General features: G+C 41.8%; 13 protein-coding genes across 32 annotated transcripts in view; 6 read left to right on the top strand and 7 right to left on the bottom strand.

The window, feature by feature from the left end:
* The window catches only part of FOXO1 (forkhead box O1), a 91369-nt gene extending 61417 nt beyond the window's left edge, over window positions 1–29952 (bottom strand). For both annotated transcript variants that reach the window (XR_006416087.1, XM_044444244.1), the window contains exon 1: window positions 29233–29952. Coding sequence is in view for 1 of the 2 variants with exons in the window: in XM_044444244.1 (XP_044300179.1) it covers window positions 29233–29802 (570 nt within the window). In the remaining variant the exon portion in view is untranslated. The remainder of the gene's footprint in view (window positions 1–29232) is intronic.
* Window positions 29953–44929: 14977 nt separating this feature from the next.
* On the bottom strand, window positions 44930–61229 carry MRPS31 (mitochondrial ribosomal protein S31). Its single transcript, XM_044444305.1, has 7 exons — window positions 61075–61229; window positions 59134–59418; window positions 56187–56345; window positions 50941–51078; window positions 49815–49885; window positions 48972–49115; window positions 44930–47429 (listed from the first exon to the last, which is right to left on the bottom strand). The coding sequence occupies exons 1-7, from the start codon at window positions 61161–61163 to the stop codon at window positions 47170–47172; spliced, it is 1146 nt and encodes a 381-aa protein (XP_044300240.1). The 5' UTR covers window positions 61164–61229; the 3' UTR covers window positions 44930–47169.
* A 2463-nt stretch (window positions 61230–63692) lies between these two features.
* Window positions 63693–79386, top strand: SLC25A15 (solute carrier family 25 member 15). 4 transcript variants are annotated; one of them, XM_044444335.1, is made up of 8 exons: window positions 63697–63848; window positions 64494–64637; window positions 68447–68543; window positions 72752–73010; window positions 74991–75128; window positions 77052–77221; window positions 77630–77788; window positions 79140–79386. In XM_044444335.1, exons 3-8 carry the CDS (start codon window positions 68489–68491, stop codon window positions 79259–79261), a joined length of 903 nt encoding a protein of 300 aa, XP_044300270.1. In that variant the 5' UTR covers window positions 63697–63848; window positions 64494–64637; window positions 68447–68488; the 3' UTR covers window positions 79262–79386. The 4 variants fall into 4 exon arrangements, with proteins under 4 accessions (XP_044300272.1, XP_044300271.1, XP_044300270.1 ...); XM_044444334.1 differs by having other exon boundaries at window positions 63698–63848; window positions 68410–68543; XM_044444337.1 differs by lacking the exon at window positions 77630–77788 and having other exon boundaries at window positions 63693–63848; window positions 68410–68543.
* A 1515-nt stretch (window positions 79387–80901) lies between these two features.
* LOC123030402 (phosphatidylinositol 3,4,5-trisphosphate 3-phosphatase TPTE2-like) lies at window positions 80902–108015 on the bottom strand. The gene is made up of 18 exons (XM_044444296.1): window positions 107966–108015; window positions 106565–106642; window positions 104459–104506; window positions 103016–103177; window positions 101741–101860; window positions 100867–100966; window positions 99391–99454; window positions 95103–95167; window positions 93448–93508; window positions 92545–92626; window positions 90936–91024; window positions 89208–89269; window positions 88138–88218; window positions 84464–84569; window positions 84214–84311; window positions 82938–83033; window positions 82049–82119; window positions 80902–81058 (listed from the first exon to the last, which is right to left on the bottom strand). Exons 1-18 carry the CDS (start codon window positions 108013–108015, stop codon window positions 80956–80958), a joined length of 1536 nt encoding a protein of 511 aa, XP_044300231.1. The 3' UTR covers window positions 80902–80955.
* A 5222-nt stretch (window positions 108016–113237) lies between these two features.
* Window positions 113238–128466, top strand: LOC123030385 (fibrinogen-like protein 1). Of its 5 annotated transcripts, none has more exons than XM_044444254.1 (9): window positions 113238–113349; window positions 117918–118866; window positions 119227–119307; window positions 119877–120087; window positions 122162–122321; window positions 124639–124736; window positions 125232–125320; window positions 126673–126863; window positions 128177–128466. In XM_044444254.1, the coding sequence occupies exons 3-9, from the start codon at window positions 119236–119238 to the stop codon at window positions 128355–128357; spliced, it is 1002 nt and encodes a 333-aa protein (XP_044300189.1). In that variant the 5' UTR covers window positions 113238–113349; window positions 117918–118866; window positions 119227–119235; the 3' UTR covers window positions 128358–128466. The 5 variants fall into 5 exon arrangements, with proteins under 5 accessions (XP_044300189.1, XP_044300188.1, XP_044300191.1 ...); XM_044444253.1 differs by having other exon boundaries at window positions 117918–118015; window positions 118617–119307; XM_044444256.1 differs by having other exon boundaries at window positions 117918–118015; window positions 118651–119307.
* Window positions 128467–128515: 49 nt separating this feature from the next.
* Window positions 128516–146476, bottom strand: THSD1 (thrombospondin type 1 domain containing 1). Its single transcript, XM_044444252.1, has 5 exons — window positions 146149–146476; window positions 143488–143624; window positions 139289–140239; window positions 134254–134418; window positions 128516–132129 (listed from the first exon to the last, which is right to left on the bottom strand). Exons 2-5 carry the CDS (start codon window positions 143543–143545, stop codon window positions 130769–130771), a joined length of 2535 nt encoding a protein of 844 aa, XP_044300187.1. The 5' UTR covers window positions 143546–143624; window positions 146149–146476; the 3' UTR covers window positions 128516–130768.
* A 5898-nt stretch (window positions 146477–152374) lies between these two features.
* On the bottom strand, window positions 152375–170688 carry VPS36 (vacuolar protein sorting 36 homolog). The gene is made up of 9 exons (XM_044444275.1): window positions 170569–170688; window positions 168306–168338; window positions 167311–167388; window positions 166262–166396; window positions 165352–165417; window positions 163708–163772; window positions 155855–155939; window positions 153896–153972; window positions 152375–153421 (listed from the first exon to the last, which is right to left on the bottom strand). The coding sequence occupies exons 1-9, from the start codon at window positions 170671–170673 to the stop codon at window positions 153325–153327; spliced, it is 741 nt and encodes a 246-aa protein (XP_044300210.1). The 5' UTR covers window positions 170674–170688; the 3' UTR covers window positions 152375–153324.
* A 5841-nt stretch (window positions 170689–176529) lies between these two features.
* Window positions 176530–190891, bottom strand: CKAP2 (cytoskeleton associated protein 2). 3 transcript variants are annotated; one of them, XM_044444344.1, is made up of 9 exons: window positions 190840–190891; window positions 190509–190634; window positions 183643–183691; window positions 182265–183073; window positions 180931–181144; window positions 179202–179369; window positions 178553–178622; window positions 177705–178059; window positions 176530–177498 (listed from the first exon to the last, which is right to left on the bottom strand). In XM_044444344.1, the coding sequence occupies exons 3-9, from the start codon at window positions 183643–183645 to the stop codon at window positions 177243–177245; spliced, it is 1875 nt and encodes a 624-aa protein (XP_044300279.1). In that variant the 5' UTR covers window positions 183646–183691; window positions 190509–190634; window positions 190840–190891; the 3' UTR covers window positions 176530–177242. The 3 variants fall into 3 exon arrangements, with proteins under 3 accessions (XP_044300279.1, XP_044300281.1, XP_044300280.1); XM_044444346.1 differs by lacking the exons at window positions 190509–190634; window positions 190840–190891 and adding an exon at window positions 189035–189112; XM_044444345.1 differs by lacking the exons at window positions 190509–190634; window positions 190840–190891 and adding an exon at window positions 187467–187510.
* A 48-nt stretch (window positions 190892–190939) lies between these two features.
* Window positions 190940–201163, top strand: LOC123030347 (vacuolar protein-sorting-associated protein 36-like). Its single transcript, XM_044444201.1, has 5 exons — window positions 190940–191167; window positions 192882–192950; window positions 197114–197184; window positions 200079–200193; window positions 200990–201163. The coding sequence occupies exons 1-5, from the start codon at window positions 190940–190942 to the stop codon at window positions 201161–201163; spliced, it is 657 nt and encodes a 218-aa protein (XP_044300136.1).
* Window positions 201164–206123: 4960 nt separating this feature from the next.
* On the top strand, window positions 206124–223189 carry NEK3 (NIMA related kinase 3). Of its 7 annotated transcripts, none has more exons than XM_044444312.1 (14): window positions 206124–206219; window positions 208678–208855; window positions 209979–210072; window positions 210237–210334; window positions 210959–211021; window positions 211594–211661; window positions 211788–211874; window positions 213851–213905; window positions 216444–216647; window positions 217553–217658; window positions 218385–218513; window positions 221254–221346; window positions 222084–222204; window positions 222852–223189. In XM_044444312.1, exons 2-14 carry the CDS (start codon window positions 208739–208741, stop codon window positions 222928–222930), a joined length of 1314 nt encoding a protein of 437 aa, XP_044300247.1. In that variant the 5' UTR covers window positions 206124–206219; window positions 208678–208738; the 3' UTR covers window positions 222931–223189. The 7 variants fall into 7 exon arrangements, with proteins under 7 accessions (XP_044300247.1, XP_044300246.1, XP_044300249.1 ...); XM_044444311.1 differs by having other exon boundaries at window positions 206125–206339; XM_044444314.1 differs by having other exon boundaries at window positions 206125–206339; window positions 216549–216647.
* A 2582-nt stretch (window positions 223190–225771) lies between these two features.
* On the top strand, window positions 225772–266432 carry NEK5 (NIMA related kinase 5). Of its 3 annotated transcripts, none has more exons than XM_044444169.1 (21): window positions 225772–225855; window positions 227301–227436; window positions 236495–236591; window positions 237402–237499; window positions 238552–238635; window positions 238717–238787; window positions 241830–241916; window positions 244135–244189; window positions 244899–245099; window positions 245466–245532; window positions 246872–247008; window positions 247919–248115; window positions 248680–248746; window positions 249189–249308; window positions 251348–251455; window positions 252952–253032; window positions 260010–260133; window positions 261111–261233; window positions 264507–264641; window positions 265307–265412; window positions 266210–266432. In XM_044444169.1, the coding sequence occupies exons 2-21, from the start codon at window positions 227320–227322 to the stop codon at window positions 266430–266432; spliced, it is 2298 nt and encodes a 765-aa protein (XP_044300104.1). In that variant the 5' UTR covers window positions 225772–225855; window positions 227301–227319. The 3 variants fall into 3 exon arrangements, with proteins under 3 accessions (XP_044300104.1, XP_044300105.1, XP_044300103.1); XM_044444170.1 differs by lacking the exon at window positions 225772–225855 and adding an exon at window positions 226730–226781; XM_044444168.1 differs by lacking the exon at window positions 225772–225855 and having other exon boundaries at window positions 227168–227436.
* On the bottom strand, window positions 260221–276703 carry ALG11 (ALG11 alpha-1,2-mannosyltransferase). 2 transcript variants are annotated; one of them, XM_044444173.1, is made up of 4 exons: window positions 276649–276703; window positions 274678–274911; window positions 272211–273136; window positions 260221–261384 (listed from the first exon to the last, which is right to left on the bottom strand). In XM_044444173.1, exons 1-4 carry the CDS (start codon window positions 276678–276680, stop codon window positions 261329–261331), a joined length of 1248 nt encoding a protein of 415 aa, XP_044300108.1. In that variant the 5' UTR covers window positions 276681–276703; the 3' UTR covers window positions 260221–261328. The 2 variants fall into 2 exon arrangements, with proteins under 2 accessions (XP_044300108.1, XP_044300106.1); XM_044444171.1 differs by lacking the exon at window positions 260221–261384 and adding an exon at window positions 265407–267393.
* Window positions 269004–284736, top strand: part of ATP7B (ATPase copper transporting beta) — a 55173-nt gene continuing 39440 nt past the window's right edge. Inside the window, exons 1-2 of the mRNA XM_044444166.1 lie at window positions 269004–269211; window positions 284565–284636. The gene's annotated coding sequence lies outside the window, so the exon portion shown is untranslated. The remainder of the gene's footprint in view (window positions 269212–284564; window positions 284637–284736) is intronic.

The following is a 284736-nucleotide window of genomic DNA, read 5'->3' on the forward strand; positions in this document are numbered from 1 at the left end:
GAATAAACTTCATACATGAAGTTTATTCTTCAAAGGCTACTTAGTCCGCTGTGTGTTTGATTTACCGTACAATATCTCATTTTTTGTCAGAAGTTTTTTTCTATTATTTACTAGTAGGGCAGCATGGACATTACTGGCTTTTTTAGATTTGTTATTGAATTGTCTGCAGCAGCTCTTGTATAACTGGTGTAGATTGTGGATTCCGTCAATAATTCCACTACTGACTAAGAAAGTGATGTCAGTGATTGTGAGCAACAGAGCTTCATAAATTCTGACTCTAGTGATGATGAGTTCTACGGGTTCAATGAAAACTAGAAGAGTACTTGAACTTTAAAGTCTCTCTTTTGTTAATGACAGTGATGATGGTTCTTAATGCCACTGTTGACTGCTGTTCACTTTACAAGGTTGAAATATGGTATTACTGTATTCTGTTATAGTTTATTAAATAGTTTAGTAAACCATTTGATTCAGAGTATTTTTTTCTTGTTTTCCTCCTCTAAAAACTAGGTGCATCTTATGGTCAGGTGCGTCTTATAGAGCGAAAAATACAGTAGATGTTGGCATATTCTGAGTAGGATTAGGACTGATTCAATCTCTGAAGCTTGGAATAGTTCTGTTGGTATCCCATCCTAAAATGACTGTTTGTTTCACAAAATTCCATGAGTCACTCTCCTAGGCCAAATGTCCTACATTTGATTCTCCTTTCTTTCGCATTCTAATCACCCAGGATTAGCAAAATGCTTCTTTTGGTGCATTATCAATTTGCTCTTGAACACTTGCATAAAATTTTAGATTTCTTATTCTTCAGCATCTATCGTTGGAGCATATGGTTAGGATGATAGGTTTCCCACAAATTCTGATTGATATTTATTTTGCTGGATTCTGCATTATAGACTCTTACTGCCAATGCTATATCTTGCCCCTGTATTAAATCCATTCCATTTCTTCTAAGTTTCTCATTTCCAGAGCAAAAGACTTTGTTTGTCTGACTGAAAATGTCCCATTCCAGTTTACTTTAGTTCACTCACACCAAGTGGTAGCTGTTTCATTTATTTCCTGCTTGATGCTTCCCAGTTTGTCTTTATTCAGTTGTATGAGTTGTGCAGCATCAGACTTTCCTTTCACATCTGTGCATGCCAGCTACTATACTTCACTTCAGCTTTGATCCAGTTGTGTCATCAGCAACACAAGTATTATTTGTACTTGTCTTTTGATCTTCCCCAGTACCTTCTTGAGTGCCTTCCAACCTAGGGGGTCTCTTCTTTTGGCACCATCTCTTGTATCATTTTGGATTGTTTCATCATAGGCCTTTCAAGGTGAGAAGATTAGTAAGTGGTTTTACTATCGCCTTTTTTTCTGCATAGTTCCAATCAGAGTTAGCTTGAGTGTCACTGCCATTGTCTGAAAAAAGTCCTCCATCAATGTCACCTTCAACTATTACTGCTGCCTAGTAGTTGCCCTTCAGAAGTTTCTCCGCCCCCCTCACCATAAACATGTCCATTCTCTTCTGCTAATGTGACCTTTACACCTGAGGAGGGTGGATGCATCTCAGTCTGGTGCTCCCATTTTGACCATTCCGTCTTGGGTGACCCTGCTAAGAAACCAGCCCAGTGAGACAGTCTGGCCTCCTGGTGGCATTGCTCTCGGCTTCTCTGATGCCTTCAAACCACCTCACCCTGTTAAAGTACATATGCAAGAAGGAGTGTTAAGTAGCAGTATCTAAAATCCACAGTTGGCCTTGGACCTGGAAAGCTTAACAATTCTTTCCTCTAACTGAATCCAAGAAGAATCCAAGTTCAGTCACTGACTGATGAGTTTTACGTTGGTCATAGAGTAAAGCAGTGTGTATGTGTTTTTAAATACCATTAAACTGGAAACAATAGCTTTGAAGATGTTGATTATTAAGCTAATGAATGGGCTGAGTAGAGGTGTGGGTTTGTCCTGTTATTGTTAGTGGAGTAAAGACAGCAAGCTATCTTTCACATCCTGGCTGACAGTGGCAACAGCTCCAACTTTCTGTCTTCCTGGACTGGGTACCAGTTCCCAAGGTTGACAAAGAACTGCTAGAGCTTCAAAGACATCAGTAATGGAATAGATACAGATCATAGCTGATGTGAACTTTTGTATATCCCCTGAATGACCCAAACTACAGCTACTTCTCATCCTTAAGACCTAGCCCATACCTTTTCTGCATCCAGCAAAAAAACTACCACATCCTCAAAGATGACACAGAGCCAAGACAGGGAAAAACCCAACTTCCTCTACTTCTCTAGCATCATATTAACTCTGCGCAGGGCAAGTAATTTAGGTGGGGGGGGGGAATAATGCTCACTCACAATTACGGTTGTATGAGAAATGTACCCCATGGTTTTTTAAAAAAAATTGGATTCATCTATTTGCACCTCCTGGAACAGCATGCAGACCTGAATACAATTTACATAAGAAATCCATACATTTCTGAGCTCTCACTGCATTCCAGAAAATAATAAAAATGTGTACAACAACATGCACGTATATGAAAAATCAGCAAAGAAAAACACATACATTTTCAAAAGGCACAAAAACATGCTTTAGCCAGTGGGACGCACATCTAAAATATGTTTAAAATGTGCATCATAATATGTACATGAATACACACATGCACAATTATAAAAAGACATATGAATTTTCATATCAATCTTTTGAACTTAAAAAGTAGCAAGCTTGTGCTGAATTGGGTCAGAGCAAACTTGAACTCAAAAACTTGCCAATCTTAGCACGGCTGAGACTAACATATCCATCTATCCCTATCCACAACTGCCTGGTCACCCTTGTACTTCCGACTGCATGTGTACCAAGGAGACAATGGTGCCAGACACCACAAAGGCAATCTGTCTTCATTTCAGAAATACCGAGGGAGGCAGCCATTTTGTTGCTGCCATTTTAGAAGTGGGAGTCAGAAATATTTGCCAATGTACTTGAAACCACCCAGAAATTGACCAGGAAGTCCCAGTCTATCTTCTGTCCACCCTGGGATACAAGTTTTATTTCCATGGATACCCAAAGAAGATAACCACTTCAAGAATAGGCTGTTGCTTCCAGTATCACATTATTCTAAGAACAGATGCTGGTTTTAGCCCACCCAAGGGATATACAGGTCTAATTCATAAAGCCTCATCTCCCAGCCCAGTCTGAGCTCTTGGGGCACAGGTTGTGCTAAGGACACTGATGCAAATGAGATCATAGGACGCAAGAGAAAGGCAGTGCATCTACCAAGAAAGTTCTTCACTTTTCAAGAGGCTGGTCAACTTATTCTGAGAACCATGGCACACTATTTGAATACCTGCTTTATTTGAACCTGACCATGTTAGCGGAAACAAGCAAATAACACTACCAAGTGACCCACCTACTCAGCCACCAGCACCACCACATATTAGCATATTTACTGCAATATTAAGGCAACCCTGAAATGTATGGCAAATGCAATCTGTACAAAAGAGATTCAAAATTAGGAAGGCACGTGTCCTCAAACCCATTCACCGTTTAAGCAGGCCATTAATGAGCCTCCATCTGCTTCCTGACCAACGTTCATTTCACTTGGTCAACCATGTATAGTACTCTTGCATATATAATAAGCACAAATAATAAACTGACATGACTGGGAACTGTAATATCTTCCCCATAGAACAAACCCCTATTTTACTGTATTCTACCCTTATTCTGCCTGTAAAGTTATCTTCATTAATTGTTTGAATTTACTTTACATATCAACTATTATATTTATATTCAAGTATCTTTTTCCTATCAATCCTTTATGCACAAAGATAGGAATTCTCAATAGAAGTCACTAAAATACCTGTATTTCCTATATTTTCATCAGGGCATTAATTGCATTATGAAAGTGAAAGAACTGGTACCACTTCATATCATGGACATCAAACCTTTCTTTAATATTGTGAAATACATGAGCCATAACTTCTTCCAAAAAGAGTTTAATCATGTTGAATACCTTTCCTCTCATTTAGATACCTTACCTTAAAAATCCCTTCATTAATCTCTTAATTATTCCATATTTATTCCATGTATTTATTACATTTATATCCTAGCGTTTTTCCTTTCAAGAAATTCAAGAAAGCTTGCACAATTCTCTTCCTCTCAAATCTTATCCTCAACACAACCACCATGCCATGTTAAAATCAAAGCTGTAAAAGGCTACCTGAGGTCTACATTTGCTATCTGAGGTCTACATTTCTTCCAGACCTCCACTGCAGTTTTAACATATGGCTTTCACAGCAATCTATTCATATCTATTTCTCTCTGCTTATACAAAACTGGAATATATTCAGGCTTGTTCCTATATTCCAGTGCCTGTTTTATTAATCTAGTCCCAAAGATTTGCCAATCTACAGGTGTCATAATATTTTTATAATACAGTTAAATTCATTCCTCCCTTCCTCCAAGGAAACTCAGAGTAGTTAATGCAATTTAAGGTGATTATCCAACGTGCTGTCTGGCAATGGTATTATTGAATGATTTTCAGTTGCTGGAGATCTGAGGACATGGACCTGTTCTTGAGGTAGTAAGGCCTACCACTTGAATATGCAACATTTGCCCTTCCTGGCCCCCGTTTTATTTATTTTTAAATTTATATGCCACTGACTAACTCAACAGGCACTCTTAAGTGGCAAACAACAAGATACAAGACCAATTTAATTACAATTTAATTGAACATTACAATATTGGGTTGCAGGGTGGGGGTAACCAGTTGTTGGTAGCAAAACAAGCTCTTACAAAGTTTTTAGAATCAGGTTTCAAAAGGCCTACAGACAAGGGCAGTTTTCACCTGGTGTTGAAATATAAGCAATGACAGCACCTGAAGGACCTCTCTAAGAAGTCCATTCAAAAGGTGGGGGGAAGGCCTTTCTTTTAATCCCATCTTCCCTAACTTCCTTTAGGGATGGCTCTTCCAGAAGGATGTCATGTCCAGATCTCAATGGGCTGGTAGGTATGTATGAGAAAAGACAATCCTTCAAATAATCAGGTCCAAAACTGTTTAGGGCTTTATACGTTAAAGCAAACACTTTAAATTGGGCCTGGGCTTCAACTGGCAATCAGTATAATTTATGTAGAATAGGTGTTATATGGGCTCAGGAATTGATGCACAGTCCTGCTTTGGACCAGGTGAAGTCTCCAAACCATGTTCAAAGGCAGTCCCACATACAGCGCATTACAGTAATCCAGTCAGGATGTTACCAGTGCATGAGTAACAGTGGTCAGACTGTCTATACAGAGAAGGCCGTACTGCAGCTGAAAAAAGGCACTCTTGGCCACCAAGTTCATCTGGGACTCCAATGATAATTTTGAGTCCAGGAGCACCCCCAAGCTGTAGACCCTGTCCTTTAGGGGAAGTGCAACCCCATCCAAGACATGACAATAGCCACCTAACCTGTCAGACAGACAGTCAACCAATAGCACTTCCATCTTGTCTGGACTGAGTTTCAGTTTATTGGCCCTCAATCCTGTCCATTATCAAACTCCAACACAGGTTCAACACAGAGGCTGCCTCACCTGAATTTGATGTAAATGACAGGTTGAGCTGAGTGTTGTTAACACATTACTCACACCTCAGCCCAAACCTCCAGATGACCTCCCCCAGCAGTTTCATATTGATGTTGAAAGGCATGGGAGATAGTATAGAGCCCTGTGGAAGCCCATGGCACAATCATGACGAGGCACAGAAACTATCTCCCAGCACCACCTTCTGGACTTGTCACCCAGGAAAGATCGGAACCAATACAAGGAAGCATCTCCAATTCCTAACTCAGCCAACCTGTCCAGAAGGACACCATGTTTAATGGAATGAAAAGCCAATAAGAGGTCTAGAAGAACCAACAGGGTCACACTCCCCCGTCCCTCTTCTGGCAAAGGTCACTGTACAGGGCAAACAAGACAGTCTCCATCCCAAATCTCAGCATGCAACCCAATTGAAATGGGTCCAGACAATCTGCTTCCAAGAGTATTTAGCATCTACTAAAGTAGATATCATCTAGTAGGGAGATTTGTCTATCTGGGTCCAGGAAATATTGCACAGTTGTTTTTTCAAGCAAGTGCTTCCACCTATCTTGAAGGAGAAAGATGTGCAACTGCTTCTTTAAAACAACAACAATGTACCTTGGCTATGGATGATTTCAGTCATTCAGTAGTTGTTAATGCTCTCCTCCTTTTATTTGGATCTATTTTAATCAAGGGTCAGCTAAGAATTTGGTGGTTATCTAGTCCCATTTGGTGGTTAACTAGTTCCTCAAGCACAGAGCATCCCTCACCTTTAGAATGTGCATATAACAAAGTAAGATTTATTCAGGGTTCACATGACATGACCAGCCCCTATGGCTTATAAATGGGGGGGGGGGCGTCATGCTGTGCAAACATATCATGGTTTATTTGGGGTGACCTCAGGCCATGGGCTTATAAACCATCTTGATGGGCTATGGTTTGGTCTATAGTTTTGCGATCCAAACCCTGGTGACACAAGAAGCTACAGAGTCACTTGGCAAGAACCATAAAAAGGCTTGCTCCTCTTGTCAAGCAGCTTTGGGTGAGCACCAATGAAAGCCACTCCAAAGTGCCCAAGCAACATCTGGAGCAGCTGTCAGAGGCTCCCTGCACAGCTGTCCCATATGGCTACTGATGCCAAGACAGAAGGCTTGCTTGTGAATTAAGATGGAGGCTGTCATCGATCCATTCCTTGCCCTTGTTGGTACTTCCATGGAGATCCTTGTGGGTGGGCTGAAGGGAGAGGAAGTTCCTTAGGACAGCCACTGTGCCCAATCATTTGTCAGGCACACCCAGAAAGGCAAGCTAAAGAGCTGCACTGGATGGCTTATAACCCACCCCAGCCTTCCATGTCATGTGAATCTCCTTGTTTGCTCTTTTCCTCTCATCACACGCTCATCACTGAGACCCCTGCTTGAAAAATTTGCATTAACTATAGCTGATGCTCCTTAGAAGTGGCAAGCAAAACTCTCCCCTCCCACAACAATAGCTCCCTAAGCTGTACCTTACAAAAGCTTGCCTTAGCTATTTGTATCAGACTGCAGAGCAAATAAAAATATAGGTGGAAAAATGTTTTTCTAACTTTACCACATGCTATAACAGTGATATTAAGAAAGCTGGATTGTAATAATGACCCACAAAAATAGTTTTATTACACTTGCTCTGTTTTACTCTACCCTTTGTGGTCCTGAGTCTTAAAACTCATAAGAAGTCCTTCTTTGCCTCTTATTTCTATAGCCAGTTAAGACTCCTGCTGGGCTTTCTGGCTCAGACACTCTCTTCATTCTGTTCACTGACACTGAAATCAGCCAAACCTCACAATTACTCCATGACCTGCTGGAGTCATTAATGGTTTTGCTCCTAGCTTGATGCATGGCCTTTGCTTGTCGCCATCCCATGGCATAACAACTTCCATTCATGCAATACAGAAGCAGTCAAATGCCCACTCCATTTGCCACTGCAGGAAAAGCATTACTGTCAATTGCCATTTGACAAGCCAACCCTGTTTGCATTGCTTTTTACTCATTATGTCCACAATACCCCTACATGCACATCTATAAAACAACAGTAGACATGTGTACTTTAAAAATGTTTCCTTGCAGCTAGTTTCACAGTTGCTAAGTAGACTTTGTCTTGCAGCCTTGTGCAGAATGTAAGCTTAAAAAAAACCATCTAGACACATTTTCCCAATTGCGTTAGTTTAATCCAACTATCAATATAGTTGCTACTCAAGGGCATTCACAGTACCTCTTTAAATAATTTATGGTCAAGAACTACTTGTGGAACTTGTCCAAATAGAAGATGACTCAAAATGTCAATATAAATTCATTAGATACTCACTTTATTGTAAGTGTATTGCTTCCTAAACAGAAATCACACTGCATCACTTAACATGCATGCAGGAAGTCAGTTTCTGGATTAAGCATGCTGAACCTTCCATCAATGATATACTGGATGCTACATTTTAAATAGTGTGTTAAAACCATGTGATAATAATGTGCATATTTAAATGTGTTAAAACCATGCGGTTTGAAAATCATTATGCCAAATCTTTCACATTAAGATGTTTGATAATAACCACAGAATTGTGACAGATCTAGAAAAAATCAAGATAAACTATAAACAAAAAGGTCAGACAATTCATTCCTCCATCACAGATCTATCGATACAACTGAAGTAAGAGTACTACTTCATTTTAAATGCCTAAATAGGAAACTAATTTCTTCAAGTTTGACTTGCAAAGATATGCTTAGTTAAAAGGTCCAATATTTTAGGAAACATTGCCACTACTCACAAATAGAACATGAGGACCCGCAAATGTTAAAAAACAGAGCATTCCTTTTTGGAGCTTCAGCCTGTGAAATAATTCCTCCTCATGATTTTCCAATCCATTCCTCCTCCCACCTGGTCTTCTGTTTGCTCCATCCATCATTGAGTCAGCATTCTGTGGCCATCTAGCCTCTCAGTCTTCTGTTCCGGGATCCCTCAGCCCTGAGTTTTTAAAAGCGTGCTCCTTCTCCTAAACATGCTGACATCCCCCTGTTGCAAGTGGGTGGTGCCATTTTAGTTACATTAACGTAGCCATGGGAAAAACTGAATTGAAAACCGAGGGAACAAGTAGGGCCTTACAACAAAATGATGGGTATTTGTGTCTAGGTGAAAGTGAGCCTTTAGGGCTGCCCCGCCCCCCCCCAGAATTAGTGCGTAGGGATGGCAAAGAACAAACAGGTAGGCAACTTTATCTCTTTGCACGTCTTTCTTCACCCACCTACCACACAGCTTCCAGGGTTTTTTTTTCCTTTCAAATGTCAGTCAGCAATCCATGTGGAACTGTACACACTTACTCTTTAATGAGCCATTTTTGCATTTCCACCCATTAAACCCACCTCACAAATATTTGGTATTGCTGCAGGGTCACCCTAAGTCCCTTGATACCATCCTCCTGCATTCAGATGTTACTGTTTTAGCAACATACGCGATGGCACCGAAAGAACAAAGAAGAGGAGGAGGAGAAGGAACTACTACAAATTCGGATAGAAAATATGGCAGAAGAGAAGGTACACAGGAGAGTGGAGAACAATTTCCAGGGATGGAAGCCTACTGCTCACCTGACCCAGAGGCAGTTGGAAATTGACTACTGCAAGCAGCCCATGGACTGAGTGTTGCCTAATCCTAACATAAGACTATATACAGTATATCACAGAAGTGAGTACATCCCTCACATTTTGTAAATATTTTATCTTTTCATGTGACAACCCTGAAGAAATGATGCTTTGCTACAATGTAAAGTAGTGAATATACAGCTTGTATAACAGTGTAAATTTGCTGTCCCCTCAAAATAACTCAACACACAGCCATTAAATGTCTAAACCACTGGCAACAAAAGTGAGTACACGCCTAAGCGAAACTGTCCAAATTGGGCATTATTAGCCATTCACCCCCCCCCCGGTGTCATGTGACTTGTTAGTGTTACAAGGTCTCAGATGTGAATGGGGAGCAGGTGTGTTAAATTTGGTGTTATGGCTCTCTCACTCATACTGGTCACTGGAAGTTCAACATGGCACCTCATGGCAAAGAACTCTGAGGTTCTGAAAAAAAGAATTGTTGCTCTACATTAGGATGGCCTAGGCTATAAGAAGATTGCCAAGACCCTGAAACTGAGCTGCAGCACAGTGGCCAAGACCATACAGCGGTTTAACAGGAGAGGTACCACTCAGAACAGGCCTCGCCATGGTCGACCAAAGAAGCTGAGTGCACGTGCTCAGCGTCATATCCAGAGGCTGGCTTTGGGAAATAGCCGTATGAGTGCTACCAGCATTGTCAGTGCTCAGACCATATGCTGCACACTGCATCAAATTAGTCTGCAGGGCTGTCGTCCCAAAAGGAAGCCTCTTCTAAAGATGATGCACAAGAAAGCCCGCAAACAGTTTGCTGAAGACAAGCAGACTAAGGACATGGATTAGGATGGAACCATGTCCTGTGGTCTGATAAGACCAAGATAAACTTACATGGTTCAGATGGTGTCAAGTGTGTGTGATGACAACCAGGTGAGGCGTACAGAGACAAGTGTGTCTTGCCTACAGTCAAGCATGGTGGTGGGAGTGTCATGGTATGGGGCTGCATGAGTGCTGCCGGCACTGGGGAGCTACAGTTCATTGAGGGAACCATGAATGCCAACATGTACTGTGACATACAGAAGCAGAGCAAGATCCCCTCCCTTCGGAGTTTGGGCCGCAGGGCAGTATTCCAACATGATAACAACCCCAAACACACCTCCAAGATTACCACTGCCTTGCTAAAGAAGCTGAGGGTAAAGGTGATGGACTGGCCAAGCATGTCTCCAGACCTAAACCCTACCAAGTATCTGTGGGGCATCCTGAAATGGAAGGTGGAGGAGCACAAGGTCTCTAACATCCACCAGCTCCGTGATGTTGTCATGGAGGAGTGGAAGAGGAATCCAGTGGCAACCTGTGAAGCTCTGGTGAACTCCATGCCCAAGAGGGTTAAGACAGTGCTGGAAAATAATGGTGGCCACACAAAATATTGACAGTTTGGGCCCAATTTGGACAGTTTCACTTAGGGGTGTACTCACTTTTGTTGCCTGCGGTTTAGACATTAATGGCTGTATGTTGAGTTATTTTGAGGGGACAGCAAATTTACACTGTTATACAAGCTGTATACTCACTACTTTACATTGTAGCAAAGTGTCATTTCTTCAGGGTTGTCACATGAAAAGATATAATAAAATATTTACAAAATGTGAGGGGTGTACTCACTTCTGTGATATACTGTATATATATAAAAGACTTTGCTTTTGAAGCTATCAAGTGACTGGGCTAGTCTGATAGTGTGTGCATATTCATATAAGTTCTGGAGGTGGGGTTGGGGGAGGAATCAAGTTACAATAAAGAACTTCTCCATAATACTCTCCTACCATTCTTCTGTGTGATTTTTTTTTTTTTTTTTTTTGTAACTTGCCCACACCAAATGGAGTAGTCCAATGTCTACTTGCCACTTGGAGCAAGAGACCAGATTCTTGCTGGAGGAATGTTGGATTCAGCTAATTGCCTAAGAGTACCAGAGGCTGCACTGCTGAAATGAAGCTTATGTCCATTTGATAAGACCCTAGGATGGGCCACTGGGATTAAGCAGATTAAATGGAAATACTGCTGGTATATTATAACTCTGTCCCACTCTGCCTAGCTGGCCTAGAAAGCAGAACTAGAGCACCTTTTGCTACTTACAGAAATGAATGGTATGGGAGAGTTCACTAAGTTTCCCACTTGCAGAGGCACAAAAATACTATTCAAACAGGATTTGTATTTTCTATCCCTGTTCTGACCCTGGGCATCTGCGATGGGACAAAAGGAAATGTGAACAGATTTCTCATTATATACATGTAAGCAGACAATAAAGGGAATTTAGGTTCTTTGGACTTCCTTTTATCCCATCCTAGATGCTCAGGGCAAATATAGTATTTCATTTTACTTTCACAGCAAATGTACAAGGTAGTTGAGGTTAGGTGGCTTACATAAATTAACCAATGGGGTTCAGTGTCAGTGTGAATCTTGACACTTATCAATTTTAACATATTTCAAAAAAGAAAAATAACTGTGCATTTATTTAAAAACCACTTATGTTTATAGAATATAATTTGATCAGAGAATCTTCTTCCTTAGAACCTGTCTTTAGCCTGCTGCTTAAGTGTCCACAGTAGAAGTTAGCAACTTCTGCTAAACAGATAAAAATTAACACTTAAAGAAAAAGAAAACAAGCTGAGTTTTCTTTGCCTAGAACTTTTCGTTAAATTTGGAAAGCAGTTTGTAATTTCTCAATAAAAATTTGGCTTACACATTAAAGTCAGTCATGCAATTCTTTTAGAATTTTCCAATGGATACTGCAAGGACCATTGCAAATATCCATAGGTATTTCAATTTAAGGTCTTCTTAAATTAATAAAGCATCTGGCTCCATTTCCTTAGGCACAGGCTGAAAATACTGAAATCCAACTAGCTCAGAAACAAAGCCTACAATAATTAATGGCTCTATCAACCGTAATAAAAAATGTGCAGAATAAATTAATGATGATAAAGTATGTGGTATTATAAATCAACATATAGGTTATAAATTATACTGCAGTTCAAGGATACATATATTTTAAATCTTTTCATGGTTAAACCAGAAGATATATTGCCAAGATGTTTATCCTCCTCTTCAAAAACTCCATCATACACCACTGATCACTTTATTGGTAGCAAGAAATCACAACAGGAACATTTTCTGCAAAACGTATGTTTTCATGAAGTCCTTTACTGAACTGCAAGAGACTTCATTAAAACCTATGCTCTGCAAGGTTGTTCTGGACAGTTTTGAACATATAGTCTGCTATTTGTAGCAAACTAAAATAAGCAGGTAACCTCTGGCCTGGCACCCGAGTTGCTGTTCTAGTGTCCCTTATTATTTTGATTTAAGAGGCCTAAGGTCAGAAGGTTCACAGTAAGTAAGAGCTGAAATAATAAATGGCTTATTTTCCATCCTGGTAGAGGAAATACATCACAATCCATTGTGGTAAATTCACAGATGCTGTTTTTACAGGAAAGTGTAAAAATAACTGATTCAGTTTGCCTTGCTACCCATATTCAAACAAAGCTCCTTGCTACAATTAACATGGGGATAGAAAAGGTTTGTTTTCCACATGCCCAATGAACTTAAAAGGAAACAGTATCTTAAGAGGGGAAATAATAGAAACACTAATTATTTTAGAAATGGAAAAAAAATTGGCAAAACATAACTTGTCAGGGGTTGGCAGACCAGTTACTATAAGCTTCTGGCCCTTTAAATTGAGAAGCTATTCAGACGTAATAGCAGTCCTAAGGCACTGCTCTTCCACAACTCTGAAAGAAGCTCATTTAAGGCCTCAATTCTACATCCATTTGCCCAGGAATGAGCCCTACTGAACTCAAGCACAGAACGAGAAAACAGTGGTTTCATGCAGCACTTAATATTGTCCAGCGGTGCTCTTTTTCAGGATACTATTCATCTATAATATATAAAAGCAAGTGGCACTCACCAAATATATCTTGCAGTGTTAATTAAAAGTTTCCTCCTGGCAATATGTGCCAGTTTTATTTCATTCTGTTAGCACTGGTGAGATAAATATTGACTGTCAATCAATACTCCTTTAACTGGTCAACTTCTGTTTCCTGCCCAGCAGGATTTAATTAATTGTGTCTCTGCATTGTTTTCTCTTTTTTTAGAGCAGAAGAATGCTATTTTGATACACAAGAAAGAATAATAGCATGAATCTGATTCTGTCATTCCACCAGTAGAATGGAACCTGCTGGCAGAGCCCATTTTGCCTTCCTGGAACAGCCTCCCAAAAGATACACTAAACCATTTGTTGCTTCTCTTTAGACAATACTCAAACTGGTTTTGTTTCAGTGGACTTTTTCAGGATGCTCTTTTTACAGGATGTATTTGTTTCCCTTTTTATTTTAGTATTTGGAATCCACTTTGATTATGCTTTTAGAAAAGCAAGAAAGAAATTCTAGAACACTTAGAATAAGCTATCGTGGATAGTGGCCTCTGACAGATCCTTTTTAATACATACAGTTTGGTCACAAAATGAAATTTTCATTCAAAGATGGAGAAAGAAAAATCCTTAAAGACCTCTACTCCAATATCAAAAGCAACTTTATCTCCGTGGAGTCTTGATGCTGACTTGCCAAATTCATATACATCCTTGTGTGAAACTTTACGAAGTCCTGACTTCTACAATAGAGGAGCATAAAGAATTTAATATAATTTCAATATTTTCAAAAGGAATGGGCCTTGTTTATCATTAGAAGGAGAAATATCAGAATAATATTTAAAACAAACTCTAGCTGCACCATGTCATGCTTGCATTTCAGGATATTTATTTATTAGATGTATATCCCTCCATTTTATTTTATTTTTTATGAAGAACTCAGAATGGCTGACATCATTTTCCTCCTGCTGCTCTCAATCTTATCCCTACAGCAACTCTGTAAGGCAGGTTGGGCTGAGAGTTTATGACTGGCCCAAAGTCACCCAGTTGGCTCCATGGCTGAGCCCAGATCACCTAAATCCCAGGTCCCACGCTCTTAGCCATTCCACCATACTGGATACACCACACTGAATATGTCACATTAAGCTTTTATTCCACTGTTTAACATCAAAGTTGTGAATATTCTTTGAACTAATAAATTCATGGTTTTACTTCAATTGCAAATTTCTCTATTGCAGGGGTAGGCCACCACACAATTGTGTTTTGAACTACAATTCCCACAATCAATGACCACTGGCAAAGCTAGCCAGGGCTGATGAGAGTTGTAGTCCAAAACATTAGAAGGAAACCTGGTTGCCTACCTATGCCTCCAAGTTTATGGTTAGAATAGTGGATAGAGTGTTGGACAGAACCTGAGAAATCTGCATTTTAATACTCAGGCAGCCATGAGGCTCACTGGGTGATTCTGCGCCAGTCTCAGACTTTCAGCCTAACCTACCTTGCAGAGCTGTGTTGTGAGGATAAAATGGAAAGGAGCAGCACCTTGTCAGCCACCTTGGGTTCTTTATAAAAGGAAGAAAGGCAGGATATAACTGTAATGTAATATAATAATAATCTGACTGTTTGCAACTTTAATGGATCAATTTTATATATACAAAACTCACAAACTTCTACAGAGGTGGAAAAGTAGTGGGACAATAGCCAGGATTAGGAATAATTTATTGTCCAGTCACAAAAGTGGTTAATATCTGCATAATGTCGATGCAAATACAAGTTTTCAAGACAAGCATTTCATCTAATAGTTATATTACTTTACCCTCATTTTCCATTCCTGTTTATTTATGTATTGCCTTTTTCTTCCATTCTTTATCCCAGGGACTCCCAGAGCTGCTTACAAGTTTCAATAGTTAGTCAGTCCCTGCCCAATTGGAATAGACAAGAGACACAAGAAAAGGGATTGAGCAGGAGGGAGAAAAATACATGATGGTGCTACTTGATTCACTACAGACGAACCAACTGTACTGAAGTTTGCACTAAAGCTAATGTCCTTCTGGGCTGACATATTATTTGCTGGACTAGTCCTCTTTTTTCCTTGTTTTCTACAATTTCTCCTCTTCCCTTACACCATACTAATGCCACAGTTGCAACTTGCACCCTCTAACCGTAAATGTTTTGGCCACTAAACTTTAAACAATTGGTTGTAAAATAATAGTTTCGGGACCATGAAGAGCCCAAATTTACCTTCCAATTGCAGCTGAAATAATGCAAAGCAAATAAACCAAAAAATGTAAAAACAACTCAGACAATGAAGGAGCATGTATAATGTAAGATTTCCATCCAGGTTAATTGTAGAAATAACTCATTTATGAGTTACAGGATACTCAGCACATAACCCAGAAGTGGTCAGCCAATTCATTTATTTATTATTCATCTTATATGTTGCCCCTTTAGTCATAAGGCTCTCTGGGCAGCTTATCACATAATCAATGCAGCAATACAATAAATTCTGCAATTACAATAAAAACAATAAATAAAATTAATGATCAATGAAAATAAATAAGCAATAAGAATAAAATAAGGAAAATAAATTAAGTTGAAATATAATTAAATGAGAGGGGATGCAACATATTAAACAAAATAAGTTAACCACTAAAGTAAAAAAAATAAACAGACATAATTAATTCCATAATTAATTGGAGTAAAAGGTGGCAGATCTCAGGATGTGGTGTCGACCGAGCTGTGGTTTTGTATAACACACTCTCAGTATCTCAGTAAACAGCAGTAAGTTTTGCTAATAGAGTGAGATACTTATGACTCAAGCAAGCTGCAGCATTTTCAGGTACAAACCACGCAAATTTGCTGGCATGAAGTATGAGAATCTGAATCATGCCTTTCAATTCACTTAAGCACCACAGTGCATGCAAGAACATAAAGGGTTATATAATACCAATCTCAGTAGTTGCTTAACTAGAAGTGCATTCTACCCTCTAGAATGAAGGTGCTCCTGTTCAATATTGGAGTCAGTGGAATTGTGAAAGGATGAGATCTTTCACACTACTGAGAACATAAAACTAGGCAATTCTGCATGGCTACAACCTTGCCAAGATTATGACTTCCCACGAGTCTACTGTTTTAGACTGTTCTCTTTTCATCTAAGGCAGCGGTCCCCCAACGTTTCTGGGCTGCCACCCCTTTCCTCTTGGGCAACAACCCTAGAGCCCCTACACCTCTTTCTTTTTATTATGTCTATGGCTCGACTGCAAATTTAAAACAACCAGTCACTACCCCCCTGGATCTTTCCATCGCTCCCAGGGGGGCTGTACCATCCACTTTGAGAATCATTGATCTAAGAGTTACATAAGCACCATTTGCTGCAGATAAAAGAAATTTTAAGAGAGTCCTTAATAGAGATGAAATATCAAGATACTGTCGCTCTCAATTTCTTTGATACCCTTACTTTTTTGCTCTTTGTAGCCTTAGACTGGAGCTGCTGAGCCAGGAAAAAGGGGGAGGGGCAGGGAGAGACAGAAATATTAAGAACTGGGCTGTTCCCAAATTTTCCTAAACTCCCTGGAAGGAAAAACAAGAACACTTGTGTGTGATATTAATATTTTTCTTGATGGCATCATCCCCTGCCATCAAGCTTGATAAAACAGCCTAGGTTTTGAAAAACTACAATCTAACAGAGTAATGGCAGTCATTTTTAACAGTTGCTAAAGTTTCAGTTATAGTATAAAAAGAAATTCCACCACAACCAGGAATGTCAAGATCTCATATTGCCATCGCATGCTGCCTCCCCCAAAGAGCTTTAGAGCTCTCCCACATTTTGCAGAGGTACCCCTAACTCTCTGAAAAAGAATACCTTGAGAAAGTACATCTCATCTATGGAATGCGCTCTGTGCAGATATTCTTTAGCGCAAGAGTCCTTCAGAAATTTATTCTTTGTATAATATCAGTATTACCATCACTTAATCCTGCATTTACAACCAAAACTAAATATATATTTATATTCTAAGTGTAGAAGTACCTTCCTTTGGCTACACACATCAGCAAAACCCAAATCGTGCCAGTCTACCCTTTGCTAGAACAAGAGTAATTGAAGGGCAGATCACTCTTCTGTTAGTAACAGATGGGCAGACAGGCACATTCATCCCATTAGTCTGTACACACATTTTTCCTACTGATTTCATCAACAGGAAAAGTGTGAGTAACCTTTTGCCAATGAATTATTATTTGGAATGAACATACACAGAACAATGGGGTTGTTCGCACAACACAACTGAGCCACTGTGGGTTATTTGTCATGTAGTGTATGCCAGGCGCTGGCAGCCACAATTCTGAATATGCAATCCCCATTCAGGGTGCTGGGAGGTTGTGCCATGTTGTGCAATCCTGGCCACCATGGGTTATTTAACATTTAAACAACCCTCATGTTACCCTGTTACTAATTGAGGGTTATGCAGGATTGTTTAACCTTCCAAAAACCCATGGTAGTTGGATTCACACAACATAGCACAACCCCCATTCACCCCAATTAGGGGTTTGCTCATTCAAAATGGAAGTCACGTGTACCAAGCACATGCAACAGCTCATCATGGGTTATTTAACTCATGAAAACTCACTGTGTTGTGTGAATCAGATGAATGTGTATTTCCACCAAACTGCAGCACAGGGAGAGGTGGGAATCCACTGAAAATCCCACCTGCTAAGACCAGCTCTATTCAGCTTTTGCTCTCCTTAAACTGTTTCCATTTTAGCTGGTTGTTAGAGATTTACAATTTAAAAACTAATGCCAGATGTTGTTTGTTTTCCTCTTCATCCTTGCCTATTTTGTCTTCCTCATCTTTTAGAGGAAATGGTAAACTTGAGAGCAGAGACAAACTTGTTCAGTAGTGATCTGATATAAGTTGCTCTGGGAGCCTTTTCAGCTAAAGCAGGGTAAAAATGTTTTAAACAGCTAAAATCTGTCTCCTATGCTAAAATTTTTACTTTTGTGCAAAAAAGAGTAATTACTATGGAAAGGATGTTTTCCATGAAGGTAGCATCCATTCCAATTTGGGTTTCCAGCCTGCTCATGGGACAGAAAAAGTCTCTGTTGCCTTGCAGCAGATGACATACAAGTATGCATTAGTAAAGTGCAACCCTGGACCTTTCAGCAATTTCCCATAGCATCGACCCTGGTCCCTTTCTGGGTCATCTTGCTGGAGGAGGCACCAGGGTGTGCTGGCTTTGGGCCATTCTCACAAAATACGGCCCAAAGCATCATGGCCCATTCACATTTTACAGGAAAGCCATACAATGTCATTATCCATTTGTGATTCTATGTTCTTCCAGTGCTGCTTCCATCTTTCCTTCTGACTTGTTTTAAAAAGGAAAGAAGACTGATACAAACTACAGGTATAAAAGGGATATGGTTTTTATTAGAGTAATACTGAGACAGTGAATCTATCATAGTTCAAGCACAAATTCAGTATAATTTTGGCAGTGGTGCCATTATTGTTGCATTTTAACAAAGCCTTTTTGTGGTATGGCTATACATTATATCAAAATAGCACTTAAATGAAACAATTGTAAAATGCAATATACACATTTTAAACAACAGTGAAGACGCAATCCCTTCCTGACACTGCCATTTTTGCAAGGTACTTAATGACGGTAGTTGAAGTCTTCTGCTCATAGCTTTTTAAAAATCAGCATTACAAGGATATAGCACATATATATAAGCATTATTTTAAAAATGCTTTCCATTCACCATCATTAACCACCTTGGGTAAAGTATTGTAATATTCTTTCACTTAAGTGGGAAAAATATAGCAGGAAGAATGTGTTAGCACTATTTAAAAGATTAATTAAACATAAACAAATTGTGGATAAAAGCTGTGCCCACAGTAAAAGTATAATGAATGCTGATCTGTGAAAGTTTCAGCTGCTGGTAAGACATAGCTCATATCAACACTCTTAAAAAGCCAGATGAGATGCTAAGATGTGCTAAGATGTGCTAAGATGAGTATAACACAGTGGGAAATACACAAAGAATATGCACAGTTAGCTTCCAATAGTGTGGAAAATTAACTGCAATCCCACATTTAGCTTAACTGAGGAAAAGCAATGAATTATTAGCTCTAGCAGCCATCTGTCTGGATGTGCCAGGGGATTTTTTCCACCTCAAGCCAAAGACTTATGTGGGGGGGAGGGGGTGCAAACTCCTCTGCTGACCCCAACAGGGTGCTGCAAAGTCCTATTCTAGCCCCATGCTTTACATCCATGTAAAAAGCTGGGGGGAAATAATCTGGAAATGTGTATTACAATGCCATCACTATGTAGATGATGCACAAACTTTCATTTGGCTCCACTAATCCCAATGTGAAAGCCAGTGTGATGCAGTGGTTGAGAATGCAGGAACCCAGAAGATCCAGGTTCTAGTCCCCACTCAGCCATGGAGCTCATTGGGTAGCTTTGAATTAAGGCTCTCAACCCAACCTACCTCACAAGATTGTTGTTGTTGTGAGGATACGATTATGAGGAGGAGGAGTATTATGTAAGCAACCCTGAGTTCCTTGGAAGGAAAAAAGGTAGCATATAAATATAATCGCAGGGAGGCTGTAGAACTCAGGAGTAGGAGTCTGAATGCAAATTTGGTAAACAAATGAAGGTAAACAAACTGAAACTTAATCCCAACAAGACAGAGTTGGGAAAAAGATGGCCTAGGAGTGCCTTCTATAAACCTCTTAGGCTTATTCATCAGCTACACAAGTGTCTGCTTATGGCGAATTTCCCAGTTACTCATTTAACTTCAGAGAATTTCTATAATGCTTTTCACATTAAAAAAAAATTCCCAAAGCAGTTGGGAAGATTTAGCTGATGCAGAGTGCAATGTCTGAAAGCCGACAGGAGTTAAACATTTAGACCATATTAAACCAATTCTACACCTGTTGCACTATTCATTTCCAGGACAAATTCAAGGTGCTGGCTTTGACTGCCAAAGGCCTTAATATTTTGGGTCCAAAATGTTTAACAAACCATATATGAACCTTCATGAGCACTCAAGGAATACCCAAAGACCCAGCTTATGTGCTCACATGAGACAGGCTGCTTTTGGGGGTAACCTCCATCAGGAGGAATGAATGGCTTCCTCACAATCTTCTTTTAGGCAAGCCCTAAATATATTGTTATTCAGACTGCCTTCAACTGAGAGGGCAGGTTAGGCTTGTTTATACTTAGGAATCCTGTTTTCAGATGTGATGGTAGAATGGCTGGCTGAAATTAAACATAAGTTGTTGCTATTTAAACTCAATATTGCCCTTGTTTTACATACTGGTTTGCATTTTGATTCTTTAAATACTACCTAGAGAAAGTGTTATATTTTGAAAGCTGACTTATAAATCTTTTAAATTAAGTAAAGGGGCTGATACATTATTTAAAACTGTAACTACCCTTTCCCCCATTCTCTTTACAGCTGTGAGGTTTTGCCACTACTCAAACCAGGAGTCTCTTAGTTTACAAACTGTTGCTCCACATAAGTCCAGCTGAACTTACAGAGTAGAGGGAAAGGGGAGAAGGTATCCTCTCACTCTCCATCTTGCAGGTGGCCTATTGATTCTCCCTGACTGGGCCTAGCTGTAAAATATTTCCACATCAGCCCTGGGTCTTCAGTGAGGAACAGCCACATTCTAAGTGGCTTTCCAGCCTTCCTCTTGGCCATTTACTAACAGGTTTCTCCACCCACTTTCCTCCTGGTTTTCCAGCTTCCTTGTCTACTTGCTACTATTGCTCTGACCTCTTTCTGGTGCACTACTCACCTTCTACTGTGGCTTGGAACTGAGCATTCTGTGTTATATAAACATAACTCAACTTTCATTTCTTTCTCAGGCCTCCTGGGAGGACTTGCACCAAAGCTCCAAGCCCATCCCTACTCTCACCACTGTATCTGCTTTGCTGCCTAGGGCCCAGTGCTTATAACAGTCAGAATCACAATCTGAAAACAGGCCTTTGTCAAGGAAAATGAACGGTTTCCATTAGGTACCCCACAGAGCAAAGTGCACTGAGGAAGTATTCTGAAAGAAAATGAGCGATTCTATACTAGAACACTTTAGCAGTCCATGCCATTCCTTCTGTGGAATTGCTTTTCTACAATAAGGCACAGGAAGACTTAAAACAAAGGTTTATTTATTAATCTTTTATACTTTTAAGCTACCCAATAACCCAACTTCCCTGGGTGGTATACAATATTGTATTAGCAACCAATGTCCTTTGTCATGGCCAAGACCCTTGTATAATGTCTACTCACAATTAAGTTCCACTCAGCAGAGATCTTTTCTGATGGCACTTACAAGATTCTTGTTTGCAGGTTCAGTCTGTTTTATTGCTCTCTGCAGATGCATTGGATTAAGAATAGTTTCTGATCTGACTCTCAAAATGTCTCTCTAAAATTCCAGTGTCAGTTTACTTTTCCGGAGCAGAGATGTAAAAAGGTCCAGAAAATACTTGGGAAGTGTCTTCCATTTTACCCTGCCCTTTCCATCTCTACACAGAGAAAAAGATTTAAATAGTGATTTCCTCTCCCTTTCTTTTCTTTTTCTTAATATGGCAAAATGGCACTTTAAAAAGCACTATTTCACAATTAAAAATAGAGGAAATTCCTAATTAAAGCTCCTTCCTACCCCAACCATCAATGCTGGAAAAGAAACTGACATCTGGACTGCATAGACTATGCAAGGGTCAGTTCCGAGGCTATTCTTTAGTAATCCCCCAGGTAGATAAACAAGAAGCAAAATACAAACCAGACAGTGAAGTTACAAAGAAATGTTCCATTTAAAGATACAGGATCCCTAAAAATCATTCCTAGAACTTTGCCTGTCCACAAATCAGTTTTAAAATGTACACAAGAAAACACTGGAATACAACTGGCTAACAATGACATCAAGTGGGCCCTTTGCAGTGTGAGCGAATAAAAGGTGGTAATTCCAAAGAAAAGGGCTCACACAGATGCACCAAACTGTCAATTTAACCAAGTGTCTAATTATTACACATAGTTGCATTTCGGCGTACGTTTTTTCTGCAAAACTGGTCATTCTCCACTTCCTTGAGCAGGGAGAAGTCCAGGAGCAATGCTTTTATTAGTTCTCATGCGATACAACAGACCTATGGTGTCTTACAATATCTATTTATTTGCAAAGCTTATTGGAAGCAACTGCCTTCCTAAAAAAAGGCAGCAAAGCCACTGATTCTGCTTCAGAATTCCAAAAAGCAATAACATCTCAAAAACAACTCCATCTAAGGATTCCTAACACTTAATCTCACAATTCTAGTTGTTCTTTCCATCCCAGATCCAAACTTTGATGTATGCCATGTTCCAAAGACTGAACTTACTAAAAAATATTTATTCCCCTGCTTAACCCTTGATTACCAAGGGATATTACCACCAAATTAATGAAAACCATTACATTATATGTGCAATATGGGGCTTCTTCTCAATATCTTCATTGGGGGTATTAATAAGGTTCTAACTTGTTTGCATTAGTTATGGTTTGTATTTGGCCATCTGTTCCATCTGGTGTATCCATTTCCAAAGTACACCCCATGTTTACTCATTCTGAGTTCTACTGAGGCAGCAAAGTAGTCTATAGGGGCTTGTCAGCATGACATGATCCATTCCGTCCTTTAATATTTGTAAATTTGGAAGAGTGGTGGATTGTACTTACAGGTAGCAACTCCACATGCTTACAATTGAGTATCATCTTTATCAGCTATGCCACTTCCAGTTACACAGGCAATCAGGGCTCATCTAACAAATTAAGCACTGCACTTTTTCTAAAGTATAGAGATCTTGACGCAGTGGTGAAGATCTAGGAAGAAAACAAACAAGGGAAGCAAACTCTCTAGAGCTGCATTACTGATACCTGATTTGCAGGGTTTCCTTAGCATGACAGAAAATTTAAGTGAGGAAATTTGTCCTGCTTTAGCAACTGTGAATTTGCCACTCTCCTAAAAAAAAGCAACCATGTGACACACACTGCATTTTTGTCTCCCCTCACCCCTCACTTGCAGCAATACACAGACGTCCAGCTTGGTCCTTCCCTGTAGGGTGAAGCTCAATTCAGTGTTAAGACCACTGTGTGCTCAGCAAGTTCCAGGGCTGTCACTCTGTGTTAAAGAGACAGCAGACTTCCACTTGGCTGTCTCTTTTTATCTATTTTAAAATTATTTTAAATTATTATTTTTAACTTTTAAAACATTATTTTTTCTACTGTTTTTTCTTATTTTTCTATTTTGCTGTGAACTACTCAGAGAGATTTGGTTACAGACAGTACAGAAATGAAGATGATGATGCCAATAGTAGCAGCAAATTGGTGGGAGAAGGAAGAATTTTACACAGATGAAAAGGGATGGGTAAATGTGCTCTGAAAAAACAGAGCCCACATTGGAAAGATGTCATATAGAACATGATCATGAACTGGAATGAATTAGCAAAGGGCCTGAAGGCTAATTCAGTTCATCAACTACCGCTACTTCTTTTTAACACATGTGGAGAAACTTTGCTTCAAGGTGGTCAGGAAATATATATATATATATATATATATATATATATATATATATATATAGTGAGATTCTAGTATCTTTGTGAGGTAGGTTAGGTAGTAACTTGCAACAGGCCATTCAGTTAACAGCTATAGCACATGTGAACATATAACAGTAAATAGTTAGGACTGTAGTAATGTTAGGACCACAGAGGAGAAAGCACCATACCAGACTTTTCCAGCCATTTGGAATGATAAACAGTTTAGACTCAGAGAGCAGGAGAGAAAGAAGCAAACAAACAAACAGAAAAAAGAGAACAAGAACACACACGCTGTGATAATCTTGGAAAGAAAACAGCAGAGAAGAGTTTAGTGCCAGACCACCTGAATGTTTGAACTAAGAGGTCCTATTTAAGGCTTCCTGCTTGTGTTGTTCACTTCAATTCAGCCCATTGTGAGCCAGGCTCAAAGCTGCTATTAGCATTTGAACAATTCAAGCTGTGCAACAACAGACAGATGTCAAAGTCACATTCATGCTGTTATCCTTCTTATTATCCTAAGATATGATTCCCAGATATAGAACAGTTTCTTACACAAGATTCTCTGACCATATCATGTGATCTGCTTATAGAAAACTATGCTTGAGACTATATATCTGTAGGCTTTGAATCATTATACCAAACCCCAGCATTTCTTCTGCACAGCATCTTATCCAGGACTAAGTAATTCACAGTCGACATCTTAAGACAGGTGTTACTTCAGAATGACTAAAGTCCTAGTCTTAAATGCCAAAAATCTCACAGCAAAACCATTTGTTCTCCAAGTACAACATGCCACCCTAGGGTGATTTTGGTGGCCTAATCATCAGGCAATATTTAGAGTCCTCTTTGACCCACCTCTGTGTCCACTGGCTATAGAGTCAGATTAAGCAGTCTCTATGGAATACAGCAACATCTGCCTTCTGATTTGATTTGGCATCACCATTGCTCTGTGACAGAGAGATAAAAGCACAGAGTAGCTGTGTTCAATTAAGTTCTGGCTTTGGATAAGAGAGGAAACAGGGTTGGCAGTTTAACTAGATTTATCTTTGCTACAACCCAGTGTATGTTTTGTATGGGATCTCTTGGATTGTAATGTCCATTCTCAATGTGCTGATTAATCAGTGACTTCAGGCAACTGAGGGTCCAATCCTCTCATCCTAAGCAAGCTCAGACCAAAAAAAAAAAAAAGATCCTATGAGTCCTGGGAATGCTGGGTTATAGGACTTTCCCCCCTCTCTAAACATGCATAGGATTATCTCCTTAAACTCAGAACACTTAGCAAAATTAGTTTTTTTTCTGGCAGATTTGTGTATCATAGAATTATCTGTCTGCATCTTTAGAGCACCTATTTTGTGCAGCACTGCAGTGGTTACATTATACTGCTATAGTTCAAATAGGTGACATTCTTAAACACGTAGTTATCACAGAGTTGTTATAAATTACTATCAACCTCAGCCTACATCAGAAATGTAATTCCAATCCACACCTACAAAATACTACCACTGGACCACAATAAAGGGTTGCTGTAACAAATCTTCACCAGCCTGTCCATCCCATGTTCCAAACCTGCAAAATGGGTATGAACTACGGTGAACATACAGTAACCAGGAAATCTGGTTTACAGTCAAAGGAAATGTCAGCAAAGTTCCTTCTGTGTGTGCCCTTGGCACGTACAGAGAATCCACAAGAGGAGGGAATTCATTTCACAATGGGCTTTAAGGAGCAGTAAAAGATTCTTAGTGCTTCAGGGGCAACTTTTAGACATGGCTTATTCTGTGCAACTATTCTGCCTCAAACACAGAGGGTCCAGCTAAAGCACTGACCCAAGCCCAAATCCAGCACTGAAGAAGGTTTCCTCATATTAACCCACTATAGTAAGCCAGGTTTTCCAACACAGGTTAAGCTATGAGAGCGCACCCTGGATAGACTAGAGAAATCAAGATCAGAGATCTCAAGAAATCAGATGTACACTCTACTCTTAAGGCAAAATGCCATTTTCTTTAATTTCTTCTCAGAATTGACAATAAGGCAATGTCTCTATGATTAGATTTAGTAGATTTAGATTCAACAAAAGTACTGCATTAAAAGCTAGTACAGAAATGGAAAGACAGTTGTATCCATATTCAATTAGTGTTGCTCTGCTAACAAAATGCTCTTTGATCCAGCTGAGGCATCCATCAGTGGAAGAAGCAGGAGACTCAATTCCCCATTCCCCTTTCCCCCTGCAGCCCTGTGCCGCCTCCGATGCAGTCAAAGCCTCCACTGGACCAAAGAGCCTCCCATCAGTAGGGTAGCACCAATCAGACACAACCCACATGCAGATTCCATTCACAGTTTGCTGATTGCTTGTACACACACCACTCACTGTATTTTTCATAAATATTACACAATTCAATTAGTGCAGACTGTTGATGAAAAAGCTGACAATGCAAGCAATCCTCAGACAAACTGCAAAGAGATAGCCCTGTTTGTAGTTTTTGCAGAAAACACATCTGAAATACTTCCAAGTAGTATAAGCTTGATTGGACTAGAGTCCTACTCATCAGATGCATCCGACAAAAATGCACTTTGGCCTGCAAAAGCTAAGTCACGAAACAGTTGTTAGTCCTTAAGAGGCCTCAAGTCATATAACCAAGAAGGTTTACTCCTTTTTCCCCAAATATAAAGCTGTACAGAATAAACATGGAAAAACCACTTAACAAAAGTTTCAAAACAAATGCAAATTTATAAAGTTAACTTCTTGAAGAATTTCACACAATGATTAAAGTTCCTACTGCTTATGGTTATTCAAACATGTACGCACCCCAACACAACTTTTGCAAACTAATGTTAGTCCAGCTACTAACACATTCAGGTGGCCTACTTCACAAACTGCTGAGGGCCAATATGCTTGGAGCAAGATGTGGTAATAATAAGCAAACCACAAACTATTCTGTATGAGCCTTGTACATTTCACAGGCTCCTGGATTTAGGTTAAAGAAACAGACCTTCAAAAACCTGGGAGCTGCAGAAATATTTGAAAAAAGAAGTCACAATCCACAGTTGCAACTTGTTATCTATCATTATTTCAAAGCCAGTATACTATCATGTTTTGTCTGAGACAGGTTTCACATAAAAACTGCACAATAAAAAAATATGCTGTGAGTACAAGTCCAGCTTTAGTTTGGCATTAGTCAAGTGCATGGCAGCAGCTCAGACCTTGCACAGCTTTGTATGTGATATAATCTACATTAGGACAGATTTTACAATAGTAAAAAGCTGTTCCCCCACCCCAGGACTCATTAGCACTACTTAAAAATATTACCAGTTCTGGTTTTAATACTCTGGCAATACATACAAAATTGCTGCAGACTGAGGTTCCATTGTAGTCTCATATTCAAATTGTGCCTATATAAGTAAATGACATGTGCAGATTAAATTTAGGGCTCTGTGCATACAAAATTAAACTGGCATCAGTGTTGATATATGCAGTCAAAGGACACTTAACACTTGCCTGTCTGTATAATTATCTCTGAACACCTAATATGAACCTTTTCAAACTACCCATGAACTGGGTTGAAGTGGCCTTCTCCTTGTTCAAAATAAAAATCATTGGCATGGTTTATTGTACTTACTAAGTCCAGTTGCTGCAACTGCAGTCCAACTAGCCAACTCAAGAGACTTGCACTGTTAGGTTAACCTAAAATTTAATCTCTGAATCTGAAAATCCCCCTTCTTCATTTCCTTAGCTAACACACTGTTGATCACAGGAGAATTTTAGGTATGGACTACCTAGTAAAAAGCACACTGCTCAGCAGCTAACTTTTCCTAAAGGGAATAAAGGATGGAAGAATCAATACCCCATTTCCTCCAGGAAAATGGCCTGCTGCCAAATCCCATTATCACATTGTGCTCGCCTACATTCCTCTTCTTCTGGGGTTGGTCACATGGCACAACCAAAGATGCCAAATTTGATAAAGGGATTCCCACTTGTTGTTAGTCGCGAAGTCCTGTCCAACCCATCGGGACCCCATGGACAACATTCCTCCAGGTCTTCCTGTCCTCCACCATCCCCCGGAGTCCACTTAAGCTCACAGAGTCCACTTAAGCTCACACCACTGCTTAGCCACCTCATTCTCTGCTGTCCCCTTCTTCTTTTGCCATCTACTGTTCCCAGCATTAGGCTCTTCTCCAGGGAGTCCTTCCTTCTCATTGGGTGGCCGAAGTATTTGAGTTTCATCTTCAGTATCTGGCCTTCTAAAGAACAGTCAGGGTTGTTCTCCTCTAGGACTGACTGGTTTGATCGCCTTGCAGTCCAAGGGATTCCCTTAACCAACTTGTACAGTTGGAGGCTTTTTGCCTGCTTTTAACTTTATCAAGCTGCATTACTGTAAATCTGTTGCCAATCTGCAGTAATTTTGCTTAGTATATTAATATACTTAGTTTCCCCCATTGTGTTCTGTCCAAAATTATTTTTCCTGGGAAATCTTGCATGCAATATACCTAGTATATTGAACCCCACACCCCCTATACGGCCCATGACTAGTTCAAGTTACATTAGAATGTGATCAAACCCCAAGCTCAACCATCAATTTTTTGTTCCTTTTGACATTTGAACTATTATAAGGAAGCCCCAAAGGTTAAAGAATCCGGACACAGCCTTTTCCTTTAAAACAGGGGTCATCTGGATGAAGATAGGCTATTAGTAAACAGGTGTGAGGCAACTCCCTCAGGGACAGTTTATATTTCGGAGAAACAGAGTTATATTTGTTCCTACTAGAACGCACTGACTCTCAGAGCTAGCTTGCACAGAAGAGGGCGATCGCTGTTTTATAACAGGTTTCAGAGAAGGAACACACAGGCGCTTGTCTTGGCACTAAACTATGCGGAAGCAATATGGCAAGGCACCCACCTCACATATGTTCCTACATCTAGACCTGTAACATACTCAATTCAGCACCGACTATGCCTCAGGCTGAACAAAGCAAACAACTGCTGCTCTCGACGTGCCCGAGATGTTCCCCACTGCTAGACTATGCAAGACCAATCCCCCGTCACTTTTAGGGGCCTCTCAAATCTGCCAGAGGAAATGACACAGCTGTACTTGCAAGCCAGCTGTCTGCAGAATTACACATCCAGCACTATTGACTTTGACAAAGGCAGGAAGGCAGCTAACTATCTGGGGAACTGCCCCCCGCTCAGGGCTATAAGTGCCTAACGGTCTCCCGGTTCGCTACGCCTCGGCTGCGATCGCGGTGAGCCGAAACTCGTCATGCAGACCAAAACACAGGAAAAGAACCCCACGTAACGCCCACCCCTAGGCATGCCCCGACGTGAGTGCACCAGTGCCGCAAAGCGAAGGAAGAGGCAATGTGGGCGGAAAAGCCGGCACTTAGTCCACTCCAAATGCAGATTTGCCAACCCGGGGAAGGTGACCGAGGGAGGGGGCCATGCCGCGATCGCCCTGTTCTTTCCACCCGCATCCTATTTGCTGCCCCCTTCCCCTCCCCAGCCCGTCCACGGAGATCGCCCCGAGCAAGACAGAGCTTGCATCCCGTCACTTTTTCTTGCACGCCAAAGCAAACTTTGCAAGCGCCGCGCTGGGAGCGCAACTACCCCGAGCCCCACTTGCTAACCTTCCACCCGGCAGAGCTGTTGCTGTCTCCCTTGTCCTTGAAGTAGGGCACGTTCTTGACCATCCACTCGTAGATCTGGGAGAGGGTCAGTCGCTTCTCGGGGGCACTCTCGATAGCCTTCGTGATGAGGTCCGCGTACGACAAGTTGCCCCAGGCATTGCGGCGGGACGAGCTGCTCTTGCGCGGGCCTGCCACCGAGGCCAAGGCGGGCCCCGCCGCCGGCTGCTGCTGCGGGTGCTGAAGGCAAGGGAAGTCTCCGCAGAGGCAGCCGCTCGCCGCTCCGAGCTCTCCCGCTCCGGCAGCAGCCGAGCCGCCCGCGCTCGCTTCGAAGCCCTCGCCGCCGCCAGCCTCCAGCAAGCTCAGCAAGTCACCGCCGGACGGGGAGACGCAGAGGGCCGCCACCCTCCCGCATCGGGACGGAGAAGCGGCCCTGGCCGGAGTCGGAGTGGGCGTCTGTCCCGGACTGGATGGGGCAAGCTCCGGCCGGGGCAGCGGCCAAGTGCAGGAGCGGGGGCGGGCGAGCGGCTGGAAGTCAGGGTCGGTCTCCACGGGCTGAGGCGCCTCGGCCATGGCGGGGGAGGCGCGGAGGAGGCCCGAGAAGAAGCAGCGAGACGGCGTGAGAAGCGTGGGAGGGTTCGCTCGCCTGGCAGCGGCCTCCTGCAGAGCTCCAGAAGCGCCAACCCGAGACGCCGCCGCCCGCCCGTCCTGCACCCGCTCGCTCGCTGGCTGAGTGACTGGCAGGCGGCGCTGACACAGCAGGCGGCGCTGCCCGGCTGAGCCTCTGCCCCCAGAGCCGCCCCTTTTGCTTGGGGCCCTTGGCCGAACAGCGGCCCAATGGCAGTCGCGACGCGCCCACGGGACGCTCCTCCGAGGCGGAGCCTGGCTGCGGGGAGGCGGCCGGCGCTAGCGCCTCCCGCGAAGGGGAGCCGCGCCGGCACCCAACCTGCTTCGAAGTAGAAAGCCGGAGAGGCTGGAGCGGCGGCCGCGCCTGAAGACTGGCGACGCCCCCTCTCCCCGTGCCGCCTATTTCTTCATTCAGAGGCTCTCCTTTCCTGCGAAATCCTTTCTTGTTTATCTTTCCCTTGTAGCAGGGAAAAGAAAAGGAGCAGCGCCGGGGCTGTATGTGTGTATGCCCGCGCGGGAGCGCACGTGTGTGCGTGAAAGAGAAACCGGGGCTAGGGTGTGGTTGTGGTGAGCAAGACTTTGGCAGGCCGGATGTGCGGGTGTAGGGTGTAGTAGCGGAAAGTGCGAATGCGAGTATCAGGCACGATTTAATCCCTATAAGAGATACTACGCAGCACCCTGCTTGTTTCCTGGACATCAGTTAATCTTTATTATTCGAGTCTTTATTGAGTCTATTCAATCTTTAAAGCACTATGTTCGTTAGAGCTATGTATTAGTTTTCTTTTGGCATGGAGGTAACGGTATTCTTATATCACGATATTATCTTAACCTTTCTCCAAGCAGCTCAGGATGGGATACGTGGTTTGCCCATACGCACCCCCTCCCCCGCACCCTATGGCTCATTCTTCTTCTCTCGCACACTCGCGCAAACCGTTTTTATGTGTTTGAAAATATTTGTGTACTTTGGTTCATGAAAATAGCCCTGCCAATAAGCAAATTAGAAACAACAAGAAATTACAAACAATAAGCAAGACAGTTGCCAGGAGTAGGGCAGGCAGTTCCTAAGGCCAGATGAAAGAAAAAGGATTCTGCTTGCCTCCAGCAGAGAGGAAGAGTCGTTCATTGGGTCCGAGAAGAGGGGCGGCAACCCTTAGCAAATCAAGGCTCCCCGTGGAATGGCACCTAGAATAGGTCCTCATCAGAAGACTGTTAAGTGCCAGGAAGCTTCAGGTGGAAAAGACACTACCTGACATAATCAGCATTCAAAGCATGCAATACATTAGAGATAAGAAACTAATTTGGGCCTAGAAATTAGCTACTATCCAGTGAATGGAAGCATATAGTTGGAAGGGGATAATCCCCTTCTCAGTGCAGAATCTGCAGTGCAGCTACAACATTCCTGAGAGTGGCTGTCTAGCCTCTATTTAAGTAAAGCTTTCAGCAAAGGTGAGCCCATCACCTCCAGTCCGGAGGAAAATTATTCCATGGTCAAACAGCTCTTACTGTTAAGAAGTTTGTCCAGACGCAGAATCAAAGACAATGTACCTGCAATTTCTACTTGCTTTAGTCCTGCTCTCTGGAGCAACGAAGTACACATCTGCTTCATCTACTATGCATCAGTCCTTTAAAAACAACTTTTAAAAACTATTTAAAAACAGCCATCTTGTATCCCCTCAGCCTTCTCTTCTCCAGGCTGAACATACTTAATGCTGTGCTAAAAATGCCCTACACATTCTTTTGACTATTGTCATTCAACATGATACATGAAAAAGCCATTCAAAAGACAGGAAAAACTCTGGAGAAATTCTCATGGGCTGAGCTTGAACTTTCTTTATGAGGTGGCTGAGCAGTGTGCACAAGTCCCCTGTTTTTCATTGTACAGGTCTCTCTCCAGCAGCCTCTAACCTTGGAGTCCCACAGTTCAGTTAAAGCCCAGGGGAAGGCACAAGAAGTAATGCCTTCCATAGGGCTTTATAGACAGGTGAGTCCAGGAAGCTGGGGGGGGGAGCTGTACAACAATGGAAAGGACAATAGAAGAAGCACACATAGGACCTAGCACCATTGGCCACTTTGCATTGACTAGCTAAGTTAACAGCAACATCTGTAAAATGCCTTGAGAATGAGACAGAATAATGGAAGCTTCTTTAATGGAGAAGATAACTTCCAGGAAAAGGGAGAGCACATTTAAGGCGGCACTAGATCCACCTGATCTCTGAAGTGGGACATAAGGCTTCCCCATCACACCTGCTGCAGGACTTCCAGAGAAGCAGCAATAAGCATCTGCATTAGGGACAAAAATTTCCCACAATCATCCTTCCCCAACTTGTGGAAGACCCTAGGAAAGGGACTGAACCCTGAAGCTTGACAACTAGAGTTGAACCAATCTTTCTCCAAAGGTATTTTGCTGAGGAAAGTTCTGAGATCTTTCTTTTTTATTACTGCTTAGAAATAAAAGGTCACCTAACAGAATTGTAGCCATATTTTCTTCTCCTTTGGAGTAGTAATGACTGACATCTACAATGCCCTGGAATGATAATTGGCACAGGACTTTGCAGAATGGGAGTGGCTGCCAACAAAATTGCTGCTGTTGCCACTTGCCAAAGCACTACAGAAAGCCAAAACTGCTTAGGAAAAAGTTGTGTGAACAGTTTTATAATTTTTCTTTCCCTTGGAAAAATTCAATGAAGTTGTACTTCCAATTTCTCTGCCCACAAAGAGAGTGAGGAATTTCAAGAAGCCAGTTGTGCACATCTCTAAAACTTACCCAGCTTTTATAACTGTGCCTCATAGCACTTGGCCATGAGACACGTCACTATCCTTCAACAGATGCAGCCTGATCAGTGCAGAATAGAGTGGAACCATTCGTTCTCATGATCTAGACACCACATCCTGTTAATGCAATCTAAATGTGCATCCAACTTTTTTTAGTAGGCTTGTGTTCCATTTTGGTGGACTAAGACATTTAACTCCTGAATATGGTGCTCCTTTATGTACTGGAAAATAATATCAGTAGGAGAAAATATAAAAGCTGGATGCAAACGGAGATGCAAAACTAGATGAACAATACAATATAGTTAAACACAACCAGCTAGTCCTAATTTTCCCAGATTCCCTATTGAATAGCTTACCTTCTTGGTCCATCTGATCTCTACTTCTAACAGCCTATCAGGTTTCTGTTCATTACTGCCACGTAAGAGTTATTTCCAATGTTATTTCTGCATTGAGTAAACCCACTGAAATGAATGGAACATAAATTAGACTAACATTGGATACAACTTTTTATTTCCTGAATTAAACCATTTTCTTGTTTTGACCTCTTGATGAACTTTACAGCCTTCTTCCTGGGCTAACCTTCCTGCCTTCTGTAAGTTGCACTTTTGACTTTTAAACTATTCATCTTATTTCCAGGGCTAGTTCTCTTGTGAAGTAGAGTGAATCCTCTGCCTCAGCTAGCACATCTGGAAGGGCAGAAGATCCTATATGCACTACCACTGGGAATTCATTCTCCTCTTCTTCCCTAGTCCTGACAATTCCTGACAATGGCAGCTGCAATGGCATGTCCTCCAGTCTCAGGTATTGGCAGGCCTTGTGCTGGTCCTGCTTATAGACAAAAGTGACTAGCACACACAGAAGATGGTTTCCTACAGCCAACCAAATCAGTTTCAGAAAAGCACTATCCATGTTGGTGGGTCAGTTTGTAGTGTACTTCCACAGCAAAGACACTTGTTTCTCTCCTTAATATCCCTACCCAAATGCCTTTGCCAGGGTTTCTGCTCTCAGACTTACGGATATCCATGCAAGCATACCTCTTATATATAAAATGTTCCTCTTCCCTTTCTGTTGGGTCGATTCCCTTCTGGAAAAAGCATACATTTCAATTGTAAAATGCCAAGTGTCAACCACATCTCATCAAGTCTCAGTGATACTTATCAGATGGTATTTACTTTCTCCTATTCAGAGTTCACATTTATCTTGTTTGTTTTCTGTGCTCTAGACATTAGTTAGTATAGACTGACTACGCAGATGCTATTGGGCCTTGTACTTTGTTTCACTGCTGAATTTACCTGCAGATGCTTCAAAACAAATGGTATGTGTGAATTTTGATCCACACTATTAACAGGCGGGTAGCTAAGTGATCTACACGCTGGTTTTGAACCATCTTTAAAGGCACCTCAACTCTGAGTATTGGAGTGCATTGCAATAGACTAATCTGGAAGCTCTCAGAGCATTGTAGATCAATCCCAATCATCCTGAGCTTTACGGAGCATGTGGAGATTTTAATGGAGTGTTACCTTATCAATATATGTACATTTTTAGAACTGGTACTTATATTGAACTAGTAGATATATTGATATTGTTATGTAATAAATAATAACTGTGGGAGTCCCACCACTAATTCCAGCTATAGAAATGTAAAGTTATCACAAGCGGCAGGAAGTAAGTTCCACTGAACTCCATAGGGGGTTAAAAGTGCATAAGGTTTGCTGGCAGAAACCTAAACCATTGTCCAACTTCCCACATAGGAAAACAGACACAGATGTTTATCCAGAAGAACAGTAATTCTCTAGTTCCACACTTGCAATAATTAGTAGTATGTTATGTATTAAAGAATGAAAAAACCCACTATTTTAAATGGCACTGAATAGAGTGTAACATAAATAAGCCCTCATATTTATGGGTGGGTGTTAAGCACCCCCAGTAATCCTTTCAGTAATATGGTGGTACCCCTTTTGGTCTTTGAACATCTTTGTGCTATGCACATGGAATTGGAACCAACCTATCCATTTTTAGGTTTTCATGGCCAGTGCCAGCTCCAGGTTTTGAGGGCTGTTAGGAAAGATACCCTCCATGGGCCCAGTCATTCTGTAAACCCACCTTCTCAGCACCATTATCATCAACTACAATTGGTCCCCATCCTCTTTCCCATGAACACTACCCCTTCTTTGCTTGGCCAGCCATGAGCAACCAGGCAGTGGTGTTTTCCTCCTTCATGCCAGAACAAGGGGCAGGTGATCCATGCCACCTCTTTCAACTGAACGCAAGGGGAAGCAGCTAGGCCAAATGGCTGGTGGCCTCCAGTCTTGCTGGGGATCTTGGGAGAGATTTCTACTCTTGTGGAAGGTGGGGGATGTAGACGATGAGATGAGCTCTAATCTTGTTGAAATTCTAGTAGCATGAGCATCTCCTCTTCAAGTCTCTATATTTTGGCTTCTTTTACACTGAAGTATCTGTTATAGAAATAATTATGTATGCCATAATGTATTGGCGTTGTGTCTGTAGGCCAAAGCTGCTAACAGTTTTGCTCCAGACTTTGTCCATTAGGTGCTTCTTTTAGGGCTTCCAGATGTCAATTTTTGTTAAAGATGGGAGTCACAAACCCAGAAGCAAAGCAGGAAGCTCCTCATAGAAAGATCCAGTTCAGCACGGATTTGAGAAGTTAGAGCTCTTTTTGTGAGATGGTTGCTGATGGTAGTTAAGGCTAACAGTGTAGTGGGGCTCTTTATATGATATGTCCAACTTGCAGTTGACCAGTGTGGCAGCATATGAAAGATTCTGGGTGCTTCCAGCCTGTGGACTCCTAGAACTATCAATTAGGAAACATGCTGCAGTTCCATCTTTTTCTCCTTAATGGATTTTCCTCATTAAGAAGAGAAAATAAATAGTAGGAAAACATGGGAGGGTTATGAATGGAAGACATCATCATGATGTATACTGGGGTTGGGCATAAGATTCCTAGATTTTTTGGACAACTTCCAGAAGCCCCTGCCAGCAGGGGCAGTAGTCAGGAATGCTGGGAACTGAAGTTAAAAATGTATCTACTTTACGTGCATCCCTGCTCTAGATCCCTAGTAAAATGTCATGCGGGGCTTAATCTAGAGGCATCTCCAAAAAGACATTTGGAGAAAACCCATGGTTCTAATTACTGTGCATTTTCAGTAGTTATTACAAGGTAGTCAAGATGCAGGCAAAAATCACAACTGGTGATCCTGTCATATACTGCTTTCCACATTTCGTCAAAAGTATTTTGGACTGAAGCTCAGAGACCTGAAATGGCATTCTCTATGCAGCCTTGTTCATTGGGTAACAATCAGCTTTTGGGCCACTTGACAAGCAATCCTATTCATGTTTAGACAGGAAGAAACACGCATCATTCTGTCTAAACATGCATGTGATTACACCTTTGAAAACAACGGAAATATCTCCCATGTCAGAAATTTCACAATTCAGGGTCAGACAGGGCTACTGAGGGTGTGGCAGGTGTCTCGGCATATCTTTGGGCCTCTTACACCATGGCTGGGAAAAGTACAATGCCCACTGAGATTAGATCTTCCTCCTCCTTTCCTCCACAATCCCTTTGTTGTAAGAAATTTTGGAGGAGGTGAATGTCTACTCACCCATGCACCATGTGCCTCCTTTCTAAGATGCAGCTGCTCCCACTCAAGCAACAGACAGGAAACCTGACTCACGGACTGCTGCTGTGGCCTGAAGCTACTGTAAGCTCAGCGCACAGATTTTGTCAAGATGATCTGCAAGGGCATGGATTGTCAGAATGAAGCCAAGATGGAATGAAGGCAAACCCTGTGGAGAAGCAGGGAAGTGGGGCAGAAGGTCAAAGAACACTGCAATAGGGAGAGGAGAGGACTACCTTGGGTTCCTTGTGGAGGAAAAAAGCAGGATATAAATGTAGCATTACTACTGATGAGATTACAAATACAGCTCTGGGCAGCTGGTTGGTAATTAAATGCCATGAAAGCTGGATTCAAAATCAAGTATCCAAGCACAGACATGTAGACAAGAGTCAGGACGAGTTATCAGGTCAGGAAGAAGCTCAAAGTATCAGTAGTGCCATCTAGGAGATTACAAAATAGTCAGTGGGAACAGCAGTCTTCCTCTTGCTCTTGTTCTTGAACCTGACCCCAGCAAGTTCTGCAAGAGAAGCTCTTGAGGGTTCTGTTACAGGCATGTTGTGAAAGGGCTCTCTCCTGTGTTGCCCCCAAAGTTTGGAATGCATTCCTTCCAGAAGAGTGGTGGGGCCCCCTTCTCCTGGCTTTTAGATAGAGTTACAGATGGGAGCTGCTGTTGAAATGCTTTGCTGTTTTTTTATGCACTTGCTTTTATTTTTAAGGTTTTAATGTTTCAAGTTAAACATTTGAAAACAATGTCACTGGTGTACAGTGGTGGCTTTTTAGCAAATAACACAGTATATAAATACAAAACAACAACTATAATAACAACCCTGCTATAGGGATTTCCTCTGCATGTATTGTTTTCATACTGAGCACCACCTTGTCTATACAAATAAACATATTAGCAAACAACAGTGCTAATAAAGTCTTCTACAATAAGTAAGTCTGATTGAACTCAGTGGGACTTACTCTCAGATTAAATAAGTGAGATTTACTTCTAAATCATTAAGTATTTGTGGATTAGTGAGAGTAACCTCTTAGGATGGGCACTTCCATATTGAAAGGCATCACAAGTACAAAAAGCATGATAGGACCATTTCTGTACATATTTACAAATGAAGCACAGTGTATAAATACATATATTGCTGAAGCCACTCAAAATCTGTAGTGCTGTTTCTAAGTGCTATATTTATCTTTGTCATTCAGCTTGGCTTAGAAATAAACACTTTTAACACAAGCTGCGCAACTGTTTCTCTAACTGGTTTGTATCCGATTAGGTAGATCATCCCCCTGCCCCCATACAATTCCATGAATGTAACCAAATAATGACACAATAAAAGCCTTGTCTGGAAGCCCTAAGAGAAAGGAACATTCTGCTGAGTTGTATGGAAAACGGCATTCTGCCCCATGTGGTTTTTCTCATGATTGCAGCACTGAAATGGGGAAGCACATAGATAATCAAATACCGTGGTGCCTTCTAGTTCAAATGGCTCTAACTTCGAATGATTAGAGCATTAGAGTCTAGATAAAATGCTTTGCGGTTCAAACGTTGCTTCTAAGTTCGAACTTTGAGCGAAGTTAAAAAAAATGCAATTGCAGAGAAAACGTCTTCGGTTGTACACCCCAAGTAAAAAAAAATAAGTCTCAATGACCTGACTCGATTAATCTTGACCCGAATCAATTTGTCTCACTTTGACTCAATTCATCTCATCTTGACTTGGACCAATTTGTCTTGAATCAATTCAGAACAGTGAGGCAGCCACAACAGCACTTGGATAAATGTGTTCGAAGCAAGGAGGAGTACCTTGAGGGGGATTAGTGGCAATGTGTCTTTCACTGTAATAATTTTTAAATTATTTAAATATTCACTGTATTTTTTTGATTGCACCTCATATATAACCTCAAACAACCTCTTGAATTAAGTTCAAAGTATGAGGCACCACTGAACTCTTCTCTATGTACCTTACTGGATTCTGGCCTCCTTCAGTTCCTAAAAACCCTAATACAGCAGGGACCATAGTGACTGGGATGTTGGCAAATCCAGGCCTTGGACTGGCACCTCTCACTGAGCATGTTGCCCTTCAGTGGAAGAAAGAGAAAAAACCAGTCTGCCCTTTGGAGAATGCAAACAGATCCAAGTTGCTTGGAGGACAAAATTATGTCAGCCCTAGTATGAAGAAAAAAACAGCAGGATGGCTAAAGATGAGAACCTTTCATAGTCAGAACCAGAGTAACAAAGGGAACTTGTTCACAAATTGTTTCTCCATTCTTCTGGTATCTGAGATCAATCCCAGATATTCCCCAATCAAAAACCCAGGGGAGGAGAAAGAGCCATTAATTCAGGCTGCTCCTATTCAAAGCTGCCTTCTCCAGTTTGGTTTACTTCAGATGGTTTGGACTACAACTCAGTGGATTGGGAATGATGGGAGTTGTAGTCCAGCACACGTTGTGGAAGACTGACTTAATGCCCTAGTGTCACCACTCCTGAAGAGCACAAAGCCTGTAACTCTGTAAAAATGGTGTCAAAATAGCAAAAGTCACTTTCCCAGGTGTATTTCCTCCTCAGGATGGAAGTGTAAACACAGTAACATGCAGTGAGGGCCATGCTAAAGAATTAGTCTCCAGGATGAAGACATCTGAGACAGATGGTCCACAGGGCAGCAGCAATGGCAGTGTTAGCTCCTGGTTGGCCTTTACTAGCACCTTAGATGGATTTTATACTTGCGCCCACAACTTCCATGTCAGAATTACCCAGTTGCCAAATCCAAAAGAAGTATCAGTGACATGAGTTATCTGATCAGATGCATAACAGTCCTCTCCCTCCAGTGTCAACTATTCATGATCATTCTTAGCATACAGCATCAAACCAGCTGAATAATATATTTCAATCCCAAATACATAATGTATTCATCCATTTGAATTAAGCATCAAAGAGCATCACAACCTCATTGTAAAGGTTCACAGCGCATATTTATTTGTCCTAGTGTTCCCCCCTCCATCCCCAAAGTCAGTTATGCCACAAACCAGTGCCATCTGGACACTATCAAAACACCTTTCTGAAAATGTGGCTAAAATGGCGCTTGAGCACATTGTTTTCCATTTACTGAAACACAGTAACTGAACCTTTGTATAAATAAAAAGAAATAAACTGGGTTTAGAAAATTGGGTTCATGTATGTGTTGTCACAGGTCAGTATGCATCAGGTTTCAGAAGGGCTTGCATCATGTGGATCCACCCATATGCAAAAGCCAATGTCCCTGAGAATAAACACAGCATCAATAGTGTGTGTATTTTCCAGGGTGTCACATTTCTGTTTTGATGTACAGAGAGCCATTATAGTATTACCCATCATACTACATTTCAAATTACATTCATTATTAGTTTCCCCGCCTGAACATGCTGGAAGAGACTTAACTGTTGGTGCCTTTGAGAAATAAATGATGTTAACATTTGAATAAAAAACTAAAGTAGCACATGTGACAGCTAAGCTTGAACTCCATTTATTGATCAGCTTCATGAGTGGGATTTCCTGGGATAATTCAATATAATGCTTTACAACTCTCTGTTTCTTTCATTGATGCATTTTATGGCCAGGGGAAAACACATTATGTAAGGTTTGGTAGTTATGTATTTATATATTGAAATTTACATACAATCATCTCAAAATTTCACAGCTGCTGAACGTAGTTTAAGAGCAGTGAAAATGGAAACTATGAAAACCTGAATATTATCATGCCCAGGCCAAATCAGAGCCACCAAATGACACTCTGCGTAGAGTGCTTACTTTGCTTGCTGGGTGTGATCAGTTTTGGCAATACCTTAAGGGAATGGAGTCCCCTGCCAATGGAACAGCTGCCAGAAATGTCCTTACCAGTCTCTTAAATAAGACACATGGGCCATTATTTGGAAGGCCGCACTCTTGGTTGATCTTCAGCATCACATTTACTTTGGTCATCTATTCACATAGCCTGTTCCAGCCTTCCCCAATCTGGTGGCCACCAGATGTGTTGAACCATCACTCCCATTTCCTGCCAGCATGAACAAAGTCTTGAGGTTGTAATCTAACACATCTGGAGGGTCCCCATGAGGGAAGGCTGACTTACCAGACAAGGATAATGTATTTAGCTTGCTCATTCTTAGTTAGCACTGTCCCTCATGGACTGCTTAACATCACTGAAATCTTATAGAAGATGGAACAGTAAGATGAAGAGGCATTTGCATGTAAAAGACTAGCTGACAAGTTTATGTCTCCAGTTGCATGATTAATGGAAGTCCAAGGGAGTTTGGAAAAGAAAAAGGAAAGCAGTATCTGTTGATGTATAGAATAATGATTTCTTTTCTGTAAACTCTCACAGACCATGGGAAGATAGGAAGAGAGTCAGTTTGTGGGGTTGTAATATAGGCTATATTTGTTTAAAATTCCTTTGGCAGTTTTGTCCACATTAGTTATATTCTGTTTATACTAGTTTTTTCTATTCTACATTTTTCTATGTATTTGTATATGTTAAAAATAAAAAATAGAAACGTTTATGTCTCCAGTGAACATTCACACTGGAATTTAAGCTAGCTTTTCTTCCTATGAGATCTATCCTATCCACTGAAGAACACTTAAAGAGGTTTGTCATTGCATGCTCTCTTACTAATGGTGGCTGAAATCTAAAGGTATTCTAACAGTGGAAGGCATTGCTGCTCCTGAGATGTGAATCTTCATTTGCATTAATTTCTCTCTCCTGCTGGAGACCTCATATCACATCCACAGCAGTTCATCTACCTCAGGGGTAAGGAATGTTTGACTCTCCAGATGATGCTGGACTTCATCTCCATCAGTTCTAACAAGCACAGCCAAAAGTGAGTGATGATGGGAGCTGTAGTCAACCAGCATCTGAAGGACACTTGCTCCCCATCCCTGTTGTAAGGAAAGCACACCCTGTGCTATGGTTTCTGTCTATTAACCTGCACTTTCAGTTTATCAAGTCAGCAACTCTTGAAATTAGTCAGTTTTGCTTTCCCTCTCTTTTTATTGGTTAGTTTCTGCATGCATTTGCGTAGATGAAGGGAAGTTAAATAGGTAATTGCTTATGTAGCAATTTTATAATATCAGCCCTTAAATTGGTGGTTCAAAATTTCAGTGAAAGATAGCTGCATTTACCACTCAAAGATGATAACTTGGTTAGGAAAAAACCTCAGATGACTGTGAAATCTTCTTTTGTAATACTCGGGAGGAGTAAATCTTGCTGAATAAATAGAATGCATGCTAAAGCATTGCAGAAGAACATATTTTAACCAGAAATGAATTACTTTTGAATATTGAAATCAAACCTTTAGAGTTAGGGTTTGGATAACTGAAAATAACTAAGCGTTACCATGTTACACTAAAGGAAATGCTGAAAATGAACTTGAAGATTGTTTGAAATCAGTAGCAATTTCTAGTATTTTACACATTAACTTAAAATCATCCTCTGTTTGGAACAGTGTATTTCAAAGAAAGTTTCTCAAAGCTTCTGTTGTTAATCGCTCTTATTTCACTCGCATTCATACAGCATCTACAACTATATGGACTGCACCACATGCATAATTTCAAACACTTCTATCACATCTCGCCTGACTTGCCTTTTTATAGATCTGGAATTGGCTATAGCTCCCCAACAATTGTTGCTGCATATTTAGGGTGTTTCCAGAACCTCTGTGCCCATGGTGTTAACGATTTGGATGACCACTTACCTGTGGTTTCCATTTATGGAGGGGGTAGGGTTTGCTTTCATTCCATTGTTTGACTCCAGAGCAGACATTTTTGTTAGGTCCTTAAATGGCCAAACTATGATTACCTCTGCCTACTATCTGGCATAGGTGCTAATCTCTGTATGTCTGCTTTTTAGCAGCATTATCAAGCACAAAGCAGGAGAGCTGCCACCTGCAGTAATACACAAACCAGCCCTGGATGTAATGTGACAAGAGCTGACAAAAATCCCTTTCTCCAGTCTCGTCCCTCTGTCAGAAGCACAGCCACCAGAATGATAAAACGATTGCAAGCCACTGAAAAAGATGCCATGGAAGAAATTTCTGGAAGCAATTGAGTGCACTATGGATAAATATCTCATTTGACTCTCTTGCCAAAGAACAGCTGAGCTGTGCTACTGGTTACCTACTGTTTCTTATGGTCTGGATCAAATTGCCTGCTCAGGGTATGTGGAGAGAAAAGCTGACAGATGGTAGAAAAGGTGATTGACCAGAGGATCAGTTGCTCCTTCTGACTCTTATGATTCTGAAAAAAAGAATCACAATTTGGAGGGGTGCTGTGGGGTGGAACATTGAATTTTGTATAATATCACATCTCCAGATTACTGGGAAATTCTGTGTAAAGATCCATAAAGAGGAATGCATTTTAAATGTAGAAAAACAGGGCACAATGAAACATTTTCCCTTTACTTTTGCCAAATTCCACATAAGAGAAAAATAGTGATTGCTGTAAGATCTGAGTATGCAGCAAAATGTAGGCTCTTGCCTTAAAATAATAGTCCTATTACAGTTTGTGATGTACACATTATCACCTCCCGAGCCTACCATAAATAATATGACACAGATACAGTCTTACCTTGATCCTCAGCAACTTCACCTGGTATGTCGATATCTCAGGGTCTGATAAATGAGCCTACTACTTTGGATAGCTTTAAAAATAAGAAGAAACCCCGTTCCTTCATTTCAGCCTAGCAGTTTGTGCTACATAAATGGTTGCTGTGAGCCCATCTGAAGTACTGTGCATAGCATTTGTTATACAAGTGATTTCTTCCTTTGACTTCTTCTGTCTGATCATTTTGAATCTAAAGTAAAACCCAAATTCATTATCATATCATTCATAAAGGATTTCTAAAGCAAGAGTGAGCAGCTTCTGTCCCTCCTATTTTGGTATGTAACATCCATCAGCCCCACCAATAAAGCTGATAGGGGATGATGGGAGTTGTAACCCTCCACGTTTTGGCCTACAAGTTGCCCACCCTGTTCCAAAGCATGTGCCTCAGGCTCTCTTAACAAACTGTGAAGTCATTGTTCTATGTTCCTTTTTCAAATTCTCATCAACAGTACCCAGGGCAACAGGTTTGCTTCTTTTATTCATTAGATGTGAAGTACAAATTCCCCTCTACTCAGCACTGGTTGGGCCTCAACTGGAATACTGCATTCAGTTCTGGGCACTACAGTTTAAGAAAGATGCAGACAAGTTGGTAAGGGTTCAGGGGAAAGCAACAAGGATGTTCCAGGAACTGGAAACAAAGCCCTGTGAGGAGAGATTGAAGGAACTGGGCATGTTTAGCATGGGAAAGAGAAGACTGAGAGGAGTTATGATAGCACTCTACAAGTACTTGAAAAGTTCTCATACAAAGGAAGTCTAGGATCTCTTCTTGATCATCCCAGGATGCAAGACACAGAATAATGGAAGTTACAGGAAGCCAGATTCTGGCTAGCTATCAGGGAAAATGTCCTGCTAGATCAGTATGACAGTGGAACCAATGACCTAGGAAGGTTGCGTGCTCTCCCACACTTGGAGGCATTCAAGGTGCAACTGGACATCCATTTGAGAGGGATGGTTTAACATGCAGTCTTGCAATGAGCAGGGTGTTAGACCTGATGCCCTCTTGGCCCCTTCCAATTCTCTTCCAATTATATGAATTTATGTATATCCCACCTTTTAACTGCAACTGTCCCAAGATGACTTGCATAATCTTCTCCATTTATTCTCAAAAGAATCTTGTGAAGTAGGTGAGTCTCAAAATCAATGACAGAGTCAGCGAATGAGTTTCATGGCTGAGTGGGGATAAAAACCCAGATCCCCAGAGTCTTGGTTCAACACTCTACCTATTATGTCACACTGGCCAGTTGTTCTAGCCTATACTGTTAATTTATGTTTCATAGCATAACAATACTCCAAGGATTTTTTTCTGAATGGTGTTTGAAAGAGAAAAGAGGACCGATTTGGAAACAGTGCTTCTGCAAAAGAGGAGGGTGTGGGTGGTCAGACACTTTCTAGCTACCAATGAGCAGAAAGGGTGAAAGAGGGAAAGAATGGGAAAGAACCTTGAGAGTAAAACCACAGAGGGAACTACACTAAACTAGGCAAAGGACTGCTGTGGCTAGGTCTGAAGAGTAAGACCTACATCTCAGCAGTCCTAAACTAGAGAGCTAATCTAGGCTGGCTATGTAGTCACTGTTAATAAAGTTGTTATAATAGCACTTCCCAAGACTTTGCATTCTTTTTGGATTACGTATATACACTTTAAATACACATTATCTTGCTTAGAAAAAAAGGCTGAATTCAGAACTTCTGAGCTAAAAGCAGCTAGAATACATAACATTAGCAATCTCTTGCAAAAAATACATTATTTTGCATCTCTTCCTGACTGAGTCATTATCTGGTAGTAATTTCTCTTGCAGGCTGCTCAGTTATTCATTGCAGTCTGGGGAAAGAAAGCCTACAGGGAGCCTGGTGAAAGGAACAGATCAGTGCTGACCTCTTGTGGGAGAAAATACTGTGATACCAACTGATTGCTGTTTTTTCCATTTGCTTAGAAAGAACCAAACACCACATACCTTCACTTCTTTGTACCATGATATTGAAACTCAGCCTCTGAATTCTAAATTAGATCCTCAGGAATGGAAACACACAGAAACATTAGTCAAATAAACACATTTGCATAGATTTATATATTTAGAACGGCAGCTTTTATAGCCATATACATGGCAGCTATCTATAGAACAGCAGCTTTTATAAGTTTAAAATAGGCAAACCAAGAACTGCATTCAGAACTATCTATGGTTAAGAAAACAAGCCAGGATTGTAAACAATGATATGAAGTTGGCTTGTTTCTCTGAACCAGAGTTAACATTAATCCAGTTTGTCTGAGTTCAGGCGTTAATAAATAATCATAAAATGAAAAAAGGAAAAAAAGTTTCTCATCTCTTTCTCACAGCTGCCCCAGAAAGCAAGTGGTTAAAGAGCAGAAGGAAAGCCCTGAGGTTCACAAGCAGAACAGTTCAGCTAAATTACAGTTTAGAATTATATGCAAACCAGGTCCATCAAGAAAACTGGCTGTCTCTGTTAAGTCTGCATTAGGTGTGAGGGAAGCATGCACGCCTGAAAACCGCCCTGGCTCCTGCATGAGCATTAAAATGTTTTAGCATTAAACACAAATGTGATTCTAGATTTTACCACAGGTTTTGAACAATAAAACAGTTAAACATTTTCAACATTTCAATAGCACACGATCAACAATTTTTTCATGTGATAGTTTCAACTATAATTTGATCCCTTCAAGATGTGAAATTGCTTTGATGAACCATTCTGTTTCATTTCATCAACTAATAACCAAGAATGGAGAACAGTGTCAGAAAACCTAAGATTCTGTTCTAATCCCATTATAACATAACCCTCCTCTGCTCTTTTTTAAACAGAATTGACCTGCTATTGGAGTCCAATGGTGGGCATAAAGGTATGGTTTTATTCCAAAATTACCCCAGTTTAACTGTGGTGTGGGGAAACAGGGTAGATTTGACCAGAATCACATTCCAAATCTGTAGTCCAACAAAAGACCTGCAGGGCACATTGGACTCACAATTTTAAACAGAGGAGAAAGCAAAACAGCAATCAAAATGTCTAAAACTCAGAGTAGACAACAGAAAAGGTCCAACATTAAGAACAACCTTATAAGGATTTCCCCTCATAATAAACCATTACAGATAAGTCAGTGTTGTCATTTTGTACTATGAGAGTGTTACCTTCTCTGCCAAGAAAGCCAACTGGGAGCAAACTTAACTCGCAGGATAAAATAACCTTCCATAAGGTATACAAAGGAATAAATGCAAAAAAATATGTTACTCTGGTGCTCTTGAACTGAATCACATACAAATGGGATCTATGATGCAGACATTATACTATGTTTTCTCTACCCCAGTGGAGAAGTTTCTGGGGATAAGCTAGAGCTTGATTTAGTAGTTTCACTATTCTATTCACTTCAATAGAAGCAAATCAGAATTCTGATAGCTTAGCGGGTTTAATTAATTTATTTTTTAAGGTGAAACACAAGAGTAGAGGATAGAAAAAACACCACAGAAGTAACACCAGAATTATTGAGGATTAGCTGGAATATGAGGTGGTTCAGAGTGGCTAAAAACCACATTTTTACAAATATTTCAAGCTGAATTTCATAACAAATCATTAGCACTGGAGGGTTCATATTGATATGAAGTTACTGAGAAAATCCTGTTGTCATATGACTCAGGAAAACAAAATTTGGATGTCAACCCAATTTTGGCAAGGAAGTTTAAGAATTTACACAGGCCAAATCTGAATACAAAGAAGGTAAGAGTTGGTGTTAGCTGTGTCTCTGGATCCAAAGAGGAGAATTGCTTATAGGCTGAAAATTCACATACTACTTGCATATTTTGTTGGGAGCCATTGTTTTGTTTCTCTAGCTTCAAACACTCAGGTTTTCCATGGCACATTTCCATTCAAATGGCAGGACACTCAAACACAACTCACATCATGATGCAGCAAAATTTATTCTGGAAAGTCAGTCTTATTCAGGCCATGAATAAGAATGCCAGTGAGCGTTTATATGACCATAGCCCCTCTCTTGTAGAACCATTTCAACCCCAAATGTAGTTAGGTAAAGAAAAGGAAGACCATGTTAAACTCTGTCTAGATTAACCAGAGGAGGGTGGGAACAATTTTTACTTGGGCAATTCACAAGCAAAATTATAAAACCTTTATCACTATTGGTATGTACACAGATTGCCACCTTCATTGAAAATGATGACAGCAACAGTTTAAAAAATGTTTTTTAAAGTCATCTCTTTTCCATATTGGTTCATATAACTGTCCAATTTATGCAAAGCCATTGCTTTTTAAAAGGAATCTTCACTCTGATAGATTCTTTTGCGTAATCAGGATTTCCTTCTCATGTGCTTCAATTTCTTTAAGCAATTCTTCCTTTTCCTTAAAGTAATCCCGGAACCATTCAATGTGTTCCACCTTTTCTTTAACACTTAAGTATGGATTTTTTGAAAGTCCACAAGTCACAAGCTCCATGAAATGGTGAATTGGTCCTTCCTTAGGAAAGTCTGCCAAGTATTTATCCAGAAATACATGCTCATAAAATTCAGCGTCTTCTTCAAGTCCTAACAAAATCAACAACAACAACTGTCAAACCAGTGTAAAGTTTACAGTTAACTGTTTTCCAGAAAATGAAAATGAACACAAAAGAGGACTGATAGCATATCAAAATATGCCAGCCCTCCTCACTAACAATTGTCCCTATGACTTTTCTGCCTAGAAAAGATTCTGAATGTTTGCAGCAACAACAAATAATTATTTTATTCAGTGACCCACTTTATTCTCATCACAGAATGAATTTGCTTCACCAGAACTTTATAAAACAATTTATCATCATTGTTATTTCATTTCTATACCACTCCATAGCCAAAGCTCTCTCTTAAAGAATTTAGCAATGCATTAAGCAAATAATTTTATGCAACAGAATTATAGCAATGCATTAAGAAATGGCTTAACATCATATGTAACCATATTCAAATTTGTACAGTTAAACAACCTTGATATTAAAGACTTTAAAAAATGCAAAACTTTCAAGAAATGAAAATGTCTGGCTAGGAGGATCAGGGGATGAAAGGCTCTAGGTGTTCCAGCCCATTGTAGATCCTGAAGAACAAATTTAACATCTTGGATCCTTTTGCCCAGTTACTATCTCTGTTGATACAACTGAAAAAGGTGAATCTGGTAAAGCCAAGGGAAAGCTGAATGCTCAGGATTCAGTTGCAGCTGAGACACTGCCAGGCTACTGGTTATTTTGATATTGCTAAGCTGTACCATCTCCTGATCATGCACCTGCCTACCCCTGGCATGCCTACTGCTCGATGGCTCATCAGTTTATTCATGACATGTTTACTGTGTTTGTTTGGAAATGCTTTATTTTGGGCTGGCAATAGGCAAAACAGACATCCTATCTGCATTCACAGAGGAACAAAAGGAAGTGATATTGTTGCAGTCAATAAGCAACTAAGGCATGAGTGTGCCCGCCATCTCGCACTCCTACCATCACCATGTATCACAGACTTAAATTTTGAATACCTAGACAAATGTCCAGGAAGAATCTGGCAGCAAAAGCTTCTGATTTCCCTTCCAGCCAATGCTCTGCCTGTTGCCCTTGGACTTTCCCTCAAGTCAAATGGGACTGGGAGACTACACTGTTTCCTATGGATACCAGTCTTCAAATAAAGGGCTTGGAAGTATCAATCAGAGGATCTGAGATTTGCTTTATTAGCAACTATAGGGTGAAATCCAACCTCTTCTCCTCCTCCCCAGCAGCCCAGAGAACCAATTCCAGTTAAACTGGTGTGGATGAACTTTTAATTATAATTATTTAAAAATCAAAATACTATCCTCAGTTGTGGATTATTATGATGTATTTACTATGATGTATTTATTGGGTGACTTATTGTAAGCCGTCCAGAGATGTACAGTAATTAGAAATATCCCTATTAGAAATATAAATATTATTAGAAATATAAATAATTGAAAGCAGTCCAAAATAAGCCTTAAAATAATGTTAAAATTGCAAGAGTGATTCATCACATCCTTGACTGTATTATAAATTATAAGCTGTAGGAAGCAAAACTGGGCAAAGACCTCTTTAGGATACATACCGGCTTCATTGGTAATTGGGAACTCCCAAAGCTTCCCCTCTTTTGTCCACTGTATCATCTCCTCAAAAGCATTCTCCAGTGCTTGCTGGCTGACTGCTGCAATTTCCTTAGCAAGTTCCACATCCCAAAGTGTTGGTGTCGTCACTATGTGCAATTGTAAACAAAAATAATAAATGGCAACAAGGCACTGGCAAAAAACACCACAATTGCCAATGGTAACAAAAATAGAAGAGTTGCAGTCTCAAAATGCCAAAATAGCTGCTTCCTTCTACTGCTAAAATACACACCCATGAGTATGAGTATTATAAAACCAACTTATTCTCAGTACAGAATATTTTTACAAGGCAAGTGCTATTTCACTGCATCACCTTTTCTTTTAATTTTCCACATAGATTTGGATGTCATTTACTAACTTTAAGACTATGCTAATAGAAATCTCAGGACTTTCATGATTTGGCATGAACGAGAATGACTGCTGATCCCAGTTTGCTTGATATTATTATTTTTAAGACTGGACACACACTTTGTATAAAAATGACTTAAAAGTCATATCCGTGGTATTGCCACAAAATCTTAGGCCACATGCAAAGATCCAGACATAAATGTTCATCCACTGTTGTGGCAAAATTATTTTACTGTGTGACAGTTGTAGCAGGATTTAAAGATCCATATAGAAATTTTCCTTTCTAGCTACACACAGACACATCAAACAAACAACTTCTATAGGACAAACATGAAGAATCTTGAGGCATCTGGAAGATTAACAGATTTATTGTGACATCGGTGAATTTTTATATTACGTTATATTATTGGCTTGTTCCTAGCTACAGTTTCTTTACTAACCTGTTTCAGGTGTCATCTCCATTTTAGAATGAGTGAAAATACCAAGTCTTTTTGCTGAAAATAGTGAGACTCTAGGTATTAAAAAAACAGAGAAAATATACTTTTGAAAAATGAATCTGCAATTCATGTGGAAAGACACCAAACTATGCAGGGCACTGAATCCTCCCTTAACAACTGGATATTTATCCAGCCCTCTGGTTCCTGAGATTTCAGAAAACACTGAAATCCAGATCATCTTTCAGCCATAAAAGTTAGAAATATGTATGTCTGGTGAGGAGGCAGGTAGAAAACTAAAACAAAAAACTCAAAATATTATAAGTTACTTGCTGAGAGGATATTTTGGCATCATATTCAGATGTTCATATAGGTATCTGCAATAGTGCTTTATAATACTATCCCATTTCAGGACTCTATTGGCAATATACAACGAATGGTGATACACAGTTTATACTGATATAAATACAGTTTTATGCCTGTACTTGCATTACCTTCTGTTCTTAGCTACTATGCTACTTCATCCCTAGGTTGGCAAGCGTCATGTCCACAAGCATGCATTTCCACCCTTCCTGTTCCATCTTTTTCTTATATAGCCAGCCTAAGAAAGAATCACATTGAGCACAAAAATTTGCATATTGGATTTTAAAAACCAGCTGGTCTTTGGAAAGTCATTAACTCTGGTTTTTATTTGAACAACTGGAATTATCAATTTTTCAGTGTTTTAAAAACTGCTACAATTGTTTCGTAAGTTATCATAAATGGAAAAAAAATGTGGGGGCTGACCCAGCAGGCCCGATGTTTTTGATGATTGATGTTGTTTTTAGTTTTTCTTTGTTTTTAGGACTATAAATTTTGAATAAAACTTATTATGAAAAAAAAGCTGCTACAATTGTTTCAAAAGTTGTTTATGCAGAGTGTGACTAGGCCCTACTTCTCAGCAGAGGACTGAAGTAGCAAAAGTGCTTAGAATAAATTCCCTGGAAATCACACACTCTCCAACATAGCACAATCCCCATTAAGCAACTTAGGCTTCATGTGTGAAATGGAATTTAAATATCATTGCATAACCCTTTTATTACAAAAATGGATCATATGAGGAGGAGGAAGAGGAAGGCAGCAAGAGAAATACCTTTTTGTTCTATTACTTTTAGAGGAAAAATCTCTTTCAATTGAATAACCTCGTCCATCTTCATCAAACTGAATGTCAGATGCCCTACTGGTATCTCGTGAAGGCCTTCTCCCAATCTTCATGTTTACCACAATGTTACTGAAATTAAGAACATCAACATCTATTAAACAGGATGCTCGGTACAGACAACAACACAACAGCAACTAAATTTATTTTAAAAGTTGTATTTACATGAATTAACTAGTACCTCAGCTTCTTTATTTCCCTCTTCCTCCCATGCCGCTTTTCCTCTTATGCAGTGCCCATGCTTTTTTAATTGTAAGCGTAAGGGCAGGGCCTGTCTTCTTATTTATCTGTAAACTGCTCTTGAAGTCTTTTCAGCATAATTCAGTATTAAACATATAAATGAATTCAACCTCTGTTAACAGTTCAAGGTCACTCACAACAAAATTGAAGCACTGTATGATATTTTAAATCATCAAATGGAAAGTTACAACATTTAAAAACCCACTGCAGTGATGTAATTTTGTCCTTCATCCCATGAAAGGTGAAGAGAAGACAAGAGAAGACAAGAGAAAGCCTTCCACATCTTTCTGGAAGTCAGTAGGGACCAACACATATAAATGTTTCTCTGGCCAGTGTTCCAAAGCACTGGGGCTGCAACTCTTCTGTTCCTACAATTCCATTTGCAAACAGTAGATCTGAACAATGGAAGAGAAAGTCTTCAAGATATCATGATACCAGGCCATGGAAGACTCTATAGGTCTTGGTTTACTAGCACCGTGGGTCAAGCCTGCCTGATGGCACAGCTAGCCTCAAACACTCAGTCAAAACGTTCTCAAGGGTCATAAAAATAAAAGGGCAGGAGTGACAAGCAGGTGATGCTGCAGGCATGGACTCCTGCTGAACTATGGCTTGTAAAACCTGCAAGTTACTCCACCTTGAAATGGAGCAATCGAGGCAGAAACAAGGTACTGCATCACACAAATGTTTCCAGTCTGCAGTGCTCTGCTGCCTGCAACAGCAATGAAAGAGTAAGCTACCCCGGCACTGTTACCATCACATCTTACCTTAAGTTTTATGATGCTTTTCCTAAAGCTCTCTACCTTCTCATTTCCTTTGAATAAAATGGGCCCCCTGCTTGCTAAGGTACAAGGGTCCAATCAAGGGGAGTGTGTGTCGGGGGGGGGGGGGAGTGAAAGAGTATAGTCTTCACTCCCTTAACCTTGCAGGAAAATATTGGTAGGTGGTTCAGACAACTACTGTTCTACCCCTACCCATTCTGAAGCAAGATGAGAGGAACATGTGCATTTTCCTATGTGGCCAGAAAATATTCTGAAAGGAGCAATAAAGAGTAGCATGCAAGCAGTGACTAAAGAGTGATGGGTGTGATGCTTAATTGCATTGGCTAGAAAAAGCAAGCATACATGGACTGGGAAATGGTCACCCCAGAAGTAAAATGGAAGGGTGAGGGGCCACAAGGTAGAGAATAAAATGGGATTAAAATCAATGCCCCTGATTCACTGCTTAAGCCACAAATGCCATCCCTTCAACAGACTTTCTGGGGATAAAGGGAGGTCGTTTCTCCATCTCCGTAGTCAGGAGAAGGCAAACAACAAACCATGAAACTTGTCAATTGAAGACTTAAAGGCCTTCAAATGGGTAGACAAGGAGCAATTTTACCACTTAATATAAGATGAGCCAGTGTCAATTAGGATACTAGCAGAAATCTTGAAAGTATGCTGAGGCAAAAGCATCACATTTAGGTTAACCTGGCAAAGACATTACAGTTTACTTTCTCTATGATGTGCCTAGCCATACACCTTCCCTTGGCATCCACACCAACAGGAAGAGCAAACAAATTCAAAGGAGCTCTTCTCACCACCAAGCAAAATGTTTTTCCTGCGATATGCTTAACACCTTGTAGACAGTCTACTCCTCTGAGCCAGAACTCAACAAAGCCTGAGTTATATATACCTGATATATTCCACACATGCACACTGTTGGAAGATTTACTAGATTGTTAAAATATGCTAAATTAGCATCTAAACAGTATCTCTTTCTTGGAATGGCAGTAGTTCCCTATACATTCCAAGGTTGGGGCACTGAGGATATATCTTTATTTTAGATTTTGTTCAATTGGTGACAAAGTTCAACCTTTAATATGTTTTAAAGCAGTGCCATAATTTCCACTGAGAGAAACCACAATCCATCCCAAAATTATGTACAGTTGTTCTTTCCATTTAGCAAATATTTAGTTTTTCCTATATCTGCAAAACAAACTGATAGATGAAGATTCTGTAGAGCAGTGACATCCTCAGGTCACATTATAGTACTACAAAGAGAGAATAGTTCATATAGTCCATGTAGTCAGAAAACCATGCAGTCAAGAAATGCAAGAACATATTAGCTATTGGATTTATATCTCATACCTTTCCACCAAAAAGTGATGCTCAGGATGACTAGCCACATGCCTTTACCTGTTAACCAAACTAACAGGAAGAGCAACCTTGTTTGAAAGACCTTTGCTCTTTTCTAAGAAAAGGTTCTTATCGCCCTGCAAAATGCCCAAGTTGTAGCAGTGATCCACTTATTTCTATAATTCGATTATTTATTTAACTAGTTTTCTTAAAGAAGTCTGTGCAACAGAGCTAATCTACTTGGACAGAACATTTGACACTTAACAGTTAAGTCTCTGATAGCTCTATGAGAAGCATATACTTTGACTGGAAGGTATGGATATTAGTACAACTGTATGGTTTAGGAAGGAACAGTTCAAAGGGATAATCACAAAGGCTTCTGCTAACAGGCAAAAATATACTTTGGAAAAGAGTAACCTGTGAAGTTTGAAAGAAGTTTTGGGGCCTTTCCATAATTTTTATTAGTGACAACTGGGAGAGTATACTGATGAAATTTACAGATGGCCAGTTACTACTAAAACTTCCAGAGGGATAATACAATGGTCAGTGTCTCAAGTGCCAGAAACAACTTTTCTGTATTTACTGCTGATTTAATGTAGTAACTAAAAGACTAGGCAGGATTAAATAAATGATGACAAACTGAAGTAGCAGAAATGGAATGACATTCCATAGTGCAAGTGTAGTCATATATTTAGATATGGCTACTGTTTTCATAATTGCAGTCAGGATGAAAATGAACTTAGGATATTGGATGATCACTAAAGATTCACAAGCATCAAATGACTCGGCAGTGTATGGTGGCTGGATATGTAAGACCACTTCACATGTTAACAAATAAGTTCTAAAGAACCCTGGTTGATTGTGAATGAGGCAGGAACAGCTAAATATACCACAGACTTTCCATTTTTTGTCTGTTTACTATAATGTCTGAACCAGAAACTATGGCTTGTCTCTTTCTGGAGAAGCCAAAGTCATAAACAAAGAAAAAACCAAAGTGTTTTACTCTGACTTGTCTGGGAAGGGATGAAACAGAATTCCCTTTTCACATGTCTTAGCAAGCAAACCAGTTTGTTTAGTTCTTCCCACTTGCAGCAGGAGTGATTGGCAACAATTCCATTCTATTACTATGTGCAAACCACACCAGAGTGAGTATTTTCAAGTTGTGACAGGAAAATATTAATCTCCTTCCACAAAATGTTTGTAATATATCTGTGAAAATATATCCAGTTCTATTAACCTATACTAGATAAGCAAGGATTTGAAATGTGATGAGTGGAAAATATGATTCAAATGATTACAAGGATGCAGAAGCAAATTAAAAATATTCTGTTCATTCTGAAAAAATAGGTTACAAAAGGCTACATCACTCCATAGACATATCACAGTGGTTAACACAGTTAATAGAATTGAGCTGTTTATGTTCAAGAAGAATTTTCCATAATGAAAAAATGATGCATGCATTGGCTATTAATATCATTTAAGGAAATCTAATAAAAATTGATTCTAAGAAGTGAAAAATGCTAGAACCATCTTCCACTGGAAAAGCAAATTACTAAATCAGTTGGCACAGAATTTCTCAGATGCTATTTCATCAGAAAGGGATTCTCTCACTTAACGTATTTGATAATTGTTCGACTAAACTGGTTTACTTATCCTGCATGTGTCACTTTAACTTATCAGGGATCAGTAGCCCAGCCACACCCTGTGTCAGCTTGCCAATATTGCACAGGGGCAGCATGGATGAGGGAGCGCTTTTCCTTCAACAAAACCCAGCAATTTAAAAAGATCACTGCATTTCCATCTGCAATCTCTAGGTTGAGCCATTCACATTTGGGTCTCAATGTATTTTATGGCTTCCTGCTTCTCCCACATTGCTTTTTGGTTAACATAAGCTGCTCTGCAAGAGGCTGGCTCAGAGGTGGTCCTCCTAGGCTGTTTTGACAGATTTTTTGGGGCAGGAACTGTTCAGCAGTTCTAGTATGAATTCATCTTACAACTTCACAAATTATTCATGTATTAAGCTTGTTAGTTACTCCAAAGCTCCTACTATGCGACATTTTACCACAAAGATGCTCATTATTACTGTTGTTACATATCCATCTTTCTACTCTTGTTCTGAACTTACAGAAGTGGCTGAAAGTAGAATGAAAAGCACCAGTGGTGCTATACTCTTTGTCAACCTCACAGAAGCAGGTCAGTAAGAATCACCAGATTCTGATGTAAACGAAGCTATAGGATCCTTCAGACTCTGGGCAGGGAAGGGCTTTTCCTAGAAAATGTCCAGCTCTCCCATTTACCTACCGCTGGGGCATTTTCCTTGCTGCCTGTATTAAATGTTGAAGGACAGAACCAGATTCTTGCAAACATTGCATGACTCCAGGAAATGCTGTTTTACTGATTATTGCTTACTGAGATTTATGGAATTTTTCCCTTGATATTATACCCTGCTTTGGAATTACTGGATCATGAAAAGCAGGTAATACATGTGATAATTTCTAACTATGCTCTTTGGATAGTTCTAGCTTAAGACAGGAACTGCCCAGGATCTCAAAATGCTTGGGAACTGCACCACAATTGATATTCAGGTTTTGCCTCTTTGGAATGTTTTGCAAAGACCTAAAGATGTAAATGGGGAAGCACCATATCTGTAGAATTTAAATCATATACTAAAATGACAACATTCCATGCACTTTGAATGCTTCAGCTACAAAACTAGGGCACACAGTTTAAAATAAACATAGCAAAACAAAGATTAGCAATTGTTTCCATACTGTGATGTGATAAAGGTCACAATGCAATGCTGGGAAAAGCGTTAAGTGTACAAACCTTATGTCAGTGGTTTCTCCACTTCTACGAGCCTCAGTGATTTCCTTGTGCTGTCTCAGCATCTGAACCAGTTCTGAAACTGTCCTTTTCCTGTCAAAAGGGAGTGAAGATGCAACAGCAGAGGCTGCTGCCACCAGCTTCGGACTGATAACTGCATCACTAGAAGAAATGGATGCAAAAAACATGCCCATTTCTCATTGCTTCTTAATTCCCACGCTATATGAAAAGTCACAAAAGCTGCAGTGATCACTATGAAAAAGACAGCATCACTAGAGTATGACTACAGAATCATTATCAAATGGATTTTTAGAGGGCCTAACTTTCCAATAAGGATTACAATAAACCCATTTAACACAATGCTCCCTAATGTATTTCTTCCAGATACTTTAAACTACAGCTCCCATCAACCCCAGGTAGCATGTCCAAAAGCAAAGAATTGTGATCTAAAATATATGGAGGGCATCCTAATAGGAAAGGCTGCAATACAATAATAAAATTTCAAATTTAGAATAGCAAGTAAAATCGAAGAACAATATTAAAACAACAACAGCAGATAAAATGGTTATTGAATATAATTACCATATGATCACTCTGATACAGACTAAGATTTTTTAAAGGGGGTTTCTTAAATAAACCAGGAGGGGGACTATACAGGTCTCCTTCTCCTCTGCAAAGTCTTGGTATTCATGTAATTGACTGGGAGGGCACTGCAGAGAAATGAGAGGGGCCTGCCCCAACACTCACCAACCTCACTGCCTTTGCCAGTGAACAAGAGAACAAAACCTCAAGTGCTGTTTCTAAAGCTTATGGGTGTGGGTGTAAGTGCAGGTAGGCTGAACCCAAACCATTTAGGCCTTAAACATAAAATCTGGCTCAAGGCAGCCAGGTTTTCTAAAATCAAGTTTATGAGTAATGAAGATGGCCATGGAGCCAAAAATGAGAAAATGCATCATACACAGAAAGCCAAATAAGGGCATATATTTGCAGTACATTTGCATAAGCTAATATATAAATAACTTTAGTTTAAATAGAAAATGGATAAATATCACTGAATTAAGAAGTTTGTGACTGGTTGATCTGTGAGCCTGCTCTATATGCTGCTGTAAGGAATGAAATCCAAGCAATGACGATACGGGAGGCAAAGTACCAAGCAGCAACAGTTTAATACATTCTGGCCATACCAGGCACTCAGCCCGAAGGTAGTGCACTGGAGGAGCAGTTTACACAGCCTTTTATTCCCTACTTCACATGCAAAGTCCCTGCCTCCTTTCTCCCACTGGCTGGGGCACTGGAAATTCACACTCTTCCCATCTGCCTTCATCATACTACTCCTTGGTATGTTACCCCCACCTGCTCATATGTCCCATGTTCATGTTAATAACCCTCTGAGTCATAGTAGGAGGCACCATTAATATGCATTAGCTAATTACGGAGCCGTATTTTGGGTTCTAAGTTCAAAAGTTTAATGCCATGTCTACCAATTACATCTTGTAGTCTATTAGTTTGTGCTAATCACAATAACTTTATTAATCATTAAGTGATCTGTATAGCTTTACCCGTTCTAGTCCGTTAATCACAATACCTTTATTAATCACTAAGTGATCCATAGCTTTACCTGTTCTAGTCTGTTAGTCACAGTAATCTTCTACTTCTCACAGCTGCCCAGCAATAACTCTGGATGGGCAAATGTGCCCCCCCCACACCCCCATTTTCCTGGCATTTGGCCATTTCCCTATTCCCACCCAAATTCTAAATGGCTGAGATGCCTTGCCTAAGCCTTAGTTACCAGCAATAGCTAAGCTAAAATATGCTACTGAAACTAAAATATGCTCATATCTCTGTATTTTTTGCTTTAGCCTCACCCAACACTGGAATCCAGCCCACAAGCGTGTTTCCAAAATAGAATATGGTTCTTGGATTGAAAGAGGTTTAAACACATTTATCCTAGAATCACAATGTATGTGCACAACAGAGTGTAAGATGGTAAATCTCCTAGTCGCCCTTCACTTTTTCAAAGCTCTGGGAACATATACAAACTTTCTTCCTGAACTGCACTTATTATTCAATCTATTAACATTCTATTAAAATTAATCAATTAAAACCAACAAAGCTTCATTACTTTTCATTAGTTATTCATATTTTTTAAATGACAGACCAGCCCAATTTGTACCCAGCCTTTGAATTGCGGTGCTGGAGAAGACTCCTGTGAATCCCTTGGACTACAAGGCGATAAAACCAGTCAGTCCTGGAGGAGATCAATCCTGAACTGCTCTTTAGAAGGCCAGATACTGAAGATGAAACTCAAATACTTTGGCCACCCAATGAGAAGGAAGGACTCACTGGAGAAGAGCCTAATGCTGGGAACAATTGAGGGCAAAAGAAGACGGGGATGGCAGAGAATGAGGTGGCTAGATGGAGTCACTGAAGCAGTCAGTGTGAGCTTAAGTGGACTCCGGGAGATGGTGGAGGACAGGAAGGCCTGGAGGAATGTTGTCCATGGGGTCGCGATGGATAGGACACAACTTCGCGACTAACAACAACACTACTACATCTAACTTTCCATCCTGCTTCAATGTTTTACTTAAGAGTTGTTCACACTTCCACAGGGATCTACACATCTGAAATAGTTTTGGTCTCCAGACCTCCTCCATGTGGCATGCACACAGACTTAAAGGATAGCTCAATCTCCAACCATGGTGTTTTTGTGGAAGGTTTATGCAGGTGGGTCCTTTCTGCACTGCCAAGATGTGTGAAGATCCCACAATCTGGCTCTTTAATGCAGCAGCATAAGATATCATCATCATCATGGTTGTCCTATAATCAAGCATTCCTTTTGTTCTTGGAGTGGATGACATCCTTCACAACACCTCTGAGTGAATCAATATAAATTCTAATGTCCATGATACCTGCGGACAAAGTACCTGAAAACATGCATTCAGAACCTTACCTCATTGCTTTGGTGTCTGTAACTACCTGAAATGGGTTACTTGCACTCTCCACATTTCCTGGACTTTCCCTTGTTTCTTCCTTTGTCTTCTCAGCTTTCAACCTCTGGAGCTTTTCTTTCATACTTACATCTACTTTCATCTTCCTAACAATATCCAACAAGTTCTTTACAGTTGGTTTTGTTTTCTTCTCTTGGTTGGGTATAGTCTTTGTATCAGTGCAGCTGACTGACTCATCTTCCTTGGTACAGAAGACAGGGCTAGTGCCCACAAACCTGTGAGTCTTACTAGAAAAAGATATAAAAGTTATAGACGTATGGCATATGCTAGTCCCTCTGAAATTTTACTGTATAAACCAACTTCCTGTGAAGATGTTCCTAGCATCATGTGCAGCAGGGCTGTGACGTTTCTGTGTCCTAACAAGACCTTTAATAATATTTATTGCAAGTAATTTCTGGGCTTTTATTCCAAAAAAAAAACCATGGTCTCAAAATGTATTGAATACACCTTATTTTAGAAAGCTGCAGCTAAAACTTGGCTAGGCAGTATATGTATCTTTGCTTCCTTCTTCCCAAAAGCTACTGCAGTACACTTTTTTCAGCAACTGGCCCCTTCTAACTCTATGATTCTGAACCAAGAAGGCCATCAGTGCTCAGTGCAGGACTCCAAGTTAAACCATCCCTCTCAGATGACTGTCCAGTTACATCTTGAATGTGAGTCCACCTCTCTAGGTCATGGGTCCTCAAACTACGGCCCGGGGGCCAGATCCGGCCCGCCATGGCCATTTATCCAGCCCGCCTCAGAGGTTTTCAATGTGCCACCCGCCTCACTGCCTGCCTTGCCCCCCCGAGCAGGGAGGTGGAGGCTTGTTCACAAGATCGTTTTGGACTCACTCAGAGAAAATGCTCTCCAAGCAAGCAAACCGCTGCATCGCACCCCCGCCACTGCATTGCAGCGCGAGCCCACCCCTGCCTTGCTTCACCGTGCGTGCCTGCCTCAGCCTGTGCACCCCACCCCCCTCCCACGCCAGCCTGCGCACCCCGCCGGCACCACCCTTCCGGCCCGTGCCCAGCACCTTTCAACTGGTTCCCTGGTGAAAAAGTTTGAGGACCCCTGCTCTAGGTCATTGGTTCCATTGTTGTACTGCTCTAAAAGTCAGGTGCCTAGAACCAGATGCAGTACTCCAGATGAGGCCTAACCAGAGCTTAGTAGAGAACTATTACTTCAGTTGATTTGTAAGTGATACTTCTATTACTGCAAGCCAAAATAGCATTTGCATATCACATTCTCAGCACAAATTCTGCTTATGATCTACACTTCCGAGTTCTTTCTCATTTGTAGATTTGTTGAGCCAATGATCCTCCATCTTGTAAGAATGCATTTGGTTTCTTTTTCCTGGACGCAGGACTTGGCATTTCTCCCTATTGAATTTCATGCAGTTGATTTCACTCTAGCACACTAACCTATCAAGATTGCTATGAATTTTGTTTCTGTCTTCCAGGGTACTAATGATCCCAACCAATTTGTGTCATCTGCACGCTTTGTCAAAAATTTTGCTGACCTTAAAATATATTATATCCACAGCATTCCCACAGCCCCCCAGGAGGATTATCCAATCAAAAAATGAACATGAGAAGTGGGCCGCTGTTCTTTACTCTTAGCTGGGAGGGTTACAGAAGGACACACGCACACCTATGCGCCTTGCAAAGAGGGAAAGGAAAGGAAAGGAAAGGAAAGGAAAGGAAAGGAAAGGAAAGGAAAGGAAAGGAAAGGATCCTCGCCCGCAAAGAGGATGCTATGGAGGAGAGACGAACACAACGCGCTCCCCTTCTCGAGTGACTGACAAAGCCGGGCTGCCCCTGAAGGGGGTAGCAAGCTGGCAGAAGCGCGACACTCTTCGCGGAACGAGGCAGGCTTCCCATCGCCCCTTCCTACTGCTGTACCTGTCCGGGGCCGAGAGTCCCCTCCCATGGGCGCCGAGGCGGAGAGCAGCGCAAAAGCCACCGGGGACGCTGAGGCTCCTCCGCCACATTGTCCTCGGAGCAACGCAGAATCAAGCAAAGCCTGGCCGGTCAGTGCACTTCAGTGCCCCCCCCAGAAAGCACTTCCGCCGGAAGGTCCGCCGCGCATCAACCGCGGTCGGAAAGTAGAAGCCCGGCTCCTTGGTTCCGCAGATAAGGAGCATCTTCGCTTCAGGGGAGGATGTTCCGCGGGAAGTGGCATCGCGATCGGCTGCAGCCGGTCGGGCTCCTCTCAAACCCGCCCCTGTTTGGCGCCGCTTCCAGAACGGCGGTAAAGGGAAGGCAGCGGCTGGGAAATCTATCCGTTGCAAAGCTGCGCTAGCCGAGGCGTTGCAGATGCTGGACGCCCTGGCCCTCGTACATGTGCTTTGGACTCGTCGTAGGCGTGAAGCCATCAAGCATGATTATTTTTTCATACTTACATTTTGCATTTCCTGCAAGGAATGCAAGGCAGCGCATATGATCCTGTCCTCTCCTGTACTCACAATAACCTTACCAGATAGGGTAAATATTACAATGTCTTGCTCTATTTTTCTTTTAAGCATTTGGTTCTGGGTTAATTGCACGTTTGGGGACATTTTCTAAATGAACACTTCATGGATCCATCCAATGCGCTAACCTAATAGCAAAGAAGTTGACAGGCCAAGCTAAGGATGCATGTATAGATAAATGAATTGATCCAGTTAAAATGAGCTATTGGGCCTGTAGGACCAATAGCAGTGGTATGTTTTTAAAAGCTTGCTTCACCTTTTCTCGCTCTTTTTCCCTCCTGTTTTATTTCTTTGCATACTGACTTGCCCTTTCTGTCTGTCCTTCTGTCCCTATATTTAATTTCTTGCTTGCACTTAGAAAGAGTTCTGTTTATGGAGAGTGAGAGGGAGGTTTTTATTGTGCAGATATACCTTGTAAATCTGTACAAATTTAAAGAAATAAAAACTGTAAACAAACAAAAAAGTTATGGAACAGTGGCATAGTTGAACGTTCTAAATCACTGTAGGAAACCCAGAGTATTTCCTCAACAGACGGCCTTCTCATTTTTGCTTGAAGACTTCTCCAATATGCTTATAGCCAAACTTGCACTTGCACCTGAAAAAAGAGGCTCATACTACTGCACTTCCAGGGAGATGGTCATTTGCACAACCTGATAATTACTCTGTCTGCTTGCTTAAACAATCTACAGTTAGCAAACCATTCACTATTTGTGAGCACATGAGAGCAAGTAAGCATGCCCACCTCTGCTTTCCAAAACAGCCCAGGAACATCCCATTTCATGAACTGTTATTCTTGTAATGAAAATGCAATCAAATGATAAAGAACAGTAAACTTGGGAGACACTGTTTATTTTTAAGTTGGCAGAATACAAAAGGCTCAGTCCTACTGGGAGAAAGACATGGCATTCAATGAAGCACATACTGTGCAGACAAGTGCTTATTTGTGCACTCTGGGATTCTGGGACCATTAATTGCATGCCATAATATTATATCCTCTAGAAATTAAATATTCATATTTGATCAATGAGAGAATAGAATAATTCAGCTTCCTGAGTTCTCTTTCTATATTGTCATGTGACAGAGAAACCAAATACTATTTTAGCAGAGATTCAGAACTCTCTCTCTCTCTTTATGAAAATGCTATAATTATTCAGTGGGAAAGTACTGAAAAAAAAAAGAATTCAGCAAAGGCACCTTGTTTAAACAAGGGGTTCCATAACTGCCTTCCAGTTTAAATGAAGCTGGTGAGATAGTCTGCAGCATTGCATGCCACATTACTCATAGTACCTACAAAAGAATGCTAGTTTTAATGAATTTATGGAGCAGGTGCTGAAGAACCAGGTAATTGGGAATGCAAAATGCAGTTGCAGGCAGCGGTGCACTAAGGCTGGACACCCAAAATGTAATCGGTGATTGCCAGTCAGGGCAATGGAAGCAGACATTTTATTCCTGCACTCATCGTGTTGCTGTAACATAAATGGATTTCAAATGCATGAGAATTGCAGGTGCTTAGTGTTGCCGTTTTTAATCAGGTTGTATCAGGAATGCTGCAGTTGCAAATGTGACGGTTGAAGGGCTGAAGAGGGATGCTAGATGTGCACATGACTATCTAAAGCTACACAATACACTAAGACCATTAAGTCCAGAGTCTAAAATTATCTGGCTTCACCACTGGCGGCAAAAGTTACCCAGAAGTGGCAATTGATCCTTCCTTTATAAGCATTCACGGGAGGAGGCAAGATTCCCACCCATCCCCGATCCCGACAGCCTGAATCCCTTAGAAGGGCTTATAAAAAAAGGAGCGCTGAATAGTAAAAACTAAAACTTGGGGCCGGGGAAAGGCTGGACGTTTCTTTCAGGGAAGGCACTGTCCCTCCTCCTGTTAACGGGGCCAAGCGAAAAGGGGTCGCCCGCCCACCTATTTGCCTGTCTTGCCTCCTCAGGGCGCTGCTGCTCTTGCCGCCGCCGAACTAGTTGCGCGTCCTCCCGCTGCGCTCATTCTCCATTCGCGGGGCGGGCTTTGGGGACCTCCAGTTCCGCTTCCCTGGCGGAGCTTCAGCTCCTCCTCCTCCTCCTCCTCCTCCTCACTCAAGGAGGACGCGCCGGGTGCGCGCCTCCTCGGCTGTCTCCGCTGGTATATAGCAGTGGCTGGGGCGGGGGCGACGGAGCTGTCCGGGACGGGCAATGCAGTGGAGGCGCCCGGAGGTAAGCGGCCGAGGGAGCTGGCCCGCCGCCCACGTGGCGAGCAATCGCTTCGGCCCCCTCGGAGAGCAGCTGCTGCTTCTCTTTGCCCTGCTCGGCTTCCCTGACCGAAGCGGGGCTGCTGGGCTTGCTTCCCCCTCAAGCTCCCCCCTCGCTAATCGTGCTGCGTGTCCTCTTCCCCATTCACCCCCGGAGTCATAGGAACGTGGGAGGTTGTCTGATCAGTGATTTGGGTGTTACGTGTCAGTAGGCTGATTTAGCGCCAGGATGTTTGTGTTATCAGCAAAAACTGCTAAGTGAATAGCAACTCTTAATATTGTAATTGACACTGTCAGTATTTTCTGCATTTGGGGAAGCCGTATTCAGTCTTTGGTTTATAAAAGACATCGATTCGAATGAATGGAGTTTAAATTTGCTTTGACTAACTCAAGTCCGATGGCTAATTTGAGTCTCATTCATTTCAAGTAGTCTAATATAGAACTAGCATTGCATGCTAGCCCTAATTTTCTTCTGAGCCCTGTTTAAATATTCACCCCCTCCATGTATATCATGTATATACTTGAAACACCCCATAATAATGTATACATCAGAAGAAGTGGGCTGCAGTCTTTGAAAGCTTATGCCAGAATATTTTTGTTTGTCTTTAAGGTTCCTCAAGGTAAAGCTGTATGTACTTAAGAGTTAAAGGATTCTGAGCCCAAGAATTTGTTTTGAGTAGTTGAACTGAACAGAACTCACAACCCTCCCCCACAAAAAATCATCTTCTGCTTTATTTCAACTGCATAATTTAAGGTGAGTGTGTAATTTTGTCAATGTCACTTTTGTTAAGGGATTCAGACATATGTGAAGATGCATTGTAGATCACCCAAAGTGCTGCCATTCAATCAAGATCTACCTTCTGCCTATATGTAGGCCATGCCCAGAATGGGCAGAAAGTTGATTGAGAATATCTGATAGAATTCTAGGTGATCTCTGTACGAATTAGAAACATGGACAACAAAATCAGCTTACCTCCCATAAGCTAGGCAAGAAAGTCTGGGACAAAAACAGGAGATTTACATGTAAAGGATTTGTGTGCAAGCTCCAGTTCTAATTCTGGAAACTAATTCCTGGACTGAACACGTGCTTGGAAACACCTTATTCTACCAGTCTATGTCTTAAGTTTCTTGAGCCACCATTTTGCCTCTGGCTCCAATTGGTGGGCAGGGGGCTATTGAGCAAAACAAAGTAGGTCCTGTAAGCCTAGACTCTTCCCATCCCTGGGCAAACAGAGTGGCAGCAACTCTCCAGGTCAGGTCTCTCCCAACTGTACCTGAGAGGTGTTAGGGATGGACCCGGAAACCTCTGGTCTGTGAAGCAACTGTTCTGCCACTGAGCTACATTCTCCCCCAGTCTCCTATGTGCAGTGGACCCCATGTTCCCTATCCCTTAGGGTGGTTGCATGGCCGGTGCCTTGTTCCATAAAATTTGCTATCCCAGGAGACCCTTTTCAGAAGATGGGGACAAAGTTAGCTCTTTTCCAGTCGTCTGACACCTCTCCTGTTTTACAGGATTTATTGACAATAATAGACAATGGTTCTGAGAGTTCCTCTGCTAGCTCTTTTATGACTCTGGGATGGATTTCATCAGGTCCTAGAGATTTGAACATATGCTAGAGATTTGAACACATGCTAGTCTCCTGCTTTAGTGTTCCTGACGCCATCCCTGCAATTCCTTACTATTTTTTTATATTCTTCCCTTGTGGCCTAGCCCTGCTTCTACCTCCTGTACATGTAATTTTTTCTTTCAGGTTGTCACTTAACTTTTTGTGGGGCCATTGGGGCTTCCTTTGCTGTCTTCTATACTTTTTTCTTTTTGGAATTGTTCATAGTTGTGCTTGGAGAATCTTTTTTTTTTTTTCAAGATTTTTCCATCCCTCTTGGACTCCTTTTCCCTTAAGAGTGAGTTGCCGTGGCACCTCACTTACCATTGTTCTGAGTTTGTTAAAGTTGAATTTCTTGAAGTCCAGGGTCTGTGTTTAGCTGCAGTTAACCTTTGTCTCCTTTATAATTGAGAATCCAAGTATCACATGGTCACTTTCCCCCAGGGTTCCCACGCCTGCTATTTTGTCCACTAGGTCATCCTTGTTAATTAGTATTAAATCGAAGATAATTGTTCCTCTCATTCCTTCTACTGCCTTCTGCTAGAGAAAGTTATTGGCAGTGTATGTCAGGAATCTCTTGGAGGGGCCATGTTTGGCAGAAATGGTCTCCAAGCATATATCAGGGAAATTGAAGTCCCCCATGATGACTACATCATTATTCTTGGAAACGCTGGCAAGTTGCTTTTTGAAGGTTGCACCCTTGTCCTCTTTTTGAGTAGGTGGTCGGTAATAGACACCAATAACTATGTTTGTCTTATTTTTTGCTTCCTTTAAATTGAGCCAGATGTTTTAAGTGGGGCTACTAAGTTATTTTCCTTGTATTTCTGTGCAGATATGTGTATCTCTCACGTATAGTGCGAGTCCACCTCCCTTTTTTGTCCTTTCTGTTTTCTTGAAGAGTTTGTATCCATCAGTTGCAAAGGTCCAGTCATGTGAGCTGTTCCACCAAATTTCAATTATTTCTATAAGATTGCAATTGCCCTTATGTACTATGAGCAGAAGTTTGTGTTATTTCCCATACTGTAGGCATTAGTGCATAGACATCAAAGTTCATTCTTGTGCCCTGGTTTTCCTCCTATGTTTTCTGGGAGACTTGGTTTTAGGCCCTGCTTGAGGTTTTTTCTCCCTTGAGATACACAAGTCTTTGTCATGTGATGGTATGTTGTGCTGCATGTGTGTCTCTCCCCCCCCCCCCCCGGTATTTTTCAGTTTAAAGCCCTCTTGATGAACTTTTTCATGTAGTGGCCAAACATATGCATTCCATTCTTTGTGAGATACAGCCCATAATTTGCCAATAGTTGGTTTTCCAGGAACCTTAACTTGTAGTCCCAGAATCCAAGTCTTTTTTTATGGTACCACCATTTTAGTCATTCATTCACTTGAAGGATTTTTCTTTCCTTAACAGTTCCTCTTCCACATACTGGTAGGATCAGAGAGAAGACTATCTGGGCCCCAGTGTTATTGGTTTTCCTCCCTAAAGCTTCAAAGTCTGATGTTATTCATCAAAGCTTCTCCTGGCAATTTCGTTAGTTCCCACATGGATGAGAAGGAAGGTATTTGTCAGTGGGGCATATTAGATGCTTGAACTTACTGGCTATATCATTAATCTTGGCTCCAGGGAGACAGCATACTTGGTGATCCTCTGAGTCATCACAACATACATATTTTTTTCCATCTTGCGCAACAGGGAATCCCCCACTACTATCACTCTTCTCTTGTTGTGAACTTTGGTATCTTTTTCCTTACTTGATTGACCTTTTTCGGAGTTACTCATTGTGTCGTGTAGTTCTTTCACAGTGGGATTCTCACTTGTCCCTTCCTCAAGTGACTTAAAGTAGTTTGAGAGTCCCACTGCTTCCACTGGTGCAGTGTGTCTTCTAGTTCTTCTGCATCTGGCACTCTTGTCTAGGGAGTTTCCTCATTTTCCCTTTCTGCAAGGTTCTCTTCTTCTGGCTGAGCTTGTTGATGCACTTCTTGCTTCTGGACTACACTTAAAACTGTTGCAGCTGCCCCACTCTGTCAAAAAACTTTTCATCTTCTTTTATTACCTTGAGGGTGGAAACTCACTGCTCCAGTGCTCTCTCACCTTTTCTTCTAACAGGGCTACCAGCTTGCACTTGCTACACATGTAGGCCATGTTGCCCTCAGGTAAGAAAACAGTTGTTACAGGTCACCACCTCTGTGGAGTCTTCATGGTCCATTATTTGTGCTACCTTTGTGATTCTGTCTTGAGGGGCAGTTGTGACAACTGGTGCTTTCTCATGTCTTCGTGGAAGGTTAGCAACACATTCTTACTAGTAAATGGGAGTATGTTATAAGAAGGAAAACAAGTGTATTGTGGGGGGAGGGAACTAAGGGTGCAGAAAGAAAAGAAGGGGAAATAATAGGGGCCTCCCCATTGACCTTTCCTGCCAAACTCCACCACCAATCTCCTGTTTGCTCACTCTGGTCTCTCACTTCCTGGGAGCTTGGCTGCTTGTAGCCCAGAGGCCCTAGACTAGCTGGGGCAGCTTGCTCTGCTCTGCTAGGAGTCGGGAACCAGTATGTTTAAGTAGGAATGCTCTGTCCTTTAACTTAGAACTTGATGAGCAGATGGTTTCTTTCTCCTGATGTTTTGCAGATAAGGTTAATCTTACCTGCTGCTGGAATATTTAGCTGGGATGGGGGGATCAATCCCCATGCATGATTTATTGGAACCATTTCCCCTAAAAATTAACAGACTTGTAGGTTAAGTTTTAAAGCAGGATGGTGGATATTTTATTTTATTAACTGTGGATATTTTATCTGACACAAATCTAAAATGTCAACCACGTGTCTTGCTTTTGAGGATGGTACTTTTCTTTGATTATGTAAAATAGAAGTGGAAAGACTATACACTGTATGTGCTACAGACTGTAAGCATGTTCTTCACTCCCAAATCAGTGTAGAAGAACCCTTCGCATCTCTCCACGTGTTACGGAACGTATCCTGATTTAGAGCCACCGCAAAGCAAGTGAGAAAGATGAGAACAAACCCTGCCATCCAAGCTGCCATTGACCTCACAGCGGGAGCTGTAGGTAAGTGTTAGCCAATCCTGCTTCTTTCAGAAATGTTTTGAAACTGATACAAAGAGTTTTTGAGCTTTAAAAGACACCTTTTCCCAGATGCTCAAGGCAGGACCCACTGACAGCAAGGATGCTCCTAAAAGGTACACTGATCAAAAGGTGACACTAATGGGAGATAGCCCTTGCTGTGGCTGATGAGCTTCCCATGTTTTGTTTCCCTTTAGCAAAACCCTGGCTGTGGCTAGAAGGTCAATGTGTAAGCACTCTTGTGTAATAATTTTCTAACTCTTGCTTTGAATTCATTTAGGGTTAGATTTCATGCTCACATGAGCATTTCAAAATACGTTACAAGTAAAAGTTGAGCAATTAAAGGAAACGAGGGCTGAGATAATTTTTGTTTTCTTTTGTTTTATACTCTTTAGCTAATAGAGGGTTGGTATGCCAAGCAATTGTTCACCTGTTTGTCGTCTGTGGTCAGATATTTCAAGAGTGCCACTGTGGGGTATAGCAGCTTACCATTTAAAATGTTGTGGTGCCAGTTTTTAGCCAGGCCAGGAGCAAGCCCTGCTGGGCTAGGGCTAGGGCTCAGGTCTTCCTCTGCTAGCTGTAGCTCCTGCTGAATAGCAGGCCCTTATTTTGCATGCAGAGGGTCTCAGGCAGTTCCAGCAACACTGGGCTAAAGGAACCAAGGGTCTGACAGGGTCAGGCAGCTTCCTGTGTTCCTAACTGTAGGGTCTTCCAAACAACAGCACAAGTGGTCTTCTGTGCAAAGTCAAAATAGGACCAACAAGACCCAGACTCAGACCTGCACTCAGCCATGAAACTCATTCAGGGATGTGGGGTCAGCCACATGTGGCCGACCTGACTGTTCACAGGTTTGCTGTGAAATTAACCTTGGGAGTGAGAAATGATGGACATACCCTCAGTTCCTTGAGGGAAGGACAGAAAAATGTATACAAATTCATTACTATTACCCTCCAGGGAGGACTTGCTGGCCACCCATGTCCCTATTTGGATGAATGAAGCCTTGCCACAGTTTTCCAAGTTCTGGTAACCTCTCGGCTGGATGACTGTAATGTGCTGCATATGAGGCTGCCTTTGAAAATGATCTGGACACTCCAACTAATCCAGAGCAGAGCAGTGCAGCACCCTTGGGAACACATTCTGCCTGTCCTCTTTCGACTGCACTGGCTGCTCATTGAAGTCCGGGCCCAATGCAAAGTGCTGTTGCTAATCTACAAAACTCTAAATGGCTTGGGGCCAGGCTTTCTGGAGGAACACCTGTCTCCTTACATCCCCACAAGGTCGTTAAGCTCTTCAACAGAGGTCCTTCTCAAATAGCTGCCCTCCAATGAAGTGAGGGGAGTGATGGTTAGTGGGAGGGCCTTTTCTTTGCTTGCATCCTACTTGTGGAATATATTTTCCCGGGAGGTTCACCTGGCGCCATCACTGGTCTCTTTTTGGCGTCAGGCGAAGACCATTTTATTTTCCAGTGTTATTGTAGTTAAACTAGTTTTTAACATTCCTTTTATTTCTGATTTGCTTCATGCCTTGCTTTTATCTTCTTTTTGACATTAACTGCCAGATATTACATGGTTTTTAATTGCTTCTTATTACATTGTTATTATTTGTTTTATTGATGCATTGTGTATTTTATTGCAAACCACCCAGAGATTCCTCTGGGCTATGGGGTTGTTTATAAATGTAATAAATACATAACCTTCCAGTTTGGGGGTGAGGGGTTATAATTGACATACGTTTCAGACCTGTTGAGGATGATATATAAGCTTTGTCAGTGTTAGGAGCATAAAAATAGTTAGCTGTAGTTTAATATACTGGACTGTCAAATGCCTAGTCTTAACCTGCTGACATGAAGGTTCTGAACGGATAGGTCAGCACAGACAACTTGACTTCAGCAGTTGTGTTGGCCACTTTCCTCTGCAGAAGGGGAATTTAAACCTTCCCTGCTATTAGTAGTTAATATGGAAGAATCTTGCAACATTTTACAGTGCAGCCCTCACCCTCTGATGTTGCCTGGTAAAGGGGATTAGGATAGAATGGAGATGTGGGGTACTTGGCCTGTATGGAGGCACTCACCCCATATGTTAAGAGCACCCATGGTAGCTGGTGTAAGGCCTAAAAATGAGGTGTTCCCCAAGTTGGACCAGAGCGGGATCCATCAGCTATGCCTGCCCTGCTTTCCATGGGGAAGCAGGGGGTGAATCAGAATGATCCACCAGCTGAACAGCCTGGCTTGTCCCCCACATACCTCTTCCATCCTGGCTGGCAAACTCCAATAAGGCTTGGAATGCTAATAGCTTTACTGTCATGCAAATTCTCCTGAACTAACTAAGAGTCTACATTAGGCAGCTGTTCCCTTCAGTTAGCAGCTGCAAACTCTCTTGCTTTTACACACATGGGGGTGGGGGGTGGGGAGATGTAGATACAGGAGCCCAAAAGGCAGGGATTGTGCAAGCTCAGCAGGTCTTTGACACTTCTATGTAAAGTTCAAATTTATACAAGATAAGAACAGCGGTCTCATGCTGCCCTTCCTGTGAGGGATTTCCCTGTTTACAGAGCTGAGCTATGGACATCTAAATATCAGATCTCTCTGACATCAGTGAGAACAGTTAATGCCCTCCTGACTTCTTTGAGGGATGATCACGTGCCATCTTCCTAGCTACTTTGAGCCTCCATTGCCTCTTCTGGAATCCAGCAGGGTGGTGGCAAATTGTAAGCTAAAACATCTTGTGGACTACAGGTTGCCCACTCCTCTTCAGAAGCACGTTGAAGAGTCATAGAAACCATGTTAGTATTAGACTTGTCCCTGTCCTGGCCAGCAGCCACAGCACCAAGTAGTCCAGGCTTTGCTTACTCAAGGAGCAGCTACTCTCTCCCAGAGGGGCAACAATGCTAGTCAGTAGCAGCAAAAACAGCCAGGCCCATGGTACCTCAAAGACATTTACTCTGGCAGAAGCTTTCGTGGATGCTGCGCACTGCATCAGGTGCATGACGCATTGCCAAGAGCAACCCTGGAGAGCCCTCAGCATAGCTGATGAAATGGACAATAGTCCACAAAACTCATGTCTTAGTCTTTATGGTGCCACAAGACTCCTTGTTTTACTTCTCCTGGCAAGGCTGCTTTCCACAGATGCTAGCTGCTCTCTGGTTTTCAAAATGATTGGCAAGAGTGGGAGCAATGGTGGGGTTGGTTTTGGGGGGTTTTTTTAAGTGGGTGTTCCTAACAAATCCCTAGTCCTCATTGCATAAGTAGTTTCACCCACGGAAGCCTCTGAGAAACATTTGTTTTGGGGTGGAGCGGGAAGATGAAGCTCTTTGCACACGGGTGGGTGACCTGCTTAGGGTGGCAGAATTAATGGGCTAAGAACAAAGCCAACATTCTCTTCTCCAAATCAGGCCACTGTTCGTCACTCCTGGTCTTCCCTCTGCTTAATGATCTGAGGGATACAGTGTCTCCCTGCCATAGGCCCACCAGAAAGCTTGGCCTACATCCCTGAGCAGCCTTAGCCGACAGTGTCAGTGGTGAGGGATCATGGGAGCTGTAGGCCAGAACAGTTAGAGGATCATAGGTTGCCTCCCCCAATATAGGTCTCTAGGCACTGTTCACCCTGTTTATCCACCGTTCACTGTATTTATAGCCTGGCTGTTGCCACCAAATGGGAGTCTTGTGGCACTGGATTCAAGATCAGATCAAGGGAGTTGGGTAGCTGTGCAAATTACTGTATCTGTTCCTTGCATTTATATCCCATCCTTCTGCCAAAGAACTCAAGGCAGCACAGTGGAGTTATCCCCCCACTCTTTTTCTCCTTCTCTCTCTCCCTCCTCATGACAATTCTGTGATAGAAATTAGGTTAGAAGAAAGGAACAGGACTTCCTGGCTGAACCAGTAAATTTCTGGCCTCTGTGACTCAAGACCAGTACTAACTGCTGTACAATTTTGTTTCACAATTATGTGAAACAAATTAGTCCTAAGTCTTTAGTCCTTCTGTTGCTACAGAAAGAAAATAAATAGGGTGGGTTCCATTCAGAACACACATATTCATTCTGGCTGTCACTAATTGCAAGTGAGCCTTGTGGCTTTTTCTCACCCACGATTCTGTCTCTCAGGAGCTCGGTTCGTGCTGCCCCATGACCCTCATGCAATCAAAGAGAGACCCCAAAGTCTCAAGCGCTCATTGCCTTCCTTTTCTGGCCTGCAGGGGGCACCGCCTGTGTGATGACTGGCCAGCCGTTTGATACAGCCAAGGTGAAAATGCAGACCTTTCCTACCATGTACCGGGGGCTCATTGACTGTTTTGTGAAAACTTACAAGCAAGTGGGTTTTCGGGGCTTCTACAAGGGAACCACCCCAGCACTCGTTGCCAACATTGCTGAGAACGCGGTGCTCTTCATGTGTTATGGCTTTTGCCAAAAAATTGTAAGGAAGATCGTTGGACTGGACACGAAAGCCAAGCTGAGGTGCGTAATGACCCTTTCATTCCCTCAAACCACTCTGCAGGTGGAAGAGGGCTGATAAGATGTGAGCTGGTGGCAACCAACTTGGAAAGAGGTCTTGAGGTTGTGCAGAGAGCTTGAGGAAGATGCGGAGCTTGTGTGTGGCTGCACTGAAAAAGCACAATTAGGAAAGGGCCAATGTTGTACTGCCCTCATGCGAACCAGCAGTGTGCCTGTGGGCAGGACAGTGTGCCTCTAAGAAGGGATAGTGCAGAGCTGGGGAAATTGCAGGAAATAACAGCTAAAATGATCCAGGACTGGGGCACCTCCCCTGTAAGGGCAGGTTAGAGCCACTGAGACTGTTTAGCTGGAAGAATGGTGTATAAGTGGAGGCATGAGAGATGTGTACAAAATTACGCATGGCCTGGAGAAGGTGGCCAGGGAGACATTTTTCTCTCATTCACTCATAATACCTGGTCATCCAGGGATCCTGAATGGGGGCACATTCAAGCCAGATCAAAGGAAGTGTTTTTTCACAGCGTGCAGCATTAAACTGTGGGGTTACCTTCCACGGGGTGCAGTGATGGCCATCAATTTGGGTGGACTGAAAGGGAGATTGGACAAATGCATAGGCCATCGGACTATCAGCAATATGCTGCCTCCAGTATCAGAGGCAGTCTACCTGTGGCCACCATTTGCTGAGAACGAGGCAAGTGGGAGGGTGCTTTTGCGCCCCATCTTTCTTGTGGGTTTCCCTTGGTTGGCCCACTGCATGAGCAGGATCCTGGCCTAGATGGAGCCTTCTACTGACCCAGTAGGGCTCTTCTTCTTCTTTGCTTTGCTCAAAATATTAACAGACAAAACCAGGAGCACAGTCTCTCCATTCACTGTGCTGTGTGCACTCATGTTCTGATGGAATTTTGCTCCATCCCAGCAATTTTATTAGTTCTGGTAATTAATTATCTCTGTTTATCTTCTACTGTATTTACTGCACGTAAGGACAGTATACAACAACTGAACGAAAATGAATCACTTACATAGGCTGGAAGATGCAGGTGCCTGTCAACCACTTCCCAACGTTATTCCAGGTAGTTTCCTTACTGAGGCTTTGGATCAGGTCATCAGAATGCCAGAGGCAGTGCAGCCTCCCACTGCACATTTCCAAATGGGAAGTTTGAAAGAATAGTTTGCAAAGATGACTTTTTAATGTAGAGGGAACAGGTGAGGAAAACGTGATCTCAAGAATTTTGTCCTTCCTTCCTATATATGGAGGAAATGAAATTACTAGAGCTCCAACATGTGTAACTCAGAGCACTTAATGTATCTCTTTTGATTGCTTGGCTTGGAAACCAGATTTTCCCCACTCCTTTGCAAGCAGATACACAAAGGGGCTCCACATGGAAGCCCAGTTGTCCTTTCCCTCTGAGCCTGGCCAGAGTCTTTAATTCAAGCAGCAGCTAAGGTGGGAGAACTTTCCTAGCCTCTTTTTCCATCCTGTATCCAGTCCTGTCCCCAGATGAGATCAGCCTTCTGAGCCTTGACCCTTATCCCATCATTCCCAGCTATCATGGGAAGCTGCTACGTATGTGCTATGGTTGCAGTGGTGCAGGGGATGAGCCAAACACACGGAGCTGCTGAAGTACTTTGCGAGACCTTGTGCTGCTCCTGGATTTGGCCAGTTACACCTGTAAGTCATTCATTTTAGCCCAACACCATGATGAAAGGATTCCAGACTGGCAGGAGTCTGCTTAGTTAAGCAGGAGGGATCTGGGCCTACTCGATCCAGTAGATCTCCTCCCCATGTAATTATGCACTGGAGCTCTAAAGTCTTGATCTTTTGCACTAACCTGATCTGACCCCCACCCCATTGCTCTCAGCTGCTCCTCTGCTATTTCTGCACAGGGCAACCTGCAGGGAAAACCAGAGATCTTTGTGGCCCCGGCAGTGCTGCAAATTAAGGCTCTGGCTGTTCGTTGTACTAGATGCCCTTTGTCTTTCTTGCAGTGACCTTCAAAATGCTGCCGCTGGCTCCTTCGCTTCAGCCTTTGCCACTCTGGTCCTCTGCCCCACAGAGCTTGTGAAGTGCCGCCTGCAGACCATGCATGAAATGCAGCTATCTGGGAAGATAGTGCAAGGGCACAAGTAAGTGGCGTGTGCCTCCACAGAAACGCTGTCATTTAAAAGCTCCCTTTCCAGGCACTCGGTCTTGTTTGCATAATGCAAAATAAAAGCCCCTCACTGCCTCTTATCATTCTTGTTATGATTATATTAATACATCTCTTTGAGTCTTTAAAGCATTTCATACACATTTCCCATACAATGACCCTTTAGGGAACTAAGCACAATAAATAAATAAATGAACATTATCATCCCCATATTGCAGATGGGAAAACTGAGGCTTGCCTAGTGAGTTCTTGGCAGAGGTGAAATTGAATCAAGGACTTCTTAGGCATACATTAGTGCAATCGTATGCATGTTTCCTCACAAGTAAGCTCTACTGAGTTCAGTGGGACTTGCTTGCATTTAAATGTGTATGGATTTGAAACCTTAAGCCACTAAGGCTTTTGGACCAGGACTGATGTCTCCTGGCTTCTTGGAGAGCCCGTGTGGCACAGTGGTTAGGGGGCTGTGTATAGGTTGGGGTTTTGACTCTTTGAACCCCTCCAGAGCATTTGATTGCCCCTCTCCCTCATACACTTCCCCCTGCTTCCCTATTGTCCCACTTTCTTTCATGCCTTCTGTTTGTCTTCTCCCACCCAGAAGCACCTTCCACTGAGAAGACCCCTCTCCACTGGGGTTGCAGGAGATCATTGCAGCAGCAGAGGCTGGCATGTTGGGCAGGGCACACAGAGCCCTCGCTGGCCCTAGGCTGAGGCAGGGATGGCACTGCAGCAGCTGCCCTCGGGAAGGGCATGAAGGGCAGACTGGATTGCTGAACACTCTGCCTCTTTGGGAGTGAGGCGTGCTTGTGGGGGACTAGAGAACAAAAGAGGACAGGCCCTTGACTCCAGGGTCCAGCGGCATCTGCTTGGCTTTCTTCTATACTGTCAATACTTAAGAAGGCGTGTGTGGGAATGGAGCCCAGGGGCACCATCACTAGGAATGTATGAGACTTTTTTTCCATTTGTTTTTGATTGGGATTTTATCAAGGCTTCACTTGCTGGACTGAACATGCACTCAGATGCAATCTGCAATTGATGTCCATACATTTCTGAGTGCGCAGTGCAATTTACAGGGAAAACTGCTTTCAACAGCATGCGTACATATGAAAAATGCACACTTTTGAGAATGAGCACAAGCGTGCTTTAATGAATGGGAGAACATATGTATATTTCAGAAATGCACAGAACTGATGTATATGGTTAGATAAATAAGCATGGAAATATGCATGGATTGTCATGCCAAGGCCAAGCAAGATTGCCAACTGATATGGACTTAAGCCAGAATGAACGTTCAGTTGGAATTCAGAGAATTTTGACAAGCTTGAGTTTTGCTGATCGGCACTTCCCTGACTGGCACTCAGAGGTGCCTGTAGAGGACAGGGACAGCTGGACAGTCCAGAATCAGTACCATGCCCACAACATGGTTGGGCAGGTCTAACACATACCATAGCACAGAACAGCCTCCCATGCTAGCTGGGGATGATGGGAGTTGCATTCCAATACATATGAAGAGCCCCAGCATGGGGGAAGGCTGGTGCAGATTCGATGTAAGCAGAAGCAGGCTATCCCTATAAGAAAGTCCATTCAGGAATTTCCACTGATCCATTCTAATGACGGTAAAAACTTCATTTGCTTCCTTCAGAAGAAAGCTGATATGTTTTGTTTAACTGATGCCTGAATCTCTGCATAAAGCTGGAATTGATTCTAGAGGGACATAGGCCTTGATTTTAATTTTTTGTGTACATTGTGTTCTCTGATGATATTCCAGGACCAGGTGAGACATTCCCGAGTTCGGTTCTTCTGCTTTTAGAGAAATGGCACTGCTATTCCCGTGCTTGTCAACAGCAGGTCATTTAAGCCATCTAAGCACAGCCTATGCCTGACAGTCTCTTTCCTTTCCTAGTACAGTTTGGTCAGTGGTCAAAGGTGTTCTGCAGAAGGATGGTCCCTTTGGATTCTACCGTGGTCTATCTAGCACTTTGCTACGGGAAATTCCAGGCTATTTTTTGTTCTTTGGAGGCTATGAATTGAGTCGGACGTTCTTCTCATATGGGAGACCGAAAGAAGAATTAGGTATGTTTTGGCTTGTTAACAACATGCAGAAGCCATCCTTGACTTTTAAATACGTACAACCAGTTCTGATATAGCAACTCACCCAGTTCCTTGTTTCCCCAAAACATGGAAGAGGGAAACCGCAGTGCTTTAGTGATCACTTTGGCATAGAAAAATGCACCCCAAGAGTCCTTGTAGGATAGTTTACATTTCACCAAAACTTGGCACCTTAGAACTGTACATGCACTATTTTACTTAGTTCAGGGTTTGCCCTGCTAGTAGGCAGAAAAGCAACAGATTTAGGGTGGGAGATGAGGGCAGGGGGACTGTTTCATTGTGTTTCTACCATACTGGAGGTGAGGAAGTTTCACTTGGATGTTCTTCTTCAGGTACCCTAATACCTTAGACAACTGCTGCTTGATTTTATAGGTCCTGTTGCATTGATGCTCAGTGGCGGTTTTGGTGGCATCTGCTTATGGATCGCCGTATATCCAGTGGACTGCATCAAGTCTAGAATTCAAGTTCTTTCCATGGCTGGGCAACAGGCTGGCTTCATGGGAACGTTTGTAAGCGTGTTGCAGCAGGAAGGTCAGAACACAGAACAGCTGGGGTCATGGGCAGGGGGACGTTGCAGAATCTGACGTGCTTAGAACGGGCATCCGTGGCATAGCTCCCATGTCTGCATCGAAAAAATACTGGCCACGTACAGGTTGATTCTTAACAGCACCTGCGGCTGGTCTCAACCTCTGCGAAGGTACTCGCCATCCACTTACCATAAACATGCTAAGCGATCAACCAGTCACCACCAGGAACAGATGGGAGTGGAGCCAGCCCCAGCCATTGACCTGCCACATTGGATGCATCAATTATGCTCAGGCTTTGAGCGGCACAGATGGCCTTGTAATTGTGCCTGCATGGCTGGTTAAAAGCAGCAGTGGTTTGGGCAGGTTTTTTATTAGCCTCTTGCATTAGGAGCAGAGGAGCTGTCTTGTACTGAATTGGCGCGTTGGGCTATGTAGCCCAGTATTGTCAGCATGGACTGCCAGGGGCTCGCCAGTGCCCTCAGGAAGGAGAAACCAAGCATGGGAGAGATGTTCAGCCCCTGAGCTGTGGTCCCACCTATGTCATTGTGCCAGCTTTGCTCCCAGTACAGGGAGAAAAAGTAGAAAAAGTAGCTGGGTAAGAAAGGATGGTTGAAGCCGTAAGTGCATTAAGAGGGGTAACATCTCTGTTGCAGGAAGTGGAAGGAATGAATAGCCTGAATAGCCTGATATGGGCAAGGTGGGAAACGACCATCCAGACACAGCTCACTTAGGGCAGGGGTGACTGGGGACAGAAGATTGGAGCCTTGCTTTTGCTGCATCAAAACCTCTGACAGTGCCTGGGCTGTAAGATGTGTCCACTAGCTAGACATTTCCTTAGCCTGTTAATATTAGCCACACAAACTGCTCATCCCTGCTCTAAAATGGTCAGGCTGGGATAAGAGGAGCCTATTCTAGCCACACAAGTCTATGAAGCAGGTAAGTGCAAGAGCAGCCAGTAAGCTTCGTGGCAGAGATGGAGATATGCACTCCAACCGCACTGGCTCCTGGTAGATCTTCAAGAATGATTTGTCTGATTCCCCTGAACACATTGCCTTTTGCAAGCATGCTGCCATCACAGAACAAACACCTTGTCATTATCCATGTGATGCTACACTTGGACAGGTAATGACAAATTCTTGTTACCTAAGCATGGGACCTTTTCTTCCCATCACAAGTTCAGGGCTGAGCATTCCAGAAGTATTTCAGAATCTTTAGTCAGTTCTGGACTTTTTAAAAATGAAGAAACATTCATTCTGCAGCTTTAAAGGCATATATAGTGTCATTTGTCCTTTAGGGAATCACTGGGAGAAGAGTTCTAAAAAATGGCTTGGTTAACATATGACTCATGTTTACAGGTGTGTTTGCCTTGTATTCTGGACTGAAACCTACTATGATCCGTGCTTTCCCAGCTAACGGTGCATTGTTTCTTGCCTACGAGTACAGCCGGAAATTGATGATGAACCAGTTTGATACATAGGAATGTTATTGTAGACTGTCTGGGTGCAAAAATGACAGAGTTGTAAAAACCCTCATGAAACAAATTTAAAAGGCTGCAGTTTTGAAGTATCAGTGAATTTCAATAAACATGCTGTGTTTTCTAAACTTTGTGCAACCTGTGCAATTATATACCTAGACAACTGCAAACAACAGGATCCCTTAAATCTTACGAAAGAATTGACAGAGCTCTGCTTTTTTAGAAAGCATGACAATATGCCAGTTTTAATTATATGTTACAATAACTGAAGGCATCAGTGTAAGAACAGCAAAGTTAGATCCATCATTAATATGTTGGGAGAGCAGACAGTAGGCATTCTATATTCAGGCCAACATTTCAGATCTAAAAGCACACAAGCTAGACATTGAACTGCCCATAGGGGAACATTTCAATCCTCCAGAACATTATGCAGTAGATCACAGAGTCCAACAAAAAGCACATTCAATGTGAGTCTTCAACATGACGCCGCCAACTTGAAATATGTTAACAAATTTTGCATTGTAATTTCCTAGGGTCTCAACTGTCCCTAGGAATTTTAGTTTACTACTAAGAACAGGAAATGGTGCTTATAAGGAAGCTACTGGGAGGTAACAAAACCACTGCCACGATCTAAAGTGATAGGAGCAGACATCCTTAGATGGGTCACCTGAAACCACATTCCAGTCATCTTTTTACAATGGGCTACCATCAAATGCTGGGCTCTAATATATTGAAGTTATATCCCACCCAATTAAAAAAAGGCCTGTACAACATTGTAAATCCCAGAAGACAAGAGGGGCGGGTAAATGCCTGCAGTCTGTTCTCAATATGGGATGGACAGAAAAGTCTGGGCTGCTGCCAGGGACAACTGGGTCACCCTGGCAAAGATTGAATTGCTGTTGTCCAGGCCACTAAAACTCCGTGGATCACACATTTCCCAGTCAGTCCAAAATATAAAATTATAATGTGAGTACCTAAGCCCCTCCCAGTGGAATAGGGTTCATAGTCAAGTTACCCAGGACAGGTCTAGGCAGCTTTTAATGTCAGCTCAGTGCATGCAGGGATGGAGTCTACCCTGAGCCTCTCAACCTTGGGCATATCCATGTCCACACCAGATGAATCCAGGTACTGGTAACATGCATAGGATTATGTCCTTGGCCAGAAAAATGCCCTGGCTGGAGAATGTTGAGCATTGCAGAATTTCCTTCTGCCCAAACAAGCATGCAATTGTACTCTAACGCTCATCTTCTAGTTCCCAGTCCTGAGCTGCTCCTGGGAACAAATGGACAAACAGCAACTCAGATACTTCCTCCAGACAGCTCTGGATGATACAAGCAAGATCACTTGTGCCATTCGCAAGATCATTGTGGCTGGTTGGTCCACTTAGTGTACATGCAGACCAGTCACTTGAGATGGGTTGAAATGGAGCAGCAGGGGGTGGGGGGAGAGCGCAAAGCAAAAATATATTGCTCCTCACACATGAGCCATAGTCCATACTCCTCACACATAAACCAGCTGGCAAAATTGTTTTAATCATGGTATCAGGAACACACGGGATAATTAAGCAACCTCTGAATGCATCATTCAGTTCCAAGATGCTCCCATCTGTAGCCTATATCTCGGGGAAGGAAGATGAAGGCAAAAGCACTGCAGTGGCAAAGAATCCTGCATAATAATCTCTCACTGCTGGCTCTTGATTATGGCTCAGTGAAATTCAGCTCCACAGCAAAGTTTTCTCTGAACATCTTCCACATCTTTGACTTGTTCAGGTTATCAACTTCATTTCTGGGAATATAAAGTCTGGGGGCAAATGAGGAAAAGGGTCAAATAACGTAGGCCAAGCACATTCTTGTGCAGAGAAGAACAAATTGTATATCTTTCACAAAATAGGAAGATTATTCATAGCACTTTCTAGTAGAGGAGCAATGGCACCTCTACTTTTGTCTATAAACTATACTCCCTTCAGCCTTTCCATATAGTTCATTTTTAGCTCCCCTTGCTTGTGAAACCTTCCCTCAAGCTTGTGTACCTGGTGCTAGGCTTGCTCCCTGCCCCCCAGAGTATTAGATGTGGTATTCCACATGTGGACATTCTCTCCCAAGGTATTCGGAGGTCCACCAGCTGGAGTGGTCCCAGGATACCGACTCCCTCCCTCCCTCCACAACTCAGTAACATTAAGTTATATACAGGTACAACATGATGCTCAGTTTGTTGAATGGTAGACCTGTCTGCTGTTCTTCCACTTATAATGCCACATTTCTTGGAGAGCTCTTGTTCAGGTTCCAGTCAACTGTGAGTGGGTTCTGCCTGGGACAAATGGCTGTATATGTCCTAGCCAAAAAACATCCATTTCCCTGACAAAACTCCTTTTCTCCAGAAAAGGGGGTAGGATGTGTGTTTGCACTTTCCAAGTCTCAGAAAAATGTGCAAGTTGTGCATCCTGAGGATTATAGGAGCCATAAAAGAACAACTTGCATGCAGTGAAGGGGTATAAACCTTACCATACCCACTTTGCAAAGTTCACTCACACCTTGGCTTTCCCTTGACAGCTTGCCTTTATTTGGACCTCTGTCAGGAGGAAGCAAAGGAAAGAAAAAGCTTTCAAGTCAATGTCCAGTGTTGTTAGGTGCTGCACAGTGATAGTAGTTATCCCTGACCCAAACTGAGAGTCCTGATTTCCACACTCACACAATTGCAGTGCTGTGAAGTGCAAGTCCATCACAGCCTGGCTCACATTTTAGTCTGGCTCTCCAGCGCTGGGTTGCACTTTCATGCCACATTCTAGCTTACCTGTGGTCCTCTATAAAGGCAGTGTGGAACCAAAAGAAGAAAGCACAGTCATCGTAGCCTTTCGGAATGTCCTGTATTTTAAAATGGCAATAGGTATATGTGATGTGACTTAAACCACTCTATGGTACTTTCTTGCATTCAGAGTGCTTCATCTGCCCTATGATCTTTACAACAACCCTGTGAGTGGAGACAGTATCCCCATGTTGGGTGGAGTGCGGGAGAGGGCCTTGCCTGGTAATTTTCTGTAACAGGCAAGATTCAAATGAAGAAAACGTCAGTTCATAGCTTAATGTCAGAACCTTGCCCTACACAGCTCTCCAATTTAGGACGTAAGGTTCATGAGCGGAGCCAGCTGGAGCCGGAGGTCAGACTAGATGGCCCAGGAGACCCCTTCTGACTTGCCCTGTTTCTATGTTCTTTATTCTGTTCTTATAAAAGCTTTTATCAGAGAGATGATTGCTTGCTACCCCAACTGGTACTTTACTAGATTCATATACTATTCATGTTATTTCTACATTTTAAAAAAGTATCCATTTTAAAGCATTAAAAGAAGGTGATGACACAGCTCCCCCACAGGGCACCATAATAAAGAATGAAATAACTTCACTATTCATTACCTTCTCCTTTTTAGCTCAAAAATGACAACATATTCAGTTCTAGTATGATTTCACCACTTCGCTGATTCCCATAGACAGTTTCCCACCTTGTGATTTTTTAGTGTGTAAATCCCAGGTACTCAAAAGGTCTATCCACTTTTATAAGGTCCCCACAACTGACTGATCAAGTCAGCTCTCTACTTGAGATGGAATCAAGATTATTAACACTGAATTCAAGAAAAAGGCTACAAGTTGTGCAAGTAATAGAAGGAATCCACAATGTCTTTACTTACAGAAGAAGATTCAAATTTGACTTTCACATCATTGCTAATGACAGGGCAGCCTTCCAAACCAATGATGACCCAGTCATTTTCACCATCGAAGAACAACTGAAAGGAAGCAGATGGGTATCTTACTCTCACCTGGGACATATCTCTGAGATAAAATGCACAGCAACAATTTACTAGGTCAGCCAGAGTGACCTGCCTGGCTGTCCTCCTCTCCTGCACCAAATCACTGGCAGGGAAGGGACCGACTTGCTGCACCTCTCCTCCCACCTGGTGAATAACCGGACTCCAGACTAGCCTGTGTGGGTCCCCCTGACAGCTGGTGCACAAAGAACCCTGCTGGCTCCCTCTCCAAGAGTGGAAAGGCACCTTGGAGAGAGGAAACGGGACATGCTGGGGGATCAGGGAGGGGAAGAGATGGGGGCCTTCTATCTATGACCTATCAGTGCCCCAGCCTCCTCCTCTCCTACTCCCAGGCACTTGATCTAGAAGCCAAACCTGGATAGCAAGATACAGGGCATGACCCACCTCTTGACTTGTTCCTGCCACCAGATGCACATAAGCCTCCAAGTTCAAAGGTTTACATGCATCTGTTGTAGGAACAAAAGAATTGCATTCTTATATAAATACAGGAAGAGAGTTAGATACTGTAGAATTATGGTAAATAGTGGTGTTGTTTGCCACTACTAGCATCCAAGAGCCCACAATGCCTCTACAATCAGTTCCACGCGATTATAACAGCAGTGATGCATGAGAAGTCTTGCCATTTCCATTTGACAAACTTTGTACCTTGAATGTGCAAGTCAAATCTCCAGAAGAACCACCTTTGCAGCATGAATAGCAAACGCACCTAATGGCAACTTTCTCCAACCTGGGTTCCTCTAGGCTGGCCTACAGCTTGGATCAGCCCCAGCCAGCATGGCAAGTGGGCAGGAAGATTGGAGTAGCAGTCCCAAGCATATGGAGGGCAATGTACTGGGGAATCAGTGATCATGAGGGCCCTTTGATATACCACCTGTCGTTGAAGCTCAGGGCAGGAAACATTTCTACCAGAGACCTTCAGTGTTAACAATCCCTACCACCTGCGGCAGTGGTTCTGAGCAGGAGGGAGGGGTCAGAGCAGAAACCAAATACCTTGTTCTGCTCTCTGACAAGGGGGCAACTGCTTTGCTGCTTCCTGTATGGGCTGCAAAGAGCCTATATGACATGACCCAATGAGCATGAAAGAGAACCCAGATCTTCATAACAAGTGCTTCAAATTAATCCAAATAACTTCCTCTACCTTGCAGTTTTCCTGCGTTGCACAGATGCAATAAAATACTATTTGGTTTTCCATTATTATTTTCACTCTCAAATCACTCCCGTTGCCTTTTCCAACTCCTAAGGAAGAGAGACAGCAAGACAATTGCTAGTATCAGGCTCTGGAATTTAGGTCTGTGATCTGCTCATTGCAAGTTCTTCAAAAGTAATTCTAAGTTGCAGCAAGCCAGGAAATGCCATTCCAAATCCTAGAATGTTTTACTGGCATTTACCATGAATAGCGGAGAGCTTTATGCGCTTGATTCGAAGCAGCCTCACTGGTGGGAGCTTCAGGCCATACTTGAATTTCAGAGTTTCATAATACTCGACGTATCGACTCTGCAAATAAAATTTAGAAGTGTCTTAAGAAAAAATGTTCTATAGGCAAATATATACTTTCTCGGTGAGTTTGCGCAACAGACAGCAGTGGGTCACCAGACTGCTGGAATGAGCAGGAGAAAGAGGGCAACTTGTCTGCAATTTGCCCATTCCCACTTTTACTCAGCAACCTAATCTTCTCCTTCACTGCCTGCTAAGTTCATTACCCGAATCCTACTACTAGGATGTTTAGGGACTAAACAACCCAAATGTTAAATCATCAGCCACGATTTAAGCAGTGGGTCATTCAGCCCCTAAATAATCTCTAAATAACCTGGCTGACTGGGGGCTTGGATGATACACTCGACAAGCTTTGGAGGTGCCTAGTGGGGGCTCTGTGCCCCCTCTCTCCTGATCATACCTGCCAGCCTGATTTTTTTTTTTTTTCCCCTGATGACCAAACAACAAGGGTCACTTACTTGGGATTCTATTAGAGACACAAAAGAGGATCGAAAATATAAAAAGATCAGAATTTGTAAAGATAAGCCTGGAGACAGATGTTTTGATGCCAAAAATGTAGGTCAAGATGACCATGTACAAAAGTAACTGAATGTTTTCTGCTATGTTGTTTTTCTAATCACTGCAATCGCTAATCACTGCAAAAAGCTAAACGTATAAATCTGTGTATGACTGCGACAGTGGGCTTCAACTGGAGACGGTCTCACTCTCTGTTGTAAGTGTGTACCTCCAAAAAGGAGTCTTTTTTATATATAAAATTACTTCTTGTTGCATTTTTCTCTCACAAGTCAGGCAACAAACAAGAGTTACTTTTTTGTCCGCAACAAATTTGGAGACTCTGCTGGAACACGTCTCTCGGGCCACATATTTGGCTCTGAAGCAGCACAGCACACATCCTTCATTTTAGGAAGCCTTGCCCAGCATCCAGGACCCTGTGCTGGCGATGAGGTGTTGTCCATGAGACCTGCTCTTGCTCCCCAAAAAAAAGAAAAAAACCTGAACCCAGCAACATCACTCACCCTTTAAGTAGGTTGGTAAGATGCCTCAGTGTTTGTCTGCCTCTTCTGTGTATTTACTACACTGTGATTTTTTAAAATCAGCCAAGTAATCTCCAGGGGCTCCATGTGGCAGTAAAAGTCAATAGGATGTCAGCCCAAAACTGCAAAACTGATTTGTGAAAAGCAGGAAAAAAGTGCCACAGACATCCTGAGAGCAGTTCCCAGATTCAAGATGCACCTCACATTGTGAGATAGCACAGTGGGGTCTGGGATCAACTGGCGGGCAAGTGTACCCAAAGGGACTGTCAGGCAGGTTGCTTAGGCACTAGGAGGAGACTGCCCACAACCACACCTTATCCTCGTGGCTGTGCTTTGGGCAGGAAAGGGAATAGGGGTAAGAAGACACACTTGAATCCTGTGTGTGGCAGGTTGAAGTCCTGCCTACATGGCCCTGGCCAGATGGTGACGCTTGGGCTCAAGTCCCAAAGACATCTCTGGATTAGAGTTCCAGAGCCAAGCTGATTCCCTGGGAAAGGTGAAACAAACAGCTTTCCTCTATCCTAAGAAGAATTTCAATAGAAACATGGCATGGACTAAGTGCTTTTTTTCCCTTCCTGACTTTGAAAGCTATCATTTTTTTTATGGTGTGTAATTAAAATAGAAATGCTGCAGCAGTCCCTCTTGGGCCAATCCAGGGCTAAAGAAGAAAAGAGAGAAGGAAAAATGTTTTTGTTGTTATTCACATTGTTCTTGTGACTTGTTGTATGTTTTGGTCTGTTGTTTAAAACCATGGTGTGAACTGGTGTTTAAAAGGTGTTTCCAATCTGCGTGGGGTGGGTTCACATTAAAGAAAGAAACTGTGGATTCCTCAGGCAAAACTTACTACACAGCTGCACCACCTGTCTCCCCAGGCCCATCGGCTTAAAAGTGCTATTCCAATTTTGTATTTGTGTCTGTAAGGAAACTGATTCCCTTGTGACCGTTTCTCTTATTTAGCTAAACAAATCTGAGAGCTCAGGGAAGTCCCAGGGAAAGTTTGTGGAGCAGTTGAGAGAAACAGGCAAGTTTAAATAGGCTGATGGAAGTGACTGTGTCTGGCAATGAAAATAAAGGCCAGATGGCTGGTCCAAGGTCAGGTGTTTTTGAGCTGATGCAGGGACTAGACAAAGATACAAGATGGTTATGTAGACAATCTGAGCAGTGACAGGTGTTCAAAAGAGAAGTCCATCACTCACTACGTAGTCTCAGGGGTAGTGAAGGCGGGTGGGGGCAAGCTCTGAACACAGGATTTGCACCTTTCCTTCCAACACAGGGGACTGCTGCTGAAAATCCATTCTGTAAGGCAGGTAATGGGCTACATCTTCCATTTTTTTCCTTTGCACATTAGATTCTCCATTGGACAGGAAGCTCCACTCATGCACATGGTAGGCATGTCATGAGCAGAGCCGGGGGTCACACTAGATGGCCTGGGAGGCCCCTTCTGCCTCACTCTGTTTCTATGTTTCTAAGCTGTTTGTCTCTCTGGAATGCAGAAGAAGACTGAAATGCAATAGGAAATTTGATGCCTGGACATCACTAGTCTAGGGCTGGGACTTTGCTTGAGTGTAGATGCAGAGCTGGAACTTGTTCTTGCTGGCAGCATGTGTTAAAGACTCAGCAAAGGATTTCAAGCCTTTTGAGGTGTGTTGCTTCCCAAGACTGTTTGGCCTGGTGATTCTGTGAAGCGTGTAAGGTTCTTCGCATTTGTCTGGAATGCAAAGGGTGGGGGTGGGGCAGATGGAGCATGCGCTTGAAAATCTAGATTGTCGGAGTGCCTCTTGGTTGCTGGGGTGCTTGGTGTGCTGAAAGAGCCTGAGGTTCTTGGATAATGAGCTTGAGGGTTAGCATTTGAGAGTTTGGATCTTGGTCAGTGAAAAACAGCAATGTGGTACACATAAGGGAAAAACAGAGTAAAAGAATGCAGCAGATGTTGAAGAAATGGCTGGGAAAAAAGAGTTTGAGTGAAACTACAGGCTCCTCTGGAGCCAACCAAACTAGGAAAACTGTAGTTTGATCATACTGCTACAAAGAGTTGGTCTAGAAGGAAAAGTAGTATATGTGAAAGTTGCAGAAACGGCATACATGCTGCTGCTGAGCATGTGCAAAATGCAAGTCTTTAGGAGTTGGATTGGCTCTGCCCATGGCTTGCTTAATCCATCAGCTGTCATGTTGTGTGAACCAGATCAATATTTTCTAGCTGAATAGAGTCAAAGCCCAAAGATGACACTAAGTTCCCATCCCAATCCTGAGAACAGGCAGATTAACTGCTGCCTTTTGGTTGCAAGAGAATGCAGGCCTTAAATCGCGACACTTCAAGCCCTGCTTTACCAAAATGTGGGGAAACCCTGGACTTTGGATGTGCTGTTGCTTCAGCCCACAATACAATCCATTCACTAGACTGAAGACACTCTAGGATACCATCCAGATGAAAGAATGGTCCAGGAAAATAGCCAAAAAGATTACATTGCTCAATGGTGGCATTCTACCTATTGTGCTGATCTTTTATAAAATGGAACGTAAGAATAGCTTTTTACCTGGGATGGCGTTTCAACACCCTGAAACTTGGAGCTTGTGCTTTTATCCGTTCTCCTTTCACCAAAGTACTCCAAGCTTTCCTAGAAACAGAAGCATCATGGCACTGTAGCTACTAGAGTTGACTTGTAGTGTCTGTTTTTAAACTCAGGGGATATATCATGTTCTCCTAGATGCTCCTCGGTTCGCTTAAAGGGGAGCTGATCACCACCAACCCTTAATCGAGAGCCCCCTGCGCTGCATCACACAACACTTCCAAGGGTCCATGAACAGCAGCTTTTCAAAAGAGGTTTCAAGAGGGCTGCAGAGTGACTGGGAGAGCTCTGTTCAGTAAACGTGGAAGGAAATATAAGATCCAAGCCAGAGAAATCCAGTCTCCTAGTCAAAATAATGAAACTCTACTCGTTTCTAACATATTTAGACACTTCTCTCCAAAATTATGGATTTAATGCAGTTAAATGTAGGTTTCTGTGAACTGGCAGGAGGAATAGATGTGGAATTTGCTGATACATTCCTCCCCCTGTGGTGAACCCACACACTCCATATTGTTCAGGGGCTCCCAAACATTTTGGAGAAGATTTGAGGGAATGCAATAGGAAAAAGAATCTGGGAAAAATGCCTTCCCTTTATATTCATGGAGGGAAGGGTTGAAATCAAAAGCCTTCTGTGAACAGTAGGGGCTAACACCACATATAATGCTCTGAGATGAACAGTAAAATTCTTTCCTATGCAGCACCAAAGCAAAGTACTGCAGCAAACATTGCAGTGGTCAGAAGAAAGCAGCAGAAAGACCATTCGCCAAGGCAAGATAAACTACTCTAGTGTTCACATGTTGCTTGCTCCATAGTTTGGTCAAACATCCTTGACTGTCTTCTTGCACTCCAGTGGTGGAAATTGGTGGTGGCAGCTGGCACAATTATGAACCCCGCAACACCCTCCCAGCCCCAGGCTACAATTAGGCTGAACCAAGCAGCATACAAGAGTTGCTGTTATCATCTACATGGATAGCCATCATGTGGCAGCACTTTCCAGAAAGTGCCAGAAGCACGCTCACCACCACCATTTTTTGTACCTTTGCACTCTCAAACTGGTTGCTGTCAATAAGCCAAATGCAAACCATAGTTCCAGTCCGACCTACATAGAAAAGGGAAGAGCAAAGACTTCAGAAAAAAAAACCCATCCTGGTTGAACCCCAGCTGTTGCAACCAAAATAGAACCAGGGGAACACTTGCATTAGGTGACATGGCTCTGCCTCTCAACAGTTCTGAAAATCTCTGATCCTGCCTGCAGTTCACCTAGCGCACAGCGTGGTATGGCTGAAGAGCAAGCAAGGGGCAGAGGGCACATTGGCTTGGTCTCTCTGGAAGGAGGCCGGGCCAACAGACCCTCAATCCCTTCCCCCAGGGCATGGGAAAGCAGTTCAGGTTGGGCACTGCTATCACCCGGCCCAGATGCCTGCTCCTGCTCCTCCTCCTCAAAAAAGGGCAGCATGCAGGGCAGGCAATGGGCAGGAATGCCTCCCACCCTGTCTCTGCCTTTCCCTGCTGGGATGAAAGGGGAAGGAGGAAGGCAGGGGAAGGTGGGAAAGTAAGCAGAGCATCTTGTTCTGACCTGCCATTGCTGCAACAGAGGCAGCAGCAGGAGGGATCCAGCCCAGATTGCTGCAGAGCCACCTGCCCCTCCCAGGAGGCAGGCAAGCAGAACCACCTCGTCTGCACTGCTCAGCCACCATGTGCTACAGCTGAGCAGCTGGTCTGTCAGGCACAGGGAATTTTACCCACAGTGCACAGGTCAAATTCCCAGGAGTTAGTGTGTCGTGCAAGCCCTCCAAATACTTTCCCTCAAGTTCTGAGCTTCTGTACTCCCCACAGGAAAACAACAGCACACACAGGCATGGTCATGGCCACACCAAACAACTCAGAAGAGTCGCCACAAATGTTGAATCTGGGCAAGCATTCTGTGGCTTGACAATTCATTTCCCCTATTTTAAAAATAAGTTATTACCTGCCTCACTTTCCAAGTACTGATCCCAGAACATAAGAACTAAAGTCCCTTGATTAAAGTCTTCTATCCCATCTTCCTTAAAAACTAAATCAAAGTGGCTTACAAAGCAGTGAAACAAGCAAAACCCTGTCTCCTGTGGCTTGCATAGGGAGAAGCAGCTTTTGATTAACATGTGTTAAACAGCTCACAATTAAGAACTCTTTTGTGAATGGCCACTGTCAGTAACATCAGCATTCTCTGCATCTCAGTTCCTTCTTACTTCAGTTTTGAATACCCCCACTTTCTCCTGCATTCACACAAACACACTTCATTTCATACATCTGATTTAAAGAACTCTAGCCCACAAAAGCTAATGTCATAATAAATTAGCTGTTCTTTAAGATGCCATAATAATTATTTTTGTTGGAACAAACTAACCCAATTACCCCTCTGGAAACTTCATCCAAAATTGCAGAATGACAACCTGAATACAAAACTTGCATTCAGATGCCTACTTTTGAATTACTGGTGCAGACAACAAGATGTAGGAAAAGCTACAGAGTGATAATTGAAAAATATGACTTGGCAGCCATTTATTTTCTGGCAGTGTTGCATTTTTGTGCCTCAGAAAACTCCTAAAGAGAAATAATAGAGATAATTTAATACTGGAAAGTCAAAGAAAACCACATGCTGATGCATAAAACACTCTGTTTTGGAATAAGATGAACAAATGCGAATTAGAAGCAGGCTGTCACGAAATGCAAGCCTACTGAAAGTTCAAATGACATACGACTCTACCTGAAAGGCCTTTGCTTACCCTTCCCTCCTTTGCAGTGTATTGCAATGATATTGTTGCTGTCTTGTTGCATCCATTCTCGCACATTGGCAGTAAATCTGAGCATCTCCCTTAAAGGAAAACACAAATAACTCATTTATGATATTGTCCAATCTATTACACTAGAAAAACCCAAAATGCAATCTCATTCACTTGAGCAGGAATATTAGATTTCACCTAGCTAACATTTCCTATTATGGTGTCATTTATATGAGACACACCTGATGCAGATGTTCAGAAATTGTTTGCGTTTTTTTGTGGGGAGCGGGTCGCATGCTTCCATCTCACTTGACCCGATGTTAGAAGCAGGTTTATCTGACAAGTTTTACAGCTGTGCAGGATATCTGATGCTGGGGAGGGCAGGAACCAAACTCACGTACAAACTCTGGGCAAACTGAGGTTTAGGAGTGACTGGCCCCTACTTTCCTACATATTTTATGAAGACTTGATAAGATGCAAATAACACATTATTTGCTCTGAAATCATTTGTCATAGGCTAGACACACTTGCAAATTGGTGCTGGCTTGATAGGAAAGATCTAGGAATGTGGATAAGCCTATTTTACACATAGTACCATCTTGCCATGATCCTTTGTGAAGAAACTGATATACACTAAGGTAAAAATTTCACTAATGTGTTATTTTAGTCAACGAGGGTCTGAATGGGTTAACAGTAAAAGAAGATTGTATGCATTGTATTCAGGGCTTGTGCTTAAGAATTAAAATGTAAATAAGGCATGCTGGGAGCTAGGCTCTGCCTGTTTATACAGAAAAGTAGAATTGAAATAGGTATCATCTGATGGGGGAAATAATGGACATTCGAAAGACATCCATTGGTTGGATCTCCTTTCTACCAAGAAGGGGTGATAGAAAGCTGAGCACCTTGAGGCTGACTGGCTGGAGAGTTCTGACTAAAACTTTCTAAAACTAAAACCTAAGGAGCAACAGGAAGTCTGAGGACAGGGGAGTCCGTTAGGAGTCGTCTGACCAGAGAGTTGCTTGAGCAGAAGCTCTGGTGAGAGGTTGAGGAGCCCAAAGACATTGGCCAAAAAGAACAGCTGCAAGACTGAGAAGCCTATGAGGCAGAAGTGGAAGAAAGCCTGCAAGTGAGGAGAACAAGATTCCTAGAGCAGCTTTGGGAAGAAAGAGCTGAAGCCTGAATGTCGGCTGTGGAGGTCAGGGATGGGGGATGGAAACTGAGTAGCTGCTGGACCAGACCAAAGACTTTGGGAGAAGTCTATGGAACAGCCTTGGAGGTTTCAGGAGGAAGTCAAACCTGACCTTTCAAGCCCCGTGAGTTACAGGTGAAGGATGACAGGGGAATTGGATTAAGGGGTAGGAACCAGGCACCTAACACCTCTGGTGGCAAAAGCAACTGCAAAAAGCTCTGTTTAAAACTAGCAGATGCATTTTTAAATAATATACTTGATAAGAAATAAGATCTGTTTAATTTCCTTGTACTTCTGAACTGTTCTGTCTCATGCCTAATGGCAGATACCTTAATGGAAGATATATTTTAAATAAAGAGATGATCCTCAACATTGGAATGGGGTGAGGCACCCACTCCAAGGAAAGGTTCTCTGCATACTTACGCTAAAGTAGGAACATTATGGTCATCAATAAATATCCGCTCCACCCTATAATGGAAAAACTTCGGGTCATAGCCCTGCTCACCTGCAAGGAAGAAGGGTATATAAAAATTAACTTTTTAAAGCTACTCAAAGTTCCCTTAAGACCAAAAAACCAATATTTTGCTCAAGCTGGTCGACTGACATATTAGGAGCTGGGGAAAAGAAGACATTACTTGGCTGATGCCCAATTTCCTCTGTCTCCTCTGGTGGACTGAGAAAGGGCAGTCCTGTTTTGCAACAAGATTATGTTTCTTTGAATGTTAAGTATCCATATTATCAATTTTGTGGTTCAACTGCATCAAATTAGGAATTGTGCATCTTCCATTTCACCTTTGGTATCACTACAACTGGAAACAGACCTCACACCAAACCCAGGTATTGCAGGGCAGCTGCTGAAGCCCTGTTGGCCCACCACTGCTCCCACCTGCCCTGGCTCCTCTACACCAGGCAGCTCAGATTGGAAGCCTTCAGATTCATTTCCCACGTGACATCAGGTGGCCTGAGGCATTGTGGGAAACTAACCTGTTGGAAGCTAACCAAGGTCAGAGAGAGACTACCAGATAATATTTTGCCAGGGGCCTCCTTAAGAAAAAGGAGGGAAAATGAACTGTGCAGTGCTAGAAGCGGATGTAGAAAATCCATCGCAACATTTTTGCTTGAATTTGTGTCGAAACTGAGACTCCCATATGCATTTTGTTATCACAGTGAAGCCTGGCATGAAGTAGCCCATTTAGCAAATGAAACAGAGTACAGTTCAATTTTACATCAAGTTGAGGATTAATCAGCACTCTATTAAATATATTAAAGAAAGTAAAAAAGTACAGAAAATAAATTTAAAACAGTAAAAGCCGAAAAGATATTTACTGCAAAGGTTGTAGACTTTGTAATGGCCTTCATGTTTTGTATCCAAGAACTCTGCAACTTCCTAAAAAGACCAAAATATTCAGGAGCTCACAGTGTTAAAAGAATCAATATATTTTTATTATTCCTGTTTTTAATGTGATTTATCTTACATTGTTCACCACTCCAAAATCTCCATACTGGAATATGGGGCAGTATATAAATCGAATGAATGAATGAATGAATGAATGACACTGTATATTATCTGATTCAATCAACTGCAAGTTTAAGTAAATTGGTTTGCTACCAAATCCTGAATACAGACGTTTGAACAAAGGAAAACATCTTTTAACTTGTAGTTTATCAAGTTAACATTTTTGTTTGTTTGTTTCAGATGTTTCGCTTTCTCCAAGGCTTCCTCAGGAATGATTTTTAATTCTTTCTTATTAATCTTGAGTATAGAACTATACATAGGCTTTAATACAGCCATGTACATATGGATTTGAAGTTGGCATCTAACATGCCACCTGTTCAAATACCAAAAGTGTTGTAAGATCCTTTGTCCACTGCATTAAATGAAGTACTTCTAAGGATGTAATATCAGTCATTAGCAACCTACAAGGTACAAATAATCCATTTACACTGATGATTTGTTAGTTTTAAATTATGTACCTGCTTCATGAAAAGTATGTGTTCATCTGTAAATATTAAAGTCTGTCCCAGTCCAAAATTTATCCACCCAAAAAGAACCAACTACAGAACATTATCAAAACCTATGCTTAACAGAAGTATTAGTTGCATAGCAACACCAGCAGTTAGCTCAGTTCGGGGCACAATCCAATGAGGAATCCCAGAGCCCTCCAAACTTAGAGAATAATGGGCATCCAGTCAAGGACAGAAGGCTCCCAGAAGTAAGTGCTACCTCCATGCTTCTCCCACCCTGCAAAAGACTTAGAGGACTGATTTTGCCTGTTCGCGTGTTGGCACCTGTCAAGATTCATCATATCCCATGGAAGTCTTGCTCCTCCCTTCTCCTCCCTCCATGCCCCCACCCCCCGGAGATGAGCCTTGCAACCAACATGGCAAGAGCTGCACTGATTGCTAAGGGGGAGGGTGCTCTGAATCCAGGATCCCTGCTCTGACCTCAAAGCACGTTTCCAGGGTTGGAGCTGGGATTCCAAGTTCCCTTATGGCCAACCATACAGTATTGACCAGTCAAGGGATTGTGAACACAGACAATTCCTTATTAAACAGGCATTGGCTTGATTAGACCTTTTGTGGTAGTACACAATAGTTACGGAAGTTCTCAAATGAGTCCACAAGCATACCAATCCATTACGCTGGCTGCTTCGGGCCCTAAATTTTCATTGTTTGTTAGTCAAAGGCAAACAAAAAGTCAAATGTTAACTAGATGCATCATTTATACAAAGAAGACTCATAGCTGAGCACTTGAGAAAAGTCACAGATTCAAACAAAGCTTAGGCAATATCCCCACCTATCCTTTACTCTGCAACTTATCTCAAGCAAATAAATTCCCTTTTCCTGTGGCAGTAACACAACAATCTACCAGCATTTTACCAGAACCTGCAGTAATGGCAGGAAATGGGAGAGTGAAGAGACACACAGACAGAAAGAAGTTCAAAATAATGCATTCTGCAGTCTTTCTGAGTTTAAATTACCTGTATAGGATTCCTGTAGAAAGCCTGCTTCCCCGAAGAGGGAAATGACATTGCTATAACACGAGCTGAGAGAAACACAGAAAGTTGTAATAGGCATTCACAAATTTGAAAAAACAAAGATTTGCTAGTTTGTAACCCAAAGCATCCTGCTTAAAACAAGGATATTTGTACATATAAGGAGAGACCAGACAGTTACACTTCAACAGTACAAGATTATGAAATCTTGTACAAGATTAAGATTATGAAAAGGCAGCAGCAAGCAATAATGTTTTCCATGCCCACTTAAAGGCCTATAAGTGATGGAACCCATGAAAACAGCTGCAACATCACATCTCAAAGGTGTTGCAACTGCTAAGGATAGTTTCACTCAAGATTTGACTCCTATGCAGTGCAAGTAGCCACAGCAATAAAGAATTGAATTTCTGGATTCTGGATGCACAAGCCTCATGGCTGAATGAGATTTGCTTTACTTGCAAATTACTGCAACTTAATCTGTCCCTTTGGTGCTTTCCAGATGGAATGAACTGCAACTCCCATCATCTTCAACCAGCATGGCCAAACTCCTATCATGATAGGAGTTGCAGTCTAGCACATCTGGACAGAACCAGGTAGACACTGTTATTACTAATCAACTAATATAGGGAAGACTAATCTAACGCATTGCAATTCTTTCTTGTGTATCCTATACCAGGAAGTTCTCAGGGCTGCTCACACAATGAAACATGTTAAAAACAAATACTATTACAGAAAACTAAACACTGTGCAAGAATAGAAATATCTTAACACTGAGCCTCCACAGGCAACACATTGCATAGCTGGGGCATTACAGATCCGAAGACAACTTGCCAGGGTGGTTATATGCTGAAGAAGACATCACTTTGGACACCACTCAGGACTTTGATCTTTCAACTGGGCCTGGAAACAGAATTGGAGCCTGCACAGCTGACATACTTCTGGCTTCATTCACACAACTGTATAGTAGCCTCACAGCCTTATTTTGGGCTAACAGAAGTTTGCAAACTGTTTTCAAATGCAGGCCTATGTATAAGGCTTTGCAATAATCCATAGGGAGATTACCGCAACACAGATAGCAGTTGTAGAACATGGAGAATCCTCACCAGACTACCTCTACCCAGATGAAGTTACAGCTCATATGTCAGCAGATGCTGGTAAAAAGAGCATCAGGCTACTGAGTCCACTGGGGACAATGATGGATCCAGAATCACCCCAAGGTGTATGCCTGAGCCTTCAAGGGAGTGTGTGACCCACATCAGAACAGGCTGAACACCACTCAGCTAGGTAGATAAATCACTCCCTCACAACACTTCCATCCTCTTTGGACTTCAGTGTATTGACCCTCATCCCATGCATTACTTTTCTCAAGCTCTGATTTTGAGCATCCACTGCTGGCTTACAAGATGAAATGGAGTGATACAGCTGAGTCTCATGCATCCACTGATGACATTCCAGTGCACATGCTCAGAAAAACTGTCATTTCATGTAGATTTTGAAGAGCACAAGGAATAAAGCAGATCCCTGCAAAACCCAGTGATGTAATTTCCACAGAACACAGCCATAATCCCCCAGCACCACCTTCTGGAAATAGCTATTCAAGCAGGAATAGAACCATTTTCAAAATGTGCCCCCAAACTGATCCAGAGCAATGCAATGGTTGGCATCAAAAGGCACTGAGAGGGGCAAGAGAACCAACAAGGTTGCAGTTTCTTAGCCTCTTTCAGCCAAGGTCATCCCACAAGGCAGCCAATAAGGCAAATTCTGCCCTAGAACAGTCTAAGATTGGATTAAAACAGATCTAGAGAATTGGCTTTGCTCCAGGGTGCCTGGAGTAGTTGGACAGCTACAAACTCAAGCACCTTGCCCAAGAAGGTGATGTTACTAACCAGCCTATAGTTGTCCTCCACTTCTTGTTCCAGGTTAGATTTCTTCAGGAGCTGATCGGCTGATAGCCTCTTTCAATGAGGCTGGCATCACTCCCGCTCTCAAGGAGCAATTTATTACTCCATACAAGCAGTTGATTGAACTGGCCAAGCACCTTCCATGTATCTTCAGCATGAAGTTCCTCGGCAACTGGAACGCATCTAGTCCAACTGGACCAGACATTGCTCTGGATACTCCATTAATGGACCTGCTAATGGACCCCCTTTCAAGATCAGATGTTAAAATATCTGTCACCATGCAGAACAGTTCTCCTGGAGAACACTGCAAGAGAGAGAGGAAAAGAACTCCTCTTTTGCTACCCTTACCACCACAAACTAAGCTCAATAATGAGCCCTGAGCTCTTTAGAGGAAAGGATGAGCTACAGGTGTGAATATACAGGGTGTCCCAAAAAAATTGACATCATTCGTAGTCTAATAACATAGCCAATTGTCAAATTTTTTGGGACACCCTGTATATTGCTCTGAGATGCAACTTGTGGCAAGTGTAAGATTGTTTATGGATCCAGGAAGACAGATTCCAGTATGGTAGGAGCAACAGAAATCATAGACATTACAGCAAGCCCTTTTCTGTTCTCACTCCAGCTTTACACCCCAAGTAGCTCTTGCACAAAGCTGTGGTTTGGCATTTGAAGACATGCTCCCAAACAGTGGCTGCCCCTTTGGAAATTCCGCTGAGCAGTTTGCTCATGCAACTCTGGAAAAAGGTTTTGTTTTTAAGGCTGGATTAATGAATGATTGAATTCAGCACGGGAGTAGATGTCACGAGGTGGAAACCAAGCAGGCAGTTTTACATTTGCATTACTGAGAAACAGGAGTTCAGTTTTAACAGCTGCGGAAGAGGCAGGTAGCTGCCAGGCACATTTCTTCAGAAAAGGCATGGCTTTGCCTATATATCTATTAACACAAACAAGTGTGCAGTAGTAATGAACAGAATTGTTTACAGCATAGCACATCAGTAATGAAGAATGAGTTTAAGGAGAAAGTGGATTGAAGATGCTGAGCAAAAGATGTTGTGATATCCACAGGCTGTGCACAACTTTCAAGAGAGTTAAAGTGTCTTGGTCCAGAAGACACCAACAGCTGAATGCCTTGTTCCCCCACATGACAGATCAGTGCAGCACATCTGCCTCTTTTCAAAAGGACTGCCATACCAGAATTTTTAAAAATAAGCAGGGTTTGCACAGCTGGGGACCCAAAATGTTGGATGAGGAGCTCGCTGCTTTAAAAAAAGGAGCAGACAAATGTGTCAGTGAACTGTTGTAGCACAGCTTCAGGGCCATCCAGAAAATAAAACCAATAATGGGAAAGAAAATGGCAGAAGGAAGTGCCAGTCCATGCATTCCTAGTGCTGTCAGGTCTCTGTGGTCCTTATCAGTCAGAGTCTGAAACAGGTAACAGCAATGAGCTGAGGGAAGGATCTCATTTCCCTAGTGAAAGAATATGGGAAAGTGTAATGTTCCTACAATAGGGGAACATGTGATTTCTTAAAGCAGACAACTAACCACTGGGCAGACAATGGCAGACAAACTGCTGTGAAAAGGTCCTGTATGGTATATAATATGTATGCTGACAAACTACCTCAGAGTCAGCCACTGGTCTGTCTAGCCCAGTATCTTCTGCTGTACCTGGGCAACAGCACTCCAGGACCCTTGCAACAAAACCTGTATTCTTCTACTTCCTTGAGCTTTGCCCAAGGTCTATTGATCTATTCCCTACCTCCCTCTGCAAGGAGAAGGTGGACTTGAACTGCACCCATGGGCACAAACTAAATCATTTTGTACAAATGGATAGTTTGTTCCTCCCTCCTCATTCTGTGGAACCAGCTTTGTCAGGGACATCACCAATCCAACATACCAACATGTCACATTTAAAAAAACAACCTTTACTGTGGGCATTAGCACCTCAAGTTCATTCTGTCATTTACATTGGCCCTCAAGAGCTCATTTCCTCCTGCTCAGATGCAACTCATGTTAGTTTGGTGGATTTTGGACACATGAAAGTTTTGTTACGTGCCTCCTGCAGCTTTGGCCATCCTGCTGACGTGGTTAGATTTTAACTGCTCAGGACAATTGGCAAGACCTGTCTTGGCACTCATTCACTCCCTGTAAAGAAGCAACAGCTAAGTAGATGCATTGCCACATCTCCCAGTTAGTGACAGTCCTTAATTGCTAAGGTTGAGGGGAAACAGAGCAAAAGGTCCTGTGACAATCCTCTGTACCAGCACATACACTTTTCTCCCTTAACTTTGGAATGCCTGGAATTTTGCAGGTTCACACAAGAGAAATGTACAATACCAGCTTCCAGACATGCCCCAGTAAGTGATACAAACCAGTGATGTAAGTGAGGTCCAAATCAAAGCCATCTTTCATGTAACGCCTTTTATTTTCCGAGACCTGCCAGCAGAAACACACACAAGAAAATTAGAAGGAGAGAGATGTGGACCAAACTAGTCTGGGTGAACCTAGAAATAAATTGCATTGTCTTCAATACCAGTAGGTGACAAGAGCATTTCCTCAAAATCATCTCCAAGGTTGCCCTTATGCAAGACTTCCTTATGAATTGCAGTACAAGTCCTAAGCTCAAAACACATGGCTTATCAAGAAAAAACCAATTTTGTGCACACAGACTAATTTTTGGTCATATTGCAGAGTGGTAACACAGAATGGAAGACAGAAGAAAAGGCAGCCAGTGACAACACCCACCCCCAGACCACCTCATTTTGAGTCTTCTGTAAAAGACAGAGATTCACCTTCCGACATCTACGAGATGAAATATATTTAAAAGAGAGGTCTGAATGAATAATCTGATAGACCATTTGAAATGCAAGAGATGATAGAAAGGTATGAAAATAGTTGACACAGGTCATATTAATACCATTAAAATATTGTTAAGTGGAGGGACCGCGATGAATGAAGATGTGTTATCCTGACTAAACCTAAACTGAAACCTAAATTAGCTGAGCAAGACACCCAAAATCAGTGGGTGTCCTCAGATAAAGTGTTTCTTACACTACCAATCAACTACTTCACTGTCTTTTTACTTTCCAAAAGAAAAAATAAAGAGGAAGGAGAAGAAGCAATGTAAAAACATAGGAGGTTACAAGTGGGTCATTTTCTGACCTCCATAATATTCTTCAGATGAAGCACGGCAACCATACAATAACAGCCTAATCTATAAACACTCTACAGATTTGAGAACTTCAACTCATAAATCAAGCTTAACAGATTCCTCAGAAATTCTAGAATGAAAGTGTTAATAGCAGGGTACAATCCAACAAAGCACTAATTATATTGTGCAAACAGGATCTATCATTTTATACAAAGAAGATTTAGCACTTCATAGAGAAAATCCTGGGATGAGTAGAAGCACTGATTTTGGGTTGACCTGAAAAGGCCAAACTGGGTGGGAGCCACACACACAACAGCAAGGGTGGGCTGAAAAAAACCACTGTAAGCATCCTGATGGACTTTGTCCAAAGCTTCCTGATGTTGGGATAGTAGGTAAAGACCAGAAGGAAAGTCTGAATATAAAGGACCCCAAAAAGAACTTGCTATACCTGTGATCAGTTTTGGTTCTGCATAATGTTTGAGCACTCACATTCCTCCTTCTGGTGAGAATCTTTTACAGAATCAGCTAACAATATAAGACATTAACAGGATTCATTAAAAAGCATTATTAGAAAAAACCCCAATAGCCAGAATCAAACCCTTGACTCAACAAATACAAAGCCATTGGGATGAGCCATCCAGATCACCTCCAAAAGCAAGCCACGCCATCCAGGCAACAAGGGCCCTCCCTTGCTTACCATTCTCCGCGTCACTTTTTCAAGTCGTTTCTTCTCCGAAGCCAGTCGAAATACTCTTATTAGAATTATAACCCTTAGGATTCGAAAGACCGCAACTGTTCTGGTAAACAAAAAGAGATCCTATCAAGTTACTCAGCCATTTGTAAAATGAAGTATTTTCAGGGACAGAGTTTGGGAGCAACACTACTACGGGAAAAGAAAGGGAAGTGGAATGTATGATTTATTATAATATTTTGAAAGCTATTTTGGAGTGGTGCTTTTAATGGAACAATAGCATCAAGAGGGTTTTGTTTTTGTTTTTTAAAATAAGAGTTGGAGGCATAGTTCTAGAAAGCCTGCAGACCAAATGTGACCACAAGGTACCTGTTGGAGGACATTGCCTCCTCATATTAGGTACTAGAGTGGAGGCACCTTTCCTTTTTCTGGCCTGCTACAACTTGGTCACAATCTGTCAGGGTCCACTTCCCAGCACTAGCCATGGCCAAAACCCAAAGCAGCTGGAGCCACTGACACAAATAACTGGAGATGCACTGATCCAAGGCGAGAATAGCATTATGAAAATCCTGTATTAGCATCCTTCCCCACCTCATGCAGAGAAAAATTCTTAAGAGCTTTGCAGGTGGGAGACAGAGTAAATCAATAACTTGGAAAGGGACCAGTGAGGCATGTGGCCTCAGAAGAATACGGAGGTGCACATTTGGCCCATGAGCTGAAGGCTCTCTACCCCTACACTTCCAACATCACTAAGAGGCACTTTTGAATCCAGATGATCCACATGCTCTTTTCCATTTTGCATGCCTCTCCATTTAAAATAGACAACTGGCAACTACTGATAGGTGTGGAAAGGGAAATGGGAAGAAAGCATTCTTGTTACCTTGGAATTTGGCTTATCCCACTCAAGTCAGAGAAGGTATATACTATGTTGATCAACAGTGTGCCCACAACAATGATACAATCTAGAACATTGAGGTTGGACCTGAAGTAATTTCTGAAGCTGAAATACAGAAGAGACAAGGGTAGCGAAAGCTCACCAGCAACAATAAAATTAGCAAGAGTTTTTTGCTGTGGGGAGTCCTTGGAGGCCATCTAGGATAACAAATGTCAGCCCATGGAGTGATGTACTCCAAAAAGGTTTAAATCACTGTTGCAAGGATCCATCAGACAGAATCATACTGCACAGGTATAAATTAGGATTAGCCCTGGAAGGCATTTTTACAGAAAAAAGGACTGCTACAGCAAGACCTGGGTCAGAGCCATTCCAAAGTCAGGCTTATATAAGCAGAGGAAAGCCAGATAAAAATTTAGAGCAAATGAGCACAGATTGAAGGGGCGCATACAGAACAAGAGCTCCTTCCAGACAGCTTGCTGTTGTCCAATATATCTGGAGGGTGCCAAATTAAGGAAAGGTGATATAAGACAACAAGCTGAATGTCTATAATAATCTGTCCTCTGTTTCCAAGTCTGAATGTCCCATGCTCACATGAATGTAGCCAGAAACCAACTCCACATAGGGATAACCCCAAGGTTACAAAAATTGTTATGGAAAAAAAAATCTAAGTAGGAATTTCCCACACCAATGTAAAAGATAGGTCAGTGACACTGCACATTGGCAAGTGGGCAAAATCTGACCACCAGTGAGAATGGAACAGAATGGATGGTAGAGGAGGACAGAGGAAAACACAGACTTAAAAAATGTAGATAGACTCATCTTGTTGTCTGGTTAGACCATCTCCTGTCTCACACTGAGAAACTAGGGCTGCCCACAAACAGATTTGTAGAAATCCAACATTTTCATTTGTGATTGGGCATGTGTCCACCCCACCTCCCAAAAAGATGGAAAACCACTTTAAGCCAATGAGGATCACAGACGCCCCGCAGTCACAGAATGCTGGCTGACATGGGGGAAATAGAAACTCGGGACACAGAGAATGGAATGACGCAGCTGGAAACATGGATGGAAATACTCTATACTACCACATTTTGTTGCAAGTCTTTCTGGTCCTTCCTTTTCTGAAAGTAAGAACTGCTGCAAGACTTCATTTTTGGTGGTGGACTTTTAGACCTCCCTGCTACCCCGGGGCCAAATCTGAGTGCCCCTCTCTCATTCCATGAGGAGTTAGCCCAATTTCAGAAATATTTCTGCTCTTACCCTTCAACGAACACTCGCAGGATGACGTCAAAGAGGAAGAAGAGTGCAATAGTGAGAGAGATGTTTCCAATCATGTGCTCAAGAGAGTGGTATCTGAGACCAACCAACAGAGATATAACCACAAGTGCAAGGTCCACAAAAATAAGCACTACACCAAAAAGTCTACAAAATGGGAGGGAGGGAGAGAAGAGAAAGATGGTCATATTTCAAATCTAGAAGTATGCAAAAGAAAAATCTACACTCGTTTTAATTTGTTGTATACCAAGCATATTGGGTAGACCTTTCCATACTTCAGCCCCCAGATCTTGCTGGACTACAATTCCATTCATCTCCAAAGAGAGGTTGATGTTATAGGAGTTGTAATCCAACATCTGTAGACCCATGGTCAGGCAACACTCTATTAGAGCTTCTGGGAGGATAAGTCTAATATAGGAAAGACACTGCACACAACACAAAGTCACAGGTGTTACATTTCTAGCAATTCAGCTTGCACTGGTAAAAGGGTCTACATGTTAAATAGGCAGAAAGGAAAGGCAAATAAAGTTCAATTATCTACAGAGCTAGACAAATTACTAATATATCAGGTCACCCAAAATATTTGTAACAGCTCAAATTCCATTTAGAAAATGTATGGCCAAGAAACATGTGTTAGCCAAAAGGCTGAAAAGCAGCATCTGCTAATGTTAACTAGCTGTAGTTGTATGAACCATACTGCACGTTTGATACAGCTCTTGGGACACCAAATCCTAGTTTTGTATGCCAAGTTTTCCCTCCTTTGCACATTCAAGGCAACAGATCATTTCTTTGCAAAAGCTTTCCATATACCAAAAGATACCCATCAAATGCAATCCACATAGAACGTGTCCCTGTGCAAACAGAGAGGTTTGCTGAACCCAGTCTAAACAACTGCTTCCAGAAACCTTCCTTCTGAGTATGACTGGGGCCCATCCCTTTGGAAGGGCCCCTTTGGAAACAAGCCTGTCTCCTTTCCTTATGCCTATCCTCTCTGGCATTACCTCCTTTCCCAGTGCTGCACACCATGGGGTTAAGGTTCGCCTGACTCTGAGAGCCCCTCTCCCATGCCCCCACCCGACACCTGAACATTTTGGCAATTCTCACAGCCTGTCTGAACATCTGGGGAGAATGGCCTTGAGATAACCGGCAATCCTGTCATCTCAAATCTGCGGCCCCACATTCCCAAGCTTCCTCCGCCTCCTCCCCATCATCCTCTGTCCCGGAATCCAGATTGGCATAACCTGTGAGTGCATGTCAAGAACGGCCACCTGCATTCCCAACAGTGGTTGGACAGGAAAATAAGTGAATCCACTTATACAAAATAAGAGCGATGCTGGTGCTCCTGATGCTGTGAGAAGACTGCAAGGGATTAGATCTATGGCTGCTACTCATCTGCTTGACTGGTGCTCACGTTCCGGTAATACTCACCTGAATCCAAAAGACATCACAAAGGGAGAAATCCTTTTCTTAATGTTGCTGAGTTGGGGTGAGGGTGGAGAAAAGTGAAAAGGGAATAATAATTAGGACTTGGACTGCTACAATGTCAAAGAAGTAGCTTTTTGTAGTAGCTACCTACCAAAACAGAAGCATGTTAGACCACCCGATCAAGTCCTTAAGTGCGGCATTTATTACCATACAACCAGCAATTTCTGCAGTCCAGTGTAAACATCCTGACATCACTGACACCCACCCACCTACTGCAGCCAGTGCTAAGCATTTTAAATTGTCCCACTGTTTCTGCAGGATGCCAGATTTCATAACTGACACATGCCCAGTTTGCACTAGGGAAGTTTTTCTATAGAATTCTGTATTCCCCTTTCCTCTTACCATTCTTTAAGGAGAGAGAGAGTCATTTCTGATTGTCTTGATCCCCATGGGGTGCAATTATGTGCAAGCTGGACCAGTAGTTCCCTTGATAGGACTTTATCGATGAGTGAAACTTGCAATTGAGTGAAACCTGCTTAGCTGCCTTCTGTGATGTGAAGCCAGCTAGGCTGCTGTTTTCAGGTTCCATCCATCAGTAAGATCCTACTGAGCGAACTGCTGGTCTGATTCTCTCATAACAGCCACTCATGGTTTTTTCAAGCCATGGATTGTCAGGGCCACACAGGAGCAAGCGCCTGCCACTTGAACTTTATATCCAGTTTTTCATGGAACCTACAAACACTTCATATACAGGTTGTGCATATGTTGCATTGAACCTGGGACAAACACCCCAGACTGACTAGCCTATCTTTAGGTGTTGGATTCAAATTTTGAGTTGTTTGTCCCTCTGTTTGTGCCAGAGCCCTGAGTTCAGAAGTCACATTGACCACTCATTGTGTCAACGACCCATTAATTACTGCAATGTGTGAGCCAAGTAGCAGTACATTTTAATTGAGTGCACACACCCTCAGTCCAGAGGTACAGACTGACTGTGCCTGTTAGACAGGAGAAGCTGCTTTCCCACCTCAAAGATATATTTATATGCACCTTTTATAACTGTCAACAGCTGAAACAGAATTAGCAGTATTAAGCAAGCAATTATTTCTCAAGAACTGGAGCCTCCCATAATTCAAAAGGATTTAAGTGTATTGCATTTTTTTAAAACTACTCCCTGCAGTTTTGCCACACACAATCTCACCTAGCCAGTCCCAGCTGCTACCATTTTGAGAAGTAGGGGTTAACTTTTCACTAGCCAGGATAAGCACCAATTAGCTTGACAAGACTACTATGAATATGATGGACCTTCCCCCTCCTTGCCTCTGATTCAGAATCCATCCATTACCCCTTTGCATCCCAGCCACCCATATGCCAAGCCCTTTCTCCCCTTCAGAGTATTCATTGCATTCATCACCATGGAAGGCTCCCCATAGAATCACTGCTCTCCACATCTACCCATGTGTTCCCCCAAGTCACTGAGCAACACACTCCTATGCGGGGTCAGCAACAGCACAGCACATACTTCTCTTTCCTTCAATACATTTAGTGTGGCTGGAACAGTCACTCAGGATGTGGCAACACAGGTCAAGGAATATGCACACTATACAGCAGGTTTTAATGCTAGATAGCTCAAACCTATCATAAGTTTGCTTAGTGTTAATGCCTGGGGAATACTAGCTCCAAACCCCACAAGCCTTCATGCTATTTCCATCAGAAAGCAGAAACTTCCAGAAAATGCTGCAATGTGACATGCTCCTGTTCAGAGTTCCAGCCAGTCATACACTTCCACAATGCTACATTCCAGTCCTCCTGCCCTGATCAGGCATACAGGCCCACTGAGCATGCTCAGTTCTCCTTGAATTGTTTTGCAGATTCCGTGCTTTTCCCTAAAAGATTTTGTTGCTGTTCTTGTACTTATGCAAATATTGTTATAAGATATTGTGAAGTTTTGTGGAATACTCAATTTGGAGCTGGCAAAATGAATATCAGAGAAGATTCTCCTAAATCATGTTCTCTGCATTTTGGAAAGCTCAGTTCAAAGAGGGAGAGAAGAGGACCAGGGCACTCTGCATCCATTTGATTTGTCCGGCAAATTCTAGAATTTCAACTTACTGACACCACAAGTTTGGATCATCATCGTCATTGGCACCATCATCAATCATAACAGTTGGCTCCGTGCTCTGTTCAGTTCTGCCAAGAATTAAAGCTGTTACATCACCATTCTCTCTTTACGGAGAAGCACTAAATCAACGAGATGAGAATGGCAGGCAACAAGCTCACCTTCTCCCTAGGACTTAAACCAGGCGTGGGGAACCTCTTTCAGCCTGAGGGTTGAAGATTTGAAGGCCATATCCCTGAAGGCAGAAGGGGTGGTGCTCAAAATAAAAACCATCAGCCTGTGGTGGCCTGGTGCCCTTACTTGCCATATCTAAGCCTTAAGGCATCATTTCAACCAGAAATGTCAGGAAACCATTAAAACAATTGGTGGTTGGAGAAAGGAGGTGGGGTCAGGGGGAAGCATGTGGCCACCTGGAAAACCCCTACATGGGCCCTGCAGGGCATGAGCTGACTTTCTCCCCACATATATCACAGTCCTACCTGAAACATCCATTTTATTGATCTTATGCAAAGTCTATTCAATGGCATCACAGAAAAGTACTCAATGGCTGTATCACAGGTGTCAAAACTTCTTTCCTCTCATAACTGTTTTGACTTTTATAGATAAACTCTACTTGATTTTTTTGTGTTCATGGCTTTTGTTTTGTACACTGTCTTAAGAAGATTCCACTAGCAAGAGTTTTGAAGCAAATTAAAAATAAATCCATAGGAGACTGAGAATTTTCATGCAAAGTGGCAAGAAACTTTACCTGGCTGCCAAAAGCTATCCCAAAATGAAACTGGCATAGTTCTACTCTTCACCATCACTATTTCTATCCAAAATCTCCAGGTGGAGGAAGTTACAATATTAAAGACATAATCCTGTGTGTGCTTAGACAGAACAAAAGTGCTGCCTGGGGAATTCTGGAAGCTGTATTTATTAATTTTAAAAAATTGTATGCCACCCAATTGTGCCACAGCACCTGTAGACCCTTTTTCTAACTAAACATAACAGGATTGGACCTTAAATGACTCTTGTGAAAGCTGCAAACCTGTGCAGACTTACTTCCAAATATGAATACACAGGGTTGCACTCAGAAAACACCTGTAGGGTTTGTTAAAATGTAAAACTGGTGGTGAGAGCACAATTGAAGATTGACCTGAAAGAGGTTTAAAATGCTTCATGAACCACACAGAGTTCTGCCCAATTCTAATCTAAGACCTGTTCATTTCAACACATCAGTGCTAAGTAGTAATACTGGATTCATCTCAAAGGAAGTGTGTAGAAATGCTTTACTATAATTTGGAGTAAGGCACATTCACACACAGTTTAGGAAGAAATCTTACAGTTTTAAACCAGGACTGATGTGAACCTTCAACTATAGTCCCACTTATATCCCATTCATTTTAACTCACCCCAGAGAATCTTCCAACTCCAAACTTTTTTCATATTTTACAGTTGTCATGTTGCTCTTATTGCTTATGGAATGAAACAAAGCAGATGGTTTCTCTACAGGGAGAAAAAAGGTACAAACATTATAGAGGACACCCAGAAAGTTCTTTCATAGGCACAAGATCTTTTATCAAGGCAGACCACACACAGTGTATAAACTGATCTGTCTACAGTGAAGCCATAAGCATGCCTGGTATGCCTCATTCAGCAAAGTAATATCTGGAATCATTATAGCGCATTATGACCAGATCAAGGTGTCCCATGTGTATTTGCTCAGTAATCTTGTACTTAAAGCAGGTCAGTATCATTACCACCCACACATTTCAGGTGATTTGGCTGAGACAGAATAAGCAGCAGCTGAGTTAAGACAACCTGGTATACTGCCCCAACCCAGCACTCTTGACATGTGTTGGACTGCAACTCCCTTCATGCCAGTTTGAGGATGCCTGACCTGGTAAGTCTGTTGCCTTCCCATATCACAGCTTAGGCCTAGATCTTACTGAAATCTCCAACGCCCAGGCTGGACTACTTCAGGTTGCAGGTAAAAGACTCAGGTGACTGAACATGCCTTCATACAAATACATCCCCCGCACAGAGAAAGCTAGCATGCCAGGAAGAAAGGTTCTAGCTTATGCACAAGTTCTCTGCAGGGCAGCACCAGCCATGCATTAGGTAGAGTACTGCAGCTGCCTGGGCAGCAGATGCTGGTGTGGGAACAGTGAGGTTCTGGTGGGCATTGCTGCTGGTGCTATGCAGCCCCCTAAGCCAACTTGCTCTGTTCAGGTGTGAACACTGGCACAGCAATGGCTTCTGCATGCAGAATAGGAGGTTGCACGATTTTATTATTCAGTGAAAGTGGCAAAACATCGTGGCTTAACCCTGCTGTGTGGAGGAAACTATTTCTAAAGCAGGGCCATCTGACACTGAGAACTGGAAAAGAGGGCAGTTGGGAAAGAAACTCTTACTGCTGAATCTTAATCATGTTTACTTGGGAATAAATCCCACCCAGTCTAATGGAGCTTATTGCCAAGTGAAAGCAGTTCTAGTGCTCTTGACCAGATCAATCAAAAGAGCTGCTCCATCTATTCTGTTGTTCCCACCATAATGGATTTTCTGCAACAAGAAATAAAGACAGAAGCAGCAGTGGGAAAATATGGGGAAGGAGTTTACAAGTAGACAAATAATTCGACTGCCAAGTTTATATTCTGTGAACCAGGCAGGAAAACTGCAAATAAAAACCTCACCTGGAACTACTCCAGTTTCTGCAGAGCTCTGAAGCTTTAACTTTGTCCCCTCCCCCCCCCCTCCTCCCGGGGCCAGCGCACGAAGTCATTTGCCCTGGCAGAGAACAAACTTGGCTCCGACCAAGCCCTTCAGAGGGGCAACTTGGCACGCGTGACCCACGGAGGAAGGGGGAGGGCAAGAGCAAAGAGCCACCCCCACACAAGCTAAGAATGATGAAAGGAAATAGGGGACTGGAGAAGGGAGATTCCGGCTGATCCGAAGACCTGAATGTTACCGAACGCGCTAGGAGTCCAAGAGGTGCAGCAATCCCGTTCGGAAGGAAAGGGTGAGCGTTTCTGCCAGTAGCCAGCGGCTCTCCCCAAAGCTCCCCTTGACGTCCTCAGACCTCTCGCGAGGCTGCCCACCTCTGTGCCCGGCGCCAACAAGGCAGCGGGGGAAAGGAAGGAAGGAAGAAAAGGGCTGGCCCCTGGGCTCTGCACCCTTCCCTGGCGGCGCCGCGCCTTCCCAGCCTCACCTCTTGCAGCCCGCGGCGTTCTCCGGTGCAGCCGCACGAAAGCCTCGCTGCCCGGCAACTGCGGGCGAAAGGCGCTCCCCGAGCGGCTGGGGAAAGCTGGCTGCCGGCCGCCGCCACTTCATGCTGGCTTCGGGGAAGCGCCACCTGCGCCGGATTCGCACCTGATGATTCCCATCACCGGCACGTGAGGCGATCGGTCGCGGCGGGCGGCCCAGCCAGCTATGCTCTTTCTGCCAAGAGCAGCCACGGTGGAACCGCCGTTGCCAGGCCACGGAGCGCCGGCCCCAGGTGACCATTATTCGAGCAAGCCGCGGGGGCACTGTCGCCAACTCTGCGCACTTCCAAGAGGGCTCCTGGCCACGCGATGGTGACTCAAAGTGGCGTCCGCGCTGCAAAACGGAGCTGCTTGCAAACGCGGCGTCTTCTGCGGTCGAGTCGGACAGCCACAGGTGGCATTAGGGGGCAGAGCCCCGCGTCTCTGGGAGGCCATCTGCCCCGCTCTTCTGCTACCCGCGGACACTTGCTGAAGGCTACGCAGCCCCTCATCCCTGCTGCAACCGATTTCCTCTGGATGAGTTGGCTTTTGGACCACACGCGTCTAACATCCTATGCCCCCCCTTGAATCTTTTGCCTGAGGCTTTTCCCACTGTTCATACATCACACACAGGGCATTCTCTTAGGAGAGAGCGACTTTTAAAATCACACACACACTTGAAAGTATTTGCAAATTAGTATATGCAAATATGTACCTTTTTTGGCTTATGGGCCTGAGCCCCAATTTTTTCAGTATCTAGCACTGCCCCTACAGGTAGTTTATTCTAAAACATAGTTTTGCAGTTGCAGGCAAGGGGTTGAGCCCATGGCTGCAATATGTGCTTGGTGTGCTGCATTGGGCTTGACAGATCCTAAAGGATGGTTTAGCGATACAGCTTAGCATGCAGAAATTAAAAGGTGAAGCTTTTCACTGGAAACAACATGGGTGGCAGTGATGCCAAAACTTCAGCTGTAGAAATATTTTGAAAAAAGAACCTCTCCCTGGTACCCAGAGGCAGGTCGGTAGCTGGGTTGAGGCCTAGGGACACCACCCAAAGCTGCCTTCTCCATAGACTGCCCGCACACACTTCTGAACAAGTAGCACAAGTCAGTAAAATGTAATGAAAAATAGTGTCATGGCCAACTTACAATCATTTTGTGTCCTGTTACTCTGCTACTGTGGAGGGGTGGGTTAATTTGCTTAAGGCAGAAGCATGTAAGTGCTTACAGCCCAAAAGCCCAATTCCATTTTAGAGAAACTGCCCAGCCACCCTGCAGTGGTGAGAGGAGCCAATGGTTAAAGGGGGTGAGGCTAAATACTGCAACATTTTCACATCAAGTGCTCGGTGTCAGTAACTAAGCTTTAAGAGATTTCAACCTTTTATAATAGGAGGAAAGGGCACAAAAGCCAGGAAACTACTCTTTTATTAGTAGAGAAAAGTGACATAACTATCTGAGGAATCCCAGAGGATTGAATTTGGTCCCTGGACATCAGTTCTGTACCCTTGGCTTAGGGTAGCAATGAGATCTGATCATGTCTACCCATTGGGCTGCTCTGAAAACTTATGAGTGTGCCTGGTGGGAAGGAATAGAAAATTCATACGGGAAGTTATAATTATGAATTGGAACCTGAGCAGCTTGATCATGAGCAACACAGTTTGGAAAATGATCATACCTGACCCACTAATTTTAGCATTCCTCACTATGCATCGGACTGAGGCTTTGTCAGTGCACTTTTTATTTATTGAGACTAATAGCATTACACAAATGCAACCTGGAGAGGAGGCCTGTATGTTAATGCCATGTATACATGCAGAACAGCCCCAACATGTACAATTAGTTGACTTTGGTGGGACTTACTTCAATGTAAAATTGTATAGTTTATACATGGGGAGTAAGTCGGTCCCATTGCACTCTGTAGGGCTTTTTTGTGATGAAATGTTAATATGGTCAGCTAGAAATGTCCAGTGTTGTCCTCCCTGCACAGTCACATAGCGCATCCTTCCTTGGCTGAAGTAGTTTGGTGTAAGCAAGTGCAGAGTGATGCATTTTATGTATATGGTAATAGATTATAAGCTGTTGGTGAATGACCAGGAAAGAATGCTGAGACTGTGGTGGGAAATTCAATGCAAATTATTATTTATTTAATTTCAGCTGCTGAGGAAAAACAGAAATTCCATGTTGGGGATATCATAGAGTTGGAAACAGTGAAGAAAAGCACAACCAAAATGATTGAGAGGCTGGAGTAATTCCCTTAATGTGGAAATATTACAACCTTTGAGGCTTTTTTTACTGAGAAAAGGGGTGAGCAAGGAAGAGATGGGTGTATTTGATTATTTGTGGTCTGGAAAATGGAGACAGGGAGAAGTTTTGCCCCTTATGGTTTTAGAACCCAGGGTCATCCATGAAAATTAAATGGTGGGCAATTCTGGTCATATAAAAGGAAATATTTCTTCACACAGTACATCACTAATTATGAAATATGCAGCCACAGGATGTCCTGACAGTCACCAACGAACTCTGATGACTTTAAAGAGGGACTAGACATTTGTGGAGGAGAAGGCTATCAGTGGATGTTGGTTCTGATTGCTGTAGGACCCCTATCCCCCCCATGTTCTTCACATTTATCTTGCCATTGCAAGCTATGTCAAGACTGGCAGTATTAGCATTCCCCCTCTTTTTATCATATTTTCTCTAAGCACTAATACAACATCTGTTTAGTCAGAAAAAGATTGAAAAAGGTCTGCCACATGTCCCTTAGCCTCCCCTCTGAGACAGATGCCCAATATCAAAGGGTCAGCCAGCCCTGATCTTTCCATGGTGACATGTATGGCACTCTGTGTTCAGAGTTTCAGCTCTGAGCTAGCAGAAGCTCCAAAAATCCTATGGGCCCCAGATACTGTTGGGAGGCCATAGGGTTGCACCCTAAGCCCCTTCTGTAATGGGTGAAGGCAAATTTGGGTGTACCCTTTGCATGTTTACACAGAAAAAGCCCTCCACCTGTCAGCATTCTCTAGCTAGCACATGGCTTTCTGGGCCTACTGTGGCTGGCTAGGGAATGCTGGGAGTTGTAGGCCTTTTTATTTTCTAGACCTGCATAGGATTGTGCCTTTTGGAAGGGTTTTGTAAATACTTGTAATAATTCTCTGCTGATAGCGCAGTGTTTATACATGTATATTCAGAATCCAGGGAGTTCAAAAGGATTTCAGCCTAAATCTGTCATTTCCCTTAAGATGTTGTCTCTTGTTCCATCTCCCTTCCTTCCTTTTCCAGGAAAAGAACAAAAATATGTTGCTCTGACCCTTTTCAATATTTTTGACATAATCTGTTGATGATTCCAAGTCTGCAGAAAGAGTTTGTTCTCCTTTACAGTCAGCAGAGGGTGCTCAAAGTGTTCCTTCATTGACATTTAAGACTTCTGTTGTTCTAAGTATGTGTTTATCTGTGATTAAATTTGGGAGGATTGTCATCTCCACTGGAAGACAGGAAGCAAAGTCTTGATCATGTGTATTCTGACTCTGAAGTGCTCAGGTGTATCAGGCTACAATAAATGAGGTAAGTTTATATTTTTCACTCGCATCCCTCTATAGTATTTTGTAAATGTTTTCCTTTTGCCCATCACTTTTAACTGTATAAAATTCCTGTAGATTTTGCTAGAGGATTATAATCAACAATTAGTATTGCTTGCCAAGTAATTAGAAGGAAAACCCTCCTTCTACATTAATTAGAAGGAAAACCTTCCCCAACCCTATACATTAATTTAGCTTTTTTGATCCATTTTAGTTGGTTAGGGTCCCCAACAGGCATATCTACCCGTGCGGAAGGCATAAACTGTAGCAGGGAAGCAGGCAGCTTTTCTCTCCCCTTGTCTGCTGCTTTCTCCCTAGCTGGGATCCCTGCCCTGTACCTTTAAGAGTTGCATCGAAGGTATGAAGTGCTGGGGGCAGGTTTCTCCTTCCTGGTGCTGTGGATGAAGAACTCTTACATAGAAGCCCTTTCACAGTCTCTGCTTTGCCCATCTAAGCTTGAAGTCATGTGGCAACTCCATCCCCCAAGCATCATGACATAAAGCCCCGCTTTCAGCTCTGCAGGAGTTTTCCCTTTCTCCCCGGCCTGGAATGAATTTTCTTGGGCCCCGGCTGAGGTGGTGTGTGTGCATGGAACAAGTGATATACGGTGGGGTTCAGATGCATAGCCTATGGTCAGGGACTCTGGGAGCATTATCCAGAACCTGTCTTCCCAAACAAGAGAGCAAGGCACCTCATTCCTGCATATCCTAGCAGCACATGCCAGAAATGGAGTGCTTATGTAGGTTTTTAAAAAAAGGGAGCGGTGCCACTCAAAACATTTTTTCCCAACTAGCATGGTAGAGAAAGTGGCATCAGTCTGCCTCACTGGACCTATGATCAACTGCTGAATGTCCTCTAAAGGAGAGCAAAAGATGGGGATAGCCTCTTGCTTGTATGCAGTGCTCTTTTTGTAACTCACATTGCTGCCAGCAGTAAGCACTCAGCGGGCAACCACACACACCAATCCCAAGCCAAGCAGCCCACAGGCACTATGTTAATGATGTTTGCTGCTGACCTACTATGCCACAGGCAATTCAAAATCACTTCATAAAATCCATTGGAAAAAAAGGTGCCGGAACACCCTTCCGGTGCCTTCTATGACAAAAAAAGCCCTGGTTGTATGGATAACAGCAGAGGGGCAGAATGGCTGAAGCCCACCCCGCAAACCAATGAATATTCTTACTATTACTAGAAAGTAACTGAGTGGAATGCCAAGCCTGCATCATTTCAACAGGTGCTCCTTTCCAGACTGAAGTTGCCTTTGTTTTTGAAATAAGAACTCAGCCAGCTCACTTCTTCTGAGTGTGCTTAAAATCTGCATATCACTTTACTGATTGTAGACTATAGCTAATGATGCATACTGATGGTTGGGAGTGTTTGTATGATACAACCCCCTCATGTGTTAAACAAATGCAGAAACTAGTTCATATAAATGCCCTTTGAGACAGAAAATCCATGTGGGATGAATAACAACATGGAATATAGTCATGCCCACTGGCCCTGATTTACGTTACTCATATTAACAAACACAACGGTGTTATGATTAAGGAGTCTGACTGATGTTGGAGGTGGCTGGGTGGCCCAGGCCTGTCCTCCCCTCCGCATGTTCATTGGCCTACCACCCAAATGGAACATGAGAGGGTGGACTGGGAAGTCCTGGGCTCCTGCCACAGATGTGTTCAGCTGGGCTCTCAGCAACATCCTTTCCATGTCCAGGCAGAAGCAATTCCCAGCACTGGGTTCAGCAGGGCCTGACCCCCAGTGAGTTTGCATGGGATTGTAGCCATTGGTCACAAACCATCTCCCAGCTTCAATCAAACATTGGCAACATGGGGGATGACAGTATTGGTCCTGACAATGACTGACAAGGTAATTTCATGGATTATCGGGATAACGTCCATGTACTTTATTCATTAATTATATTTTTATCCCACCCTTTTTCCATTCAAGAAACTCAAGGCACTTTACACAATCTCCTACTCTCAGTCTTATGCTCAAAATAGCTCTGTAAGGTGGGTTGGGCTGAAAGTCTCTGAGTGGCCCAAAGTCACCCAGTTGGTTCCATGGCCAAGTGGGGACTAGAACCCAGACAGCCTGAGTCCTAGACCCACATTCTTAACCACTACACCACACTGGCTCTCCAATTTTTATTGATTTTCCAAAGAACTGTAGAGATGTGTACTAATTTTTATTGCTTGAAATTTGCAATCAGCATGCAGGGGGCAGGGCTGGCCTCAGGGAGGGAGGGAGGGAGGGATGGAGGGGTGGGAAGGGACAGGGGCTGGGGCAAGCAACTTGCACCACATCCAAACAGCATCCCTGCCTCCTTTCCTTCCTCTTGGTGGTGCTTACCCTGGCTGGCCAAGAGCAGCCATCTGAGTGAAGCGCAGTACACAGGTTGTGGTGGCAGGGAAGCCTGTCCTTGCTGCACTTTGTGTGGTGCTCTGGATGCATGTAAGCCTCTAGCTTCAGAGACTTACATGTACTGAATGCACAGGGCATTGGATTCCTCCCCCAGTATATTCTAGCCTTCCTCAACTTGGTGCTTTCCAGATGTGCTGGACTGCAAGTGCCATCATTCATAAAAACCTTATAAATTGCTTGTCAGGCCTCAACAAGGGGCATATGGTTTTGTTCTTTGTAAGCTGTCCAGAGATTTTAGTATTGGGCAGCATATAAAAACTTTAAATAAATAAATGCTCTCCAGGAAGTCATATTCTGAGACCCAAAGAACTCGGTAGACCAGTCAAAACAACGAGAAGCAAATGTGCATCATTCAAAACCTATAAGGCCTTCTAATAAATATGGACCAAAGGTATTCAAAAGGAGGCAATGGTCATGATCTAAGACAGCACTAAAGGGACAGGCATCGTATCCCTGTAGCAGAGGATAATTGCTTAAAATGTAAAACAAGCGTGGAGCTTAAGGTTGTATAGGGCCTGCTGAATAGGGATTGGCTCAAGGGGCAGCTGACAATATAAAGAGATAGGCTGGAATGGCAATATTTATAGAAGAGTACCCAGCACATAAAGTACCTGTGTCAATTGTCTGTTCCTTGAGACACTTGGGACTTTGATCTGGTGCTGAACACTGGGCTGGCTCAGGCAGGGTGAGGCAGGTGCCTCTGGTGGCAGATATGAGAAGATGGCAGCCAAGTGTTGGTAGAGGCCTGTGTGCCTTATGCTTCCTCTGTACCTGCTGCCTTCAGGTCCTGTGGGGGATGTTGGCTCATCCTCCTTGTTATCTGCCCCTCCAGCTGGCTTTTGTACATGGAAGGGGAGGAGGCCTCTTCTCCTTTGCCTCAGGCTGCAAAATGTCTCCCCTGGCAGAACTTCTCTGGTAATTAAGAGATTTCCCCTGAAATTCATCATAAGCCTGCCTTTGTGTAACTACTTGCTTGGGGGTTTTAAAAAATTGTTTGCAAACCGCTGTCTGCTTTTCTACCTTGTCCTTAAAAGCCAAAACCAAAAACCCTCATGCTGCATGTAGCCTTTTAGTATATTATTAATTTTTCGGTCCAAGTTTCAAGCAGAATCCAAAGAGAGCTTCCCTTCATTTTACACTCAGATCATGCTGAAAGCAGTGAAATAGCTCTTTTCTGAAGGCTTTCTCGCTCATTAGCAAATCAGGATGACAAGGATCTTTTTATTTTAACATTAATCGTGAAAAATGTTATATGTGTTTATGTAATCCATATTGCTTCTAAAAGAATGAGTCGTTATTGAGTTTCTATTGTAAGAGAGCTGGAGAAGAATTCACAATACACTGCTGCTTGCCTGTTCCTGGAAAAGGGCGTATTTTTGGCAGATGCTCTTTCAAGGGGTTCCAGAGTCTCAAAGCGATTATCTTTAGAGAGAACAAAATGTTCTAAGCTTGTTTTGATAGCTTACGTATCAACAGAGTAAGTATGAGGCTACTTTATCTTCTGTTTTCTTGCTGTACGCCTAAGATGTGCTAAGGATACACCCACAAGGGTCTGTTTGCAAGTGTGTTATACATCATTAGTCAAGGAAATGTAACTGGCTTCATTTCTCCATGGGCTGTACTCTTAGTAACAAATGATTTACTTCTGCATGATGCGAGAAAGGGCCCAGAGTCTCTCTATTTATTACTGTTCTGGAAAATGCCAGTGAAAATGGACACACAGTGTGGCTGGGGAACTTCTTTGGAGAGAGGACCGGTTTTACAGTGCAGAAACCTAACCCTCAGCAGTCCTAACCCTCCGAGTATGCTCTGTTGAAATGATTGGGACTTGCTTCTGAGTAGACATTAATGGATAGTGCTGCAGGTTGACACATGCAGGGACTTATTACTTGTGAGAGGAGATAGCAGGCCAGAGGGTGCAAAGCACCCTTCATGGACTCAGTTCATTCTGTCTTGCTTCTCCTCCAGCTAGCCTCACTATGGATCCAGAATATTTGTGCAGTGGAATAGATGGTGGAAAGATTCAAATACCCTGGTCAGCAATTGTCCCCTGTCCTGAAATAGCACAACCATAGCAATATGGGTTTGAGATTATTCATTTATTTCAAATATTTCTTGCTCACCTTTCAGGGCAGGAGCCTTCCCAGGGCAGCTTGCAGCAAAGAACCCTGCATGTGTCTTGGACATCAAATCTGACTCCATGTCTCAATTTCTATGCAAGTCTACAGGTATACTACATTTCCTTGCTTTCAGAGTATATGAGGAGGGGAAGAATTCCTTTCTGGCCAGCCCTGCCATTAGACAGAGTGCTTCCAGATGTCATGAAAGGGCATTCAATTAGTAGTCACTGATTGGGCATTTTTACTGCCAAGGAGTAGGAGGAGTGATTGCGGGGCTCCACATTAACTTTGCTTGCATTGGTTACAATGCAATCTGGTAGGCTGGGAATAGGGGTAGAGGAAGCCCTTTGCTGCTCTGCCCCTAGCACTTTCTTGGGCTAGCACTTTCTCTAACATGGTGTGCTTGCCTTCCTCGAGGCTGTTTGCCTGGTGTCAAGAAGGAAAATGTCTTTAAGCACAAGCAAACAGCTTCTGTCTCAGCTTGGAAACTAGGAAACTCATTGGCTAGTGAAAGAAACATCCATGATCCCATTGCTGCTTGCATGGCAACAACATGGAAGCCGTGGGCCATTCGTTGGATGTAGATAGAAACTGTATTCACAGATGTATACCTAGTGATAAGCCCCTCTGTGTGAGACCAGCTAAGCAACCCCAGGAGAGTCATTTTGCTGCCACAGAAGATAAAAGAGTTGTTGTTTCTTTCCCATAGTTTCCTTGGCTCTGCCACATGCCCTTCATTTCAGCTTTCTGAAAATCAGAGATCAATATTGCCTGCCTATTGTTCTATTTCCATCATTATGAACTGGTTTGAGGACCATGATGGTTGAAAAGTAATATACAAATATTCCAAGTAAATAAATAAATAGGACAAGGAACACAAGGGGCTCTGGTGACAAAGTGTGCCAGCCCAGTGACTAAGAGTTGGCACACAAGAAGTTGAGTACCTGTGCAAGGTGAAGGTAAGTGCTATTTACTTATTTGTTCAATTATCTATTAAATCACTGCAGGTAAACTCCAAAATTATTAGCTGGAGCCAAGACAAGGGAATAGCAAAGGGAGCTAGATCCTAGATCTTCCAACTGTCACCTGGAACGTGATCCCAGCAAAGAGATCCAGCAGGAACTTGCAGCTTTGTCCTAACACAGATTCCCAAGTGGTTGAAGAGAACCTCAACCACATAGTTAAACTAATCTGTAATGCTGCAACCTGCTTGGAAAGTTTTGAAAGGTGGCTTAGAAATTGATTAAATATAACTACTATTTCTTCTTCTTCCTCTTCCTATGAAATGTAATACATGTTATTTATTCTTCCCCTCCCAGCTCTAGAAAATGAATGTCACAGTGTATTGGCTGCTGGTACTTCTGGTGCTGCCCTTTTGTTCCTCTTTGCCTCGGCTATCCGTACGTAGGAGTTGTTGTATGGGATGCACTTCCACGAGGGCATCTCTGTATTGCTTCTTAACTTGGATGGAGACTAGAACTCCAAAGGGCTGTGATGTCTGGACTCTCAATTCAAGGAATGTGGATTTCAGCTCTGGTGGATGCAGTTGTTTATCGAGCCTGTTTATCAAGCCATTGAAGCCTGTACTAATTTAAGAAACATTAGAAATAACATAAAAATGTAATCAACAAGTCCCCTTGCTAAATTGAGAGCACCACCTTTGTTGTGGTGTATGGAATTTTGCGATGCACTCTCATTTCAGGCTGGCCAGATCAGGTTATGTGTTGCTTCTAACTGGGCAAAGCCCCGTGTGAAATGGGAACACACGTGTGTGCACAGACCCACACACAGAAATCCACCAGGGCTCAGTACCCAAAAAATTCGATTGGTGGTCTGTTGTTTGGTTATCATGGGAGATTGAATATGGCCTTAGGCAGCTTGTTTCATTCATGGCATTTGTTTCTAGAGAACTACAAAAACCTGAAGGCAGGTCCCGGACTTCCAATGAACATTGTCCTTGTCATTTTAGGAAAGGGGCGAATGCTTGTTAGAAAACCATAAACTACGACAGAAGCTGAAAGCCCTCCAAGATGTATCCCAGTTATATGAATTCCAGCTGAAAGACCTATTGGGGAACAACTATCACAGGCAAACCAGCAAGATCTTCTCTTCCAGACAGACAGAACAGAAGGACCTTTTTTTGCCCACGACTAGTGGGAGTCTCTTAGTCTATAATCAAGGTAGATTATTTCTGTTGTAGAACCTGCTGGAAAGAGGGTTCCTGAGCGCTTTGCCATAATTTCACTCAGATATGTCCTTTTCTATTTCACTCATGAAAGAGGGGGTCAGTCCCTTTTCTGCATTTGTTCTGTGAAAAGTTTGTTGCCAGTACCACAGCTTCCAAGACAGAGATTCACTTTGCCATGCAGGTTACTTCCAGGCAGATGATCCCTAGCGCAAAGAGTTTGTGTAGTTATTGAGTCTTTTCTTACTTATTTTCCTGTGGTCATAGAAAAGGTGGAAGAAGAAGAAAAGGTAGAAGAACATGGGATGAATGAGCATGTGGAAGATGAAGTCATCTGAACCCCTCTTAAAATTCTGTGAATGAGGCAGGGAGATTTCACAGTAAAAGACTTGTCTGGAAGCAGCTACTTAAGGCTTTTTGATTTGATGGTGGAGGTGCTTCTTTCCCCAACCCAGAGGAGTCCCACAGTGTGGGGAGAGGAAATTTAACTCTTCCCTCCTGTCATGATCCTGAAAAATATGGTGCTTTTCTCTGCTTGGCAAATATTGATGATGATGATAACGATGACCTCTCCTGTTGAGTTTGGGGGCAGGGATGCCAAATCCAGGTAGGCTTAATTGCTGCTTAGGGGATTAAGTTGCTGAAGAGCCATACCAACAATTAAATGTTCATACTTTTCCCACATACTAGGAAATCCATTTGTCTGCAGTCTTGACTTGTGTCTCTGTTATTAGCACCCACAAAAATACTTTAAACTGATGTTTGGAAATGCAAATCCATCATTTAGCAATCTACAATGTTTCTACAGAAATTGTGCTGATGGACAAATAGGTATCATGCACAATGCAAAATGAAAAAGAGCAGCTTTGGAATGCATCATGTCTGAAAAATATCCCAAAAGGTTGTGTGCTGGGAAAGAGCTCATTCTTGTCTGTGTGCAATTTTTAATCCAGGATATGTCCAAATCTGTTATAGGAGAGGCATTGATTAGACCAGATCTTTCCCCATTGTATCTTACCCCTTATGAAAAATGGAAAAAGCAGAATACAAAATACTCTTCAGCTTTCCCTGCTTCTGCACAAAAGGTCTTAGCCTCTCTGCAGAATTCCCCTGGAGGTCACAGATGTGTGAACATGCTCAGCGATGTCACACATTCCATGAGAAAAATGAAAGCAGAAGGAGGGCGCCTTGTTCTTACAGCCCTGCACCTTCATTGGTGTATCTCCAGGATGGCTTCCATTTCTTGGTTGTGTGTACGGCAAAAAAGTGGAATGAAGCACAGGGAGAGGGGTAGACAGACAAAAAGGGAGGTTTGTGTAAATATTGGTAACAACATGAATTTATGGGCCAGGTCCATAAACTGGTATAATTGGTGAAATTACATAGCGCTAGTGCGCAGTACAGGAAGGGGCACAGCCTCTTTCAACTTCCCTTGTCAAAATTTATGAACCATGTATATATACTATTCATTCCTGTAGTGTGGAGCAGCTTTGATGTAGTTCCACCCACTAGCTACACCAATGGATGGGCCTGGGCCTTATTTATGTACATGAATTTAGATATATAAGAACTTATATTCTTATTATATTATTTGTTCTCATCCTTCCCTACCTAACTCACAGGGTGGTTGTTCTTGTAAGCATAAAATGGGGAGGAGGATTATATAAATTGCCTTATGTTTATTGCAGGAGAAAATGTGGGATAGAAACATAATGAATGACTGTGCACATCAAAGCCTGTCTGTCTCCCTGTCCCTGTGCTTTGTTGCAGTTCTGTGTATCTGTGATGGCCCGTGCATCAGGGTGGGCAGGTGACCTGTGGTGCCCCTGCTCGGTCTGCTGCCTGGGGCCTGGGTGCCAATGGGCAACTGTGGAGCTGACTCCCACTCCTGACGGCACCTTCTCTTTAAACCAAACTGCAGCTGGACTGTCCTCCAAGTAGAGGATGCTTTGCACAAGGGGCAGTCCTTGATGGGCCTCTGATTTCCCCCCGCCCCCACTTGTGATCAGCGGAGCAGCCCTTGCACTGCACACCCTCCGACATCTGGCTTTGCACATTGCTCCCCTTAGATTGTGCAATGGTGTTCCGCAGTGGGAAAAGGGAAAGTGCCTACTACCGAATCAGGCCCCGAGCGGACAGAGAGCCTTTCCTCGTGTACTGCGACATGTCAGATGGAGGTGGGTGGACCATGATCCAACGGCGGAGCAACGGCAAAGAGAATTTCTACAGGTATGAAGCTGGGAGTGCTCCACTGCTCATTGAATATTGTCAAGGGGGGCTCCTTATGCATCCTCTAGAAAGAGGAGACAAGGGCACAGATTTGCACCAAATGCACACCTGCTGCTTGATATGCAGAGCTGCAGCCTGGGAAAGAAGAGCATTCGGAGCATTCAAGCAGGGACTTGGCACATCTCCGCATAGCTAGGAAGACTGTGCCTGGTGGGTCCCTCAGTCTGCTGTCCACCTGCTCTCTGGCAATGTTAGCACCTCACATGCTCCCCCTTCCAAAGGTTCCTCCATTTAGATTGACTCATGCTTCAGAGAGAGGATGCTTTGAACAGAGGAGTGTCCTCTGTAAAGTAGGACATTTGTCCAACCTCGTCTCCTTATTGCTGGCAATGAAGGGAAGAGGAGAGGGCAGCCTGGCATGCAGAAACAACCATATGGGTTGAGTAGGAGTTGTGTTGACTCATGGGTTATTATTGAATAATAATTTAATTATGTGTGAATCCAGCATAGAGTGGTGATGAGAGTACCAGACTGGGGGCCTGAGATCCAGGTTCTAGTCCCCACTCAGCCATGAAGCTCACTGGGTGATTTTGGGCCAATCATTGCCCCTCAGCCTAATCTACCTCACAGGGGTGTTGTTGTGAAGATAAAATGGAGCTATGCAAGATGCCTTGGGTTTTTCCTCACAAGCAGAAAAAAGGGACATAAATGCAATGTAATAATAATTATAATACTGCAATTAATGATAATAGTAAAAACAATTATGGGTTGTTAACCACAAATACCTGGAAGAGAGCCCATGGTTTGCTGCTGTGTTGTGAATTCTGGGTTGTTCATGGTTAACAACCCATACTTAAACCATAATGCAGTACTGGAAGGGCAGAGGTGGGCAGATGACCTGGCAGTTTCAAGGTTACCTAGTGAAGATTCTCAGGCAGAACATGAAAAACAGCTCACTTTGGAAAAAGAGGGAGGCGTTTCAGAGCTGGAGGGGAATGCAATGAAGAGAGAGTTCCAGTCAGGAAATGACAGGTGAAACAAGCAGACCAATTATGAAGGGTCCTGTGTTCCCACAACATGACAGACCATGATTTTCCAACAACCCATGATTCAATGACAACCCATATTCTGGGTTGTTGTTACATGTGAACCAGACCAATGAAACTTACAAATGAGCCACGTTTTGTTTTTTCACACAAATACCTGCAAACCTTTGAATTAAACAAAATTAACCTTGTCTTTCTTACTTTTAAATCCTTGTCACACTTCAAAAAGGCACTAAGTAACAATGACAGCATCTACTGATCCTAAATTTTCAAAATTAGAAAGTGGCACTGCACACAATAGAGTTGCTTAAAATTGGTGCATTATGGTTAAAGGACTAGCAACTAACACTGACACAAAAGAAGAAAATGACTCCTATTCCCTCCCCCACTGGAAAATAGAGATTTCTCTGAAATTGAACTCTTAATTTGTGCCTTACACTCCTTTTTTTCCCAGCTGCTACCTCACTCCAAGTATAATGTAGATGCACAGAAGCTCAAGCACATGCCTCATGTCCTAGCCTAGCCTTTTGGCATTCCCCAGTCAGCCATGCTCCCTTCTGCATGCCCCAACCACCGACTCTCTGCTATTTTCCCCATTTTTGTCCAGGTTCGTTCCCTGCTCCCCATTCCAAAAGACTGGAATGCCTCCCCCAAGGCTCTGTCATTGGCAGTAAAAACTTTAAGCTAAAATACAGTGGTATTGTCGTTCTACTTCTTTTAGTTTCAGCCCAACCCACCAGTGCAGGGGCAGCCCCTCAGAGCTTCTCCAAAATGGAATTCAGCCTTTGGGTTGAAAGAAGCTCAACTTGCCTGACAGGTGGAATGGAGAAAATAATTCAGCCTATTTATTTATTTATTTATTTATTTATTTATAACATTTATATCCCATCCCTTGTTCAATCAGGATCTCTAGACAGCTTACATAAAAATGAACAACAGTAACAAGGACATCAGCAGGCACATGGAAACCTCCTTGCAATTAGCCAGTGGAAGAACTAGCATGGCCGGGTTGGTGGCCTGCGGAGAGTTGGGAGGGCATCCCAGGAAACGTGCTGAAGGCCCATGATGCAGCTGTCTCATTAGGACTAAGCAGCCTGGGCCTGGCCGGTGCCTGGATGAGAAAATGCCTGGGACCCGGTGTGGACCACTTGGAGTTATGTGATGGATGAAAGATGGAATATAAATGTAATAAACAGCAAGATATTATCATGGAAATAATAATCTGCACTCTGCAGCTAAGAGTGCTGACACTGACGGATGTCTCCTTGCAGAAAATGGGATGATTACAAAGAAGGGTTTGGACGATTCCAGTGCAAGAATGATGAATATTGGCTGGGAAATGATAAGATCTATGATCTGCTGTTCAGAGGTGAGAAGCAAATCTGAACTAACAAAACTCCAACAAGTTATCTCCTTGTGATTGTCTATTAACAGATGATTGGGCACTAGAAGGGTATAATAGCACTAAAGTACATGACTTGGATCCAGATTCAGTCAAAGGCACATGGAAATAAATGGGACTTCAGTTAGCCATGACTAGCTCAAGTCTCATGTATTCCAGTGGGTCTTCTCTAAGTGTTCAGCCCCATGGGATGAAAGGGATTCATTGAAAGTCTCCCGAAGGAGACTTTGTTGTTGCTTTCTTTTTGTGCAGCTTTATGAGGCTCTATACAATTTGAACAGTGGCACAGAGAGGGTGATGGCACTCCTGCCTCCATCCTTCAGCTCTTCCCTCCCAGCATGTAATTTGGCTACGATCATGTTACATGCATGGCCTGAATGGGCTGATAAATCCTTGTATTTCATTCGCAGTACTACTTATCAGACTGAAGGGATTGTAGCACAGTATCATTTTATATTCTAGGAGAAAACTCACTGAAAATTGACCTGATGGATTGGCACGGAGAGAGTCGATATGCAATTTATGAGGATTTTCAGATGAGCAATGAAATGGTGGGTAAGCTGTTGTGTGAGAATAAAGAAGATGGTCTATTTGCCTGTCAGAATAGGGGTGGGGTGGGGGGGATCTGAAAATGCTGCATCAGCAATCCAGGGAGTTAGCACAGTAGATGAAAGAGACATATTTAAGACTTTAGGAATATATGAATGAAAGATTCTAAGCTACTGTCATTTCAGTTTGGTTCTAGCCAGTAAAACAGTGAACCTCTGGAATAATTGCACCCAAGGGTGCTTCTGTATAAGGGTTTTATCATTCAGTCACCCTGCCTTGTGATTAAGGGTGAGCATCTTCCATTTGTTTCCTCCTCTTTCCAATTTTTTTCGTATCACAGAAAAATCTGTAAAGGAGGGAAAGATGCAATAGCTGCACAGTGTCTTCTGACTGGTAGAAGTCCTCTCTCTGGAAGCACTTTAGGTTAAGTGAGGTAACTTGAGAGTTTTAAAGACTAAGCTGTAATTACTGGAAGCGGGAAGGGAAATACTACATGCCAAACCAAGAAGTTTCATCATTTATAATCTCAAAAGAGTTTGTGCGTGTTTTCCTGCCTTCTGTGGGGTTTTGGGGCTGGATCTTCCTTAAACTGAAACAACAGAGTCAGCCTAAACCAAATGTATGATACCAGGCCGAAAATGCTTGTGCAGCTGGGCCAAATATGCTGATCCTGACATCCCAGTGTGCTATAGCATTAACCAAGACATGACTGAGGGGTTTGTCTCTGCTGATGGGAAGGCACTATGAAGAGCCTTCCTTGGGTGAATGGGTTGATGCAGAGATAACTTTAATTCCCTGAGGAATCCTTAACTATACACTGGCTGTCCCGAATGAGCTGTACCTACCGATTTCTGGCTGTTGCTGCCATTAAAGACCATTTCACTGTTGTGCGTGTTGTGAGTGGCAATCTAGATTGAACTATATGGCTAGTCATTGTAGAAAAATACAACTGTATGATATGGATATTTTGATACGGTTGTTTTAGTCTGTATTATGAAATTGCTGCAGTTCTTAAATGGATCAGAATGCTTGGCAGGCTTTGCTGTGGCCTGGTTCTGCATAGTGTGTGTGATGGACAAACGCCAGCAACTAGCAGGTATGTCTGACACACGGAGCTTGTACAGAATGGCCAGGCAAGGACAACAGAACCTCCTGCTTCCAGAAGGACAGCTCCACGCACTACCAGTCAAAAGGCACTGCTTTGCCAGGATTCTGGTTTTCCCCCTCAGAGTGTTACCTGGCATGACTACAGGGTAACCAGGGACAGGGATGGGCCTGGAGTGCCCTCTCTGTGCTGTCCAGGTTCAAAATACCTGAATAAGGTTTATCATAAGTTTTTGTGGCTTTCCTTCAGAACAATTACAGGATAGGCTTTGGCACCTTTTCTGGAACTGCTGGGGATGCTTTGTCCGGAGGGAGCAGCTTTGACAGCCAGTGGTCTGCATCACTCCATGGGATGCCATTCTCCACTCCTGACAGGGACAACGACCGGTTCCTGGCAGGCAATTGTGCTGAAGAGCACAAATGTGGCTGGTGGTTCAACAGGTGAGTGGCCTGGTGGCAGCCCCGCAAACGCCACAGGAAGAGCACCTGAATCAAGACAGTTCCTCCCCCTTGGTTTCTCTGAACATGAGAATTCCTTCCACTTAAAACTTTCCATTCTGTTCTTTCTTGGCAACTGAAGCACAACTATTTCTGCTTAAAATGAAGGCAATCTGTATGAGGGGTAAGAAACTTGTGGCCATCTGGATTTGTTGGCCTATGACTCATCAGTCCAAGCCAACATAGCCAGTAAAAGATGATGGGAGTTGTAGGCCAAACATCTGGAGGGCCACAAAAGTTGCCAGCTGCTACTGTATAAGAACTAGTAGACTGTGGGGTTACCCTTTATTTAGAAGAGCCCTATGTGGGAATAATATTTGGTCAAGGAAATGCACTATCAGTGTCATGGGTCTGTCAATGGGAAATACATGTAGTGCTATTTCTGCAATCTCCACATAAGAGTGCAGGACTAGGACTGAGGCGATGCAGGTTCAAATCTGCAGTCAGCACTGAAGATCTCTAAGTGACTTTGAGCCGATCTTTATCTTTCATCCTATGTGGTAGGATTGTTGAGAGGTTAAAATGGATGGAGTGGGGGGGGGGGGGATGAGAGAGACTGAGGGAGAGAGAACCTTATATATTGCTTTGAACTACTTAGAGAAAGATTGATATGAACATGAAAGCACACACACAACCATATTTTGGTATAGTCAGAGGAGTAATACCCACGAGCACAGGAAAAATTACATTACACTTTACTGATACGGCCCATTCAAGATGGATTGGTTGCCATTTAAAGGGAAGAAAAATATTACTTGTGGAGAGAATTACTCATGTGGGGTGTATGTAAATATACAGTAATTGGTTGTTAAGCAGGTTGTGTGTTCCATTTAGAACAGCCTTCTCCAGTCTGGTGCCCTCCAGATTTGTTAAAGACAACAAATCCCACAATTGTTATCCAAGACATCTGGAGGGCACCAGGTTGGGGAAGGCAGATTTAGAGCTGCTCTTTCAGTTGCAGCCTGAGCACAGCTCTTCTGCTTGAAATAAAGGCACCTACATGAGGTCCATGTATTTGTGGGCCAGCACACATTTCTGGAACGGGAATTGCACTTGGTCAGGAACATACAATATGACTCAGCAGAGCATCTTCTTATGGTTTTATCATGGACGGTCACAGCCTATCATTCATTTTGCTTTAGCTTAGAAAAACTGAAGCTCTTGATAGTTCCCTGATACTTAACATCAGGACTTTCACCCACTTTTTGGCAGCACTGATTAACAGCATGTATTTTTTGCTCTCCTCCTTCTACAAGATGCCATGCAGCAAATCTCAATGGATTATACCACAAGACTGGGAACTACACAGGCCCTTCTGACAATGGAGTGGTTTGGTCAACATGGCGAGGGTTGTGGTATTCCCTAAAATACACAGCCATGAAAGTCAGGCACCAATCGTTTGTGGATGGAGAGAGTGGAGATGGCGAAACCAAATAAAAGAGCCAGTGTGGTGTGACAGCCAGTGTGGTGTAGTGGTTAAGAGTGTGGGACTTGGACTCAGGAGATCTGGGTTCTAGTCCTCACTCAGCCATGGAGCCAACTGGGTGACTTTGGGCCAGTCACAGACTCTCAGCTCAACCTACCTCACAGGGTTGTTGTAGGAATAAGATTGAGAGTGGTAGAATGATGTAAGCCGCTTTGAGTTCTTTAGAAGAAAAAGTGGGGTATAAATCTAATAAGACACTTTGTTCTTGAAAAGACTATATCATGCAAAATATACCCAATATGTTCTTACCGTAAGTTTAGTTGTAAGTTACAGCACTAGCACTTCATCATTCAGAAGCTGCTTCTGAATTTGTACAAAGGAAAAACCATGCTCTTAGAAGCATTCCCAATCTTTCCTTCTGTTCTGGATTTCCCAAAGTCGTGTGACACCTATACTCACCAGGCCAGCTGGTAATGAAAAGTGATTCCTCCAAGGCACAGCGAATGTGGAGGGAAGGAGTGGGGCACCTTGCAGAGTGCATGGGGGAATAAAACCACGGCTGAGCTTGCCCTTGGAAGGAACGCTTCAGCTCAGGCAGAGCCAATGCCAGTTTGTGGTTGTTAAAAACAACCAACATGTGAGAATTCTGTACATAGAAGAAACTTGGGGGAATTTTTCCACATGAGTTCTCCTTAAATGTGTTTCCAGTACTCAAAATTGTCCCCATCATCTGCAGCAGAAAGCCACAATTAGGCAAAATGAGATGGAAAAATAAAACTGCTGGAAGTGGTGGGGGAGGAGGGTCTATGGATCCAGCCTTTGGAAAATTAATAAATCAATATTTGCTTAGCTGATGCCACCAGTACCTTTCCAGGGAAGGGTGGAAGTTGTAACATCACCATAATGGCAAAGCATGTTTTACCTTCAAGTTGGTTGTTATCAACAGACAAGAACCTGTGCTGACTGTTGGGTGTACGTGCTGGTTCACTTGCATTGTAGCGGAATCCTTTTCTCAAGTTTCCTTTTGGCTCTAAGGGCTTTCTCAAGCAGAGGAAAATAAAAAACAGTTGGGAAGCTCCAACTGCTGTCGAATAAATCAGAATTTGTATGCATTTTCACAAATGTGTTTTATTTTGAGTAAATGAAAACAAGACTTTTGAAATGGAAGCCGAAACTTTTAAGATAACATTTTAAGGAAAAATCATATATCCACTATGAGCTGAATAATGCCTTGTGATGACAAGTACTCTCAACCCTCTGCTAAAACAAAGAACAGTGATATAATACCCATGATATGAAAATGATCAAGTATATTTTCATAATCCATGTTGAATGAACTAAAGGAAGTAGCAGCAATAGTGGAAAGTGTTATGATTAAGTAATTGTTTCATATCTATTAAAATAACTACAAAAAGAGAAAAGTTCCTTTATTTTTCATCCAGTCTTCAATTTGTATATTATAGAAATACTTGTTTCAGGTGCACACATTTTCAAGACTCAGAAAGGAAACACTTTTAGAGCAGTATGCCCATCTATCATGGGAGAAAGATCAAATTTTAAACCAATTATGATTATTTTTGAACTGCTACTTCAGTGATGGCTTCTGTAGAAATGGGAAGGATTTGTTTCACTGTTTGTGGAAACACCTTTTTGAGGGTGGTTCTCTTCTCTTCTCTCTGAAGCAAAAGATTGCTTCTTACCTGGACACGGAATGTATGATGTGGACTTCTGCTAGACTTAGAAGGCTATTGGGCAATTTGAATTGCTGTGAGGTGAACAGTGGTTTAAGCAAAAGCGCCTTGCTTGGGAAGGAAAGCAGGGTACTCAAGGGGTATTCCCTCCAACTGCTGTTGCAATACCACACGAAACGTCTAATAAAAACCCAAATACAGAGATTTGAAGCCACTCCAGTGGGCTTTGGAATGTCACAGTTCCGGAATGTCCCCCAGCCAGTGCAATGGGTTGCACTTTTCAGTCGCTTAAAAGAAAGGTTGGAAATACAATCACCACTTCAGAGGCTGACAAATACTATAACGGTGAAACTAGTTTTAAGTTTTAAATGGTTTAAGACTGCACTTAAAATGCTCTCCTGTGAACTGCTTGGTCAGTGCAATGCAGCTTGTAGAATCCAGCCCTAAAAGTTTTATTTTGGGGGGAAAAGATCAGGGAGAGATACGAAGCATGAGAGCCAAACTATGATGGAGTCAAAGAGTTTTTCCAATACATGAACTGAGTGATTTCTGAGTCAGGAAATCATCTGCTTCCACACATGTGAAATACAACAAGTCAGGCCTTCTTCCTAGGGGAGGGGAAATTTGACTTCTGTTATTCCATGTTTATAAAATCCAAGGTTGTCTTTGTGGTGGTCAAATCTCACACTGGCTCACGGGGTCTGTGTCACTATGAGATTATAACTGGGCACTCAAATCACCAGATTTTCAATACTTAAGGTACTTACTTTACCCTCTTCCTTTGAGCCAAAATATAAGGGCAGGTCACTCATTTGCTGTTCCAATTCAGTCAGTCTGAAAGTAGTATTGTCATAGAAGCGGTATTCGGGAACAGATGGGAAGCTCTGGCATTTGCTCCTCCGGTACTGGGTAGGACTCAGGGCATCTCCTCTCTCCAAACTGCCATTGAGAGCTGGTTCTTTCCTCCAAGCATCCACATGGCTCAGAAAGGGGCCACTTCTGTTTCTCTTTTGCCCCAACCTATCAGCACTTAGGGAGACAGGCTGGCGGCCGCTGACCAGGTCTGGTCTTTTCCCCAGAGGTTCCCGATTGCAAAGGGGCTGTGCCCCATAGGCCAGGGATTCAGCACTTAAAGGGTTGCTGGGGCACAGCTCAAGCTCCACAGCATTCTGATTCGTGGTTTTAGATTTAAGATGAGGCTGTTCCTCTCGGACACAGTTCCACGTTCTAGTTCTGCACTGGTAGAGCGGAGTCTGGTTTGGTGTCAGGGTGGACATGCTTCTCTTTCGGAAAGGCTTGGCTTTTCTGGCTTCATGGAAACTAGCTGTTCTTCTGAACTGTGAACTTCTGGAATAGCTTCTCTCTGATGGCTCTGCTTTGTGATTTAGATACCTGGGCTGACCTCTTCCAGTTAGAGACTGACTCGGGCTCAAGATGGGATTGGTCTGCGATAGTGTGAAATCTACCCTAGAGCAGGGCCTGCTGCTGGATAACTTGGGGTGAATGCATGTCTGCTCTGAGAAAGGGGACTTGATTCTAAACTTGTTTGTTGCCACCGCTGCCTCCTGGCTTTCTGTGCTCACCGTGTCTGTCAAAGGATTCTGAGAAACATGATAAACCTTTGTTGTTTCCGTAAGGCCCTTCTTCTTCATTTCTTTGAGCTGCTGCTGTGCAAGGCGGTAGCTGAAAATGGGGGGGATTATTTTTTGAGCACTGGACTGAAAGCTCTCATTAGCAGAAGCTCCTCCTTCCCCTTCTTCTTGAGTGAAATGGAGGTTTCTCCTGAAATTCAAGGGTATCTCAGGAGGGTCTCTGGAAGGATCATCTTCTTCAGAAAAGCTCTCTTGTGGCTGTCTTTTTCGACATATATTCTCTTCATCGGAGTTCTTCCGGAAGCTGGGCGAGTGGCCAGAGTTGCAGCGCACAGGAGTGCTACATTTATGGGCCCTGCAAAGCTTTCTCCATAAGGTGATAAGGATAGTTGCAAAGATTATGGATAAACACAAGGAAATGCCTGTGACAGTTACCAGATTGTTGGTGGCTTTCTGGCCCTCTTCAGGATGCAGTGGTGTGATGGGTGCAGACTTAGTGGCTGAAACAAAGAGTAAATGTATTGGATAGCTGGCAACTTAACACTTTATTTCTCAAGAAATATACCACTTCTGTTTTAGTGTACAACTCCAACAGTCATAGCCAACATAGCCAATGATTCATGTGAGTTGTAGGCCCAAATATCTGGACAGCAACAAGTTGCCCTCCTTAACCCGGGGCATTGCAGTGTTCATTGTCAAGAGCCAGGTGGAACATCAAATCAAAAAGTCTACAGCTTGCTCAGTGAACTACATGCAGGGTAGGGCAGGTCCAGATTTCCCAACAGTATGAAATGCGGTTGTATTTGTACAGCTAGCCGGGTGTTGCTAGCACCCTGTGACCTGTAATCTCATTGGCTAGCATATTGCCTGTTATCCTGGTTATGGTTTCTTGGGCTCACACATGCCTAGCTTTGACGCTGACCTTCTTGCTAGTCTAGAGTCAGCTTTCCTGCTCGGTTCATACTCTACATGCCCCAGCCTACAGGCATGGGATGGTTCCAGCAGGATGATTTACTGGCGTTGGTCCCCTTGCCAAAACGAGTGATGATCTCACCTCTGCAGCTAACACCTCCTCTCAGCTCCATTCTCTAGCTTTTGAGCTCCTAGTTTCCATTCAGCTGGTGGTTAGTCCTCAGCTCCTGCTTAGCAGTGTCATGTCTGGGTAATAAGCAGCGCAGTGCTGCTTGCAGAAGCAACCTTAAGTTCCTTACTGCAAGGGCTGCATGCATAGGTCATTTTAAAAGCTTTCCTTAAAATATGTATTGTACTGCTGCAATATCTCTGAAGCCTATGAAGCTTGCATGGAACAAGGAATCTCCACATGAGCAGGTTGTTGGCAATTTGCTTACGCAGGCACAAACAAGGCATCCATTGCAACAGTGAACTAGCCTGGTCTCTTTAGCATCCACAATTTTGTGAAACATTTTGAGTTATGCAAATTAGGGATGCTTAAAAGAAATCAGCTGAAACCAACTCCTAACTTTACTGTCCAGGACATGACTGGCCTGTTTGTTGAGAACTACGGCAGGACACCTGATGCTCCCTTGCAGGAATCAAAGAGCAGAGGACCCTGCAAGAATGCCACTGGCAAGCATGGGCACCTACAAGGATCAAAGCGGACATTTTTTGATAAAGCTTACACATGCTACTATATATGTATAAATGCATACTTAGAAGGAATGGCTGTAAAATGAACAGATATCCAATACTTCCACCCATAGTGGAAAAGACCATGCCCAGGTGCCTTGCTCAGTCTGCTGACTAACAATTGAACTTCAAGTCATGGCTTTTCCTTCTGAGAGTTACCTTTAAACTGGATTTGGACAGCCAGTCAAAACGGATGACAGTCCTATGCAGAAAAGGATACATGGGCACCCTACTTGAGTATGAAGACCATGCAGCTCTGGGTGCAAATAATTCTTTTCTCTTGGCATGCATGCACCCCACCTTTTGTCCTCTGCCTTATGAAAAGTAACCTCTTTCTGACCTGACCAAGCCAGACCCCAAGGATTCCTCATGCACAAATGCAGTGGGACTCTTAGTGGTCTGGTGGAGCCAGTGTGCACAGGGATGTATGAATGAGAAGGGGCACAACACATTAGAAGCTTTTTGGACTGATATATCAAACCAATGTCCTTTGCTCTCTTATTCAAACTATTTTTATTAGTTTTGTCATGTTGCAGTCTACTTGAACTTTAAAAAATATTAACACAAAGCAGCATGAGAGGGCACATAAACAATAATAGCTGAACTATATCAGAACATACAGTGAACTCAAACCACAGCTACTGAGGACCAGGGTGGGGGGAATTTTGTCCACAGTTGTCTATACCCCGGAATGCAAAGCCATTTAATTGCTCAGCCCTGGTACCTTAATATATGCATCTCAATGGCAAACAGATGGATATAAGCCATTTTGAAATGACACCTCTCTGTGCTGAGATGTGCAGGTGAAGAAATCATGATCAGAACTAGGAGACCTGGGGTATCCTTCCTTCTGCCCCATGTTTCACATAGACATCTGTCCCCATACGACACACACTGGAGCAGAGAGAACTCACAGTGACATGTAAAGATGAGTGGAACAAAATAATCAGTGCCTTCCCAATACCCAGCTTACGTACTAGAGCATTCTTCCAAAGAGCATGGAGAAATGTCCTGCTGCTGCCCCACACAACCCTGCTTTACTGGGAGCAGCAAGGAATTGAGGCACTCTCGGTAACGCTCACGGAAGCCATCCCCACAAGTCACACTGCAAGGACTCCAGGCCTGCCAAAGGCTCCAGGACTCTGTGGATACATAATAAACGCATTACTGGAGGGAACCATTCTGTTAAGCACACATGTGCACACAAACTCACAGAAACTAACCTTGAAAATGGGCACCATAGATCAGTCATGTAGAAAAACCAATGGAAAACTACCACATTCTATTCATATTAGCTAGTGGATCCAGTTTTCAAACCTCTTAAGGGGAATAAGTTATCCACATGCAAGTTGGACTAAACATGGCTGCTGAATACAGTAGCAAGTGGGGTGAGGAAGATGCTTGGAGGTTCACTGGGATGCAGATGCCCATGGTAGGAGGGGGATGTTAACAGCCTGCCAATACTCCCAATCTGAAAATCTTTCTGGAAAGATATCCTGGAATTTTATTTGGCAGGGAACAAACACTCTGCAGTACAAACATCACGAGGTTTTCAACATGAACATCTTTTGAGCACTCATCATCCCCTACTCATAGTAGTTTATGAGTTCTTTGGATGACAATTTCTGTTTGTAAACAGTATTTTCTGCAAGGTTTTTTTTTTTTTTTTTTTTGAGCAAGGAAAAATGGGGTATTATTTTTGATGGTGAAGTAAAGCATGATTTCCTCTTGTATATTTATGCTATTCTGCTTTACCACAGTGCCACTTAAGAAATTGTGCAGGATGGAAAATGCTCCTATAGATGCAGGGGATTACCCTCATGTAAAACTACCAATGTGGTCCAGCTCCATTGGGAAGTTACTTGCAGCAGCTCTAACCTCTTAAAGTGGCCTTCCCTAACATGGTGCCCTCCAGATGTCTTGGACTACCACGCCTGCGCTGACTGGGAATTATGGGAACTGTGGCCCAAAACATCTGGAGGGCATTAGGCTGGGGAAGCCTTCTCTAAATGGTTTTCCGCATATGCCACATTACAATAGCTCAGCTCTGAAGATACAAAGACATAAGCACATGGCTTGGAATGCCTGGACGGGAGAGAGAAAAGAGCCTCCACTGTGTGGGGAAATTAAGCTACAATGGAAAGAGTTCTGGCTTCCCCTTGATTTTGCCTGGAGGTCAGTTCACAAGCTGGCTGATTGTTTCCTGGCTAGACAGCATGAAATGGCAACATGAAAGGACTGTACCACTGACAGATCATGGGGGAAAGGCCATAGTCAGTGGAAGGCAGCATCTGCTTTGCAGTGCAAGGTCCCAACCTTGAACTTCGACATCCCGAGCTAAGGACCAGGAGGCAGGAGATGGGAAAGATCTCCACCACAGACGCTGGAGAGCTACTGCCAGAAGAGTAGGCAGGACTGGGTAGGACAGAGCTTTCACGAGTCAGCTCCCTATATTCCATCTATGCACAGAAGTTAGACTAAACAGCCTAAGCAAGGTGTGGGTTAGGTTATGGGGAAATCCAGCTCATTGGCTGGCCCAGCCACAAGTGCTCATCTTCTCACCACAAGCTTATTTTGCTGTTATCTATGACTGATGCTCAAGATAAAAGGATATTATCTCATTAGTTAGGACCCCGAGGGTGTGAAATGGGCTTCCACGAGAGGTCGTTGAGGCCCCATTGGTGTGGGTGTTCAAAGATAGACTGGACGTGCACATGTTGGGCATGTCATGAGCGGAGCTGGCTGGTGCCGGAGGTGAGACTAGATAGCCCGGGAGGCCCCTTCTGACTCACTGTTTCTATGTTTCTATATTTAAAAGCAATTAAACTTTTCAATACCACAAATACAACTGTATGGTTGCCAAGATTTTCACTAGTATGTTATGCAGTAGTGGATCTTGTTTTGCAGTAGACATTCAAAATGCTGTTTGAAAGTGCTGCTTACTTCTTAGCAGATTTAGGATAGTAATAAGCACGTTGGAACTGGTTTCCCCTCTTGCAATTTGGCGCTCAGGCTGAAAAAGGTTTCCCTTGCCCTACTCTAGGCAGAACTGAATGGCCTGACATAGCTCAATCACAATGTGTCTCAATTGCAACAAGTAACCACTAAGTTAAGAGATATCAAGCAATAAGAACTCCAGGGCTACACTGTGCTTGTGTGAATCAGGCCTCTGTAAGCAGAGACAAGATCCAATTCATGCTAGATCCATTGGCCAACATTACTGTAGCCTTGTCTCTGGTTTTGCTTTAATTGCTGCATGTGCCACCATTCTGGACCATGTCAAGATGTTGTGCAAGTAAGAAAGCAGAGGAGCAGAAGGCCACGTGAGGTGTGGCCAGAGAGCTGATGTTAGTGGCACAACTCTGCTTGGCTCTGCCCAGCAGTCTCACGTGGAGCAGAAGGGAGGGATTCCTTTGGAGAAAGGATGAGGCACCAGTGGCAACTCCCATCAGCCTGTCACATGGCCAAAGGTGAAGGATGATGGGAGCTGCAGACCCCAGCAAGACTGGGTCCCTCACCCCTGCTCTAAAGACCCATAACAAAATCCCCTAAAAATGGTGATTGGGAACTAGCGCCAACAGCCACCATGTTCTGGGCCTGTGAGGAACACTTCAACACACAGCTGGTTAGTCCTTCATTGCATCACATCACACTTAGTGCTGGACTTTTAAGGTCCCAGGTTGGCCCCACATAACCTAGGCTTGGCAGGCTAAGACAGCCTGTCAAATTAAGCCTCTAAACCCAGAGCATGCTCTCAGGAACTGGGTCCATCAGGAGGCAATCTGCTGATTGTGTACATCTTGTGCGTCTTTTGCTACCCCCTTTCTTTTCTTTTTTTCTTTTCTGTTACCTCCTCTTCCTCTCTGTCAGAGCAGGGAACAGATCACTTCATCTAGAGTTTTGAGCTTGCAGACCATTGCTGAAATTGGGCAGAGGGCTGCAGGTTGCCCACCCAGCAGTCTAATTCCAGCTGTAACTACAAAGCCCCCTTCCTGCGCTTTCTGCAGTCCTGTTGCCTCCCAGCACTCTCATCTTGCAACACTGCATGGGAAGGTAGAGAGGGAGACTGATCAGACCAGGGAGAAACAGGTAGAAGGCAAGGTGGTCAGTGCTTGCACAGGCCCTGTTGCTGTGCCTTGAACAGCAGCCTCACACACAGAAGCAGCTGGTGAGTATTTCCCAGCCACAGAGGTTGAAAGTGGGAAATTTCACTTAGGAGCTCAGGGAGAGCCAGACTGTTCTGCCTAGCCAAGAATGGCTGACACAGATTGACAGCAGCTCTCCAGGGTTTGGGCAGGATTCTTGGAGCTCTTGGGGACTGAGCCTGGGACCTTCCCCATCCAAGGGGTATGCCCCACCACTGAGCTATTGCCCGTTTAACTTCTGCATGCCGGGTGCTAGGCAAAGGACCAGAAGCAAAAGGAAAAAAATTAGGAACCTGCAGTGTTTTAAAGTTATTGCTTCAGGGAGTAAGAGATGACAGGTCCTGACTGGGAGAAAATGCCTGATTCATTAAGAGACCTTTTTAGACACAAATCTCTTAATGAATCAGGTATTTTCTCCCAGTCAGGACCTGTCATCCCTTACTCCCTGAAGCTTTAATTCATCTTTCTGTGCACTCTTCCCAGGAGATGCTGGAGATTAGGTAACAGATACTCCATAATCAGCACGGGGAATGACTATGCCAATCAGCTGGTGCCCTGCCCTCCTGGAAAGGATGTTTTAACCACTCTTTCCAGCTGTCCACACCCTTCCAGCTGGCACTCATTCAGCCACAGCTTAGAGCAGCCTTCCCCAAATGATGCACCCCAGAAGGGTCTGACTAGAAATCTCATCATCGCCGGCCACCAGAGTCACTAGGGTTGTAATCTAACCTACTGGAAGGAGCATAGCTGAATATGTCTGGATTGGAGAGATCTTGGCCAGACTGTATATTCTATCAAGTACTTGCTTTCAACTGGTGGGCAATTCCAGCTGAAGTAGAAGGTCCCTGGAAACACGGTCCCTGGTCTGTCCAATTATATGCGATTGATCACCTTTGCAGGCACCCTCTTAGGTACTGCTGCTGATTATCTGTGCAGCATGTTATGAGATTTAAAGTGCCTTTTAGTTCATTTCTTCCCAGGAACTGTGCAAGGAAGACTTAAACTGTGAAACGGGCATGCTTCGCAGCAACAGAAGCACCTATTTACACTTCCTACCACAAATTCTGAAAGGAAGAAGTGCATCTTGGAATATGTGCATGTGTCAAGGAGCCTGTGGTAGATTTCAGTTCCTGTGCACATTTCTGAGTCTTTGGGAACTCCTTTTCACATCAGATGTGTTTGCTGTAGTGTGTGCTGAATTCAGGCTCCTGCATTCAAAAGGAACTAAGACATGGCTTGTCCAAGGCCATCTGGAAAACTGTTTAGCCTAGCAGGGATTCAAGCCCACCTTCAAACCCAACAACTCAGCCTTATTTAATTTAGCATCTTGTTTGTTTTGGCTAGGTTTGAATCTATGCAGAATCTGGAATCATTTCACAGGAGTGAAACAAGGTAAGAAAGCTGGGAAATACAGGTTGAAGATGGAACAGAGCAATGAAGGGACTTGGCTTAGAAGCGATAAGAAAGATTATGCAGGGTTCACAACATGGTGAAGACTTCTAACACAACAAACAAAATGCAGCCAAGATTACTTGAATCAAACCAGTCTGCACAATCTCACAGTGCAGAGTTGCATGCATGGGAGAGGTTTTCTGTAAGAGACTGCAGAATCTTTTCTTCTCTTCCTGCCAGGAACAGCCCATGCTGTTCACTCAGCTAAGGGCCAGTGCAAGCACTCTGTCATGCCTTATGGGATCCCATCCTGTGTCTGTAGCTCTGCACTGGGGCAGAATTGTGCCCACACTAAGGGAGGCGGGCTATGCTGTACAGCTTGAATCCTATTCTAGATTCCACCATGCATCTGGTCAAGCAGGCACTGCAATCTTTCAGCATGTCATATGAAGCATTTGTGAAAGGTAATACAAACCAATATTCCTTTGAATTAGTACACATTCTTTTGCTCTCGGGGGAGAATCAACTTGGTTTGAATGGCTAAATTCAAAACAGTATTTATTCGTGCCTTTGTCGAACAACGTGCAGTTGAATTCTATCCGATCATCGTCTGGCTTCATGGCACTTTTATGTAGCCTTACATGACCAAAAGGCCCCAGATGTTCTTTGAACACAGCAATGTGCCCACCAGAAGATGTACAAGGAGGTGGAATGACGGAAACTACAATGGACGATTCACATACTGCTTCTTCTGCCACAACTAACTTGTAGCCAAATTTATGCACAAGATCTACAGGTCCCGTTGATGCAATAATTGATTTAGTCTCTGCTGACTTCAATATTACAGCAATATATGCTTCTTGACCAACCAGTGGACAGTCAAACTTCATCCAGTGGGCACTAAAGAGACTAAGGTTTTTGCTGGTTCTCAGTCCCACAGACTCATTTGAGATCAATGTCCCTAGTTCATATAAGCTGCTGGTCAGTATTATATCAAGAGAAGCCACAGTCTTATTCATTGGACATAAATATTCATCAGTAAACAACTCAACCTGAAGGGCTGTCCTGAGTCCCTCCGAGGTCCTCCTCAAATCCAAGTGAAATACAGGCCACTTCACAGTCAAGGAGATATTCTCTCCATTCCACTGGGGATTGGTGCCATGGATGATTTCAGGAGCCATTCTGAACCAGTAGTTCCCAGCACTCTTAAAATGAATACATTCAAAGACAACAATACCCTCGTACTGGTTTTGCTGAAGGTGTTTTTTTGCAATAGTTTGGTTTGTGCTGGCATCTATTAGCAGGATGAAGGTATTTTGCAGTGTCACGTTGCCATCATAATTCTGGACGCCAACAGACACTGTGCTGTTGCTTAGAGCTACATGAGTTGGTTGTTCCAGGAGAATATATTTCATTGTTCCAAGAACTAAAAAAACAACAAGTTGAACAGTAAGCAGAGATAATCAAGGGGGTGGAGAAAGAGAAGAGTATTCCAGGAAATCTGACTTAACATCCATCTGTGCTAGTGAGTGGTTCCCAAACCCTTCTTCACCTCAGCCTGTTGGAGGTCAGTTTCCCCAACATTATGCAGCAGTTAAAAGAGGAATTAGAAGACAGAAGCTTTCCTGCATCCACAACGCCCTCGACCCCAAGAACTATCTCATTCCCTGGTAATTCTTGAAGAAAACAAGTGAATCTCTTAGCTGCAAATAAGTTGTTCATGATATATAATAAAACAGGGAAAAATGAAATAATAGTTAATTCAATTGACAGAAAAACAGAAGCTGCAGTTGCTGAGAGCTCCTTTGCAGAAGAAGTAGATTACCTCTGCATGCCAAGCTGATGCTCTTCCTTGGGGAAGAGTCCAGTATCTCAGCAGTAAAACTAGCATGTTATGCATGTAAACTGTAACCTCATGTAAACAATGGGTTGGCTACAAGGTTCCCATGAGTGGAACTGTGCACACAGGGCAAGTCCACTGGAGGAAAGTCAGGGAAGGGATGCTCATCAGTTCCTCCTGCCCCTTTGAAAGTGCTCCAGAAGGTTGGGGGACCCTCCAGAAAAATGTGGGAGCTAGTGTGGAATGCTGCATGAGGAACTGGAGACAACTGTCTCCCCTTGCTTCCTCTGGTGGGAGCACCTGCTGAATCCCAATCCCCAATGGAAGGGTTGTTCTGAATGACACCTAGTGGAAATCCCAACAAGCCCCTATGGAATGGATTTTTAAGAGTTCCACACAGACACACCAACTGTTAAAATTATATCACATGTCTAGACAACATATCAAAATATATTTATACAGACACTTTGGTATAATATCAATGATGTGGAATTTCTGGAGGAGAAGAGAGATTATGATCTGATTTCATTTTAAAAACTGTGAACCTGTACTGATCAGCTGATCGGGCTGATCTGTAAGAGAGCTGATACTTTTCCCATCTTACATTTCAGTGTAAAGTTAAGGCAATACGCATTTGCTTGAGGGATAGGCAAAATAGTACACTAAGATATTTTGGTTGGCGCTTGCATAATCTCTGACCAATAGCCATGCTGGTTGGGGCTAACGGGAGCTGCAGTCTGAAACTGCCGGATGGCACCAGTTTTTTGTTTGTTTGGTGTAATAAAACATTATGGACTGTTCTGCCTTTCTCTTAAATGTTATGAATTTACCCCACAATATAATCCATCCCTGGAGCAAATATAGAGGGGGGTGTTTTCTAAAGTGCATTTGAAAGGACTTTGCAGCCACTATTTTGAACTCTACTTTTTTGAACACACAAATGCCCCTTAGTATTGAAAGATCACCAAAGGCAAGACTTTCCAAAAAGCATGAAGAGGCTTGGAACATCTCCTGTAATAGCTATGCTGATGATGTATATGAATGGTGTGTGCATTTGCTCACTTCCCTCTCAAATCTTTGACCAGCACAGGCAAGAGGAGACTATCTGAAAGCTTTGTGAACAACTGGGGGGCCCTGAATTATAAGCTATCACAAACCTTGTCATCACTAATACTTTATTGATATTGCACCTTAGCTAAGAAAGCACAAGAAAGGGAGTGCTTTTGAAAGACAACTCTAGAAAATACCATCCAAGTTGAAAACGCCATGGATACACTTAAAAGGCTTGTTTCATGGGAGAACTTACGGATCTTTCATTTAGTACTTGTGTCATAGAAAGAAGGAACAAAAGAGGGAAAATGAAACCGAGAATAGTTAGACATAAGGGTCCATCTCCCTCCACTCTGAGGCTGGACCCTCCATAGCTATTCCCTGTGATACCCCACAGCCACTTATCCTGTCCTCTCTCTTACTCAATAGATAAACTCTGAGCTTTTGCAACTGGGTGTATTTGGGCCAAGTTTGTTCCAAGCACATGTTCTTTTGCTAGCAGGGGAGCAGGAAGAATTGATATATTGGCACCTGCTCTCCCATGTTCCAGTTGTATATTTGTAAGAAATGGGTCAGATCAGCCACAAAATGTTGCAGCGTACACTGTTTCTGTCTGGGGTTCCTACCAGCCTTACCCTTTCCAGGATAGTCCTCCAACTGTCATGAACATTGACAATGCTCAGTCCTGTGTAGACTGTTTGGTGTCTCCCAACTATCACATTATTTCTTCTAAATAATTGTTTGTACTTCAGGGTTCTCCACAAGCCTGCTGACACCATGGTGGTGTTATTTCAGTTACATAAAAATCCAAAGGTGGAGTGTTGGTACACAGGAGTGGGTATCATGGAGATGTCCTAGATCTCTCCTCACAAGGTGCCAAAATCTTGTGGCTACAAAAATCCTGTCGCTGAAACCTTCAACTGCTTGGAAAAGTGAAGAATAATGCACATGAAACAACATTTAAGGCCCATCTGGGACATTTTTAGAATGTTGAAGGTGGTTTGATTGAAGGAATGCTATTTATTCACTTTTGTCTCAGATAAACAGCTTTTCAATTTCAAACACCTCATGGAAATTTTAGCTATAGGCTCATAAACCTATGAGACCAAATAAATGAATAAAGGTACATATGGAACATCTTCCAAGCCACTTTTAAGAATACTTGGTCTGTCTCCAGCCTTAGAACCCATGATATGGCACAATGGTTTGAGTATAGGGCTGCGACTGAGTTCTAGTCTCAACTCAGCTATGAAGTACCCTGGGTGATTTTGGGCCAGTCACTGACTCTCAGTCTAACCTACCTCACAGGGTTGTTGTGAGGATAAAACATAGAGGTGGAGGAATCTGTAAGATACCTAGGGTTTCTTGCAGGGAGTAGGTGGGATATAAATATAATCAATCACTATAAACTCAACCTAGTTATTGTCAATATATTATTTTTTGTCAAATAACTGTATTTTTCAGTACTGCTTGAGCCTTCTATGGTCTATTCTATTTTGGATACAACATAAGAAATGTACAAATGCAGTAAAGAGGGAGAGGCTGAAGAAATTAAGGTCTGGGAATGCCTAGCTGGAGGTGAAAATCTTATTTGCCTAAAAGAAAATGCAACAACTACTACTAAGCTGAGAAAGGCAAAGTATTACATTTGTTGATTTATGACTGTGCTTATCTGTATTTAAGATCAATATCATGCATCAAACACATAGACTGAGTAATCCATACTTATACATTCCAAATTTACCTTTGTAAAATACCTCCAACTATTTATGCTACATACATACCATAATCACAGAGCACAATGAGAAGTAGATTTGAAAAATCTGTCAACATCTGTTTCATTCTGATCTGGTGAGCTCCCAGTTCCTTTTATACCTCATGTCCCATTCCAGGTATAATGCATCCTGACTTTCATAAACACCTGAAAATGAAAAACCACCAAAAACATTTAGCATGTCCTTTTAAATTTCACTCAAAAGGAAATGTATTCTAACAAATAATCTTTCTCCCCTTTACTAAGCTTTGACCAACTTCAATTCTATAATGCCTCTGACGTTATCACACTGTGAAAGCACGTGACTTCTCAAGTTTCTTTTGCACAAAAGCAGTTGTGCACTTACGCAGGGTCTTACAGTTTTAGTGCATAGTGTTCTTAACTGCTTGCTTGTACTATAAAACAGACCCTCTATCTGAGAATACTCCTTTCTTATCAGATCACAGCTGGTCTCATAAGAAACTATTGATCACGCTACAGGTTCAGTGATAAAGGATTCACTCAAACTTACAATGAAGTGACTTCAGTTTTATCACCTGGGATCCTGTAACTTTAAACTGGTTTTGTGAAGGAGTACACACCCACACCATTCACATATCAAAATCCTAACTCTAACCATGAAAAGAGTCCACTACAAAACATCTATTAAACTTATAACCAGGTACTTACAATGGCATAAGGACAATAGGGAAAGTCAAACTGAATTCAAGTTTTGAGCAGGTTCAAGTTTGCTTGTCCATGTGGGCATGGCTATGGGTCCATTTTGGGAGTATCAAATGCTACCCATTCTATTGCACTAATGGAGCAACCTCCCCCTCACCCCTGTAGACCCTTGCATGTCTGTCACATCTGCTCCAGAAAGCTGGAGGAAGCTGTTGCAGATTTGGTGAAGCAGGTGGAGAGGGAGGAGGGCAAAGAGAAATTGCCTTCATGAGCTGAAGTTCTCTTGCATGCTGTTGAATGCAGCCCACTGACTGGACACAGTCAGACCTATTCCAAGGAAAAATGCTTGGGTTTACCATATCACTCTCTACTGCCTCATAATAGATGGACAATAGATGTTGCTTGTAACAGGAATTTCTTATCATTGCACCACCAATGTTGCATCATCATGTGATGCAGATGTAATATTTTGGTGCTTCCTGTTCTGCAACAGGAACCTTTAAGGTCAAACTGGAGAAGTTCAATATGAATCCATTTCCTCCTGTTTATTTTTCCCTCTTTATGACAACATGCATACAGAAACCAAGTTCCTTGAGAGAACATTTTCTAATTGTTGCAGATAAGTGCTAGAGAAGTACAAGCTACTGCTGTATTTTTAGGACATTGTGAAAACACATTGAGAAAACACTGACTCATCTAAGGGAAACACTTATTTTAGTTTTTAAAAGACACATTAATTTGGACAAACGAACGCATCTACAGCTGAAATTCCTTCCTCTTGGATGGATAAACTAGATTTTTGCTGGCTCTACTATTAGTTCAAATTCCCACAAACTGAGTATGCATCCAGATGAGGCTTTTATTCTGCAATGGCACTGCCTCATTCACAGGTTTCAAGGCATGGGAAAGCAGACACAGACTTTTCCAAACACAGACTTCTGGGTTTTTCCACCATTGCTTTTTTAACAGAACAAAATCCATTAAGGAAGAAAAGATGGAATAGGTGCACAGTATTATTTTATTGCTGGCATTTAGTAGAAGTAGTGCTACTAAGGAAAGGTTAGGTCCATCCATTGTTTCCAAAGGGAAGTACAAGCGATGCAGAAGAATGGAAAACAAGCAACCAAAGTGCCTGCCTCTCGAGCTGCGACATGTCAGATATTGCTGCTGCTGCTGCAGAGAGTATTTGTTCATGTAATATGATGTTAAATCAAAACCCAAAGTATCTCTAGGTGACAATTATAGAAGCACCACGTTTTACAATATGATCCACTGGAATGATCAGCACATAAATGCAGTGAAATAAAAAGGCACTATCATTCTATGAATTCTATGTGCAAGAATATTAACTGTAATATACATACATAATACTATAATTGTATATCATAGATTCTATGACTTAACTGTGTTAAATGGTTTGGTTATATGTTGCCCAGAGAACCTGCACTATTGAGGGACTAACAGATACAATTAATTTATATAGAAAGGAAGAAAAAAAGAGTTGAGTGGGAAAAAGACTACATCTTAAGCGGGAAATTCCAAGTTAGAAAAATTCGAAAATAGGCAATAAAATTACTTATTGCAATTTTTAACCACACATTAACAGTCTCATCAAATGGGTCAGACTAACAATACACTGTAAGTACAACTAAAGTAAAACATAAAATCCAACAAATATCTTACTTTTATAGTAGACCAACTGAAATGACTTAACGTGCCCTATTCATTTCAATAGGTCTTCAAGTAGCGATTACATAAGATTTTACTCACAGATCTTATAAAATATAGTCGCAAAAACAGATGGATTAACAAAGCAATCCTGCACATGTTTACTCAAGCTGTAAGTTGCAGTACGTTTAACAGAGCTTATGTGCTAGTTACTCTGTTTTAGAACCGCAGTCTCGAAGTTACTTGGAGTTTTTTAAGGAGCAACCTATGAGCTGATGGAGTTTCTCTTGTTCTTCATTCCTGTAATTATGTAATCGATTAGAACTCAGTGTATACTTACCGCGCTCAAAAGTATGTTTTCTTCTAAACTGTGTCCAGGAGCATTAAATGCTATGGGAAGGGAAGAGAAGGACCGAGGGAGATCGCGGGAGACAAGGCGTTTGTCTTTTTTTTTTTGACACCTGGCCTCTTGCACTGCACAGCGCAAACTCTCCGCAGGAAAGCGGCTGCGACGGAGACCCTTCCTCTGGCAGGGGGCACTCGACCCTCCGGGGCGTGCAAAAACCGCGAGTGGCGTCAGGTGAAGGCGTGTGGCGTCAGCCCTCGCCAAGGGTCCCTCGCCAGCTCTCCCTCGCTTGAGAGGCGCATGTCTGAGCGGGAGGGCGCGGAGACGCCCCCGGCCGCCGAGAGAGACGCGTGCGAGGCGCCGGCGAGGCACCGGCGAGCCCAGAGGTCCGCCCGGCGTCGCTCTCGCGGAGGTGCGTCTCCCGGCCCGGGCGTGGCACGCAGCGAGGAACGGGAAGAGCACAAGCCGCTGGCCCGCCCTGTTCCTCGAGCGCGCCGGCGCAGCCGCCACATTCTGCCTTGGGAGGCGAAGCGGGGCGACCGTCCTGCTCATCCACCGCCCGCAAGAAACGGGCGGCCTCCAGCGTGCGAGAGCTGCTCCGCCAAGGACGGTAGGGTGGCCGCTTGCGGGTCGGCCGAGGAAGGGTAGGGACTTGCGTCACGTTGCACGTGCCGTTCCGTATAACCTTTATACACGCCTTCAGAACGGGTATAATTTAGGCAGAGATACAGCGGCGTGCAACAGTTTCGTATTGTTCTTATATTTACATCCCGTCCATTTTTCTCTTGTGAGGAAGTCAAGGCAGTTTACCTAGTTCTCCTCCAAAGTCACTTAGGAAGTTAGATGGACTAGACCCCAGATCGCCCGAGTCCCAGGCCAACGCTCTAATCACCAGCCCATATAGGCTGTCTTTAATTCAGTCTAAACTGGAACTGGACTGGACAGTTATTCCTTTTCCTTTCTGTTAAATCCCATATGCATTCATCTTCCCCACCGGCATGCAGAGCAAACACACATTGGTAATTGTGCAAATGCTCACACCCCTCCCAAATGCACAGAAGACTAAGCAAGCAGCAGCCAAAATTTCCCCATCCCAGCTGCTTTTTAATTGATATGCCAGAATTAGGAAATGGTGAAAACATCAGCTTCCATTTACACCCAGGGGCAGGCCTAAACAATTCCCAAGCTGCTTTTGGAGCCAATCCAGTTTGAAGAGTTCCTGACTTACACTGAAATGGCTGGACTTAGTTGAAATTCAGTCCAAGAAGACAGATGAAGCCCTGATGCTTCATGAAGCATGAGTCACAATCACTAATATATTCTCTCGTTAGTTTTCGCCAAAGACTGCAAACCCCTTTATGGTTTCTTTATGATGGCACTGTCAGTGGGACACATGGCAGATTGTGTGAAAATCTGTTCCCCTCACATTCCCTGCATGCCACTTGAGTGATATGAAACTGACTATTATGCTTTGCTTGTACAGCCAAGGAAAGCTCATTTTCCTAATGCAGAACTGGTCAGGTACACATGACACAGAGACCCTCACATGAATACTCATTTTGCTAAGTTCTCCTTCAACAAAGTTTTAGTATCTTCACAAGGCCACAGTTGTCAGCATTTCTTGAAAGAAACAGTGAAAAGGCCCTCAATTTCAAAAAGTGAGTATTATTTCCATACTTGTGAAGGACCAAGTGGAATGTGTTTCTACACAAAAGAACAGCTTAAGCTTTAAAAAGCGGGGGGCGGGGGGGGGCAGGAGGCAGTTGTTTTTCATTTGCAGTTCAGTCCTTGGGCTTCTGAAGAGATAGCCAAGAAAAGCCTGGAACTGCTTCCTCGTGGACAGCTCCTTGTCCAGCCAATCAGAAGACAGTTCATCTTTTCTTTCTTAGCAAGACTTTTAAAATTATTTTTATAATAAGCTAAAATATAAATAAGAAAAAGAAAAAGGATGCCAAGGGACCTTGTACAAATATTAAATATACTATCAAGTTCAAAAAAATTTACAAAAAGCCAATAATTGTTATCTCTTCTAAATTGTTATCTCAGTTTAATTAGTACTTAATTAAAATGCACAGAGCAATTGTTCTAATTTATTATTAATATTAACTTATTTTCCATTCCTTTAAAATTGTAAGTAACAACAAAACATTTGTATCAAAATTATAACTAATGATATTTTTACAAACTTTATTTTCATTAAGTTAATTGTGTATAATAAGGTTATTGTGTATAATAAGCTCTTATAAATTCTTCAGCTGGTCTTCTGTTTATGTAACTTGTTACTTTTGCATTAGTGCATACTCAGCTAGCTTATTTTTCCACTCTTCTCTAGTTGGGTCGTCTTCTGCTTTCCATTTTGATGCATCTATAACTCTAGCTGCTGTTATCATACATTTAAATAGCTGTACCATATTCCTTGGCAGAGTTTCTGGTACAATACTCAGGAGCATATTCTTAGCGTTCATAGGAAAGTTAATTTTCAAAATTTTTCTGTATTTCCGTCTGTGTGTACTTCTTTCTAAAAAATTTTAACCACCACATATGGTAAAAAGTCCCATCCACTTCTTTGCATTTCCAACTCTTTCCATTATAATTCTTGCATTTTCTCAGTATCTTTTGATGTAAGATAACAACAAAAAACATATTGTACTAACTTTCTCTTAATGCTTGACTAGCTGTAAGCTTTATATCTTTCATCCACAGAGTTTCCCATTGATAGAAAGGTATTTCTTCCTCCAAAATCCTGCATCTAACTTATCATACACATTTTAACTTGTTGCATATCAGCTAAAAGACTAGACTAATCAGTAGTCTTTTAGCTGTGTCATCAACTTTTCAAATTCCAATCTCTCTCTCCATATATTATAAAATCATTGCTTTTCCCTAAATGCTTATCACAATATCCTTCTTTTGGAGACATCAGAGGAGAAATTGGAGGGCTAATTCTACTTCTTATAGAATACCAAGTTCTAATTAAACCAGAACTAATTGCATGGCTAATGTTTTGTGTTAATTTTTTTTCATTGATTAACCCTCAAATAATTATGCATTTCTTCTTCCAAATCTGCTGATTCCAATTTCACTAATCTTTCATTAGGATTTATAATGCAATCTGTAATCCAGGCTAGCATCATAATATAACTTGGTATTAGGTACCAAGACTACCAAGACTCCTCTCTCTTTTCCATCTTGTAGGACTTTAAATCTAATCCTTGGTTTTTACCATTCAAAATAAAAATATTCAATTGCCTTTGCCATTCTTGAAGGGATTTTTCCCCTATATGAAAATTGGTATTGTCTGAAATTAAAAAATAATAATAATTTGGGTAAAACATTCATTTTTATAATGGAAATTCTTCTCAACCATGACACTTTTAATTTAGACCATCTTTGTAGATCTTTTTGAATCTTCATACACTACTTCAAAACATTTGTAATTCTTTTGAAGTAGTGTATCATTATGTCCAGTCACATTTTTCCTTGACAAATTTTCTATTGCAAAAAAGATGGAAAGAAGGGCAGCGCTACAGATGGAGGATGTCATTGCTTGAAACACATGCAAAAGTTTATGAATGAGGCAGAACAATTGTACAGTGAAAGCCTTGTTTCAAAGCATACTTGGTTAATGCAATTCAAAATCATTTGCGATAGGAAGGTAACAGAATGACCAGCCTAGGATGTCAACACTGAATGTAAACTAGTTTCTTCCTGAACAAAAATGCAACAGTCAGCATGACTGAACAATGAAATATCTATTAGGTGTTTTGCTAGAATGGAACTTCATATATCCTGGGAGCCAGCTGTATCTCCCTCACAGTCTAGTCTTTATGGTAACAAGGCAGTACAAACCTATACGTGTCTATTCAGGAGAAAATCCTATGTAGTTCAATAAGGCTTACAATAGGTTTCCCCAGCTGCTGGTATACATAGGCATACTGCCATATCATTATTAAGTATATCTATATCCTGCCTTTTTTTCCTTTTAAGGAACTCATGGTAGCTCACATACCTCTCCTCCTCCTCCCAACAGCCATATCCTCACAACAGCAGCCTTGTAAGGTAGGTTGGGCTTAGCATCTGTGCCTGGCCCAAAGTCACCCAGTGAGCTCCATTGCTGAGTGGGGACTAGAACCCAGATCTCCCAAGTCCCAGTCTTGCTCTCTTAACCATTGCAACACATTGCCTTCTTCCATAGTGTATAGCCATCAAAGCAAGCAGCCATTAATAACCATATTCTATGTGGATTTGTCTAATCCCACTTGGAAGATGTCAGCATTTGCAGCCATCATTGCAACTTGTGGTAATGGATTCCACTGTGTTTTATGTGGAGAAGTAGTTTTTTCACCTGTCCTGAATCAGCTTCATGGGGTGAGAAAAATGTCCCTTTGCACTTTCTTAACACCATGGATAATGTTGTGTACGTCTATGTTTCTGTTACCTTTTGACTAAATGATCCCAGACATTGTAACATTTTCATCTCCTTAATCATTTTGATTGGCTTTTCTGCACTTTCTCCAATTTCACTTTTTGAGGTGCAGTGACCAAAACTGTAGAGAGTTTTCTAAGTCAGGCTGCACCACAGCTTTGTATAAGAGCATTATGATATTGGCAGTTGTATTTTCATTGATTCCCAACATAAATTTTGCCTTTTTCAGCAGCCACACCCTTGGCCAGTTTGTACAATGTAGTAGCCTGCTGAGGATTAATTAACCATCAAGGAGGTGTGGTGCACACTGGCCACAGTTACTCACATCTGGGGTTGTGTCATGCAAATGTGACCAGTAGGACCTCTTCAAGGACTAAACAACCTTCGCTTAAGCCTACAGCAGACCAGGGATTATACAAGGGTTGTTCAGCCCTCAGGTAAGGTCACTGTGACTTTTTCATCAAGCTGTCCACCACAAGCCCAGCCTCTCTTGGTCAGTCACTGCCAAGTGACTGCTGGACACCACCAGCATATCAGTGCAGCCAGGGTTCCTCAGCTGCCCATTCCTGCTCAAACAGATTCACTGAGATTCACAGGAATATTTTGAAGTGGCTTGTCAACTGTATCCACAGAAACATACTAGGAAAACTTTCCTAGTGGAAATAAGTTTCAAAACCAGTTTTTCAGAATAGAAAATTAAAAGTATCCAAAATACACAGCAGAATTGCAATTGCTCTAGATGACCGTTAATACAAGGCTAATGGCAGCAAGAGGTGTGACAGGAAGAGTTGCAATTAACCATAACCAATTACTATTTCAGCCTTCAGGGCACAACAAATCCCTTTTAGGCAATCCCTGAGTTACGAATGTCTGAGTTACGAGCAACCCATTCTTATGAAATGTCATAAAGAATCTTAATTTTTAAAAATTACTGCAGAAAAGCATCATCACCAGAAAGATGAAATAAAAAGGAAGGAGAGGGAGGGTCCAAAGCATCACCATAGAGAGAAAGTAAAAAGGGGAGAGAGGGAGGCCTCCGAAGCATACCTTCCTGCCCTACCCATCCAGAGAGAGAAGTCTCAGGAATATTTGTTGGCTTTCCACTTTGATGGGGGTCCTGCATCCCTAACCCCTACAAATGTGGGGGGCTGACTATACGTGATCCAACTTACATACAAATTCGAATAATTTCCATTTTCTCAGGAATGGAGCTTGTTCATAACCTGGGGACTGCCTGTATTGAATTCAGTTGGAAATAACAGTTGTATGTTCAGAAGAAAATTCATGTAATAAACAGAAGTTTGTGCTTGTATTTCACCCTTTCCTCTCTACGACTTTTAAATTCTAAATTTTATTAGCATTCAAACGCAAAAGTATTTTTACTGCCACCCCACACAATGACCTTTTTAACGTTGTGATTCTGTGCTCAGGAAGTGTTCCAGAACCACTGGATATTTCAGCTGCAACCCAGCAGAAGCAATCAAAGTATAGACTTGAGCAGAAATGTGGTGTGGTGTGTGAGGAAGTACTGGGTTTCCAATTTTAAGAGCATGATACAAGTTCTATACAAATCAATGGAACAGCGTAGAGCTGCAGTTAAACATTTACTAATTGATCTATCCACATTGACTGAAAAATTGAGTCCTATTGTATTCAGTAAGCCATTCATATGCAGATGGCTATGCATAGGATTTCAGGCTTATTCTTTCACCTAATTAAATACATTTGTATTACTTATATGAGAAATTTGCCTAAGGTGGCCATCAAGATTGCACACAATTAAAACAATAGATATGAAGAAAACATACTTCCTTTATTTTTAAGATGATGCACACATGTGTTGTAGCCAGTACAATTTAAAGAGACATAGTTGTGTTATGTAAGAACACAATACATGGGACCCTCAAGTTCTTCCTGTTAAAATGAGCTTGTGCTTCATGTTTAACAGTGGAAATCAAGACAGTGCTCAGATGAGCAACTATTTCAATAGAAAGATGCAAACCAGTTCACTGTACTATTTAAAAGGGCAGATGGCAGAAAGCCCTCTTTCACAGAGAAGACAAAAATAGCAACATCACAGAGCTGAGAATCAAAGAATGGAAGGAAGGAAATCTGAGTTCACATTGCTTCTTGTCTTAACATTCAGCACAAAGCAACACACACATCTCTACATTTTTTCAATAATCCTTCCTCTGAAGACAGGTTATACATTGAGCACAGAGTGAGGTTTTCTTCCTAAAATGGAGACACTTCCTGGGGAAATTCAGTAGTAACTTGAAAAAACAAGCACAGCCTATCTTATTGAGAAATCATTTGACAGATCATAGATTTGGAGCAGCAAGTATAAAATTCATGGTTAAAAAAAAGAAATAGGGAAAATAGAATTAGCAAATGTGTGCTTAATGCTGCGTTTCCCTGCAGGCAGACCACAGGAACATTCCTCCTTTCCTTTCTTCAATCACTCCACTTCCTTCCTTCATATTTTAAGCAGAATGTCAAATCATTTGTTGCTTAATTTACACGTAAGACCTCAACACAATTACAATGTCATGATTTTGACAAGCATTTGTGGTCCTTTCCTACTTTCTGCACAGGGCCACACCGCCACCATTGGGAATGTTTGTGTATCATCAGAGGCTAGGTAAACTGTGGTATTGACTAGACAAAAGGTGGATTATTCGACATCGTTTTGCCCAGAATACACATGGCAAATGTATCTGAATGAAGGAAATAGAACAACTGTGTCATTTGCTTTGTGTAATAAATAAATTTGGATAGAATCGCAAGCCTTCTACAGAATCATCTCTGCAAAGTTGCCCCATCTTTTCAGCTAGAAGGAGCCTAGAAAAAGAAAAAAAGACACACTTGTATTATCTCAATACATATCTGAAGGAACATCTTCCATATATACCTGCCCATACCCCAAGATCATCTGCTGAGGTCCTTCTCCAGCAGCACTCTTTGAAAGAAGCTAGAAGAGTGGCTACCAGGGGAAGGACCTTTTCAGTAGTAGCGCCCTGATTGTGGGACCTTCTCCCCAGTGGTGGTGCCGACCCTTTATTCATTTCAATGCCAAGCTAAAACCGTTTTTTATTTACCCAGTATTTTAATAGTTTAAATAATTCTATTATGTATTTTATATACTGTATATTTTATTCTAAGAGCTGCTGTGGATTTTATTGTTGTTTTCTTGTCTTTCTATAAACCATCCTGAGATCCTATATGAAGGATGGTATATAAATATTTTAAGTAATAAATTAATAAATGTATACTAGCTGGGCTATTCAAAACAAATGCATTATTTATTTTAGTTACCTTTCTTTGGCTAGAAGTACAGACATCCCTACAACCTTTGCAAACTCCTCTGCTGTAAGAGATCCCTTTTCAGAGACCTAATAATCAGAAAAAGAAACAAAACACAGTAAATATTCTATGCAGCACTTTACTGTCCCGTTGGCTTTATTCTTTATGAAATACAGAGTTTCATTCCCTTTTTCAGCTAAAATCATTCACATTTTTAATATTATAAATGATAAGCAGCAATAAAGTAATTTATGGTCAATATATTGAGGTATTACAGTATACTTATTGACCCAGTTCACATATCAGATATTGATAGGGTTGCTAGATATGTGAGTGGGACTGCGCTTACTGGTTTCCACAAACACACCCACTTCTGCTGTGATGAATAACCCAGAGATGTCCCTGGGTTGTTTATGAGGCAGCCAAACCTCAAATTCTGGGTTATTAGGGGATGAAAAATCCAGTTTCAATTCATGTTTAAAGTGCTAACACCAAATAGGATATTGATAGGATATTGTCCTGTGTTTTTTTCATGCAATACAGGGAATTTATCTAATAACTGATGTAAGGGATGGCGTGTTTGACTGGATTAGGGAAACCTTGATTTAAATTTCTCCTCAGTTATGAGGTTTTTGGATACACTGAAAAACTTGCTGTCACAGTCTTAAGCTATAACCAGGACAGTGGTGAGGGGGAAAAGCTGAAGTTACCCTTTGTATAAGGGATAGCATGAGCTCCTGGGATAAAAGCATAACATATGAAACACAACTAATCAGTCTTCATTACATGTGAAAAAGCTGTCAGTTTGTTCCAATACAAATCCAAGTTCAGTGCCCCACTCCAGTAACAGGAAGCCCTTTGAAGCTAGGCCTCTGGCCCTAATCTGTGGGTCAAGTACCAGGCCTTTCCTGCTTTGCAAGAATTTAATGAGAATTTAAGAAACAAAGCCATTCAAAAAAGCACCAAGCCTTCAAAACCAAAAAGCACACAACTTAAGAACCCCCATTTAAAGGCACAATTCAGTATGGCTATTCATAACTCTCTGAACTTGGAGGGCTTCAGGCCTTCCATGCAGGATGGAAGCAGCATGGAAGCAAAGGTTGCCTTTGCACCCCTCCAGCCTTGCAAAGCAGTTTGATGGTTGATTTTGGCCATCTAAGTGCAGCACCATCTAAGGGTGGGGAGGGAGGGAGCAGAGAAGCCACCAGGATGCATCTTAGCCATGCTTGCTGGAAAGCCCTCCAAAGTCATTCCCTCAAGGTTGTCCTTGTGACCCTGAAGGAACAGCCAGCACATTGCTTTCTGAGTGAGGAAGGGAAGGTCTTTCCAGCTATGAGGTCATTGCTGAAAACTGGGAAGCTCCCATGGCTGTCTAAACCCTCTCTAGTGGCTATAGGGTTGCCCTGCCCAAGCTTCGGAAATGACAGGGGTGCACATTTTACCACTGAAAGGCTTTGGATTTCAAGAGCTCAGAGAAATATTATTTTTCCAAAATGAGCTGCCCACATGGGAGCAAGAGGCGAAAGTGGTACAGAAATTATCCATCCTTGCAGTGCTACAAACCTATTCCAATAAAAGTAGGAAATGTTAATATAGATAGAGGAGTTCCATTTCACCGGTAGTTTATTTATTTATTTAGAAAATTTCTATGCAGCCCCATTCGCCGAAGCCTTGGGGCAGCTCACAAACATATCAATTAAAACATTATACAATAAAAATATAAAATAAGTTAACAATATAAAATAAGTCGCCCTGGCCGAAGAATAAAATAAATAGTATTAACAGTTAAAATGACGTTTGAATAAAAAGGATTCATTGAGCGCAAAAGTACTCAAGGTCTATTCTTCTAGTAGGTTTAAACTTGTGTATTTCAGAGGGTATATGATTAGCAAAACAAACAGGACATTTGTGCTCTGACTAGGAAGTTATACTTGAAGTTTGACTGCTGAGGAAAATAACAAGCATACGTACTGTCTCCAATGCAGAAGCCACCATTTCCTCTTCATTGTGGGACTGGAGCTCAATCACCATTACACCACTGTCAAAGACACGTAATCTAAAGGGGGGAATACAAATCTCAGATCTTGAAATAGAAATTCCAAGCATTGCCTGGTTAGCTCAGGAAGGAACTTAGCACCACCCTACTGCTTTGGCAACGTGTTTTGGGTGCCCTTGTAGTGGCCATAGCACAAAGCTACTGAATTCTCAACTGGCAGGAGTCCTCTTCAGGATCTGTATGAGCTGTACTTCTTGCCACCCTATACTCCCCTTGCTGTCTTCTATACTCCTGTGTCAGCCCACTTCCCCTCGTTCAATAAGGCACAGCTCCAGTCCTACCTTTTTCCTTTGCTCTTCATATCTGCATCACCCATAATTTCCTCAGGTTCCTGTTTTTCAGCCTACTTTGTCCTACTTCCTTTAGCCATCTTAAGCAACCTTCCTAAAACTCCTCCACCTCTTCTAATCTGTGGGGGGCTTTGTCAGAACTGCCCCCAGGTCTGCTTCTTCAGTTCTTTTCCTTAGACCTCTGTCTGCACTTATCCTGACCTCAGGCTTTTTTGTTAGTCTTGCTTTGTTCCTTTTTTGTCACACTTATTTTGCTTCTAAGATGATCATTGTGATGAAAAACTTTAAAGAAGTAAGCTCAGTAACATGCAATTGTCTGAAAAACAATACTTTAAAACCAAACAAGTCAAGATAGACATGCCATATTTTAGGTTCCTAGTTAATGTCTACTCAGAGAGAACATCAACAAGTATTTCCTGAAACATCTTAACTATCTTAGAAGTCAAAAGATGCAGGCAAAGGAAGAGTGGAACGCAGGACCTGTTTCTATATGTAACCAAGTTCCTGTTTGTGAGGTGACGCTTGGGGAAATCTGATCTGAAGGAACCCCTTCTGAGATTTGTCTTTAGTCTGGAAAGATTCTGTTTAGGAATGATAAACAACCATAGTGAACTTTAAAGTAATCGTAACTTACTATTTTCACTTACTATTTCCCTTTTGTAAACAATCTATTTTAATGAAGATGGTTTCTAGTGGCAGTGTCAATCATATGCCTACACCACAGGAATCAGATACTTGGTTTCCTTTAAGTTGTTGCTGTGTGCTATCAAGTTGTCTCCAAGTTAGGGTCTTCATTGGGTTTTTCCTGTATTTGCTAGCATATTCTTGTTAGGATTTGGACCAATTTAGTTTTTGCAACTTGGAATAGCTCTATTGGCACTCTATCTACTCCCAGAGCTTTATTCTTTCCTAGCACTTCCAGAGCAGTTTGCACTTTCTGATATTGCAGGTCCTTTATTACAGAAATGCTCTTTGAAGGAGCCTCCTTTTATCTCTTTCTTATAGTTCTTCCATATATTCATTCCACATTTTCTTTATTTTATCCTGGTCAAATAGTATATTCCCTTCTTGATGAAGTCTCTGGTTTTTCTTTCTTTTTTGTTCTTTTCTATTTCTTTGTATTGGCCATTGTAATAGTTTTTTTTTGTCTCTGTGTGATAGCAGTTGAAAAGTTGCATTCAGGATTCTGACCTTATTTCTGTCACCTTTTGCTTTTTGCCTTTCCTTAACAATTGTCTAATTTTCTTCCATCATTCATCTAAACCTTTTCTTTCTTTTTGCTTCAGGAATGGTCTTTTGGCATTCTTCCCTAATAATGTATTTGGTTTCAGTCCACAGTTTTTTTGTTTTGGTTTTTGTGCACATTTTTTATTAAGATTTTAAACTAAAAACTAAAAAAATAATCAGTCATCAAATACATTGGACGTACTGGGTCAGTCCCCTCTAACATATCTTTTAAACATTCTATCATATTCAAATCGATTCATAAAAATTTAAAGACATCTTTAAATCTAAGCCAAGTCCCGTTTCTCCAGCCACTTGGTCTGGAGGTCCCAAGTCTGATAGAAGTCAGTATCTTCTTTCTCCTTCAATAATAGAGTCAATCTGTCCATTTCTGCACAGTCCAGAATCTTGTTTAAAATCAGTTCCTCAGTGGGTAGTTCCTCACTCTTGCAGTATTGAACAAGCATAATCCTGACGGGTTACACCCAAGAGTACTTAGAGAGTTGGCAGGGGTTCTCTCACGCCCGCTGGCCTCCATTTTTAGACCTTGTGGAGAACGGGTGAAGTTCCAGAGGACTGGAGGGTGGCATCAGTGGTCCCAATTTTCAAAAAGGGTAGTAGAAAGGACATGGGGAATTATAGACCAGTTAGCCTTACGTCCATTGTAGGAAAAACAATGGAAAAGCTCATAATAGAAAGAGATCTAGTGATGCTAGATAGGGAAGGGAGGCTGGCAGCCACACAACACGGCTTCCGCAAAAACAGGTCCTGCCAGACAAACCTTGTGGAATTCTATGACAAGGTTTTGCGATGGCTAGATGGAGGGGATGCAGTGGATGTGGTATACCTGGATTTCAGCAAGGCCTTTGACAAAGTGCCCCATGATATCCTGGTGGAGAAACTGAGGAGTTTTGGGATACACCAAAGCACCGTCCGGTGGATTAGGGCATGGTTGACTGACCGAAAGCAGAAGGTAACCATTAACGGTATTAATCATCGGGATGGTGGCCAGTGACAAGCGGGGTCCCCCAGGGCTCTGTCCTGGGGCCGATCCTGTTTAATCTCTTTATTAACGACATGGAAGAAGGGGTGAACAGTCTGCTGATCAAATTCGCAGACGACACTAAAACTGGAGCAGTGGCCACAACTGAGGAGCAGGTACTCCATATCCAAAAGGATCTGGACAGACTATGGAAGTGGGCAGGAGACAACAGGATGGTGTTCAATGGGGATAAGTGCAAGGTCTTGCACTTGGGGCATAGGAATAGCTGTCCTAAGTACAGGTTAGGTAATAAGTGGCTGGAGAGCAGCACTTGTGAAAGGGACCTCGGGGTACTGGTTGACTGCAGGCTAAACATGAGTCAGCAGTGTGATGCGGTGGTCAAGAGGGCGAACGCCACCCTTGGTTGCATAGCCAGAAGTGTCTTCTAGATCAAGAGAGGTATTACTACCACTCTACATGACTCTAGTGCGCCCGCAACTGGAGTACTGTGTTCAGTTTTGGGCCCCTCATTACAGAAGGGATATAGTCAGGTTAGAGTCAGTGCAGCGTAGGGCCACAAGGTTGGTGGCCGGTTTGCAGGGGATGGGGTATGAGGCGAGACTGAGGGAACTGGGTCTCTTCAGCCTGGAGAAGAGGAGACTCAGAGGGGATATGTTGGCGACATACAGGTATGTGAGGGGATGTCACATGGAGATGGGTAGAGACCTGTTCTCCCCTGCAGAGGAAGGCAGAACGCGCTCCAACGGAGCAAAGCTCAGGGAGCCAGGGTTCCATTTGGATGCCAGGAAGCACTTCCTGACAGTCAGGACCCTAAGGGTGTGGAATGGGCTTCCCCGGGAGGTGGTTGAGGCCCCATCGGTGTGGGTGTTCAAGGATAGGCTGGACGTCCACATGGTGGGTATGTCGTGAGCGGAGCCAGCTGGTGCCAGAAGTCAGACTAGATGGTCCGGGAGGCCCCTTCTGACTCGCTTTGTTTTCTATGTTTCTATGTTTTTGTAGCATTTCCTCAAGCCATTTATGTATTTTAATCCAATACTTTTTCACATATTCACAAGTCCACCACATATGGTAAAAAGTACCCACATCATGTTTATATTTCCAACATCTGTTTGACATATTTGGCAACATTTTAGCTAACTGATTTGGTGACAAATACCATCTATAAAACATTTTATATAAATTTTTTTTATACGGTTGCTAAAGTTACCTTATATTTCTCTCCCATAACTTTTGCCACTTTTCTAATTCAATATTATATCCAAAATTTTGTGCCCATGTTATCATAGTTTCCTTAACCTATTCCCCTTCCATTTTCCTGTCAAGTAGGAACTCATAAATTCTTTTAATCATTTTCTCATCTGTTTTTAACATCACTTGATCAAAGGCTGTTAGGTCTTTATAAAACCCCCATATTTTAGAATCTTTAGCATATCTTGATTGCATCTGCACCTTATACCACCATGAGATATTGAGTCCCTGTTCTTGTATTTCTTGATCTAGGTTCAGGCCTCCATCCTTATCCAAAATATCATCATATCTTATGATCCCTTCAAAATTCAATACATTTGGATACACAAAAGCTTCCATAGGTGAAGACCATCTTGGTAACTTATTATACAATTTTGACTTTAACTTTTCCCACACTGACATTAATGATCTTCTAATAAAGTGACTAAAAAAGTCCCATGAGACTTAACCTTCTCATACCACATATAAGCATGCCAACCCATTTACAAATCATATCCTTCAAGATACAAAATTATCTTATTTTGCAAGGTTATCCATTCTTTTAGCCAAGTTAAAATAGACGCTTGATAGTACAACATCCAATCCGGTAAACCAAAAGCCCCATTCTTTTTGGTTTCTTGAAGCATTTTCAGTTTAATCCTTGCTTTCTTTTTTCTCCAAATAAATCTCGAAATTTGAAAATTTAAATCCTCAAAAACATTTTTATCAATTTTTACAGGAGTCATTTGGAACAAAAACAAAAGTTTTGGTAGTATATTCATTTTAAACAGTGCAATTTTTCCCATCGAAGACAGTTGTAAATTTGCCCATCTTTCCAGATCACCTTTAATATCTTTCAATAATTTATCGTAATTGTCTTCTTTCAAAGTTGTGCATTTAGCTGTAAGATAGATTCCCAAGTATTTAACCTTTTTGACAATCTGCAAGTCCACTTGTTCTTGGAGTCTTTTTTTCTGATCTTGCATAAGATTTTTAACTAGAAGTTTCATTTTTTCCTTATTTATTTTCATCCCCATAACCTCACCATATTCTTCAATCCGTTGTAAAAGTTTAGGGATTGTTACAAAAGGTTCCTCTATTATAAAGACCAAATCATCTGCGAATGCTTGCAATTTATACTTTCCATCCCTAATTTTAGTACCTTTAATGTCCTCGTCATCCCTAATATTTCTATTCAAGACCTCTAAAGTCAGGATGAACAGCAGGGGTGACAGTGGGCATCCCTGCCTTGTACCGTTTTGTATCTCTATAGCCCTTGTATGTTCTCCATTAATTAAAATCCTGGCCGATTGTCTTTGATAGATTCTTGATATCGCATTCATAAATTTTCCCCCAAACTCCATTTGGTCCATCTGTTGCATCATGAATTGCCAATTAACATTATCAAAGGCTTTCTGGGCATCTAAAAACAGCAGAGCCATTGATTTTTCCGTGTGTGTCTCACAGTTTTCTAGGATATCCAAGATAGTCCTCAGATGGTTCTTCATTTGTCTTTTAGGCAGACAACCATTTTGGTCTGGATGAATAAAGTCTATTAAAAACTTCTTCAACCTTTCTGCCAATATAGAGGCAAAAATTTTATAGTCCACATTTAATAATGCTTCATTACATATGTCTTTGAGAAAGGTAGCAAAAATTCCCTCAAAAGATTTGTAAAATTCAGCTGGTAGCCCATCTGGACCAGGGATTTTATTGTTCTTTTGTTGCATGATTGCCTCTGTTATTTCCATAGTTGTTACTTCTTGATTCAATATTTTTTTATACTTTTCTGGTAATTTTGGTCAGTCCACAGTTTTTTTGGTTCACAGTCAATTCCATTCAGTAATGCAAATCTGTTCTTTATGCAGATTTTAATCCCTCAGGAATGTTATTTAAGGTGTACTTTGGTACTATGCTTCTGTAGTAATCCTTTTCAAACTGTACTCTGATTTTTTATCTCAAGAGTCTATCGTCACTACTGCAATTGGCTCCTGGTCTCGTTCTGACCGCAAAAATGTAGCTTCTCCATCTCCCAGTCCAATTAGTCTAATTGATTTCTATACTGGCTACCTGGTGATGTCCATGTCTAGTTGCCTGAAGTATTTACAATAATTGTTGGCTTCACAGAATTGTTTAAGTGATTCTCCTGCTTTGTTTCTGACCCCAAAGCCAAATTCTCCCACAACATTTCATTGTTTTGTTTCCTGCTTTTTCCTGTTCCAGTCACCTATGGTTATCAGCGTATCTTGTTTTGTTATCAATTTCCCCTAGGCTGCTTGTATGAAGTTTTCTACTTCTTCTACATCTGTTGTTGAACTGTAGACCTGATTGATGGTTATGTTGATAGGTTTTCCAAAAACTCTAACTGATATTATTCATTTGGGCTTTGTATGATAGCCCCTGTGCTATGTCTTCCCTCAGTAGTAGAGCCATTCTGTTTCTTCTGAATTTGTCATTTGTGTTGGACAGTGAAAACATCCTATTTCAGTCCACTTTACTTTGCTCACACCAAGTATGGCAATATTTATTGTTCTATTTTGTGCTTTATGCTTTCCAGTTTGCCTGGAACATGATTCTCATGCTCTAATTTTATTTGTTCTGCAGCATCAACCTTCCTTTCACTTCTGTGCATTTTAGCTTCTAGACTTCGCTTTCAGATGCTAGACTTGGCTTTCATCTAGTTGTGTCATTAGTGACAACACTATTAGTACTTATCCTTCACTCTTCCTTAGCAGCCAGCTAATTGCCTTCTGACCTGGGATTCTCATTTTCTGGCTTTATCCTGTTTCATTTTGGATTGCTTCACTGTAGGGTTTTCAAGGAAAGAAATACTCGAATGTGCTTTATTTTAATAACTATTGCCTTCTGTTGAGTACTAATTACACTTAGCTTGAATATCCCTGCTGTCATCTGTGAAAAATCTTCTGCCAGTGCTACCTTTGACTGCCACTGCTGCTTTTTAGCTGTTCTCTGGAGGTTTCTCTGTCCCCATCACTATTAGAGATATCCATTCCCTTCCACTGATGTGACTTTTACTTGGGAAGGCAGTGGATGCATCTTAGTCTGGTGTCACAGCTTTGACCATTCTGCCTTGGCTGAATGTAATGAGAGAGTCTGGCCTCCTGGCAGCAATACTCTTGGCTTCTCTGATACTCCCGAACGCCTGACCACATTAAGGTGTGCCTCCAAGAGGGAGTTCCTTTAAGCAGAGAGGGTATATTGTAGTGGCAGCAGTTAAACGATGTTACAGCTGAGGGAGCACTTCTTACTGTTAAGCTCTAATCAAGAATTTTGAGAAGAATCCAATGGAGCACATCTATCCACACTCATGCTCTTCTGGCCCACCAATTCCATTGAGCAAGCAGCCCCTACTGCTTCTGCCATTACGATTTAGCACTTCCAGGGCAAACTAGAATGGGTAGAAATGCTTGCCCTGGAAGGAGGCAGGTTGGCAGCATGCTAACAGTGAGGGTTGATTGGAGTTGCATGCCAAAACATCTGGGGGTCCATACATTAGTTACCCTGACCTAAAGGAACAGGAACAGAGCTGATAAGGAGCTGGCAGCTTCAGTCTACTTTTCTACAGCCTGCAATACCAAAGAATGCAGTGCAACCAACTCTGCTTGCCATCTCCTTGACATCTGTCAAACTAAGCAGGGCCAGCTGAGGGGATTGGCGATGGTCATAGTGTGCAAGAAGAAACTTTTGGAATGTAATTGCCAGTTGGGATAAGGTATACCCACACCTCATGTACATCTGCAGCATTTAAAAAAATCAGTTTGCAGGGAAGAAATAAGACAATGCAAATGCAAGGTCTTAAGTAGACATTTAATGGCCAAAACTAGAATTGCACACACAGGCCTGACTGCTCTTTGCTACTTGCTGGTTTTGGACCCTTTTCTTTCTTCAGCACATGCTTCCCTGAGAATCTCACAAAATGCATCAGGATTTTAAAAAAATGGGGGGGGTGACATTCCATCACTCTTTTTGGAAGAGGTTAATGTACATTTTGAAGACTTCTCACCTGAGAGGTAGTTTTAGCGCTTCCAGCATCTTACAAGCATTTACTAGATCTTCAGGTGAGAGCAACTAATGGGAAAAAAACACAAACAGAGGATACATTGAAGATATGTCAGGGCTAGTTCCTATAAGTCATTTGGATATGAATACCTGAATACAAAATACAACAGCAGCAACTCAACAAAGAGGGTGCTTCCAGCATGCATTGCAATCCCCATTCCTCCAACATATATTAACATATGTACCTTGAGGAAGAACGGGCATATGCATGGCATACAAGCAATTCATGTGTGTGGCTCCTGTATTTTGCACTTGGAATTTTACACCCCCATACAGCTCTCAATCAGATGGTAGCTACACATTATCAAGTTAGCACAGCAGCCCACATTGGGCAGAAAGCTTTATAACATGCCAAGTACCAGTGAGCTCATAGCTTCCACTAACATCATTCTGTTGAGGGCATCTAGTATCAAACAACAGCACACGGACACTTTGCTATGAAAATAAACACTGTGCTTCACAGATGACCCCAAATGCTACATGCTATTTTAGTTATTTGTTTCAAGCCAAGCTTTGTACATGCAATGGTTGTATAAGCCTCAATTCTGAGAGCACAAGAGTTGGAACCGACTGTTGTCTCTGGAGCAAGATCCTGGCAATGCAGTCTGAACATCTGTGCAACTAAGAATGTCTCTCTTTTGGCACTTGAGAGCTGATTTACTGCAGAGTGACTCATTCTGTTACTCTGGCCCAGTTTTGTCAGAGTGCATTGCCTCTGCTAGACATAAAGTATAACTGTTAAATCCTCTATTTATTTACTTATTCAAAGTATCTTTATCCCACTTTTCAGCCAAAATAGTCCCCAGGCTGGCTTACAATCAAATCTGTTAAGCAAGATAGTGATCTAAGATGTGGACTCATTCCATGCACTGTTAACATACAGACACCCCATACCTTCAGAACAAAGGCGTCTCTTCTGCTTCAGGCATATAGATTACACTGTGTGAGCTAATCATCTGCAGACTCTTCTTTTACCAGTCCTCATTTAATAAAAATTGTCCTCTATTTTCCACAAAGTCCTGAGATCTTATAATGCAATCCTGTGGCTTTATTTATTTATTAAATTTGTATCCTCCCTTTTGTGGCTTACATCATTGTCCTCCTCCCAATCATATTCACACAACAACCACCCTGTCAGGTAGGCTGTGAGAGTCTGTCACTGACTCATAGTCACCCAGCTGGCTCAGTGGCCAAGCGGGGATCAGAACCCAGACTGCCTGAGACCTAGATCCATATTCTTAATCACTACACCACACTTGACTCTCTTTAGAAGCAAACCTGATCAAGTCCAAAGGGACTTACTCCCAAGGAAGTGTGTGTAGAACTACTGTCTTACTGTAGTCTCCAATATTTTCTTTCATCCCCATTTCATTGATTCGTAGCACACTGTTAGATAGATACTTCAGAAGCCTCATCCTGCGTTAGCACTATCTTCATAATGTTGACTTGGATGTAAAAAGAGAACACTGAATGTAACAATTCTGTTTTTCTGCCAAAAAGCCCCCAAAAAACCACTACTAATGGGTTTGGCTATATAGGAAAACATGATTTATCAAGCCACTTTTGTCAGTTTTGCTCCTCTCCTCACCTCCAAGCCTCGAGCACGATTTACCAAACAATATACCTCCGTGAGGGACATGATTCCTCCCCGCTCCTGTTGATATAAGATCAGTTAGTAAAACAGAAATGAGAACATGCAGCATACTATAACCAAATGAATTTAACTGGCTACTTGACAAAAACATATCTAAAATGTCTACGTTGCTAAATGAAGCTGCACCTGTGCAAGGCAGCACACAGCAGTCTACGAGATGCAGGCATCCACACATCACACATGTACCACACAAACACACACACCTCTCCACCCTTGCTTATCTCATTTCTCCCCACATCTCTTTCTTCTAGTCTTGCACTGCCCTTCAGAGTAACTTAAAATCTTGTGAGAGATTTGGCTACGGGCAGTATAGAAATGTAATATACTACCACCATTACTACTAATAATGCTTTCAGAAGGGGTTTTACTATGCAACTGCACTGCCCCAATTCACAGGATTTTATGAAGGTCCATAAAATTGTACTCAATTTGTAATCCTCCTGTATTTTCCCACCACTTTGTCCATCTTATTTCTTCTGAGAAAACAAAAATCCGTTCAGTCAGACACAATGCCTTTTGGCTGTTACTGCTAGGAGCCCTCTGTCTGGAACCATCCTTGCATTTGCGCTTGCTCTCCCTATTTATCGGTAGGGCTGTGGAGGGGGCAGAATGAGCCTGCAATACAACAACTGAATGATTTGCTCATGCACTGTCAGCTTGGTCAAATTCCTCCTTGTTGTCATTGTGATAGTGCACAAAGAGAAAAGGCGAGACATAGAGAAGGACTAGAGGGGACTTGGCATTGTAGTGGATCAGACCTAGCCTGCAGACTTGATGTTCCTCAGCACTGCTGTATAAAATTGCACTGTAAATGTTTCTTAAAGGAGATTCAGGAGTTCTTTACCTCTAACGGTGCCTGCAAAATTCCACCCAACTGCTTTGCCAGTTGCATATGGTAATGCGTGCCAGATCCATGGGTTTCCCTCGTAACTGGATTAGCTATACCCATGCTCAAGAGATAGGATTTGAACCTGATGGTCTGAAAAGCATGAAAGAGAAAAGAACACAGTGAACATCCTTGTACCAGATGAATCAATAATCTATGCAAAATTGATTGTAAATTGTATTAGAAGAGCCGAATGTCCTAAAACGGAGGGCAGATTCAATCCTAGATCCTTAACTTGCTTCTGGGATATTTCACTATCTTGTTTCCTTATCTGCTTTCTGGCTTCAGATAAGCAAAATGGATTCTATTCGAAAAACACAGGGGAGGCAGATGGGTGATATATTGCCATCAGAAAGGGGGAGCTCACAAGTTTGCTAAAATTCTGGTCTGTGCTGCATCTCCCACTTCAAGTTCTCTTTTAAAATGCCTCCCCCCCAAAAAAAGAATGCCATGCATGTGTAATATCCCAGGCCCAGCACAAAGGTGACTAACTTCAGAAAGCAGAGATTCGTGGAGGAGGAACTGATGGGACTTGGCATCAAGATGGACAGAAAGCCACCAGGATTCTCTGGCTAGGGAAGAGTGGAGCAGGCTCCCTCACCCACCAAGAAAAGGAAGTGATCTACTATTCAAGAAGCTGCTCAGCCTTCTTGCCCCCACAGCAGTTCCGAGAGATTTGTCATGAGGATATCCTATCCTGGGAAAACTGCCCATTTCCGCCTACGAAATTACACAAGTGCCAGTGTTGTGTGGGTGTGCTGTGTATGAGAGGAAGAGTGTGTGTGTTCATGTGCATATTCAAGCCGTGAGGATCCACATGTGGATGTGGCAAAGTTGCTGAGATACAAGCTGCAGAGGCCACCAATTGTCCTACTGTATTTCCTCAAGCATTTTAGCAGCGCTGTGTGTGTATCAATTAATCTTAATTAACTTAATTATCAATCAATTAAGCACAGAGTGCTTTCTCGTGCAGTGTTTCAGTCGAACGCCTTGAAATATTAACTGACCTCATCTTCCGTGATGTCACCTTGTTTTTCTTTGATCTTGTTGGCAATTGATTTGGACAGTTCCACCATTTCCTTAGCCTGTTAAAGGAAAACACACAGCTGGTCAAAGAAGCCACATGTCACTTTGCCCTTCTCATTCAAGATCAGCCATCGAGGGTCTTCAGAGTGGAATGGCTTGCAGCTCTAGAGAACTGCTTGGCTGTATGAAAGCTGGGGCACAGACAGCCTGCATTCAGCCAGTCGGGATGTTCCCCTTCCCTTGGAAATGTAACAGACCATCAATAAAGCAAGATTCTGTCTTAAGTTCCTCTAGAGCAGGGGTCCTCAAACCTTTTCAACAGGGAGCCAGTTGAAAGGTTGCAGGTGCAGCAAGGCGGTGGCGGGCCCGGGCTCGGCAAGGCAACGGCTTGCTTCCTTGGAGAAGGCCATGTGGCCTGGCTGCCCCAGGCTTGCATAATTAAAAATAGATTTGAAAAGTTATATTTTTGTTACCTTCAATCCTTTCTTCGTCTTTGTCAGTCTTTCTCTTCTGCCTGCCTCAATTCTGTTTCCTGCTCTGTATTCCTGCTCTGTATATGTGTGCAATTGGGTGGGGGGAGCCAGCGCACACAGCTGAGCTGCTGCAATTTGGCACATGTGCTGGCTCTCTCTCTGCTCAGTTTTAAAGAACACCTGCACTGACTCAGAACTTTTGGACTTGCTCAGAGATCATTTTCTCCAAGAGAGTCCAAAACCTCTGAGGCAGGCCAGATAAAATGGGCATGGCAGGCTGGATTCAGCCCGCGGGCTGTAGTTTGAGGACCCGTGCTCTAGAGTTAAGTACATATGCTTAGGGCCCCAATTCACCCATGTCAAAGTGGCTCCCAAGCTATAGTTCCTCTGTGCTAACTGTAAAGCATAGCATGGCCAGCAAAGATTTCTGCTACAACTCTTAGTTCTCTAGACAGGAGTGACAAATTAAATTCAGATAGGATATCCACGAAGGGAAAAATTACCTTTTCCATTAGTTTGCTGAGGTCTTCAAAAGCCTGGAATAATAAAAACACACTTGTTAGAAATAAAATGCAATAACACAATTTCAGCTATTCTTTCAACCACTTAGCTTTCCTCTAAAACTTTTTAAAAATGCTGAGAACAATCATGCTTTCTAGCATCCTTTGACAATGGAATTAGTGTTTTGCTATCTCAGCTTTGCAATCTGAACACACTCTGCTTCTGTGGGGGAATGTGCCCCATGTTGAGAGAAGTTCTCACCCTTTCAGTAGGAAGGGAGGTCATGACCATAGATTGGCAAAACACCAAGTTGTTCAACTGCACCATCATGAAAACACTGATTTCAAGGCTTAGATATATTTAAATATTCATAAACCACAAACTCATCTGACATCTCATATCAGGAATATCTGGGAGCATTTAACAGGGCATTATGAAAGAGAGCATTTTCTCCATTATTTATTTGCTAAATTCACTATCTTCACATAAACGGAGATAATCAAACCTTTAGCATCTTCTAAAGGGTCTCAATACCCTGCAAAAAATGACCTAACCAAAAAAGAACAACAGGCCTAGATAAACAGAGAGCAAGTTGTAAATAATTCTTCCGCTAATTGATTCAGGGCTGCAGACAAAAGAGAATGTGCACACATGTTATCAGGAACTTCCTCAGACAAACAAAGAGCTAAAGGAATTGTGTTTTATCAGCAACAGCCAGCAGGTGCAGGAAGCCCATTCTGGATTTCAGGGCACCAGTTCTGAAACTAACTGATTTATAACAAGCAACAATTCACAATGCTATCCCCTTCCAGCAATCTGATTGCTTGTATCCCCTGGGAAACAGAGTGGGAGAGCAGCAGGGTGGAGCTTCACAAGCAGCATGTCTCCTTCTGAAAAGAGCAGCTCCTGTGACTCATCTCCCACCAATACTGACAACCCATGGCTTGTAGTTGGGTCTCTTTCATTCATGATGGGTTGTCAGGCTGTCTGGTCCTGGGCAACACAACTCATCATGGGTCAAGCCCAACTACAAGAGAGCTGAATGACAAGAGAGGAAACACCTGCTTGCTGCCCTTGCCAAGAGATTGTTGAAAGATGCCTCCAAATTGTTCAGGCAGTTTGATGCTTACCAAGAGATGCTTTTTCTGGCAGTGGCAGCTCAGACTGTTGCAGCCGACTCATCAGACAACAGCAGCAGTCTCCATTTCCTCTCACCCCATCCCTGCCATGGCCACTGCTAGAATGGAGGACACCCCAGTGGAGATGGGAGATTGCTTGGGCTGGCTTGTACAATCCCAGCTCCCCCATTCCATGCCATCGCTGCAGTGACTCACAACACCCCCAAGTGCCTGTAAGGCACATCATGGGCCCTTGGACAGGAAATCCACATGAGGTGCTTTGTGCCACAGGGTGGGGTGCTGTTTTAGGTGCGTCCACCCCTTTTGATGGGAGTCCCCTTGGCTGAAGTGTGGCGGCAGACAGTGGAGAGGCACTGAGCACAATGACATATCTCAAATTCTCTTTCATTACAAGTCACTGCATAGGGTTTGGAAGAAGAAGACACACCCCACTGTTATACTTTGTAGTTCCATCTTGTAAAAATATAGCAGTCACTGAATCTAATGATATTCCTGTCAATGCACTGCATTAAAAACTATTAAGAAATTGCATTATTATTTTTACAGTATTATGCAAAATATGTTGCAGTCATCCATTCAACAGGGCAAGTGTGGCTTTCCCATAGTTTAATATGATGTGCACAACCAGGATAGAGTTGCAGTGAGTCTTGAATTCACACGCTCATCCCTCTCTTGTTCCTCTTCACTGACGCCCTAATGAAGACTCTGGGTCCACACAGCACCCCCTCTCACCACTGTGGCACTGGCTTGGCATCACAACGGATCAAACACCTGGTCCAGCCGCCTGCCCAACACAGGATCAACTGGAGGCATCATCTCCTGCAACAGTTTTTTCTACCAGCCTCTCAAAATTATTTGTAGTTTAAGTAGAGCTTTAAAACAGCTCTGGCATTCAGCATGTAGAAAATCTTTTTCAGAGTGCACATACATACACATGCCCCTCCGGAAATGAGCTGTGTTTCTTAAAAGGGACTTTTGAATGTAATTTTTTAACATTTTTAAAACATGAGTACAAAATATGCAACTGTTTTCAGTTAGAAGAACTGTATCAATAACTAAAGGAATAATTCATGACTGTAAATAGCTAGGACAACTTTCCAAAAATGGACATGTCAAGATTACTTACTTCAGAAATGTTTTTATCCATCTCTTTTCTTCTTTCTTCTAATTTCCTCTCGATACCTACAATTCCTGCAGCTCTTATTCTTCCTGTCTGAAAAAGAAAATACATCACATAAAAGTGTTTGTGAAGGAAATGCTTTAGAGTTCTTTCACCATTACTCTGAAAGGAAGTCAAATCTGTACTTTGTAACATCAATATTTGGAACATTGACTGAATTTGAAAACAATGCTAAGCTATGATTTAGCATTACGTGTACAATCCTTGGGCTCATCAGCTTCCCCCTCATTTTGTTCAGCTGTAAGAAGACTGGAAGCTTTCACTTTCAATTAGCTGTAGTTTAGAATGACATCCAAACCCTAAATTGTGGATGCCCTTAAGAATGGTTTATTAATGTAAGTAAAATTCATAAACTCTGGTTTGAAGTTGGCTCATTTCAGTAAACCATACTTAAGGTGTTTTGGCCAACAACTCCCCTAAGCCCTTGCTACTGGCTAGGGATGATGGGTGAGTTGTATGCCAAAATATTGGAAGGGCTACAATGTACCTCCCCTTGCTTTAGGGGTATCTCTTCTGTACTTTACTAGTATAGAACCCTCCTACTGCTTTACATAGTTGAAGAATCACATTCACACATGGCTCTGATAATATGATCTCTGTTTTTCAGTCAGCAATGTGTTCACTGCAGTAAGGTCTAATAATGCAAGAAGCTGAATGAGACGCTCATGACCTTTAAAAATAATAAGCGAACTATGGGATGGATAACCACAGGACAACTAGCCTGAAACTGCAAACTCTGATGAGACTAAAAATAATCTTAGCAATCTGCAATCTGCCTAGCATAAAAAATAACAGAGACCATCCACAATGCCCCATTAACACTACCCCGTTATTATGGATGTCAACTCATAAAAATGGAGGTTGGTCATGTTTGGAAAATAAAAATTGTTGTTGTTAGTTGCGAAGTTCTGTCCGACCCATCGCGACCCCATGGACAACATTCCTCCAGACCTTCCTGTCCTCCACATCTCCCGGAGTCCACCCAAGCTCACACCAATTGCTTCAGTGACTCCATCTGGCCACCTCATTCTCTGCTGTCCCCTTCTTCTTTTGCCATCCATTGTTCCCAGCATTAGGCTCTTCTCCAGGGACTCCTTCCTTCTCATTAGGTGGCCAAAGTATTTGAGTTTCATCTTCAGTATCTGGCCTTCTAAAGAGCAGTCAGGGTTGATCTCCTCTAGGACTGACTGATTTGATCGCCTTGTGGTCCAAAGGACTCGCAGAAGTCTCCTCCAGCACTACAATTCAAAGGCCTCAATCCTTTTGCGCTCAGCCTTCCTTATGGTCCAGCTTTCACAGCCATACATTGCAACTGGGAAAACCATAGCCTTGACTATACGCACTTTCGTTGGCAGGGCGATGTCTCTGCTTTTTAGTATGCTGTCTAGATTTGCCATAGCTTTCCTCCCCAGGAACAAGCGTCTTTTAATTTCTTGGCTGCAGTCCCCGTCTGCGGTGATCTTGGAGCCCAGGAAAATAAAATCTGTCACTACCTCCATTTCTTCCCCATCTATTTGCCAGGAAGTGAGAGGACCGGATGCCATGATCTTAGTTTACTTAATGTTGAGTTTCAAGCCAACTTTTGCGCTCTCCTCCTTCACCAGCATCAAGAGGCTCTTTAGCTCCTCTTCACTTTCTGCCATGAGAGTGGTATCATCTGCATATCTGAGGTTGTTGATATTTCTCCCAGCAATCTTAATTCCAACTGGTGATTCATCTAGCCCCGCCTTTCTCATGATGTGCTCTGCATATAAGTTAAATAGGCAGGGCGACAGTATACAGCCTTGCCGAACTCCTTTCTCAATTTTGAACCAATCAGTGGTTCCGTGTCCAGTTCTCACTGTTGTTTCTTGACCCGCATATAGGTTTCTCAAGAGACAATAAGATGATCTGGTACTCCCATCTCATTAAGAACTTGCCACAGTTTGTTGTGATACACACAATCAAAGGCTTTAGCATAGTCAATGAAGCAGAAGTAGATGTTTTTCTGGAACTCCCTAGCTTTCTCCATGATCCAGCATATGTTGGCAATTTGATCACTAGTTCCTCTCCCTTTGTGAAATCCTGCCTGTACTTCTGGTAGTTCTTGGTCCACATACTGCTGGAGCCTAGCTTGTAGGATTTTGAGCATAACTTTGCTAGCATGTGAAATGAGTGCAACGGTGTGGTAGTTTGAACATTCTTTGGCATTGCCCTTCTTTGGGATCGGAATGTAAACTCACCTTTTCCAATCCTGTGGCCACTGTTGAGTTTTCCAAATTTGCTGGCATATTGAGTGTAGCACTTTTACTGCATCGTCTTTTAAGATTTTGAATAGCTCAGCCGGAATACTGTCACCTCCACTAGCTTTGTTGCTGCTCAGACTTCCTAAGGCCCATTTGACTTCACATTCCAGGATGTCTGGCTCGAGGTTATCTGGGACGTTAAGCTCTTTCTTGTATAGTTCCTCTGTGTAATCTTGCCATCTCTTCTTAATCTCTTCTGCCTCTGTTAGGTCCCTGCCATTTTAGTCCTTTATCATGCCCATCCTTGCATGAAACGTTCCCTTCATATCTCCAATTTTCTTGAAGAGATCTCTGGTCCTCCCCATTCTATTGTTTTCTTCTGTTTCTTTGCACTGTTTATTTAAGAAGGCATTCTTAACTCTTCTCGCTATTCTCTGGAATTCTGCATTCCATTGGGTGTATCTTTCTCTTTCTCCCTTGCCTTCCACTTCCCTTCTTTCCTCAGCTATTTGTAAAGCTTCCTCAGACAGCCATTTTGCTTTCTTGCATTTCTTTTTCTTTGGGATGGTTTTAGTTGCTACCTCTTGTACAATGTTGCAAACCTCCGTGCATAGTTCTTCAGACACTCTGTCTATCAGATCTAATTCCTTAAATCTATTTGTCACCTCTACTGTATATTCATCAGGGATATGATTTAGGTCATACCTGAGTGGCCTAGTGCTTTTCCCTACTTTCTTCAATTTAAGCCTAAATTTTGCAATGAGAAGCTCATGATCTGAGCCACAGTCAGCTCCTGGTCTAGTTTTTACTGACTGTATAGAGCTTCTCCATCTTTGGCTGCAGAGCACATAGTCAATCTGATTTCTGTGTTGACCGTCTGGTGATGTCCATGTGTAGAGTTGTCTCTTGGGTTGTTGGAAAAGAGTGTTTGCTATGACTATCGTCTTCTCTTGACAAAATTCTACCAGCCTGTGCCCTGTTTCAGTTTGTACTCCAAGGCCAAACTTGCCTGTTATTCTGGTTATCTTTTGGCTTCCTACTTTAGCATTCCAATCCCCCATGATGATAAGGACATCATTTTTTGGTGTTAATTCTAGGTGTTGTAGGACATCATAGAACTGGTCATCTTCAGCACCAGTGGTTGGGGCATAGACTTGGATTACTGTGATGTAGAATGGTTTGCCTTGGATTCGAACTGAGATCATTCTGTCATTTTGGAGATTGTATCCCAGTACTGCTTTTCCTGATATACCTGGTCATCTGAATTAAATTCACCCATTCCTGTCCATTTTAGTTCACTGATTCCTAAGATGTCGATGTTCCTTCTTGTCATCTCGTTTGACCACATCCAGCTTGCCTTGATTCATGGATCTTACATTCCAGGTTCCTATGGAGTAGAGATCTTTACAGCATCGGACTCTCCTTTCACCACCAGATACATCTGCAACTGAGTGTCCTTTCGGCTTTCTGGCACTACCAGTACTAGCCCTCTGCTCTTCCCCAGTAGCATATTGGACACCTTCCGACCTGAGGGGCTCATCTTCCAGCGTCATATCTTTTTGCCTTTTGGTACTGTCCATGGGGTTTTCATGGCAGACATACTGGAGTGGGTTGCCATTTCCTTCTCCAGTGGATCATGTTTTGTCAGAGCTCTCTGCTATGACCTGTCCGTCTTGGGTGGCCCTGCACGGCATAGCTCATAGCTTCATTGAGCTACACAAGCTCCTTTGCCACAACAAGGCAGTGATCCATCAAGGAGAAACTTGCAATGGGTAATTGTCAACTATATAGAAACCTCTACATCATATTTCAAACCATTTTCCATAATAACTCTCCAACCATGTTTCATGACTGTTTCAGCAAATTGTTTGATACTGCATATGCTTATATGATTGGGAAAATTTTAATGAGATCTTCAATTACTGCCTGGACAGGAATATACCAGTCCCTAACAGGAAGTAATGGTGAGATTCACACTTCAGACCTACATGTCAGAATCTGGCCTGATTGACATGGAGGATATTGCTTCTGGATAAGAGGCTATTACATTTTTGTCTTCTGTCCACCATAGTCATTTCCAGTTGAATAACTTTTTGATTTCCACATTCTTGTTATGTCAAATCAGAGACTGTAAGATTGAAAGGTTGATAATACCAAACCTAATTTATATTTTGCATGACATTCCTGTTTATGACTGACAAGTATTTCCAGAAGCTTAATGTTTTGTTTTCTAAAATTTTATGGGGTTGCACTCCACCACAAATATCCTCAAAAAGAATCCACCTTTCACTGAAAGGGCATGTATTTGGCCTCCTTGATCTTTCCTTATACCATTGGTCCTATTTTGCTGATCTGCGCTAGATCTTCCACCCTCTGGAAACTTTGTGATGAAAAGCTCTTTATTATTTAAGGATACACATATTATCGTGAATTACCTACATAAAACCGACATAAATGGGTTCTCTGTACCTTTTTGACAGCTAAGACTATTACAAGATTAGAAGGCTAAATGGCCACCTGCCAAAACACAATAGATGAAGGATTTAATGAAACTTTTGATTTCTGAAAACATGGCCTTTAGGGCTTAAATTAGAAATGAATTTATCCAAACTGTCCAAAGAGCTGACTGGCTATAGACATGGTCTAGAAATGTTTAAAATAAAGTATTTGGCTGCCTTTATTAAAACATATGCATAATTTTTCATAACAGTAGTATGTGATTTACTAACACATATGAAGATGTAGATATGTGGATGCAATTAGTGTTGTTATTTTCAGTCTTAGCCAAACAATTTTAAAGTTCTGGTTTACTTGATTCTCTTTTTTCCCCTTTAATCACTTTGGTTGTTTTTTGGGGCAGGGGGGGAGAGAGCATTTCTCCCTAATATGAAAAGACCAAAGTCTAGCATGTCTGAGTATCAGCCAAATAGTCCTTCTACAGTAATACCTAGGTTCACAAACAGAAAGTATGGGAAAAATTTGCTTCCATTTGCAAACTCCACATCGGGTGATGAACACGATGTGGCCATCTTCCCTGCTCTGACACGTGGTCACAGCTTCCTCTAGTCGAGATTGCAGTTGCAGACTCTCCCTCCAAACAATAACCTCTTCCCCAACCACCTTCCTGTCCTCCACTCCAGAAGTTACCTCAAGCAAGGTTAGTGTTCTCTCTCCATACTGTACTTTGTTTCATATTTTTGTGGTTAAAAAAAATATGGTTCAGATCGGAGTAACTTATTTACATTGAAGCTTATGGGAAATTTGACTTGGTTCGTGACCAATTCAGTTTGCGACCAGAATCATGAAACGAATGAAGTTCATGAACTGAGGTACCACTGTATTTTTTTAGCAGAAGTCTTCCAGTTTCAATGTAAAAGGAATTACAGTGGTGCCTCATACTTAAAACTTAATTCATTTCAGGAGGCTGTTTGAACTCTGAATCCCCCATTTTAGTATGTAGGGGTTTTATATATATAACCAAAAAAATAAAGTGAGAAAAGTCACTGAAAACATTCAAGAAGGCACACACTGAAAAGGCACAAATGCAAGAGATGCCTTCCCAGCAAGAGATGCCTTGGACACACAACAGATGACATTTCTGCCGTGACCACATTTTTTTTGACTGTGCATACAGTTCAAACTTAGAAGCATTGTTTGAACTTTGGAACAATCTTATCTCGATTTTAGCATTTGAACTCTGAAGTATGAGGCACCACTGTACATTGCATTCAGTTTTGCACACTAAACTGTATGCTTACAGGTAAGAGAAGACCATAAGGTAGGAGGTCTCTGCAATAAGAATGTGCATGTTTACCTTGAAAACTCATGGAGTTTCTATCCAACTAAGAATGAACATTTATTGTAACCAAAGTTGTCTTTAAGAACTTGTCTTTTAAAAATTACTAGCAGCAAACATTACAAATATTAATTTCTACTTTTTATCCATTCAATATCTCCTATATACACAAACATGTTTCTAAAAATAGGGATGGCAGAAATTTTAGACACAAGTTTTATAACACTGAAAGTTAAAGACAATTAAGAGAACTCAAGAAAAGATATACACTGAACAGTATAGTTAGTACCTATTGCTAAGATTTGAAATCACAACTTCAAACGTGTAAGTCTGGTGCAGATGCACAATCCTGTGCTCTCTCTGTTGCCACCACAATCCTTAAAAGGTTATATCTGCTAACTAGATAAGCTTCTTTTCCTAATTAAAGGGGAATTAGGTTAGTGTTACCCATTGTTAAAGCAAGTGCAGATGTAATTAAGGGCACTGGAGGGTAGGCAGGAGGAGGAGGAGTTCCATAAGAGTATGTGCTATACCCATGATTTCTTAAACATGGTTAGAGATGGGAGCATGATGTCTGCATTGGGCTATATTCTGTATTGTTATTCTTTGCATTGTTCTTTTTGGTGGACAGAGTTTTTACGCAGTGCACTGTTCTCCCTGTAGATGTAGCCCATGCCTTCTTCCCCCAATTCTCCAAGCTGCTCAAGTGATGAAACACAAGGGCTCTGTTCTTTCAGTATATCTGGCAACTTGGACACCTTCTCATGTATGCGGCGGGAACGTCTCACAGGAGTCAGAAATTTCAGATCCTTAAGAGCAGAATCACTAGCTTCACTCTGCAGTTTTTTCTTTGTGCTTGGGGATTCAAAGAGAGAGCAACCATTTAAACAAATCATTTACATTTGCAGTGCAGCTTGTTAGAATGCAAATAAAGATTAGATTGGCACTGAATATTCTTCAACATTACAAAGGAAATACTTTATTAGGTAATCCGATCAATGCATGAGGCACCTCCTGATGACAGACCACTACCAACACCATCACATAAATCTGAAGCTTACCTTTCCAAGTAAGGAGTTGTTGACAAATTATACTTAATTAAATAGGAGCCCGCGTTATCATTTTCAGGAGTGTTAATCTCCAGGATGTGATCTTTCTTGGCATTGCCACAACCCTGCTCTTCTTTTTTAATGGTATGTTTCTGTTTATGGTCTTTATTTCCGTGTTTTTTTTGATCAGGAATGCTTTCTTGTTCTGATTTCAAACATGCTTCTGTTGCTTTTTGAGAAGCTTCATCATTGCTAGATCCCATGTTTTCACTGGGTAGGACTTCCTTGCAAGCATTTTCTTTCCTTACTTCATCAGAATTAACTTCTTTCTCATGGTTTAGAGTGATTTCCTTCTTCACACATTCTTCTGAAAAAAAAATATATTGTCATGATTCCAGGCAACTCAGAACTTTTTCCTGCGAGAAGTTAAATCCAAGAGTTAAGCTATGTTGTGTAGACCAGTACCATCACAATCAATTAACAGGTAGATTTTGTAAGGCACATTTACTGTGGTCCCCATTTTCTATTATATTCATGCTGATTTGCTGTGGTAGAAATATAGCATAAATGAATATAGTTCCAAACTACAGAGGTTTGTCTTCAAAATCGACACCTTGATCAAAACTTCTAACAAGCAGTCATATTTATCAAGGACAAAAACAGTTTTAACAGCATGACAGCCTTGTTATTTAACCCCAAAATGCTAGCAGCCTACAAAAGTTTTTACTGTTACTTAAAAGAAGAGCCCCTATTCTTTTTCTTGCCTACTCACCTCCCATGCATGCATCTGTATGGAATTGCAAGTGGTTAACAAGGCAACAGTAGGATGATAGGATGGGAAAAATCCGGAGAATGCTTACCATTGGATGTGGATAGATTTTTGAGAGCTCTCATAGCATCTGCTAATGCCCGACGTAATTCATCCTTAGGCTGAAATGAACACGATTTGGTTAGTACCCCATCAGGTCAATTGTAATTAACCAATGTGTTGTGGTGATTAGCATGTTAGACTAGGAAAACCCAGGGTACATCTGTGAAGCTTACTGAGTGCCCTTGGGCCAGTCACTATATCACAGGGTTGCTGCAATGAAAATGGTGGGGGAAAGAGAACCATGGCACCTTGTATTCCTTTGGCAAAAGATATAACATTATGACCTGGTTCACACAATTATTTCTGAGTGTGCACAAGCACACTGCTTCTCATCTGCTTCCCTAAACAACCTAAAGTGTTAGGGTTGGACATCACAACAGCCACCAAGGAATAGGGATGTTCCTGGGTTGTTTAAGAAATTAGAAATGATGAGCATTGTACCACAAATAAATAGGGTTAAACCATGATTGGCTGTTCTGGGTCCTGAAAAATGCTATGAGATAATCTATAAATAGATTATTGGATTGTAAAAGTTATACTTCTTATTTGCAGAATGTCTAAAGGTGATTTTAGAATTAGATATAATTGCTGATAAAAGTTAACACCTTAGAAGCTATGTAGCATTTGGGAGTTCTTACCTGAGCTCCTGCCAGTATTGCATTTTCAAAAATACCAAGAACCTTTTCAGTGGAGTGAAATTGTTCAAGACGCATCTGGCATATCCAGTACTTAGCAAACTTTTTTGCATCTGGTGCCATCACTATCAGCCTTTCCAAAGTAGACTGTATCGTATCACCTGGACAACCCTGAAGAGAGGTATAAAATGGCAAGGAGAAAGTATACTGGCAAACATATAAAAGTTATTATTTAAAATAATAATCAGAGGGATGGCCATGTTTCTGCTGCAAAAAGCATAAAAGTTTTTATTATATGAGCTTTCATAAACTCCTGCTAAACAAGAGTCAAATCAAGGGAAAGACCTAGCAGGCAAAACACTGCCTCTAAAACATATTGGTTATGACTGCATCTTGCCTCCAGTGGTTAAAAGCAAGGTTCTTCTATATCAAAGCTACCTGTGCTCCCCATAAAAGGTACAGGTTTCCACTTGATGTTAAGTCTAGTCATGCCTGACTCTAGGGGGCAGTGCTCATCTCCGTTTCCTAGCCGAGGGAGCCAGCATTTGTCCGCAGACAGTCTCCGTGGTCATGTGGCCGGCATGACTAAACACCGAAGTGCACGGAACGCTGTTACCTGCCCACCAAAGTGGTACCTTTTTATCTACATGCATTTGCATGCTTTCGAACTGCAAGGTTGGCAGGAGCTGGGACAGAGCTACGGGAACTCACCCTGTTGTGCAGATTCGAACCGGTGACCTTTCGATCTACCAGCCCAGCAGCACAGTGGTTTAAACCACTGCGCCACCTGCAGTCCCACCCCATACCTGCAGTCCCATAAAAGAAGTGCCTATAATAAGTAAAGATACAACTCTTCTATCTATTCTCTTCAGGATGACTTTGTCCAACCCTCCTGCTTTTAGCTGAAAGCCTACTATAAGCAATAGGACTTTATCATTAGGTGGCCTAATGATAAATATTTAAAATTTTATCCATTATGTGCCAAGATGCTTCAAAACTGAAATGGCCTTGCCTTGCTTCAGTTGGTCCTGCAGAACTGAATAAAAATAATGGAACTTGAATGTCTCCAGACAAAACAGAGTAAGTTCAGGGGAAGACAACAAAGATAATCAGGGGCTTGGAAACAAAGCCCTATGAAGAGAGATTGGAAGAGCTGGGCATGTTTACCCTTGAGAAGACAAAATTGAGAGGAGATAGGATAGCACTTTTCAAATACTTGAAAGACTGTCACCCAGAAGAGGGCCAGGATCTCAATCATTCCAGAGTGCAGGCCACAAAATAATAGGCTTAAATTACAGGAAGCCAGATTCTGGCTAGATATGAAAATAGTCCTGTTTGAACAGTGCAACAATGAAACCAATTACCTACTGAGGTTATGATCTCTCCACACTGGGGGCATTCAAGAGGCAGTTGGAGAGCCATCTGTTAGGGATGCTTTACCTTGTGGTCCTGCATTGAGTAGAGAGTTGGACCCAATGGCCTTATAGGCCCCTCCCAACTCTACTATTCTATGATTTTATATAGAGAGCCAGTATGGTGTAGCAGTCAAGAGCGCATGACTGTAACTCAGAAGTGTGGGTTCTAGCCCCCACTCAACCATGGAGCCAACTGGGTCAATTTGGGCCACTCTGAGTTATTTTAAAAAGCTTTATTAATTCTAATAAGTAAATGAGTGAGTTAGTAAATAAATAAAGTGTATTGAATAAAGACTGTGGCTTAAGAGATGCCTCACCTTTTCAATTAGGGACAGACATTCCTCAAGTGTTTTGTTGACTTTGTCGCTAACTAATCCTTGCTCATCTTCTTCTGCTATAGCAGCCCAGAAGGATTCAATTGGTTCTTTTACAGTTTGCTGAGGTGTCTCAGTTTCAGGCTGAGTATCAACATACATGGGAGCAGGCGGTTTCTTTATTCCCTTAGATCTCTGCCATTCAGATAGTTGAATTCTGCACATAAACAGGTTGGTATATTAATAAAATTATCAATGTGTTGCTCCTTAACTTAGAAAAAATATAAATCAGGTAACACAGAGCAGATACAGAGCTAAGCCAACTGCCTAAATACCTAAACCTCATTAGGAAAATGGGAACTTCCCATGGGTTAATGTGCCCTCCCTCCCCAGTCACTATTGTTGATATTACCTCTCCTCCAACATTGACATTGTCCATAATACAGAAACTCACTACAAAACAGCAGTTTCATGTGATGGTTTGCGCTAACTGTGGTTAGCAGAAACACAAGTGGGGGTACAACCAGTAGTATAACCAGGACTTCTGAACAGAAACTAAGGGGAAATAGTCCAACAGGATAACTCAGAAAGAAGCACACAACTTTTTAGGGTGCGCAATTATCTCCTAACCATGGTTAGGTGATTAGGTAACAATATGCCTGCATCAAGCCAGAGCAAAGGAAGAGAATTATGTATTATTATAGACAGAGGAATCCTCAAGGAACTGCACAGCAATGTTAGAATGGACAATTAGAAATTTCCACCAACAGTGGTAGACTGCTGAGTATTATGTTGCAATTGCCTCATCCATACACCGATTCAACTCTAGATGAGTTGGAGGAGGTTATTTAGTCCAAATCCCAGAAAGTACAGTGCAAGGTAAGGAACATAAGATGCACATATACTTTCTATCCTTCCTAGCTATAGCAAATCTGATCAACACAGGACAAATGAACATGTTTTTCAAGAGATTTTCCTTAGCATTCATCCATAGTACCATAGGCCTACAAAACTGTTCTCCCCCCACCCTGCTATCAAGCAGTTTTATTTACAAGGTTTCATCCTTCTTGCTGGCTGGCTCTGAAGTTTTTGCCTTGAAATTAAAGGCCTTGTTGCCTTGAAATTAAAAGACCCTACATGGTATGTATCAGTACCCTGGATCTAGAATGGTAAACAAAAGGGCCACTGCAAACATCACATGCAACCTGCTGCGCAGTGATTCTGCCTGCTTGCAAATAGCTTATTTGTATATTTGAGCCTAAGAACATGTGTGTGTGGCAAGCTAGTACAACAAAAACACATCAACTTACACAAGATGAGATTATTATTTCCATTACCTTCTCACTTCTGCAGGGTTTGCCAGAATACTTTTTCTGTTGTCAACAGATTTTGAAGCTGACATGGTACCTTGAGTTGCAGAAACTGGTCCTACTAAACTTCCTGTTATGGTCTTGGGTGCGAGAGGTTTCTTTGTTCTATACACAGAATTACTAGCATTGGGTAGGTCATTCTTTAGCGGTGGCTTCCAATTCCTCTCAGGGTTTTTCTGGGATGTCCCTTTATTTACTGATATCTTATTGATCGATTGTTTCTCATGGTTCACAATGGGCTTGGGGTGGCTAACAGAGACCTTTACAGGAGGCTTTGTTTGGAGCACTGTAGTATCTACACTCTTAGAAGTACTAACTGTGCCAGGGACTCTGGCATTCTTTATATCTGTACTACTCCTTGCAGCTGCAGTCCTCACAAGCAGCTTAGGAGAACCAGCCAAAGAGTATCTGGTACCATCATTTCCTGGTATTTTTCTGAAGGAGTTTACCTTAGATGAGACTACCCTACCACGATATGCACCAAGAACACGCCTCTCTGAAAGGCATTTGCCAGAGTTAGGGGGAGCTGTTTTCACCTGCTTCTCTTTTGTGTTTTTTTTGAGTAAGACATTCTGACTGATCAACACGCTTTTGTTTTTCGCTTCAGCAGGTTCAGGAACAACTGCTGCAGTACTGGCTAGAGGGCTACAGTTTACAATTATAGTGCTTTGCTTCACTATGTTAGGAGACTGTAAAACCTTTGGGGAAGCTAAGTTTTTTCCCAGAGGACTGTCCATATGATTCCATGCAGATCCATTAGCATTTTCTTTATCTTCCTGAAAAATTAAATTAACATTAGATGACTGACTTTTCGCTTTCCAACATAAAGGCAGTGCATAACCTCTGTACCAAAATACACAATACTGTAAACACTACTTAGATGTAGTGCACTTCTTTTACAATTGTCACAAAGGTAAACAACATTATCTTCATTTTTCTTTCATTATAAGACCTTTTAAAAAGAGTAGCTTTAACACAGAAGCAAGAGAGCCAAGTGTTTGGGCAAGGTCAGTCACAGGAACAGATCTACCCTGTGCCTCTTCCACATTTTCTTTTATATTCACTGCTTGTGGAAGAAGAAATCAAGAACCGGGAAAGACTGGGGACAGGAGAGGATAATACACCAGAGCTACTCTTTCATTCATTTACTTGGCAAAATTTTCAAAGTCATATTGTTTGGACTGTGACCTGGAAGTCTTTGTTCCCATTTCCCTCCATATAGGTGAATTTTAAGTCACAGATTTTTAGAAACAAAGATTCTTTACTCCTAACTGCAAAATAATTATAATCTATCTTGAGCTCAAATTTTAAGTTAATACCAAATAATATACAGTGTACAACTTACCATTTTTGCCTTGCCAATAAAATTACGTTTTGCAGCAACACTTGACTAGCTGTTAAGGAAATAAGAACAAAGAATTCAGATGGGGCTTGATCTGATTTCGTCTTACATTTATAAGTTGTTGTTTGGCAAAAGCAATCCCAAAGCATTTTTCAATAAAAACAGTATCATCAAAATTCAGAAGAGAAGGACAAAAAATAGCCACCAGCAGCTGCTCAATAAATCAGCACATAGACATGAAGTTATTAAATAGAGATCTGACTAAATGGGGCTAACTTCACCAATTGGTGAAAAAGAGGGAAGAGGAAAGTGAGTTCCGAACTGTGGACACCAGAAGTAGAAAAGCTGTGTCCTGAACGCCAAACCACCGTACCTCAGATGGAAGAGGACATACTCCAGAGTCTTCCTGGCTGATCTGAAAGTGTGGAGCAGGTAGTCCCTTAGCCTAGTTTCAAACCATTTAGGGCTACAGATATAGTAAACAGTACAGTGGTACCTTGGCTCATGAACTTAATCTGTTCCAAGACTCTGGTAGTGACTCGAATTGGTCGTGACCCAAGTCAAATTTCCCCATAAGGTTCAATGTAAATAAGGTTAATCCGTTCTGTAACCATTCTTTTTATTACAAAAATTTGAAACAAAGTGACAAAGAACAACAAAGTAACAAAGTACAGTAGAGAACACTGTACACTAAAACACTAGGTGGTGGTGGGAGGTTATTGTTTGGAGGGAGAGTCCAAACGATAATTGTGCAATAGCGATCATGCTCGGGGGTGGGGGATGGCCACGATTGTGCTCATGTAGGGAAGACAGGCGCGATTTTGGTCGTGCTTGTGGGGAGATGGCCACAATCACGGTAGCCCTCATTCAGGGAAGATGGGTGCAATTGCAGGCGTGCTCATGCAGGGAAGTGAGGCATGACCGCAACTGTCACCCAATGCAGTTTGCGACTTGAGGCAACATTTTGCCAAAATTTCTGTTCGCGACCCGATTTGGTCAAGAACTGAGGCGATTGAGAGCTGAGGTACCACTGTATCTCAGTGTTGTCCTCGCTTAAAAGCTAAGAGCCAGCTCATTCCAGAGGTTAGCAGCTTTATAAGATGAGCATCCTAAATCTCCTCCATGTTCCTTTCTTTTTAAGCTACTTGACTTATATGTACAGGCAACAATGCCTGGATTCCCCAGTTAATACTGAACTGTTGATAATGTCCACATTTTTTTAACATAAGAAACAGAACTTAACTTTGCTTACTGAATTATTAAGAAACAGCAAGCAATCCTCCACTTCTTTTAAACAGAGATTAACTGTTGTTTAACAAGTAAGACATTGGGGAAAATGACAGCCAAACTAGGGAACAATATTCTGGGGGGGGGGAATGTATGTTTGCTACCAAGATGTGCAACATGAGTAAAGAAAGCAAAGTTAGTGAATATGCAGAGCACAAAGCAGACAATGACAGAATAACTGTTCTGAGAAACTGAGATCAGGCACCCCACAACTGGGCAATGTATAGCACATAAAAATATTCAAATAACCTTCCCATGGCAGACTGGGAGAGGATTGGATTGGACAATACTCCCACATTACAAGCATATTCTGCCAATAGCATAGGAAGCATGCACACTTGCCCTCTTTATCCTGCAAACTATATCTAGATGGATAGACTAGCTGCATATGAACCACAAGCATAAAAGTCTGTGTGCATAGGCCCCAGATCAGGCCTATTATGAGATTTTCCCTTGTGAAATCAGGTGCACAGTTTTGGCCTCTGTGTGCATGTTGTATGGAGAACATACAGGAACAGCCAACCAGGTGAGCTCTTGTGGGCCTCTACATGATGGGTTGAGCAAAATCCAGGTGGGTGTAGAGGTATCATCCTATCTGGGAAGAAGCTAAAATTTATTCATAGGGCAATACTACTTTTGAATCTAGTAACACATACTCATAACTGTTCCAATGAATTTCTCCAAGAGCATTTTTTCTTATCATAGTATAAGTAACAGGGAATGCTGCAATTTGTTTGCATTTCCCTTCTATCTATCTTGCAGAGGTACAGGAACCCTTATAAACCTGGACTTGAAAACCCCACGTTGCTTGGACTTCCAGTGCTTCCTTGCCTGTTAAGAGTGGAGCAACCACCCATTTTCCTGGCTTTAGTCATGTGCCTCAAATAACAACCTTGCACAAATTAATCAGTGAAACCTTATCAAGACAAAGATAGACAGACTTCGGGGCAGAGTCTACTCCCCAAGAACAGGCAATCCTTCTTGCCTGTTCACAATTTTCATCTTGTGATAATTTCTCCAAGCTCAGGTGGTCTCTGGAGAAAATGGGGAGCATGGAAAAGGACTTCCCACACACATTTCATAAGATGGGAACACAAGTTTAGCACACCTGTAAACTAAGCCAGCCTTCCTAGTGTTTTGAATTTCAAACCCCATCATGCCCAACCAAATTAACCAATGGTCCAGAATGCTAGGAATTATAGTCTAAACATCTAAAACAAAATAAAAGCCATTTTAGTCCTCTTTCCCATTACCAGTGACTTGAAAGAAATCTTCCCTAGTCCAATTGCTGAGAAGCCTTTATGGGTACAGAAGCCTATACGGCTTGCATTTTTGCAGATATCCAGGCTAAAGAGTGGGCATTGGGGATCCAGGTTAGTAGAGGGATCTCCCATCTCCTCTTGGACATTATACACGTGAAGCATTTCTGAAAAGAGGCCTCCTGTTCCTTTAGAAATCCATTTTTGTTTACATTTGGTTTATTTATTATACCTATATCCCACCTTTCTCCTTTCAAGGAACTCAAGGCAACTGACATAATTCTCCTCATCTCATTCTTTACAACAGCCATTCAGTTAGCTGCATGCCTGAATGGGAACAGAACCCAAATCACCCAAGTCTGTCCCACACACTTAACCACACTGGCTCTTCAGCTGGACAAAAGCAAGAGCTGTCCACAAAAACAGCAGTGCAACCTAAAATGTTAACATAGCTGTGATTGGGCAGGAACATGCCCAGACACTACCCCCAAGGTAGCAGCAAAGAGAACTTTAGATTGCATAATATTATGGATTCCTGTTAATTTTACCTACCTCTCAACCAAATTGGGATTACTGCACTGACCATTTATTCACATGTTTCCACTAGGTTTGGTGCATCATAGTTCAATAAGAGTATTGGCAAGCTAATAAGTATTCAGAAGTGAATCAGAAGGAGCACAATTCCCTTTTTGGTCACTGCCCCTTCACATGATAAAAACCAGAGATCTTAAAGTTGTTGTGTGTTCACTTTTAAGCCAGAGCTTTTCCTAGAAGCAAAAATGACAAAGCTGAAGGTTTCATATTTTGGACACATCATGAGAATGCAAAACTCACTGAAGAAGCCAAACATGCTAGGAAAAGTCGAATACAGAAGAAAAGGAAGATCAAATGTGAGAGGACTGACTCCATAAAAGAAGCCAGAGTCTTGACTTTACAGGAGTTTATCAGGCTGTTGTGGATAGGGCATTTTCACAAAATAGTGGAATTGGAAGGGGACAGAATCATAGAACAGTAGAGTTGGAAGGAACCAGAAGGCCATCGAGTCCAACCCGCTGCTTGGTGTAAGACACCAGGTTAAACCAGACCTCTTTAGAGGTCTTTCATCGTAGGGTCTCCATAAGTTGGAGACGACTTGACGGCGCATAACGAAAAAAATACAAAACAAACTTTCTTTTATTGTAAGAAAGCACGGGCGAATCCTCGCCAACTCTGCAAACTAAGCGTGCATAAAACATAACCTCCCAATCCCGCCTCACTCTGCCCCTCCGGCTCCACACTCACCTGCCTAAACTGCACCCGAAATTGCCGAGCCGGGGGTCGCCGTTTCGCCTGAAGCCGCCGCAACTGCCACCAACACCCAGAGCAGCTCACCCCGTTTGAATTGAATCACGCGCGAGGGGAGCACGCAACCTAAGCGCCCCCGCTGATTGGTCCGTGCACAGACTTGAAATCAACCAATTAGAAGGAGCCGGGCTACTCAGCCGAGGTGGGGAAAATTAGGAAAATTGCGCACGTTGCTGCTTGCGAGCATAGCTCGGTCGTCGCGGAGTTAGGGCAGGATGTGGGTTGTGCTCTCTTTGCGTAGAAATGTTCTAGAGCCTTTCTAGGAGTGATCGCATTGAACTCAACTGAATAGATTTGCATAGGAGTGCACTGCATTTTTAATCGTATTTCCCGGTAAAGGATTTCTGCTCTATGAGAGGAAGAAAATAAACGCTATTTTCTTTTAGGGTTGTCACAGATTGTCACTTCTTACAGGAGCCCATGTTATTATCTCACCTTTTTACTTTCAAGGAACGCAAAGCAACTTCATAATTATTCTCCTCCTGCTCTCAATATTATCCCCACAACCTCAACCCTGTGAGTTGGGATAGGATCGGGCTGAGATTCTGTGACCGGCCCAAAGTCCCCAGCTGGCTCCATAGCTGAATGGGGACTAGAAGCCAGATCTCCTCAGTCCCAGCCCTGCATTCTTAATACCATGCTGGCTTTCTGATAAGCTTTTACTGAACTCTTTCCTTGGAAACTTCAAAAAGTCTGGATCTGCAAATTGGGGAGATTCTTAGACTTGCAGTCAAACCATCTTACTGGGTTGTTGTGAGGATATGATTGAGAGGAGAATTATGTAACGTGCCATGAGTTCCTTGAAAAGAGGTGGGATATAAATCTAATACAAAAATAAGTAATACATCAGCCTGTCTGCTGGGAAGTGCTAAGGCTGCAATTCTAAGGCCAATCCCATTGAGATCAATGGGACCTTTTTCTGGCTAATGTATAAGGTTGTACTATATATCCTATTGAGTTAAAATGAAAATGAAGTTGAAATTCTAGACCTGAGAGTAAGTTCCATAGAAAGCAGTTATGTAGGTCTGCTTGATTTTTTAGGCTTGCTTCTAAATAAACAGGCCCCAGTAAATTGGCTTTGAAGATCAGCTGGGATCTGGTTAGTTTGGCACTTGGCAGTTTTAAAATGTATAGTAGATGGGTATTATGCTCCAGGGGGATTTCAGCTTTTGCTATATTTTAATTCAGTGAGTTTTACAGTGCAATCCTACACATTATCCAGAAGTAAGTCCCATTTTAATTGTTTCCTTGCAACTGCAGATAGGCTTCTTTTACTGAAGCGTTTCCCTGAAAAGTCTGGACTGGCAGCCTCCCTATGCAAATATCCATCCCCTGGGCAAACATCCTCAGAATTAAACAGTCCAAATATTAAACACTTATGGACATGAACGATGGTGATTGTGTCTATTTGGTAGTGGCCAGATGAGGGTGCAAGATGACATTCCACAGTAACAAGCGAAGATGCTAGGACCCAGTTGCCTGCCTGTATTAGCAAGATCACCTACCTTTGGAGAAGGAAGAGAAGCAGGCAGCTATACTCCAGTTGCTCCCCGTGTTGTGCTTTCTCAGACATATTGGAGACTGTTTGGGGGATGCCTTGCAAATGTGAAACAGGGTTCCTTTACTTTTGATGATTGTATAAATAAGGGTTCTTCCCTAGTTAAACTTGTCACATAGGAATGGGAGGAAGAAAGGAGAACCTGTTGAACTACCTCCCTTAGATGGTTTGGACTGTAACATCCATAATCCCTAACTGATATAAGACTGTGGAGTATTGTTGTCCAATGCATCTGGAGAGTCTGTTTTGTACGGCTGGGCAATGTATCGCCTTCCAGATTATTAGCCCAGCATCTCTCACTTTTGATTATGCTGACTAGGGCAGTTGTAGGCTGAAACATCTGGAGGGCCATATTGCCCACCCCTGCTGTAAGGTAAACATACTTACTTGGAAATAAACCCCATGGACGCTTGACTAGGATTAGGTTCTAATAACTTTGGAACTTTATGCATGTTTAGACATTTAAAAATTCTACAACTCCCAGTATCCCCCAGCCATATTTATATTTTAAAATGTTCAGATAGGATAAGGGTACACTCCTATACACAATTACTCAGAAATAATTCCAGGGACGTTGAATCTTACTTCAGTACAGAGGAGCTTTCAGTGACATGTGCTGAGCCATTTAAACAGCACACTTGTTATATAGTCTACACAATATTTAAAGAATATTGTACTGCAAGTCATGGGGGTTCAATTATGAGGCTTAGGATGCAATGCTGTGCATGTTTAGAGAGGAAAAGGGGTATAATATACTTCCAGCATGCCCCAACATAACTGGCTGGAGTGGGCAGGAAATAGGCCTTCTTCTATCTAAATACATTTAGGATTGTATCTTTTATTAAAAAATCTGATGCAAGAACACATCTCAAAGATCCTAGATAACCACTGGGTTACTTAAGAATTTTCTGATACAGCAAATTCCAACCCAGTTATTGCTCAATTCTTTCCAGGATGGGAAGGGGATTTTTCTCCCAAGATAAATAATACAGCACACAGTTCCTATTTATTCTACTCCCCTCTCCACCAGAATGTGTGTTGTAAATTTCTGGTTAAGTTGCAGGGTACACACATGTACCCTTCCTTGTGGCACTGTGTAGTGGCTTAAGCATGTCACCCCATCCTGTGCATGTTTACTCAGAAGTAAGTCTCATGGATGAAGGTTAAATTATGGATCAGAGAATTCCCAGTTCATAGTACAGTAGAGTTGGAAGGAGTCAAGAGGGTCATCTGGTCCAACCTCCTGCTGTTGCAGGATGCCAGTTTACACCATCCCACTCAGATGGTTCAGGTTCTTTCTGAATGTCCCTAGTGTGGGAGAGCCCATGACCTCTGACAGTGAGGAAACTTTTCCTGACTTCCCAGTTAAACCTCCACAGGGGACAGAATCATATTCATATTTAGGCAGAAATTATACTCACAGTTCCCAGTGTAGTTGTGGGAGAATACTAGTTGTAGGCAGCTTTTCTCTAAATATGCACAGGATTGCTCCTTAAGTGGTTTCAGAGGAACCACTTCCTCTCAGCCCCATTCCCCTACTTCTGCAACTGGAAGAGAATAACAATGACCTTCCTTATAGGATTGTTACAAGGATCACACGGCAACCAAACAATATAAATGAAACATTTGTGAGTGATCAAAACATTCGAGAAAAAATCTGCAGCCATTGAAATATATTCGACTTTCCTTCCCAGTAGTTTTCCCTTTGTGCCTGTTACACTGTAAGCCTGAGGATAGCCTATATTTATTTACCTATTTGCAGTACGCGCTCTGGGAGCCTTTCTGCACTACAACAGGGGTAAACGCGTTTCAAACAAACGCACGAAGCTTGCTTTTTATTCATCCGACCGGAATGACAGAGCCTGACGTCAACCCCACTACTAGCCGAGGATTTTTTTTAATCCTCTCCAACGCGGGGAGGCGTCGGAGGCGGGTCCTGCCAGCCCGGCTGCCGGGTGGAAGGGACGCGCGCGTAGCGGGCGCCATGGATCGTTTCGCCTGGACCAGCGGCCTCCTGGAGATCCACGAGAGCCTCGTCACGCAGCAGCGCGGCGTCCGCCTCTACGATGGCGAGGAGAAGGTCAGCGCGGCCGGCGGGCGGTCCGGCGCGTTGGAGGGAAGCGCCCTGCCCTGGCGGGCGGGAGGCTGCTCCCGGGCCCGGCGCTTTCCGGGCCCGGCGCGGGGTGGGGCCTCGATGGCTGCGCGCGGCCCGCGGGCGCGCGGCTCCTGCGCTTTCCTTCGTCGGAGGTCCGCGGAGCTTTCCGCTTAATGAGAGCGCGCTTCCAGCTCGGCCCAAGCAGATCGTCCACAGCTAAGGGATGCGAGGAAGCTTGAGCCCTTGCGTGTCGTTGCTGTGTTTTTCTTCCGGTTTGCATGTTTACACGATGTTTTGCCTACTTTGTTCCGGTTATCCAGGGTGGGCGATTGTATCCTTGATGGATTTCTGCCTTGGACATTGCTAAAATCTGCCATACGCACTAGGTTTCTTACTACATCCTTTTAAAATCGACAGGTGGAGGCGAGTCGCTCTTTACACAGGCAACTCAGGGTTGCAATCCTGTGCATGTCCAGGAAGAAAAAAAAAAAAAAGTCCTACAACTCCCAGCACTCCTCAGTCAGCCATGTAGGAATTGTTTTTGTCAAAGCACGAGATTTCATAGTTTTCTAAGGCATGATAGGTTGACTTTCTTCCCTAACCCCCACACTCATTTTCTTCTTGCAGGGAGTATTTTGCAGTTGGCCAATCCCCCACCTGCAGTCTAAAATGATCACCCAGCAGCAAATCCAGTGGGTGGGACTTCTGCTGATTCTTTTAGCTGTCACAGGTACTGAACTGAGACTAGAGATGGGCAAAAAAGATTATCCATATTATTGCACTTCTCAGAACCAATTTGTGATGGGAACTCCATATATGTCTAAGCTTGTAGTGTATTCCATGAAAAAAATGCATGCAACAGCATGCACATATATGAAAAATACACAAAGACAACTACATACTATTGGGGTTAGAGCTAGAGTTTATAGGGTATTACAGAGTTACCTATAACAAATGGTTGCACACAATCCAACTACAAGCTGGTTCATTTAAGCCAGCATTTGCCTAATCTGCCCAGGCACAGCATGCCAGATAACATTCTTTAAGCTTGTTCTGTTGTCCAAACCCAGGTAGCAAAGTTTTGTTAGAGATGAAAACTGCCCTCAGATAAACCAACAAGCCACTGTGGCTTGTTTAAGTTGCAATAATTATATGAACTCAACATACAGAGAGGATCTAGGTGGTTGTTGAATAATGATTGTTGGCAAATGGTGTGTTGTTGCTATGTGCAACCTCCACAGTGTGGTTTTATTCTAGGTTGTTAACCATAAACAATCCAATAATAGAGCCCATGGTTTGTTGTTGAGTTGTGAATTCTGGTCCCATAGTTCAATCATAGTACACAGCTTGCACATAATAGCAATTCCTCCTGTAGCCTAGATAGTCATTAAATGCAAACCAAATCCATGAGTGAGTCTAAGTCTTGTTGCTTTATATAATTCCTCTGTGTTGTGTTTGTTTCCACACAAATCAGTCTGAAAGCTGACCTATGATGTAAACCACTGTCTTAGAAGTGGACCAATTTTCTCTCATTCTACAGTTTTTTGTTTTGTGAACTCTGCTTCCTGTTCATAAAATATTTGCCTATGCATAAGTAAAAAGTACAGAAATCTTGTCAAAAATCTTAATTATAAGACTGTTGTAGTAGCTATGTAAATGGAATACCTGAAAATAATTCCTCCCCCCTCCTTCTTACTAGGTGAAGTTTGATACGGGGGTATTGCTCCTGAGTACTCACAGATTGATCTGGAGAGATCAGAAAAATCATGTAAGTACTGCTACTGTGTTTACAGTTTCCATGTAATATGTGATAGAACACTTATGTCAGTTTACCCTCAATCATTGCATGTGAGCCCCATATTCCACCTTAAGACATTTTTTTAGTTTGTTAAATAAAAACTGCAGCACATTTAAAGGGATGTTAATGTGACAAGTAGAGATTCCTTAGAAATATGTTGCCTTTAAGGAGTCATCCCTTGCCTCTCAGCAAGAGTGACTATTAGTGGCCATACAACTGCAGACACAAAGGGAGGGCGATCTTACCACAACAACTGGGACCAAAGGAGCAAGCACCTCTGGGAGGTTGAGTAGCTCTTCTTTCCCAGTAAGTGAACGATCAGCCTCACCACAGTCATCATGCAAACAGAGGACTAACCATTGCAGAAAATTTGCATTCTATTTCCTCCAAAAGAGAGGTCTGTTTTAGTTGTTTTCTGTCTACAGAAGCAGTAGGGAAAATAATCTAGTCTAGCATTTCTAGAGGAGCAAAGGCTTCTGGGAGATTGCACCTCCTTCCTCCTAGCAATGTTGCATATATCACCTGCTCTCAGAGCACCTACTGCTACAAAATAATAGTTCAGGTGTTCTATACAGAGTGCTATATTGTTTTATAGTTGTGGATCATCTCAGAAGTCTCAATATTAACAATATTTCAGCCCAAAACAAGCTGTTTGGGAACACCTGAGCATTAGTAATGTCCAGACATGGGTAAAACTACACTCACTTTTCAGGAAATAACATGCAGCTTTTATTCTTTTCAAATGTGGACAATTCAATTCTGTGTATATGTATAAAAGCCCTCAGAACTTAACTGGACTTAGAGTGCCTTCAGATTAAGCTTTCACTGTGAATTTGCCTGCATTATTCATAGAAATTTTCATGGGGTCCAGGCTGCATCATCTTCAGTGTGCAGCTCTTCTGTATTTTCTCAGTGCTTCTTCAGTTTTGTTTCTTACCAGGAAAAAAATCCGCTGGGGGGAAAAGACTCAGTAGTTGCACAATGTCTTTTAATTGGCAGCTCTAAGATGTCTTTATCTGGAAGCAGTCTTACTTCCAAGTTAGCATGCATAGAATTACAGTCTTAATTTGAATACAAAAAGACATGAGTGACAAGCCCTCGATTAAAGCACTGATCTGATTATTGTTATTGCTAACAGTATGATTTCACAGGAATGCATCCCAAAAAGATCTTTGTATTTGGTATCCAGGAGCATTTAGGCTGAAACAGTGGCGTGCAACAAAAGTCCTAACTTTCTTAACCTTAAAAAGAGTTTGTTCCTTACTGCCCGGAAGAGACTTTGGGTGGGCTTGTATGATATGACAAGCCACAGCACTCTTGTTGTTTAACTGTTGTTGTTCTGTTGCATCATCTGAACCCCATCAGGTATGTTCAGCTTTTCGAAACCACAAACGAAAACAGTGGTGCCGCAATGACTTGTTGTTTCAACTGAACCTGGGAAACACAACTCACTGTGGTACCACAGCTAGAACCAGAAAGCTGCCTGGCAAGTGTAGCCTGTTGCTGATCTTGCCAAGCAGCTAGCCAGAGAGAGCCCCCGATGGCTGCAGTCTTGCAAAACTCTGAGAGGTGTCCCTGCACCGCCGGTCTCCTGACCTAAAGACTCCTTGGGGAAGCAGGTGGCAATCAGCTGGTTTGTGCCGGGGAAGGAGCAGCTGATTCCCAGCTACCCCTTTCAGGTGTGCCAGAGGTGCAAGAATCAACTGCGTAGCACTGCCTAGTTGGGGGTGCCCCACTCAGCTGACCCCCCTCACCGCCCTTGCACGCACTCCTCTGAGGGAAGCCCCTCTCTGACACAGGTGGTGGGGGTGGCCAATCAGCTTGGGGGCAGTGCCTGGTTGGGTGCTGCACCACTCACCTGGTTCCCCCCTCAACCTCCATATTTGGGGGTACCTCTCCAGCAAGCTGGAGTGAGAAAGCAGGGTGAATGCTGCCTCCCTGTTTTCTTTAGTTAGAAAGGTGCTTGGATGGGCACTGGGTTGGGGGTGCCCCTCTCGCAAGAGAGAGTGAGAAAAGGGAGTGAGAAAAGCAAAAGCCTGTTGCTGCTTATACCTGCTGCCATCCTCGTCTCTCATTTGGCCATGTTTCCCAGGTACCTTCACCCATCCTCCTTGACCTCACCTTGCTCTTTGAATCTGACTGCCTTTCTGGTAGTTGACCTTGGACTGTGTGTTATTGGATTGTACGCGTGTCTGAACCTGCTGCAGGACTCCACCTTGCACCTGTGCCCTGGTCCTGGAATTCCAACCTTAGCTACTTGTGGCCCATTCCCCAGATCTTACAGAGATGAAGGTGCCTGATCAGCTCTTTGTATTTTCTGCTACACTTCAGGGCATGAGCACTGTTTGCATGACAGTTTGAAAGCCATGGAGAGCCAAACTGCTCACAACCTTGACTGTCAAAGAGAGGAGTCTTGTTCCTCCCCATGCGGCCTCCTGGGATACTGCCTGGAGGACTGAGAGGGAAGGAAATGGCAGGAGGAGAGTCACCTGATTGTCTGTCAGTCACATCAAGGGAAAAAGGAAATTCTGGGAACCATGCAAGGTTCCTTTTGTGACATGTGAACCCAGCTTTGTGTCCAGACTTAACCCAATGAAGGGAATTTGGTTTGCTTGTGAAATATAAGCAAGTCTAAAATAGGATTTTCACAGTGCAAGCAAGAGGGATCATTTAAAGTTGTAGTATTCAAATATTTATATGGTAACTTGTGTTTTTTTTTTTTAAAAAAAAGTGATTATTTTGCTCTGCAATTAAATGTCTAAGACCAAAGTGAAAACTTTCTTTGGATGATCCCTTGGAAGAACCAAACGATCTCCTTCCCAGCTTTAAAAAAGTATTCCAGCTACAGGAGAAAGAAATGGTTAAAACAGATGGAAACTAAGAACATAATATGCATTCTTTATTTTTTAAAAAGTAATGGGGATCACCAAATGTTTGCTGATGTAAGCCCCAAATGCTCACCACTGTGTTGCAGTATTTGATAGTGGGAAAGGTCAAGGCCAAACCTAGCAATCAGTGATGGTGAGGCAGTTGGAATGCTAATTCTCCCGTCCTGGTTAGGTGCTGGATAGAATGGCAAGCCTTTCATAGTGTATTAAGTGGGGCCTGGCTCTGCATGTTTTTCTTCATCTGCAGATCCCACAGGCATGAAGCTAACCATTATAACAGTGGAGCTGTGCATAGCAGAGTTTTGTAGAACTAATTTTAGAGGGTCCTACAGAAAAACAGAAATTAATCAATTGAGGTTATTTTTTCCAAATCCTTTCCATTATCTCTGGCATTCAAAGCTTGTTTTTTGTATGGTACCACCATGCAAAAGTATTTTCAGTGCTCCATCTTCAGTGAAAACATAACTGAACTGGATCAACATCAGTGGTTTATCCAGGCACCTTATCTGATTAGGCACCTTATCTCAGGAATACAGCAAATGGCTGTGTTTTCCAAAGTGTCAAAAGCTGAATAAATCTTCCACTTTGGCAAATAGTCATTGCTGAAGCAGTCTGTTATAACCAACAGTGGGAAATAAATATCGAAACAGTCTTTGATCTTGGGTTATGGGTGGAACAATCCTGTGGCCTCCAGAAAGTGCCCGAGGGTGCATAGGATACTTTGGAGCCACAGATCCATGGTTGGAGACACTGCTTTGACCTCAGGGAGAGGAATCTGTGCTTGGATCCTGGTCTCCTTCACAGCAGGTGCAGAACTAATCGCATCAGCTGCCTCTCCAAGTCAAGAATGCTGCCTTGAAGAGGGAGAAAAAGGGAAATCTTAGTGAGAGCGGGGAGGGGAGGGGTGGTGCCAGGATCAGAGCAGCCTTGTGCTTTTCCAGGTTCCCCCCAAAAATGCAGGGTGGAAGATAAATGGACATATGAAATTATGAGTTCATAAGATTGTGCCCTCCATCACTGTTGGTAGTAATTATATTTCTATGTTTCCAGAGTTGCTTAGACAAAAAATCGCAGTGGTTCCTTTTTTATTTGTTGATGGTTTTGCTGTGTGCATACCTTTGTATAAAATTAACACAGAAGCACTTCCTGGTAGAAATTGTTGCAAAAACAGCACTGACATTCTGTAGTCCATTAAAATAAGTGCAATATTCAGTCAAAACTCTCTGTCTTTGTCTGTTCTTGTAGGAATGCTGCATGGCCATCCCTCTTTCCCAAATTATCTTCATTGAAGAACAAGCAGCTGGGATAGGGAAAAGGTAATATGTCTACAGTAAAATCTGTGTTGTTGGGCACTGTAGCTTCCCTAGTTTATTTCAGATATCTTGCAAGCATCTGTTCCATATCAAATTCTCTGTCTTGGAACCTCAGTCAAGGTTGAAAGTAGAATCATTCAAGAAATGAATGTCGCTTACTAAATAATAAAACTATCTGCAATATTTGTACAGCTGCCTGCCATACTTGCTGTGTCTTACTGTGGCCTTTGTTTGTGCTGGCTACTCAGCTTCCACAGATCTTACCATGTTTGGTGTCCATCAAGTGTGCAGCTTTCCTCTTGGGGTTTTATTCACTGGTGGCTGGTCAATGCAAACCAAAAAATACACAAAATTGGAGTTTAGAAAATGGTTTGCCTTTTTACAGGTTCCATCAGTGACTTACCCAGAAACTCCTAGACAACAGTTTGGAGTGTGCATGTAATTTTCCATGTCAGACCATGTGTGTGCTTTCTCCAAGCTGGTTCTCTCTAGATGTTTTGGCTTCCTATTGTTCACAATCATTAGCCATGGAGCTGATGGGAGCTGAAGCTGAAAACAACTACAGAGCACCACATTGATGAAGACTGATGTGGAGTCAGGTGTTCTGTTTATAGCAACTGTGTCTTTTTTTTATTGTTCTTACAGCAAACCAGGTACTGTTAAAAGTTACCCATTTTCCATAAAGACCTTAAGAAGAGCGTACCTACTGGATCAAAGCAAAACTTTATCTAGTCCAGCATCCTGACTCCCTGTTGGTCCACCAGATGCATATGAGAAGTTCCAAGGCAGGACATTAGAGCAGTAGCCCACTCCTCCTATTGCTTCCCAGCATCTGATAGTCAGAGGATGGCTGCCTCTTTTCCTGGATATATCATATAGTCACCATGTAAATCAATCAACTAATTCTTTTTCCAAGTTGTCTGACTTGGTGGCTCTCACTACATCTTGTGCAACAAATGCCATAGCTTAACTGCACCATGTGAAAAAGCAACTTTCTTTGGTCTGTCTGGAATCTCTAACCAAATAGACTGAGATGAAATAGTCTCCTTGAGAGATAGTTAATGTTTATTTTATTTATTAAAGCTCTTGTGTACTGTCTACATGAGCCAAATGGCTCTCTGAACAGTTTACAATGAAAGCTAAAAGAAAAAAACCAAAATGATAAACAATACAACATAATATATATAAATATGATATGGATCATAATGCAGCAGTCCCATATCTAATTGAATACAGACAGACAGACAGATGAACAATCCACAGCAACCCAATGACAGTATAAATAAAGTATGGCATAAAATAGCATAATTTTTACAACAAAAATAGTTTTTTTGTAGTGGGGGGAATAAAATGCTTTTAGTCTGGTGGCACAAGGCATAAAGAGTCAACACTAGGCATACTTGTCTGGGGAACTGATTCCACAATTGGGGCACCACAACCAAAAAGGCCCTTCCCCTTGTGGCCCTCTTTCTTACATCTTTAAGAAGTGACTCCCGAAAAAGGACCTCAGTGGATGATCTTTTTTTTTTTAGAAAGTTTTATTAAAGTTTTAAACTAATACTAAAAACATCAATTCTCACATACATCGGATTTACTGAGTCAACCCCTTACTACATATTTTTTTAACCTTCTATAATTATATTCAAATCAGTTTATAATAACTTGAGAACATCTCTAAATTTACGCCAGGTCCCGTTTCTCCAGCCAATTATAGAAAAAATCCCAAGTTTGATAGAAGTCAGTGTCTTCTTTCTCCTTCAGTGATAAAGTCAATCTATCCATTTCTGCACAGTCCAGAATCTTTCTTAAAATCAGTTCATCAGTGGGTAGTTCCTCACTTTTCCAGTACTGAGCAAATGCAATCCTTGCTGCTGTGATTAAGTGTAACATCAAATACATTTCCTGTCTGTTAATATCTTCCGGTATGATGCCTAACAAGAAAACTTCAGGTTTAAAAGCTAAGGGTTTTTGTAGTATTTCCTCCAGCCATTTATGTATTTTAATCCAATACTTTTTCACATTATCACAGGTCCACCACATACGATAAAAAGTACCCACTTTATGTTTACATTTCCAACATCTATTTGACATATTTGGAAACATCTTGGCTAATCGGTGACAAATACCATCTATGGAACATTTTATATAAATTTTCTTTATACGAAGTTGCTAATGTTACCTTAATATTTCTCTCCCATAGTTTTTGCCACTTTTCTAGTTCAACATTATATGTGCCCATTTTGTGCCCATATTATCATAGTTTCCTTAACCTGTTCCCCTTCCATTTTCCTGTCAAGTAAAAAATCATATAATCTTTTAATCATTTTCTCATCTGTTTTAAGCATCACTTGATCTAATGCTGTTAAATCTTTGTAAAACCCCCATGCTTTACAATCTTCAGCATATCTCGATTGCATCTGCACCTTATACCACCAGGAGATATTAAGTCCCTGTTCTTGTATTTCTTGATCTAGTTTCAGGCCACCATCCTTATCCAAGATATCTTCATATCTTATGATCCCATCAAAGTTCAATGCAAAGTTCAAAGCTTCCATAGGTGAAAGCCATCTTGGTAGTTTATTATACACTTTTGACTTTGATTTTTCCCACACCCTCAGTGGATGATCTTAAGATCCAGGTACACATATATGGGAGGAGGCGCTTCTTCAGATAGCCTGACCCTAAACCTAATATTGGCTTAGGCAATAATCAGGCAAAATGATTCCCTGAAAATTCCAACATGGGGTGGGGTTGTTGGTTTTTGCTTTTTTTGGTCCCATGTCACTTGATAGAAAGCTAAATAAAACATCAAAAATGTGCATATGTTGTTTTTAGAATACCAATTTTAGAGCTATTCAAGTACATCATTCTCTTTCCTCCTTTTTCCTTCTCTTCAGTGCCAAAATAGTGGTTCACCTTCATCCTGTACCTTCCAACAAGGAACCTGGTCCTTTCCAGAGTAGTAAATACTCCTATATCAAGCTTTCTTTCAAAGAACACGGTCAGATTGAGGTATGTATATGTGTTGGCTGAAGGAGCGTGATTATATTGGAGTGGCTTTACAAATTGCCTTTGTGTAATGGTAGAGCCTGCAGAATTGTAAGTTTCAGTGGAGGTCTTGGATGCTTTAATGCCAGGATCTCCAGTGAGGTGCCTGTGGGCAGCATGTACTGACCAACATGGTTTTTGATACCTGTCAGGCTTCCTCCCTTTCCTGATATTTATTTTTTTTTCTTAAGATTTTTTTTAACTGGGAGGCTAGCAGACTACAGAGTGAAGTGCTATCTTCCAATGATATTTCTATCTGGATTCAAAAGAGTAGGTTTCCATTTTGGAGCTCAGGCCATACCTCTGATTGAGTTCCTTGGGCAGCTGGCTTTTATTTCTGTCTCACCAGTTTGCCTTCTGGGAAATGAGTGTTCCGTGACTGGCCATGTCCATCTTAGCAGCTGTTATATGAATAGGCCACCCTCCCATGGCAGCCATTTTGTGAGAGTATTCACAACGCACTCTCAAAATTCCAGGTGTGCCCACCCACCCAAAATGGTTGGGACCTCTGCTTTTCTGGGTGTAAAGGGAATCTATCATATAAGTATTGCAGGTGATTGTTGTTTATCTTTCTTTGTAACAAGCTGACTTTGTTGCAAGACTGCAAAGTTTTTGTAACCTTTAATGATGATTGAAATTCAAATCTCTTTTTTGTATTGGCCTTATGCAAGCAGTTACTTTTATTAACAAAACGCTAAAGATAACTGAAATTTTGATGCATGGTTGAATAGACTTCTTTTTGGAATCTGTCATCATACAGTTCTACAGGAGGCTGTCAGAAGAAATGACTCAGCGGAGATGGGAAAACCTGTCTGCTTCTCAGACCATAGAAGTTAATAAAGGTTCACAGGTATTTGTGCAGTTTGTCATGATTAGACCCCTCCTTTTGCAAACAAGGCAGATGTTCTTGGACTTGCTAGATTTCAACACATAGGCTATCGAGGAGCAGGCAGCTTCATAGGGTCATGAGAAATGCTGCTGCAGTACTGTTTGCAACTCAGTACCCAATGCAATAATTCTTAACATTTTGGAAATAAAACTCACTGTCTTACAATAGAACCTTATACATATCTACTGAAAAGTGAATCCCATTGAGTTTGGCTGTGCTTATTTTTATTTCTCCTTCATGGATCACTGCCTTGTCGTGGCAAAGGGGCTTGCATAGCTCAATGAAGCTATGAGCTATGCCATACAGGGCCACCCAAGACGGACAGGTCATAGCAGAGAGCTCTGACAAAACGTGATCCACTGGAGAAGGAAATGGCAACCCACTCCAGTATCTTTGCCATGAAAACCCCATGGACAGTACCAAACGGCAAAAAGATACGACGCCGGAAGATGAGCCCCTCAGGTCGGAAGGTGTCCAATATGCTACTGGGGAAGAGCAGAGGGCTAGTACTAGTAGCATCAGGAAGAATGAAGCAACTGGGTCAAAGCCGAAAGGACATTCAGTTGCTGACGTATCTGGTGGTGAAAGGAGAGTCTGATGTTGCAAAGATCTATACTCCATAGGAACCTAGAATGTAAGATCCATGAATCAAGGCAAGCTGGATGTGGTCAAACAAGAGATGACAAGAATGAACATCGAAATCTTAGGAATCAGTAAACTAAAATGGACAGGAAAAGGGGAATTTAATTCAGATGACCATCAGGTATACTACTGCGGGCAAGAATCCCTCAGAAGAAATGGAGTAGCCTTCATAGTCAATAAAAGAGTAGGAAAAGCAGTACTGGGATACAATCTCCAAAATGACAGAATGATCTCAGTTCGAATCCAAGGCAAATCATTCAACATCACAGTAGTCCAAGTCTATACCCCAGCCACTGGTCCTGAAGATGCTGAAGTTGACCAGTTCTATGAAGACCTACAGCACCTTCTAGAATTAACTCCAAAAAATGATGTCCTTATCATCATGGAGGATTGGAATGCTAAAGTAGGAAGCCAAAAGATAACCAGAATAACAGGCAAGTTTGGCCTTGGAGTACAAACTGAAGCAGGGCACAGGCTGGTAGAATTTTGTCAAGAGAAGACGATAGTCATAGCAAACACTCTTTTCCAACAACCCAAGAGACAACTCTACACATGGACATCACCAGACGGTCAACACAGAAATCAGATTGACTATGTGCTCTGCAGCCAAAGATGGAGAAGCTCTATACAGTCAGTAAAAACTAGACCAGGAGCTGACTGTGGCTCAGATCATGAGCTTCTCATTGCAAAATTTAGGCTTAAATTGAAGAAAGTAGGGAAAAGCACTAGGCCACTCAGGTATGACCTAAATCATATCCCTGATGAATATACAGTAGAGGTGACAAATAGATTTAAGGAATTAGATCTGATAGACAGAGTGTCTGAAGAACTATGCACGGAGGTTTGCAACATTGTACAAGAGGTAGCAACTAAAACCATCCCAAAGAAAAAGAAATGCAAGAAAGCAAAATGGCTGTCTGAGGAAGCTTTACAAATAGCTGAGGAAAGAAGGGAAGTGGAAGGCAAGGGAGAAAGAGAAAGATACACCCAATGGAATGCAGAATTCCAGAGAATAGCGAGAAGAGTTAAGAATGCCTTCTTAAATAAACAGTGCAAAGAAACAGAAGAAAACAATAGAATGGGGAGGACCAGAGATCTCTTCAAGAAAATTGGAGATATGAAGGGAACGTTTCATGCAAGGATGGGCATGATAAAGGACTAAAATGGCAGGGACCTAACAGAGGCAGAAGAGATTAAGAAGAGATGGCAAGATTACACAGAGGAACTATACAAGAAAGAGCTTAACGTCCCAGATAACCTCGAGCCAGACATCCTGGAATGTGAAGTCAAATGGGCCTTAGGAAGTCTGAGCAGCAACAAAGCTAGTGGAGGTGACAGTATTCCGGCTGAGCTATTCAAAATCTTAAAAGACGATGCAGTAAAAGTGCTACACTCAATATGCCAGCAAATTTGGAAAACTCAACAGTGGCCACAGGATTGGAAAAGGTGAGTTTACATTCCGATCCCAAAGAAGGGCAATGCCAAAGAATGTTCAAACTACCACACCGTTGCACTCATTTCACATGCTAGCAAAGTTATGCTCAAAATCCTACAAGCTAGGCTCCAGCAGTATGTGGACCAAGAACTACCAGAAGTACAGGCAGGATTTCAAAGAGGGAGAGGAACTAGTGATCAAATTGCCAACATATGCTGGATCATGGAGAAAGCTAGGGAGTTCCAGAAAAACATCTACTTCTGCTTCATTGACTATGCTAAAGCCTTTGATTGAGTGGATCACAACAAACTGTGGCAAGTTCTTAAAGAGATGGGAGAACCAGACCATCTTATTTGTCTCTTGAGAAACCTTTATTTATTTATTTATTCATTCATTCCTTCCTTCATTCATTCATTCATTCATTCAGGAAGCTACTATACCAATCCATTCGCCGAAGCCTTGGGGCAGGTCACATAAATAAACACAATATAAAAATACAATTTGAGTCGAATGTGGGTCAAGAAGCAACAGTTAGAACTGGGCATGGAACCACTGATTGGTTCAAAATTGAGAAAGGAGTTCGGCAAGGCTGTATATTGTTGCCCTGCCTATTTAACTTATATGCAGAGCACATCATGAGAAAAGCGGGCTAGATGAATCACCAGTTGGAATTAAGATTGCTGGGAGAAATATCAACAACCTCAGATATGCAAATGATACCACTCTTGTGGCAGAAAGTGAAGAGGAACTAAAGAGCCTCTTGATGCGGGTGAAGGAGGAGAGCGCAAAAGTTGGCTTGAAACTCAACATTAAGAAAACTAAGATCATGGCATCCGGTCCTCTCACTCCCTGGCAAATAGATGGGGAAGAAATGGAGGTAGTGACAGATTTTATTTTCCTGGGCTCCAAGATCACCGCGGATGGGGACTGCAGCCAAGAAATTAAAAGACGCTTGCTCCTGGGGAGGAAAGCTATGGCAAATCTAGATAGCATACTAAAAAGCAGAGACCACCCTGCCAACAAAAGTGCGAATAGTCAAGGCTATGGTTTTCCCAGTTACAATGTATGGCTGTGAAAGTTGGACCATAAGGAAGACTGAGCACCGAAGAATTGAGGCCTTTGAATTGTGGTGCTGGCGGAGACTCCTGTGAGTCCCTTGGACAGCAAGGCGATCAAATCTGTCAGTCCTAGAGGAGATCAACCTTGACTGCTCCTTAGAAGGCCAGATCCTGAAGATGAAACTCAACTACTTTGGCCACCTAATGAGAAGGAAGGACTCCCTGGAGAAGTGTCTAATGCTGGGAAGAAAAGAAGAAGGGGACGGCAGAGAATGAGGTGGCTAGGTGGAGTCACTGAAGCAGTTGGTGTAAGTTTGAGTGGACTTCGGGAAATGGTGGAGGACAGGAAGTCCTGGAGAAATGTTGTCCATAGGGTCGTGATGGGTTGGACACGACTTCGCGACTAACAACTGTCAGAAAACCCCAGAATTTCAATTTGTGAGAAGGAAATAAAACTTGGGTTCGTGGGAAAGATCAAGCGTCCAGACCATCTTGGCTTTACTGTATGACCCAGGTTCCAGCGGTAGACTCACGATAATGCATTACCGGGCAGGCAGAGGTGAACTGCTGCAAAGCTTCAATACCATTACAGGGCATTATACCCTCCCAGTCACGTCACAGGTACAGGGCAATTGATGACAGAATACAGAGATTAGAATAAAATTCTGAGGTCATCACATACAGAACAGATAAAGGAATGTCAGTCAATCATACAGTAACAATGAGATTACAATATTTCTAATTGCAGTGTACTGACACTTTAGTTGAGTAACTTGAATCCATCTCCAGGTCTGCTTAGACATGTAAATTCAAGCTACTGAGAAACTATCCATGAACTCAGACCCTTATCTAGTCTCTAGACATTTTGAATGACCAGGGCACATGAAGCCCTCTGGGCTAGCAAGATACTTCCTGGTAAACTGAATTCCAACAATGATTATTTAACAATTGTGAAGGTATATAATGCATATTTGGATGGACTGGTCTGTCTGCTGTAGCCCACAGCTAAAGGTGAGAGAAAGGAATGGGGGAGGAATGCCATTTGAAACAGTGACTTAGCTTGGTTTGAGAAGGGAGTACAGGATTGATTCTACAATTTCAAAAGCACACAGAAGCAATGCTTTTCTGACAGGATTTATCCAAATTTTCCCAACACGACAACAACATTGTAAATTTACATGAATGAATTTATAGTTGCTGTCAGAGAACTAAGAAGGCCAAAAGATCAGATAAGCAGCATGTATTTCCTGCATGTCTGAATAAACTAAATGTTCTTCTGTTTGGACCCCGCCCCCCACCCCAGACTCTGGTTTCTCTTGTCACTATCAACCTCTCCAATGGTACAGTATGAGCAATATTGTGCCCAGAGAGAGGCCACACATAGCTGGGTTACAATAGAACATATCCTTTATCTGCAGCAAATCATCTACGCAGCAGAGTTTCTAACTTGTTTTTCTGGAAAGGCTTCTGTTCTTTTAACAACTGCGTGACACTAACAAGTGAAGAATTTTCCTGCAAGGTATTCTTACTAAATGTGTACCTAGCACTGTCATTCCTAAAAGGGCCTTTTCTGCATACTCAAGCCCGCCCCGTTTCAATTCATGCCTCTTGACCTCCCTTTCTCGGACTCCAGTTAACTCTACAGATATATACATTTCTGTTACATAGTAAGAAAACACGAGTTTGCTAGCAAAGGTCCAGCCGTTCTCCCTTTGAGCCAAAAGGAAGGTTCTGCCCTCAAACTAGGTTTCCAAAGGGTCGGAGCGGCTCTGACACGCCTAGCTCCTAGCGCAGAAACAACTCTTAATTCGTAGACGCGCAGCGGAGCTTCCGTTGCTCCGCCTCCTCTGCCCCGTCTCCCAACTGGAATGAAGCTCCTTGGACGGGACTAGTCCGTCCCTTTTCCCGCCCTCTTTCCTCATCGACTGGACTAGTCATTATGCCAGTGTTTTGAGAGCCGGCCTCGGTGGGTGAAGGCGGAGACGCGGCGGGGGTAGGAGGCGCAGGGAGCACGGGTGCGCCCCAGCTGTACACACGGACCCAAACAAAGACGTGCGCCCAAGTAGCAATGCGACACGGTAGCTGGGTGGGTAGAGTTTATCCTCGCCGCTTGCTTGGTACAACGGATGAACGGGCGCTTCTTTATTTCTGGCTTTGTTCGCACCTCTTTTGCTTCCTTTTTGTTAAGGTTCCAGTGCCGGATTGCTTGTGCATTCCGATTTTCTTACTGAAAAACAATCGTGTACTGTGTAATGTTTATCAGTTGATTTACTTCGCTCTTCAGCCTGGCAAGGTTTCCACGATGCCTTAAAAAGGCCAGTAATAAGACAGCCGCTGGACTTCACTTGAAACATCGCTCGTTTGAACACAAGGAGTTCCAAAGGAAGGCATCACCCCCTCCCACCCCCGCTTTTCCTTCTACTTGTCCTCCAGTTTTCCCCCCCCGAAGAAATCGTCTCCCTCCCCCCCTCCCCCCATGCCCTTTACCCTGTCTGTGTTGCTCCAAGGTATCTTTTCATGCCATTGCACTTTGGACTGGTTCACACAGAGTACTCTACACATCTGAGGTGTGAGAAATCTCTGTGTTTGAATTGTGTCTGCTTGGGTGTATGGTGTGGCTTGAATGTTTAGGGAGTGGGTCTTTAAACTTTACATCCATGTGCAGTGTTTAAAGGTTTGCTTCCATGTGGATGAGGCAGATCTTGAACACAGCAGCCTGGTGTCAGAACATAGCACAAGTCTGCATGATCACATGACAGGGAAAATAAGGCTCAGTGGCTTATTTCTCTTACAGGGCATGCAGATTGAAAATCCCCCCCCCCCCCCCCACACACACACACACACACACACACACAAAGTTACCATAGCGAGACAGAGCACAGGAATCTTCGAAATCTCCAAGTAGGAGCATCTGAGGAGTTGAGGTGAATTCTAATAGCTGTGTAAAATTTTAATGTTTGATTAATATGTTCAGAGACAAGGATCACTGGCAGACGTAGCTAGGATGAAACTGATGTGTTGTTTGCACCAGCAGTTTTCTTAGGATATGGCAGGGGAAGAGTGGAGTGGACCGCATAAGATTTCTCATAAAAATAGTTGCTAGTTTTCTACTTCCAAGTTGCCTTGCAGAGGAACCCATCTTTAACAAGAGCCATAGTTTTGTGCACTATCTAGATAAACACTGGGGAAACACAATCTTCTAGCTTGAAAGAGTATCCTGCAAAATGATCTGTTCATGAGTGAGACTCAGGGTACTTCATTCATGAGCAAGTCTGTGGATGGGCAGAAAGATTCCAGCTTCTACAAATTCAGACCTTTCCAGGAACTGATGTCATAGCTACAAAGATCATATGATGCACATCTGTGTATGGATAAAGACTTTGGCTTCAATAGTAGGTCTTAAGAATGTGGGCTTGTGCTGTTTATCACTGTTTCTATACCTAAGCAGAAGTTCAAGCAAGAAGTTGCAATCCAGCGGAAATACCTTTGTACTTTTTAACACTCAGGCTTTTTAGCCCATCCAGCAAGAACACTTCAGAAAAGGAGACAAAGGGGTTCATGATAACTGATATCCTGGCCATTGTTTCCCACTCCTTGCCACCAGAACACCTTTCTTCCTCCTCAGAGGTTGATCTTTGACCTCAAAGGAAACCAGCATAATTCTTTCTGCAATATCTGCAAGGGGATTTGGGCAGATGTCTGACTCCCCCTTCCAAGGTCCAAGTCCTGTTGCTATCCTTGGAGGCATTCTTCCAAGTATTCCTATGGTCCCTGGGTACTCTCCTGGGAACCATAGAATTGCTGTTGAAATGACTTTCCTCAGAGTTGCAAAAGAGTGTAGCAATCATAGGATCATTGAACTAATTTCCCATACAATCAAAGTGATGCTCAAATGGTTGCAACAAAAAATACTAACCTATATGGAAGAGGCACTCAACATTATATAGTAAATATATATCAGATACTGCAGCACACCAAAGAATTTCAGAAAAAGATCAGCCTATGCTTTATAGACTGTGGCAAAGGCTTTGCCTATGCGAACCATGAGAAATTATATATGGTCCTGAAAGAAATGGGGGTGCCTCAGCACTTGATTGTCCTGAGGTGTAACCTCCTTTGTGGACAAAAAGCATTATTGTGCAAAACAGTAATGTATTGAGTGTATACAACACTGAGTCCTGTTTACATTCTAGAAAATGGAATAACTCTGTACAGGTCTGGACTATATCTAAAGGTTTAGGCCCAGCTGTGATAGCATATTTCTACTGAATATTTGTACATAGTCCAGTTTCTACCTGTAATCATGATTTTTGTTTTCTTAATGCTCAGATTCTGTCCTGGTTTTGCACTTTCTTCACATATAGAATCAAGTCTAATTGTCATTGTTCTTGTTATTATTCATTGCCTTCAAATACGAAATACAGAGGGAGAGGGACTGCAGAGGTTTGGAGAGACACCTGTAAGCATTAAAGCAGCTTGATAACCATGGAGAAATACAGTATGCTGATGGTACTTGGAGAAGGATCATTTGGGAGAGTTCTTCTAGTCCAGCATAAAAACAGATGTCAGAAATATGCACTTAAAGAAATAAGACTTCCAGAGGTAACTATTATTCACAAACAACCTGAGAATCCATTATTTAAAAATCTCTTCAGTCAGTGCTAAAGAACAGATCACTGCACAGAAAGTCTAATTGGATGGCACACAAGATAATGTTCTGTTTAAGGATGTGGGGCAAACTAAACATCATATACTTACCAACATAGGAGTTTCTCAGTAAATAAAACTGTTTAATGTACTTGAATAAACAGACTTGGATCACCAGCTCAAGTTAGTCATGATGGACAGAGTTATCCCAAGCCCCAGATCCAGTGTGCAGGAGTGGGTTAGAACTAGGCAGGTACGGCCTATTCTACTGGCTGAAGGGGATTTTTCTACTATGTCCATAGAGAGTTCCTTGGGCAGAAAGCTATGAGGAGTGGAAGGTAGCCAGTGGTAATTTTCTGCCCTGGGATCTCTTCACTGTGGAGCTTCTGCCACTTTGGACCAGCTGGATCCAGGAGCCTCAGCTACACCTGACTGGATTTGACACAGGTACTTGAAAAGAACCCAAAGTTGCCCAGGGTAAAAAGCCTAGCAAATCTACTACCTGCTACCCTGGTCAGCCCATGGTGGCAGGACATTGAAAGCAGCAAAGGATCTATTGCTTCAGCCTTTTCCACAGCTACCTGCCACACATCACACCCCAAATTTGCCCTCTGAGCTAACTATCTGATTTCACATTTAGTTGAGACCAACTTCTGTGTAGTGCAACTCACCTCCTTTGGACTGTTGGTTAAGTTGTGAGTAATTTTGGTTGGATTGGATTTCCTTCAATCAAAATCCAAGGAAATATTTTCAGATGTGCTTAATTTCAAAATCTTATATTAAAAATCAACATGTAGCTTAATTTTTAGAGGAAACCTGAAGGGCTTCTGAACTAGATTAAATATTAAACTTATTTGCTCTTTTAAATAGTGATATTGTACACTGTAAATTTAAAATTTGAAACCTTTAAATTATTCTTAAAATACTTCCATTGCACAATTTCTATGGAGCAGGAGTTAAAAATATTTTTGGTTGCTCCTAGAGAAATGAAACTAATAAATACCTTTTAGATGTCTTGCATTGCACTTTCAAAATTGCAAAAACCTTGTATGCTTGCTAACTAGCCATGTATTTTCAGTCTGTCTTTGATACAGAGAAGTCTTGGAATGAATGTATTCTTTTGGCTAAAATGAAACATCCAAATATTGTTACCTATGCAGAATCATTTAAAGGTAAATACAGGCATTTAAAAACCGTTGCATTTACATTATTCAGTGGAGAATTCTTATGTTCCTAATCTTGTACACTGTTCATGCTATCTAAATATTAAGATATTAATAATGCATTTTCTGTTAAGCTGGCATTACTAACAAATCTTAAATTCTCTAAACATTAGCAGATGGACATCTATATATAGTGATGGAATACTGTGATGATGGAGATCTGATGCAAAAGATTAAACTTCAGAAAGGAAAATTTTTTCCTGAAGATACGGTAAGCGTATCTTTGGCTATTCTTTTCCATTTGTGGGGTTAACAGCTGGCAAATAGAGTAGCTGTTAACCCCAGCTTGGGTCGATGTCTTGTTTAAGCTGCATTTACATCTGGCACTGTGCTGCTGGTGCCGCCGCTCCCACTGTTAGCCTCCTCCTGGCTTACATGGTACTGATGCTGTAATGGGCTTGAACCAAGTTGAAACCAAATAGTTGCTTGGCTCTGGTCAGCCCCAGGCATACACCAAAGTGTTTGTGGGGGAACAAACGTGCAGCTGCCAGTATATATACCATTCATTTACCACCCAAGGATACATCCCTCCCTTCTCCTCCACCTTCCTACTCCAGCCTTTTCCCCTCCCCCAACCTGTCCAAGGTCTATTAATAGTCACCCCCATTATTTAGGTCCCTCTCCAGCTCCTCACACCTGCTCCTGGATTACCCCATAGCCTTTCCCCAAGCAGGAAGCAGTATTCCCTTCCTTCTTCCAATTCTATTTAGAAGTTTCAGCCTGCATCTGCCTTCCATTATCTTGCTCTATTTTCTTGTTGTACAAGCACAATACAATTCCATGTGCTAAATCCTTTTTCCCCTCCCATCCCCATATATTTAATTGGTTTGCACAGATATGCCTGGGTATGAAGTACATTCATGATCAACGTGTATTGCACAGAGACATCAAATCCAAGGTGACTGAAATGAAACCTGCTAAATGACAGTTATCATAAATGTTAACATTTCTTTCCTGCTTAACAAATGGAAATCCTTGGGGAAGCAATTTTTTTAATTCCGTGATTTTGTATTTCTTTATTTGACTATATAAAGCAAAGTCTTGTTCATTCTTAATAAAAGATGCCATATGCCATGTTGCTTGTACCAAGAGAGCTCATAGTCAGATGGGTCCAATGTAATATCCTATGTAATATTTGTAATATACAAATATTGTAATAATCACCAATAATAATAATGGCGATACTGACCTAGAGAGTGATAGGTTTTGCTGAACTATTTTGTTGTCACTGCAACATGCCATCATGTAAGGTGACCCTATTAATGAATGCCCTCTTCTTGTTCTTCACTGCTATGCTTAGCTCAAGGCTGTGGCTTCCTTTATAGAATCACTCCATCTCATATTTGGTCTTCCTTTTCTTCTCCTTTTGATTTTTCTTAGCTTTGCCTTTTGCAGTGAGTCTTGTCATGATGTGCCTGAAGTATGACTGCTTTTGTATACATAAACACTTCTTTCTATTTAATAATACAGAATGTATTTCTCACACAAAATGGGAAAGTAAAACTGGGAGACTTTGGATCTGCAATTCTTCTTACCAGGCAAGTGAATAACATATTTGAGCTAGGGGCTCAGTTGTTCCATACTGAAAAAAAGATTAGTTGCGAACTGCTGTATAAATGTTAGTCTGTTGTTCCTAACATTATTTGTTTTTGTTTTTGGACAAGCCCAATGGCATATGCTTGTTCCTATGTGGGAACTCCATATTATGTGCCTCCAGAAATATGGGAGAACACGCCCTACAATAATAAAAGGTAAAGATTAATCTGAACCTAGAAGAGCTTGTGTAATATTAGATAAATAATGCAAAAAATGGTGTATGCATCATCTGGACAAAATTGCTTGATTTGCAAATTAAATTCAGAACCTAGAAAAGATTTTTGCATTCCTGGCAAGGAATAGCCTGAGTATGAAAGAGGCAATCAGGATGTATGAGCTGGGAAAGTGTATTTGAAGCACTGAACTCATACATAGCAGCCAACCCAGTCTATATGCAGAGGCAGAATTCAATAAATAAATGTGCTATACCATTTGTGCAAAACATCACTGCACAAAGGTTTCTTCTAAAAGAAAATCTGATAATTCATGTAGAACTATATGCCTTATCTCATAGAGAAGGCACCCTGATCCCCAATTCACACACAATGAGAAACCACAGTGGGTGGATTTTCCTGTGGGACTCCTTTTTGCAGTGGCTACTGCTCTTCTGATATTTGAGCCATGGTGAGGACATGCCATAGCTTCTTGTTGTAAGTGAACCCAGTGAGGGTGGGTTGTTGGGATGGTTAACAAGCCACCTGAAACTCTAAAACGTCCTTTGTGTTCTGAGTGGCTTGTCAGCCACTCCAACAGCTCACCCTTGCTGCATTGCATGTAACAGGAAGCTACAGAATGTCCCTGCCAGCTTGAATATTATGTTGTGAGCCGCCCCGAGGCTTTGGCAAATGGGGCGGCATGTAAATGTTTTAATAAATAAATAAATAAATATTCAAAATGACAGAAGCTACCATGACAAGGAGCTCTTTAGAGAAATTCACCCATGGCAATTCCTTGTAACATGCAAACCAGGTCCCTGTCTCTACAACACATGCAGCTTTCTCCTTTAAAATGCTTAACTTTGGCTCTCTGTATCCTCAAAAGAGGTGGGAAAGCAGTATCTACCTAAGAGGTAGGAACCAAAGGATGGGACCTTCACTTTAAAAACATCTTTTTGAAGTTTGTGAGATACCACTAACTCTGTGAAAGTGAAGTTGTTTTACATTCCAGAACTCTTTATACTAGCCACTGACAAAAATAGTACAATGTCAGGGTTGCCATTGATTACTATAGATCTTGGATATTATATTGGTACATTTATTTCCAATAATGACTGCTGTCTAAAGAAGTTCATGCAAAGAGCTTCTGCCAGCCCAGTGGAATTTTTGGTAGTTTGCCTTGAATAGCTCACTCCTGTGCCATATTGCAAAATGCTTTTAAAACTCCTGTGAAAGCTAAACCTTACAGGGGCAGACCTGCATGCAGAATCAAATCTGTCACCGCAGATGGTGGTGGAGAGGGAAATTTAAAGTGCAGGATCTGCTAGTGGGTGATGACCCTGTCGTTTTTTTTGTCTGAAATTTCTTTCTTAAAGGCCATTATTTTCCAGGCAGTGCTCTGTGACTGAAAGAACCCTGTCAGAATTTAAACAGCTTTTTAAAAATTCTGCTGAAACTCTGCCCTCACACCTATGCTACACTTTAAACTGATACAGTTTCAAGGATACACTGAGCAGCCGTGATACCTTTATCTCTAGTTATGTCCCAGGTTTCAAAAGTTTGTCCTACAGCATGTTGGGCTTCTGTTCAAGAAAAAACAAATTTAAATTCCCCATAGAGGTCATAGAGTTAGTTTAATAGTTATTCAATTCTGCTTCTTGTTTTGTTGATGTTATCTTCCAGTTTTTCTCACTGACTAGTTAGGCTTTAGCAGGCTGGAGGAAATATAAGGTTTTGTGTATTGGTACAACACCTACCCCCTCTTTGTTTTTTTCTAAGACCATTTAATTTACTGAATAGCATTTTTTGCTTATTTGATAACTATAATACTGTAACACAATTGTACATATATTCACAGAAACAGTTATTTTTAATAGTCTGTAAATCATCACATACTCTCAGGGCATTTCATTTATAGTAAATAGGACACTAAACTATGACCTTTAGCTAAGTTGTTCTTCAAACCTGTCTTTCAGTGACATATGGTCTCTAGGATGCATTTTATATGAGCTGTGCACTCTTAAACATCCAGTAAGTACCCATACTTACATTTATTCTTATTTTTATTAATTCAAGGAATTGATTCAGATCCACTTTCTGTGTTGTTTTCCTACTCAGAGGCCCACATTTGGCTTCTTGGCATGCATAGTTAATTCTACTGTGGCACAGCCATTCTTACACATGCATTTGTATATATTAGCTTGGAGTACATTTGTGTTTATTCTTATCTTACATGTGCATTTGTGTATATTCTTATCCATGCACTGTGATAGTTGACTCTGAGGGTGCTTCAAGATGGAGGGCTTCTAGCACTATTGGTCAAAAGGTATTGTATATGTATTGCAACTTTAACTCCTTAACAGGTTGTTTTTTAGGAAGAAAAAAGAATAAGTGGTGGGTAAAGATGAGGGTTACAAATGGAAGTATCGGTTAGACCTCCTGCAAAATCCTATGGACAAAGCAGAGCGATCACACAAGAAAAGCCTACGGTCCTTTAGGTATCCTGGTCCTAAGCCATTTAGGGCTTTATAGGTCATAACCAGCACCTTAAATTGGGCTTGAACCTCAGTGGGAAGTCAGTGGAGCTGATGGAGGACCAGAGTTATATGAGAGTAATGACCAGACCTCAACAGCATCCTGGCAGCTCTATTTTGCACCATTTGAAGTATCCAGACTGTCTTTCAAGGGCAGCCCCATGTAGAGCATGTTACAATAGTCCAACTGGACTGTAGACAACCAGCATGCATCACTGTTGCTAGGCAGTTCTCGTGCAGGTAGGGACACAGCTGTTGGATCAGTTGAAACTGAAGGAAAGCGCTCCTCACCACCACCATCACCTGGGCTTCCAGGGACACTTCTGGATTGGGGAGCACTCCTAAGCTGTGGACCCTGTCCTTTAGAAGAAGTGCAACCCAGTCCAGGACAGGGCCAAAGTAACTTACCTGGAAACTTGAACCACCCACCAAAAGGACTGCCGTCTTATCTGGATTGAGCTTTAGTTTATTGGCCCTCATCCAGCCCATTACCTCGGCCAGGCACCAGTTCAGGACAGCCACTGCCTCACCTGGATTAGTTGAAAAAAAGAGGTAGGGCTGGGTGTAATCAGCATACTGGTGACTCTGCAGCTCAAACCTCCTGATGACCTCTCCCAACAGTTTCATGTAGATGTTAAATAGCAAGGGGGACAAAACGGAACCCTGTGGTACTCCATGGCAGAGTTGCCATAGCACAGAGCCATAGCTCCCCAGCACCACCTTCTGGAATCAACTGGCCAGGTAGGAATGGAACCACTGCCAAGGAGAGCCTCCTACTCCTAACCCGGCCAGCCTATTCAGAAGAATACCATGGTTGATGGTATCAAATGCTGCTGTGAGGACCAGGAGAACCAACAGGGACATACTCCCCCTGTCCGTCTCCCTGCACAGGTCATCATACAGGGCGACCAAGGCAGATTCAGTACCGTAACAGAGTCTGAAACCAGACTGAAATGGGTCCAGATAATCAGTTTCATCCAAGAGTGCTTGGAGTTGTCCCGTCACCACCCATTCAGACACCTTGCCCAAAAACGGGATATTGGCCACTGGTCTATAATTGCTGGCCACCTCTGGATCCGGGATGCCCTCTTTAGGACAGGTCTGATCACTGCCTCCTTTAAAGGGGCAGGGACCTGGCCCTCCCTCAGTGAGGTACTGATGACCTCCTGGACCCAGGTACCAATCCTGTGTTTGGCTTTAGTAAGTAGCCACGAAGTTTTTTTTTTTCTTTTTCTCTCTTCCTTACTCTCTACCACTCTGTTCCTGCCCTTCTGTTTCTCTTGCCCTTCCATCCCAGTCATATTCTTTTCTCATCCATGCATCACAGTGACAAGTCTTTGAAAAAGTCTTTCATCTGAAGCTTTTCTTTAGAGGCCTAAATGCTATACAGGGTGATTTTCAGGGAGGGGGTATCATGGCATACAGGGATGGGAGAGATCAATGATTGATGATTATTATTGTTGTTTCCCTCCCTAGCAGTAATTCAGCCACTGAAAATTCATACGCACATCACTGTGGCAATTAAGCTAATTTCTTTTTAGTTTGTTGGTGGAAGATTTTTTAAAAGCTTAACTGATTTTATCCTAAGCCCCTTTTGAAGTTGGTAGCAACAAAGTACTTGCTTTTATTTGCCCTGAATTGCCTACCATTCAGTTCCAAGAGAAGGCCTAGGGTTCTAGTATTGCCTATTTTCTCCATATCACATATAATTTTTATATATTCATGTCAAGTTCCCCCTTACTTGCCTTTTTCATAAGCTAAACAGCTCCAGACATTCTAACCTTTCTTCAAAGGGGAGCGGCTCCATTTTTTTGATCATTTTGGATATAGAATGTACTGCTAGACCATTCACAGCATTTATAGGAAATATATTAGTTCATTTTTGTATAGCACCTAGATATTTGAGGTATCTTATGAATAACAAATAATACTATTGAGCCATTTGCTTTCTTTTCTTTTCTTTTCTTTTCATTTATTTATTTATTCATTCATTCAGTCATTCATTCATTCATTCATTCATATTTATTCTATTTAGTTTCAAGCCAATAGCTGGAAACATCTTATACTTATGTATATATGTAAAGGATACTACAGTCCACTTCCATCACATTATACTTACGAACTTCACTATTTGATAAAGCAAATGTTTAAGAAGAATCCCAAGAACCGTCCATCAGCTAGCACAATTCTTGCAAGAAACTGCCTGACAAAGCACATCAGACATTTTTCTTCAGTGGAGGTATTTGCATACTTATACTCTAGAAAACTCATGCTATTTTATATAGACATATCATTATCTTTTCATTTTAAGACTTTAGGGGCATAGTTAATGCTATTTTAGTGGCTGCACATAGGAAGACAGGTAGTTGCCTTATACAAAGTCAGAGTATTGTCCATATACCCTGGTATTGTTTACTTTGGTAGCAGCTCACAAGATGAGAAAAGTCTTTCATATCACTTGGTACCTTGATCCTTCTTTAACCAAAGAGAGCACAAGAGGATCCTTCTGCATGCACAGCATGTTCTTTGCCACTGAACTATATGGTTCCTTTGATAGGAGACTTTCACTTCACAAAAAAGAGTAAATTTTAAACACTGAGGTCAGGATCCAAAGAGCTGTGCACACATACAGGGCTTGTCTGGTCCTCCCTCTCCATTGCTGCTCCTGAAAAACCAGGAGCACTCAGGGGAACTCAATGTAGAATGAGGAGCTGCAGTTGGAAAAGCAAATTGGCAAACCCTTCTCATCCTAGCAAAAAAATTAAAAAGTGCTTTTCTGCTTACATTTAGATCTGTTTGGATTTTGCCATTGTTCCTTTGTGATTAGCCAAATACTCTCTATTTTGAGTATTCATTTAACACACACTGTATTTTCTATTAATTTTAATTGCACTAAGGAGTGACTTATTATTGGAAACCATGCCTCTCTCGTGCCACTTGCATAATAGTTCATGTTCAGAAATTAATTTAAAATATTTGTTGGTTAGAACAAAAGTGCCTGGATTCTGCATTTTTTGTTTGATTAGGCTGCAGTTATATAAATGCTTACATGGAAATAAGCCTTATTGAACTCTGTGCAGCTTACTTTTGAGCAGGCTTGTATAAAATTGCACTGATGCATGATGTTTTTAAAACGATTTACAGGAGGAAAGAAGATATTCGAGAAACAAGAATAGCCATTCAGAAGCAGAAGCTGGCACCAAGAGTTTTTGTGAAATGGGATTGGAGAAGAAAGGTGTGGATAAAACAGGTATGTGGAATTCTCCAGTGATCTTAGAGGTCTGACAGTAGTTCTGTGGAGGTCATTTTGGGGCATACATCCATGCAGGTAATCTATGAATTGCTTTGCTGAAACTACAGTCCTGTTATTTACCTGACAGCCTCATCAAGCTCAATGAAGACATAACAGTTGTATTAATTTAATTTATTTTTATTTGATTTTATATTTATATTAATTTATGCCATTGTTTTATTGTTTTATAATGCATTTTAATTGTCTGATGTAAGCCACTTAGAGAAGCCATGGACAAAACAGGTGGCATATAAATGTTTTAAATAAATAAATGACTTCTTTGCAGCTGCATTAGAGCTGAGAGTTTTCTACAAGGTCTTACTAGCGGTGCCAAACAATATTTAATAGATAAAAAGTCACCACATGTTCTATGAATTTTTTTTTTAGAAATGAATTGACATTTTTTAAAAAGAGTCCAAATATAATTTACTTTATGTTGAATACAGAGATCAGATAGCATACACCATGTTGTAGCATAGCTGGAATTCCCTGTTAAGGAAATACATCTGAGGTGCATTGACCAGAACTGTATTCCAAAAATGGATGCACTTTTGCATTTGTGTAAGAGCGCTATGATATTTACAGTCTAGCGCTGATATTCACAGCACTATGATGTCTGCAGAAATGGAGAACAGAAATGACCAAAGACACCAGTGAATTTTCATAAAATGTCCCATTATTAAGTCTCTTCAGAGGCTGTTTTACAAAACCCTCACAGACAACAGTGGGAAAAGGGAAGATCCAGTACTGTGATCAACATCCTGGAAAATGCATCCTTACTTTCTTCCAGTATTACATCCAAGGAGGATACAGGTAAGATAACATTATTTTACTGGGCTGCCATTATAAATCAGTGTGGGTTGCAAAGAAGGTATTGCTGCCAGATGATTATTTCTGAACTCCCATGCCCATAATTCCTGTGCAAATTGTTGTTGTTGTTAGTCGCGACATCGTGTCTGACCCATCGCAACCCCATGGACAACATTCCTCCAAGCCTTCCTGTCCTCCACCATCCCCCCGGAGTCCACTCAAGCTCACACCAACTGCTTCAGTGACTCCATCTAGCCACCTCATTCTCTGCCATCCCCTTCTTCTTTTGCCATCTATTGTTCCAAGCATTAGACTCTTCTCCAGGGAGTCCTTCCTTCTCATTAGGCGGCCAAAGTATTTGAATTTCATCTTCAGGATCTGGCCTTCTAAAGAGTAGTCAAGGTTGATCTCCTCTAGGACTGACCGGTTTGATCGCCTTGCGGTCCAAGGGACTTGCAGGAGTCTCTGCCAGCACCACAATTCAAAGGCCTCAATTCTTCGGCACTCAGCCTTCCTTATGGTCCAGCTTTCACAGCCATACATTGCAACTGGGAAAACCATAGCCTTGACTATATGCACTTTTGTTGGCAGGGTGATGTCTCTGCTTTTTAGTATGCTATCTAGATTTGCCATAGCTTTCCTCCCAAGGAGCTAGCGTCCTTTAATTTCTTGGCTGCAGTCCCCATCTGCGGTGATCTTGGAGCCCACGAAAATAAAATCTGTCAAATTAGAATAGAAGAAATGCAAAGATTTGGGAAGGACCATGAGGATGCCAAGTAAAGAATTGGCAGGATTGGAAGGTACAACAATATTGACAGTATGGATACGTAAGTGGGCAAGGTTACCCAAGTGGTTACCCAACCATGGTCATCTTCTAGGACTATCTATTGAACAAGGGTTGCACAGTTCTCTGTAAAATGCCTGAATACTACTTGGAAATGCAGCCAAAGGCCTCCAAGCAGCTGAAAGGTACAAGGGGAAAAGGTTCTGTGCTTGACCAGTTAGGTGAGAGGTAGGCAGACTTCAAACTTGCAGGATCTACTTGTTGTTTTAGTAGTAGCCTGAAATGTACCAGTTGGAGCAAGGCTCAGAAGATCAATACTTTGACTTAAAGAATGCTGTGCTTGAAATTGGTTTTAGATCATCCCACACAAATTTCTGCTCCCAATTACTTTACCACTTCCCCTCGATTTTTCTTCATTTCAGAGAGAGATTGTGAGGCAGTGGAGGATAATTTTTATGTTGTTGCTATTATTAAAGAATTGGGAGTCAGAAGCACTTACTGATTTGCTGCACATCACTCAGAGATCATCAATAGCTCCTGATCTAGTTTCTGCCCACCCCTCAAAATTTTTTCTGCTTCATCTAGAAATACTTTTGCTGTGATTTTTGAGGATAACACCAAACAGCAAATTTGGGAGATGGATTAGAGATGGACAGAAATGAAGTTGTTTGGAAAAGCATGACAATTAAGAGCTTAGCCAAACTACCTTCCAAGTTCAGCTGAGTTTGTAATTACCTTGCTTCAATGCTGTATGTATCAGTTCCCAGTTACTGTTTCCTCTTCCTTGTCCTTTCCCAAAATAGTTGGGGAAAGTGGGAGAGAAGAGAAACTTGTGGCAGAGAAGGCTGCAGAAAGCTTAGGACTTTTAAGAAAAGTTTCCTTCTTTTTTCTTTTCCTGGTATTTGAACAGCTGTGAGGTTTTTTTAATCTACCAGAGAACTGAAAGGAGTAGGAAAGGTCATACTGAGCTGAAATATACCTGGTTTTCTCTGTTTCTAGTAATTTCACATGGTTACGTATTCATATTGGCATTAGCAATAGCATAGACAGACACAATTGTTTAAGAAATCATGACTTAAAGGGTGATAGAGTATGAGGTTGCTAAATTGGAGTTTATTGGAAAATGTGATAGATTCATTAAGCCTTAATGATTTAAGTTGGCTACTTCACACTAAGAGTATTAATATCTTACTAGCTGTGTCTTGCAAATTAAGCTTTAACTTGCAAAATTTCAGTGCTTAGCCCATTATTGAACTTTCAGCTACATGTTACTGAAGAGGGTCAATAAAAATGAAATTGTTGCCACTTTAAGTTTCCTTATGTTGGGACAGAAATAGCATTAATATACTGATTTAATTTACTGTATCCTTTTTGTCCAAGCACCTCAGAATAGTATGCATGATATCCACCTTTTTATCCTCACAAGGTTAGTTTAAGAAGTATCAACTGACTCAGTAGCCTTTGTGGATGAGCAGGGACTTTAACCTAGGTATTGTTAGTGCAAATCTAAGCTCTGCTGACTGGATCTGGTTGTAATGTCCCTTGCAAGGACTTTAAAGAACATTGGATCAAGAAATGGATCAATCAAAACATAGTTTCTTCCAGAAACATGCTCAGTATACATTTATAAAATGGACCTAATTAATTTGAATAGCCACAATCCATCACAGATTTAATTGTGCTTTGGCCCATTTAATTTGTTGAAAGCAAGCTAAATTCCATGATGGATTGTAGCCAACATGCTGTTCTATACCTTTATAATGAACTGGATTATTAGGATATGAGGTTTTGTAGACAACAACTTAATTAGCACCAAGTAGACTAAGATAATAGTTTTATGCAGAGTTTTTGCCTGAATCCTAGTTTAGAGGATTTTTAACTAAATCAATAATTTGACTTACGCTGAATTAATATGAGCACCTGTTTCAGTAATTTAATGTTTATTATTCTTGTAACTAGGTGGGCATGTGAGAAAATATGATGAAAATATAATGCGTAAGCAGTGGACCAAAGAACCACCTGAAACCTTGATGAACATTCTTCATAATGCTGGTATTAGCTTATTTTTAAAACATACACAATCTATAAAGATTAATCACAGATTATGAGATGTTGTTATGGGTCATCAAGTCTTCTCCAACTGATGGCGACCCTATGAATGAATGCCTCCAAAATGTCCTACTCTTCATAGCCCTGCTTGGCTCTGGCATATAATGGCCCCAATCCATAAAACTTGGAAAACAGAAGGGGGCTTCATGAAGGTTTCTGTGTGCAAAGGTTTCTTTGTATATGCAAACTTGCAACTGCTGAGCAGGAGTGGTTAGCATTTTGACAGCACAAATCACCACCTTTTCCTATACAAAACATTCAAACTGAGTAAATTCATTGTAGTGCTATTGCCCAGTAATGTGATTTTTTTTGAGACTTCTGAAGATATTGTTCCATTTCTCGTTGCTGAAACCTTATATGACAGTTGTAGCAATAGAAGGAAGAGGAGTCATATGCAACACTTCTCTCAGAATAAAAAACCATTCATGGTACAATGTGTTTTTTCAAATTTCTGTGGAAGATTAGGAAGGGAGTAAGCACCAGAGGTATCTAGATCACTGACAGAAAAGCAGGTACCTGTTCATGAAATACAGACTTTTTATGTGAAAATTAGAAAATGAAGAACAAGCAATGACAGAGCAAAGTACATTTCCTTTATACTGCTTTTTGGATTGAATCTTGTTTTTCTAATCTTTCATGGGAGAAAACCCTGAATGTTTCTGTTTTTAATGTTATTAAAGCCTCAGATGACTTACTAAGAGGACCCCTTAATGAAGAAACCAAAACATCTGATGAACCAGATGGTGAAACTGCTATGGAGGATAGTGAGATACTTGAACATAGATCAGATGAAGAAGACACGTATGTTAAAATACCGCTTGGAAACTTTTTTTTGAGAGTTTTAGTTTTAAATGCCTGCTTCAAAGTAAACTTCCAAATCATTCATCAGTAGAATAGAAAGCACTAGGGGAACCATTTTTTCTTTGTTGCAGTCTCTGTACACATCCCTCATATCTGCTCTAGAGGTGCTTTCCCAAGCATTTAGGAGGTGTGCAGGAGGCTAAAGGATAGTCCACTTGGTTGGCATTGAATTTAATCCTGTAGTTTCATATACTTTCATCATTACCTTCTAACTGCAGCCTCCTTTACATTCTGATAAGCCCCTTGAAAATATGGGCAATCTCCATGAGTAGTTTCTTTGTCATGCTACAATTGAAGGTGAATATGCAAAAATACCACTGTCTGCATAAAAAAACAAAGGCTTTCATCCTTAGTTTGGGGTATCTAAAAAATTCATTTTGATAGTAACATGGTTGGACAGTAGAACAATTTGTCCAGGAAAACTGCAGAATTTTCAGGACTACTTTCAAGAGAGAAATATCTCAAATATCTTCTTTAGGTCTTAGGAGTACATTACAAGACTGTGCTTCCATGTCTGTGGTTCCAAGTTGTTGTTGCTACTATTGTATATGGTTGAAATCTGAGTCATTTGCACTCATTTCTTGCAGGGATTTTGAAGCTGAAGATGATTGTGACTGGATTTCTGCACTGGAAACGATGACAAACATGAAGTCATTGACTAAATGAATAATGGAATTTTAGAAATTCTGCTATAAGATAATTTAGTGTCAATGTAAACACATTTGTGAACAATATAAGGATACTAATACCTGTATAGTGATTGCAGATCAAATTGTTTGAAAAACAAAAAATGTACACTGACTGAACTGATTTTTGGCAAGAAGCGCAATGCTTTAGGAACAAATTTGAACATACTTTTTTTAAAAAGATTTTTATTAGGATTTTTAAACTACTACTAAAAAATACATCGGACATACTAGGTCAGCCCTCTACTACATTTTTTTTTCAAACATTCTATAGTCATTATCAAATCCATTTATAACAACTTAAAAACATCTTTAGATCTAAGCCAAGTCCTGTTTCTCCAACCAGTAATAAAAAAATTCCCAAGTTTGATACAAGTCAGTATCTTCTTTCTCCTTCAGTGATAAAGTCAATCTATCCATTTCTGCACAGTCCAGAATCTTTCTTAGAATCAGTTTGTCGGTGGGTAATTCCTCACTTTTCCAGTGTTGAGCAAATGCAATCCTCGCCGCAGTGATTACATGTAACATCAAATACATTTCTTGTTTATTCATCTTCCAATATAAAGCCTAATAGGAAAACTTCAGGTTTCAAAGCTAAAAGTTTTTGTAGCATTTCCTCAAGCCATTTATGTATTTTAATCCAATACTTTTTCACATTGTCACAAGTCCACCACATATGACAAAAGATACCCAATTTATGTTTACATTTCCAACATCTATTTGACGTATTTGGAAACATCTTAGCTAATCGATTTGGCAACAAATACCATCAATAAAACATTTTATATAAGTTTTCTTTGTACGAAGTTGCTAATGTTTCCTTAATATTTCTCTCCCATAGCTTTTGCCACTTTTCTAATTCAATATTATATCCAAAATTTTGTGCCCATGTTATCATAGTGTCCTTAACTTGTTCATCCTCCATTTTCCTGTCAAGTAAGAAATCATAATCTTTTAATCATTTTCTCATCTGATCTAAGCATCGCTTGTTCAAACACCGTTAAGTCCTTATAAAACCCCCTGTAGACTGTAAAAGAATGTTTTACAGTCTTTAGCATATCTCGATTGCATCTGCACCTTATGCCAAATGTGAACATACTTCTTGAACATTTTTCCAGAAAGTACTGAACTAAGCATTTATGTGAAGGCATTTCTAAACCAGTAGGAATATAGAAACTACATACAATAGCAGTACAATTAGTATACTAAAGACACTGTAACCAGGTATTATTGACTTTGTCATAAATTAAAGTCCTTTTTAAGTGATTGACTATATTTTTATTTATTTATTTAAAGCTTTTATATCTTGCCCTTCACAATATCTCAGGGCAGTAATGGCCTAGGGTGGGATAAAATACCTAAGGGTGCTATAGCCCTTTTTTCCCCTTAAAATATGCATAGAATTGCACTTCAATTTAAATACATTTGTGTAATGGTAGTTTGCTATTGGCCTTGAGTAAGTCAACATAGAATGACATGTAAATCGGATTAATATTATTAAAACCGAAACCCATTCCATTTTTTTATACATAGCAAGTTCCTTCATTACAGTGGTGCAAAAAAAAAGTATGCCGTATTTTCATGAGACGCACCAATCATTGCATATTTTGGACAGCATTTTTATTTATTTTTTATTTATTGATTGATTTATATCCTGCCTTTTTCCTACAAAGGGCTCAAGGCAGCTTACATCATTCTCCTCCTCCATCTTATCCCCACAACAACAACCCTGTGAGGTAGGTTGGGCTGAGAGTCTGTGACTGGCCCAAAGTCACCCAGTTGGCTCCATGGCTGAGCGGGGACTCGAACCCAGGTCGTCTGAGTCCCAGTCCCATGCTCTTCACCACTACACCACACTGGCATTCCTATTAACAGAAAGCCCAAGTTTGTAAAAGCAAATTTAGTCTTCAAGGCACTTCTAAGTACTTGTAGCTTGTATTCCCAAAGATTCCAGAAAATGCTCATTTTTGCTGCATGCTGGCACAGATAAGTCTTTCAGCTTTTTGCTGTAAGTACATGTAATGCATTATAAAATTGTTTAAAATCGAGCTTAGTGGCAAAATAAAAAAAGTTTTAGGTTGCAATTCTATACCCTTGCCTAGAAATAAATTCATTTTCATCTGAGGGACCTCACTTCTGAGGGGACAGCCACACATAGGATTGAACTGTTGGGGCACAATCGATGTTTCAATGGGAAAAATTCCTACAACTCCCAGCATGCCTCACCCACCATTCCTGGGAGTTGTCGAAACTTTTTTCTTCCTGAGCATGTATAATTGGTTAAAGCAAGTCATCCATCCTGCCTCAGCAGCACAAAAGCTCTGCTTTATGTGGAAACGTGACCAAAATTAAGCCATTTAAACATTGTCGATGGTAAGATAGGATGTTCTCTACGGTGTCTGTTTTTTGTTTTGTTTTTTTACTTACGCTGAAGCTCTTACCTTTTCCTATAGGTTAGGACTACAGAATCTAACTTGTTAACCGCACAGAGAGTCTCGGCTATTGGGCGGTATAAATATGAAATAAATAAGCTGGTTAAGCTTTCCGCTTTTATCTGTCCTCAGAGAGAAGCTCGACATTTCGTCCGAGCCGTCTTTGGTCACTGTTGAACCGACCAGGCAGGGCAGGGACGCTTCCAGGGCTACTTCGAGCGCTCCTGGCTTCCCCGGGAGCCGACCATCGAGAGAGCGAGCGATGGGGCGGTGTTGCGGCGGGGAGGGTGCCCCGGCCGGGGGGCGGGGCGCGAAGAAGCCCCGCCCCGCCCCGCCCCGCCCCCTGAGTTTTGCGGGGTGAAGTTATCGCTGTTCCCGTCGGCTGGTCACCACCCAGGCCGCCCGAGCCGCTCGCTCGCATCACTGTCCCCACGGTCCGCGACGCCGGGCGCCAGCGGTCTCCTCGTGGGTCGGTGAGAAAGGCGGGCGAAGGACGGGCGAATCTGCACGTGCGTCTTCTCCGTTACCGTGGCAACGGAGCGGAGAGGGAGGGGCCGAGGGGGGAACGCGGGGCATGTGCGGGAACGGCGCGCCGGGGCGGGGGGGGAGCGAGCGTGCGTGTTTGTGTGTTTGCTCGCTCGCGCCACGCGAAGCATTAACGGCCATACTAGAGGAAGGGGGGCAAAAGGCCACTTGAAGAGTCAAGCAGCACAACCTTATGCATGTTTACTCGGAAGTACTTTCTCCGAAGTCAGGCGCACACGGGGTTGCAGCCAGAGTCCCTTTCAGACGCTGTCGGGCCATCACGTGTATGACAGCGCCTCCTAGTTTGCTATTATAGGCTGCCTGTCTGTCTGTGTTAATAATATTTGTATTCCTCTTGTGAGAACAGAGTCTAAGCGGTTTGCATGTCGAAGTATTGGAATCCCCATTGGATACTCCCCATTGGAATACTCCCCATTGGAATCTCCATTGATTACACCAACCACAAAGACAAATAATAGAAAGTAACAAAAGTACCGTGAATGCAGAATAATGCCGCTGCCACTCATCCCCTTAGTGAATGCATTGTCTCTAAGTGTATTCATATAATTTATGACCAATGCTTGAAAAGGTGGGAACTAAAATCAACTCCACCTTGTTGCTCTGCATGAATGGATAACTCACCTACAAATCATGATTAACTTGAATAACTCCAGTAAAAAGATCTTGCCCATTTATGTGAGACATACAGAAACCCCTCTCTGTTTCCTCTATATTTTATCAATATTGTTATGTATTGCATTTATAATTAGGTCAGTCTTCCCCATCTGGTGTCCTCTGGATGTTTTCAACCACAACGCCTATCAGCCCAGAATCATTGTAGTCCAATGCATCTGTAGAGCAAGAAGTTGGGGAGGTATGGTCTAGGTTTTCCTCCTTCCTGGAGCTTAGGGTGGCATACATGAGAAGACAGAGATCTCTCATGCAAGAACTGACCTCAAAAATCTGCTTATTTGTTTCAACATGTAGCTTTATCATCAACACTCAGATTATGGTCTGAACCACATCCAAGTGTTCTTTATCTTGTCTTTCACATGGACAGAGACTTGCGTCCTCTGCTTGTGAATCAGAGATCTTTCTCACATGCAAATGGAGCTCCTGTAGTAATTCCTTTGAAATAATGATACTTCTTACAATTTCTGTATTCATAACTGCCTGATACATAACCAGGCTAGGGATAATGCTTTACTAGTTGTGGGTACCAAACCCAGGTGGTTTGATTTTTGTGGGATACACTTACAAAGTCATTGGTAAAGTGGAGTTTTCCAGATGTCTTTTTTATGTGTGAGGAGAGAATGTTTATATTTTGAATCAAAGAAATCCTAAAAGTGCTTATACTTTAAATGGTCATCCCTATAATATCTTTGTTTTTCAGCCATTTCTCTAAAAGTACCATGGATAAGTATGAAATCATTAAAAAGATTGGGGAAGGATCCTTTGGCAAAGTATTCTTAGCCAAAGGCAAGGAGGATTATCAACAATGTGTTATCAAGGAGATCAATTTGACAAAGGTACGCCACTATGGTTTTTTAATCATAAATCTGCTTGCCTTTTAGAGGTGATTCTTCTGCCCCATGGCATAGTGCAGCCTTCTCCAACCCAGTGTATTCCAGATGTTTTGACTTCAAGTCTTATCATGGCCAATAGTTAGGAATACTTAGAGTGGTAGTCCAAAATGTCTGGAAGTGATTGGGTTGGGGAAGACTGGCATAATGAATTAGATATAGTATAATCTTGAATTGGTTTTTATTGTATGAAAAGAAAAATACATAATAACAAAAACTCAGCAGTCCTGATATACATAAGGCATTATAGTTTAAAACTAGCTCCTTGTGTTACATTTGGAAGCATACAGGTAGCCAGTGCAAACTGGCCAGAATAATGAAATATGCTCTGAATTTCTGGTCTCTGTTATCAGTCTGGTTGCTAATTTTGCCCAAACTGTAAAAAGTCCCATATAAAGTGTGCTGCAATCATCACCATCACCATGATCTAATCACTGAGGTTCCTGGAGCATACTAAAGCTGGTTTATCCCTGCTCAGATAGGGATGTAGATGGAGCTCAGGTGATTTCCATGGCTGCTGGCCCAAGTGACATTGATGTTCCAAGAGAACCCCAAGCTACAAACCTGCTCCTTCAGGGGGAGTGCTTGCCCATCCAGAACAGGCTGAACACCATTCATCCAACATAGTCAGAACAGGAAGACAAGTCACCTAGTTACAATCTTACCCACTATGATCACATGTGGCTTATTTCTGAGGGGAGCCTCTACCTATGACCAACTTATTTATTTATTTAAAGCATTTTTATGTTGCCCCCTTTGCAACAAGCCTTGGGGCGGCTTACAAAGCAAACTTATTGGTTCTATACACTGACCATCCAATTTCATGAACAATTTAATAGGTTTATGCACTGTGCAGAAGTAATAGAACTTGTAGTGATGCTCCATGGTGATATTCAATAAAGGGTAGGGTAAAAGATTTTATGAAATATATTGCCCACCTAAGATAAGCCAATAAGACTTAGAAGCAACATTTGAGGAATGCCAGAAGCTAATGTCTTGATGAGCTGTGTAAACCTCCTTCAGAAAGAGCAAAGGGATGATTGTCAAGAAGTTTAGGCTGCAATTCTATACTTTTGAACACTTGTGTTAGCTTGCATCCTTTTACCTATTTTCCTGCAAAATAAAGCAAAGGAAAAAAAAACTGCTTGGTCCAAAATTCTGAAAGATACCCATTGTTGAAAAGCTGATAGAGAGCTAGAAATCTGCTAAACTTTCCTCCCTTTTTTCTGACTCTCTTGATTAGTGGGTAAATAGAACTACTTTTATAAAGTATCTCTTTTTCTTTGTCATTTGGCATCCTTGGAATTTGAAAAAAAGATTGATCTACAATTAATTTGCCTTACTCCTACTCTTCTCCTTTTGTTTCTCCTCTGTTCTCAAGGACAAGCTTATGCTACATACAACTAGGAGTAATGTGTGACAGAGAACAGACTCATTAACAATTTGTTCACATCTGGTTTTCTTTTAAAATCTGACTCATCTTACAGGCTTTAGGAAGGTTCTAACTTTAGCTGCTCCTTCCTGGATCACTGCCTTGTCGTGGTGAAGGGGCTTGCGTAGCTCAATGAAACTATGAGCTATGCCATACAGGGCCACCCAAGACGGACAGGTCATAGCAGAGAGCTTTGACAAAACTTGATCCACTGGAGAAGGAAATGGCAACCCACTCCAGTATCTTTGCCATGAAAACCCCATGGACAGTACCAAAAGGCAAAAAGATATGACGCCGAAAGATGAGCCCCTCAGGTCGGAAGGTGTCCAGTATGCTACTGGGGAAGAGCAGAGGGCTAGTACTAGTAGTGCCAGAAAGAATGAAGCAACTGGGTCAAAGCCAAAAGGACACTCAGTTGCAGATGTATCTGGTGGTGAAAGGAGAGTCTGATGCTGCAAAGATCTATACTCCATGTAAGATCCAAGAATCAAGGCAAGCTGGATGTGGTCAAACAAGAGATGACAAGACTGAACATCGACATCTTAGGAATCAGTGAACTAAAATGGACAGGAATGGGTGAATTTAATTCAGATGACCATCAGGTATACTATGCGGGCAAGAATCCCTCAGAAGAAATGGAGTAGCCTTCATAGTGAATAAAAGAGTAGGAAAAGCAGTACTGGGATACAGTCTCCAAAGTGACAGAATGATCTCAGTTCGAATCCAAGGCAAACCATTCTGCATCACAATAGTCCAAGTCTATGCCCCAACCACTGGTGCTGAAGAGGCTGAAGTTGACCAGTTCTATGACGGCCTACAACACCTAGAATTAACGCCAAAAAATGATGTCCTTATCATCATGGGGGATTGGAATGCAAAAGGAGGAAGCCAAAAGATAACTGGAATAACAGGCAAGTTTGGCCTTGGAGTACAAAATGAAGCGGGGCACAGGTTGGTAGAATTTTGCCAAGAGAATACGATGGTCATAGCAAACACTCTTTTCCAACAACCCAAGAGACAGCGCTACACATGGACATCACCAGACGGTCAGCACAGAAATCAGATCGACTATGTGCTCTGCAGCCAAAGATGGAGAAACTCTATACAGTCAGTAAAAACTAGGCCAGGGGCTGACTGTGGCTCAGATCATGAGCTTCTCATTGCAAGATTTAGGCTTAAATTGAAGAAAGTAGGGAAAAGCACTAGGCCACTCAGGTATGACCTAAATCATATCCCTGATGAATATACAGTAGAGGTGACAAATAGATTCAAGGAATTAGATCTGATCGACAGAGTGCCTAAAGAACTATGGACAGAGGTTCACAACATTGTACAAGAGGTAGCAACTAAAACCATCCCAAAGAAAAAGAAATGCAAGAAAGCAAAATGGCTGTCTGAGGAGGCTTTACAAATAGCTGAGGAAAGAAGGGAAGTGGAAGGCAAGGGAGAAAGAGAAAGATACACCCAATTGAATGCAGAAGTCCAGAGAATAGCTAGAAGAGATAAGAATGCCTTCTTAAATGAACCGTGCAAAGAAACAAGAAAACAAAAGAATAGGGAGGTCCAGAGATCTCGTCAAGAAAATTGGAGATAGGAAGGGAACATTTCATGCAAGGATGGGGATGATAAAGGACCAAAATGGCAGGGACCTAACAGAGACAGAAGAAATTAAGAAGAGGTGGCAAGATTACACAGAAGACCTATACAAGAAAGAGCTTAACAATGCTGATAACCACGATGGGGTGGTCACTGACCTCAAGCCAGACATCCTGGAATGTGAAGTCAAATGGGCCGTAGCAAGTCTGAGCAACAACAAAGCTAGTGGAGGTGACAGTATTCCAGCTGAGCTATTCAAAATCCTAAAAGATGATGCAGTAAAAGTACTACACTCAATATGCCAGCAAATTTGGAAAACTCAACAGTGGCCGCAGGATTGGAAAAGGTGAGTTTACATTCCGATCCCAAAGAAGGGCAATGCCAAAGAATGTTCAAACTACCGCACCATTGCACTCATTTCACATGCTAGCAAAATTATGCTCAAAATCCTACAAGCTAGGCTCCAGCAGTATGTGGACCGAGAACTACCAGAAGTACAGGGAGGATTTTGAAGAGGGAGAGGAAGTAGAGATCAAATTGCCAACAAACGCTGGATTATGGAGAAAGCTAGGGAGTTCCAGAAAAACATCTACTTCTGCCTTATTGACTATGCTAAAGCCTTTGATTGTGTGGATCACAACAAATTGTGGCAAGTTCTTAAAGAGATGGGAGTACCAGATCATCTTATTGTCTCTTGAGAAACCTATATGCGGGTCAAGAAGCAACAGTGAGAACTGGACACGGAACCACTGATTGGTTCAAAATTGAGAAAGGAGTTCGGCAAGGCTGTATACTGTCACTCTGCCTATTTAACTTATATGCAGAGCACATCATGAGAAAGGCGGGGCTAGATGAAGCACCAGTTGGAATTAAGATTTCTGGGAGAAATATCAACAACCTCAGATATGCAGATGATACCACTCTAATGGCAGAAAGTGAAGAGGAACTAAACAGCCTCTTGATGCGGGTGAAGGAGGAGAGCGCAAAAGTTGGCTTGAAACTCAACATTAAGAAAACTAAGATCATGGCATCCGGTCCTCTCACTCCCTGGCAAATAGATGGGGAAGAAATGGAGGTAGTGACAGATTTTATTTTCCTGGGCTCCAAGATCACCACAGACGGGGACTACAGCCAAGAAATTAAAAGACACTTGCTCCTTGGGAGGAAAGCTATGGCAAATCTTGGGAGGAAAGCTATGGGGACTGGCCCCACCCCCGACCTGCTGCCACTGCTGCACACTGCGAGGCCAACACCACAAGGCAGACCACCAGACCGAGGGTCTGCTGACACTGCCAACAGAGAGACGGTGGCCACCGCGGGACCTGGGACTGGAGGATGCTGCGGCCTGACTGCGGGCCCACCATCACCCGCTGTTGCCATTTTGCTGGCAAGTTTGTCCGCCGCCTCCCTTGCCCACCTCCTCCGTCGGCGTGGGTGGCAGCAGCGCCGGATTGGGGGCCGGGCGGGGCGGGGCGCCGGGACGAGCCGCCGGCATAACTCGCCAGATGTGGCCGAGCTGGCGCCGGAACTGGGACTCCCCCACCTGCCACTGCACACCGCGAGGCTGACACTGCGAGGCTGACCACCGGACCGAAGGTCTGCTGACACTGCCGACCGAGAGATGGCAGCCACCCTGGGACCTGGGACCGGAGGACGTCGCGGCCAGACTGCGGGCCCGCCATCGCCCGCCATCGCCATTTTGCTGATGAGTTTCTCTGCAGCTGCCCTTGACCCACTCTGCCGCTGGCATGGGTGGCAGCTGCACCGGATTGGGGGCGGGGCATGGGGACGAGCCGCTGGCAGAACTTGCCGGATGCGGCCGGGGTGGGCAGCCTTGGGCTGGTGGCCGAAGGGTGACGGCCTAAGGGTGTTCGTCGCCGTTTTGGGGCCATGCGGGGGCTGGCCTGGCCAGCGACTTTACCCAACTGAGTTTGTATTGGGTGGTTAGTGGGGAGTTGTAAGGGTTTTATTGTATTTTTAACTTGTATTTTAGCTTAGTTTTTAATGGATTCATTCCTGGCTACTGCTATGAGTTTGCCTGGGGAGCGTGTGGTGCTACCATTAGGGTGGTCATGGGCAATGGTCGTTTTGGTGTTGGGGGTTTAACGAGTTGGGACAGATGATTAACACCTGTTCCCCCTTCTGGTTATTCCTCCAGCTGGAGGGTTCCAGGTAGGTTTATCAACCACCCCCGGGCCTGTCGGTGCTGTTGCTTAATGCCAGGTAATAATAAAACATCCGTCATCCATGACTTGATTGTGGATGAGGGGGCCAACCTGGCTTGCATAACAGAGACCTGGGTGGGAGAGGGGAGGATGTCTCCCTCTCTCAACTGTGCCTGTCCAGATATCTGGTGCAGCACCATCCACGCCTGGAGGGGAGGGGAGGGGGGTCGTTTTAATTTACCGAGCTTCCATCTCCCTCATGGGGCTTCCTGTTCTCTCGAGACCGGGTCTAGAGTGCCTCTATTTGGTGTTGGGCGACCGAGACAGATTGGGGATTCTGTTGGTGTACCGTGCACCCTTCTACCCAACAGAATCCCTTCCTGAGCTGACGGAGATCATCTCGGACCTGGTGTTGAGGACCCCCAGGATGTTGGCCCTGGGGGACTTCAATTTCCATGCTGAGACTGTTCTGACCAGGGCAGCTCAGGACTTCATGGCCTCCATGATGGCCATGGGGCTGTCTCAACATGTCATAGGCCCAACCCATGAATGTGGACACATGCTGGACCTGGTTTTCTTGACGGGGCAGGAAGAGGGGGATCTGAGGGTGAGGAATTTGCATTTGACTCCCCTGTCATGGTCAAATCATTTCCTCGTGAGGTTTGAGCTCGATAGCAGCCTTTCGCTCCATAAGGGTGCGGATCCTATCGTGTTGGTCTGCCCCCGGAGCCGGATGGATCCGGATGGGTTCCTGAAGGCTCTGCGGGAATTTCCAGTTGATAAGGCTGGTGCTCCTGTTGATGCTCTGGTCGAACTGTGGAATGGGGAAATGACCAGGGCTATTGACATGATCGCTCCTAAGCGTCCTCTCCCGCCTGGCAGAGCCCGTTCATCCCCCTGGTATACACTTGAACTACGGGTGATGAAGCGGGTTGGGAGACGTCTAGAGTGTAGGTGGAGGAAATCGTAGGATGAATCTGACTGAACACACTTGCGAGCTCACTATCAAGCCTATGCTGTGGCGGTGAGGGCGGCGAAGAAGAAATTCTTCTCCGCTTCCATTGCCTCCTCACAGTGCCGTCCAGCGGAGCTCTTTCGGGTGGTACAGGGGCTGGTTCAGCCAGGCCCCAAGAAAGATCCCGTACCGCCCTCAACGGCCTGCTGTGATGACTTTGCCAAGCATTTTAAGGAGAAAATCGCTCAGATTCGTCACGAGCTGGACTCCACTAGTGACTTGGAGCCCTCAGGGGAGGTGCCAATGTTGCCGTCTGGTCCAAAATTGTTGGATGAGTTCCAGTTATTGCGGCCTGATGATGTGGACAAGGTGCTTGGACAAGTACATCCCACCACCTGTTTATTGGACCCTTGCCCGTCGTGACTGCTTAAGTGATTGCGGTGGCGAGGAGCGCTTTCATTCAGCTTTGGTTGATCCATCAGCTGCGTCCCTACCTGGAGAATGATTGCTTGGTGACAGTGACACATTTATTTATTTATTATTTATTTAAAACATTTCTATGCCGCCCCATTGCAATAAAGCCTCGGGGCGGCTCACAACATCAGTAAACCATACAATAAAACCCCAGTGCCATAAAACCTCAATAAAACCACATGCATTGGTTACTTCCCGATTGGACTTCTGTAACGCGCTCTATGTGGGGCTGCCCTTGAAGACAGTTAGGATACTTCAGATGGTGAAAAATAGAGCAGCCAGGTTGCTGATGGGGACTGGGCATTATTCTCATATAACCCCAGTCCTCTACCAGCTTCACTGGCTCCCCATCGAAGTCCAGGCTGAATTCAAGGTGCTGATTATCACCTACACAGCCCCTAACAACTTGGGACCTGGATATCTAAAGGAACACCTGCTTCCATATTTGCCCTCCCGCCCCTTGAGATCAGCGGCAGAGGCCCTCCTCTGGGAATCCTCCGTGAAAGATATTAGGAGAGTGAGTACCCAGAGGAGGGCTTTCTCTGCGGTGGCGCCCCACTTATGGAATGCGCTCCCCAGAGAGGTCTGCCTGGCGCTGTCGTTACTTGCTTTTTGGCACCAGGCCAAGACTTTAAATGATATTTTAATAATTTTTGATGTTATTTATTGGTTTTAAAATATTTAGCCAGGATGCATCCAGATTTTATATGTATTTATTTGTATGTGTATTTATTTATGATGTTGGAAGCCGTCCCGAGGCTTATGCAAATAGGACGACATACAAAAATTCCAAATAAATAAAATAAATAAATCTAGACAGCATACTAAAAAACAGAGACATCACCCTGCCAACAAAAGTGCATAAAGACAAGGCTATGGTTTTGCCAGTTGCAATGTATGGCTGTGAAAGCTGGACCATAAGGAAGGCTGAGTGCAAAAGGATTGAGGCCTTTGAATTGTGGTGCTGGAGGAGACTCCTGCGAGTCCACTGGACTGCAAGGCAATCAAACCGGTCAGTCCTAGAGGAGATCAACCCTGACTGCTCTTTAGAAGGCCAGATACTGAAGATGAAAATCAAATACTTTGGCCACCTAATGAGAAGGAAGGACTCCCTGGAGAAGAGCCTAATGTTGGGAACAATAGATGGCAAAAGAAGAGGACAGCAGAGGATGAGGTGGCTAGATGGAGTCACTGAAGCAGTTGGTGTGCGCTTAAGCGAACTCCGGGAGATGGTGGAGGACAGGAGGGCCTGGAGGAATGTTGTCCATGGGGTCGCGATGGGTCGGACATGACTTCGTGACTAACAACAACAACAAACTTTAGCTGATCATAACAAGAAAAAATGAAAGTGAATGGGTTAAATACAGAAACTGGGGACTGACTGCTTGAAAATTCATGTGACAAGTTAACAAATGCTGTGGAAAGTTTGGCTGACTATTGATCTTTTGAGGATAGAGTTTTAGCTTATTAGCCCTCATCTGGTCCATTGTTGCAGCCAGGCACCAGTCTGGTGCATTCACAACTGGGCACATTCATTCTAGCACATTCATTCACCTGACGAAAACAAAAAGGAGAAACAACTGTATCTTACCAACTTATTGATGGCGTTGTACTCCAAAATGGTTTCATGTAGGCATTAAACAGTATGGGGGGATAAAATGAGCCCCAGCAGGTCCCCTTTTAAAAGAATACTTGAGGCCAAGCCACATTCCCCCTTAGCACCACCATCCTAATACGAGCAAAAGCACTGCAATGCAGTATCCCTCACTTTCAGCCAGACAGTTGCCCCAGGAGGATACCACTGCTGGTGTATCAGAAGCCACTGGAGAGATCAAGGGAAATCAATACTCTGAAATTACATTCTTAGAAAACTAAACTAAACTTAAAAAAAAACCTCTTTTGCATTATTTGTTAAGGAAATGTAATTCTGTACCCAAATTCAGGTTATATGTCACTCTTCCATTTTAATTTGAATGCTACTCTTAGATTTTATTGGACTGTATGGTTCTTGCTGCTGTGTTTCTTGGTTTTTATGATATGTTTTCAAGGTGCTTTATTTTCTTTCAGGCTAGGTGCTTGCAAGCCAAAAGTACACTTTTTAAATTAAATAAGTAACATATTCACATTGACCTTTCTTCAGGTGGTCAGGATAAAATAGCATGAAGTCTATTGCCAGATATTACTGAATTCAGTATATATGATGCTCTAGGTCAGTGTTGGACAACAACTCCCATATTCCCCAGGGGACATTGGAAATTACAGGAGCTGCAGGGATCCAGGTTGGGGAATGCTACTCTAGTCAGAACCCAGGATCCTTTCATCACTATTGTAGTAGGTAGTGGCTATTCAATAACATTGACCTATTTTACCGCCTTTTTTTAGATGTCAAGAAAAGAAAAAGAATCATCTCAGGAAGAAGTTAGTCTTCTGGCCAGGATGAAGCACCCCAATATAGTAGCCTTCTATACTTCCTTTCATGGTATCTTCTTATTTGCAACTATTCAAATATTTAAAAGATTCTGTGATAAATTATATTTTGTGAGAAGAGAGAATATCTTGAAATAATTAGTTTGAATCCTTCAAAGGAGGCTAAATGCAAGGGAGTGCAACACGCCACCTGTACAGCTCATTGTTGTGTAGGAGGAGACATTTTGGCTGGTGTGGCTTCTCATGCAGCACTACAAAAAGTTGCTCAGTGTCAAATTTCCTCTTTCTCACAAGTCACAGGAGCCCTATTCTCTTCTTTTGCTTCTAGTCATCCAAGTGTTATGGATACCTAGAATGGGGGGTGGGGGGGTGGGTAGCAAAATGTGATAGAAGACAGAGTTTCTGCACCTTTAATAGTTGCTCTGGAAAGAGAATTTCAGCAGGTGCAGCTTGTGTCCTTTTGTGCATCTCGCCTTTACTCCCGCCCTAAGTGGGAGTAAAGGCATGCCTAATCTCTGAGGCCTTTGTTTATTGGAGATAGCTGGCGCTATCTTCCCATCACAGAAACTGTGTCATGCGCATTGAAGGCCTGAGAGACTGGAGAGCCTGTAAATGAGACCAGCCTTCCATAATAGATTAACCTGCACGGTTTGTATAAAGAGTCTTGAACATAAACATTCAATTGCACATGGCTTTGAACATTCTTGAACAGTGAAGCAGGCTAGATGTTTTGAAAATAAGCAATATGCTCACTTAGTCTTTTTGTGAAGTTTGCTATTGCTGTACTATCTGTATCGAATACAGTTAACTGTTGTGCATCTAATTCAAAAGTTTGTTCAAAACTCCATCTATTTTATTATAGAAAAAAATAAGTTATATATTATTATGGAATATTGTGATGGAGGTGACTTAATGAAGAGGATAAACATGCAGCATGGAGTGCTGTTTGATGAGGATAAGGTATGTTTGCATTTTGAAGAACTCTTTTCCTTCTACCCCTTCAACTATTTATTGCAGAAAAAAGGAAACAAAGTATATTGCCATTGCCAGGTTCTTTTATTTATACTTGAGTTATAATATATTTGATGTCTTAATAATATAAACAGACTTACATATTATACATAAAAACAAGTAACATATGTTATTTGCATATGCATATGGTTTCTGTAACTTACCTTCCACAATTTAGCAGCCTCCAGATGTATTGGACTACAACTCCCATAATCCTAGCATAGCTAAGTTACTAGGTTAAGGGCTTTACTCTTTGATCAGTGTTATAACAGATTAAATACCTTATATATCAACAATCTACAACTAATCAATAATTGTTACTAAAACACCTTTTGTTTTGTGCTTTTTAGAAAGTGTGTTCATATAGCCATAATTACATATTCCTCTATCTTCCCAGCTTTTATTTTCTAGCAGACTTGCACTGGAGTAAGATGACTGTCCTTACCTGAAAATGGTTGCACAAGTTCTGGTTTTGGTTAGTTAATATGGAGAAAGCACTCCATGAGTGCATTATGGGGAAAGCACATAAATGTGCTTCCATTAGTTTTTATGTTCTAGGGTTCAGCCCACCCTATCAAATATGTTTCCAGGACACGAGCAGGGGTCCTAGGAACAAGCTTGGGCTTGAAGACAAGGGTGGTGCAGGCAGGTGGGCCTAGCCTGGGTGGGCCCATTGAAGACTACAGAAGATACGAGAAACTAATAGAAGAACTACAGCATATTGCTTGTGAGCTTCTGTTGCTGACTGGATGTTTCTGGCCTAGTAGAACACACTGCAACTGTGGCTGAGTTTTGGGTCTGTGTCTGCATTTGTCAAGAGTGAAATTTGACTCTGTTCTTAGAGCAACCCAGACATGTACCACACACACATATAAAGAATCACTATTCATTTAATTCTTACTGGTAAATGTATATTTTAAAGAAAGATTTTTTATAGCATTCCTGTGTAAATTGGAATGATTATTCTTTATAAGATTTTGGCATCTTATCTTCATCTGTAGATCTTGGGCTGGTTTGTTCAAATCTGTTTAGGCCTGAAGCATATACATGACAGGAAGATTCTACACAGAGATGTAAAAGCACAGGTAATCCTTGGAAATAGTCTTTCATCCATGGTTGATCCATAGCATCTCCTTTTACTGTGGTATACTATTTTTTATTTACAGAACATTTTTCTCAACAATAGTGGAATTACTGCAAAACTTGGAGACTTTGGGATTGCAAGAATGTTGAGCAAGTAAGAATAATTTAACAGACTCCCCATGCTGTTGTTTTTAATTGTTGTTGTTAATGCTGAAGTTGTTGTTAATGCTGAAAACAAGTTGACTGTGTACCAATCTTGGTCTGAACAGTGAAAAATCTAAAGAATGACAAAGATTGATCTGGTTCAGACATCATTGAGAATGAGATTCAGCAAGCTTGTGTGCTGGACTCTTGTAATTTGTTATAGATGGAGAAAGGGAGATTTAAAAATCACCTTTAATTTTTGAATATGCATCAGTTTCCCATTATGACTGAAAGGAAATTATTCTGATTAGTTAACAATCCAGGGGCTAAACATCATGGGTTGTGCATAGTTTCTTTGAACCTACTACAGTAAATTCTCTGGACTTTTGTGGTCTAAATCAAGAATGCAGGGCTGGCCTAAAACATTTTGTTGCCTAAGCAGCAAATGACGCCTCCCATTGTCTAAGTTAAAATGCATACTCCAAACATGCACAGAATTTGCAATGTTTAAAGGAACATTTTATTTCAGAGTAAACATAAGTCACATCATTATGCCACCTGCCTGTTTTCCCTGTTGGGCCAATGATACATGCCCCTAACCCAAAGAACCAAAATAGGCCCAAAGATAACATATAACCTATGGGTTTGTGCATGCCCTCCCCACCAGCACCTTTTTGCTGCATCTGCCCGTGAAGAATGCCTTGTGCTGCCTGATTCTATCCACGCTGAGGGGGAGGGTTTAAGGAACAGTAGCAGGGCTCAAGAGGAACAGTCCTGCTCCTGTTGGTCCTGCAAATTTGGAGCAAATTTTCATAATCAATTTTGGATTTGTGAATGAAGGAGTATTGTTTTCTGGAAAGGTCATGGCAAAGACCTATAGCCTTGTATTGATATTGGGAAAATGACAGAAAATCCAAAAGACAGTAATGCAAATATTTTAAAAATGTGTCTGTATTAAGCAGATTTGTTCTGATAAAATTTAGTGCAGCTATATCTAATTTTAAATCACAAACAAATAAAACAGTTTCACCATTTCTTGCTTTCCTTTTTGTTCTCAATCTCTAGTTAAATAGTTTTTAGTTACTAAGTACCACTGAAATATAAATGATTGCACAATATATTTAGAGGACACTGAACAGAGAGATTCCTGTTACACTCTATAACTGTAAATAGCTTCTAATAATTTGAAACAGCAGAAACTTTGGGTTTGGCAATTGGTCAAACTGGATGCCATGTTAAAGGTGTATTTGCATATAATATGACCATTTAAAAATGCTCTGGAAATGGGTGGGAGAGAATTACCCAGACCACTACAGCGCAGATGGGAAAATGAAACTTTCTCCTGTTTTACTAGGATCCTAACGAAAAGCACTCCTTTAAACTAGTCTTTTCCAGATGTGTTGGACTGCAACATCCAACATTCCTAGCCAGTATGGTGAGCGGTCAGGAATCCTGGGAGATACTGGATTGGGGAAGGTTACCTTTAAACTGCTATTCGCTTTAGAAAAGAATCCCATTAGTGTCAGCAGGGGATTTCTTCCCAAGGCAAATAATCCTTTTAAAAGTGTGCTAAATGTAAAAACACTAAAAGTTTAACATGAGTCAGAATCAAGTTGATTTTTATTCAATTTGCTGCTGATCCCCCCCGCCCCAAACAATGGTAATGTGTCACTAGAAGTTTGTATCTCTTGATTCAGTTCTGTTTCTTTGAGAAAGGATAAATTCACTATAAAATCAAAAATATTGCATGCTTAACCATTTGATGTAGGAGCTCAGATAGAACACCCTCATGCCATTCCTTGCTCTTTTCTGTTCTTTTATTGTGCCTAGTACAAAAAGTGGCTGTGAGTGCAGGTGGCTGAGCCTGCAAACTTTACCTGTTTTTATTTCTTGTGCACTTGCACTAATCCATGTAGGATGATTTATGTAAACACATTACTTCAGTATTGGCCAGCAAAATGTGAAACATTCAACAAACTGGCAACACTTCAGCATACCACGTTTTCTGTAGTATGGAGACAGCTACCATATATTTTCATTTCAGCCAGTGCAACTCAGTATTGTGTTGTGTGTGGCATGTTTAAGCTGTCATCTTAGTGAACAGCCAGCCTAAAGAAATTCTGGCAGAAGCTTGTCCATCCTCTTGGATAAACTTCTTTGTTTCACTTATTTGGATAATTTGCTGAACTTCATGGTTTTCTAACTATATGAGGAAACTTATATTTCTGTTGAACAAAAGAGTAATATTGCAGTTAGGTGACAGCATTATTCTTTGGGAGCAGTTTTAACTAAGCTTTTGAAAGAGAGTTGGGGTTTTTTTTGGTTTTTGTTTTTTGTTTTTTGGTCACTTTAGTTGGAATGCAGCAGTAGGGGGAATGTCTTTTACTTCCAAGGCCAAATTCACTTCTGGAGAGATGTTGCATTCTAGCAGTGGGCAGAATCAAAAACAAAACCAGTCAGGTCAAAATAAAAACACCTCCCCCCACCCCACCCAACACACATACAAACCAACATATCCCAGCATATTGTATCTTAATGCTTTTACTGCCACTAAGTAAGCCTTTGGAGAGACATAACATTTCAGCCTGTTAGAATAGGAAAAAAACTGTACAAAATCAGAGAAAACACCACATAATTGGTGGTTGAGGGAAAGACTGTAGGGCCAGCAGAGGGAACATAGCCACCTGGAGAATTCCAGAGGGCTGCATTTGGCCACCTTGCTTGAGGTTCATTCACCCCTGCAGGACAGCTTTTCTGTTGACTGTAGAAATATATAATATATAGGCTGGTTCTTTCTTGGGTATTTAAATAATGGCTGTTATTTCCCTCAGAGTCTAAAGTTTATCCTCCATGGGCAATTCTAGAGCAGTCTGCTCCAACCTGGTACCCTCCAATTGTTTTGGACTTCCATGGGGTCAGTGGTGGGGGATGCTAGGAAATGTACTCCAAAACATCTGGAAGGTACCGGTTAGGGAAGGCTATTCTCATCCCACTTTTCCTATTTGCAGGGTAAATTTACTGTTAAAACCATTTTCCACCACTGCTTTTTCAGTACTATGGAATTTGCTCGTACCTGCATAGGAACACCGTATTATTTGTCACCTGAAATCTGTGAGAACAGATCATATAACAATAAAACGTAAGTTTCAAAATATTCTTGGCTGATATCATGTGGGCAGCAAAAAAAAGCTACAGTTGGAACTGAAAGGAACCAAGCAATGCTAGCAAGCCTATGACTGTTAAACTATTAGCATGTAAGCAAAAAATCGTGTATCTGCTCTCTTACAAACTAAAATTATGTATATTTTGCATGGAATTTAAAATAGAATATTTATGGTCTGACTGACTTTGCTAAGCTCAAATAGCCATACTATGCAGTCCTCCCTGCCATTAATTCCTTGTGCTTCTTCTACAATTAAAATATGCATTATTCCACACAGGTAGTTCAGCAGATGATGAGTTTATCTGCTCCTTACCTATTTTCCTTTCATCCCCTATATTTCCACATTTAATCTTAAATAAGGAAATCGTCCTGTGGCATCTGGACAGCACTTTACCTCAGAGCGGGGAATAGGAGCTCCACTCTCCCTTGCATCTCATAGCTGGTGTGGGAAGAACTGCACTGTCTGCACTCTGAAGTCAGGAAAGGGACCTTAGGGAATCAGATGGATGTGATCTGATCCTGAGATTGCTTCACCTGTTTTGCCTCCATTTTCAGATGCTATCACTGGACTGCCAAAAATAGCTGTTTAGCAAAAATGCAGAGCAGGAGGCAGAAATTGCTTCCATTCCATTTTTGTAAGCCATCCTGAGTGCTTGGCGGAAGGATGGGATATAAATGTTTGTAATAAAGAAATAAATAAATTCTACTTTCTGCTCTGTTTTGGATCCTCTGAGTTTGTTGTGGGGGGGGGCACACTCATCTCTAGAGGATCACACCCTTAATTTGGAATTTAGATACTTTGGACTACCAGATAATTGTTTCCCAGGTTGTTCTTTCATACTGCTTGATTTGACTAAGGGGAGGAGAGGAAAAAGGCTGAACTTAGGCAGTGGTAACTTAAATTTAGAAGGGAGTTTACCTTCCCAGGAAGAAAATTTGAGTTGTATCCAGTTAAGTACTTCTGCAGATGGAAGTTCTTCTGACAGTGTAACAGAGCAAAGGCAATTTCCCTTCCCTTCTGCAGCCTCTGGCAGACCTTAGAAGTTTACACCAGAGGGTTGGGGAACCATTGGGTGTAGATCTGAGGAGGGAGGACATGAGGGACTGCAGTAAGAAGAGGAAAGAATATCCTGTGTGCCAATTAATGCCTGCTTGTGTGATGTTGGTTTCTGTCCTCCTGCTTAGGAGCTAGGGAAAATCAATAGGTTGTGGCAGACATAAACAAGAGTGGTGTGAGTCAGCTTTGCCTTCAGGGCATCTGGTGGCTTCTTTACACTTGCTTCCTTGGCTAGGCAGGTTTGAGGCAAAAATATTGAAGACATTTGGTGCTTCCTGAATAGCTGTTTACTAAGTACAAAGCCTATTTGGCCCCAATGGGTGATCAATGAAATGATTTTCACAAGCTTACAATGATTGACAAAGCAACTGTATGACTGCTCAATGGTATATGGAGGGCCATAGCATTTTGGGTGGCTCCAGCTTGGAAGATTGTTCCAGCCTCAGAGCTGAGGATCAGTACTCAGATTCCCCTTCCCATTCCACTGCTAGTATTGAAAGAACCACACCGGTTGCTTCTCCAGGGTCTCACAAGAAACCTTGGAGAAGAATTTTAAGCGACAAGGGAGGAGAGAAAGTCAGTACTGCTGAAATACAGCTTCTACCCTTCTAAAAACAAGTTGGCAATGCTGCAACTTTCTACCCTCCTGCTCCGAAATGCCACAACAAGGCAGCTGAAATTGCCCATCCAGCTGCTTGGTAGAGTGAGAAAAGTACAGAGGTGACTTGCCTTTGTGCTTCTTCCACTCTTCATTGAATGTCCCAAATCCTCCAAGTTACCAAGATCCCCACTGGATTGCACCCCAAATAAATAGAATCATCAGGGGAAAATGAAGTTTTTCCACATTTATTAATAAAGCCAAAATCTCATATAAATTCATTTACTGTCTTTTTTACAATCAGACTTTACTTTTTAAAAACTAATCAAATGATGTTCCCATAATAAACATTAATTAATTACAATCAATGTGTTTTGGACTGACAAGACTCCTGGTTTTACTGAGCCTCCAATTAAATAAATGAACTAACTTCTGGCATAAATCTTTTTTGTGAATTACAACCTTTTTGATAGGATTTTATTAATTTGCATACAGAGTTGTGTTGCTGTATTCAGTTTACTTTCCCCTTTCTTCTAAAGGGATATATGGTCTCTTGGCTGTGTGTTATATGAGCTCTGTACTTTAAAGCATCCTGTAAGTATGTGAACAGAATGATTATCCTTCCATTTTTGTATAAAATCCATACCAAAACTGAGACTTTTTCTTCTGGAGCCATTTAGTGGCTGCTATTAGAATCATCACCCTAAATGGAACCGGGCTTCTTGATTTGGGGTAGACTGTGGAGGAATGTCAAATTTTACAGATATAAGAAGGGGCTTTTTTGTGGGTGACATTTAATACAGGAAGATGTATTTGCTCAAAAGTTTTCTTTACAACTTTATAATTTCTGATGTATAATCAAATTCAATTAACATAGATTAGATTACATAACATAGCTCTTTGGCACCTATTCATGGAATAAGAATACATATTACTTTCCAGTCTTTCAATCTAACTGTAGTGTACAGTGATAATTCTAATCTGTTTTAAGGTATATATACATTGTCCTATTTCAATAATCTTTTTGTTGTTCTTTTTGGTATTTTGTGCTATTTTCCACCTACGTGATAAACATGTATAGATGGACATTCATACCTTGTGTATCATACTTGAGATTGTGAAAAGAGAGGGCTTCACAAATGAAGGACAGTAAAGCTGAGCTTAATTAATGATTTGGGGGTTGCTAAGAGAAAGTAAAGACTGTGCTTTCCTATGTCATCTTTCATTTTCTGTTAGCACTTTTTAAGAGCATTTCTGCTTAAATTCGTAGTTTACCATTTATGACTGTATTTTAATATAACAGTTTGAAGGCGACAGCTTTCCTCACCTTGTGTTGAAGATCTGCAGAGGCCATTTCATTCCAGTATCTACAAAGTATTCATACGACCTTAGATCATTAATATCCCAGTTGTTTAAAACCTCTCCAAAAGACCGCCCTTCTATCAACTCCATTTTAAAAAAGCCCTTTTTGGAGAAGCAGATAAGGAAATACTTGCCTGCTGAGGTAAGTGTCTGCTGTGGCAAAGGGAAGAGGCACAAGCCATTAAAAAACATAACCCATCCCACCACTTTAGTAATCTTTCTCCATTTTTTTTTTTTTTTTGTGGAGGAAGTACATCCTTGGTACTTTTAAGTGTACTAATATTTACAATGAGGTGTAGAGGAATGTTTACTTGGGGAATGGAAGGCTGTTTCTGCTTGCCCTCACCAAGAAAACATGCTGAAGGGAGAATGATTGTGTCTCTTTGCCATGGATTGTCAGAATTAGCTACCAATTTTAATATAACACTTAGTGGAACGCATCTTGGTGGGACACACTCAGTAAAGATGTAACACAGAAATACACACAATCTGTCTTACTTGCTTCTAGGTCATGGAAGAAGAATTCAGCCACACTGTTATTCATGGAAAAAGACCACCCGCATCAATATCTTCAGGCAAGCTATTGCATACTTTAGTTTTTATGAACAAGAGCATAATACTGAAGTATATGTGTGAGTTTGTGTATCTATAATGTTTAATTTAACCTGAGAGTGGTTGTGAGACATGATGCGTTTCAGAAGAGAATCTGAGAGGAGCCAGTTGGTGCCAGAGGTCAGACTAGATGGCCCAGAAGACCCCTTCTGACTCGCTCTGTTTCTATGTTTATACCCTGCAATAAGTTTGCCTGCACCTTTCTATTTGAGGAAAAGGTCACAATAAAACTTGAGTAAATAGACAGCATAAGAGGTAATATTTCAAGTTCTTGCCTTATTCTGCTGCTGCTACAGGTGAGAAGTAGGATCTGTAGGTACAATGCTTAAGATCCATGGAATAGTTTTAGCTAGGTTTAACTTCCTTACAGGAAAATGAAACATTATATATTTATTTATCGATCGATCAGTTACATTTTTATATGCCCAATATTCCCTTTACTGGAATATATTCAAGCCTCTGATGTTTATACCTGAAGTAGTGGTACAGAATCTCAGGCCTTCCAAGCAAATCCAGTCCACCTGGAATCTCAGTCTAACTCACCTGGGATCCTGAGATGACCCTTTCCCTCACCACAAATTGCTCGTTATTTTCCTGTCTTTTTGAAGTTTTGTCCCCATTCTGAAGGTTTGAAATGTGTCTCCTTACTGCCAGTAAGAGCTTTAAGCATCAACGTGCTACTGTTTTTAGCAGACTGACCCTCTCCTTTGATCTCCAGCCCTGCCCACTACTAGAATGGGGCCCGCAAAAGCTTCTCTGGCCTGGACTTCAGCTGAAAGAGGTTTCACACCACTAAAGCATAAACATGTATAGAATTCCCAATTCTCCAATAAAAGTAACTTGTTTTTACACACATTGTTCTGAAATGCCTCTTGTTCTGGTAAGCTAGGTAATAGTGGAAGGGAGACCTGTGTATGGTCAACACACTACATATACACAGTCAAGATTTCCTTGATGGTAGTGGCTGAGCAAGCTGATATTGAGAATGATAGACCAATGTTGTCCTCAGTGGAATATGAAGGGTTAGCTAAATAGAAATGGACAATGTTAAGCAGTTCAAAGAGCAATGTTTGGAAGTAATTCGTTTACAGCTCTAGTGAATGGCAACAGAATGGCACACCAGGGGGTGGGGTGGGGAAACAGAATTTACCACTGAGTGCAGTGTAGCAGTGGTTCGGGGATTTGCAGTGTCAGGTATATTTAGACTATTTAGAATATAGCATTGCTATATCAATCTCTTATATAATATCACATTTGAAATAAATAATGATCGAAACATCCTTTAATTGAAATATTAAAAAGCTCCTAAAGTTCAGAAACCAAGAATCCATAGTCATCACTCTCCAAAAATCAAGATGGAGATGCATCCCAGAAAACAAGAATTATTATATAAAAACAAATGGAACTTTCCTTCAGCAGGCCAGGATCCTATTAACCAGGTAATGAAAATACTCTGTATTGTTGGCATTTGATAATTTAATAGTATTCCTTTTCTTCTTGTGCTTTCCTTTTGTAGCTGTAGGTGGCATAATTAATTTTTGCTGACTAAGGGACAAACTTGATGTGAAGTTAAAGAGCTCTTTGATACCAATGCCTAGACTTGTTTTCCATTAAAAAAAACTTACAGGAAACTTGGGGCCAAGTCTGAATCAGGGCCCCTTGTGGCTGCTTTTAGTTTGTTGGTGATGGTGGTGGTTTGGAAAAGGAAAACCGTAAGTAGGGGATTTAGAGATGTGTAATCTTCGGTTTTTTAAACCTCTTACAATATCACAGTTTGTCCTATTGCTCTGAATCTAAATCACAGCACTATCATAAACTGTCTGGATGCAGCTGCAATTTCCTCTCCCCCTAGACCTTGGGCCAGGAAGAAGAGAATACATACTGAGAATGTCCTAAAGCATTATTCTCGACCTAATACCCTTCAGATGTGTGACAAACAATATTTAAGACATAGTGTGCATTGTTTAGGCTTTTGGAAGGCCAAAGTGGCTCATGGGCTTATGTGAGAGGAAGAAAATGAATTGAGGCTTACATACTCAAATGGTTTGCAGAATATTGTGTGCACAGAACTACCATTAGCTGCAGCAATTGATAGGAAATGGAAAAACCACTTGCTTTTTCTGTTATATCCCACTCTTCCTTAGAAAGGTCAGGCTCTCCATGGTTTCCAATCCAGGTACCAGTCAGGTCCAGAGTAACCAGTCAGGTCCACAATTTCAGCAACACTACAACATTAAGTGCCATTCACTGTGCCCAAGAAAAGTATGATGAGCAACATGGATAACAATTCATATTCAGCGTAACAGATTGGTTGTCCTTACAATGTTCATGTATATGATTGGTTTGCAGCTCTGGAGTCCTAAGCTTAAGATATCTGAGAAAGCAGAAGCTGCCAGAATATGTGGGCACTATGACCACTATTATGTGAAACTTGCAAACTTGCAGAAAAGGCCATTGGTGCAGGAGGATGGTCCACTTATTGGTCAAAGAATGGAAGACTATTATAAGCAAAAAGGACAAGAACTGCCACCACCTCCACCTCACTGGTAGTAAATATTTTCCTGAATAGAGATACCTCTGTTGATTCTGGCAAAGTAATTCCTCCTGGATATGTGAGAGCTGCTGTGATTTTATTGACTAGTTTGCTCAAACTTAAACTTTCAGTTCAATCTCACAGAGACTAGGTGTGCTTAAGAACATTGATTTCAGACTGTTTGTGTTGAGACTCTGAAGTGAAGTGGAATATGAGCAAATTTGTCTATGGCAAAAGTTGAAGAATGGGGGTTCACAAGCTGATGAATTAGTTTTCAGAAGGAGGCAGTCTGTAGTTACTAGGCTATTCATGACCTGAAACAGAGATGTGACAGGAAAAAGTTGTACTTCCAAGTTAATGTTGTACAGGGAAGTCATATACATGTTTAATCCAAAGTAAATCCCTTTGCATTCTTATTCCTAGGTAGGTGCTTATTGGTTTGCAGCCTTAATTTAATATTTATGTGAAGCACAATTTACTATGGAAAATCAACAGTGAAACTTAAAATGATTTCCAGTTTGAGGAAATCATCCATTTCCTGTTTGAGTTTTTACTGAATTTTATGTTTTCCTCTCAGGCCTGCAGAATACCTTCAAAGGCGATTCAGTGCGCAACAGTACAAATTAAAAGTAGAGAATCGTCTTGTAAGCATGTTTAATTTTAATTTATTCATATTGTAGTAGTTGTTATTATTACACTTGCATTATTATTATTGTACTTACATCCCAACTTTCTTCCTCTTGTGAGAAACCCAACATAGCTTAAATAGTTACATTTTATCTTCACAGCAAGAAACCTGTGAGGTAGGTTGGTCCAAGAGTGTGTGACTGGCCCAGAGTTACATAGGGAGCTTCTTGGCTCAGTGGAGACTAGAACACAAATCTCCTAGGTTGCCAGTCCAGCACTCTTAATCCCTGCACCACCATTTAATAGAAGTATAAAAGAATTTTATATTTAAAAGAATGTACTAGCATGAGAAATAATCTTGACTCTAGTCTTATGCATTTTGTCTTTTCTGTTGAGTGGGTTGTGGGCAATCTTTCAGGTGCCACTCCTACATTTTTCCATTATTTCGTATATCAATAGGGGTTGCAGCCATCTTCAGCTGATCCCCATTATGGTCAGATGCAGAATCAGGAGATAAAGGCAGAGGCGCTCAACACCTATCAAAAAGCTTTTGTTCAAAAAAAGGAAATGAATGAAAAGGTAAGATGTTCTGTATTGATCTAGAGAATTTACTCTGAGCATTATTAGTGCTGAAGTCAAGGAAAGCATAAGAGGAATCATACACCCTGTTATACTGCTAGTTTTGATGAATATAAACATACTTCAGCTGCCAGGATAGAATTCATATGGATCCGTGAAAAACAGGTATAGCTAAATCCATGGTGCATATATTATTCTGCAAATATTAAAGGAATCCAGATGATGTTGCTTTTCAAAAATGTTGCTTATCTCAGTGCCTGGATCAGAGCTCTCTAACAGCCCCATGTGATAAATTCTAAACAGATACATATTTATTAGATCAGAAGTAAGGGCACTTCTAACTTTTACATAACATACTGGGATATCTTCTAGTCTTACTTAGCAGTAGCATCTAAAAGGCCATTTGAAATGTGCTCAAGGACTTTAACTTTTAATTATTTAATTGCAACTTTTCAGTTGAGCAATTCCCAAGGCAGCTAATTTGGACATGGATTGGTAGGTGTTTGGAGTTCGTTTGTTTGTTTTAATTGATGAGCAGTCTGGTTCATGCTTTTGAAAATATCATTTTCTTAAGTAGTATCCCACTACCAGGTCTCAAATGGGGTGAATAGTAGTATATAGAAGTTTTAAAGAAATAAGGCATGGAATGCCTGCTATTCAAGATATACAAGCTTCTAGTCCCTGTAAGAGAAACCTCTCCCCGCCCACAATACATTGATTTAGACTGCATCCTATACATACAGTTATGAGGGGGCTGAACTTAGTGGAACTTACTTCAGAATTGAAATGTATAGGCTGGCACTATACTATGCTCTTAGTATAACATGTGTTGTTTGTAAAGGTACCTGTGTCTTTAGTTTTAAAGTTTTTAAAAAACTACTACTGTTAACAGGAATACTTAGAACGGCTGCAGAAAATTTGTCAACAGTACCATAGTGACGTAAATGAAATTAGACTTAAAGCTGAAGCACTAGAGGTAAATTAGCTTGTACCAAATGTTAACTATATCTTTCCCACACCTGTGAAGAACTGATAATGACCAGGTTCACACAACAGTACAATCTGTGACAAAACCAGGGAAAACTGATGAAATTGTATTAGAGCTGAACCCAGGTTTTTAATGGCTTAGTTTCAAGATAACAAAAGCTAGAGTACAATAAGGAAAGTTTAAATCTAAACAGGGAGGGGATCATGTAAAAAGGGGAACAGCCAAAGGAAATGCCTATTGTAGACCAAATTGTGCAGTACTACATGACTGAGATGGCAGAAAGCACATCTGCGAGCTTTTTCCTACTCAGTTAGAAACATAGAAACATAGAGCGAGTCAGAAGGGATCTCCCGGGCCATCTAGTCTGACCTCCAGCACCAGCCGGCTCTGCTCATGTTGATTTGATTTCCCCTCTATCATAACAATGGTGTCTCTTGCCATGGTGAACATACAACCTCATGAGGGAACTACTCAGCTGTAATATTCTCCTCTCAGGCAAGCAGAATTTTGCTACTCATTTGTGACCCAGACTTGTGTTCAGGTGCAGATATGTAGTAAAACTCACACAGCATGAACTGATGCTGCAGATGACATAGACATATTTCCATTGTGGTGAACTTATTCTAAATATATGGTACAATATAACTATCGCACTCTTAAAACCAAAAGTGTAAAGTACCAAAGTGTAAAGTACAATGCTGTGTAAAGTACCAATCATTCTGAATTAGACTATGAAGGTTTGTGTCAATAATTTATCACATATGTACCATATAAGAATCCACAGTTTCCTGATTTCAGTTATCATAATATATTTTGATTAGCTTTGCAGAGAAATGTTACTTTGCATGTTCTTAAGTGTGTATAGAAATGCATTTCCCACTTGCACTTGCAAATAAAATTTGGACTAGGAGTCATATTAAAATATTTTACTACCATATTTCATTTTAATTATGTCAGTAATGTCTGAATTTTATATTGTTGTAATTATCTATGTGTGCATCTGCTGTATCTAGAACATACTTAAGTTTTAAAATTGTTGTTATCTCAAAAGGAGAATAAAAACTTAAAGGACAAAACCTTTCTTGTGAAACACAGGAAGACTGAGGATCAGTCCCCTCACAGTGATATTATTCCTGGAGGCAAAGATGAAACAACTCAGGTATGGGATAGTACAATATGATAGCTAAAGCGTTCACATTAATGAGAAGAGGTACAAGAGGTTGTTTCCAGAAAATTCATCATGATGGACTGAAGACCCATCAATTTCAGTGAGTTTATTCCAGGGGTAAGCAATGTGGTGCCTCCACACACCCTATTTGGTGCCCACCAAGTTGCCCCAACTTTCCCATTTAAAAAAAAAATTACCAGTAGCTTCAAAGCAAAGTGAGAGCTTCTAACTGTTGCTGTCCTCATTTCCCATAATGCCCTGTAGCACATTTTTTTATGTGTAGGGACTCGGCCCCCTTTTCCCAAAATGCAATATTCCAAGGTTGTTACCTCAGAATCCGAATCAGAGTAGGAAGAAGAATTGGGGTTGAAATTCTTAGCTGAGATGCTAAGGCTACCATACTCCTAGATAAGCCAAGTGGCTGGTGAAACTCAGACCACCTTTGGTTCAGGAAGACACATTGTTAACAGGCAGAGCCACGGGGGTGGTGGGGACAGATCTTTTGATCAGTCCTATTGTCCAGCATATCAAAAGAAAAGACCAATTGAGTAGCATCTGATATTCCCACTATTGGGTCCATGAGCAGCGGGGACCACCCTGAAGTTGGAACTAACTCCTTTTGGTTGTGAAGAAAAGACCAGGATTCAGTGTGGAATCAACTTTTTAGCATGAGCCTGACTTTCCTCAATAGCTGATATTTGCTGGTGAATTTGGTTAATAACTTGTGCAATGCTCTTTTTGTATTACAAAGCCAGCTGGCCAGCTTTAACACAGTAAAGACTGTAATTAGAAGCCTCTGGTCTTGATCTACATAGGAGAGGGGAAGGACTGGTCTCTGACTGTGTATGTCTATGATAGACAAATGAGGTACTTGTGCATGTCATGAAGGATGGATGGCTAAGGGTGTGCACGTGTGTATACATTTGTGTATGTAAAAGAGAAAGATTTACGATCTCGAGTGAGAAAAAGCAATAGTGGGGAATGAGTTGCCTGGTAGAGGCAGAGGTGGGAGAAAAAGAGTTGGCCTTCAGTGAAATAGATTTGTTTGGTACTGAAAACTGAGTTCAGATGAGTTTGGGGAAGATGTACTTTTGGGCAGGATACTCATCCATAGGCCCAAAAGGTTGCCTTATCTGGACTACTGTAAAGAGGAATAACATTGGCTACACCCCATATTTTAACATGAGTTGGAAATAACAAAGCAGCAATCTTATTATATTTTATGTTAATAGGTAAGGGGTTTTGATTCAGTTTCCTAAAACAAGTGCTCTTTGCCCATTTACCTCACATTTGCACAAGCACAAGATTTATCTGAAATACTAAAAATAATCCTTTAAGTCCTCATCCCACTATTCAATAACAAGGTTTGAACAGAACTTTTTATTGTCTCAATTGTCTTTTCTTTTACAACAGTCTGAATAGACTGCATGAGTAGACTATAGACTGCGATATCTGTGGATGCTGTGGTAATTCTTTTTTCCTTCCAGGATATTGAGCAAAAATTGGAACAAACTGAGCTTCATAACTTGAAGGAGAGTAACATCTCAGAAGGAAAACACAAAGCAAAGGTTGAAGATACTTTCTTTACCATGTTTTTCTGTTCTTATTTCAGCTGGTCTTTTTATCTTGATAACTCTGAAAATGGGGTTTCAGCCCACTAAGACAGTACTGGTTAGAGATGTCACAGAAATTTCAGCCAAGTGGTGGACATAAGCTGCTCTTTCTTCTCTTGCCTATAAGTGTCTTACTCCCCATTTGTACTGGTCCCCATCCTGACGAACAAGAAAGAAAATATGGGAGGGTAGTCATGAATATCTGTCTTCCACAGGGCAGGAGGGCATCGCTGCATCCATCTGCCTGTGGTACAGGTGATAGATGGCTTGACGTTTTCTAAGTGCATCTCTGACCGTTGCTCTATATTTTTCCAGTTTATTAAAATGCTGAAACTTCTTTTTTTTAGGGAGGAGTGAACTTTCACATTGATCTAAAGGTTGGCATGCTAGGTTTAAGTAACTGCCAAGAAGAGAAAGTGGTATAACTTTTGTGCTATTACATGTTACATGATCTAGAGATGCATCAGAATTGCACAAGCACCAAGCTGTGCATAGTGTTCTCTTGCCTGCAAAGTAACCTTTTCAATAATTTGTTTCAGGAAAAGTGTTGTTGTTGTTAGTCGCAAATTCGTGTCCATCGCGACCCCATAGACAACATTCCTCCAGACCCTCCTGTTCTCCACCATTCCCTGGAGTCCACTCAAGCTTACACCAACTGCTTCAGTGACTCCATCTAGCAACCTCATTCTCTGCCATCCCCTTCTTCTTTTGCCATCTGTTGTTCCCATCATTAGGCTCTTCTCCAAGGAGTCTTTCCTTCTTATTAGGTGGCCAGAGTATTTGAGTTTCATCTTCACTATCTGACCTTCTAAAGAGCAATCAGGGTTGATCTCCTCTAGGACTGACCGGTTTGATCGAATTGTGGTCCAGGGGACTCGCAGGAGTCTCCTCCAGCACCACAATTCAGAGGCCTCAATCCTTCGGCGTTCAGCCTTCCTTATGGTCCAGCTTTCACAGCCATACATTGCAACTGGGAAAACCATAGCCTAGACCAGGAGTGGACAACTTGTGGCCTGCCAAGTATTTTGGCCTACAACTCCCATGTTCCCTCAGTGTAAGCTATGCTCACAAGGGCTGATGGGAATTTTAGTCCAAAATATTTGGAGGGCCATGAATTGCCCTCCCCTCCCCTGGCCTAGACTATACGCACATTTGTTGGCAGGGCGATGTCTCTGCTTTTTAGCATGCTGTCTAGTTTTGCCATAGCTTTCCTCCCCAGGAGCAAGCATCTTTTAATTTCTTGGCTGCAGTCCCCGTCTGTGGTGATCTTGGAGCCCAGGAAAATAAAATCTGTCACTACCTCCATTTTTTCCCCATCTATTTGCCAGGATGCCATGATCTTAGTTCTCGTAATGTTGAGTTTCAAGCCAGCTTTTGCACTCTTCCTTCACCCACATCAAGAGGCTGTTTAGTTCCTCTTCACTTTCTGCCATTAGAGTGGTATCATCTGCATATCTGAGGCTGTTGATATTTCTCCCAGCAATCTTAATTCCAACTGGTGCTTCATCTAGCCCCGCCTTTCTCATGATGTGCTTTGCATATAAGTTAAATAGGCAGAGTGACAGTATACAGCCTTGCCGAACTCCTTTCTCAATTTTGAACCAATCAGTGGTACCATGTCCAGTTCTCACTGTTACTTTTCACTGGTGTTCAAGGATAGGCTGGACGTCCACTTGGTGGGCATGTCGTGAGTGGAGCCAGCTGGTGCCAGAGGTCAGACTAGATGGCCCAGAAGGCCCCTTCTGACTCGCTCTGTTTCTATGTTCCTTTACCCACATATAGGTTTCTCAAGAGACAAATAAGATGGTCTGTACTCCCATCTCTTTAAGAACTTGCCACAATTTGTTGTGATCCACACAATCAAAGGCTTTAGCATAGTCAATGAAGCAGAAGTAGATGTTTTTCTGGAACTCCCTAGCTTTCTCCATGATCCAGCGTATATTGGCAATTTGATCTCCAGTTCCTCTCCCTCTTCAAAATCCTGCCTGTACTTCTGGTAGTTCTCGGCCCACATACTGCTGGAGCCTAGCTTGTAGGATTTTGAGCATAACTTTGCTAGCATGTGAAGTGAGTGCAATGGTGTGGTAGTTTGAACATTCTTTGGCATTGCCCTTCTTTGGGATCGGAATGTAAACTGAACTTTTCCAGTCCTGCAGCCACTGTTGAGTTTTCCAAATTTGCTGGCGTATTGAGTGTAGCACTTTTACTGCATCGTCTTTTAAGGTTTTGAATAGCTCAGCTGGAATACAGTCACCTCCACTAGCTTTGTTGTTGCTCAGACTTGCTACGGCCCATTTGACTTCACATTCCAGGATGTCTGGCTCGAGGTCAGGGACCACCCCATCAGTGGTTATCAGCGTTGTTAGGCTCTTTCTTGTATAGGACTGCTGTGTAATCTTGCCACCTCTTCTTAATTTCTTCTGCCTCTGTTAGGTCCCTGCCATTTTGGTCCTTTATCATGCCCATCCTTGCATGAAACGTTCCCTTCATATCTCCAGTTTTCTTGAGGAGATCTCTGGACCTCCCTGTTCTATTCTTTTCTTGTTTCTTTGCACTGTTCATTGGGTGTATTGAATGCAGAACTCTTTCTCCCTTGCCTTTCGCTTCCCTTCTTTCCTCAGCTATTTGTAAAGCTTCCTCAGTCAGCCATTTTGCTTTCTTGCATTTCTTTTTCTTTGGGATGGTTTTAGTTGCTACCTCTTGTACAATGTTGCGAACCTCCATCCATAGTTCTTCAGGCACTCTGTCTATCAGATCTAATTCCTTTTTTTTTGTAATAAGTTTTTATTAAAATTTTAAACTAACATTAAAAACATCAATAATCAAATATATCAGACATACTGGGTCAGCCCCCCACTCATATTTTTTAACATTCTGTAGTCATATTTAAATCCATTTATGATAGCTTAAAAACGTATTTAAATCTAAACCAGGTCCCATTTCTCTAGCTAATAATAAAAAGAGTCCCAAGTTTGATAGAAGTCAGTATCTTCTTTCTCCTTCAGTGATAAAGTCAATCTATCCATTTCTGCACAGTCCAGAATCTTTTTCAAAATCAGTTCATTGGTGGGTAATTCCTCACTTTTCCAGTGTTGAGCAAATACAATCCTCGCCGTGGTGATTACGTGCAACATCAAATACATTTCTTGTTTGCTAATGTCTTCCAGTATGATGCCTAATAAAAAAAACTTCAGGTTTAAAAGCTAGGGGTTTTTGTAACATTTCCTCAAGCCATTTATGTGTTTTAATCCAATACTTTTTCGCATTGTCACAAGTCTACCACATATGATAAAAAGTACCCAATTTATGTTTACATTTCCAACACTTATCTGACATATTTGGAAAATCGTAGCTAATCAATTTGGTGACAGATACCATCTATAAATCATTTTATATAAGTTTTCTTTATACGAAGTTGCTAATGTTACCTTAATATTTCTCTCCCACAGCTTTTGTCACTTTTCTAATTCAATATTATAACCAAAATTTTGTTCCCATGTTATCATAGTTTCCTTTACCTGTTCATCTTCCATTTCCCTGTCAAGTAAAAAATCATATAATCTTTTAATCATTTTCTCATCTGATTTGAGCATCACTTGATCAAACGCGGTTAATTCCTTATAAAAACCCCACGCTTTACAATCTTTAGCATATCTCGATTGTATCTGCACCTTATGCCACCAAGAGATATTAGATCTCTGTTCTTGTATTTCTTGATTCAATTTCAGGCCTCCATCCTTATCCAACATATCATCATATCTTATAATCCCTTCAAAATTCAATGCATTTGGATACACAAAAGCTTCCATAGCTGAAAGCCATCTTGGTAGTTTATTATACAATTTTAGCTTTAATTTTTCCCACACCGACATTAATGATTTTCTAATATAGTGACTTTGCTGCATAATTGCCCCTATTACTTCCATAGTTGTTACTTCTTGGTTCAATAATTTTTGATATTTCTCCGGTAGTTTTGGTAAGTCTCCATTGCGGATGTATTCTTTTACTTTCTCAGCTGAAATCTCATCCTTCTGGTATAACTTTGTAAAGAAATCTTCCTCTATTTTCTTAATTTATATACTTTGAACTTGTAGTCATCCTTCTCCATCCTTCAGTTTCAAAATCAGTCTCTTCTCTCTCTTTCTTTACTTTATAGGCTAACCATCTCCCCGGTTTATTAGCATTTTCAAAGAAATTCTGTTGGCCAATTTCATTTGTTTAATAAGTTAATTTATGTCCAAGAGATTCCATTTATGCTTTAAGATATTCATTTAGACCTTGAGATTTTTTTTGGATGGATCTTCCTGCAGTTCTTGTTCCCGTTTTGTCAGTTCCTCTACTATTTTTGCTCATTCTTTTTCTTTTTATTTATTTTTGCTGAGTATGTTGTTATCAATCCCCTGATATAGGCTTTAGCTGTATCCCAGACATTTTGTAAATAAGTTTCTTCCGCTTTACTTATTTGAAAGAATACTTGCATTTCCTTATTTATCTCTTTTGTAAATTTTTTATCCTTTAATAACGCTTTACCTAAGCTCCATCTGTGCGTCCTTACAGTTCCTTTCAGTGATATAGTTACAGGGTTGTGATCTGCCTAAACATTTGCCTCTATTTCAGCTTCTATCAAGTCTGGTACTAAGTCTGGAGTTATCCAAACCATATCAATTCTGAACCATGACCTATGTCTGTTTGAGTAAAAAGAATATTTAGCAGAGGTTGGATTTTTATGCCTCCAAGCATCTATCAATCTGAGTTCTTCAGTCATGTTAGAACAAGACTTTGGGAGTATCCTCCTGCCCTTTTTCCCTTAATCTCACTCTTATGGTCCATTTTCTTGTCCACAATTGCAATGAAATCTCCCATTACACACACAGTCTGGTAGCCCACTTGTAAGAGTAAAGTATGTAATTTTTGAGAAAATATTTTCTCATTTGGTACATATATTGCCACTAAAAGCACCTTTTTGAGTTTCATTGTAATTTCAACCATCAGGATCCTACCGTCCTCATCATCAAGAATATATTTAGGGTCCAGTTTTTCCTTAACATGTAATGCTAAACCTCTCTTCTTTTGAGACGCAGAAGATACAAACAATTTTCCAAGCTTTGAACATTCCAAAAATTTAACATGTTGTTTCTTAATATGTGTTTCTTGTAGACAAATTATATCTAATTTTTGTTTTTGAAGTTGAGCGAAGATCCTTCTTCTCTTAGACGGTCCATTTAGTCCATTAAAATTTAAGGAGAGCAACTTAATTTTTCCTTCCCTTTTAAAAGCCATGTTTAAAAAGTATTTACTTACCTACTTATTCTTCACCTTTACACGTCTACCTTTCTTCTTCTTCTTTGGCTCCAGCACCTGTACTTCTTGTTGTGAATCAGTGGTCACTATTTCTCCTTCTTCAGAGTGGTACATTGTTAATTCCATTGATTTGGCACCTTCCTCTCCTCCTTTTGATGCACCCGGTTTTTCCTCTTCAAGTATACCTTTAAATTTTTCATAGAACTCTAGATCTAATTCCTTAAATCTATTTGTAACCTCTACTGTATATTCATCAGAGATATGATTTAGGTCATACCTGAGTGGCCTAGTGCTTTTCCTTACTTTCTTCAATTTAAGCCTGAATTTTGCAACAAGAAGCTCATGATCTGAGCCACAGTCAGCTCCTGGTCTAGTTTTTACTGACTGTATAGAGCTTCTCCATCTTTGGCTGCAGAGCACATAGTCAGTCTGATTTCTCTGTTGACCGTCTGGTGATGTCCATGTGTAGAGTGGTCTCTTGGGTTGTTGGAAAAGAGTGTTTGCTATGACCATCATATTCTCTTGACAGAATTCTACCAGCCTGTGCCTTGCTTCATTTTGTACTCCAAGGCCAAACTTGCCTGTTATTCCAGTTATCGTTTGGCTTCCTACTTTAGCATCCCAATCCCCCATGATGATAAGAACATCATTTTTTGGAGTTAATTCTAGAAGGTGTTGTAGGCCTTCATAGAACCGGTCAACTTCACCCTCTTCAGCACTAGTGGTTGGGGCATAGACTTGGTCTACTGTGATGTTGATGTTCAGTCTTGTCATCTCGTTTGACCACATCCAGCTTGCCTTGATTCATGGATCTTACATTTCAGGTTCCTATGGAGCACAGATCTTTGTTAGCATCGGACTCTCCTTTCACCACCAGATACATCAGCAACTGAGTGTCCTTTCGGCTTTGACCCAGTTGCTTCATTCTTTCTGGTGCTACTAGTACTAGCCCTCTGCTCTTCCCCAGTAGCATATTGGACACCTTCCGACCTGAGGGGCTCATCTTCCGGCGTCATATCTTTTTGCCTTTTGGTACTGTCCATGGGATTTTCATGGCAAAGATACTGGAGTGGGTTGCCATTTCCTTCTCCAGTGGATCACGTTTTGTCAAAGCTCTCTGCTATGATCTGTCCATCTTGGGTGGCCCTGCACGGCATAGCTCATAGCTTCATTGAGCTATGCAAGCCCCTTCGCCACCACAAGGCAGTGATCCATGAAGGAGCCAGGAAAAGTAACTGATCTTATGTTTCCCTCATTTGGGATAAATGGGGCACTCCACATGCTCAGAAGATGTACACATATTGGAACATGTGGATTCTTGAATCAGGCTGTAAAGCTATAACTTCTATTAAAAAAAACTTTTCAAAATCTTTGCCATTAAATAATTTCTGACACTCCCTTGTGAAAGATTTTCTCTCTTTCAAAGAAAATCTAGAGAAGATTAAGAGCTCATAAAGAGAGTCCAGGTACAATTTTCAGTGATACACATCTGTGGTATGATGGAAAATAGATGTGTGGTGGATAGCTTTCATCTGCCTCTGCAATGTTTTAGTGGACTTATGGTTTAACATTTCCTCAAAGAATATGAACTAATTAAATAAGTTCTCAATAGGATTTTTGTTTGATATCAGGACAATTATAAACTTAATGGAACCTTGACTTTTGAAGATGGTGGAAACCTTAGGAAAAAACTGACCAATGTCTATGATGATTACATTGATAAAGCACTACTAGAATTATGCTGTTGGGAAACAGGTATGCCTCTTGAGATCCTTGTGCTGTTTCTCTTATTAGGAACCTTTATAAACCTGTACTTACAAAAACTGATTTAGACAACTGTAGTTGTTTTTATTATTGTCATCCATTTATTTTATTTATACTGCTTTTCCAGAATATTATGTTTAAAGGAGCTTACAGCATAATAAAGGAACAGTAGTAAATAAATTAGCAGCATTGCAAAAATACAACAGGAACAATTACAAATAGCTTTAGTGTTGGTTGATAATTACATAATAGAAATAGCAAGACACAAAATATTGAAATGAACTGTAGAAATAATCTAATAGCTTAACACTAAACATGAGAAAGCAGCATAACATAAAAAGCACTGCCTACAAGAACAAATGCTTCTCTATTCCCCAAAGGCAACATAACATTCTCTACATTTAAGTGTTTTTGTTGGCAGCCACACAACTTGCTAGCAGTGGCTTTCCTCCAGGCTTTCCCCTAGGTCTGTTTTCACATTTCCTCCCCCATCTGTCACCTGTGAAGGTAAAGAATGTAAGTCCTCCTTCAAGTTACACACAGTTTAAATATTACAGTTTATCTCCAGTGAACACCGCATTCAGCACTTATCTTCAGGCAGCAGTCTCTCTCAGGCTCCAAGGTGATGAAGTGAGACTGGTGTAAATGCTCAGTGCCTTGATGTTAGCCTCTTTCCACTGAGTAACCCTTCTCTTGTTCATTCGGTAATTCCTAGTTACCTTGTTACCATGCATATGATCAAGTTTGTACTGATTTTTTAAAAATTTTGTTAGGCCCATGGTAATAGTGGACAGTCCATAGCTCAGATGAGTTCCATGTAGAAGTTTAGCACAAGTTTCCTGCCAAAGGTCATTTGCCGGACAAAAAGTAAAGTTGCATGAACAGCCCTTTCTGTATCACACTCAGTATCAGAATTGCATTCATAGCCATTTTAAAATTAATAGATATAATCTCATCTTTCCCCTTAGATGTTGACAATGAAGATGATGCCATCATAAATCGAAAACAGTGGCAAGCTTCAGCCCCACGGACTCTCCTGAATATGCTTGAGAATGCAGATATCACCTCTGCCTGCCCTACCATGGATGAAGGTGACCTTGTGAATATTTTCCTATTTTTTTAATTGCAGGGGTGGGCCCATGGGCTACAAATGGTGATGTGGCACAATCAGCAGCATACGGATGTTTTAAATAAATAAGGTCCTCCAGCTTCTGGTATGGCCCACAACATGCTGCTGAAATTCTAAAAAAGAAAAACATGCCAAAAAAGGTTGCTGTCAAAATTTGATGGCAGATTCCCACAGAGATGTTAAAGCGACAAATTTAGTATGACTCTTGTAAGCCTCTGTACTGGCATGCCTCCAACTGCTGGTTTGTTTTGCAATTTTGGGTGATCAAACAGTAGTGGGAATGCAGTTTAGGGAGCAGAGTACCCCCCCAGAAGTTGCCCACCTTGGCAAACAGCTGAGTAAAGTGAATTGCTGACTCCACTATTTTTATTTATTTATTTAGTTGGGTATTTTTATCCCATCCAATTATGTTGCGCGTCTCTGGACAGCTTACCAATCAAACACCCAGTAAATACATATAAACCCAAATACTCCATAATAAGCCACGACTGAGCATAAAACAAAGTTAAAATATTTAAACATTGAAATTACAGGAAAATAAAAAGGTCTTGACCTGGTGCCAAAAAGCTTATAACGTTCGTGCCAGGTGGACCTCTCTGGGGAGTGCATTCCATAATCGGGGCACCACCACAGAGAACCCCCTCCTCCGAGTATAGTCTCTCCTAACTATCCACATGTCTGTATTGTTTTATATGTAAATTATATAGAGCATTTCAGAAAGATACTCTACTGGGACCTGAAATATTTCCATGGTCTCCAAAATGTGAGGTGGGCATTGCTGAGGCATTATGGGCAGGTACTAAACTAGAGGAAGTGCAGACTTTTCCTGGTCAATTTTCAGTCACTTAAGTATAGAACAAAATTCATTAAAACATGAAACAATAAAGAGCCATTTTATTCTTACTTTCATCCTGCTTGATGGCCAGATGAATTACAAAAGCTGGTAATCAATCTTTAAAACAGTTATCAAAACCAAAATACATCTAATATTGTGCCCTAATAGGAATTGGCTTCTAAGATTAGAACAATTCCTGTTTCAAAACCTATATAACAAAATGTTTTCTTTTAGGTGCCAGGTAGAAACTTTTTGTTCTTTTTGTTTAAATTTGATTAATTTAAACTGTATTTTGTTGCTGACTATTTACTTAGTTGTTCAGTTTATTTGGTTATGTCTTGTGCATGGTTCTGTATAATTTTATAATGTGGGATATATTTTAGTATTTTATTAATTTTATTGCTTTTATCTATTTCATTGACTATATTTTACATGCTGATTTAGCATTTGGTAGACCACCAAGAGAACCCTCGGGTTATGGGGCAGCATAGAACCAAAATAAATGTCACTACCCATGGCTCCCCTACCATCAGAACAATGCATTAGCCTGTCACAAGTGACTGATTCTAGGCAAATCCAAATTGCAGTCAGTCCTCCAGGTCAACAACCCTCAACAAAACAAGGACTTTCTTTCCCTTGGGGCAGTGCCAAATATTCATCTGACAGTCCTATCCTATGTGGATTCACCAACTTCCTTTTGAGTGCCTCAGTAATAGCTGCCTGCAATAAGTGGGTCCTGATCACAGTAAGGGATTGTTCTACAGATTTGACTTCCTCCCTTACATCTGCTTCTAGGTGCCCCAAGAAGATTGCTGGAGGTCTGACAGCCCATTTAGGCTTTAAGCATTGTATCTGCCAAGGACACAGTCCTATGCATGTTTAGTAGGATGTCAAGAGAAACCTGTGGAGGACTCAGTGGGTTCAAATTTCTAAGAATCTGATCTGTGCATTCTGTAATGGACCAGCTTTTCACAATTAACACAGACTGATCCCCCCATACTTTTATGCAAATTTAGCCATAGAAATACAAAAAGTGAAAAATACTGACCAAAAAGCTGCACTTCCCCCATAAGCTGAAGCTTGAACATATTTTTGAGGAATTTGCACATTTGTGATGAAAATACACGTTTTCATGATTGTGAATTTGCACAAATGCATACAAATATATTTGCACAAGATCAGATGCCATCAGTGAGGGGGCAGTGGAATGAAAGGCACCCGACAACATCAGTGGAACAGATTTTACAACTTCCCTTGCATTGCTGACTGGGGAATGTGGCGTTTTAGGACTTTTTTCTTTTTAAAGATGCATAGGATCGTGCTCTAAAGCTTGTACAAAATTAGCCAGCTCCCTGGCAAAGTGATGGAAATGATGGGTCAAACTGCTTAGCTTGTAAACAAAGGCCTTGCTAGAACATGAGAAGCTCTTTGTATTTCCCTGACCAAAGAGCAGGCCAAAACTGGAAGGCATCTTCTCCTAACACACCCTTTCATGTGGTTTACATAGCCCAGTCTCACAGTGAGTACGAGGAGGTAACCACTTTGGATGCTTTCATCCACCAATAGAGAAACTTCATTCTTCCAAAGCCAATAGCACTACCTATCCTCCACCTTTGTACAGTGGTACCTCGGCTCACGAACACCTCAGTTCACTACCAAATCGGGTCGCAAACAGAAATTTCATAAAAATTTTGCCACAGGTTGCGAACTCTGCATCGGGTGATCGCAAGCTGCCTGCCTTCCTTGCATGGATGCGACTGTGGTTGTGCTTGGGGGGGGGGGGGAGATGGCCGAGAGTGCCCATGCCTGCCTCCCCCCAGCACACCCGCAGTCATGCCTGTCCCCTCCCCACACAATCACGGGGGAGGGGGGAGATGGCCGCGATCTTTGTTGTGTCACTTTGGTTCAAATTTTTGTGAGTAAAAAAATAGTTGCAGAATGGATTTACTTTATTTACATTGACCCTTATGGGGAAATTTGATTTGGCTCACAACCAGAGTCCTGGAACGGATTAAGTTCATGAGCCAAGGTACCACTGTATATCCTTTCTGACTCCAGGAACCTGTATTTGCTAAACTTCCTGACTCTCACCCTTGGTTTCCTTGATAAGAATTTAGAGGTGGTATAAGATTCACTTGAACAAGATATAACTGTTCTACAAGGGACGTTAGGGTTACTTTTAGTGTTTTGTATGCCCATTTCTGTAGCCTTGTTATAAAACAGCAAATACTAAATTCCTTGTTGTATTTTCTGTGAAAGAAGAATGAGCAAATGGATGCAGCTTTGGTGAAGACTAAATTGCAGGAATGAACAGAATAAGAGAAAATGGGTTGCTGGAAGGACCAATTTTACATGACTGTCTTGTCAATGTACAGTGAGCTCATGTACCTTCTTTCTCAGCGGGTCAGGTAATCATACCTTCAGACTTCCCTGAAAATAGGAGAAAATGGAGCCAAGAAACACCTGGAACACTAATGAATATGTTAGCAGCAGCAGAATGCTCCGGTGATACTTTGTGCCAAGCTGAGGAACTCAGTAAGTATCGTGCATCACTTGCTACTTAATAGTCACTTCTGAGATTTATAGTGATGCAAAAACTCAAGATACCAGTGCACTTCTATATACCAAGTGTCCTAATGGGGGAAACTATCATAAAACCAGCACTTTCTAAAAGAGGCACTCAAGACCAGTAGAGTCCTAGATAACTTGAAAGCTTGCGGACACTTTGACATTTTGCACAGTTCTAATATTGCCCCAAAGTAGTATAGTTTTTGATATTTTTCCCATGGCCCAGTTTCCTTTGATGTGTCTCAACAATGTTTGAGAATTTTAAAGATCTGCTGATCAAAGTGCCACTTGACAAAGCTCCATTCCTTGCTTACAATGAGGGTCTGAGCAAGGGTTAACCCTATCAGTCTAACATTTAGCAGACTTATATGCTGCCCCATTCGCCTAAGCCTCGGCAAATGGCCACATGTTCACCAACCCACACAGAGGCACCAGTTTAAACAAGTGCCTTAATCCAAGAATAGCCTATTCCTGTTGTAAACCTGGAAACAGCCTCATGCAGGAAGAGGAGTATTGCCAAGTGAACCAAATGGCCACACATTACCCACCTTGTGCTGTAAGTTTTAAAAATGTTTACTGCTCCTTGCTTTCTAAAACTTAAATATAATCAACTAAAATATTTTCCTCTTCAGAAGTACAAGTAGCCTTGTTGACTCCAAAAACAGATGAAGCTGATTCAAAAGCAGGTTCTGTTATTGAAGTGGATGAAGAGAGATTTGATCCAAGATCTGATGACACGTAAGCCATTACATTTAATCAAGCTTCAGTTTGCTTCTTTTCAGCAACAGCATTTTGATAATTACATTTTCTAGCAAAACCACAAATGCTTAGGATGGGGAATATCAGAAACCACACCAACTGAATAGCATAGTACATCAAATAGACAAATCCAGATGCTTACAGCTGCTGTACAATTTGCTTGGCATGTGCTAAGTTAATGCAAGAATATCAGCATGTTGACAAATGTTTAAGTGATGCTATGATCAATACAGATTGAGTAGCAAGCTGAGTGAAATACTTACATAAGTGTCACACCATACTAAACTTTGCAAAAGCCTACTCAGCATTTAAACTCAGAGTTGGTTGTGTAACCTGTGAAATTTCTGTACTATTCCTACATAGTTCATTCAAGCAGTGGTCTCCCATGAAATCTTAGAGCCTAAATGCCTATCTTTGGTTCAATGGACAGGCTAGAACTGCATGGAGATGCAATTTCTTTGAACAGAAGTCTCCACATTGATAAGGTACTGCTCCAGTTTTGCTATTATGGCAGTGGATCAGGTAAATTTGCCACTACCATCATAGGAAAAGGGAAAGTCATAATCATTCCTGTTGGATTATTTAATAGCATTACAGACAGTACTTTCAGACAATTCAGCCCAACCTATGAACCTGATGAGAGCTCTTGACCCTTAAAAGGCAATTTCACATAATATGAAGCTGCCCTCAGATGTTCAGAACAAGTGACATCACAACCAATTTTGGAATTGAACACACCAACACTGAATATCCATTTTTTCCTATTAACTATACAGAAACTTTGAAGAATCTGAAGATGAATTGAGGAATGAGCTGGTAGAATCCCTGGAAAAAGTGGTAACCTTTCTAGAAGAGGAGATTTTAGAAGCTCCTGCTGAATCAGACACAGATCAACTGAAAAAGGAAAGTGTATCTAATAGTGAACTTAGAAAACCCAATGAAAATTCAGAAGACAATAGTAACATGATTGGCGATAATCAGGAAAGAGCAATCAGTTAACACCTTTAGATAGTAGCTCCTTTAAAAATTCTGATAACTCATGGTATCCATATTGACAGTCAAGACTTTAGAAAATGGGTGCTTCTTAGTAGAGCTGTTATCCACTAATAATTCAGAGGTACAGGTTTCTTAACTAAAAAACAAATTTAACCTTAGTGACAGATCTAGTTCTCACTCAGGTGATAAACCTGTATCTAGACTTTAGAGATGAGCTCAAATGATGGAAAGTTCTTCCAATTAAAAACCCTACATATACACAAAATTAGCTGTTAGGGAGAAGTGAGACTTTAAGTCCCATTAACATGATAGATTTCTGTGTGGCAGTGGTATGCTTCTATCCTGCAGTAGTCCAAGTCATAAAGATGTAGATTCAAGCCTTAATGCCACAAAAAATGATTGGAAAAGTAAAGCTCCATCTACCTTTATAGAAGAGCAAGCTGAACAGCTGGATATTTTGCCATGTAGTTTATTCTTTGGCAAGATTGCCAATTTCTTTAATTATTTCAAATCTGAGTTTGCATGTACTTGTTATACAAGCTATGAATTTGGAGTGGAAACATGCTCTTTCAAAATATCCTGGACCCCACATCTATGTCTTAACATTCTTTATAACTGAATTAGTAAATCAGAAAAACATAAAAGTATAGTACCATAATTCAAGCATGTCCAGAAACCTGTATGCAAATATTTTATTTAAATAGCTGCTCTGCAGATAATAGGAATGTTTCCTCAAATTCCTGATCAGCAAATCTCTTTACAGACTGACGAGCATTTTGCCTGATTTCTAGCCTTCTCATAGGAGACAAAGAAAAAATATAAGCCATTGCATCTGCATAGCTATCTTCATTTTCTGCTAGAAAACCAGTAATATTTCCTTCATAGGGCACCACAATGTCCAGTTTAGGCCCTCCAGAATTGTGAGCAAGGATAATTGTGCCAGCTGCCATACATTCAACAACACCTAAAAGAGACATAAAACAAACTATTACCTACAATTCTCAGCTTTTCATGAATAAAGATTCTAATGTCTACAAGTTTAAAAGCATGATGGAAAACATGGTGGGTGGGAACCCAAGCTGTATGGGCAGATTTGCAGTCATGGAAAGGCTGCTCCTGATTATACAAAGGAGGGGAAACTGAGTTTTGGAGTGCAGTAGGTGGCCCCCAGCAGCCCTTTAAATCTGTTCCAGAATAAGAAGCTAGCTAAAACAGTAAAAGAGGAATTGACAAATACTTTCATTTTCCCCATTCTTTCAGTGGAAGGTCCTACTGCAGGAATGGGGAAGCTCCTGTACAAGAGATAAATTTGGCCTGCCAGGTCTCTTCAGCTGGTCTGTGAAGGCCTCCACTGAGGTTCCATCCCCTTTGAAAAGGATGTTGTGGGGGGGGGGGGGCAGGGTTGGCAAGTAGCTTCAGACCAGGCTGCTGCCCCAAAAATTGTTCCTTGAGCTGCCAGCCTTGCCTGCTTCATTTTCCTCTTGCAAGGGGTGAGAGAAACAAAAGCATTTTCCTGTAGGCAAATGGGAACAAGAACTGTAAGCCTGGCTATGGGGTGGTTCTGCCCTCTCTAAGCTCTGACTCCTTCCATTGTGGCATGCAGCCTTCACTGCATTTGCCCACAAGCCAGAAAAAGTACCCTACACCATCTCTATTGCAGAAGACCCTTCTTTTCACAGAAGGGCACATGAGGATGCAACCCAGTGAAATTTAAAAGCAGCACAGAAGGCTACATCTGCTCAAAACCATCAAAGACCAGAACAGTTTTTCATATGCCTACTACTTTAAAAGAATGCAGACAGAAATAAGACAAATTCTAGATTAACTCAGATTCTTATGACCGTGTTTTCCAATCTTCTGCATACTGAGAAACAGTATTTTTGCTAATTTGGAAATGAGGAATACTCAGGAACCCATAACACTGAAAAAGCTGTCAATTCTGGCACATTTCTGCACTGGCAGTAATTCAATCAATCATTCTTCCTCCAATCAAAAAGGTAAACTACCTCAAAGGCCTTTGGGCCTGGTTTCTTCTCAGCGGACTCCTTAAATTTATTGCAATTCTTAGTTCTTCTATATCACATTAGTATATTTAATTTCAGATTTCTGAAAATGATTGTCCCTTACATGCTACTCTTGTGCACCACTATCCTATTGCTGCTAGACAGTCTTAGATCACATTCCTAGAGACTAGATAAGAGGTTGGAAAAGTGCTCTAAACTCATAGCTGGCTTGTCAATTTTGATGATCCCCACCAGCCTAGAAAGAACTTCATCTTCTGCACCTTAGGTCACCAAAGTAACTCTGGAAACAAGTTTTAGGCAGGAAAGAGGAGACATGCCACCACCATAATATAAAGTATTCCAGTACTTGCTTCAGCCTCCTTCTCTTAATGCACAACATTTTGTAAGGTAGAAAGGAGCATGCAGGCAACATTCACCTACATTCTTCCATCCTACACAGGCTACTTGTAATTCTCCATGTTCATAAAATATTTGGATCAAATTGCTCCCTAATTATCTTCTATCCAATTTAAAAATGCTTACCATCTGGCTTCAGTGTTTAACAGTTAGATTAAGCAAAAGTTAAGCAAAAGTTTGCATAGTTAATCAGTTGCATGACTTATTTGAGTAAATATGTTACATTATAATGGGTGAACATTTGGTACTTCAGAAATAGTTGCCTAAAGTATAGAAAATTTGAGCTTGGTGTTGAAAATTGCAATGAAGATAGAAGTCAAGAGTTGAAAATGACTTTGGGATTCTTCTCTCCAGCTATAAAGGTAGGCATGCGCTTCTTGGTTAAGTAAAAGCTAGAATTTGGTTTTCTATCACAAGGGGAGTGTTTAATGTTTCATGCTGGGACTTATTACCTCTACTTTTTATACTTAATTTGACATAGAGGAAATGGAATTTGTTGTATTATGTTCTGATGTGCCAGAGGCTGTTGCACTGGAACACAGTTTGCAAAAGCAAAGCAGCATATTTTAATGAGCATAACAGAGGTATTAGGTTAAAAGAAAATGAAGCCCTAAAATCTGCTCCTAAATGTTTTTCTTGACAATAAGGCTCATTAATTTAAAAACTGAATGCTGCAGCTAACTGGTCCCTAAGCAGAAGAGGCTTTCAAGAACTGAGTGTCTATATTGCTATGATGGAACCTCTTATTTTAATGCTGTTCCACAAAAACATGCAAAAGTTGCCATCAATCACAATTTGCACACAATTCTAGATAACAGGGCTTTCCTTTTACACATAAAATTCCTAGGAAGAATATTGGTTATTTAGGAGAAATGCCAGAGGCACATGTACTTTGAGATTGGCACAGCATAGAACAAAATATCAAGGTGTGAATAGGAACTGTTTGCAAACTATTTCATAATGCAGTTAAAATTGTCACCACATTTTGTACCCCTCAGTTCCTTCTTCAGAAAGGGATCAGATCTCTCAAACTCTCTGGCTTGTATGAATTATTACCTACTGTGGGAAGTCTCTTGCCTTTTTATGCCTGTTTGCAGGAAGATAGAACAAGGTTCCCTTTTCCCTAGGTACACTTCTAACACTCAGTCCAGATTCTTTTGAGAAATGAAAAAAGTATTACAGACCAGTAAAAGATTTTGCAACTTTTCTAATAGTTCTGGATTACTAATATGCAAGCATCTAGACTATCTCATACTTGAACAAAGAAACAGGAGGGCTGTAGCTTAGTGGTAGAGTGCTTGCTTTACATGAAGGTTCAGGTCCCAGCTAAGGCTAGGAAAGAACCCTGCCTGAACTCCAGAAAGCAACAGCTTGTCAGTATCTATAACATTGAGCTAGATGGACCAATGACCTAACTCTGTATAAGGCAGCTTCCTATATTTCCAAATAACAGGTTTAGTAATAAGACAAGGCAGTTGATGAAGGATCTCCATTTCAACATTCTGGACTAATTCCACATGGAGCTTTCATAGAGAAGTTTAAGAAAAATGAACTAAAAAGCTACTAACTAATTTGTTGAAAGGGTAATAACCAACTGAATTAGCAAATGAATGGGAGGAGGCATTTAGCAGTGTTCCAGAGAGGTCAGTACAGGATCTCACACTACTCAATGACTTGGATCTGGAAACTGCCTTCTTCAGATAGAAGTGCTCCTTCTGTCTGCAGAAGGCTTTAAATCCAAGCAGAACATTTCTGCAGATGGAAGAGACTATGGAAATGCCTTCTGCTGATTTTCTCATTCCACAGGAGCCCACTACATCCCTGAAAATTTACTTTGAAAGGTGACAAGAACCCTCTGGAACAATGTGGGGAAGTGGAATTGTGGGGCTGCAGGGGAAGAGAAATGGCAAAAATGGTCTCTTCTCCCTTTCCACTGGCCAGAGCATCTTAAACAAAACCCTACTCAGGAAATGCTCCTGCTGGCAGTAGTAAACTCTGAATACCATCAATATCTTCATTTATTATGAAGTAGGAAGTACAGAACAAATAGAGACTAGAGGGATAATGTTGCAAATAGTTTAAAACCATTAGTCTATTGCCTGAAGTGAGTAATTGTTAGTATAAATTCTGAAGTATTCACACAAAGAATACAAATACCTCTGCCGTGAACAGCACTTTGCAAAGATTTCAGGGTTATAGTGGATACAGAGAAGGTAACTGACAACTCATTCAACAGACTAGAAGTATTCATCAGCACTAGTAAGAACCCTTGTTTAAAATTCTGGGTTAGTATTCTTTGACTGTGATTTGTAGACTGTTCAAATGGAAAGGGGTTGGAGAAAACATTCAAAAGACGACTAGAATGCACTAGGAAATGAGCCATGAGACACTGAGGAAAGTGCTTTTGTTAAAATGGTTATAGGCCCTTTTCCAGCCATCTACATGATGACACAGTACTTGGAATGTCCACAATAAGAAAATCATAGGACAAATCCACTAAGAAAACTAGTTCAAAACTGAAATTAATCAAGAAACAGAAGGTTTCTAATAACTGAGCATTTAACAGTTTCCTGTATTTTGTGCAAATTTTTTCTTCCACTTCTAAAAGTCTGAAATGTGATTTCAGGCAATACCAGCACATATTAGTTTATTAAAGCTTGTTTTTTTGGACCTACCTTTTTTGCCCTTGACCCTGCCTTCCATTGGCAGGTGGACCTCAGGAGCTTTTCTAAAAGTCAATTAGTTCTTTAATTGAAAAAGGTTTCCGACCCTGCTTTAAGAAAAGCAGCTAGATAAGTGGTTCTATTTGTAGCTAAAGGCAGGCCATCTGAAAGCATGCAGCTACTTCCTGTTGTAATTCCAGTTTGGGTATCAGAGTATTTTAATAGATAATCTAAACAAATGTGGAAATTCAGCAGTGGAGCAAGCAGCTAAGGGACCTTGTAGAATCTCTTTCTATTGAAATTACCTTGCAACTCACTGGTCAGGCATTGGATGCAGGGAATTTTTTTTAGAGTATGACCATCAGCCCCTAGGTTAGCCTTCCTAACCTGGTACTTGGGTTTTAAACTTTTACTCCCATCAGCTGCTACCTGCATGGCCAACAGTCAGGGATCCTGAGGGCTGCAGTTTGCAAAAACTGGAATTCACCAGGTTGAGGAAGGCTCTATTAGGTGATTGCAAGCAAATATGTGCCATATGGAAGTAACTAATCACCTTATCAGTTTGATGGAATAAAGAATACTGGTTCTTGATCTGAAAGTTGAGATCTCCAAAACTGGCAATTACTTTCAACTCCAGAAACCAGAAATAACTTTACAGGTCATATATCTCAGCAAGATTATATGCCAAAAAAACTCACCAATTCCGAAGTGTTCATTCCACATGGTGTGAAGTCCAATGGCTGCATCTGCCAGATGCTTCTTTAGCTCTTCAAATGGAATGTTAACTTTGAATTCTACCCTGTTTTCAATGCCCAACTCTTGACAGAGCCTTTTAAGTGCATTTACACGCTGTTCATCATCTTGGTTACGACAGCCCCCTATCAGGATGAGCTTTGGCAGAAGCTGCTGCCCCACAGTCCTTTCCAACAGTTTAGCAAAGGCTCTGATCTGCAAAGCATGGTCTTTCTCTGGCCTAAACTGGCTTACAGAAACAATTGTTTGTTCTACTGTACTCTTTTGACATAGTGGAATATCCAGAAAGGCCTGAACATCACAAGGTGGATACACAATGTTTGTGCGGTCACTACACCGCCAAAGGGAAAGGATGTGATTGAGTGTCCAGGAAGAATTAACCATGACAACATCACTACAGGAACCAACTAAGCCATATATAGAAGCAAAAAGGTAGTAATATGCTAGTTTCAATTTGCTTAACAGGGGAATTTTTGTGATGATGGCTGCATTATTAAATCGAGCATTCTGATTCCTGACTACAGAGAGCATATCAGTGCTGATTGTAGGATAGTGAACATAACTGCCTATCTGACAACCTCCTAAATATTTGAAGAGAGGAAGAGTGAAGGCATAACCCATGGAGTCAATATAGATATCAGGAACACACTTCATAAGAGCTTCCCAGCCAAGAAACACAGATCCCAAGCTCTGACCTAGCAGAGTGAAATGTGGATAAAGGGAAGCTTCCACTAGATAGCGCCGCCTCAAAAACACGAACTTCACAGGTTGATTTAATCTGATGTTGAATCGTCGGTAGGCACCTTCAAGGATATTCTCAGCTGTAGCATCAGTATCACCAGTATAAACAATGTAGGAGACATCTTTGTATCTGGAAAAAGAAATAAGTGTTATTCTTCAGGCCTTGTCTATCAAAGCATTTTATTCATTGTTCTCTAGCTTTTTGGTAAATTTGAATGACTCCATGAAATCTGGCAGGTTAAGCTTTCTATCCCCATTATCAACTTGGAGGAATCGCCACAAAACAGTCATAGCAAAAATATTAAATGTATCTATGCAAAAAAGTTAGATAAGCTAGCACCCTCAACAATTATACCTTTATTTATGCATATTAACTATCAAAATTTTTGCAATTGAGGACTGTCGTCCTAATCAAGGACTTCAATTTAAAAACTTTGAGTTACTGGCAAAACTTGAGCATATCAAATTACCATGGCATTTTATAGCTTTGCTTACTGAATGTAATTCATAAAAGTTGCTAAATCCAGTCCCAATTCTTTTGAGGCATCAGAAAAATATTAAAAGCCTAAATCACTTCTGGCTACCTTGACAGAATAAGATTTGTACCAAAGCAGCCAGGGATCATGAGAGGGCAAACATCCTCCACCCCTTCAAGGGCCATATACACAATTATGCCCAGGCTATGGGAAGAAAAAGCCAGAGTGTGAGGGAGGATTATTTCCTTTACAGCTGCTGCAGAAAGCATTGTTGCAACTTCTCTTTTGTAGTCACTGTTGCAGAGAACTGGGAAAGGAAGAAAAGGTAATGGGAGGGGAAGAAACATGTAACTGCAGATCAACCATCCCTGCCTACAGATGGGTAAACATGCTAGATGAATTGGGATGCTGTCTTGCCAAAAATGCTTTTAAGGTAGAACCGAGGCAAAAATGTTTTTTTTTTTATTGCACTTGCTCTACCTGATTCATGATAGCAAGGCTTTGGATTGGCAGATGCTTCCAATCTCCAACCCTCTGTTTAAAAAAAGCATCAATCTTTTAGCTTTACATGGTTAACTTTTCTAAGTAACATTTATGCCTTAAAGATACAATCCTGTGCATGTTTGTTTACAAGTTCTACTGAGTTCAATGGGGTTTTCTGCTTAGTAAATGAACTTTAGGATTCAGTTCTAAATATATTCCTGGAACTGAATCTCGCTGAATTCAGGTCACCACAGGAAACAGACCTTTTATTTATTATTATTTATTAAAACATTTTTATGCCGCCCCATTCGCCGAAGCCTCGGGGCGGCTCACATCAATAAATTAAAATAATAATATAAATTAAAATATAAATATAAAATTAAAATACAGCAACACAGCAACACTTTTCTACACTATATTCATAAAACAGATTAACAGAATCTGCAAATCAATTTATATTAAGGGAGACAACATCAAGAATTTAAAAATGCACATGAAAACATAAGTAGGCTTATAACTGATGTGTCAGCAACTAGTTTTTACTACTAATCTTAAAGACAGTAGGTACTAAATAAAACAGATATAATAGCCAAGGGAAACAATTGTTTTAGTTGGAGTGCACTATTTTACCAAACCAGTTTGTGATTTTAATTAAGAGCTTCTAGAACTAGTAATGCAAACAATGCTATACAAAAATGAAATGTGTACTTACTTTTTCTGCAGTGCTCTTAGAGCACACCATAACACTCGTTCACCACCACCACCTGCATTGCAATATGGATGAAAAAATGCAACCACATATGGTCTTTTCCCATCTTGCTTTGGTGGAATTAGTTGATTTTTTCTTCGCTGAAGCCACAGCCGTAAACCATGCAGCAGCAGCAACAAACAAAGACATAAAACTCCACTTAGTATCAGTGCAGGGATAACCAGTGAATACAGTAATCTGAAAGAAGAAAGAGAGGTATAGCACTAATTTGGAAAGACAGCAAAAAGAACCAATGCTTGAAGTGTTTGCATGCTAAGACAAAGTAATACTTCAGATACCTGTTAACAGCAAACTTGGACAGCAGTACTGAGATGCAGGACACATGGCTATTATCTAATAAACAGAGGCTGGCTTCCTCTAAGAAAATAACCCAAAAGGATTAAGCCCACTACTCTCATGCCTCCCATCTTAAGGGGCTAAACTGCTTTCAGAAGATCCAAATACATGCTTGATTTCATTTAGTCACCCAGAGATGGTTAATCATAACTGTCAGTAGCAAACGTGTGTATATAAAGTATAATGAAAACAAAAACAAGCTAGAGGCCTTATAACAGCTGGTTCAATCAGGTCAAGAGATGTACTCCCTAAGCTGCCAGTGGCATCTACATTGTTTAAAAAAATGGGTAAGCACTTGGTCCAAAACAAAGTGAAGCATTGGTGGGAGCTCCTATTTGACTCTGTGAAGAGTTAGACATCCTTGGAAGCAGTGAAACTTTGTAGTGCTTTCTAGTCTCCCCAAAACTTGGTACAACTACAGGGATAAACTCCTTTGTTTGGAACTCTGAAGAGCAGGGATTTTTTTCAGAGCTCACACTGAACTTTAGCGTAGTCAGAAGTTGTAAAAAAACTTTCCTGTAACTAAATTTTAGTATGGATCAGAAATGATACAAACAGATCCTAAGGTGGAAGAACAACAGTATAAAAAGGGACAGTGAATTTTTGCTAGTTACCCAGGCCCACATACGTAGATCCCCAATTCCAATTCAACCATTGCTACTTATTGTACTGTATAGCAAACACCATCAACTACCATATACAGCTGTAGAGGCTTTCTGTCAGTAAGTACGCATCTTTCAGATGTACTTGGGAAGGGCTGTAGTGGTGGACCCTATGCTTTGCATGTAGAAGATCTTAGTTTCAAACTCTAGTATTTCAGGCAGGGCTGGAAAAATACTATCAGAAACACTAGTTGGCTCCAATCACCATAAACACTGGGTGTAAGGCATTTTCCTGTGTTCATTCTAGAACACAGAATTATACTGTGTGACAATCTGAAACATCACCTACAACCAGAAGTGGCTCAAAGTTAGGCAGCCACAAATGGCTTGATAGTAACAGACTTGGGCATCACTTAAGACTTAAATTACAATTGTATGTCTGAGTGGGTGGGAGCTCCCTGATCCGTTCCTGTCCAAATATCTGCAGCTAGTTAAACTGAGTCAAAAGATCAACAAAACACCTCTACAAAGAGGGAGACACGGGAAAGAAGAATGGAGCCAGCTGGTAAACACTGCCTCTTCTAAGGCATATTTCAGTTAGTCGGGATCTATCATCAATTGTGAGGGTTCAGCGAAGAGACAAACCCAACCTGAAGTTTGACAGCCTCTCATTTTGGCGGGAAAAAGTCACCTGTCAGACCGGGAACAGGTCTTCGAAAAAGGCAAGCTTCAAAGCTGCACGGATTTAAATAACTCGCAGAGACATACGATTGCAGAGGGGGGGAAAGGAGCTCCAGGGAGCCAAAAGCCGGGAAGGACGGAGCAGATTGGACCAGAGAACCCAGCAGCAACAGGAAAGAGACAAGCCCTTCGGAGTAGCGAGCGCTGCTCAGCTCAGCCTTCCTCTCGTGGGAAGCGGTAGCTGAACCGCGCCGGGCTTGGAGGAGGGGAAAGTCGACGAGTTAACAACTCGCACCTGAGCAGCGGCTCGGCTGGGGAAGCCGCCATGCTGGAAACAGACGCCACTTCCCTGTGACGGAAGTCATTTTGACTGCCCCGGAAGCCGTAGATATCTGCTTGCTGCTCGCTACTCCCACGCCCTCTGCCTTCATCTAAACAGGATGCGTGGCCGCTTCTCTCTCTCTCTCTCTCTCTCTCTCTCTCTCTCAGGCGCTTAGACTTTCGCTGTTGAGCAACACTAAATCACCCTCAGCGCTTGGCTGTATAGCCAGCTTGTGCCTTAACAATGCCGAAGTAGATTGAACCTTCTGTCTCCATGCATAAAGAAAATTGTTTAATGAATTTGAATTAAAATACATTCATTTTTCGAAATAAATCTAGGGATTGGTGCCCGCTTTCAATAACTACCGGAAATTTGAGAAAGGTGTTTAAGAAAGGTTTTTGCCCTTCCATAGTTCTATAGTCCTTCCAATTACAAATCTTTTTCCTATGGGTCGGATCGTAGAGTCGGACTGGCCAATCAGACGTGGTTATCATTTTGCTGGAGAACCCAATGAATGCCCTGAAGAAAATCAGCCAATGAATGGCCCGAAGTAATCTCGGTTTAAGCCAATCATCATCAGCAGCTAAAATTTAAAGGCTAGTTTCGCCTACCCTCAGAGTGTTTTTTTTTTTTTTTTTTTATCTGTGTCCTGCTACCTCGTGGAGCGAGAATCGGGTAAACAGCTTTTTGTCCTAGGGGTGGAAAGTATACACGGGCTCTTTGTGTCTAACCTTCTATATACTAAGTACTGCTGAAAATAGTATTGCTTTTTTTTTTTTTTTAGAAGCTTGAGTTTAAGGATAATATGTGGAAGACTTTCCCTCTAAAAGACGAACGGTTTAGATTTTATATGGAGAAGAATCATGGGAATATATATACTTAATATGGTTTTAGAAGTATGTCAAATTTCGTGTTATAAAATTTTAACTAGAGTTTAGGATAGGGAAGCTAGTAGTCAGGGAACACCATTCTCTAGGATCATCCACTGAACATAAATGGGTAATCAGTTGCTTTGAGCTCTGCAATCACATATTTTCCCAGTTCTTTTTCGATAGGGAAGTGGCATTATGAAGTCGAACGCTTGTGGGGAACATTGCTTGTACTATTCAGCACTGGTGGGCTGGTGTAAATTGGTGACCTGCAATAGCAGGGAGTTGGACACAATGGCCTTCTTGGCCTCTCCAACTCTGCTATTCTGTGATTCTCTGCTTTTAAAGATTATTGGATCTGTTGTGTGACAATATCTCACTAATTTTAGGTAAACATTCTGCAATGTAAAGAACACTTCTGAGGTTAAAATAAGGTGCTATGCTAAATAAAAATGTCTGAAGTAAACATGCAATATGTTTTCAGAATGTAAGCTGTGTGTAATATATCTGATCAAAAATACTTAGTAGTTTTGACTGTCTGTGATCCTTTGGACTGTATGTGGTTTTGATGTGGATTATGTTATGTTGTGAAATTCATAACTGACACTAATGCTTCAGTTTTGCTAAGTAGGTCAGCTGCTGTGAAAGTAGCTAATGTGTAAGTTTTCTCCACTAATACTCTTCAAGTATTTCTCATAGATTTTGGGGGTGCAATCCTGTGCATATTTAGATGAAGAAAGTCCTTCAATGTCCAGCATTTCTGAATAAGCCTTTTTCTTTCTAAATATGCATAGGTATGTGCCCTGAGGCATATAAGAAGGGGAGGAGGGAGAATGCTTATTAGGGGGTTCCTGGAAAAACACTGGATTCTTCTGAATGCAGAGGAGGCAGAGCTCAGTGAACGATAGAAAGTGAAGATCTGTGCTCTGTTCTATGGTGGTGGAATGAGCTTTGCTGGCTGGTGGTCTATGATGGCCTGGGAAGAACATCAGGTACCCTAAATTATCCTTGTGGGCATGAATTAAAAGAAACGAACTAATGGCTAAGGCCTGTTGTGTTTTCCCACTTGTCATATTTAGAATAGTTTTAGACTCTAATAACAGAGAGCGCCTTTCCTATTTTGCTCAGAATTTGCAAATTAGATCCTTTTTTTTCCCTACAGCACCATTTCGGTGCATAACATTCTACAAAGGACAAGCTTGAGAAGTTCTATCCCTGGGGCTTGTAATCTAAAAGAGACATAGAACAACAGAAGTGGAAGGGCAGTGAGGACAAAAGCAGAGGTGAACAGGGGTCATATGTCATTCCAATTTTAACTTGGCTTGCTTACAGAGAGTATAGGAAGTTGAAAGGCTTTCTGGAAGTTATGAACTTAGACAAATGAGATAAAGGAAATAAGGAAGGCATTCGTGTTTATTTTATTAGATTTAATATCCTGCTTTTCTTATACCAAACTCAATGTGGCTTACATCATTTGCCTCCTCCTGCTTTCAGTCTTACCTCACAATAACAATCCTGTGAGGTTGGCTGGGCTGAGTGTCTGTGACTGGCCCTAAGTCATCCAGTTGGTTCCATGAACAAGCAGGGACTAGAATCCAGATTACCTGAGTTCCAGCCCCATGTTTTTAACCACTATGCTGCACTGGCTCTCATATGGAGTTGTTCTGGGAAGTATTCCAGGCATAAGGAACGGAGTTGTTCTAGGGAGTAGGAAGACCTTCAAACAGCTGGGAAGGGTGGAGTTGGATGAGTTGATGTTACTGAAGTGCCTTTGTCTGGTTATAGGGAATAGGCAGAGGAGAAGGGCAATGACATGGAGAGTTTGGGGGATGGGTTTAGATAGGATGTGATTAGGATGTGATTTTTTTTCCAGTTTCTCTGATTTCTGGTCCTTTTAAAAACACTGATCTGTTTAATCTGTGATTGATGCTTTGAAATTTTTATCATGCTCCCTTGAAAATAAAGGAAAAAACTTGATATTTGTGAGTCGAGAGGGCCATGAAAGTTATTCTAACAAAAACAATCTCTGTTCAGGTGTGACTGGGGAGAAAAATCCAGAGGGGAGTTTCAGAGGTTCAGACTGAGGGCTACAGTGGTTCTTAAAGAAACAAAGCAAAGCAGCAAGAGGTGGGAGGCCATTTTTTTAAAAACCTGATCAGTGGAAAGGGGCATGATCCCAGTTTTTAAAGAGGGCTAAACAAGGCAGCAAAGATAAGTTCTTGTAAAGTGAGGCCTTTATCTCCCTGAAATGTCCCTCATGAATAGAATATCAAAATATAGTTTTAGCTCATGCATAATTCTATCATAATTCTGTAAAATTTTAATGTGAGTTGCCTTGAATCCCAGTCCTGGGACTAGTCAGAATATAAATATAACAGTATAATAACTAGGTGTATACTCCTGTTCTTCCACAGTATTGCATAGCAGCCTCCCACTGCCTGGTGTCCATTCAGTGCAGGAATTTGAGAAGTTGCTTTATCCTGAGTAAGACCCATGATCTAGCTATCACAGCATTGTTGCTGCTTACTGGCTGTGGCTTGCTATTGTGCCAAGGAGGATTCTTTCCTTGGCTTATCTGGAGATGCCAGGGGTTGAATTGGGACCTTCCTCCTGCACAGATCTGCCACTAAACTGCAGCCTCCAACATATCTGGAGTTAACCAGGTGTGGGGAAGATGCTGCATTGCAGCAAAAACAGAGCTTACTATAAAACTTGTTTCTGTACAAACCTCTCCTCCTTAGTTTTGTGGTGTTTTGAATAGGAAGAACACTTCATAGTTCAGTGTATTACTGCAGCAACAGCCAGTGTAGGTTAAATTTTCTAAGTGGTGTAGAATGAACCTGCTTGACTTTGGTGCCCCTTCCATGCAAAGTTTACTCCTTCAGCGCTCCCCCGCTGCATCCTTTAATGAGGTAGTTTTAGCTAGCCCATATAGGGCTGCCATAGGGTTACTTTTCCCAGAAGAAACAAAGCAAATTGCATAATATATTTGAGTCATTCATCTAAAACAAGAGTATAAAACATGGGTCCTCAAACTATGGCCTGTGGGCCGGATCTGGTCCGCCTCAGAGGTTTTGGATGAGCTCAAAAAAAATGATCTCTGAGTGAGTTCAAAAGTCTGAGCCAGCACAGGCGTTCTTTAAAACTGAGCAGAGAGAGAGCTAGCGAATGCCCAAATTGCAACAGCTCAACTGCGCCTGGGCAGGCGCTCGTCCGCCCCATTGCATGCATATACGGAGCGGGAAACAGAAGAGAGGCAGGCAGAAGAGAAAGAGAAATGAAGATGAAGAAAGGATTGAAGGCAGCAAAAATAACTTTTTAAATCTATTTTTAATTATGCGAGCCCAGGGGCAGCCAGGCCTGCGCCCACCGCCTCACTGCGCCCGCTGCTGCCACCTTTCGACTGGCCCCCTGTTGAAAAAGTTTGAGGACCCCTGGTTTAGGTGCCTTCTTGAGAAAGAGGGGTGCAGGCATTTTACAACAGAAAGACACATAATCATCCCTTTTCTGCCAGGATTTAGCTGAATTTTCCCAACACATGCAGTCCCCAGTCTGCCTCAAGGTATCACTGTGGTTCTCAGGCAAAAAAAATAGCACCTCACCATTCCTGTAGCAACATGCAAAGCTTTTTGATGTCCTTTTCTTTCTCAGTTAAATGTATGCAAATGTAAATTCTGGAATACAGTATAACTTCTAATAGTGACAAGCCAATAAAGTCAATTAAGTCAGTATACACATATGCACTACAAGAAACAGCAAACAAACTACTTATTCTGAATCCTGCCTTATTTTTCTGTGCAGATGTAACCATTATCCATTATGGGAGACAACACCACAATGATGGTTTGCAACAAAATTTGCTGAATTTAGTCAATTTTCAAAAAGTGCTGCTAAGGAAAAGTATTGCCAATAAAATAGCAATATTCAACCACCTCAAAAGTAGTTATTTTGAGACATTTTAGGAAGTCATCAATCTGGTTCAAACTAAATGCTAAACCATAGTTTAATAGCAATTCCTGGGGTGTTTAACATGACAGCCACACCTGAAATCTGGGGTTGTTTAGAGGTTCAATTCCAAGCTGTCAATTGAAAACGGAAGCAACACAGAAATTAGAGGCAGCGCACTGGTTACCAAATTGTCCTTCAGATTTCTAAGTTGAACTGTTGTAACCCGCAGTGTTACAGATGAGACCAGAGACCGGATGGTAAAATAAAGAGGAGGTTTATTCCTGCGGCAGGGACCACATTCATAGAGGAATGCGGCCCTGAACAGAGTTGGAATGAGGTTTTTATAGCTTCACAGTGAGCTTTCGGTAAATGGGAAACAATACAATCAGTTTTTGACAAAAATCAGAACAATGGCGACAATGGGGAGTTACAGAATCACATAAGCAGTTGAGCAAGCGATATACAGAAGCAGATTTGGTTAGCAGTAAGTTTTATCTTTTAATTTACACCTTCTAAGCAATCTTTGTCCATTACTTGTAGGTAAGCTCTTTCCACTTTCCGAGGGGAATTCTCTGAGGCAGTTACTAGACATTTGAATGGGCTAGAGCTTAGGAGAGCTAAGCCTATCATGCATACCCTGAGACAATTTGATTATTCTAGTGTTTGGCCGTGTCATGCCTATCTGGAGCCTAGAGGAGTCATGCCTATCCTGAATGCCCTGAGAAAGCTGATAGATATTTCTATTATGTCAGGATCCTGGGGAGTCAGGCATAACATGAACAATCCCTGAAATGCTATGTGCGAACCTGCTCAGTGGGTTGGCATAAGTCATGGCCTGGCATAGTCTGGGATTCCCAGAAGGCTATAGCCCTTCTCCTTTCCCCAAACAACCTCTATTGTAAGCTGCCCTGATGTTGTAAGCCGCCCCGAGGCCTTGGCAAGGGGCGGCATAGAAATGTTTTAATAAATAAATAAATAAATAAATTTCCAAGTGCTTGTGTCTGTGCCCCACCCCACCATTCTAAAAGGCTTTCCCCCAGGGTCAATTCCTGTCTGTGAGAGCTGTAAGTTAAGATATGCTGGTATTCTTGCTATTTTGCCCAATATCCAACCCACCACTGGAATGTGCCTCAAGCTCCTCTCAAACAGAATTCAGTTCTCATGCCAAAAGAAATTTTACACCAGGGGTCCTCAAAACTTTTTCAACAGGGGGCCAGTTGAGAGGCGGTGAGGTGGCGGCTTTCTCACTCAGAGATGTCCAAGCGAGCAAGCCACCACATCGCTGCCTGCAAGGCGGGTGGCAGGCACAGGAAGTCGAAAACCTCTGCGGCAGGCCAGATAAATGGGCATGGTGGACCAAATCCTGGTTTGAGGACCCATGCTGTATATGTTCTAGAAGCTTGTAATTGGTGGTGCAGACCAGGCCACACCACTATGTGGTAGCATGCTGTCATAAGTAACTGCAGGGGACCTGGGTGATCTTCCAATAAAACTGCTGGGGTTCAAGGCGATTCAATCTTCCCTGCAGGTCCTGGTGATTCATTCTCGCCATTTGGTAAGGAGGCTCTGACACATATCAGTGGGGGGGGGGGGGGACTACACCCAGTCTCTTATATCCCCATGGATATACCCCATTCATTTGCGCAGTCACCCCATTTTATCATGCCTGTCCCATTCAAAAGCACCCTTCTCTTTGCATTGAGAAAAGGGGCTATCCCCTTCTTTATGCATCAGGAGTGATTTCTCCATGGGGGACGAGACTGCAATTTTGTCTTCTACTCTTGTTTTCTCTCTGTCTGGAGGGAAAGGCTGCCCATGCAGGAAGTGACACCATCTCTTTTCTGTAACTAGATTGGCTCCCTCTTTTCAGAGCATCCTTTGTGGGGGTGGGGTGGGGGGGGGAGATTTTGGCACATCTCACAAACCAGAAGCTCAGTAAAGCAAATATTCTGCAGCTTCTGTCTGTATTTGCACAATGCAGCCTTGGTTTTAGAAAATCAAAATCAAAGAGCAGCTGTAGCAAAATCGGGCGGGAGGGAGTTATTTGTATGGAACTAAGTGCTGGCCCAGGAAAACATTTCTAGTTGATTGTATGTTTCCTGGATGAAAGATATGCAGGCAATTTATGCAAGAGACCTGTTGGTAAGTGATAGATTATATTAATTAGGCACAAGTACATTCATATGACCATCATGTGGTCTTTACTTCCTGGCTGCACAGTTGTTGGCTTTTGCTTTTCTTGTGGTATATATGAGGAAGTATTGGCAACACTGGAATGATAGACTGGTGAATGCTTTGCTTCCAGAATGCATCAAAATACGTTGGACAGAAGAAACTTTTGACTATTGGTATACTGTAAGTCAAAATGTTTCTATATTTCCATGTCAGATTTGTTATACGGTGCACTGAATAGGTATATTTCATAGTATAGTGAATTATTTGTGGCAACTAATAGCAGATTGCTGCTGCAAATGTATATAGCTTTTCAGCAAGGTCTCACTGAGCTTAGAGGAACATATTTCTCAATAAACATCTAAAGGACTGAATTAGAAGTTTTCAATAGCGATTGGACAATAGAGATGTTCCAGAATGCTGAAAAATAGTAAATAGCTTGAAGCTTCAGTCATGTAACTAAATTCTATAAACAGATTATAAATGAATGATATGGTCTTGTTGATATTAGGCCAAAGAGAATTAAATGAGCAGTTTTGCATGTGATGCCAACCCACTCTAGCAATGATCCACAGTGGGTTGGGTGTTTGCAGAACACATTGATCAAATGAATGATCTTACAGTGGATTATTCTTTCCTTCCTTCCTTGTTAGTCCTCCAGACTTTATCCTAGGAACCACCACAGTTCAAACCTCCTTGTCTCCTCTCTCCCCATCTCAATTGCAAGCCAATTTATTCTGTTCGCCCTGCCTTTTTTTCTCATATCTTCTTTTTGACAGGTGATAGCTCTGTCGAAGTGCCTGCACAATATGTTGGAGGAACTGTCACTGGTCAACTGTCCTTTTTTTAAAAAAGTTCCCTATATGTGCACGACTTTCTTTAAAATGTTTTCCCCCGCAGATTTGTGCAACTGCAGAGATGCACACTTATCGATCTGAGAAAGAAAAGTCTTGCCTGGATGCTGTCCTGAGGGTAAGGGGAGTAGCTACTGTCAGCATACAGGAGATACCAACCCTGTGCATAGACCCAGAGCGGCTCCAAATAGGTTTATTTTTTTATTTTGCTTTCCTCT

Source organism: Varanus komodoensis, unplaced genomic scaffold, assembly GCF_004798865.1.
Source record: "Varanus komodoensis strain SLA01 unplaced genomic scaffold, ASM479886v1 scaffold44_3, whole genome shotgun sequence".
In the NCBI taxonomy this organism is placed as follows: Eukaryota; Metazoa; Chordata; class Lepidosauria; order Squamata; family Varanidae; genus Varanus; species Varanus komodoensis.

Bases quoted from the DNA above. Each gene is read 5' to 3' on its own strand.
- THSD1 (XM_044444252.1), bottom strand. From the start codon at position 143,545: ATGAAACAGATGTTGACAGATTTTTCAAATCTACTTCTCATTGTGCTC. The intron at 140,240-143,487 runs GTATGTATGTAG...TTGTTTTTTTAG, and splicing joins CATTGTGCTCTGTGATTATG to TTCTTGGAACAATGAAATAT. The intron at 134,419-139,288 runs GTTTGTATTACC...ATGTATCCACAG, and splicing joins ACTAATTCAAAGGAATATTG to AGTCCTGGAGCCTTTGGCAG.
- NEK5 (XM_044444168.1), top strand. From the start codon at position 227,269: ATGGTCATCCCTATAATATCTTTGTTTTTCAGCCATTTCTCTAAAAGT. The intron at 247,009-247,918 runs GTAATGAAAATA...ATTGGTTTGCAG, and splicing joins GCCAGGATCCTATTAACCAG to CTCTGGAGTCCTAAGCTTAA. The intron at 248,116-248,679 runs GTAGTAAATATT...TTTTCCTCTCAG, and splicing joins CCACCACCTCCACCTCACTG to GCCTGCAGAATACCTTCAAA.
- LOC123030347 (XM_044444201.1), top strand. From the start codon at position 190,940: ATGACAGAGCCTGACGTCAACCCCACTACTAGCCGAGGATTTTTTTTA. The intron at 191,168-192,881 runs GTCAGCGCGGCC...CCTTCTTACTAG, and splicing joins TCTACGATGGCGAGGAGAAG to GTGAAGTTTGATACGGGGGT. The intron at 192,951-197,113 runs GTAAGTACTGCT...CTGTTCTTGTAG, and splicing joins GGAGAGATCAGAAAAATCAT to GAATGCTGCATGGCCATCCC.
- VPS36 (XM_044444275.1), bottom strand. From the start codon at position 170,673: ATGTATTTTCTTTTTCAGACAGGAAGAATAAGAGCTGCAGGAATTGTA. The intron at 163,773-165,351 runs GTGAGGAGAGGA...TTTTCCCATTAG, and splicing joins ATCGTGCTCGAGGCTTGGAG to TTGCTCTCACCTGAAGATCT. The intron at 153,422-153,895 runs GTAACTAAAATA...TTCTTTTTCTAG, and splicing joins GTACTTCTAGCCAAAGAAAG to GCTCCTTCTAGCTGAAAAGA.
- SLC25A15 (XM_044444335.1), top strand. From the start codon at position 68,489: ATGAGAACAAACCCTGCCATCCAAGCTGCCATTGACCTCACAGCGGGA. The intron at 68,544-72,751 runs GTAAGTGTTAGC...TCTGGCCTGCAG, and splicing joins CCTCACAGCGGGAGCTGTAG to GGGGCACCGCCTGTGTGATG. The intron at 77,789-79,139 runs GTCAGAACACAG...TCATGTTTACAG, and splicing joins AAGCGTGTTGCAGCAGGAAG to GTGTGTTTGCCTTGTATTCT.
- CKAP2 (XM_044444344.1), bottom strand. The intron at 179,370-180,930 runs GTGAGGCATCTC...ACCTCTCTTCAG, and splicing joins GTCTGTCCCTAATTGAAAAG to GGTTGTCCAGGTGATACGAT. The intron at 177,499-177,704 runs GTAAGCTTCAGA...TGAATCCCCAAG, and splicing joins ACAACTCCTTACTTGGAAAG to CACAAAGAAAAAACTGCAGA.
- ALG11 (XM_044444171.1), bottom strand. From the start codon at position 276,680: ATGGCGGCTTCCCCAGCCGAGCCGCTGCTCAG. The intron at 274,912-276,648 runs GTGCGAGTTGTT...TTCTTCTTTCAG, and splicing joins CCAGCCGAGCCGCTGCTCAG to ATTACTGTATTCACTGGTTA. The intron at 267,394-272,210 runs GTGAGTTTTTTT...TGTCTCTTTTAG, and splicing joins GAATGAACACTTCGGAATTG to GTGTTGTTGAATGTATGGCA.
- NEK3 (XM_044444312.1), top strand. From the start codon at position 208,739: ATGGAGAAATACAGTATGCTGATGGTACTTGGAGAAGGATCATTTGGG. The intron at 210,073-210,236 runs GTAAATACAGGC...TCTAAACATTAG, and splicing joins CTATGCAGAATCATTTAAAG to CAGATGGACATCTATATATA. The intron at 218,514-221,253 runs GTAAGATAACAT...TCTTGTAACTAG, and splicing joins TACATCCAAGGAGGATACAG to GTGGGCATGTGAGAAAATAT.
- LOC123030385 (XM_044444254.1), top strand. From the start codon at position 119,236: ATGAATGTCACAGTGTATTGGCTGCTGGTACTTCTGGTGCTGCCCTTT. The intron at 122,322-124,638 runs GTATGAAGCTGG...GTCTCCTTGCAG, and splicing joins GGCAAAGAGAATTTCTACAG to AAAATGGGATGATTACAAAG. The intron at 124,737-125,231 runs GTGAGAAGCAAA...TTTATATTCTAG, and splicing joins CTATGATCTGCTGTTCAGAG to GAGAAAACTCACTGAAAATT.
- LOC123030402 (XM_044444296.1), bottom strand. From the start codon at position 108,015: ATGACAACTGTAAAATATGAAAAAAGTTTGGAGTTGGAAGATTCTCTG. The intron at 99,455-100,866 runs GTAAGCAAGGGA...TTCTGCTGGCAG, and splicing joins AAAAAGTGACGCGGAGAATG to GTCTCGGAAAATAAAAGGCG. The intron at 84,570-88,137 runs GTAAAAAGCTAT...TTTTATTTGCAG, and splicing joins GTGTTGAAACGCCATCCCAG to AGTCGATACGTCGAGTATTA.
- MRPS31 (XM_044444305.1), bottom strand. From the start codon at position 61,163: ATGTGGCGGAGGAGCCTCAGCGTCCCCGGTGGCTTTTGCGCTGCTCTC. The intron at 56,346-59,133 runs GTAAGGTTCTGA...CATTTCTTCTAG, and splicing joins ACAGACACCAAAGCAATGAG to TGATGCAGTTATCAGTCCGA. The intron at 49,116-49,814 runs GTTAGTAAAGAA...AATTGCACATAG, and splicing joins GGAGATGACACCTGAAACAG to TGACGACACCAACACTTTGG.